The sequence below is a fragment of the Antedon mediterranea genome, chromosome 9 (genome assembly GCF_964355755.1).
Source record: "Antedon mediterranea chromosome 9, ecAntMedi1.1, whole genome shotgun sequence".
In the NCBI taxonomy this organism is placed as follows: domain Eukaryota; kingdom Metazoa; phylum Echinodermata; class Crinoidea; order Comatulida; family Antedonidae; genus Antedon; species Antedon mediterranea.
In genome coordinates, this window is record NC_092678.1 from 118,275 (window position 1) to 406,632 (window position 288,358).

Sequence of the window (288,358 nt, forward strand, 5' to 3'; positions counted from 1 at the left end):
TTAAAAAGCTATGAAAAATAAACGGTGTGGTAAAAAATGTTATCAGATGACTAAATATAGGTAATATAACTTAATATTACATTTCTGATATTTTCATTCAACTTCAGATTTTTATTTTCATGCTATAGCAAAAATTATCCACTGTATATCCACCATCTTTTTTCACCGTCTAGGGAGTCATCAGACATGTTATTACATTAGGTTAACTACCTGAAAAAATGTCTTTCTTGTTTTTATGGAAGAATTTTGCCAATTTTTGTATTTGACCATATTAAGGGAAATTCATGTTTTTTTGTCTCGATTTCTGTTACAAATATTTTATTTATGTACAATTAACCAAATATTATATTTAAAATTCATGCCTGTACCTGAGCTTTAAGTCCTAGTACAGTATAGAGGCCTACTATCCATAAAATAATAATATTCTCAGTAATAATATTGTTTTTTACAACAATATCAATTTAAAACACTAACAAGTACATAGCCCATCAGAGTTTGAATGCGCATTCAGCAGGGGGAAATTACGCACAGAAATTGTGAAGTTGGGGGGGTGGGAAAAGAGACGTGTGAAGAGGTGGCATGTGAGGGAGCAGCAGTTGACTTTGTATGAATGATCCATGTTTAGCAGTAGTAGAATCACTGATCAAAATAGTACAGTGTGAATTCTATCTATTGCCAAATATAGACCACTACTTCGAACTAAAACTAAAACGTCTCGACTCCAGAAGGTTGGTGGTTGACATGTTTTCTAATTCTGCCATGATGAATATAAATGTATTCCTATTTGGTGCTAGCATTATTTGCTGGCGTATAAAGTACAGCAAATTGTGCCAGTGCCAAATAGCAACACACTCCACGTCCAATATGCCGCAACACGGTGTAGGCCTACCATCCGCCATATTTAATTTCTTTCAATAACTTTTAAAAATACAAGTCATAATATCACGTTTAAATTAATGTGAAGACTGTAATATCTGAATGGTACAACATTACCTCGTTTTGTTTTCTCGTATTTCATCCATTACGATTTCTTTGTCATAATTACTTATATCTTTCCTCTTAAATATAATTATCCTCTATAATATTAAATGTAGTTAAGTGTCCTAATCTTTTTGTCCAAGTGCTTTATGTTTAATTCGCCATGCTCTCCCATTCAAGTCTTTGTCGTCATAATGGCCAATTATGTCCATTGAAGGACTGCAGCCTCCAGCCTCCTGCCTCCGCTTTAAGCGAATTCTATGCAACAAATTTGCCAACTACCTTATATGCAAATTATACACATTTACATATTACTGAGCATCTGCATTATATCTTTTAGAATGTTGGTGGTAGATTATATATAAGGATTATAATATGGACCGTAGGAAGAGTGACCTACTCTTATTCTTATTAGACCCAAACCATTATCATTTATCATAATTTAATTTCGAGATAAATGAAGAACATTGTGTTTAGTTGACTAATAGGACATATGGGTCTTGGTTGATTGCTGTAGTACAATGAGTGCTAATTAGCTTTACAAGGACTTCAATTAGCTCTATTGAATACGCCAAACTAAAATGACGTCATCCTGCGCCCTCGACCAACATTATTGAACATTCATAATCACACACTTTAATAGGCCTTTTTTTAACGATATATTATTATATAGAATAATTTACATATTTGAATGAAAATTTGAACTTTTAAATGGTATTTCATATTTTAAATTGTATTAATTAAAGAAGTTCCACAATTAATGCATTTATTCATTCTCCGAAAACAAAACTAGTTTCCTTAGGCAACCAAATAAGACACTCTATTTTTAACTATTGACAGCGGTAGTCAGAAAGTTTCAGTTAGTATTGATATTTTAAAGGTTCTCTTTCAGACATCGAGATGTGGGTGGGTTAGTGTCCATATCTTGCTTGTAGAGTCTAACCAAATGACCCTTAATCTGTGACATGACATCGTCAACGGGCCCTAAGTTAATCTGTGCCGTCAGCTTTACAATTTAAACACACTGACTCTTTACAAAACAAACTACTACATTAAATCACCTGTTTTGTTATGTTAATAATAAACCCACTGGTGAACACATGTGCCTGAAACACAAAGGGATCCTGTATGACTTTTAATTTGCCTGCATCTGTTTTTATTTAATGCTTTTAAAGTAAATAATGGGAGTAGATTCAATAGCGGCCGGCAAGTAATCTGCCATCGATATATAATGTGGTGTGAAATTTTAATCTAATAAGAAATAAATGAAAAAGAACATTAAATCAAACATAACATCAAGTTACTTTTTTCGTTTTATAAATTAATTTTTTTTCACTTTCGAAAAAAGGTTAGATGCACCGTTTGTGTTTTTATCTTTAAAAGTCTGTGGATGAATACATTATTCCTAATGTAATTATATCATAGAGGTATCATATAGTTCACTGTAATATCTATAGTCTTTCAATTGGTTAAAAGTAATACATTTTTACAAACTAGTACCAGGGAGATGTTAATTAGCTAATTAACAACTCCCTCTAGTACCTTAAAATATAATAATTAAACATGGAGGTAAATGTATAGATTATAAAATATTATAACGAATTCAAATTTAACATTTTCAATCAAAAATAATCTGATATCAACGAATAACAAACAAAATGTTTTCATTCGAAAGTTAAACTCTGATTTAGGCCCTACTTCAATTAAGAAAAAAAAACATTACCAATTGGTTTAAAATAAAAAATCAAAATACTTACGGCTAGCGCGCAGACGATCTTTTTTTTTTCTGTAGGTACAACTACTCTTCTGAAAATCATCATAGTACTGCGTCAGGTTGTTCTTGGTTGAATGCCGACATCAACCACTGGTTTCAAAGAATGACAATCTTTTCTCTTTGTAGGCTTCTTTGTATCTTGCGTCTAATCAACTACAGAGCGAGAAACCTTACCAAATTTAAATAACAATTATGTTGGCTGCAGTGATGAGCTTTCTCAATAATTGCCCACAAAGTAATTACGTAACACATCATTGTAATGCTTGCACCTCATGTAATCATGTCACGTGTTTTGTCCAATTAGGCTCGACTTTTTAGTTCAATATTTAGGGATACTAAAATACAAATTATCTGTAAAAAGGAATAAGGACCACTTCTTTTTCTTCTGTCACGTTGGTACCCCGACCCTCCCCTGCTGGTGCGTTCCCGTTCTGTACTGAGTTTAAGAGTAGGAAATATTATATTATGCGCAAATGCTCTACAATTATCAGAATTATTAGGCGTTTAGTAAGTACATATACTTACTTACAGAACAAAAAAATCGATATATTGGTGATGTCACAAATACTTATTACAATCTCGAGTTCTTTGTATCTTCAATATGCGCAATATTATATAGCACGCCCTCTGTTGCTCCCTCTTTATTTTCAAGTACAGTATTTCGCTCAGTTAATTCTAAACTTTATTTTAGTTAGATTAAACAATAGGACTTGATTGACAGTTGGCTTTGAGAAATAAATGACTGAAATGTTTCACACTTTTCGTTAGAAACAAAGACACTGGTGAATAGGCTTGTATTCAATTAGTACTAATTACTGACATGGTTGCCAACTAAACAACCAACCAATGTCTAATTATAAATATAATGAACTCATTTCTAGCAAAAACCAACATAAAAGTCAAAATAGAATATTATTAATGAGCTTTATTTATTCACACATACTCTATGATGGAACATAATACAATGTATGAATGAATCATTATCAGATTTTAGTTTCAGACTTTGGCTATCTACTTATATTTTGGTCTCAGTGCCCGACTAAAAATAAAGTTGTCTTTGGCTGCGGGTTCCTGTCCGCTGGATGTTGGTTGATTTTGGCCACATGTTTTCATTCCTGTGTGTTTTCTAATAGGGACATGTTTCATAGCTTCTTTCCAATCATTTGTTTCTTTCATTGCTGATAATATCTTAATTACTTGATCTAAAGTCAGATTCTTATTCCCACCACTTCCCCACTTTAAGTAGTAATCAATTGGTAATCGTACATGAGAAACATTTAATCTTTTTGCAATACCTAAAGTCAATCCTTTTTGTATTTGAGTTGCATCAACTAAAGCACCAATAACGTACGTCTTAGTGTCATCAAATGTGCGCATTATGTTTGGTGAATCTGGCGACAGATAAATAATGTCCTCTTTTGGAAATGTTTCCAGTAATGATTGTGAATTCATTGTCACCATCATCTTATTGTATACGTCCTTTGTTGTTGTACGCACCAATTCTTTATGCGATAGTGAACCCTCTAGGTGGTTAACAAAATGTATGTGAAAAGACTCCTTAGCTTTCTTATTTTCATGTATTACATAACTTATTTGCATACTTAGGCTGATAGCATCTCTTCGTTGCATATACTGGTCATAGCAAAAATCAAACACAACATTCTGACCAAATTTCATTCCTTGTGACAGTTTCCAATTATCAGACTCCAAAATACGTTTAGGATTCATTTTGAGGAACAACCTATTTTCTATTAGTGTTTCATACTCCTTACTTTCTTCGGATTCTATTTTTCTTTGTTCCTGTTTTTCAAGACGCTTTTCCTTATCCTTCAGTCGCAAACACTCTCTACGATACATGAAAGTCATAAACTTTTTCCTTTGCTTTTTAGATTTGATAGAAGCAAAATGTTCTAAATCTGCATCACTGATTTGTTGTGGGACTTGTCTGCCTGAAAGCCTCATTTCTTCTATTAACTCTCTTGCCTCTTCAAGTCCTCTATCATAAGACGTTTCTTTACTAGATTCATTTGTAATAGAACAGTAATATCTTGATTGATAGATAAGTTTGTTTTTAAATTGGCTCACTGATATCCATAACGTACTTGTTTTATTCTTCACTGATACAGGAACGCTGTTTTTACACACTGATGGTAAGCTTCTTACCAATTTCAAAAGGTGATACATTTCTATCTGTGAATTTAACGCAAAAATAATTATTGAATAACCATGGTAACCAATCAATGGCAATTCCAACTTTCATTATGCACAGACAGTTTAGTCATGAAAAGGGCAATTTCTTAATAAAACTAAGCCTAGGTACACTAAGCTATCGCCCCATAGAATTTTATGATATAAAATGTTATCAAGTATATGCTCAAATTATATACATTTTTGATATAAAAAAACGTCAAAATATTGATTAGGTTTATTCAGAACCTTAGTGGCCAAATCTGGCATAATTATGCCGTCTGGCATAATTTTGACCCATCTGGCATTTATGCTAGGCATAATTTTAGGAAATCTGGCATAATCTGGCATAATTTGAAAAACGCAAACATACAACATATTCACCACGATTTAGCATATTATCTGGAATAATTGCGAAAAAATCTGGCATAATCTAGCATAATTTGGCTGAAAACCCGAAGAGCTTTTTTTTTTTTTTTTTTTTTTTTTTTTTGGCTTCCCACCTTTTTTTCCAGGACGAACGTGGGCAGAAGTCATGAATAATTCATTACCTTAAAGATGTATTGTCCCTTTGACTAATTCCAAAAAAATAAAAAATAACAGATTTCGAAAAAAGGGGGGTCATTTTGAAGTATCATAATAATTATTAACTATCACCAAAAATTTGTCGAAAAAAAAATCATTTAACTGAAATACAGACGTTTTTTTGTTAAAAAAATAACTTTGACGTCAAAGTTTTCAATCAAAACATATCCCATAATGAAACGCGCTTGTTTGGCTACTCTGTATGCATAGTCATAAAACTTCTTCATGATCTGTGTGAAAATACCTTCTTAACCGTGACAAGTTGTAAACAATCCTAATTTAGCATATGCATAATGCGTACTCATGGTTTGAAATCTTTGTTTACTTTCGCTCGTGACGATTTTCCAGATGAAATGTAATCAAATTAATTTACCTGTTAATTACGTAAACTTGTTGTTTTGGCTTAAATTTTCGACTTAAAGTGAATAACTTTAATATTACTTTGATATGGCCACTTTAAATTTAGAATATTTTGACCTTCATTTTTTTTTTTGTGTTTCAAGGGACAATACATCTTTAATTATTTTTATTATAAAGAATTGAAAGATAGCTGATCTACTTCCTAAATATACTAAACCTAACCCTCTAAATAATCTCTCTCAACTATTAAAAAAAAACATGTTCATGAAAGACCTCGAACCGAGGGCTTCAGCGTAATAGGTTAAAGCCTTTACCACTAGACCAAACATTTCGGTTGGCAAACGTTGTTTACACTTATTATTTAATCTCTCTGCATTCTTATACAGCGCCCTCTATAATGTTCCCTATTATGTCATAATTAATCATGAATTATTCATGATTTCTGCCCACGTTCGTCCTGGAAAAAAAAATTACGCTGGCCGCACTGTATCAGAACTGAAGACCGCCCTCTGTGATAAGTGATGTTTTGTGGCGTTGAACAATATTTTAACCGATTTAAATTTGTTTCTGGAAAGAAATATATGTATAAAACAGTTAAACACTTAACATGCACTTGATATCATTTTAAATCATCCAAGCCTACCGGGCCATACCAGGCGTAGATAAACGCTATGTATTCAGGCCTAGCCTAGGCTAGGCCTACTTAGGATGGCCTTACTTCTCAACCAACCTCCTGCTTAACTCTACTACTACTGTTTCACTCTGATCTAGGTTAGGCAGGCGGGAATCCAGGCCTGGTCTCGCGGCCTGGTCACTACAAGTAGGCCTAGCTTCGCCTTATTGTATTTGTAGGCCTAATTATAGAGTACCTAGATATACATCCACACTAACTTTCATACAGTAAAACAACTCACTTCTTTTTATTGTATGGATCCACTTGAAACAGTTAAAATACTGTAATTTCCAACACCGTGCTGCACATGTTTTAAAAAAAAATGTATACTGCCCTCTATAATATTTTGTTATGATTTTTATATAAAGGGAGAGGCAAAATGTTGGTAGGGGTTACATTTTTGGTAATAACTTGGGATTTTGTGAACAGATTTTAATTTTATTTGTAGATCCAACATTACGTCATTACACCGACGTCCTTTATCAAAAATGATTTTTTCTCAAATTAACTTGTAATTTGATTATGAAAACTGATGTGGAGGACAGAAAGCATTCACAACATCCACGACATCTATGAGATATCATGGAGGTATTTATACCTCCATGGAGATATCAACATTTATTATATTACATAAATACAGATAAAATAATATGAGCATAGTTTATGAATGGGCAAAATTGTACTTGCTAGATTTCTATGAACTGTTGAATAAATTGGTCTTGGCCTGCCATAGTGTTACTGTATATAGGCTACTCGAATATATCATTATATTTGATGAAGGTATACTTTAGCACAATCTAATTTTAATTGTTAACATTATTACAACTAGCAGAACGCATACATTTATGCCTGCCTGATAAATCAAAAATTAATCAAATTATTTAGAAATATTAAAATTTACTGAAACTAATGCGTAAAACATACTTTATACTTGATTATACTTGATGTTGGAACTTAGAAGCCGTAGCTTGTGTGTCCCTCAACATGTTTCAATATATTATCTTGTCTATTATAGGGGGAAAACATGTGAGGTTTTTTTTTTATGTTGGCTGGTATACACAGTATGCACTTAGTATGCATGTCAAAATGTCACATTCATAAGATAGGCTGCCATGAAGTTGTCTCTCCTCCTTCTTTGCTCATACTTGGCATCAACGCGGACCTGGTCAGACCCCAAAACTTGTCAGGCTTCAGCTTTCGCTTGGTTGCACTGAATTTCCACCCCATATGACTTGAGCAGTGTCGACACTGAATTATTGTCCATGCATATCTATTAAGAAATGATAACACTGAAAACCCTAACCGCAATGATGACGTACACTACTGCAGTAGATTCTGATGACGTACACTACTGCAGTAGATTCTGTTGTTAAATTATAGATAAGTCCTACATATATGTGCTGTATTGTGACTTGATAATTAGGTAAGGTTTAACATCTATACATACCCTGGAAACCAGCTGTTTTCTTTTGAGGGCCGACCAATCAAGTTGAGATTTTGAGCTCGATAAAGAGTCAATGTTTCATGAATATAGCCACCAGGGTTAACATAAGCTGCCATGGGACCATCAAGAGACATACTACAAAATTAAACATAATTAAATTATTTATATTTTACTTTCTGTTTGTAATCACCTGAAAATATTAATAAAATGTTAAAACTTACCAAAAAACATCAGACTTGTTTGCAATCTGGTGACCGCATCTCTTACAACATAGTAATGTACACTGAAAGAAGATAGTACACATGTTAAACTACAGTTGACACTACTGCTACTACTTCTGCTAGACCACAACCTACCTTCTTTAGTAAGTCAAGCTCACAACACTACTGCTACTACTTCTGCTAGACCACAACCTACCTTCTTTAGTAAGTCAAGCTCACAACACTACTGCTACTACTTCTGCTAGACCACAACCTACCTTCTTTAGTAAGTCAAGCTCACAACACTACCACTACTACTTCTGCTAGACCACAACCTACCTCCTTTAGTAAGTCAAGCTCACAACACTACCACTACTACTTCTGTTAGACCACAACCTACCTTCTTTAGTAAGTCAAGCTCACATCACTACCACTACTACTTCTGCTAGACCACAACCTACCTCCTTTAGTAAGTCAAGCTCACAACACTACCACTACTACTTCTGCTAGACCACAACCTACCTCCTTTAGTAAGTCAAGCTCACAACACTACCACTACTACTTCTGTTAGACCACAACCTACCTCCTTTAGTAAGTCAAGCTCACAACACTACCACTACTACTTCTGCTAGACCACAACCTACCTCCTTTAGTAAGTCAAGCTCACAACACTACCACTACTACTTCTGTTAGACCACAACCTACCTCCTTTAGTAAGTCAAGCTCACAACACTACCACTACTACTTCTTCTAGACCACAACCTACCTCCTTTAGTAAGTCAAGCTCACAACACTACCACTACTACTTCTGTTAGACCACAACCTACCTCCTTTAGTAAGTCAAGCTCACATCACTACCACTACTACTTCTGTTAGACCACAACCTACCTTCTTTAGTAAGTCAAGCTCACAACACTACCACTACTACTTCTGCTAGACCACAACCTACCTTCTTTAGTAAGTCAAGCTCACAACACTACTGCTACTACTTCTGTTAGACCACAACCTACCTTCTTTAGTAAGTCAAGCTCACAACACTACCACTACTACTTCTGCTAGACCACAACCTACCTTCTTTAGTAAGTCTAGCTCACATCTCATTCTTTGTATTGGTGAGTTCACTTTCAGTAACAACAACCTCTGACTGTCATTAATTGGAATATTGCTGGCAACCCAAAATGAAAAATCTACAAAAGAAAGAAACATTCATCTAAATATCCATATTAAAAAATGAAGTTTAAAATAATATTACAACAATTAGGTTTTACCTGACGGACGTTCTGGGATTGTGCTAAATGTAATAGATCCCTCGTACCAGCTCCGTAACTCTTCTTTTATCAAGGCCATTAGATATTCCTAATAAATAATGTATAAATAATGCACTATCAAATTATACTCAGCAGAATGTAAATTTTTACGACCTGACAACAATCAGTATCAACCAGACAATAAACTTACAGAATCGTACATCTGGTATACCCAAGGAGGCCACCATGTAAACTGTGACTCAAACAACTTATTTTTTCTCCTTCTTGAATCGAAAATAGTTTGTTTATGCGGTAAAAGCGCCCTCTGTTTGTAATATGAATTCATCCTCGCACCATGTAAAGGATCTAGAATTTCTTTGTCTGGAAGAATCTGTACCTTAGCAACCATGTTCCTGAAAACATGAATACAACTGTTGTTAATAACTTTTATGATTATTTAAGAATAAATTTAGTTTTTTAGGTGTCTTTATTTAATTATAAACAGCAAGATATTTACCCATCTGTTTGTCTACTAATATCCATAATTTTAAATCGCTGTCTTCCCATTGCTTTGATCTTCATATTTTCTAAACCATTTTCATCATTTTCTTTTACACTATAAATCTCAGCCGTTGTTCCAACTGATGCAACACCTTGCTCAAAATCTTGTCTAAAAACGCAAGAGAGTAGCATTGTAAAATCCAAGGAGTAAACAAGTCAATATGAAATAAAATAATGATCATTCTTTTATATAATAATCATTTACAAGTAACAACTTACCCAACACTCACAACACCAAATGTACGGTCCTTCTGAAGCACATGTCATAATCATTTACAAGTAACAACTTACCCAACACTGACAACGTCAAATATACGGTCCTTCTGAAGCACATGTCATAATCATTTACAAATGACAACTTATCCAAAACTCACAACGCCAAATGTACGATCCTTCTGAAGCACATGTCATAATCATTTACAAATGACAACTTACCCAACACTCACAGCGTCAAATGTACGGTCCTTCTGAAGCACAAGTCATAATCATTTACAAGTAACAACTTATCCGACACTCACAACGCCAAATGTACGGTCCTTCTGAAGCACATATCATAATCATTTACAAATGACAACTTACCCAACACTCACAGCGTCAAATGTACGGTCCTTCTGAAGCACATGTCATAATCATTTACAAATGACACCTTACCCAACAATGACAACGTCAAAAGTACGGTCCTTCTGTAACACATGTCATAATCATTTACAAATGACCACTTACCTAACACTCACAACGTCAAATGTACAGTCCTTCTGTAACACATGTCATAATCATTTACAAATGACCACTTACCCAACACTCACAACGCCAAATGTACGGTCCTTCTGTAACACATGTCTCATCATTGAGATCTTTCTTGGATCAAGGAGTTGTAATGGAATGGTTTGACCAGGGATGAGTACAACATTATTGAGAGGCATCAGAGGAAGTGTTACATAACTTTCATCATCATGGATTGTACGACCACTGTATTCTTCTAAATCATTTCCCAAATACTGTAAAAAAAAGAGAAAATATTCATCAATTATCTTCAGATTCAGAATGCATAAATGGTGATAAAATTACACTCCACCATTAGAATAGTTTAGAAGTAATGTAAAATAGCCTAATAGAAGACTTAAATAGTAAGTATGTACTTACAGAATGAGCCGTAGGAAGTGATGGGTCAAAATTGAATTTAGCTGGTCTTTTTTTCACTTTTTCATGATCTTCAACTCCCCTAATGTTTATCCTCCAATCATTTATATTCATTTCAATATTTTCTTGAGCTTCTGGTTCTAAACAATTATTCAATACATACATTCATTATTAATTACTTAATTAATACTTCTATATACACAAATAAGCTATAATAAGTTACATTACATAATAATGTTGCAAACACATCTTGCTGTTGCTCCAGCCTAAATCGTTTTACCACCATCCGGGGAATTCCCAGTAGATAGGCAGGGCTAGCTAGGCTGCATACCCGACGAGCTGCTAGCAAGTTAGGCCTAGCTAAGCTAGGCCTACTACTAGATAGTACAGGCCTAGGCCTAGTAGGCCTAGGCCTAGTTTAGGCCTAGCCTAGCCTTTGTATATGAAAGAAGAGGCAAGATTTTTATCAAAATTAACCATCAATTTATATTAATAGCTTATCTTTTTAAAGAACAGATATTAGCAAGTTGCATTTAATATTAATAAAAGTTAACTTTACCACTGTCAGAGGAAGAATCAAAACCTTCGTCATGTACTTCGTCCATGTTTACTTTGCTCAGGTCAAATGTCAATGGGCGGGAACTGAAATTCTCCCAACCAATCAGGTTACACGCAGTGTTGTTAATAGAAAAAAGGGGAATTACCACACTCAATTATAAACAAACAAATCTGCGGCACTGTTTAGTATAGAATAGTACTGTACGAAGTATGCAGCTGTTTGGAAAAAAATATTGATCGAGATTATTTGATATTAATTGGTAACTGACCACGTGTACATTATATCAGGTAGGCACATTAACATTAGTTATTTATGGAAGAAAACTAATAATAGAGGCTACATTAAAACAACAAATCTCAGGGAGAAGATGAACAGCAGTAGGCCTACTACTACTATTTACACATGGTCATTGCCCAAACGTACCAGTACTTTTAACTATCACCAACAACCAGCAGCAATTGGTAGGTAGGCCTACTACACTGCCACGAGTAGAAAACTACTCTATTTATTTACAGTATTCAATTTCACCCAGAATGTACCCGTAATGTTATTAATTATTAAATCATTACCATTTTGTGCTTTTGTGGAGTTGTTTTTGCTTGTTTTTTTTTTTCAGATGGTGCTAACATCAAAGATGCACAAAATAAAATACATTGTATTTATTATCGCAATTATATGTTTCTTTGGAGTATTAGCTAAAAAAGCTAAAGATTATTATAAAATACTTGAAGTTGATAAAAAAGCATCTCAACAAGAAATTAAAAAGGCTTTCAGAAAACTAGCCATCAAATATCATCCAGACAAAAATAAAGATCCTGATGCAGAAAAGAAGTTTGTTGAAATAGCAAAAGGTTTGTTAAATAAATTAGAAGAATTTCCACAATATTGTCATTATATTAATACAGTATCTAAGCTTGTTATTATGAGGTTTCAGTTTTATTCTTTGTAAAGTAATTAAAATTACATTCCATTGATTTATAAACATATATTTATTAGTATTTATTTGTCATACATCTATTACAAAATATACATATTTTTCTTTTAGCATATGAAGTTCTTTATGATCCAGAAAAACGCAAACAGTATGATCAGCTGGGAGCCAGTCACTATGAAAGTCATACTAAAGGAGGCGGAAGTCACTCTGGAGGTCAAGAGTCAAAGTTTAATTACAATGAGTTCTTCAAAAACTTTGATGATACAGTCCGATTTGGTAAAAGAAAAAATGCAAAGCAAAATAAGAAAAGTGGTCATAAATTTAATTCAATTTTTGACGGTCTTTGGGATGACTTTGATTCCGACAGTACAATGAAAGACATGTTGAATAATATGTTCAAGGATATGGGAGGAGCTGGAGCCAATTTTGACGGCTTTGGTGCTTTTGGTTCAGCTGGTAAAAAAAAGGTAATTATTTCTAGTAAAATTAATTTTTTATTGCAACATTATTGCAAGGATTTTCAGGGCTGCATGAATAAAAACACTTCATATTTCATTTCAGGCGAACTCGTTTATGAGCGGTCAAGCCCACATGTTTGGTAAGAATTACGTCAACTTTAAAAAATATAACATGTATTTGAATTAACAAACAAATAATTGTAACAATATTTTAGTTTTTGTGTTCTATTTTATTTGTTTTCAGTTGTCATTATTTAATATACTAACTAACACTAACTAACACTTGTGCACCCACACTTTCCCTATTGTCATCACCGTATTCCCTCCCTCATTTTCCCCACATTAACATCCTCAGCTAAACATCTTCACACTCACGACTCACACCAAGCCAAATCAAGAATTTTAGTAATGGTATCAAAAATGATGAAAAAAAACAATAAAAAAGATAAAACAAAACAGAAAGACGCAAAGCCACCACCGGTAAAGAAAAAAGAAACGCCAAAGCCGCCACTGGTAAAAAAGGAAGCTCCGAAGCCGCCTCCCCCTAAGCCGCCTCCCCCTAAGCCGCCTCCCCCTAAGCCACCTCCCACACCACCACCACCACAACCTGAAAAAACAACAAAGCCTAAAAAAGGGATACTTTCAAAAGATGAATTCAAGGCAGAGTTCGACCGAATGAGGGCGGCATTCAAAGAAAAATTAGCTAAACTGAAGGGCGAATCTGACGTTACTAGTTCAACTACTGTAGATAAAGACGGCAAGAAGCATACTACAATCACTTCTAAAACTACTAGTAACAACCCTCAAAGCAAGGTGCCAAAAGATAACAACAGACTTTTTAAGGAAAAAACAATGGACAAAAATAAAGAACAGAAAACTGGTAAAAATAATCCAAAAAATGCATCACAAAGCCAAAATCTAAAAAGCAGTTTAAATCAAAAAAGACATGAAGCATTGCATAGTTCAACAGTTAATAGTATTTTAAAGAAACACAAAAACAGAAGGAAGGGCGCAAAAGGACAGCCTGAAGATGAAAAGAATAAAGATGTTAAAACAATGAATCATAACCGGTTGAAACACAAATTGAAAGTTCCCTTGAAAAAGAAACCTTTAAAGAATTATTCAAAGGTTCCTGAAGCAGCTAGTGAACAAGAAAGTGAGAATACTAATAAATTTGAGAAAGATAGAAACCAATCCACTATAAAAACAGTACATACTACTAGACACAATGCCCACAAGAACAGGCAGAAACAACATGAAGGAATAAAGAAAAAGCCTAACAAACAAATTATATATTCTGAAAAACTATATTTTGAAGGATCAAGGAATTGTGTTGAACCAACTGGTTATAAAGATGGCAACGGTCAGATTTTATTTTGCAACTCTCCTATTATTGAAAATAGATACAAACATTCAGCCAACGTTTTTTCTAAACATGATACAACCCCCGGCGGCAGGTATTCATTTATTTATAGTGTACATACTTCTGTGTTCTATGCTTTCATTTATTTTAATCCATCCATCTTATATCTTTATTCCGTAACTTATTTTCAATCAATCCGTCCATTTTATACCCTTATCCGACAATGTAAAATGAACCGTCCAATTTGTATCCCTGTTCCACAATCCATTTTCTGTGTAGTGGATGGTTAATCAGTAACTTAAGTGGCTGTTAAATATTCACTGATTTTTACCGATATGCATGGCACCCTATAACTTTATCTCTATTCCTTTTTTAATGCACCTTTATGTTTTATATGTTAAATTGCATTTTTGTGAGTTATTTTTTAGTGTATGTATAGCAAAAAAGTTATAAAAGCTTATTTCTATTTAAAGATGTATTGTCCCTTGAAACACACAAAAATTAAAGTCAAAATATTCTAAATTTAAAGTGGCCATATCAAAGTAATATTAAAGTTAATCACTTTAAGTCGAAAATTCGAGCCAAAAAAAACAAGTTTACGTAATTAACAGGTAAATTAGTTTAATTACATTTATCTGGAAAATCGTCACGAGCGAAAGTAAACAAAGATTTCAAACCATGAGTACGCATTATGCATATGCGAAATTAGGATTGTTTACAACTCGTCACGGTTAAGAAGGTATTTTCACACAGATCATGAGGAAGTTTTATGATTATGCATACAGAGTAGCCAAACAAGTGCGTTTCATTATGGGATATGTTTTGATTGAAAACTTTGACTGGAAGTCAAAGTTATCTTTTTAACAAAAAAACGTCAGTATTTCAGTTAAATTTTTTTTTTTTCGAAAACTTTTTGGTGATAGTTAATAACTATTATGATACTTCAAAATGACTCACCTTTTTTCGAAATCTTTTATTTTTTTTTTTTTTGGAATTAGTCAAAGGGACAATACATCTTTAAATAATTCATTGTGTTCATTTTTAAAACTTGTTATTTCAGGTGAATTTTCAAATAGTTTTGCTGGTTCTAGTAGTAGAAGCTGTCGTACCGTAACGGAGCGTAATGGAAACCAAGTTTTAACATACACCAAGTGTACATAGTAAATCATTACATATTGTGCCTTAGCTTTCATGAAAAAATCGCAATAAATATAGTAATAATGAGGTAAATTTACAAGTAAATATTATAAACAATATTGCAATTCCAAAGAATTTAATTATTATTTAAAAAAGGTTTTATTTAATACAGTATGTAACAAAATGGTGTGATATTTTAGTTAATTTTCACAATGTGGGAAATTAAATAATAGAAACATGTTTATATAGAATCCATTATTATATTTTATGTTATATATCAAAGAACATTTATTAAAAGCAATAATTATTAACAATTATTCTCTACTTTATAACTTGAAATTAAATTTAAATCAAATGATTTCCTTGTATTTTTTTCTCAATGTGTACACAATTTAAAACCCATCGATGTAAAACATGTACAGTATTGTAAGATTGACTGTTTAGCATCAAAACACCTACACAAATCCATCATTTACACATTGTATCATAATATTTAACTGCATAATTGGAAACTTTATATTGACAATAATTTTGACAAATGTATGTACACAAACAATGCCTTTTAATAAATGATGTGCTAGAGTTAATTTATTTAAAAACGACAGGTTACTGCCTTCTTTCCCCAATCACAATATAAAATGCAGACACTTTGTGAAAAGTATCAAAACTCAATAATGCAACAAGAAGCAGTTGATTTAACAATGTGCAGATAACAATATTACAGTATAACATTCTTACTATATACAGTACTATACTATTTAACAGTAAATGTTTTATTGTTGTTGTTCTACCACCGGTGTGTCTTGTAATGTTACAACTTCCACAGCTTGTGAAGCAACAGGCACATTAGGATTGCTATGTTGTTGTTGTTGTTGTTGTTGTTGATGATGATGAGCAGTTTGTTCTGCTTGTACTGTCAGTGTATTAACTTCACTTGCTGCTATTGTTTGTATAGTTTGTTGGTGTTGTTGGTGTATCTGCATTTGTTCGTTGATAGTTGACACTGGGTATATTGATGCAGGGATCACAATACCTACACAAAAACATAATTACCATTAATGTCAAATCAGTTATCCGTCGTGAACTACTTAGAAGTGTTTCTACTAGTTATGGTAGCATTCAAATATTTTGAATGATGAACTCACTTTGTGCTGGGCCAGCAGAAAGCATAAGCTGGCCTCCATCTGACAGTGTAGCCTCAGTGAGCGTTGCTACTGTGTGACCACCATCACTGTTCATCTGTACCGATACAGGTGTACCATTTTGTGTAGCAGCGGCTACTTCAGCAAGAGTTTGAACTGCTTGTGTAGCCTCAGCTTGTTGGCTTACTCCCATGCTTGTATGTGTTTGAAGTGGAGCTTGTTGTATTAATACTTGTTGTACATGTTGTAAGTGTCCAAGTTGCTGCACTTGGCTTAGTTGCTGTACATGCTGGATCTGTTGCACTTGCTGTAAAATACGTTTATTTTAGTTTAACAACAAATTGTACTACACATTTACATACATTAATAATAAAGTAACTGATTTCCAAATGATCAAATTTATCAAGCATTTAATGATTTGAATGGCAATATTATCAGGTTAAAACAAAAATAATGTATGCTACATTAACAAATTAGTACAAAATACAGTAGAATTATTTGCTTTTTTTTGTAAAGTAAAACTAACCGAGACATCCGTAAGAGTAGCTACTGTGTTTCCTGTATCAACTTGTATAAGTGAAAGTGTTCCATCAGCGTTATTAATAGTTTGTACAACAGTATGTGATGGTATGAGTTGATGGTGGTGGTGGTGATGCTGTTGATCAGTTTCTTGAAAATCTGGCAACAAATCTTCACGGCCATGATGTTTGTAACAGTTTTTGACAATTGTACGCAGTGCATGAGTCCAAGTCACCTGTATCCAAAAATAAATACAGTTAATAATAATCTTGAAAATTATCTCTTTCAATTTAAATTGACATTTTAAAATTTGAGTTTTAACAAGACTTATTAGAAGTAAAAGTTAGTACCTTTTGTTTTTCTTCCTCGCATCGGACATCACTTCTTACATTAGCCCAAGGTAAATCTGACGGCCACCAAACAGGTTTACATGTCTCCTTTCCCCAACCAGGTTTGCCCCTTCCAGTTGAATACTTGAGCATCAGAGGTATAAATCCCCTAAGCTGGGCTTGTGTCATTTTGTCCACAGGTGTGGGGATACCATCAATGACTAGTGGTGGTAGTTCATGTAAGTTTGTATTTTCTGGAGGTGGAGCTGGAGCCTGTTGAGCTAAAGCACCTTCCAAATCTTGCATAATCACTGTCCGACAATTACGAATCTGAAAAATAAACAATTTGATGTTTAATTTTTTGAAGCAGAAGTATATTATTTATTTTAATTCTTTATTTTTTTGTAAAATGTTTTATTTAAAAGAAGAAGAAATAAATGTTACTTGAAATGAAATTCAACTTTTTAAAAATTGTGTTCATGATCAAGAAAATGTTGTCAATATTATGTTTTATGACTTTTGAAATATTAATTTCACTTACAACACCTTCCAACGGACACGAACCAGACACTTTGAAAGTCTTTTCTCCTTTACCAGGAACGCAACAGATTATTACAGCCTGTTGTCCCACTCTTGTTGTGTATTCATCTATTGTAGCTCGCAGTTTTCTAAAGAAAACAAAACATAATTTAATAATATTGTTATGTTACAAGTTTCGTTCTGTAAAATGAATTATCTGTATTCAAACTATATTTAGTTTAATTCAAAAGTGTAATTACCTCAGTAGTCTAGTTTGCTGTCTACGTCGAACTGAAGGGTTTGTTTCAAAAGAGTGAGGGCGCTTCCTTTTCTTCCCTGTTGCTATGGCAGCAGCAGCTGCTACACCTATAGGACCTGTAAATCAATTAAAGAAAATATTTTATTTTGCAATGTCTTGTGAATACTTTATTATTTTTTTCTAATAATTGTTATTTTTAATTATTTAGATTATTTTATTATTCAGGCAGATTTCAAATAAAACGCATCAGAGCAAAATCGTAGATTGAAGCTCCATGGTATGCTACACGCAAGTCAGCCTCAAATGTAATATACTCATCACATGCAAACTAAATGTTTATAGTCCAGTCAATCTACCGATAGACCCAAAACAAATTGCAAGTCAGCCTCAAATGTAATATACTCATCACATGCAAACTAAATGTTTTTAGTCCAGTCAATCTACCGATAGACCCAAAACAAATTGCAAGTCAGCCTCAAATGTAATATACTCATCACATGCAAACTAAATGTTTATAGTCCAGTCAATCTACCGATAGACCCAAAACAAATTGCAAGTCAGCCTCAAATGTAATATACTCATCACATGCAAACTAATTAATGTTTAGCTAATTTCTAGAATGAAAGTTAGTCCCACGACTGTATACCTGCATGTGCCAACTGTGATGTCACTTCATCCGTCATACCAGCGATCAACTCTGGATCATCAAAAGCTGTTTCAGGCGACGATGGCTCACTCATATCATCGTTCAACATCATCTTGTAAATTTATCTAAACTAGAACATTAAACAAAATCAATAAATTGTGAAGAATGCTTAAACCAAACAAATATGTCATTGTCCAGTTTCCTGTTTCATACCTTTAAGTGGCAACATTCGTTGCTGTTGGTCTTGATGAAATAAAAAAAAAATTGTAAAAAATTTGAAAGACGATATTTGATTATTAATATTCTACTGTATATTACATCATGTCATACTGTAAGTAAGTACTTATTATCAATCAATAAGCCAAGGTCATGAAGAAATAATATTTAGAATAAAGTTAAATAGTGTTTAGATTTCAAATAAAGGCTAGTCAAGACTTAAATTTATTATAATACTGTAATTAATAATAATAATATATAAATAATAATTAATATATATCAGTGTTTCAGGGGAAAATTTCATTTTTAAATTTTGTTTAGCAATATTGCTAATCAAACTGATTTTTGAGTCGAGAAACATAGTTTTGTATTGTATTGTATTTTTTGCTACACAAATTTAAAAATCTGTAGCAAAAAGGTTGTTTTGTATAGCTTTTTGCTATGCTACACTGGCAAAATTATTCCCTGGTGTTTATATTAATTATTATGTAATGTGGTATTCTACTAACAATCAATGTATATTTTGTATTACAGTAGTAGTACATACCCCTTCAATCTGATACCTTGTTATGTTTAGGTTTCTAAAAATTTAGGGTTGAAAATTGAAATCTATGGGGCCAATCAGACTCTCACGGCCTCTGGCCGGCTGGCTGTGTAGAAGCCACCAAGGAGGGGACACGAGGCCTCTAGTCTTGTTGATAGATGGGATTTTCGCTACAACCATTAGATAGGCCTAGCCTATATCTAGGCCTATAGTCTTTGTTGTGGAAACGTGTGGGCACTTTGTGTTTGACAAAATGTTGTAACAAAAACAAACATTTGTTTTCACTGTATGCACAGGCATATTATGACTTGAATAGGTTAACATGTTTCCACAACAGTTATACTATCGGATATGGGCATAAGAGTACTAAAACAAGCAATAGTTAGCGCAGAATATCTGCTTTTGTTCTGCATGCGACTGCGCAAAAAATGCTTCCATCACGCAGACTCCGCTAGCTATCGAAGTCGCTTGGGTTGATCCGAGCTTACACCGTGCGGGAATGGCGAAAGCCTTCTTTGAAATGTGTTTTACTCGCAGTTTAAAGGATTTTTATCATAACATTCACTCGATAAATGTGCTTTATATCTTTTGGAAGACATTAGTTTCATTTTAAAAATCATCTGGACACGAAAAACGGATAAAAATGAAGTTGGAATAATTTTTAAAATTGTGGTTTTTTTTCTTCCAAAATGTCGGACGAATGCGACTGCGCGGTGGATATCGACGTCATGTTTTGATAAATTGCATTTGATTAACTAAAAAATACAACGATTTCCATATTTTAATATATTTCAATCTATCAACCTTATTCACAATGAATTATCTAACATTCATATAGAATCGGAAATATTTTATTTGGATAACCAGTATTACAGCAAAGTTGAATAAAATATACAGTACATAGATACAAAAATACGAAAACCTTACTGAGTCTGCGCAAATAAAAAAATATTAATTCTCCTAAAAATATTGTTATTTTTACTAGATTTGGAACCGATAAAAGATAACATTTTACGAAAGTGCAAAATCATGATTAAATTAACTTACAACAAAATATGTAGAAGTGTAATAAATGTATCTGCGAAGAAATTCAATGATATAAAACCCTTACCCTTTTCGTAAAGGGCTGCGCGAAATAGTCGAAAACACAACGGTTCTGAGCAACAGCAAGCCTGGTTCGTCGATGCACAAAAAGCGCGGAATGGGCTTGGCACGCTTCCCAAAAAAATCATGGTGAACAAACTAATGAGGGCGTACATATAGCAAAGGCGTACAAAATAAAAACAATGGAAAAGTAAATAACAAGGAGGAGACTAGCCCTGTATATTACTCATTTTTAATTGAATTTAATTGATAATACTGACTGTACAGTATTGTAGCACTCGATGTTCCCACTCAATGTAATTGGAAAAAAAACATGTCTCATCAACTTATTAAAAAAAAAATTATCATGTCTCTGATGCTTTTGAATTTAAGAAATGACACACAATTCAGGCTTAGTAGTTTTTTTAATTTATTTAAAATTTAATTGCACAGCAAATCCAAATAAGAAAACATAGTAATAATATTTATGAAAAGGTAAAAATATTGTTATCGTTAGCAACACACATATGAAAAGAAATATTGGTACTGTATACTCAGTATTTGCAAAATAAAATTTCTTATTTCAGCTTCTTTAAAAGGGCCATGCGAATAGAAAAAAAAAATTGGTAAAAAAACTGTTCTGTTTGGTTTTATGCATAGTATTTTTCAATAGTTCAGTGGTTTTATCTAAGCAAGTTCAAAGAAATTGAGTTTTGGTAAAAGTTCAATGATACCGACAACAAGGGGGAAAAACTGTCAGCGACCGAGCTAGCCTTATTGCCAGTGACCTAGGTGGTCTTATTGTCACGTCAGCGACCTAGCTGGTCTTATTGTACGTTCTATAATGACCTGAAGATTAGCACCGCGGCCTACGACCTCCTGCTCCTTCACATCTTGACTTAATTGTTGTTGGAAGTTCCTTTTAAAAAGACATTCCTGCATGCTGATAATTTTGGCATAAAATTCATAGCAGTTTAGCACATCATTTGTTGTTCTTGAAACGCTTTACTTTTTTTTCTTCTTTTTCTTTCCTTTTCCTTTTTTTTTCTTTGGTGCATCTGGCCATGCAAAACCCCGAAATGCTAGAAATTCAACTGGACCATGTGCTATGTAATATGCATTAGTCATTGCAGCAGGACTCATTAAATCTATGGGTTTAGCTGCTGCAGGTCTTGGTGAGGCAGATTTGGATTTTTTCTTTCCCTTTTTACTTGGACTTCGACTTCTGCTTCTTCCTCTTGGTCGAGCTTTTGCACTTTTACTATATCCTTTCTTACCAACCTATAAAACAAGAACAATGTCAAAATAAAAAGAACTTAAATATGACGTCTGTATGTAGACAGAAAGCAGGTCGTATTATTAAATAATGGATAAATTGAAACTTTAATAATCTTACCATATTTTATATCTGGGAAACTGAGTTACATAGTATTACTATTAGTAGTAATCCAGATATGACGGACTCTTCTTTTTAGGGCAGGAACAGGGTTATAATATTATCTTGATTTCTATAAATACTGTATAAAGTTAAACATAATTGAAATAAAATTGATTCTTGAATTAAAAAAATGTCAATGTCAACAATGACCATACAAAAGCAAAAAAAGGCTATAATAGTATAAAGAACATAAAAATGTATAGGCCTAGGCCTAGTAGTGTGTAGGGCAACATTTAATTTTTAAACAAGATTCATATTTAAAAAGTTTCTGTTTTTACCCCTAGGCCTATATCTATATCATTATATGGGACCTCCCACATTAGCCGCCACGCTGTGAACGGGGGAGAGAGTCTGTTATCTCCCCCAGGCAGGCCAGCAGCAGACAGTTGTGCCTTCCTCATTTGATGAGCTAGCTAGCTAGCCTACGAATGCTTGCTGTATGTAGAAGAATGATATATACATTAGTTAGGCCTAAACCCGAATTTAGAGAACTTGCATTACTTACCGCATTGTTTTAGAATTTTAAAGTAAAAAACAAAATGTTTTTCTTCTCACATCGTGCTGTGTGCATGTGAAGCAGCCAGGCAGATCAAAAAGTGTTTAGTTGTTTACATTGCCATGGGAACGAAGGTCATGCAAAGTTTAGGGGCACAACAACAAAAGGCATTGTTTTCATCCACTTTGGAACAACAACCAACCAAGACAATCAAGCCTTTGAACCCAAACCACTACCATTTACTCACATAAATTGCATAAAGGTGTATAAATATAAATAAACCATCTTTTTGTAAAGATTGTTTTGTTTTTCAGACTGCTAAGCCTGTATAATCGACAAATTTACAATTCATATTTCACTGCTGTACTGTACAGGTCTTTATTAATTAGCTTACAAAATACAAACTATTATTAGATATTTGTATATTTAAAGCAAAGAGTATGATTGCTACATACCCACATATATTGATACATACCCACATATATTGATACATACCCACATATATTGATACATACCCACATATATTCTCCGACAGAGAACCGAGTGAGAATCACTACTGGGAATTAGAGGCGGTTTTTAGGAATAGATAATTATTGCCCATAAAAGTATTTGTTGGCTTTTACTCTTCCAATCTATTCTTAATGAAGTGTTGACAGCGTAATGAATTTGTTTACTTTATATCATCAATCGAGGCTGTATACATGCCATGGCAGCTGGGTTAAGCCGGTCAACAAACATAAAGTGTATGCTGATTGTTTTAAACCACTAAGCATGAGCTCTGATTTGCTACAATACCATGGTCTCTTACACATTAATAGTTATGTGAAGAACAGAAAACAGTCTGTTCACATAATAAATTATAATATATACATTAAAAATATAACTTATTCAATTAACTGTACAAAGTAATCTATGTTTGTCTGACAATTTAATCTTTTATAAATAAATTAAGCTCATTCATCACACAGGAGGCAACACTTCTATGAGAACACTTTTTACAAATAACAAACCTAGGTCCATGACGTTCAAACTAAGGTAACATCTCAAACATAAATTTTATCTTTGAGTAGAAGATCCCAATTTATCTGTGATGTGAACACTTCTCTATCTAACCAAATTTCATAAAATCGCTTAAACTCTTCACTTAAATCCATTTCTTGTCCAAGAACACTTTGTATATTGTTATCAACTGGTTGTAAGTCAGGATCTTTACCAGAATCGGTATCATACCGACGCGAGTTAAAGCGATCAACACATGTCCTGAGAGCGCACTCTTCTGCCTGGAAATCCCACGGACGAGCATCCATATCTATACAAATATAACAACAAATAATATTAGTAACAATTCTTGTATCCGCAGGCACATAAATAATTCTTATAATAATAAAAGTTGTGCTCACCATTTCCGTAAGCCCAGTCATCATTGAGCCGATGACGAACCTTTTGGTATATGGCAGACATTGTCCTCATGTTACTCTTACGCCACTGTCGTCCCAAGTACTTAGTCTGAACTTTAAGCAATTTAAGCACGTACAACTGCATCATAGCTTGTTTCACTTTCAATGCACGTTTAAGAATTGGTGCTGACTTAAATACAACAAGCATCTAGAAAATATTATGATGTTGTTAACGACTACTGTACTATAATTAAAATAGGCAAACAAAACAACTATAGATAAAGTCAGGTTGGTGATGCCAAAACCCAAGTAGCTGCAGCTAAGTTTGAACTTACCATTGTTCTAGAATGTTTCCATTTAGTGAGTTTATTAAGAATCCTCAGTAAATTAATACAGGAAAATAAATTCCTCCAACAATATGGAATATTATCACCAGCTTCCTAGAAAACAAAATTAAAACAATTTAATGTATTGTTGTTTAGAAGAGTGTGTAATTTACATTGATGAATCCAGATTTAGAGCTAAGATATTGTGTACAGTATTTAGATTTACAGCTAAGATACTGTGTACAGTATTTAGATTTAGAGCTAAGATACTGTGTACAGTATTTAGAGCTAAGATACTGTGTACAGTATTTAGAGCTAAAAGCCCATTTGTCCCCGATTCAAACACCCAACTTTCCAAAATGTTAATATTCTATTCTACCTGTATTACTTACTAGGCTGTCTGCCGTCAGTTCAGCTTGGTCACCAATTACACATGATGGGAAATCTATTGCTGGTATACTACAACAGAAACATCATATTATCATTAGAGATAAACAAGTTTTGATAAAAACAATACCAAATTATCAAGGTATCGAAGTAGGTAAATACTAACCTATTTTTTGCTCCAATGTAAGCAAGTATATTTTGATTGAAGAACTTAAGAACCAGTGGGATGCAGTTAGCAAATACTAAGTGTTGACTCATGAACTCAAACTGAAAGAACAATATATCACAGACTAGTTTAACAAAAGTGGCCTGATTGTCTGTAATAGCCTGGGTGCAGTACAAAAGTGGCCTGATTGATTGTCTGTCCAATTTAAAGGCTTTCTATTTAATTTTGACTTACAAAATAATGCCTTTAATAATGTTTATACCTATTCTACATTGATGATAGGTAATTGTTACTTTTTTCGATGTAATACATGTTTTAATATTTACCTGATAAACATGATTGAGTTTAAAATGTTTAAGAAGCAATAATAGAAGTCCAGATATTGCTTTGACAATGATCTCCTTGTGTCGGTTGACATCAACACCAAGTTTCATTGATTGTAATACTGTCATTCTGAAAACCAAGTTTAAAGTGTAAATGTGAACAATCTTTTAATAAATACATTTTGAATTACAATTGACTGGTATTAGTATTGTACTGTAGCTGTTGTGATGCCTCAGACTAAAATACACAATCTTTTGATAATAAATAACATTTTGAATTACAATTGACTGTAGCTATTCAATTGAGTGATAATAGACAGTAGTGTACTATAATAGCTGTTTGTTAAACCTTGTATTTACGGCATTTCTTCTGGGAGTACATCAGCCAGAATGTTAATAGAGTCTGTTTTAGCTTTTGATGTAGGTGCTGCTGCTAGTAAAATACCTTGTACTTACGGCATTTCTTCTGGGAGTACATCAGCCAGAATGTTAATAGAGTCTGTTTTAGCTTTTGATGTAGGTGCTGCTGCTAGTAAAATCTTCAACAATGCAATCTATCAATAAATAAAACATACTACTGAATATATTTGTGATGAATTTTTAACACAAAAAGCAAACAAATTGATATTTTGTATGTGTAAGGTCAACAGAGACAACGTCGTACGACATGTTTTTTAGTTCACACCCGACACTATTTCAAGAAGACTCGTCTCGTCAGTATTTAACTCAGATAGCACCGACTAGTCAAGACGTTTCATCGTGCCTCGTCGCACGATGCTGTTAGCCTTAAGAAAGAGCTCCCTTACCATGTACTGTGGGAGACTAGACAACATTGCTTGATACAGAATTTCTGCAGCTGTGTTGGGTATATCCTCATCTCCCTACAATTAAAATCAAAGCAAAAATAAATAATAAAATAAGACTAAAACAATTACATGTTATACTAAAGTCTAGCTATTATTTTGATGCTAACAAAAATCATTAATGTAATGAATTAAAAATAACTTGTAGCAACAATATAAAAATAACACAAAACAATTGTAACAAATCAAATGTGAGTGTGTGTTACCTTAGATAATGGATGCTTGTTAATTTCTTCTTCTCTTCTCACCTGAAGCTCAGCTAACGATACATATAGATGCTACAAAACAATTTGGACATAAAGTTCATTAACGATACATATAGATGCTACAAAACAATTTGGACATAAAGTTCATTAACGATACATATAGATGCTACAAAACAATTTGGACATAAAGTTCATTAACGATACATATAGATGCTACAAAACAATTTGGACATAAAGTTCATTAACGATACATATAGATGCTACAAAACAATTTGGACATAAAGTTCATTAACGATACATATAGATGCTACAAAACAATTTGGACATAAAGTTCATTAACGATACATATAGATGCTACAAAACAATTTGGACATAAAGTTCATTAACGATACATATAGATGCTACAAAACAATTTGGACATAAAGTTCATTAACGATACATATAGATGCTACAAAACAATTTGGACATAAAGTTCATTAACGATACATATAGATGCTACAAAACAATTTGGACATAAAGTTCATTAACGATACATATAGATGCTACAAAACAATTTGGACATAAAGTTCATTAACGATACATATAGATGCTACAAAACAATTTGGACATAAAGTTCATTAACGATACATATAGATGCTACAAAACAATTTGGACATAAAGTTCATTAACGATACATATAGATGCTACAAAACAATTTGGACATAAAGTTCATTAACGATACATATAGATGCTACAAAACAATTTGGACATAAAGTTCATTAACGATACATATAGATGCTACAAAACAATTTGGACATAAAGTTCATTAACGATACATATAGATGCTACAAAACAATTTGGACATAAAGTTCATTAACGATACATATAGATGCTACAAAACAATTTGGACATAAAGTTCATTAACGATACATATAGATGCTACAAAACAATTTGGACATAAAGTTCATTAACGATACATATAGATGCTACAAAACAATTTGGACATAAAGTTCATTAACGATACATATAGATGCTACAAAACAATTTGGACATAAAGTTCATTAACGATACATATAGATGCTACAAAACAATTTGGACATAAAGTTCATTAACGATACATATAGATGCTACAAAACAATTTGGACATAAAGTTCATTAACGATACATATAGATGCTACAAAACAATTTGGACATAAAGTTCATTAACGATACATATAGATGCTACAAAACAATTTGGACATAAAGTTCATTAACGATACATATAGATGCTACAAAACAATTTGGACATAAAGTTCATTATGTTTCTTTCATTTATAGTGTATAGTTTTTTATTAATTCTATATAGTAACAGAAAATATAAATGTAATCTATGTAAAAAAGATTTGTACCTTTTCCAAGACATTATAGCCTTCATGAATTGGATTTGGTAGACCAGCCAATGTTGTTGAATCACTGGAAAAAGAAAGATATATTTGATTACTCTCGTGGATACACTCCATTAACAACTTGAAAGCTATTGTTGAATACAGTCAATTATCAAATATTAATGTATTAAGAATGTAGTCTTACCTATCAACTTGAAAACTATTGTTGAATACAGTCAATTATCAAATATTAATGTATTAAGAATGTAGTCTTACCTATCAACTTGAAAGCTATTGTTGAATACAGTCAATTATCAAATATTAATGTATTAAGAATGTAGTCTTACCTATCAACTTGAAAACTATTGTTGAATACAGTCAATTATCAAATATTAATGTATTAAGAATGTAGTCTTACCTATCAACTTGAAAGCTATTGTTGAATACAGTCAATTATCAAATATTAATGTATTAAGAATGTAGCCTTACCTATCAACTTGAAAACTATTGTTGAATACAGTCAATTATCAAATATTAATGTATTAAGAATGTAGTCTTACCTATCAACTTGAAAACTATTGTTGAATACAGTCAATTATCAAATATTAATGTATTAAGAATGTAGTCTTACCTATCAACTTGAAAGCTATTGTTGAATACAGTCAATTATCAAATATTAATGTATTAAGAATGTAGTCTTACCTATCAACTTGAAAGCTATTGTTGAATACAGTCAATTATCAAATATTAATGTATTAAGAATGTAGTCTTACCTATCAACTTGAAAACTATTGTTGAATACAGTCAATTATCAAATATTAATGTATTAAGAATGTAGTCTTACCTATCAACTTGAAAGCTATTGTTGAATACAGTCAATTATCAAATATTAATGTATTAAGAATGTAGTCTTACCTATCAACTTGAAAACTATTGTTGAATACAGTCAATTATCAAATATTAATGTATTAAGAATGTAGTCTTACCTATCAACTTGAAAACTATTGTTGAATACAGTCAATTATCAAATATTAATGTATTAAGAATGTAGTCTTACCTTTCAACTTGAAAACCAACAAACTTGTTTCTTGTATGATCAAGAAACATTTCAACATCTCGTTGTCTAAATGAAGTAGAAATAATAATCTTATAAATACAAATATTAACACAGTTCATTACCAAATAAAAATCTTACAATACAACATCTACCGTCAAACATTTGAAAACTAACCTGACTTTTGGAGTCCATGGTAAAGAACGAGGTTCCCTCGGAGTGTCTGGAAGAGGAGGCAAGCCATTCTCATCTTCATCATCACTCATATTGTGCACCTCGTCCTTCAGTTCATCCTCTTTTCTTTCTCCATCTTCCGACGGTAAAGACTCATCAATACCGTCCTGTTTTACCAACACCTTAAATAATCATCAATGTAAATTTAATATATTTTGTAATGACATCATAACTAATACTACAATCACAACACACGCCAGATGATAACATAATGTGGTGATTGGCTTTTTGTACCAAAAGTAAACAATTATAAACAAGCTTTCAAAAAGTCAGATGAGTTGATTTTTCCATTTTATGTGATAAAAGCATGCAAATGGTTGTGATTACCTTTTTGAAATTATGAAGCAAAGCATTCAGAGTTTATTGTAAAAACAATGAACTAAATAAATGATATATTTCAGCAACGCAAACTTATGTATATAATAACCGGCTTCATTTTAAACACTAAAACCCATCTCAATAATGTGTGATAAAAACATTTGTTTGTTAAATCAATTAAATGAAAGTGAAATGAAATATAATTAAAAGTGTTGATTTTGTGCAAAAGTAAAATACCAAATTAAAATCATGCTACTAGCCTAATAAATTCAATAAACACTAATAATAGTAATTCCATGCCTAATTAGGATATTTTATAATAAAATAATGTAATTGTAATTCATGCACAAAAGTAATTGTAAAAGGATCTAAACTACTCTACTTCACGTACGATGTGCCAGGGTTAAAGGTCAGGTCACACGTGTCCGCAAGACCAGCGTCATGGTAACATCAATTTTGGTGAAGTGACGACGATGGGTTTTGAAAGGGAATAAAAACAAATGAAAATATAAGTCAATGAAAAAGTATTAAGTGAAAAGTAAAATTTAATAATGAAAAATAAAATGAGGATAAAATTTAATTATTTAAAGCAAAATTTCTGTCTGTTTATCTGTAATTTTAATAATAATCTCAATTATTTTTAGTAACTTAATTTACCAATAACAATATTCTATGGAAACAATAAGAATATTATCATAGTATTATACAATGTCAATATACAATATACATAAGATTTATAAGCCAACATCTGGCTAGTTAAAGGAATAACAAATTTGGATACATGAACATGGAAAAAGTTTAAATCATGAATATCTATAAATACAACTGTAAACAAAGAACAAGTTTGATTATTTTTACAAAAGTATTAAAACTACAATGTATTAACTAAAATCCATCAAACATTCTATACAAATCATAAATGCAAACTAATCTAGTTAAAATTGATATAAAATGAATAAAGAAATCAATGATGAAATCACAGGGAATCATTTAATATACAGTATTCAAAATTTGTTGTTTTGTTTTTGACGTTATCAAATTTTTCTTTTTCTTTAAGTTAGTTAAGATGTTTTAAAAGGTACCAAGCTTGATTAGCTCCGGCTATATCTTGGCTACCTTTTTGTATTGATTAATTGTTTGATACAATAAAGAAGAACTGAATTTAATATATATAATAACATCAAAATGAAAATCTTATTGGGCAAATAAAATGAATATGGCATAAGCATGTAGTTTATGTAGTATTAGTTGGGGCTAGCAAAATGAATAAGCTAGGCAAATACAGTTTAACCTTGAAATATTAAGTGAGATAAATAAATCGTACCCTTTTAAGTGGTGGTGGTCGATTACCCTTGCGGCCCTGCAAATCCAACATGTCTACTGCCGATGCTGGTGGTGATACTGCCCTCAAGTTCTTAGTAATTTGAACGCTGTCCTCTATCAACGTCGGAAGTCCAAGTAATTCTCTCGTTTTGTCTTTTAAAATCTGATGATCATGCAAACCACCGAGGGAAAACTTTACAAAAAAAACCAAGAATAGTACAACCATTAAAAACGTAATTTAATAATATTTACTCTAAAAACATCTCTTGAATGTTTCAAAATGTAATTAATCTGTTTCGAATTGACTTACCAAAATAACTTTCCAAAGTAAAAGAAGGACCTTTTTAATAGGAAAGTGAGGAGCGTGGCCGCTACAGAATTTAGTAACCATGTTGAATAAGATAATGGCAAGGGAATCGTCCTCTCTGATTGGCTGACCTGTAATGAAATCAACAAAAATTTTAACTAAAACTCTTTAAACTAAATGTTTGTAAGTTAGAAGTATGTTACTTAGGGCCCGTTTATACAACACGCTAAATCAACACGGTTGTACGTTGGCGTGTTGAATAAACAGAAATGGATTGCGTGTAATTACTAAACCCACTGGAAAGGCTAGGGGATTGACCTTTGTCTGTGAAAACATGCATATAGGCATGTAAAGTAAGAAGGGTATAAACACATCCTTAGTTGTGCTTACCTATTTCACATTGTAGATTTGTGCGCAGTTTCATTTCTTCTTCACTATCCCTGCTGCTGCTGCTGTCCTCTCTCCGTAATGTTTCCACCATTATATAAAGCAGACTCAATATTACTCTGAAAACACCAATAACAAATGCTATATATAATATATACTTAAAATGGTTACACCAGAATAATGATAATATTTAATTTTCTTACCTAAGATCTGAACTATCAACAATTGACACTGCTGGCTTTCTTAAAGCTGTGGTTGCCGCAACCAAATTTCTGAAAAAAAAAAAATTGTTTTTATAAATCTTTAAATCAATATTTTATTCAAAATAGAAAAAACACCAAAGAATAAAAAGTGACCTTACCCTGCTTCTAAACATAGAAGTTCAACAAAGACGTTGAGGGCGCCACATTCATATATGAGGAAGCAGTTCTTTCGTGTCCATTCCATTTGCTCTTCTTCGCAGCTCACTTCACCAAAATTTCCTATAAAATATAAACAAGTTTTCAATTAAACATTTAATTTTGACCATTTTACATACTATATACTGTACTGTGATAAACTAAACTCGGTTAACTGTATATTGGTATGAATCATTACATTGAGGGGCCACAAAAATAAGCCACTTTAAGTGTTTGTCCCACGACCTACCTTGTGCAAGGTACAGAATAGCTCTAGCCGCTTTCATTCGCTGGTCCCGTTTGGCCACGTCCACATTGTTTAGAAGGTGCACAACATGCATCCGCCTCGCTTCAAAATCAATCTCTGTCCATTTTTTATCCTCTGTGAAAAGTAGAAGAATGGTATAATGAACATTCTACTTGTACTATCAAACTGTATGTGAGAATAATGTAATGTGCCCATATATGGACATGATGATGTCATATCACTACCATATATGGGCATATCACTACCCTATTTGGGCACATCACATCACAATTGACTAAAGTAGTAGCCTACCCCGTGAATGGTAATCCTCTTCAAAGCTTTTCTGTGCTAATGAAAATTCAACTTCCTCTGTGTAACTATACAACTCTATAAATGTAATAATAATCGTTTGAATCGTCTCAAAATCTAAATCTTCTATTATTTCAGTTACATTTGTTTTCATGTTTATACAATTGTTTAGCAGGGTAAGCATGGCATGTTATTTATTGTAGTGACTGCCTCATTCATAAACTTCTACATTAAAACAAACTAAAATCATATGTTATCACATTAAAAAAAGTAGTACCTGTATGTTGCGTAAGCATTGTTACACATTATGGACCCTCTTACCTGATATTTCAGTTGCATATTTATCAGCATCCTCATATTCAAAATCAAGATCAGGACTGTCATTTTGAGACTAATATAAAAAAAAGAACATTGAGAGAAAATTGATTTTGGTAATTTTATTTAAATTTCCAAATATATAAATTAATAGTTTATTATTTTATAGGTTTTAAAGTTGATAGAATATTCTCACATTCGTACAGATACAGGCAACGCACTATTACAAGTTGATAGAATATTCTCACATCCGTACAGATACAGGCAACGCACTATTACAAGTTGATAGAATATTCTCACATTCGTACAGATACAGGCAACGCAGTATTACAAGTTGATAGAATATTCTCACATTCGTACAGATACAGGCAACGCAGTATTACAAGTTGATAGAATATTCTCACATTCGTACAGATACAGGCAACGCAGTATTACAAGTTGATAGAATATTCTCACATTCGTACAGATACAGGCAACGCAGTATTACACGTTGATAGAATATTCTCACATTCGTACAGATACAGGCAACGCACTATTACAAGTTGATAGAATATTCTCACATTCGTACAGATACAGGCAACGCAGTATTACAAGTTGATAGAATATTCTCACATTCGTACAGATACAGGCAATGCACTATTACAAGTTGATAGAATATTCTCACATTCGTACAGATACAGGCAACGCACTATTACAAGTTGATAGAATATTCTCACATTCGTACAGATACAGGCAACGCAGTATTACAAGTTGATAGAATATTCTCACATTCGTACAGATACAGGCAACGCACTATTACAAGTTGATAGAATATTCTCACATTCGTACAGATACAGGCAACGCACTATTACAAGTTGATAGAATATTCTCACATTCGTACAGATACAGGCAACGCAGTATTACAAGTTGATAGAATATTCTCACATTCGTACAGATACAGGCAACGCACTATTACAAGTTGATAGAATATTCTCACATTTGTACAGATACAGGCAACGCACTATTACAAGTTGATAGAATATCCTCACATTCGTACAGATACAGGCAACGCACTATTACAAGTTGATAGAATATTCTCACATTTGTACAGATACAGGCAACGCAGTATTACAAATTGTATGCATGTTAATAATATATATTCTCACATTCGTACAGATACAGGCAACGCAGTATTACAAATTGTATGCATGTTAATAATATATATTCTCACATTCGTACAGATACAGGCAACGCAGTATTACAAATTTAAAATATATGCATGTTAATAATATATATATAATATATATTTGATACAAAAACAATAACATTTTATATCACCACACAATATAATTATTTATTTTATTTTATATGTTCCGTCAACATACTCTATCTATTCCGTCAAGAGATCTTCTTTCTAAGAAGCCTAACTAGAGTTAGTAGGCTAGCTAGTTAGGACCTAGCTAGGTAGGTAGAAGGTGATGAGATGTACCTAGGCTATAGTATATATTATCCTAGCCTTAGGCCTCTCGGTATAAACATACCTCCTACCTACAGAGTAGGCCTCCTCTAGCTTAATAGGTTAGGCGCCTAGCTAAGCTAGCTACTAGAGGCTAGGCTAGGCCCCTACCTAAATAAATATTTTACTATAAATTAAAACATGTATAATTACGTCAGAATCTCTCCTCTGTCGTCTTAAAAGTTCCCTTAATTTCGGCAAACCACCAGCTCGTTTTGCTGCTAAATTGGTTGAAGGAGGATCCATCTCTTTAATTATTATTAGAAACGAAATCCTAGGCCCACCTTTTTTCGATCCTCCTCCCCGTGTTCGTCTTTTCTTTTTGACACACGGAAAAAAATATTTTTTTGCAAGAGAAGTGTGTGATAGTTTGTTGGGCACTTCCCATTGTTTACTCCACCAATACGAAACATCCGCCGTTGAGTGGGTAAATCAGTAAATCACTGACACTGACAGTACTGTGTTAGTAATGTATTATCTTTTTAAAATGTAAACAACAACAAAAGAAAACACAACAAGCAATATCTCCACTGGTTTGACTTTATTTTGAGACTGCACATAAGCCAATAAATTCATTAAAATGTTTCCTAAAAATAGAACATTAGATAGAGGTTTGAGCTAAAATTAGTAAATTTTAATATTCTTTGTTATATATTGCAATTCCATTTTAGCAAAAAGAAAAACAATATTGTGATAATAAAAATAGGTAACCAACATCAACTTATTGAAAACATTACAGCAAGACAAAAAAGTAAATCACATTTTTTTTACGAGAAGCAGTCTTATAAAAACCCACCGGGCAAAAACAATGCAAATATCAATATATTAATACAATGTATGAGAAGTAGGACATTAGTAATTTATCTATTACATCATCAAAAAAGATAAATTAATACTACAGAATTAGTTTAGAATTTTGTCCGATTATTTGTCATAAAAATGACACATTGTATTTCCAGTAGGAACATACACAACCAAGTACTACTAAATGCTTTCAGAGTACTTGGCTAATTTCATGTAAAAATTAACTATATATACTGTAAAATAGTTACTACAAACAGAAGGTGTGACACATGTAAAATGAATACAACCAAGTTTGTACTAGAAAACTGAATATTAATGAAAAATACATCCTACAATAAAAAAATCTTACAATAAATGCTATGAAATAATTCAAGTCTCTGTTTTAGATTACACCACAGTACGGTACATATGTATCTGTGGCTGAGATAATGAATGAGGTATTAAAAATACATTCATTTACATACTGTATGTAGATATGTACCTGTGGCTGAGATAATGAATGAGGTATTAAAGATACATTCATTTACATACTGTATGTACATATGTACTTGTGGCTGAGATAATGAATGAGGTATTAAAAATACATTCATTTACATACTGTATGTAGAGTTTTAATGATATTTCAACACTTTTGCTTCCTTTAGTAAAAATTTAATTTAGTGTCCACATACACAATTGGCATAAAAATATTATAATGTACCACCACAGAACATTCCATGTTGTAGTTGTCTTAAACCACAGCAGGATGTGTTTCCTTTATCCTGTATTCTGATCCTTTAAATAGTAGCAGACGACGACCTCATCCTCCAAAATCACTTAAACTTGTTTTCATTGAGATTGTTAAGTCCACAGCAATAATAAAAATATAGTAGGAACAAGCTTCATGAGCTTGGAAATAAATAAAACAGTTATAATATACTGCACACCAATACATTCTTTTTTCATATCTTTTAGATACATTACAACAAAGCTACACATTTCAATATAAATTTATATTACAATATCTCAATATTTTATTATTATTTAGAAGACAATATTACTTTTGTAATCTGATTTCTAACAATTAAAATGTTAAAATAAAATGTTTGTATCGCATAGTTTCATAGCCACCAACAAACAAACCAACAAACTATAGTAAAATATAATATTGCAGGTTTCATTAAAATGTTAAAAAATACAAGATTTAAAACTTGTGGTCATTTAAGACCAGCAGAATATTCTGTTATTATTATTTGCATTGCAAAGGGATAGTAATTACAATTGATATTTTGTAATTTATAATAATATATACGGTTGTCTACGACAGACAAATACACTTTACAATCCAGACTCTCTATATCTTCGTATTCATAATTTTAAATAAATTAACTAGACTATCTAGTGTCACCTTTCGTCTAATTGCTGCATTTTATTTATTTTACAGTTTCATTTACAAAGATTTAATTTTATGAATTTAACTTTTGATATGAAATAAATTGTTTGTACAAATTATACAGTTACTTAATGTGTGCGTGTGGACATGCATGCTACACATCATCATTCAACTGTGCTGTCGTCAAAAGTGTCAAGCATTTCTGTCTGAAAATGTACACTTTTACACTTGTGTATTTCAATTATTATCAAATTAATTCAAATTCCATGTTAATTAAGAATATTATACAAAATATTTACAACTTGTTGTAAAATTATTTTGTACTAGACTTTAGATTGTTAAAACAGTTAAATTTCATCATTTTAAAATAAAACACAGAAATACACTGTAAAACCCTGATATGTCCGCTTGGTGTACATCTTGTGCTAGTCTACTATTTGAGACGTCAAATTTTGCTGGGAAAACTGGCGAGTAGGAGAAAGTGGGCAAGTGGCACAACCGACGACGGGGCAAGTGGCGCCAGCGACGACGACGGTAGCAGTTGTATCCATCTCATTAACACTATAAACAAGCAATGTTAAAGAAAAGGAAAGCAAACATAAATCAATTAAATTATGAGTTGCATGAAAATGTTAATAAGCATTCAATAATCACATGCTAACATTAAATAATATTTGGAATTAATGTGTTTTATGATGAAATAAATAATACTAAATAGGTATAAAGATCATGCAAAATATAAGCCTTCTGTACAAGATATGAAAATGAATGAATGAAAAATTATGATAGCGCAAATAAACAGTAATATCATAGTGGATTAAACAGTGATATCATAGTGCAAATAAACAGTGATATCATAGTGGATTAAACAGTGATATCATAGTGGATTAAACAGTGATATCATAGTGGATTAAACAGTGATATCATAGTGGATTAACATACTTGTACAAACCATAATTGTGAAATATGAGTTTAATTCTTAAATTGACTCATCAAAACCACAACCTATAAAAATTTAAAACTTTTTCATCGCTTTTGAATGAAGTGAATCATCATGAACGCAATAGGATAAATGACAACAAAGAATACACAAATGAATAGTACAAGGATACAAGCACCAAACACAGCAGGTAACATACAATCTCTACATGTGCTTATTATTAATAACAATGTTAGACAACCTCCACCTATTGTGATAAGCACCAGACAATCTCTACATGTGCTTATTATTAATAACATCATATTTTAGACAACCTCCACCTGTGATACACTATCAGGGTGATGTAATGTTATAAAGACGATTTCATCATAAAGATGATTAGTAATCTTACATTAATAGATTAATTACAAATGAACTTAGAATTAAGTACAGTGTCAAACAAGAAATAAGTGCATTATTCCGTGAATTTGTGATGTTAATATATGAATTATATGATAATAAGACACATTGAATTGTATAGGTCTATGATGACATCACTATCAACCTGTATCATCATAACAGAGATATTATAAGTATAATATCTCTATGATGATACAGGTTGATAGTGATGTCATTGTCATCATAGACCTATACAATTGATGTGAGGTTCAGATGAAACACATTCCCAAGTGAAGGTTGTTATACTATTGTGTGGCTTCAGTGTTACCCTGCAATGTGTATACAATACAACTAGTATATTATGTAGATTTGTACTGATTTAAGAAGGTATTTATACCTAATTTACTTTGAAGGACTTAAAACTGGTACTTGTAAATGTTCTTTCAGGAAGTATGACTATTAGTATCACTATTATATTTTACTAATAAAGTGTATAAATACAGAAATTGAAGAATTCTGACAATTTCCCTAAACCTTGAGTCTTTTGATTTTTGTAACAAATAAGATGTGAATGTAAATCCAGTTGATACCTTTAAAGTTCAAAGGTTAATAATCAGATGACTTCAATTACCTGGCAACATGGCAGCTATTGCAGGTGAAACTTTAATATCAATTTCAGTCTGTTTTTAGCTAAATTCATTAATTATACAATATTCAAAATATTATATTAGTGAACAATGACCCCATACGTCCGTTTACAGTGCTAGTGCTCGTGTGCAGTGAATTCAACGGAATTTAGCATAAATTATTCAAGACTTTTAATCCATTTCACACCAAAGACATTGATACCTGTAGGAGGATTGAGAATGTTGTAGACTTAGAGATAATTTGTAATTTGTTAATGCACTTAATATCCTGGGAAATACCAATACCGTGTGTTAATATATCATATACGTACCTAAATAAGTCACCGGCTCATGGTTTCTTTAAAAAATAATGATATTGTCATTACTGTAAGTAAAACAATTTAAAACAGAGATGCCTGGAAGGTGGCAACACTGTTTCTTGTTAAACTTTAACCTGTTTTGGATGACTATATTATGATAGGAGTTTAACATAATTATTTACATTGCAAGGAACAAGACAGATACGAATACGTCATTCTGATTGGTGGAATTGCTATAGATGACTCAACAGATTCAAAGAAAGATTTATATCTCAATTTAACAGACAACATCTAGCCACCTGCATACAGTTTGAAAACTAAATCTACTGTAAAACTGAATAACCTAGTATTGTACAGTACACATGGAGGTAATAATATACTAATGACAGTGAACTGTATCGGCAGTAGCGTTACCAGTTGAAACTGCTTACAAAATATACTATGATGCTAAACATTTTGTTTATGCAGCTGACATGATGATAAATTTGAAAATAAATTAATTGAAAGTGTTGAACAGACAAAAGTGGTGCAATATAAATAATAGCCAGCAGCCTATCCATCTGCTTCATCATACAATACATGGTGATGTGTGCACAAATAAACAACAAAATAAACTATTCCAGGATAAAATAATAACAAACAACTTGACAATGGGAGGATGTAGCCAGAATGAAAACACAGATAAGGAGGCCGAATCACAACACTACTATCACAACACACATAAAGCATACATACATACCCAGTATCAAGTACATTAGTCCTGATAATAACAAAGAAAAAAAGAATCTCTGTGAACCAGTAATTATGACGCTAAAAGACGCATTTTTAAAAATATCAGAAATGTACTAACTAATCATACAGTACAATAGGTATTGGAAATATGTTAATGTTGAACGATTTCTTTAATTTCTGCCTACTGTACATTACAGAATTGTTACAGGTCGATACAAATTCCTTATCGTCTCAATCTGAACACAAAATAAAACATAGTAGTAATTTGCTTTTGCTTATTAAAGTAAATTTTGACAATTAGACATTAAGATCTTTAAATTTTCTTTTTCTCATGATAATGAAAGGGCAAGCATTCAAATAAAGTAGTTGCAGAGCTACAGCAATGATTGATGAAAGTGAATAGGACATTATTATGTGGCTAAGCAGACTGATTTAAGCATGACCCTTGAAAGAACTGATCGATTAAGTAAGAGTGACCTAATAAGGTTCTGGTTATTACATTTAATACTATCAATAAATTATTAATCTATACAAATTCTCTATTATAATTTATTTCCATTATAAAAATGATGATTACACATTACATACAAGAGCAGTCTATGATTGGGTTATATTACAACACCTGTCAGTCTTTGCTAATAAATACAGTTTCTAATACAAGTTCCTGATCTCATCATAACCCATGGGTATGGATCACATGTCAGTTGCTAGGGAAAATGTTTCTAATGCAGGTTGCTATTGGATTTTATTATTGACAGTATGAAAATAATAAAAAATATGAATTACGGAAAACTGATTATTTGTGAAAGATGTTCGCTAATCATGATTTAAAAAGTAAATTAAATTTTGTATATGATATACAGTTTTGGTTTAGGTTTGTTATTATTTGTTCAATTATTCAAAATCAATTTTATATATTATTCAATATTTTCTATAACTATATAGTTTACACACATAAATAATATTAAGTAGATTAGTCTTGTATACGGTATGTATAATCCTGGACGACCAAGTTATTGATTTTTAACTGTTTAGTATAGTACAAATTTAGAATCAAAATTCAATATGGCTATATTTGTTATTATTTCAAAAGCAAAATGTTATTCTTTGGGCTTAACTTTGAATAACAATAGCTGTGTAATTAATCAGACACTGGTATTCGTTTTAGATGGAATATGTCTAAAGGCTTTTGGCTAAAAACAATAGATATGAACAACATGATCTCCTTGATGATTGAGGAATGCTGCTAGACAGGAAGTGATCATTGAGCCTTTCAACCAGGGACGGACTGTCAATACACTTGCCGGCTTTTAAATTTTCTTAGAAAATCCAATTGATATTTAAATCCATACTACGTATAAAACTATAGAGGTTTTTATACTTCCATGATAAAACCCATTCAAAGTATCTTTTTTTTAATTATTTAATTGTTTTAAAAAGTATGAAAAATTGTAATATTTTTATTGCATTGATCATGGACTTTTTAATACTCTATATCTATATATTAATTAAAAACTAGTATAAAAATAATGTTTTTCTAAAAAATGTTTATCTATAAAATGTAATGTAATTGAAATACATATCACCTTTCTATGACCTATAGAAAGCATTCACAAGGGTTTGGCTATTACAGGCTTGCCTAAGGATTCTACATCCTTTGTGCCAACTAAATTTATTAACAAATCAATATACATAATTGCTATCTTTCAGCAGACATGCTATTTGTGTAATGTTATCAATTTTACATCTAAATGTAATGCTGCTTCTAACAGTAATTTAAAAACTCATTCAAACATGGCAGTGTAAACTATGGCAGTTATATCACAAACATAAAATTATATAAAAATGGGGAATAACAGTATTCCCTTTACAAAGGTTTCTTCTTTCTTTAAAAAAGTGAATTTTGAGAATTATTTCAAATTTGGAATAAATAAATTTATACATTATTAAATTGTCATTTGTTAATGTTATAAGTAAAGTGATGATGATGAGTTGTAATGAAGAGAGCAAGAATGAAATTTCAAAATGCAATAAAAATGATTAAAAACATATATCACAAATAATACTACCTAACAAACATGTTAATTATGTGATTAGTTGATGAGATGTTAAAAGAAAAAGACTGCAGTATAATGAGGTGGATATACCTACCAACAATCTAGCAACATTGACATTGCAAAGTTTAAAATATTTGTTGAAAAATGATATTCTTATAAACCAATAATAAGTAAAAATAGATTAAAACCAAGCAAACGAACTTATCTAGAAAATACAACAATTATAGTTGCATGCATTCAGACAATAAAGAAAGAAACCAAGTTCATGGTGATGATATCTTAATAAGATAATGTATATGTAAGCATATTCTTAAATTGAATTCAATGAACTTTACATAAACTACAGTGTTGAATTTGAGTAAAGAATCATTAAGTATGTCTTCAATTCTTGCATAATGTTAAGTGACAGTGCTTAAGAATATGCTGAACATACTAAAGAAATAATCCAGCTCAGAGCTTTCAAGAACAGTCACACATAACATCTGTTTTGAAGTATATAAGAAACAAAAGCAGTGCATTTTGAAAAGGGAAGGGCGGGACAGAGTTTAAAAAGGGTGTGGTCACAGGAAGGTGACAAAGCTGTATATTATTTGGGTGTGTCTACTTACGTCGTTAGAACTTTATACATTTGACCAAAATATCGTTGGGGGAAGAGGGAAATAATAGTATTAACTGAAATTAAACGTTCTACATAATAATACATCATGAACACATTCTACAGTGTTACAGAATTATCATAATTATTACCCCTATAAATAACCGAGAATGATTTAATTGTTTTAAAACATTTGATTGAATGTACTGGAAGTACTGAACTTGAAAGCTCATATCGCTACAGAAAAAATTGGATATGGTTGTTCAATCTACCCCATTAAAAAATATTAAAAATACCAAATAAGGCAAGCATTTAAAATGGCAATAAGGCAAACATTTAAAACTATGCAAAGCAAAATGACCAGTGAAAGAGATGACTAAAAACAAATGAGCAAAGGCAGTTTGATTTTTAAAGGCAATTAAGGAGCAATTTGTGTTGAATGAAAGGTAATGGAAACACAAGAACACAATTTGACATTACTAAAGCCATGTGACTGGGGCATGTTTTGATGGAGGAGGTTTGGAAGCATAATGTTTTGAAGGATTGTTAGGTGGTGTTGTAGGTGGTGATTTTGGAGGAGGAAGGTGAGAAGATTTAGGAGAACTCACTTTGGAAGACCGTTGTTTACGTGCAACGGACGATGGTTGCTTGCGGACACTCTGGCTTTCATACCGGAACTCTAGATCCTCTAGTCGTTGTGTCAATGCTAGTTTTTGCTGAATTGCCATTCTCAGCAACGAGTTTAATGTTTTCTTTTCTTCTTCCGCTGACAGTAACTGTCTCTGATAGTCATCCAGTTGAGTTACGTACTCATCACACCGACTAGCAAACATGGCTCGTAGCGTCGTAAACGTCGCAGCATCTTCTTTCAAAGCCTTTAACTCGCCTCTCAATTTCATCATAGTTTCCGCAATTATCTGCTTTTCACTTTCATATTTACTCTTAAGGTTAGCCAATGCAACTTCAGCAGTGGTTTTATTTGCTTTGAGAACGGTTCTCAACGTTGCAACTTGTTCCCGCTTGGTAGTCAACAGCGATTTAAGTTTCACAACTTGTTCTTGTAAGTCTTCATTTTCGGTGGAACCGCCCGCTTCTATCCTCTTGCGAGACACTTCAACAGTATGCTCAACAGAACGCTTCAAATATTTAATTTGATCTTTAACAGTGGATATTAAGTTCAAACATGTCATGGGATCGCCATGCACTTTTTCTGTAGAACCATTGACCGGTTTGGTAGATGACTTTTGTGAAGATTCAGTTGATTTTCCATTACTGACTGCATCATCTACTTCTTTTAAATTAATATCAGAATTTTTTCGTTCTTTGTTACTATCAGAAGCTTTTGATTCTTTCAGACGGTTTGCGATGTCAGCTCTGAAACTGTCACGTCGACTTTGCCTGGTTGCTTTAAAATGATCAAGCATGATTCTATGTGGTGTTTCCCCATTGATCATACAAACATGATGGTACAACTGTGAAATGTCTTCACTCACACTAACCAGTTCATCTTGCGTACAGTCCAAATGTCCTTGCGTTTCTGACATCGATTCAGTCATTTCTTTACATTTTAATTGTAATAATTTATAGTTTTCTTGTTGCTTTTTGTCTTTTACTGTCAATGTTTTAATTTCTTCTTGAAGTTCGGTAACACTTTTATTTCTTTCTTCCTCCGATTCTAATGACTTTTTTAAGTCGTTGTATCGCCGTTCATACCTGTGTACAAGTTGTATAAGCTGATGAACCTTTGTAAGATTGTCATCCTTGGTAAACTCATCCTTGTCATCGGCCTTCTCATCTTCACCGTTGCTAATTTCCGACATGTCTAGCGTTTTGCTTAATTCTGATTTTTCAGTTAGAAGTCTCTTTACTTGCATTTCAAGTTTCTGTATTTCAGAGCTGTGAAGTTCACTGAAAAGATCATTAGCTAGATTTGGCGGTTTCTGTGAGTTGTCGTTACCTTGCGACGAGGCGTATTCATATTCCATTCGTTGTAAGATAGGATGGGCAGGTTCATCATCATCAGAGCCAAGGTTGGTCCTGTTTTCTAAGTCTTCGTTTAGAGCTTCTAACTCTGACAGCATTGCTTGATCTAATTCTTTTTTCAAAGCATGTTTCTGTTCTCGTTCGCTCTCTAGCACCTTTAAAGTTTCTTCCACTTGCTTCTCGGCAATTTCTTTTAGTCGGACTAAATCTTCAATTTGAGAATTTAGGAATTCTGCATCCTCTATCAGCCGCCTGTTTTCGTGTTTCAATGCTTCATACTCAACTTGCGATGATTTTAATGAAGAAACCTGAAAATTGAAATAATAAAACATCAGAAACTTGTTAACATTTATATTAAAAACACAAACAATGACAAATCATGATTCAATTTTGTTTAAATACATACCTGCTTTTGCATAGCAATGTTTTCCTCCTCAAGTTCACTGTAGTCTTGCAGCAACCTGGTCTCTCTGAATTTCAACTCTCTAACCTCATCTCGAGCTGCTTTACGCTGGCTCTCCACTTTCTCCAACGAGGACGTCGAATCAGAACTCTTGCTATGAAAATGCTCATTTTCACTTTTATACCGCTCTACTTGCTGCTTGCTTTGTCTTACTTCTAACTCAAGGTCTGAGATACGCGTCAATAAGTCTGCCTCACGAGTCGCAGATTCTTGCAGCAAGCTCTCTTCTCTGTTAACTTCAATGATTGTATGTTTCTTTTGGGATAGTTGATGATGTTCCAAGGCCTGAATAAAAAGTGGATCATACATTAATATTTGAACATTATCTTTCTAATTAATTTAGTTAATACATTAATAATACAGTTAATTTGTTTGGGATTAGCTTAGTTACAGTAAGTTTTAAAAGGCTTTTGTTATTGTTAGTAGTAGTACTACAGCTGTTTATAATTTAAATTATTCTCTTATATAATATATAATTGTTACAAAAATAAGCCCACAGACAGTTAATAACCTATGGCTATGCAGGTAATACTAATAAACACATTTTTTAAAAGTATCAAATTATTTATTCCAATCCTAGTTTAATAAATAAATGCAAATTATACGTAGGCCAGCCTATATAGCCTACATAATAAAAAAAAAACCAATAACACACCTCTTTCGCATGAATAAGTTCTTGTTTTGTGGCTTCATATAGCTTTTCAACATCTTCGAGCTGGGCCTTGACAGTTTGTTTCTCTTCCAACACAACCAAGCCGTATTCGGCCGCTTGAATTTTTTCTCGCTGGGCTTGCTCGAGTTCACATCTCAATCTAGCTACAACTACACTTAACTCCTCAATTGTTTCACCGAATTCATCTGAATCAGACATTATGGTATTTTTTAATAAATTACCTGCCTACAATAAATATCACCTTTTAAAAAATAAATATTTTATCTCAAAAATAGAGAGAGGAGTGTCGCTCATCAACTATCCCAGTTCATCGCCATTACTTTTTTCTTTAGGATATTATTGAAGACGATACCATTATACTTGTTGGGTGTTGAAATCAAAGAACTTGTTATAAGTTCTTTGGTTTATGGAAATAATTGACTGAAGTAACATTATTTCTAAAACTATAAAAAGTGATTATTCACATAAATAATTGTTTTTTAGTAAAGCAATTGTCATTAAACTTATTATTGATTTAAAAATAAATTGTTTAGAAACATCTCTTTGTACTTAAAATACCTTACAGAAAAGTAGTGCCTTCTAAATATATAGAGGGCGTGCGATAGATTTGTGTTGTTAACCTTGACCCCAAACTTACTTCCGTTGCTGGTTTTTGGTCTCTGCCTCCACGTAAACATTACATTACGTAGGCCTACATTATTTTAGTCTAGGCCTAAGAAATAATAATATAAATAACGACTTTTGTTTGAATCAGAAATGAGAAATATTGTAACTTCATCATGACAAATGGTATGTATTAAACGATTAAACACATTCAGTTTTATATAATAAAGCAAACCTTTTTTTTTTTAATACACCAGAAATAATGCAATATACAACACTGCTGTCTGTGGCAGTGAGTGCACAATGTCTGAAATGTATAATAAATAGGTAGGGATATTTTCAAGAATGATTTTACCATGTTTTAACATATTTCTATGTTTTTTTAAAGTATACTCATTCGATGGGCTGATCATTTTGGCCTTGCTTATAATTTGCACGTGCGCTTACATGAGACGAGTACCAAGGTTGAAGAAATGGTTCCTATCGGAAAAGAAAGGTTTTCTAGGTATTTTTTATAAAGGTAAATTAATTGAGAATATGCAATTTTATTTTGTTCATTTTTAAATTATAATGCAACAGATTTATCTATATTTACAATCCTATAGTTGAATTGAAGGATTAATTTTAAATGTTCTCTGTTTTTTCAGCTTCAATAATTGGAACAAGGTTACATTTTGCAGTTGCAATAACATGTACATTTATGGCGGTGTATGTATTACTTTTAAAGTGACAATTACAATAATACAAAGCTACAAATGTAGACATTTGTGAAACATAGTAAAAGATAAAAAGAGGAAACTTAGAATCCAGAATGATGTCAGCAGCTGAAATGAAAGGTTAAAATGGACGCCGCAAACAATGATGCCACCGGTCAAATGCCATATAAACCTGGAAGCTACTGTCATGCATTATCATCTTTAATCGCTGCGGAAAAAAAAAAGTTTCTAAATGTTTGCCTCAAAGACGTACAAATGTTGAGCATATTTATTTAGTATTTTTGTAGGCCACTCACTCACTCCTTTCAACATAATTTACTAACATTTTTTGTAATGAAAGATTCACTCTATAAATGATAGTAAATTAAAAGTTCTATTTATCTTGTGATTACAATGTAAAATGGTTGTGAGCATATTTTTTTCTAAATGATATACTTTGTATAGGCAGCATGTGATTTGTTAAAATCTATTTTAGTTGTTTTTGTACATATAATAAATAACCAGGACAATGTATTTTGTCTGTACATATATCTTTTATTCTACATATCTTGGGGATCTAAACCCCCCTGCTATTTCATTTATATTTTTTATTTTCTTTCTTTTTAAAAAGTATTTTATTAACTACAAAATTAATGAAGCTTTTAATATACAACATGCAATTGAAAAAAAATGTATTTCCTACGAACAGAAATGCATGATGGGATACTAATGGTTGCCTAGGTCAATACTGATAGATCACTAAATACTTTTGATATTTTATTTATTTTTCGGTAATAAAAAGTACAATTATGGTAACTTCAGCTTGTAATCCCAGCATGCATTGCATCCATATGGAAATAATGAATTATAATTATAATACAAATTTATCTCAATAATTGTTTTTTTTAAACATATTTATTGTATTTGTGCCGAGTTTAAGGATAGCTTGTATAATAATGAGGCTATTTGATAAACCACCAAATTGCCATACTCTTACTAAAATATAAACATTTGTATTACACAATATTCAATATCACTCACAGTATTTTGAATCAAAAAATCATGTACAAATTGAGGAATAAAATAATAAAACACATCCAAGACAAACTTTAAAATGATTTTTTAACAAATTATTTAAAACTTTGGCAAGTAAAAATGTTGAATGATTAGTTTCCCAACAATAAATGTGATTTGATCAATATGATCCAAGTTCATTTTACCCCACAAATAATTAGTGCTAAGGGAATTAAACCATAATTAGTGCTAAGGGAATTAAACCATAATTAGTGCTAAGGGAATTAAACCATAATTAGTGCTAAGGGAATTAAACCATAATGTGCAAGACGTTCAATAACATTTATTTTGTACACAAGGACACTGTACATTGAAAGGATATAAGATTATTAAAACTCTTTAGACTCCGTGGAGCAGTTCTTGCACAATGCATCAGTTGTTGAACTAAATGTAATATAACTACAGTAACAAGGAGGCTATCATTGTATTTATAACATAAAAACATGTTTATAATCAAGTAGAAGGTTGAATATGGTCATACTACAGTAGAAAGCTGTAAAAACTCATGTTTATTTATTTGGTTAAAGAGGACAAAAGTAAACAGAATGCCTACAACACAGCCTTGCTTTAAACATGGTGAGTAGTTGTAGCAGCAGTGTAACAGAATGCCTACAACACAGCCTTGCTTTAAACATGGTGAGTAGTTGTAGCAGCACAGTGTAGCAGAATGCCTACAACACAGCCTTGCTTTAAACATGGTGAGTAGTTGTAGCAGCAAAGTGTAACAGAATGCCTACAACACAGCCTTGCTTTAAACATGGTGAGTAGTTGTAGCAGCACAGTGTAGCAGAATGCCTACAACACAGCCTTGCTTTAAACACGGTGAGTAGTTGTAGCAGCACAGTGTAACAGAATGCCTACAACACAGCCTTGCTTTAAACATGGTGAGTAGTTGTAGCAGCACAGTCAGTGTAACAGAATGCCTACAACACAGCCTTGCTTTAAACATGGTGAGTAGTTGTAGCAGCACAGTGTAACAGAATGCCTACAACACAGCCTTGCTTTAAACATGGTGAGTAGTTGTAGCAGCAGTGTAACAGAATGCCTACAACACAGCCTTGCTTTAAACATGGTGAGTAGTTGTAGCAGCACAGTGTAGCAGAATGCCTACAACACAGCCTTGCTTTAAACATGGTGAGTAGTTGTAGCAGCACAGTGTAGCAGAATGCCTACAACACAGCCTTGCTTTAAACATGGTGAGTAGTTGTAGCAGCACAGTGTAGAGGTAGTGAAAGAAGAACTTTACAGATTGCAATTTAGTAAACTACTTCTTATTTTGTTTTGCTTCCTTCTTTCTTCGTTTCATTAATAGCGGGTTTGTTGATTCTGAGATTGTTTTAATCTTAACTTGGTCGTAGTCAACACGCATCGTAGCGAGGGCGTTGGTCATCTCATCCTGCAAAACAAACAAATGTATTTGTATATAACAAACAAATGTACTGTATTACATATTACAAAACAAAACCAACAATGTGTATATAAATAATTCAACTGGTTGGTGTGCTGTAAAATCAATTTTGCCACAAAAGGCCCCTGTAATGATGACACCATTATACTCGGGACATGAGACTCCAATAAATATGGTTTCTTTTTAAATTTGCATGGCGTCCTCACCTGGATGTCGGCCCATTGTTCACTGTCTTCCTTCAATACCTTGGCAGAATGTAACGGAGTCTGTGGGACCTCATCTATCCTCTGAAATTTACATAATAGATTTAGATTTTTTCAAATATTTTGATGTTGTTTATAACAAAAGAAGCACATTTATACAAATGTATTAAAAGTACACAATACCAGGCAATCTATTACTGTTTTTTTTTGCTACATATTTAATTTGCATATTCACCTGCACCCATGGATGGTTGACAAATTCTGTGATTGTTAACCTCTGTGACGGGTCGGTCTTCAACAATTTTCGAATTAAATCTTTTGCTTCTTCAGATACTTGGCTCCATTCAGGATTGGGAAATTCGTACTGGCCATTGCGGATTCTCTTCTTCATTCCAGGTGAAATTGCCATGCCATGGTTACTGTAGAATGGTGGAAAACCACATAATCTGAAAAAAAAATGTATAAAATCGATTATAGAGATTGAACTACATTCAGAATTCTGATAAAAATAATAGTATATTGGAATATGTATCAATGACGATACAATGTAACTTACAAAATGTACATAATAACACCTAACGACCACATGTCACAGGATTTGACTATACAATGTAACCTACAAAATGTACATAATAACACCTAACAACCACATGTCACAGGATTTGACTATACAATGTAACTTACAAAATGTACATAATAACACCTAACAACCACATGTCACAGGATTTGACTATAGAATGTAACTTACAAAATGTACATAATAACACCTAACAACCACATGTCACAGGATTTGACTATAGAATGTAACTTACAAAATGTACATAATAACACCTAACAACCACATGTCACAGGATTTGACTATACAATGTAACCTACAAAATGTACATAATAACACCTAACAACCACATGTCACAGGATTTGACTATACAATGTAACCTACAAAATGTACATAATAACACCTAACAACCACATGTCACAGGATTTGACTATACAATGTAACCTACAAAATGTACATAATAACACCTAACGACCACATGTCACAGGATTTGACTATAGAATGTAACCTACAAAATGTACATAATAACACCTAACAACCACATGTCACAGGATTTGACTATACAATGTAACTTACAAAATGTACATAATAACACCTAACAACCACATGTCACAGGATTTGACTATACAATGTAACTTACAAAATGTACATAATAACACCTAACGACCACATGTCACAGGATTTGACTATACAATGTAACCTACAAAATGTACATAATAACACCTAACAACCACATGTCACAGGATTTGACTATACAATGTAACCTACAAAATGTACATAATAACACCCAACAACCACATGTCACAGGATTTGACTATACAATGTAACCTACAAAATGTACATAATAACACCTAACAACCACATGTCACAGGATTTGACTATACAATGTAACCTACAAAATGTACATAATAACACCTAACGACCACATGTCACAGGATTTGACTATACAATGTAACCTACAAAATGTACATAATAACACCTAACAACCACATGTCACAGGATTTGACTATACAATGTAACTTACAAAATGTACATAATAACACCTAACAACCACATGTCACAGGATTTGACTATACAATGTAACCTACAAAATGTACATAATAACACCCAACAACCACATGTCACAGGATTTGACTATACAATGTAACCTACAAAATGTACATAATAACACCTAACAACCACATGTCACAGGATTTGACTATACAATGTAACTTACAAAATGTACATAATAACACCTAACAACCACATGTCACAGGATTTGACTATACAATGTAACTTACAAAATGTACATAATAACACCTAACGACCACATGTCACAGGATTTGACTATACAATGTAACCTACAAAATGTACATAATAACACCTAACAACCACATGTCACAGGATTTGACTATACAATGTAACCTACAAAATGTACATAATAACACCCAACAACCACATGTCACAGGATTTGACTATACAATGTAACCTACAAAATGTACATAATAACACCTAACAACCACATGTCACAGGATTTGACTATACAATGTAACCTACAAAATGTACATAATAACACCTAACAACCACATGTCACAGGATTTGACTATACAATGTAACCTACAAAATGTACATAATAACACCTAACAACCACATGTCACAGGATTTGACTATACAATGTAACCTACAAAATGTACATAATAACACCTAACAACCACATGTCACAGGATTTGACTATACAATGTAACCTACAAAATGTACATAATAACACCTAACGACCACATGTCACAGGATTTGACTATACAATGTAACCTACAAAATGTACATAATAACACCTAACAACCACATGTCACAGGATTTGACTATACAATGTAACTTACAAAATGTACATAATAACACCTAACAACCACATGTCACAGGATTTGACTATACAATGTAACCTACAAAATGTACATAATAACACCCAACAACCACATGTCACAGGATTTGACTATACAATGTAACCTACAAAATGTACATAATAACACCTAACAACCACATGTCACAGGATTTGACTATACAATGTAACCTACAAAATGTACATAATAACACCTAACAACCACATGTCACAGGATTTGACTATACAATGTAACCTACAAAATGTACATAATAACACCTAACAACCACATGTCACAGGATTTGACTATAGAATGTAACTTACAAAATGTACATAATAACACCTAACAACCACATGTCACAGGATTTGACTATACAATGTAACCTACAAAATGTACATAATAACACCTAACAACCACATGTCACAGGATTTGACTATACAATGTAACCTACAAAATGTACATAATAACACCTAACAACCACATGTCACAGGATTTGACTATACAATGTAACCTACAAAATGTACATAATAACACCTAACAACCACATGTCACAGGATTTGACTATAGAATGTAACTTACAAAATGTACATAATAACACCTAACAACCACATGTCACAGGATTTGACTATACAATGTAACTTACAAAATGTACATAATAACACCTAACGACCACATGTCACAGGATTTGACTATACAATGTAACCTACAAAATGTACATAATAACACCTAACAACCACATGTCACAGGATTTGACTATACAATGTAACCTACAAAATGTACATAATAACACCTAACAACCACATGTCACAGGATTTGACTATACAATGTAACCTACAAAATGTACATAATAACACCTAACAACCACATGTCACAGGATTTGACTATACAATGTAACCTACAAAATGTACATAATAACACCTAACAACCACATGTCACAGGATTTGACTATACAATGTAACTTACAAAATGTACATAATAACACCTAACAACCACATGTCACAGGATTTGACTATACAATGTAACCTACAAAATGTACATAATAACACCTAACAACCACATGTCACAGGATTTGACTATACAATGTAACCTACAAAATGTACATAATAACACCTAACAACCACATGTCACAGGATTTGACTATACAATGTAACCTACAAAATGTACATAATAACACCTAACGACCACATGTCACAGGATTTGACTATACAATGTAACCTACAAAATGTACATAATAACACCTAACAACCACATGTCACAGGATTTGACTATACAATGTAACCTACAAAATGTACATAATAACACCTAACAACCACATGTCACAGGATTTGACTATAGAATGTAACCTACAAAATGTACATAATAACACCTAACGACCACATGTCACAGGATTTGACTATACAATGTAACCTACAAAATGTACATAATAACACCTAACAACCACATGTCACAGGATTTGACTATACAATGTAACCTACAAAATGTACATAATAACACCTAACGACCACATGTCACAGGATTTGACTATAGAATGTAACTTACAAAATGTACATAATAACACCTAACAACCACATGTCACAGGATTTGACTATAGAATGTAACTTACAAAATGTACATAATAACACCTAACAACCACATGTCACAGGATTTGACTATACAATGTAACCTACAAAATGTACATAATAACACCTAACAACCACATGTCACAGGATTTGACTATACAATGTAACTTACAAAATGTACATAATAACACCTAACAACCACATGTCACAGGATTTGACTATACAATGTAACTTACAAAATGTACATAATAACACCTAACAACCACATGTCACAGGATTTGACTATACAATGTAACCTACAAAATGTACATAATAACACCCAACAACCACATGTCACAGGATTTGACTATAGAATGTAACTTACAAAATGTACATAATAACACCTAACGACCACATGTCACAGGATTTGACTATACAATGTAACCTACAAAATGTACATAATAACACCCAACAACCACATGTCACAGGATTTGACTATAGAATGTAACTTACAAAATGTACATAATAACACCTAACGACCACATGTCACAGGATTTGTCATAACGTTCTGGTCCAAGGACTTCAGGAGCTGCAATAGAAAAAACATTTGATGTTAGTATTTAAGTGAGTCATTACGTATCGTAGTAGCACATATTCAACAGTAGGACTGTTCTCCCACAATGCAGTTCAACAGCATGATCAGCACACACACAATACCCCTTTTGAATAATACACTAGTCCATTATTGATTACACACACAATATATGTACACATGACCAACAGCTTTACTGTACGTCACACCCGATGGACAAGACAAAGAGTTTAAAGTATCTTGCCTTAAGATACAGACAGGTCTCGAACCCATGTCCCTCAAATGCTAGTTTGATATCCCTTACATAGACACAATTTTAACCATTAATATTTACATACTTGTTTATATTAATCAGTTCTGTATTCAAATAATCAAAGTACTTACCCACATAGTAAGGAGTATAACATGGCGTTTGCAAACTCGTTGCCGACGTTGTTTCTTTGGCAAAACCAAAATCTGTCAACTTCAAAACTGAGTTAGATCCTTTATCTTTGAATAGCAAGTTCTCTGGTTTTAGATCTCTGTGCGCAATGTTCATGTTATGCAAGTAGTGAACAGCCTTGGCAATGTCAGATATTATTTGTGCTGCTTCTAAAAGATAATACAATTTTAAGATTTGTTAAATATTATTTATTCTTTAAATACACAACCTAAATATATCTGTCTAAGCATTATGGATTTCCTTTATCTAAATTCAGATAATCTTAGATGAACAATATAAGAAGAAAATATTAAATGCTAATTTGTTTAATGGAACAGTACATTACTGCTTTTTGAATATCACTTTTCATAGAAGTTTATATACAGAAGATGGCTGAAAAGATGACATTCAAATAGTTTATATACAGAAGATGGCTGAAAAGATGACATTCAAATAGTTTATATACAGAAGATGGCTGAAAAGATGACATTCAAATAGTTTATATACAGAAGATGGCTGAAAAGATGACATTCAAATAGTTTATATACAGAAGATGGCTGAAAAGATGACATTCAAATAGTTTATATACAGAAGATGGCAGAAAAGATGACATTCAAATAGTTTATATACAGAAGATGGCTGAAAAGATGACATTCAAATAGTTTATATACAGAAGATGGCTGAAAAGATGACATTCAAATAGTTTATATACAGAAGATGGCTGAAAAGATGACATTCAAATAGTTTATATACAGAAGATGGCTGAAAAGATGACATTCAAATAGTTTATATACAGAAGATGGCTGAAAAGATGACATTCAAATAGTTTATATACAGAAGATGGCAGAAAAGATGACATTCAAATAGTTTATATACAGAAGATGGCTGAAAAGATGACATTCAAATAGTTTATATACAGAAGATGGCAGAAAAGATGACATTCAAATAGTTTATATACAGAAGATGGCTGAAAAGATGACATTCAAATAGTTTATATACAGAAGATGGCTGAAAAGATGACATTCAAATAGTTTATATACAGAAGATGGCTGAAAAGATGACATTCAAATAGTTTATATACAGAAGATGGCTGAAAAGATGACATTCAAATAGTTTATATATAGAAGATGGCTGAAAAGATGACATTCAAATAGTTTATATACAGAAGATGGCTGAAAAGATGACATTCAAATAGTTTATATACAGCAGATGGCTGAAAAGATGACATTCAAATAGTTTATATACAGAAGATGGCTGAAAAGATGACATTCAAATAGTTTATATACAGAAGATGGCAGAAAAGATGACATTTAAATAGTTTATATACAGAAGATGGCTGAAAAGATGACATTCAAATAGTTTATATACAGAAGATGGCTGAAAAGATGACATTCAAATAGTTTAAAATATTGAATGTGGCGTGACTTTTGAGTTTGTTTTATGCTATGATATACCAGTAATACTATTAATTTAATTCATTACCTATGTTTTCAAGTTCATCATTTGAATTCAGTTTGTATAAATGCATTACACAGTCTGCAATGTTTTAGTAATCTAACTGTGATTGTTTACCTTTGGTTAAGGTCTTTGCTCATTATCAATGCTAATTATTACAACCATAATAGAGTAACACGTTCACTTTCTACGGTTGAAATAAAAATAATTAAACAGTTAACACTAACAAATCATGTTGAGAACAACAAACCTCTTTCTGTGAAAGCTGTGTCTGCCCTTTCTTGTATTCTACTAAATAATTCACCACCTTCCATACTATAAATAAAACAAAATAAAGTACAGTAGTTATGTACGTGATCTATTCATATTATAACATGTTCACAAAATACTTTACAGTTCTTATTTTACTGATTTATCTAGTCAAGCAAGATTTGACATTTAATACCTATTATTAATAAAAAAAATTAAAACATAAATAAATAATGTTATGGTTTGAGTCAAACAAAGTATTATGTTCTTGGAAAATAATATTATCATGTACCTATGATGTCATATCTATAAATAGATTATCATGTACTGTACCTATGTTGTTATCATTGACTATTATCATGTACCTATGTTGTTATCATTAACTATTGCACAATCAGATAATGATGTCATATCTATAAATAGATTTATGAAACCAATTTAGGAACTGTACAAGATTGAATGCATTCCAAACTGGTGTGACCTCATTATCAAGAACAAACATCAAAATATTTTGACCAAATCTATTTACTTTATTTTTACAAAACTTTTCTTATGAATATGATACAGTTAAGTCAGTATCACAAAGTTAATTAAATTATTTTAGATTGTGTGCATTTATTATTCTGAGTTATGAAATAACTGAGATGAATATTCAGTACCTGACCTCAATCAAACAGGATACAGTAAATTAATTATACAGTATATTGAATAATCTAAACACTTTTTTATTTTAATAGTTAAATATAAAAAAGTAATGTACAGTTGTTAGGGTTTGTGAACATTTTGTAATAAATGTATAATCAATTACTACGAATTATGAACAGAATTTGTGAACACACACTACTTAAAACATAGACATACTGTAACTATAGCGACAGTGTGGCTGTATAAACAACACCGCTTATTATACTTAAACAAGTTTAATGGATATGAGGGTGTGATCATAGAGAATCTAGTATGGTGTGATCATAGAGAATCTAGTATGGTGTGATCATAGAGAATCTAGTATGGTGTGATCATAGAGAATCTAGTATGGTGTGATCATAGAGAATCTAGTATGGTGTGATCATAGAGAATCTAGTATGGTGTGATCATAGAGAATCTAGTATGGTGTGATCATAGAGAATCTAGTATGGTGTGATCATAGAGAATCTAGTATGGTGTGATCATAGAGAATCTAGTATGGTGTGATCATAGAGAATCTAGTATGGTGTGATCAACCTAACAATGACATTTCCAATACAGGAAACCATAACATTTGTCAAAACTGTACATCTATGTTAACATACACTAAATTCTTGTACTGTATTTTGGGCAATACAAGAAGTAAAATATAAAACAAATTATTAAAAATAAAATAATTAACAATTTTATAAATGATCATCACATGAGAAAGAATAGGGATTGTTGGTTTGCTTGTCGTCAGGTTTGTAAACATTTATCAATCAGTAGATTGTTTACTCCAAATGGATTCAACATCAACTGCTGCACTTAAACTGAAGCCAATAACCAGATAAATCATTGTGTTCATTACATACTGTACTACAGTATGATGGGGCAAATTGAATGATTTAAACAATGTATTTTAAAATACAAGAGAGTAAAAAGAAACAAATTGAATGATATAAATATCATTATCTATATATATCATTTAGTATTGACAAGTCAATAATTTAAACCTAAAATTAAATCTAGTTTTAATTGTAATTTTGTCTTTGTTTAATTAAATGCGTTTTTTTTTGTATGTATACAAGATTTGAAATAAAAAAAAAGTATTTAAAAATTCAAGAGAGTTAAATGAAACATATTCAATAATATAAATAACATTAGCATTATGTTATAGGTTACCTTTGAATATCTATTGAAATTTAACATCATTTAGTATCGGCAAGTATATTATTTTAAGTAGCATTTAACATTAGAATGAATGTCACTCACCATTCCATTACGACCAAAAGACATCTTGTTCCATTGTAAATATTCTCATAGACATCTTTAATATTAACTATCTGTTTACAAGCTGAAGCTCTCCAGTGTAATTCTACTTCTCGTTCAGCTTTTGCGCTTCCTCGCAATACCTAATGACAAATTGAACACTTTTTAAGTAACTAAATACCATAGTAGACAATTATATGATTTAGATAACAAACTAATTTGGTAATATGTTTAATAATAAAATTACAAAACATAGTTACAGATAAAATGTTATTTTGTAATATTACAATTTTACATTGTTGGGCCACCATATGTAATGTTTAATTACCATATTTAGTAAATAATATACAGTAAAAATTGTTGTTAAACACCGTACCTTTAATGCATACTTCTCGCCCGTTGTTTTATGTTCACACTCAAGTACTTTACCATTGATACCAAGCCCTAGTACTTTCTTTGTTAGTATATAGTCATTAGTAATTGGTATCTTCTTAGGGGATAACACCTTGCGCCCTTCACCTGTTCCAGACTGCAATGATGACTGATTGTCCCCCATCTTAAGCTTGCTCATCTAAAGCAATCAAATAGAAATTTATTAATAATAAAACTGTAATTATATGTATGTTTTGTTCAACACAAGAAGTGTGCTTCTCTTTGAATAAACCAGTTTTAAACAAAGTTATTGATAATGTATTTTACTAGTATTAGTCAAAAAGTAGAAACACATATTACTAAGTACAGTATATAGTTTATAAACATTTGCTGATGAAAAAATATAAATATTCTAAATAGAATGAATGGAATTAAAGAAAACTGCAGAGTAGAACCAAATAAGGGAATGAAGAAACAACTCAAAACTGGGCTACAAACAAAAGATGACAAACCAAGAGGATGGTAACATTTTATTGATGATACTGAATATAAATAACAGCAAAAGCATTTAAATATTTTATCACACACCACTTTTTCACTGGAATAAAATCAGACCAAAAAATAGTTACAAATTCCAAGCATAAGAAACTAAAATTTGATGTGTCAAATTACAATTATAATTTGAAAATAATTTAAATCAAAACAAATATATTACAACATGAATTACATTTTGAAAAGAGGCTATACTTTAACAGAAAGCACTATTGACAGCAACAAGGGGATCATGAGGAAAGAAGCAGTGAAACTGTTGAGCTTGTTTCTTGCATTCATTCTCGTTCCCGTTTATTTTGTTTAAAGAAGATATAATTAATAAAATAATACAGTTTTATGGTCAAGTCACACTACACACAATATGCCAAGTATAAACATGTTTATATTATACAGTACTATTAGTAAAGCATAGCCACAGGACAATTAAAAAGTGTTAGTTTTCTGACCCACAAGAACAGTATAGCTCACAAACCTTGCCAAGTTCCTACAGACCTAATAATATGATTATCAAGACAAAAAACAATACAAATGCAATCAGTTGATATAACAGTATTTAATCACATACCAAGTGTTCATTTATACTATATATACAGTTTTTGAGTATTATTAGTAATAATGTGTCATTGTTTTATATTCAGAAATGATTCACCATCATAATATCTCTTTTTCCATCAATCATGTCATCATCATTGTTTTGGGAACATTCCATTTTTACCCTCACTCTATAATTTCATTTTAATAATAAAGCTAAGCCCAGATAAACAGGATGATCTGATAAACATAAATAAATAATTCCACTAACGGTGACGAACCTGCACATTTTGACCACACTGGCCCTGGCCTAACCCCTTTCAGTAGGCCTTGTATTGTAATCCCAACCTAATGAAGGGTTGGTGTACCAACGTACGTGGGGCGTTGAATACCGGTGGTCTTCTATCTATCATCGTCGCAATGCAGGCTAACGACGAACCCACTGTACATCCCGGAAGGAGACATTTTTGCACTAAATTCTCAGAAACCAAGACCGTATGACCTCAACATTTATACGTCAAAGTATTATGTACATTTAATTTAAAATAAAATATAGAAATTAAATATTTACCAATTATCTGCTTTGCTGATATTACCGTTCTTTTTGGTCTATCTTTAACATACAAAACAGCACTTCTTTGCAAATGGATTTGCGAAGAAACAATTTCATGTTTTCTCTTCCGATACGACTATAGAGGGCGTTTATACACATTTTTTTTTTTCATTATTAATTTTACAATAAAATAGGGCCCGCTTTCAATTACATTAATTTACATTTTACTGTATGTAAACTAACTTTAAATGTTGAAATATTTATTTTAAAATGTTTATTCACGCCGTAATATATAAATAAATATAGGTATTTCTCAAATATTTTAAACGCTTTTGGAGTGCGTACTAATATATTCATCTGTAATTGATGTAAACAGCCAAGGCCTATGTTTTAGTATGGCGTCGATCTGAAGAGTCCCAGGCGTGTCGATTCGTAACAAATAATATTTTTATTTTGACCCGAAAAAGACTCAAAAAATAATTTAAATGAAGTATCAGCCAGCAAGAGACACTTCAAGAAGAATTAAGGATAGTCCTGAAATGCATCAGCGCATGGGGAGAGACGATCGATATGAATCTAGAGGAGGTGGAAAACCTGGTCCTGGAGGAGGTCGTGGTGGCAGTTACAGGCGGGACTTCTACGATGGGGATAAGAGGCGTAGCAGAGACGATTTTGAAACTAGAGATAGAAACAATTTTGGAAACCGTGGTTCGGGGTATAAGTATGATAATAAGGATAATTACTATAAAAGTTTGAAAGTTACAAAGTTCCCAAGTCATGTTTCTGACGGTGCAATTAGGGATGCATTGTTTCATGAATTTAAGAAATTTGGTGATGTCAAAGTCAAAGTAACTCACGGAGGAGATGAGAGAATTGCATTTGTAAATTATGCTTTTGCAGAACATGCTAAAGAAGCAAAGCTAGCTAAGTCAGGGAGGCTAACACTTTTTGGAAAACCTCTTTATGTTGACCCTGTTTACAGACGTAGAAGCGTTTCCCCAGAAATGGGGTACGGTAGATCGTCTCCGGGCAGAAGTAGAGTTGGTGGTAGTTACCCCAGAGACCAAGGTCCAAGAGACCATGATTTTCAATCTTATGAAAGACGATTTTCTGGCGGGAGTGCTGATAGCTTTCGTGATAGAGAGCCTCTACTCCTACCGGAAGATGACCCAAAAGCAACTCGTACTTTATTTGTTGGTAATTTAGAGGGCGATATCCCTGAAAGTGAATTAAAGCATGTTTTTTCAAGATTTGGAATGGTTGAAGATATTGATGTGAAAAGGCCAGCGCGTGGCCAGGGAAATTCATATGCATTTGTTAGATTTTGTAATCTAGACCAAGCTCATAAAGCCAAAATTGCAATGCAAGGCAAGTACATTGGTAGGAACCAGGCCAAAATTGGCTACGGTAAGGCCCAGCCAACTACACGACTCTGGGTGGGAGGCCTAGGCCCTTGGACGTCTCTAGGTGTACTTGAACGTGAATTTGATCGTTTTGGAGCCATCAGAAAAATTGATTACCTTAAGGGAGAAAATTTTGCCTTTATTTTGTACGATTCTTTAGATGCTGCACAAGCAGCCGCTTCAAATATGCGTGGTTTTCCGCTTGGCGGACCTGATCATCGTTTACGCTTGGATTTTGCCGAATCTTCGCACGATCAACGTGGAAAGTTCCCTCAGTTCAGTGATCGAGCTGCTTCGCCGCGGCATAATCAGAGAGACGATTACGAGCCAGGATTTCGCTACAATAAGGATTTTGATGGCGGTAGACGTCAAAGCTATGGTGGTCGAAATGATGTCACTGAGGAGGGTGGGTATCGTAGGGGTAGTAACTGGCAAGAAAACCGCTACGGAAATAATTGGAATAGACAAGAAAGAGATTCTTACGATCCAAGAGATAATCGCAAACGGCCAATGTCGCCATCTAGTGATCAGTCTCGTGAACGTTCACCAGACAGAAAAAGTTATAAAAGAGTACGTAATCGCTCCGCTGATCTGAATGAAAGTACACCAGAAAAGCGCATGGATGATCAGTTTGATTCGACGGGAAGCGACCATTCCCCTGAACGCCAAAGGCGTCACGGTTCAAGGAGTAATGACGATGATAATGGTGCATTTCGTGGAAGAAAACGTGAACGTGAAAGTAAATCTGATAAATCTAGTAGAATGCGAGAAAGAATTGCCGCTGTTGACAGCGTGTTTGATCTGTCCAAATATTTTGGTGCTGCCTGGCATGGCTTTATTGTGTTGAAAAATAGTGCTTTTTGTACTCGCATGTATCTGTTAGATGGAGACATCTCAATTGTTGAGTCATTACTTGGTTCTGGTAAAAATGAGGATGAACAAATTTTAAAGATTACACAACGTTTGCGTCTTGACCAACCTAAACTGGAAGAGGTGACCAAGAGGATTACGTCCGCAGGAGCTGATGGTCACTGCTTGTTGTTGGCTCTGCCAGCCGACGATGCTCCGAAATTACCAAATGCAACACAATCGCGAACGCTTAGAAATTTGGTGACTTACTTGCAACAGAAAGAAGCAGCTGGTGTGATTAGTTTGCCTGTCGCAGGTCACAAAGACAAAGAAAGTGCTGGCATTTTACACGCATTCCCACCCTGCCAATACTCACAGAACCATCTTCTGCGTATTGCTCCAAATTTGGGTATTGAACCATCTAAAGAAGATCACTTAGTCATCATCATTGTGCGTGGTGTTGCTTAATCCAAAACATTAATGTTATTTTATTATTTGTGATTTATTACATTCACATGAAAAATATTGTTTTTTTAAATCTAATTTTATTTTGTGTTTATTTTCATTTTGTCGTATACAATTCAACAATATGTATTGAAAACACTTTATTTTTGTAATTATGAAATATGAAATTTGTGTCCAAATAATGTAATTGAGACAGCAGCAGCTAAACATTGATTATAAACATGAAACAATTACCAATTTATTTGGTTTTAATTTTGATATGTTTTTGATATATTGATTTTTAAGAGGTCTGTTGTAGTCCAATATCAGTATTATTTATTACTTCATCTCCTTTGGATTGTTTTTACTGATTTTAACTTATTTAGCAATGTGCTCCAGTATGTATTTGAGTCTTCAAGAATTATTTCCTGTTGTAAAAAAGACATTTTGGAACGTTTTTCGTTTTCATCTTTTGTTGTTTGAAAATGTCGCCTTTTTATACTACAAACCCATGATATTTGTGATTTGATCACTGCACAACGAGATGTTTGATAAATTGGACTGATTTTGGGAAAAAACGAGAACCTGTTGAGAATTTGATGTGCATCGAATTGTGAACGTCTTTGTAACACAAAAGCAAGATTTTTGTGCAACGTGCCTGAAATTGTATGATCAATGTTTTGATACAGCAAGATTTAGACAATGTGATTTGTTACGCCACTTTGAATTAGTGCTTGAACTACAACCCATGTGATGGCTATATATAATAAATGTGATATATAAACTCTTTATGTGAATTGGAGGCAGCATCAAGTGTGCAGTAAACAGTGCCTCAGTCTTAGTACGATACTTAAAATGTGAATTGGAGGCAGCGTCCAGTGTACATAAACAGTGTGTTTAGTACGATACTTAAAATGTGAATTGGAGGCAGCGTCCAGTGTACATAAACAGTGTGTTTAGTACGATACTTAAAATGTGAATTGGAGGCAGCGTCCAGTGTACATAAACAGTGTGTTTAGTACGATACTTAAAATGTGAATTGGAGGCAGCGTCCAGTGTACATAAACAGTGTGTTTAGTACGATACTTAAAATGTGAATTGGAGGCAGCGTCCAGTGTACATAAACAGTGTGTTTAGTACGATACTTAAAATGTGAATTGGAGGCAGCGTCCAGTGTACATAACCGTGCCTCTTAGTACGATACTTAAAAGGTGAGACATCTCAAGGAGAATTTGAAACCTCTCTTAAATTTGCTATATTTTTATCCTGTTCACCAGCAATATTCAAAATGAGTGCAATAAATTTGTATGTTATGGAATTCGCAACGTTTGTATATTTTGCGAGAATATCAAAATATTCATTTGGCAGTTTTTTTTACGTGCATCTCAAGTATTTATTATATTGATATTGCCAAATATTTTGTACAGCGTGTTCAACAGTTTGATCTCAATGGAGAAAACATGTGTATTTTGGAAAACCTTGGTGCTACTGACAAAAATAGCCTGTATTGTTTTATTTTTATAGTTTGTGTGCAATATATATTTTAATATTGATCAACTGATGTATAAATTGAGAAGCCAGAAAAAAGAATCTGCAAGGAATGTGCCTTATTTTACGATAATTAATGCCAAATATTTTTATAAAACCAAAAAATTGTGTGTGACGGTTGTATCACCTTGATTGTAACTGCAAGCAACCGAGTGTTTGTAGAACGTCATGTGCTCTGATGACAATACTGGTAGGTTGACGACGTCAATCCTGGTTTCTACTTGTACATTTGTTACTCTTTCTTCCTCACTAACTTGTTCTGTTTGTGCTTGAATTTCAGCAGGAATTGCATTGATCAAGAATAATTGGATAAAATCTGTGGATATTGAGCAACAAAATGGATTAAAACAGAATAACAGAACATTTAAATATTTTGGCTAACAATTACTTTGTGAACAATTGCAACAACAAACGGACAAGATTATTTAAAGTTGATTGACGATGAACATTAAATAAAATTGAATTGACTATGAAATCAGTTTGCAGAAGACTATGCTGAACTGTTCTCTAAAAGTACTATAGACAGTTTTGTATGAAGATTTTGAAACATTATAGCTAATATTGTAAGCCTGAATATGTATGATCATGTTAGTAATAATATTGTGCCATCATTTGTACAGTCTTCTTCATAAGTTAGTGCATATAGAAGCTTATTATGCACAAGTTGTTTTAAACTAGGCAATGGCATTAATAATTTCTTAAAGTGTCTTTATTGGACTAATATTTTACGTGCATGATGTAAATGTGCATTAATTAATGTCATAAACGGGTTAACATTTGGCCCAATAGCTCAGCTGCGTCGCAACTCAATAGTTCCAACGTTTTGTAACGGAATGATGTATTATATGTACCGTAAAAACTGTTGCTCATCCAGGTTCCAATAGGTAGTCTTCTTACGTAGCTAATCAATTTAAACCGCCATTTTATATAGATATTGTTGATGCAACATAGGTTTTTAACAATAAAAACTTCAGATTATGAATTTACAGTACGTGTTTTTATTTCCTACATATAAGCGAAAGTGCGAGAGGTTTGTTGACAGTAAAAAGTCTGCTTCAGCAATTGAAGAAATTTTGCGACCTGGACAAAATCGTAGCAATTCAAGAAATCATAACGACAAAGGTTAGTATGAAATGCACAACTGAAATTATGCAGCGAATTACAGTCGACTCCGCCTAAGTCGAATATAATGGGACTGGTATAAAAATGAACGAGTGTGCCTTATGGACTGAATGTTGCGACGCCAAAAAAATCAAATGTTTTAAAAAAGATAAAGTTACTGTGAAATGCACAACTGCCATTGCGCAGCGCAATTATTTAAATACACATGGAGTAATTTTGTCCTAAATTGATTTTGCGACTGCATACATTCAGAGTTTAAAGTAGCTTGAATAACGAGTTTGCCTTAGCGACTAAAGTAATGTTGCGACGTCGACAAAATCAAATGTTTTAAAAAAGATAAAGTTACTGTGAAATGTACAACTGCCATTGCGCAGCGGAATTACGTAAATACACATGGAGTAATTTTGTCCTAAATTGATTTAGCGACTGCATACATGCTGTGAAATAAGTTTGGATACAATGATGAATAACTTCAAGATTTTTTGTATTACCCACATTTTTAATGTAAACTTAAATATACAATATAAAACAATGTATTCGTGCCGTAAGAAATATTAAGCATTTAAATCAACAACACTAAAACTAAGTAATACTTTGAACAATTAATTTAAATTAAGTATGAATTATTTAATATGGTTAAGTAAAAAATTATGACTTTAAACAAGAGAAATTAATTATGTTTTTTAAATGCCAGAAAATATATACATATGAAAACATTTTTAGCAAGAATAAAAAAACATCAATTATTGTATAATTTCCTAAACACTCTTAATCCCACATTGTGAGGTTTTCTCTGTAAAAAAATATATAAATGGCAAATCTATTATAATAAAAATAAGTGAAACAAAAGGTATATACATTAATCGAACACAAAATCTGTGGATTTTGAACACGCCGATTTTGAATGCAAATCTGGCGTGAGCTATAATGAAACGGGAAACTGTTAGTTCAAATAACTGGAGATCATATGTTGTACTGTTGTATACAAAATACATTACTCTGTAGAATCTGGTACAACATCCCTGAAAAAATACTACATGAAAAAGTCATAAAATATACCTACACAATGTATCTATTACACTTTACATATTTCTATTTAGTTTAACACAAAATAAACCGTGTAGATTTATTAAAACTTTTTATTAGGTAATATCAACGATTTTAGATTATAAATGATATCAATCTATATATTAAAATTCATAATCTGGTTATTAAATTAATATATTGTATATATACAATTATGGTACATTTATACCAAAGGTCACTTTGCAATATTTAAGGTGATGTAAGGTCAACGACCCTTTACCTACATAGTTTGGACAAGAATCTGTACTTTACCTAGGCCCATTCCATTTGCTTCCATTTTTTGTTAACATAAAAAAATGTATTGAAAATTAATTTTACTGCCAAATTTTGTCATGATTTTATGATTTTGCATTTAAATATTAAGATTTGACAATAAAATGTTAGTATTCATAGTGAATTATTGATTTTTGTTATTAAAATAAGAATTAAATTTTATGATTATTGTTATTAATATATAAAACAAGTGTTCAATGTTATTATTATAAAACTGATTGAATTAGGCTATGTTTTATACAAGTCTACAACCCATTTTCTACATATATTTACACACACAGCCATTGCACTTCTTCATGGGATAGTTAGCTATCCAGCGAGAACATTTAAAATATAGAGTTGCATTTAAGTTTTAATACGGCCTTGTGGAAGAACACATTTTGTTGTGAAAGAGTCTCCGTTTTAAAATAAAGATTTTATTATTATTATTATTAATATATAGATACCCAGTTATTCTATCTTATTTGTGAACTTGAAAACCAGCTATGATCATTGACTATGATCGGGGGTTCTTTTTGGCCTGCTTGGAACAGGGGGAGGAGTTCTCTTTGGTGGGACTTCCGGTTCAGCCGTTCCCCCCACTGGAATTTGTACAGAAAGTAGTCCGTTCAATTCTTCACTCGATGGCACAGTTATCTGAATTTCACCAATATCCTTCAACGAGGTCTCGCTCCCGCTGTAAATGCCAGAATCAACAGGACGTGACGGAACAGGGTTTTCGTGCGTCGTTGGTAATGTTTCTCTAGTAATGACAGGCATTTCACCTGACCTTCTCGACAAATTAGATGAGCTAGTTTTCCGTGGTAGAGGGGGTGGTGCTTCATTTACCTACATTAAACAAAACATTCCATACAATGGTTGTCATTATAAACATTCCATACAATGGTTGTCATTATAAACATTCCATACAATGGTTGTCATTATAAACTATCATTATTATAAAGTTAATTCAAAAGAAACATTTATGAGTACAGCAGTAAAATATAACTGCATAAGTAATCTTGCATATAATGAGCAATATGATACCAAAGCAAAGAATAAAGCATTTATAGCAAAAGAACATCCCATAATAGTCTCTAGTGATGGTAAGTGTATAAGAACCTTCATTCACAATGTTAAATGTGTTGTAAGTATTTGAAGTCCCTAACCAACCAGTATATACTGCTTAACAATGTTAAATATGTTGTATAAGTCACTAACCAACATTAAGTGTGATAATTGCTTCAAGCAATGTAAAGCATGATGTGATCACATTAAATAATGTAATCTGGAATGTGTACATTACCACTAGTGTTGTTACAGTACCATTGTGTTCTGACAGCATCCATCCAATATTAAACATACTTGATTACAATCTGTGCAATTAGTAGCCTTATACATGATTTAATAAACAAGCAACATACAAAATAGCATAAAAGGAAACAAGTAATTCACTACCGTACATTATAAAAATAAACTACATTTTTTCCCCACCAACACCTTTAGTGTACGGTATGTGAACAGGGGTGCCATGGTATAACAGGGGTGCCATGGTATAACAGGGGTGCCATGGTAACAAACACCCTTCTAATGTGCGGTAAACATTAGACCCATTTATTAATACATATATATATAAACATGCTGCTAAGTCTGATAGAGTACAAAGCACAAGAAATAGCAATAATGTAGCAGTTAAAGCACTTAATGATCATGCATACATTTCACACAATGTCAAAATACATATCTTGTGTCAGCAGTAATTAAAGAATTAAGAGGACTGTTCCTTTTATTTCCTCCACAAACAAGGTAGGATACATCATGTGGCAGCATAAGATAAGTGACAGATAATGAGTGCAGTAAGAGAACCAACATTCCACACAAGTTTGTACAAACATACTATATGACAACATTGAATATTAGTAAGCAGGATGCGTCAAGCTTGAATGAGCTCCTGAGTGAGTGTGACATGCAGGTCTATGGTACGCAAGAACTCACCTTGCGAGGGGGGACGGCCGGTGGATCCGTTTCAGGAATAGGTGAGTCAGAACGAGACCCTGATGAAGTACTTCCTGCAATAATAAAAACAACCTTTTTAGTTCAATAAAATATATGGTATATGACTTTGTATGCAAAATATCACATTGCAAAAATTAATTATTTTTATTGGCCAGACGGCAATAAAGCTCTATGTGTATATAGCAATAATATCAAACATTAATAAAGCGCTCTTTACCAGAGTCTCACAGCACAACATGAAAAGAATATTGATAAAAAGTTTGTGGTACACCACGTATATGAGTCTCACAGCACAACATGAAAGGAATATTGATATAAAGTTTGTGGTACACCACGTATATGAGTCTCACAGCACAACATGAAAAGAATATTGATAAAAAGTTTGTGGTACACCACGTATATGAGTCTCACAGCACAACATGAAAAGAATATTGATATCAAGTTTGTGGTACACCACGTATATTAGTCCTGAAAAGAACTGTTGAGTTACTCGACGTTTCGATCAATATGCTTTGATCATCATTGATCAAAGCAAACTATTGAAATAGGTGAGTTTTCAGGTGAGATTTGTATTGAAAGGAAATGGAGTGTAACAGATGTATACAGAATGAAACGCACTAACCTGTACCAGAATTTGGTCTTGACCCACCCCTTTTGGGCAAGGGTGGCGGAATGCTAGGAAAGGTGTCACCGTCTGAGCTAGATCTGTTGGACACGTTGGAGATGATGCTTGACCGGTAGAACGTACTGTTATTGATGTCCAAGCTGCTTGAACTACCAGAATCCCTAGTGTGCGGAATACTGCTTGAACTAGTACTAGAACTATCAGAGGTTCCTATTCCACTCAGAGCTACAAAAACCAACAATTAAAAGGTCAATATGTTTAGATTTATCAGTTTAATCCTAAAGCTTTCAGTATTTTATTTTTTTATTTTTATTAAATGTTTATTTAAAGAGGGTGACCCTGAATATGCTGATAATCTAGGGCTCTCATATAAACATATAAAACAAACAAATATGAAAATAATAATGTCATCATACCATCTTGGCTTATCATCAAGCCGGGGTCACTGTTCTTGCGAGGGCTCACTGGTCCTCTCTTGTATGACTTTGGTATAAGTCTTGTCTACAGAACAACAATATTAATAATAATAAATAAAGCAACAATTAACTGTCAGATACCTTCATAAAATTACCAAATTACATCCACTGTTTGTAAACTGAATTCAAAGGAAAAACAAGAGAGAATACAATAGTGTTTTTATAAAGAACAATGTTGAAAATGAGATCTATATAAAAGAGACTTTGTTCAATTTTGAACCCATAAGGTATGTTAAAACTAATCTACAATACAGTGCAATCCTAGATATCTATACACAATACAACATATAATACTAGTTATAAATAATGTATTAATACATAACAGATTTAGTACTGATTCAGAATATAATTCATTATTTTATGATTTTAAATAAATATACTTATTCAAATTTTATAAAGTGAGTGAGTGTAGAGATTGTTAGACGACAACCACTTACATTTGGTTCTCTCATCGGAATGACAGGTGTACTGGTTCTACGAGCCATGTTGCGTAGCTGTTCAGTGTGAATGGTCATTGAATGATAGCAGACGACAAAAATGGTAGCAGACGACAAAATGGTGAAGTGAATGGGAAGAAAATACAGATTAGTTAAAAAGCACTGTTAGATGCCTAACAACCCTAAGTAGTTGTACTTAGAAGCAAAGTACCAATTTTAGTGCAATAACTATCACATAAATAGATCAACAAACATTATGATTTGAGGGTGATATCTAGCATTGTTTTATCTATTAAGAATGTAGTACAGTAAGTACTAAATGTGACACCGGTATTTAGAAGTAATATCAGTTGAGGAGAGGGAAAGAAAGAAACATAATGGCAGAATAATAACATACAATAGACGTACGGATACATACGGCATTAAGGGCTATTAATGGTATATTCCAAGCATGCAATTATATTTAGAGCAAAAGCAGTTTATTTTACCTTTTTTAGTACAAAAACAAATTACATTCCACTAAACAATGCAAATTGGTATTTCATGCATTTAAAAATTGTAATTCAAATAATTTTGATTATAAAACAATATTATAACTTATTGGCGAATTGCTTACAATTAGTTGATTAGTTCAGTGGTGGTGCCACTGGGGGAGGGGGGGCCAAGTTGAGACAGGGGAGAGCTAAGGCAGGGCTAAGGTCCTGTAGATTTTTTTAGGTCATAGACCAGTATGTTTGCACCCCTGACCCTTGATTAGTTCAGTGGTGGTGCCACTGGGGGAGGGGGGGGGGGCGCCAACCAACCAATGGATGCTAGGTTCACATGCATGACCCTTCGACCCACTGTTGGTCAAATCCTGGCTCCATCCCTGAACCACCTTGACGGCCCAACCAATGGATGCTAGGTTTACATGCATGACCCTTCGACCCACCGTTTGTCAAATCCTGGCTCCATCCCTTGACCCCCTTGATGGCCCCAGCCAATGGATGCTAGGTTCACGTGCATGACCCTTCGGCCCACCGTCGGTCAAATCCTGGCACCACCACTGGATTAGATCTGTTAATAAATTATTTATTCTAATTTTGAGTTTAAAATATTAATAATCTTTACTATATGGTGTTTTGATGTGTCTTATAAATGTGTCTTCTTTAATAATAAAAATGTAAAATAAAAGAAACTACCATGGAAACGGTAATAAGCATTAATTGAGAATTAAAATAAAGAATAATTTTATAGATAGAAGGTAGATTTAGGGCGTTTTGAAAACTGAAAGACAAAAAAAAAACAACTGTGTTCAGTCTATTTGTACAAACGATTCCTAGATCAGAGACAATAATTGTTGTAAATTTTATTGCCAAAAGCTAAAACAAGCAACATACCAAATAACAAAAACTTTTCTTTATTGCGCAATGAATAAATGGATACCAGGATCAATATGGGTTAGGGATTGAAACTATAGCTGTAGAAGAGCATAGTTTCTGATAGGTGTGAAAATCAAGGTGAGAAAAAAAAAAAAAAAAAAACATTTCTTTAATAATAATTTGATAGTGTAAAATAAAAAAAAGTGCCGCCATTGAACTGGTAATAAGCATTATAATAAAGAATAATTTTATAGATAGAAGGTAGATTTTGAAAACTGAAAGACAAAGAAAAACTTGTGTTCAATCAGATTCCTAGACTCGGAGACAATAATTGTTGTAGATTTTATTGCACAATGAATAGATGGATCAATATGTCACAACAACACTGAGACACAGAAGAGCTTCCGCGGACAGTAGCAACTATTTACAAGATTTTGTTGATATAAAGTTTGCAGTACATATATATATATATACATATATATACAGTACATATATATGGTACATATATATATATATATATATTTCTTTCATTCCTGTCCACCCAGGCAGCACTTGCCAGCTTTATACTATGACGTTATCCAAATTCCTTCACTTGCACTGATGAAGGGCTAGTGTTGCCCGAAAGCTCTGCTAACTTTTCTGGCTGTTTACTTTATCGTTTTGATTTAGCTTTTCGCTTTTTATTTTTGTATCTCCATTGAGATCCAGCCACTGATACCCACAGCATTGTCATTTTTTTCAGTAATTTGCCTTTGGATTTATATATATACATATATATGCAGTACATATATATATACAGTACATATATATGGTTCTAAATAGAACTGTTTCTCTTTTTGCAAGCTAATCTAATACAGTTTTTTATCTCAGCATAATGAAGAAAATGATTTTGAACTTTGAAAGAAAAATGGATGTTTGAAGACATTTTCTATTCTAGCCACTTTGTTGTTTAAAGCTCTGTCTACACTATCAAGTTTTTAAAAAGATGTGCTCAAATATGCTAGTGGTATACCCAAATATGGTAGTGATATGACATCATCACTTTGTTTTAAAGAGTATTCAAAGAAATGAAATTGAGATGGAAAAAAAAACTAAAAATAGAATAATTTTTGCTACATGAGAAATTAATTTGATTCAAGTAATGAAAGACTGCACACTGTACCGCACACTGTACTGCATAACTCAAAAAAATTGTAAAGAGAATGTTTAACAAGTACCGTAGTTCTATTCTTCCTCGTCAGAGTCATGGACAGCCCATCAAATATTTCCTGATATACAAGTAGTTTTCAATTTATTTTTCAAGAAAAAGATTAAACTTCATCACTGGACAATAATTTCATTTTTTAAAACATAATTGGTATCAACAATTTCATTGAAAAAATTAAATTCTCATCCACAATAAATAATTAAGCCTTTAACTAAAAGACTGTGTTTTTTTGGTGTTTAATTGTTTTCCTAAATTTGTCAATTTTTTCTAAAGCAGAAGATTAGAAACTTATAGAAACAACCATAGCAACAATATCCACAGCAACGATTGTAAAAGCACTTAGAGACTACAAAAAGAGAAGTGTTGTCAGTTACAAATTAATTACATACACCAAAGAATAGCAGTTATCATGCAATAGATATTAAACACATTGAAGCAGGATGGGTAAACATTCAATAACAATAAAGGATTATTAAAGGACAACAACAACAACTTAAGTAAAGACTTACCGCTTGAGTTTCAGGAGTATGGAACACACTTTTGGATTTATTACTACGATCTTCATTTTTTATACTAAATTTAACAGATAAATTAATGTTATCATGTATAATAATGTTATCAGGTTTAGTAATTTATCTATTAATTTTATCAGTAAGATTCAATTTGTATTCTGTTTTGGTTGTATTAAATTGTATGCTCAATACATGTTTATCCTTTTAGAAGATAAAGTACCCAATACTCACCCTAGTCTGTTCAATGATTCTTTCCTCTCTGGTAGTGGACCTGGTGATGAAGTATCCTATGAAGTAAAAAAAACAATTAACATTATTTTATTCCTACTTATCCCATGGAGCTGGTGATGAAGTATCCTATGAAGTAAAAAAAACAATTAACATTATTTTATTCCTACTAATCCCATGGAGCTGGTGATGAAGTATCATATGAAGTAAAAAAACAATTAATATTATTTTATTCCTACTAATCCCATGGAGCTGGTGATGAAGTAAAAAAACAATTGAATTAACATATTTAACAACAATTAACATTATTTTATTCCTACTAATCCCATGGAGCTGGTGATGAAGTATCATATGAAGTAAAAAAAAAACAATTGAATTAACATATTTAACAACAATTAACATTATTTTATTCCTACTAATCCCATGGAGCTGGTGATGAAGTATCATATGAAGTAAAAAAACAATTGAATTAACATATTTAACAACAATTAACATTATTTTATTCCTACTAATCCCATGGAGCTGGTGATGAAGTATCCTATAAAGTAAAAAACAATTATATTAACATATTTAACAACTTTATTGTTAACAACAATTTTATTCATTCTGAATTCTTAGTTCAAATCTTGTCAGATGGCAGGATTGTGTGAAATTTATGAGACAAAACACTGTGATGTGCCCATATATGGACATGATGATGTCATATCACTACCATATGTGGGCATATCACTACCATAATTGGGCACATCACACATATGCATCTTGTGTGTGTCCAGTGTGAATAGATTATCATCTGTGTATCAGTAAATTGTGCCTAAATAACAAATTAAAAAAATAATTCTTACATGTTGAATTGAGCGTTTAAGTTCAAGTAATTGCCTTTTGAATTCATCATGTAGAGGGCGCAACGTATCGTCTATCAAACGACTATGAACGATAATACACTCGCTCAGTATTCTGAACTGAAATAAAAAAACGTTATTGAAATTATTAGATTTTTTATGTCGAGTTATCTTTGGATGGTTCAAATTGCCAAGATACAGTAGAAGAATATCAAGGCCTAACCCAAGATACAGTAATAACATATCAAGGCTAGGCTACATACTGCTAGGTTGTTTGTGTATTCAACAGCCTAACCCAACATACAGTAGTAACATATCAAGGCTAGGCTACATACTTCTAGGTTGTTTGTGTATTCAACAGCCTAACCCAACATACAGTAGTAACATATCAAGGCTAGGCTACATACTTCTAGGTTGTTTGTGTATTCAACAGCCTAACCCAACATACAGTAGTAACATATCAAGGCTAGGCTACATACTGCTAGGTTGTTTGTGTATTCAACAGCCTAACCCAACATACAGTAGTAACATATCAAGTCTAATAAACTTTGACCTCACCTGATCTTCAATCAAGTTTTTCAACTCTTGTATAATATCATCATCATCTGGATTTTCTTCTGCATAGCTCTCTGTTAGGAAAATCTAAATAAAATCATAAAATAAATGTAATAATATTCCTTCATTGTATTGTATTTAAAGCAAGCACATCAGCAGTACATTCTGTAACAAGGCCATATACATGGCTGACCCAGTCATGTGCGCAAATTTGAGGTAGAGTGTTTACTGCTTAACCAATTGACATAGTGAGCTATGATTTAATGGAGTTGCGTTTGCATGTGACTAAAAATTACTCACATCTCTATAAACTGTGATCCCTCCAGACACTTGAGCCTGTACCACCCCAGACAGCTTCATTGTTAGGGGTTCCACAACACCGTATGTCTTAGCGTTGTAGTTCAACAACTCAAGTTCAGCACTCGTTTTCTTCATAGTTTCCACAGCAATCTTAAGAGGACTTATTTTTTCCTGGAAGAAGCAAACATTTATCATGATTACTTTAATATCTATTTATTTATTTTTTCTGTGAGCCTTGGATTCTATTTTATTTTCAAAACCCTGTAGATTGAAGGAAAGAACACCATGTTTCTTGTAATGTTTGTGACCAGAGCCTTTTTGCCTTTTGAAAATAATAATAATAATAATAATAATGTTCAATTTAGTGCAGGCAGCCTCTAAGCGCTGAAAAATAAACAGAAAATGTAAACAAAATAAAGTAAAAATGTCAAGCAATAAAAAATACTGTATATTCTGTAGTAATTCTGATGTTAACTATGTGTTACTTACCCCTTTGATAATTTGAGTAACCTCTGCCCACTTTAAGACACCAGGGAGCCTGAATGTAGTCTTGAGTGTGATACGATCTAACCACATACTCTTCATTGGCATACTCTTATCTTCTACACCTTTCTGAAAAGGTCGGTCATAGAAGAATTCATTTACCTCATTCCCCTGATAGAACAATGTTATTTCATGCGGAACATTGTGACCTTTGAACCTACTGTTCTCAGATGCCGTAACATTCACTTGCCGCACAGAAATATCTTTAATAAAATATGAAAATTAAGGAAACTACAACACACGTTATTTCAAGTCGTAAGAATTACTAATAAATTGTGATTGAAATAACATTTTTATTTCTTTATTATTTATTTCAAAATATCAACAGTCGTTACCACTAATAGTGTAGCGAGTCTTTTTAAAAAGGTACAGCATTGTAAAGTAAGGAATGACTTTTTAGATTTCATTATCCCACGACCTAGGTGGTCGTAGGTGGATAGCAGATGAGATACAGTACTCATCATGATACGACTCTCAGGCATACACCATTTCTCCCAGCAATGCCTATCTCCTCTCTTGCTGACAAAAAGACTACAGAATAAGAAGAAATGAACGCCTATCTCCTCTCTTGCTGACAAAATGACTACAGAATAAGAAATGAACGCCTATCTCCTCTCTTGCTGACAAAAAGACTACAGAATAAGAAGAAATGAACGCCTATCTCCTCTCTTGCTGACAAAATGACTACAGAATAAGAAGAAATGAATGCCTATCTCCTCTCTTGCTGACAAAAAGACTACAGAATAAGAAGAAATGAACGCCTATCTCCTCTCTTGCTGACAAAAAGACTACAGAATAAGAAGAAATGAACGCCTATCTCCTCTCTTGCTGACAAAAAGACTACAGAATAAGAAGAAATAAACACAATGAAAGGATACATTGTGCTTGGCCATTCTTGATAGAATCATCTGCTTTGAAAGACAACGGCTGAGCATTTGGAAAATCCGCCTGTAAGCTTTGCAAAATATTGGCAACTTTGTCACAAGGATTTCCACGGAATATGAAGCACTTGTTCTGAAATGATATATATTTCAAGTTACATTTACACAAAGGGTGCATATTTCTACTGTATATACTGCTTTACTGACAACCCTAACTGGTATAATTTATAAACACATTTTATTTATTTTTTATTTTATGTCCTTAGGCACATGTGGCCAAGGATTGCCAAGAGTAAATTAATCACTGTCCTATCAGATAGTGGTAGCCAATATTGTTGGCTCTGTAGGTATGGTAAACGGCGCCCCCTACCATTTGACACATTTGAATAGAGATAAAAAGAAACCTTACCCTTTTGATGGCTGGAAAGCTTTTACCAAAAAACTCAACCAAAAAATAAATTGGTGGCAACCGCTTAACATCGAGGATTTTAGTGAAGAAGTCTGCTTGTGTTTTCTGTTAAGGTAAAAACAAAAATGTGTACTATTGTTGTAAGGAATGGGGAACTATTTACAGAATTCCATTGTTATTAATGTATTAATGGGGGGTCAGCCTTAAAGTTCTTTGAACTTATTTGACCTCCATCCACACTCATGTTTCTTATTTGACCTCCATCCACACTCATGTTTCTTATCTGACCTCCATCCACACTCATGTTTCTTATCTGACCTCTATCCACACTCATGTTTCTTATCTGACCTCCATCCACACTCATGTTTCTTATCTGACCTCCGTCCACACTCATGTTTCTTATCTGACCTCCATCCACACTCATGTTTCTTTTAATCTAATTTATAATTAATCTATGTTTTATTAGAATGTACAACTGTATTATTTGATGTGTGTGGAAAATTTAATAAAACAAACAAACAACTTAAAGTTGAATGATGGAATCTAATACATACCAGGATAGTGCTTAGCTTCTTGTAATTGTAAAGTTTATTCTCATATAAGTCAGCGAGTTCTTTACACAACGGGATACCACATTCCCAAACCTAAACAAAGCACAGTTTAGACAATTAGATAATGGTAATGCACTTGTACAGTGGATAATACAGTACTGTAATTTATCTCTATGCGCTTAAAAAGAAATGAGAGATAAAACAAACAAGAAATGAAATGAGTTGTTTATGTTGTTTAATGAATATCAACCTTCTCTTCCAGAAATGATACTATTGCGATTAAAAACAAAAAGCATGTCCAAAGAAATGAAAGATAAAACAAACAAGAAACAAATGAGTTATTTATTTACCTGTCCTTTATCAAGGTGAACAAGAATCTTATTGTACAGAATTTCTTTTCGTTCTCTCTCCTTTTGCTGAGGAAATCTTCCGTAAGAATCTTCTGGGATCAGATTATCAGACCAATTGTAAGTCTTTGCGAGTTCCAGCAACGTGAACGCGGCTTCTGTGTGTTCATCTTTTCTGAGGTGTAGTTCATGAAGCCGGTAGATGTGCCTGGCCCACGTGTCTCGTTTACTTCGATCCTGGTACAGGAAATTCTACACAAACACAATCAATTGTGAAAATCAAGGTATTTATTTATTTATTCATCTTTTAGCAAATTTAGACCAAATCACTTGTATAGAATACAATTACACGACATCAAATTTGTAAAAAATACTGCAGTGTATAAGCATCGCATATATACTGCAGTGTATAAGCATCGCATATATACTGCAGTGTATAAGCATCGCATATATACTGCAGTGTATAAGCATCGCATATATACTGCAGTGTATAAGCATCGCATATATACTGCAGTGTATAAGCATCGCATACATACTGCAGTGTATAAGCATCGCATACATACTGCAGTGTATAAGCATCGCATATATACTGCAGTGTATAAGCATCGCATATATACTGCAGTGTATAAGCATCGCATATATACTGCAGTGTATAAGCATCGCATATATACTGCAGTGTATAAGCATCGCATATATACTGCAGTGTATAAGCATCGCATATATACTGCAGTGTATAAGCATCGCATACATACTGCAGTGTATAAGCATCGCATATATACTGCAGTGTATAAGCATCGCATATATACTGCAGTGTATAAGCATCGCATACATACTGCAGTGTATAAGCATCGCATACATACTGCAGTGTATAAGCATCGCATATATACTGCAGTGTATAAGCATCGCATATATACTGCAGTGTATAAGCATTGCATATATACTGCAGTGTATAAGCATCGCATATATACTGCAGTGTATAAGCATCGCATATATACTGCAGTGTATAAGCATCGCATACATACTGCAGTGTATAAGCATCGCATATATACTGCAGTGTATAAGCATCGCATACATACTGCAGTGTATAAGCATCGCATACATACTGCAGTGTATAAGCATCGCATATATACTGCAGTGTATAAGCATCGCATATATACTGCAGTGTATAAGCATCGCATACATACTGCAGTGTATAAGCATCGCATATATACTGCAGTGTATAAGCATCGCATATATACTGCAGTGTATAAGCATCGCATACATACTGCAGTGTATAAGCATCGCATACATACTGCAGTGTATAAGCATTGCATATATACTGCAGTGTATAAGCATTGCATATATACTGCAGTGTATAAGCATCGCATACATACTGCAGTGTATAAGCATTGCATATATACTGCAGTGTATAAGCATCGCATATATACTGCAGTGTATAAGCATCGCATATATACTGCAGTGTATAAGCATCGCATATATACTGCAGTGTATAAGCATCGCATACATACTGCAGTGTATAAGCATCGCATACATACTGCAGTGTATAAGCATTGCATATATACTGCAGTGTATAAGCATTGCATATATACTGCAGTGTATAAGCATCGCATACATACTGCAGTGTATAAGCATTGCATATATACTGCAGTGTATAAGCATCGCATATATACTGCAGTGTATAAGCATCGCATATATACTGCAGTGTATAAGCATCGCATATATACTGCAGTGTATAAGCATCGCATATATACTGCAGTGTATAAGCATCGCATATATACTGCAGTGTATAAGCATCGCATATATACTGCAGTGTATAAGCATCGCATATATACTTTTACTAATTTTACTCATTTGTACTTGAAAAGGTTCCAAAATGTCGATTTTTTTGGCATTAAATTTTATTTTAAAGTTACTTTTTACAAGTTAAATAAATTAAAAAAGACTGTTTACCATCAGGTTGTAGATACAGCTAATCTTCATAAATCGTTTATCTTCATTGTTTATGGACACAACGTTTCGATAATCAATGAGTCGCTCCAGGAGCTGAGCTATTTTTCCAATCAGATGTACACCTTTCTCTTCCCAGTCCTTGCCTTTGCTCTGTTGCATCAAACTGGAATCAAAATAAAATCATAGTTTATTAATAAAACATTTATTCTGATTTACAATTATACTGACACAGGAACAATATGATTTATCAATTGATGTGTTTATATCTTCTATCTAACTGTACTGCTCTTTGTGGCATACTCTTATTAATTATGTAGAGTAATTTTAAGCCAAGACCTGCGATGTATGTTGCATTTGTTTGTTGAATTTTAAGACCTGCGATGTATGTTGCATTTGTTTGTTGAATTTTATGAATAGAGAATGACTAATAGAGATTAAAATAGCACATATCCACTGATAATGAGAAGAGGAAATAAAAGAAAGCAACATAGTTCACTGGTTAGTATTTACTAACACATTACATATTTCTATTAATGTTGTTAGTATTTACTAACACAATACATATTTCTATTAATGTTGTTAGTATTTACTAACACATTACATATTTCTATTAATGTTGTTAGTATTTACTAACACATTACATATTTCTATTAATGTTGTTAGTATTTACTAACACATTACATATTTCTATTAATGTTGTTAGTATTTACTAACACATTACATATTTCTATTAATGTTGTTAGTATTTACTAACACATTACATATTTCTATTAATGTTGTTAGTATTTACTAACACATTACATATTTCTATTATGTTGTTGAATGTCAAAGCTTATATAAATGTTCTTATTCATACATTCTATTATGTTGTTGAATGTGAAAGCTTATATATAAATGTTCTTATTCATACAATTTGCCCAATATTTCCTTGTTTAATAAATCTTAAATTTAATATTTATTTATTTATTACCATCTTTACTGAGGGTAGCCTATCCAGTTCCAAATAGAACTGATCATTCAGGGCCCTTGATAAAACATACATATAGTACAACACATAAAATATTAAATATTCAAATGACATAAAATATATTAAAGTCTTATAAATTTACAATGATTTTATAAAATTCATATAAAAGTTAAAATCGTTGACAGATAAAAAAAATATATATACATAGAACAATATTAACTGGAAATAAATTGTTTAAGTTCACGTTTAAAGGAAATAACATTTTCAGATAGAAATATATAACATAGTATTGATAAGCAACTCAGTACATTCAGCATTTTGTATATTTATTTTCCAGCAGCTCTCTGGCCATTTGCGCCAAATGAACAACTAAAATCCAACACAAATAAACACAACAATTCATCATTCATTATTAGAGAATACTATACTTACACAGATTCAAAGAGATCCCTGTAGTTGTTATCTCCCTTCCGCTCCTGAACAACAAACTGATCCAACTTATCGGACAAATCGTCTTCCAACTGAAAGGCCAAAGGTTAAATTCACTTTCATATAAAAAAACAATAAAAATTGACAAATTTAATACAATTATATTCCCTCATTTACTTCCTCTTAACTTCCCAATTCCAATTGACTTCCTCTTAACTTCCCAATTCCAATTGACTTCCTTTTGCCTTCCCAATTTAGTTTCCATTTCACTTTCCCAGTTTTGATTGGTTTCCCTGTCAGATTCCCATCCTGCCTAATATCTGACAGGAAACAATTGTATATCATCATAGTATGCTAATGTAGCGAATCATTGTGATAAACTAGATACAAATAAACAATCCCTGAGAGAGGTCTGGTTGAAAGGAAAGCAGGTCTGTATTATATCCCAACTGAATAATGGGTTATTAACCACTGATGTGACTCATTGTGTTATCAAATAATTTAACTACATTAAATAGTCATTAATTAAAACTGACACAATTGTGATTCTAAGAATAAAAAATGAAACACCATTTCTAATCTATATATGTGTACATGAATACAAATGTAATTAACCATTGGTTACACTTTTTATTTAGAGTTTTTACATACCTGTAAATTATCTGTAACTAATCAGATATTAATAAATATTGATATTCATTGATTGATATTTACCTGACTAAAGTTACCCTTAGATTGGAATTCACAATCCATGATGTCTGATATGATTGGTAGAACAGCTTTACGTAGCCCAGAACCCGGAACTAAGGTTACACCAAGGAACAGGCTGGTCTTTGACTTAAACTCAGCTTTTGTTGAACCTTTAATATTATAATAATAAATAATAAATTTGGACTTTTAAGCGCATAATGCATAAAGCCTCTATGCGCTTCACATAAAAATAAAAGTAATCCATGAAATAAATAATTTTTAAATAATTAAAACATGTAATCGATGACATTTAATAATAATAAATAAAATCAAAGAACAACAGAATCTATCTTAATAAACGGCACATTTAAGAATTTGGTACGCAATTTGGTACGCTATTTGGTACGCTATTTGGTACGCTATTTGGTACGCTATTTGGTACGCTATTTGGTACGCTATTTGGTACGCTATTCGAAAAGAGTAGGGAAACATCCGTTTTTGTTTCCTGACTTTTCATGAATTTTCCGATTATAACATCATTTACATTTTATTTTCACAACTTTTTTTTCTTCTTTAATAATCTTGCATTAATATAAAAGAAACATGTTGATAAACATACCTAACTTGTCCCACATTGATACCGCATGGAATGCCATTGGCTCTCGTAAATCGCCATATTTATCCTGAATTTTGCTCCGTTTTTCAACAGTAAATGTCTCTAACTGAAGGCATGGTTGCGTAAGGAAACATGAAGCAAACAGGAAAAACCGATTCCACACTTCAATGCACTATAGTCAGACAAAATAGTAATTTGATAAACTATACAATAATATTGTAACTTTCAACGTAACATTTTCAATTCAAGAGATTTCAGATGATATAACTAATGGATATTATTGATTGAACTGAAAAGCATCTTAATAAAATTGTGAACTTACATGTGATATAATTCTGCTTTGAACCCCTTCATCGTGCGGAGTCTCATAAATAGATTGTGAATCTTTGGAATGAGGTTCCTGCAATTAAAATACAGATCAACAAACACAGTTTTAATACTGTATTAAAAATAATAAATTAATTGACAGTAAAAGTGTTCAATCTATTTTTTATTGCGACATAATTGTATTAGTCTTACGTTTTGGACGGCATCTATAAGGTAGGTGTGTAGAGGCTGACAAAAATACTGTGTTGAAGATAAGATTACTCTGCCAAATAAAAAGCATTATTTAGGTTATTTAAGTACTTTAGTTAAGTACTTTTGATTTACAGTTTGATTGAAATCAAGTTTGACTTTACAATTCAAATTGTTTTGATAAAAACATATTACATACGGCAACCATTCTTAATTCAAATTTAAAACGAATTGTAAATTTAATTGTTATTAAATCTCTTCACAAAAAATAAATTAAAATAAAAAACAGACAAAAATATACTCAGCTTACATGTTCAGTGCCATTTTCATAACCATCCAATCTTTTGGGAAAATAACCATGGTAACAAGATGCTCAAACACACAAAACAGTCGAAGTAAGAAGCCGCACAGCTTTTCTAGATCATGTGCCATGGTGGATATAAGCATTTCGTAATGTCCCTCCTTCATCAACTTCAACAAGCAAATAAAACATGAAGTACACAGACTCTAAATAACAACAATAATATAATAGTAAGTAAACAGAAAATCACCTCACGAGGTTTCTAGTTACAATATGTCTGAACAGGCCCTTAATCTTCTCACACAACAATATGTCTAAAAGGGCCTTAATCTTCTCACATAACAATATGTCTGAACAAGTCCTTAATCTTCTCACAAAACATTATGTCTGAACAGGCCCTTAATCTTCTCACAATACAATTATGTCTGAACAGGCCTTTAACCTTCTCACAATACAATTATGTTTAAACAGGAGTCTTACCACAATGCTGGGTGATCCAGGGGCATTTGGCCCTACTGTTTGGTCTTTCTGAATGTGTAACAATGTATTTAATAATATTCCTATTAATGCGTTCACTATCAGCTGAATTTCGTTACTCTCATATTCCGTCTGAAGAAAAGAACAGATTTAATATTAACACAAACATATTTCTTGATTTAAATATCTAAACTATATTTATAAATTATGAGGACAAAACCTACCAGTGTCAAGTGTTTGTAAGAAGCTAAGATGTCACCAACGATTGACAGACAGATCCTAAGTTCCTGCTCCCCTTTGATAAGTGAACTTAAGATTCCAAGACTAAGAGGTAAGATGTACGATCTGGAACCTGCAATACAAACAAATTCAAAGTGGGGACTTGATAAAATGATTACCCATACATTGTGAACTCTCACCTTTGACCTCTATGTGAGCATCTATATACCCTTATTATTTGTTGTTAAATACATTTATATACTCACTGCTATCTGTAAAGAGTTTTCCCTTGATAGCCTGACTTAGGCATTTAAGTTTGACCCCTGTCAAGCCACTGGACTGGGGCACTGACTCAATAGTCTCCATCATCAAAGTACTGACATCGAGGGGGCTTAGCAGCTTTTGAAGCTCAATAAACACAATGTAACAGTTCTCTAGTAATGTACTCTGAAAGTATAATTGTTAAAAAATTCACCAAATAAAATTAAATTTGCAATTTTTTCTTAATATCTTTAGGTTACCAAGAAAAATATTGATATTAACAGATGAGCACATTTCCAACCAACCTGCGCTTTTCTGACGTAGTCTTCATCACGCTTCATAAAATCCTTAATTGAGCTAAACAGAGATCGTACATCTGATACAAAACGGCCATCCCCTTTTCCTCCAGTTGTTCTAACATAAAAAGCAAAATAATTTAAGACGTGGTTCTCATACAATTGTACAAAAACTTGATATACAATAATTGGTCAGATGTTTACGCACTATTGTGGGTTCAGGTTCTACCCTAACCCACAGTAATTCCCCACAAAATTGAGAATTGAAAATTGAGTGAGAAGATTGGTAATATTTAATTACCACAGTAATTCCTGAGAATTACGAATTTGCGTTTACAAAAGAGGGTAAAACATCAGACAAATAAACTTTGCATTAGCTTTTATTATCATGATATGATATACATACTGTTCGTATAGAATCCTTGAACGAATGCAGAATTTGAAAAGAAAATGAAACGAGCTGAAAGCACTGGATGCGTAGTCATGATTCATTTGAATGTTCTCAGTGACGCGTTGAAGATAAGAAAGTAAATACCTGGAAAAAGTGAAAAAGGTGAGCATTACAGAAGGAAATATTTTACAATAGTACATAGGATAACAGGATGTTGTGATCTTTTTTAAAGCTCTGTCTACACTATCAAACTTTATGTAACAAAAAAATATGATGTGCCCATATATGCAACATGATGATGTCATATTACTATCATATTTAGGAATATCACTACCATATTTGGGCACATCACGCTTTTTTTTTGTCAAACTAGTTTGATAGTGTAGATAGAGCTTAAGAAAGTGACTTTGTGGTACTTACTTGTGAGCCAAAGCACCAGAAAAATGTCTTTCAATGTAAGTATCAAGAACGGTGGTAAACGACTTGAACCTACTGTCACGCAGAACGCCAATGATGTAAATCTATGAAAAGAAACACAATAATAATAATATCCTGAATTTATATAGCGCCTAATGTTGTGAAACTTCTGAATATTATTCCCCCAGTCATTTTTTGGATCAAAAACGTATGGAAACATACTCCCATAATGCTGCTAGTAATCACTGCAAAGTTGTGTCATGATCTTAAACTGGGTTCTCATTTATACACCTGGGTGAAGAGAGGCAAACGTACGTAAAGTATATTGCCTAACGATACAAGCAATGCCGCGAAAGTTGGATTCGAATATTGATCACAATAATATATTCATATACCAATTATTGTAATCACAAATGTTTTCATTTTAAAAATGGTTGCAATATTTGAATACTTACGAGTCCTTTGAAGACCAAGTCAGCATACTTCTCAGGATTGTCATCCAATATAGAAAAGAGTGTGTCAAGAACATCTTGCAAAATCTGTTATTAAAAACGAAACATGTACGGTATTAATCTAAAACGAAACATGTACGGTATTAATCTAAAACGAAACATGTACGGTATTAATCTAAAACGAAACATGTACGGTATTAATCTAAAACGAAACATGTACGGTATTAATCTAAATGTGGAACTGAGCAAATGACACATTTGTATACTTATTTTCATAGTTTATGTACTTACCATTTTTATCGTACCATCATTCAGGAAAACCCCTCACAATGTAATAATAAGTTTATACCATCATTCGGGAAAACCCCTCACAATGTAATAATAAGTTTGTGACCTACTTGAAAAGCCAAATCACACATTCTTATACCATGAAGGAATGCGTATACTCACCCTAACAATATCTTGACCTCCGACCTTTGACAGCCTTCGTAACGTGTCTACAACATTGTTTGTATTTTTTTTCCAGCGTAAAAGATCTAACAAATTTACTGTAAATAATGTTTTCAAAAATTACTAAAATCAAAGATGGTAAGTGTAAGCACTGACTTATTCTATGTTCAACAAGTGGGTTTATAAGAACAGACTTAAGTTGCATTAAGAATGGATTAGAGATGGAAAACGATTACATTGGGTCATGAGTAAACCTGTTTCCTGACATAAACATTACACAAAATGCTCTATGTTTAATAATATAAAATATGTATTCGTCAGTTTTTATGTTCTAGCAATTAATGTCCTCATAGGATTGTAATGTTTTATATATTTATCAATGCTATTTTTATTTAGCATACAAGAAGATGTGATTTAGTTTTCGTTCTCCAAGTGTTATTTTGTTATGTAAATGGGCCAAAGGCCTAAATTACGAATAAAATGTCCTAAACCATGGGGTCTAGTAACGAAAACAAAAATATATGTACATATCCAATCTAAAGGCTGATTCGATCTTATTTGTTCTCATCAATATTATAGATCTATATTTAAACAATTGAAATAATTACCATTTTGTGTGAGCTTAGTTGAACAGATGGTTGTCTCTACGTGAAAGAATTCTCTAGGGCTTCTGGGATAGTTACTGTTATTCTGAGCGTTTATGGATTTGTTTGCGGTATCAGTTGTACTGAATGGCAGAACTAGGTACGCTGAAGGATTCTCAAATCGATTGTGATCCGTACACTAAAAATAAAGAATACAAAACATTAGATATTATTTTTAATATATCTAGTGTATGATGGTCACCTACTGTGGTCACTATATCTAGTGTATGATGGTCACCTACTGTGGTCACTAGAATTATACATTTACTGCAGTAATATATCTAGTGTATGATGGTCACCTACTGTGGTCACTAGAATTATACATTTACTGCAGCAATGCAAATCATGTTAACATTTATTATACATTAACCAGGCTTGTGATCTGAAGGTCGTGGGTTCGAATCCCACCCGAGAACTACACCCAATTAATTTTATTTTGCTTTTTCATTAAAATGACTTTAAGGGAACATGAAACATATTGGGTAAATGTTTATAAAAACATACTCTAAATGAAAAATAACAAGATTTTATACAAAATTTACAATCATATGTCTATAATGGAAAATGATTAGCTTTTGTTCACCAAGCTATGAAAGGACATCAATACCAATGAAAGGTAAGCAGGCTTTATAAAACCCTTTATTTCAAAAAGCAAATTGGTTGATACAGTTTTATATGACCTAAGTGTTTATACAGATTACTAATGACAACTAAAATATCTCTCAGCTCTTTAAAAAAAAGCCCTTATGAAACGTCACACTATCAATAGATATTTATTACAGTATTTAAAAAATATTACAAGTACGTTTAGGTTTTGGAATTTAAACAAAAAAATCATGAGCAAAATGACAGCAATTCCTCATTTAAAATAAATACTATTCAGTTTTAGTTGTGTGTTAGTTTACCTTTCACAATGAACAGAAGTAAAAGTTGTTACAACAGTAATTGTAAGATAAATACAAGACAAATTGTATTTCATCTAAGTAATGTAATGTTTATTGAACAAGAACTTAAATGTCATCATCAATTGACTTGTTTAGTTTATTAGGAAAAACGTTTTGGAATTAAATATGCAACAACTCACATTTCTTAGCTTGTCTGGAAGCTAAAATAATTAAACATATCACCGCAACATTACACATGAATGATAAATACAGACATATTTCTAAAATAGATCTAATGAAAACATTCCATTAAGACCGTTAAATTATGTTTGAATAAATTCAAGTTGAATTTTAAATTAAACCATTGTGACGGAGGATGTGTATTACACATGGCACTAATATCATGTTACGTTATTAATGTTACTTTATTTAAAAGAAGAAATGTTTAACTAATGTTCAGGTAAGACAATCTTTTTGAATTTAAAAAATCTAAACCCAACTAAACCACTAACCAAAGTAACCCAACTAAAATGTCAAAAGTTGTGTAACAAGCAAGTTGATTACCGTGTAAACATATAGCTCATGGGGTCCATCATGCAATGTTGTCCCGTCGCCTTTCATCAACTTTACAAACGACATTCCAAATAACTTTCTCATGTTATTAGCTCTATTACCTACAGCAAAATAAAATGTACGTATTATAAAGTTCATAAGATAGACAAATAAAACATGCATTATGTTACTGGGTTAGCAAGTATTACAGAATGCCAATAATTACTACGTAAATCTGTTGCGATTACGGAGATAACAACTATGAAAACACAAATAAACTATGGTATGCTTGGCTTAAACTTATAGGGAACCCTCCAGTAAAACATAATAGTCAATAAACATTATCAATACTGCTGAAATAAGTTATAGCAATTAGGGAACCCTGCATATACAGTACCCCTCAATACTTGCTATTCTTAGGCCCAATCTTACATGCCCTGATCCCTGCGTATCAACCCTTGCTATCCCTACCATTTGGTAATGCTAGCCACCTCATCAATATATTCATTGCATAAACCGAATGAATCTCTTGGCAAATACATGACAACACTGTTCATATTTAAAATCTTCTCAATTATAAACCGTAGGTCCAGTGTACAGTTATAACCCGTGAGTGTGTACTTTAAAGAACCCAGTTCATCATTCGAGACAAGTAGGGAACTGGTTCACAAAACAGCCCTGCATCAGGAGGATTACCACCTATCTCATAGGACGGTGATTAATTTACTATTGGTAATCCTTGGCATAAAGAAAAAAAATAAAATAAAATTAAGTGTTTACCTGAACAGTGCCTAAATTCAAAGCGGATATGTGTGTCATTGAACTTGTCAATGGGTATCATCAGTTTGATGATCTCGTTCCAGCGCGGCTGGTTGGTATGGCGATACACCACCGATTTATACTCCTCTACTGGCTTCTCTCCGTCACCAAGACAAATGCATGGCTGCAAAACATTCAACATTTTAATTATTAATGTGAACATTACAAGAATATGAAGAATGATGACATAAGAAATATATCGCTAATTTTGTTAAAATGGTATAAATATAATTAAAAGCATTTGTTTAGTTTGTGTTATTCATAAAAAAAAGATCAAATCAGAAAATGTAAATAAATCAAATTAACTTTTAAAATGATTTATACAGTAAGAAAAGCATAGTAGTCAACACATAAAACCATTATTTATTTGTTTGTTAAAATTAAAATATGAAAATTTAAAATACAAAAGAGAAGACAGTTAAACATAGCACAATAGTTGACACACATAGAACATACAGCATACACGCTCATTTTAACATAGCACAATAGTTGACATATAGAACATACAGCATACACGCTCATTTTAACATAGCACAATAGTTGACACATAGAACATACAGCATACACGCTCATTTTAACATAGCACAATAGTTGACACATAGAACATACAGCATACACGCTCATTTTAACATAGAACAATAGTTGACACATAGAACATACAGCATACACGCTCATTTTAACATAGCACAATAGTTGACACATAGAACATACAGCATACACGCTCATTTTAACATAGAACAATAGTTGACACATAGAACATACAGCATACACGCTCATTTTAACATAGCACAATAGTTGACATATAGAACATACAGCATACACGCTCATTTTAACATAGCACAATAGTTGACACATAGAACATACAGCATACACGCTCATTTTAACATAGAACAATAGTTGATATATAGAACATACAGCATACACGCTCATTTTAACATAGCACAATAGTTGACATATAGAACATACAGCATACACGCTCATTTTAACATAGCACAATAGTTGACATATAGAACATACAGCATACACGCTCATTTTAACATAGCACAATAGTTGACATATAGAACATACAGCATACACGCTCATTTTAACATAGCACAATAGTTTACATATAGAACATACAGCATACACGCTCATTTTAACATAGCACAATAGTTGACATATAGAACATACAGCATACACGCTCATTTTAACATAGCACAATAGTTGACATATAGAACATACAGCATACACGCTCATTTTAACATAGCACAATAGTTTACATATAGAACATACAGCATACACGCTCATTTTAACATAGCACAATAGTTGACATATAGAACATACAGCATACACGCTCATTTTAACATAGCACAATAGTTTACATATAGAACATACAGCATACACGCTCATTTTAACATAGCACAATAGTTGACATATAGAACATACAGCATACACGCTCATTTTAACTAGATATAAAATAATAACTTAAAACACAGTAAAACGCCTCCTTCAGGGGACACCCATTTTAAGCAGACACCCCTTATTAAGCGGATACCCTTTATTAAGCGGACACCCTTATTAACCGGACACCACTATTAAGCAGACACCACTATTAAGCAGACACCACTATTAAGCAGACACCACTATTAAGCAGACACCACTATTAAGCGGACACCCCTTATTAAGCGGACACTTCCAATAAGGGAACACTATGTAAATAACGTGGGGAAATAAATGTTTTAAAACTATACAGTCGTCTCGATTAACAGGACCTTTTGTTGAATCCTAATGATGGTGTTCCCGTCGTAACAGAGGAGTTTTACTTAATTTAAATTGATACATTTAGTAAGTATATTTAAAAGAATAATGTTAAAATTCTAAATAAATAAGAAAAGCAGAATATAATAACCTGATAATAAATAAAAAAGTTAAAAATCATCAATTAAATTGTAAAAAGTAAAACAAAGATTTAGTATACAGAATTCAACAATATTTGAGGCAAGTAATAATACATTAAAACAATGCCATGCAATATAATATACATATTAAACAACGGGCATCCCATGCAATAGTTAGTAAGGAGAATCCATTTCAAAAAAATTACCTGCATAGAAAAAAAAACAAATTTAAACAGCTACAAAAACTATAACATAAAGATGCAAAAAAAAAAATCAAATTCTAAAAGCGTATTTCAAGCGAAACATTCAACAAAACGGTGTGAGTAGCTTCGGCGACAGACATTAAAGAGTAAAAATGCAACGAACCACAATCTTGTTGTCAGTCAGTACATGCACGATTATTTCAACTTTGTTGCGGTCTTTTTCGAAATCCGCGGTATTAAGATGAATATAAACATCGTTGCGAACATCTCCTGTAAAATGACAACATTTATGATGAAATTATGACCAATGAAATGACTGTAATCAGTCAGTTTTAGAACGTACCATTTTACGCATGTTACTTCGGTCAATAACGCACACAGTTACTTCGACATTTTTTCCCGCAGTCTTTCCACCACGGTCAAATATTGCTCGATCAAGCACAACATAAAGATCGTTTCGTACATCGCCTGAGGTTATAAAAAATTGCTGAACCAAAAACATACAATCAAAGAAAACATGTTTTGCGGCCATTTTGAAATATAAACAATTTAGAATCATCAACAATTGCTGGCCTTACAAACTCAAGCAACTATTTAGAATTGTATAACCACATTGAAATAAAAGTAAAAAATATAAAATAAAGGCTATATTAATGTTCCTATGCAATATCAGTGTTTGTGATAGCAATGCTAACTAAAGCTCTGTCTACACGATTTATCAAACTTTATGTGACAAAAAAGTGTGATGTGCATAAATATGGTAGTGATATGACATCATTATGTCCATATATGGGCACGTCACATTTTTTTGTCAACTAAAGTTTGATAGTGTAGACAGAGCTTAATGGTGAGAGTCCTGATGAGTCTACTAGAGTGACTCTACAGATATCAATACTATTCAAATTAATTATGCACATAACAGCACAATTGTGTTGAAATACAGTTAAATTCGTGTAGTGCATTAAAGTACTACTAAATAAAGGCGGTCAAACATTACACTATTGACCGAATCAAGTGGACGATTGTATAAGGCTAGGGTCACTGCACAACTGTAGAGGGCCTAATCTGAATATCGACAAAAATGATGTAAAAACCTGGCATAATGACATCAGCAAATCCAAGTTTTCTGGTGATTGACACGTTCTGTTTAAACAGCAATGGCTTTTCAATCTTAAGTTGTTCTAGTTCGCCATGAAGCATTCTCATTTCAATGATAACGCCTAAGAAAAAAAAAAGTATTAACAAGAGTGAGAGAGAGTTTAATATAGTATAACCCTAATGCCTGGTTTCTATTTAAATATACAGTCAACTCTCCTCAATACCGGACACCTTTGGGCCGGCCAAATATGTCTGGTTTTATGGAAAGTCTGGTACAGTATTTGGAATGTGTTTTAAATGCTAAAAATAAATTTGGGACCTTTTGGTCCTCAAAAAAAGTCTGGTATTGGGAGAATTTCTGGTTTTCAGAGAGTCCAGTATTGGGAAATTTCTGGTTTTCAGAGAGTCTGGTATTGGGAGAGTTTCTGGTTTCAGAGAGTCCAGTATTGGGAAAGTTGATTGTGTATTGTTGTTACGTGTCACTAACAAAAGAAGGAAAGTAGAAATCAATCATTTTGTATGCTATCAGAACATTGGTAGTTAATGAGAAGAAGTGCACGTGCTGAGTGAGTGTGCTTACCTAAGTTGGTGAAGAAGTGCACGTGCTGAGTGAGTGTGTTTAAGTGCACGTGCTGAGTGAGTGTGCTTAAGTGCACGTGCTGAGTGAGTATGCTTACCTAAGTTGGTGGTACTGGTTGGTAAACTCTTGCTGCTTTTGCCAGGTGTAATCAGCGTTTCATGAAGCGTAGAGAAATCATTGTCAGTATTTGCATTTACAAGACTGTGAAAACAAATTATTAGAAATTTAAGTCCCATGTGAGGTAGTTGACTAACGCTGACCTCAGTTAAAGTTTTGCTCCTTGGTTAGCCGACTTATTCTTATCCAGCCATAGAAATTATTAATATAATAATATACTAGATTTATATAGCGCCTAATGTTGTGAAACCTCTAAGTGCTGAACATTATTACCCCAGTCATTGTTTTTGGATCAAACATGTATGGAAACATACTCCCATAATGCTGCTAGTAATCAGCGCAAAGTTGTGTCATGATCTAATCGGGTTCTCATTTATACAGAGGCAATCGTAAGTAAAGTATTTTGCCTAAGGATACAAGCAATGCGGCAAGAGTTGGATTCGAACCTCGATCAGTAGTCGAACGTCCAACACACCCACACGCCCTTATGTCATCAATTTGATGAGTAGTGTGTCTGGGAAAGTCCATGAAAAGTTTCAATACTTACGTTATTTTAATCGGTTTTTCTTTTTCATTTGAGCTGGAATTATCAGCTGTGAGTAAGTCACTTAAACTTAACACTGTGGAAAAAACACAAATAAGATGCTAAGATAATTTAGCCTTGTTATATACTCAGGTATACTTTATTAATTAAAATGTGGCCAGACACTGAAACCATTGCAAACACACAAATGCCTACAAACAATGGACAAACTAACACTTTAAACATACTACAGTCAACTCTCCCAATACTGGACTCTCCCAATACTGGATTCTCCGAAAACCAGAAACTCTTGCAATACCAAACAGTCCCAAATTTCTTTTTACCATTAAAAACACATTCCGAATATCAGACTTTACGAGACATATTTGGCCAGTCAAAAAGGTGACAGGTATTAGGAGAGCTGACTGTAAAAAACAAATTGTTATATAAACAAATTAATATATGATTCAAAATGGAAAGTCATACATATATAAGAAACCACGAACCTCCTACTCCAAAAGGCCTTCTGTAATCTTTTGGTCCTCTTCCTAACGTCGTTGACGGGTGAGGGTTCATTCGTCCAATGCGTACAATGTGACATGCTAAATAAATATCCTTCAACAAATCTTGATTGCCTAAATCCTACAACAACAACATGGTATGAATGCCAATATACCTAGATAAACCAACAATAGCCCATGCTCTCCAGAGGCCCAGATACGAAAAATCCTTTTACACTCCTGGACTACAATGTAGTAGTCCGCAACCACGCCCACAAATAAGTAATGATAAATAAATAATGACTTACGCAAAAAATTGTTGATTGTTTGCCGATCATTTCCACATTATTGCTGACACCTTGTTTATTAATTTTTGCCAAATACCGTTCACTGTAAAAAATAAACAGAACTATTTAACAGATAATAGAACTGAATTGTAATTGTTTGTAACTACTGTGGAGTAGCTTTGCGTCAGGGAGTTGAGTAATTGGTCATATGTTTTGCCCTACTCTGACGTAATTTGTACTTCATACTAAGTACATTGAGAATACTGTACTTGCGAAAAAATATGCAAGTAATTCTCGGGTGGTACTCTATCCTATGACCTCCAGATCACTAGCCTGGTGTTCATACTTCTAGACCACCGAGCTTGCGCTGATAGCTAGGGGTTAATAGAACGTAAATGTATAGTTAAATTCATTCACCTAGTGAAGAAAAATCGTAGTGGTTTGTTTACCAAAATCTATTAATATTATTATGTATGTCTCGTTGATTTGTTTTAAATTTTACTGTGATTGTGATTTGTGTACTGGGCCCTTTGGAGAACAGTTTGTTTACTTAAGAGGTTACCCAGTATAAAGAATAAATAAATAAAAAACAGATGCGACCAGTTAATCTAGCAATGCATACAGAGAAAATAATATTTCTATTTTACCTAAAATATGTTTGATTTGAGGCATTGTACAAGGTGAAGTAGACGTCTGCTTCTTCACCTGCCAAGGCACAACCAAAGTTCTTCATGTTGAAATATATGTGATGTGATAATATTGTTTGCGTTCCTTCAAGAGCTGTACCCTATAAATAGAAAAAAAATAATAGTTGCTTTATTATCATTTTATTAAAGAAATACAGTACTTTACTGTGCTAGCTGCTTTAAAAAACCACTACTATGATGTGGGTATAAATAGGAATGCAAGCCATGATTCAATATTTTGATCTATTTGTCATCAACATTTAAATGGTTTTAAATTTAAAAGCTCAAAATACAAATAGGCTCTATGCACTGTTTAGCACAAGTGTAAAAAAATGAAAAAGTTGATGCAAAATAAACCAGAAAAAAGCCTAATAAACCAAATAAATTGGCCAAGACAACAGAAAAAAAAGTCTGCAAAGTTGAATCATGGCTTGCCTCTCGTTATTTGGAGTCATTTTTATAATAGGAATGCATTTTGAGTCATTTTCATAAAATGTACTACACACTGGAAACCACATTTGTTGAGCTTCTGAGCCCACATATCCCAGTCATGCTTTGCATAAATATTAAACATAATATTGCATTGTTATAATTTAAAAAGCATGACTGCCATCTTAAAATACTAAACTACAATTTTTAAGTTCATTGAAAAGGCCTAAAACGAAATGACTATTTGAAAAAAAATTAAACTTTAAATTAAATTGCATTTTATAAACATTTTTTTTCAATAGGCAATAGAAAAAACATAAATACTAAGAATAAAATCTGATAAAAAATATTTAAATATTAAGATTCATAAAAAAACATTAAAAAATGTAATTACAAAATGAATGATTCCTAAACATTTTTATTTTTTTGTTATTTAAAAAATAAGATTCATATTAAAAAATCAATTTAATGTAAACAATTTATATAAAATTGCACATCAAAACAAATGTGACATTTTAATTTTGCTTAAAACAAGTTTCACAGTATTTGTTTAAAACTTGGTTGTTATGCTCAAATGTGGACCAATGTGAGTATTCAGACAACTGATTAAAAGATAAAAGAACGAAAATAAAATATTACGGTTCTTGAACTTCAGTTATTAATACATACTGGTACAGCATTTTGTTGGTGTTAATAATATTTAAACTAAATGCATACAATGTAATAATAACATAAAATCACCTACTGTAATAAATAAAAATAATTCACTAAATTATTAAAATTCCTCTATCTTTCTGCTTATATTTATAATACTGCTTTTTTATTCAAATGGCATGGTATATCCATTACTTACTTTTGTTGATTTATTGTTTGAAGACTACAGTGTAAAGTAAAGAAATACAAAGCTGTTGATACTACTACTAAAAACATACAACGCAATGTTGTCATTCTATTATTATTAATTCTTTTGACCTTGTGAAGAAAGGGGATACACTCAATTGTTGTGATTGTTTTAAAGATTTGTTAAATAATTACTAAATAAGGGGCAAAAACTGTTTTAATGGTATAAAATATGAACACTAATATTATATTTCATCATCATCATCATCTATGGTAAATGGATGTTATAAAATATGAACACTAATATTATATTTCATCATCATCATCATCTATGGTAAATGGATGTTATAAAATATGAACACTAATATTATATTTCATCATCATCATCATCTATGGTAAATGGATGTTATAAAATATGAACACTAATATTATATTTCATCATCATCATCATCTATGGTAAATGGATGTTTTGATCAAATAATAAAGTAACCTAAACTTTGTATTTTGCAAAGGGGGTCATTGTTGTTGTTTTTGTGACAAAAAAGAAAAATTTTGAATTTACAGCATCAAATATTATCAGATTCAGACCCATTTAGTGACTATCTTTACAATGCTACTATATAACAGTAATAGTATAAAGGTTGAATAGCTGGGCTTAAATTGTTTGATTTGAGTGACAGATTACAGTTTACCATTGTCAGAATATGAGGAAACACAACAAGGAAATAAGGTATAAAGAATTCCTACTGTGTACATTAAATACTGAGGAAATTCCACACTTGAATAGTACAACACTATGTGGTTTGGATCAATTGTTTCGTAATGCAGTAAATATGAATTACTGCAGAAAGCTATGAATGTACCGCAGTAGCATGTAAACAAGTAACTTACACTTGACATGTATTTGGTATCTTCCGAACTTCTTAGATGCTATCAAAATAGAACAGAAAAATAAAACATTTTAGTTTCAATTCAAATACAATGTGCAACCAATAAAATACAATGTTCAACCTATAAAATACATTAATGTTCAACCTATAAAATACATTAATGTTCAACCTATAAAATACATTAATGTTCAACCTATAAAATACATTAATGTTCAACCTATAAAATACATTAATTTGCAACCTATAAAATACATTAATTTGCAACCTCTAAAACACATTAATTTGCAACCTATAAAATACATTAATTTGCAACCTCTAAAACTCATTAATTTGCAACCTCTAAAACTCATTAATTTGCAACCAATGAAATACATTAATGTACAATCTGTTTAATACATTAATCTATAAATGTCATTTAAAAATTGAAAAATAAACTTGACTGGAATACAAACAAAGAGTATACAGTAACTCACAATTTTATATAGTTGATAAATATTACAAGCGTCGCCGGCAACCATCTCACCACCAATGCGGGGAACTAAATCCAGTTCCAGCTGGTTGTTACCCTGGTCGATTCGTCCCGTGATCTCCTTCTTAAGCTCCCTCGTCTGCTCCTGCGTTAATAATCCGGAAATCAGTTCTAGCCTTAATTCCATCAGTTTCTCCATAAGGAGTTGAAGAATGGAGAAATCTCTCGTGTTTCCGACCTGTACAATGAGAAAGAGTCAATTAATCTGAATGAAATGGTTGAAAATTAGCGGATAAACAAGATAAATCCAAAGGCAAATTAATGAAAAAATGACAATGCTTTAGGTATCAATGGCTGCATCTCAATGGAGATACAAAATAAAATAAGTACTGAAAAATGACAATGCTTTAGGTGTCGGTGGCTGGATCTCAATGGAGATACAAAATAAAATAAGCACTGAAAAAATGACAATGCTGTGGGTATCAGTGGCTGGATCTCAATGGAGATACAAAATAAAATAAGCACTGAAAAAATGACAATGCTGTGGGTATCAGTGGCTGGATCTCAATGGAGATACAAAATGACAATGCTGTGGGTATCAGTGGCTGGATCTCAATGGATACAAAATGACAATGGTGTGGGTATCAGTGGCTGGATCTCAATGGAGATACAAAATGAAAATGCTGTGGGTATCAGTGGCTGGATCTCAATGGATACAAAATGACAATGCTGTGGGTATCAGTGGCTGGATCTCAATGGAGATACAAAATGACAATGCTGTGGGTATCAGTGGCTGGATCTCAATGGAGATACAAAATGACAATGCTGTGGGTATCAGTGGCTGGATCTCAATGGAGATACAAAATGACAATGCTGTGGGTATCAGTGGCTGAATCTCAATGGAGATACAAAATGACAATGCTGTGGGTATCAGTGGCTGGATCTCAATGGAGATACAAAATGACAATGCTGTGGGTATCAGTGGCTGGATCTCAATGGAGATACAAAATAAAAAAATAAAAAAACAAAATCAAAACGATAAAGTAAAAGATGCAATGGTTTAAAACACACAAATGTTTTAAATGTCACGTACCACATATGCATTCTTTAATATCATGTCCCATTCTCGCAATACTGAAGTAACTTCTCGCCCAATCGGATCTTCAGCTGGTAATACTGTTTCATATCTCCTAAAAAATTCAAATCAAATATTAAACATTCATACACATTTGATTAAGCATGTTCTTAGCTTTCATTCTAGAGAGGTAAGCTTTGATTTCCAATTTCAGCCTTCTTTCAACTTTGTGAAAACAAATATAGATTGACCCAGACTGACCTGGACTTCATGACAACAAGAAATTTAAACTGTGTTAACTTGATTTATCAGGAAGTTATCACACTTGTAACAGATGAACAGTTTGAGGAAATGTTGCATGATAAAATCTATCAAAAGTTTTAATTCTGAGTTTCAGTTTTTCAAACACAAACTTTATCTCTGAATGTCATGCTTTTAGGCCTACAAAGGGAAACCTAACCATTTACACAAATTTTTAAATGCGTGTAAATTGCAATATAAACTGTACACAGTACAATAGGTTGGTTGCACGGATAGTTTGACAAAAGAAGTGTGATATGCCCAAATATAGTACTGATAAGCCCAAATATGGTAGTGATATGACATCATGTCCATATATGGGCAAATCACATTTTTTTGTCACATAAAGTTTAACATTGTAGACATAGCTTATAGATAGGACAGACACATTAAATACTAGATTTTTGTTTTCAAAATATGAGTATGGTAGGCTAAGCTATACTTACCCATCATTTTCAACAATACACTTTTTTATGTGTATGGTATTTGATGGAAATATTCCCTGCAAGACATAGAATAATAATCAGATATTAATTAGGGTAATAGTTATTGACTACCATCTCCATAAATGTCTGTTTCGCACATTCTGAAATGATGTATACTGAATTCAGTTACAAATTTAAAACTACTTAAAGCATTTTTTTAGTTGTTTAAATTCAATTATAAGGGAAAGTAAGTTCTATTTTAAAATGTGTGGTAGAATTTGAAGAAGGAAAACCATTAATTTGCTAGGAACTTTCCACTTGTACATATCCTGTTACTTGATACTGTATACAACACATATTGAAAGCACTTCCTCATACAGCATGACCATTTTCAATTGTTTATAACCTATACACACAAATGCCACTATTTCTATTATAAAACATACGGAAGATCATAAGCACAACACAAAGTTGCCAAGAATGACACATTGAACTAGTATCTTATATGTTCAATGTGTAAACAGTAGGCCTAGCTAAGGCCTACTCTAGGCCTAGGCCTACTGTATGAACATCACTCCTACCAGAAATCAATATAATATTAGTCAATTCATACTACTGTATGGTCAATCATACCCAACTCCCTGATCATACTACTGTATGGTCAATCATACTATGGTCAATTCATACTACTGTATGGTCAATCATACTATCTATGGTCAATCATACTATCTATGGTCAATTCATATAATACTGTATGGTCAATTCATACTACTGTATGGTCAATCATACTATGGTCAACAATTATACTACCGTATGGTCAATCATACTATGGTCAACAATCATACTACTGTATGGTCAATCATACTATGGTCAACAATCATACTACTGGTCAATTGATACATTATTATTAGTTGGATCATGGAGAAATTCTCCATGGTTGGATAGATATGGTTAATCTACTCCTGACTCAGAGGGTGAAACATTGCCAGGATATTTTGACATTCTTACCAATTGATCTTTCCTTTTTATTGCGCATCCTCGTAGCCAACCTGAAAAAATTAAATCATTAAATTGACTAATGAGTATATAAAACAATAGATACATTGTTGCATCTTTACTCTTGAATCAGAACAAACTAAGCCACTAAGTACGTACAGTACACAATAAGATTGTACTGCATTGGTGTACAATAGGTGACCAACAGCTTGACATCTATTTTGGAGGATGCAACATTGCAACATCAGCATATAACATTTGTTATAGTTCTCTTACATAATCAAATACATTTCGACTGACGATCACAAGGACAGCAGATTTCACCAAAATTAAACTAACCATAGTATTTTGTTTTTTACCTACATTTATTTCCCGTCACTTGTTTTCATAAAGTAAACAACTTACTTTTATCTTCACTTTCTTCTATAATATGTACTGCTTGTCCAATTTCTAATTTTAGTCCATGTTCCACATTTTCCCCATCGAAGTTGCATATGGCTAAATAAAATGTAACTTGATAAATAAAATGTACTAAAGAAATGTGCTTGTTTGTCAATAATGTTGTTACAGTATTGTCAGTGAAACCACAACTATTTTCGTACTTCATACATTTTCACTGTAAACATTGCTTCTATTTCCTTTAAAAAATAATATCAGTCTCGTTTTTGCCTTAGGAGAAAAACATTATTACTATTAAATTAATGTTAAATATATAACTATAAATTTTATTTTTAGAAAAATGATATCATAAATAATATGGTACGGTATGTTAAGGATGCAATTATTGTGCATTTAGATATTAAACTTGTTGTTACACTACAGTATTCACTGTGGTACTCTTTTTTTCTTGGTATATTTAACAATTTGTGTACAACATGTGTCGGAAGCAGTGAAACATTATTCAGTCAATTACACCAATTAACACTCAGCAATTAATAATTGATCTTTTTTTAACCACTGAGGCGGGTTAGTGGTATGTGGGGCATGACAGTATGCATCATTGCATGCAAATGTCTGGTAACTTATATTTTTACTTTATTTACATCTATTTGTAGACAATCTACTGTACAGTAAAAGAAAACATAAAAACCACAAAATTTAATAGACATTCAATGACAATATGCCTGCAGATTTACAGGCCCTAAGATACTGTATGGAATTCACTTTCTAAGAACATTACTAATCTATTGAATGCTTTGATCAAAACTTTTAAGCTAATAAAGTGTAGGTTAGGTAGTTATACTGTAAGATGACGTCTAGAGAGTTACATCATCTTGGTATGGTAATAGATGTTAGGTTGTTGACACAAAGATCACTTCCTATCTGACTCAAATGAGTACAGCTGAGAGTGACCAGGGCAACATATGTCTAGCATTAAGCAGCAGATAATTGCAATCATCAACGCTGCTAGCATAAAGCAAACAATTGTGAATATCAAACATATTATGTGTTAATCACAGATTTTGAATTTACAGTACCATGCATAAATTTTGAGATTTATTTGGGTGAGACTCGAACCCATGACCATGTCATCATACCTCAAGACCACCAAGCTTGTGCTGAGTAATGTCAATTAAACACATAATTAAGTACATACTGTATTTAAAGTACATTTACAATAGTCAAATTGAACCACTAGAATTAATTACAATTATAATTAGCTAGTTAATTAGTAATTCGTACCATTGGTTTGATAAAAAGAATTGTTTACACATTTATAATTAGCTATCTGAAGGCTTTTTGATTTATCCAGGAAAAGACTATAAGAAGAATGACAAAATAAACTAGAGGTAAAAATAACATGTAGAGTTTCTAATGTTGTCAGTCATGTGCACAATGATACATATTGTTTTTGTTTCGCTTTTAAGTCCCTACTTAAAACCACCATTAAGAACAACATATCCTTCTTATTGTTTCATTAATAACTTCCTTAAAGGTATTAAGTTTCTAAAGATTAAAATGGAAACAATAATGTTAAGTTACCAATGTCGACATTTTAATAAAGTTCATATTAAAATCCACAATTGAATGTGGTTTGGTAAACAGGTAAAGATTGCCAGAGTGTAATCCTGCCATGACTCAATAGAGTCTCCAATTTTATGGGGTTCCCATTTTTAGGGAAAGAAATGCAACAGATGACAATGACAGCTAAAATAAAAAATATTTATAAAATAAAAAATATTTATTTTAGCTTTAGTACAGTATGATTATGAAACTATATTTAACAAGCGAATTGATAAAATCTAGCTAATTATTATGAATCACACAAATTGGGTAACAAACCATAAATTGATCTACTACATCGTGTTACACTCGTCATTCATCACAACTCAACACAACATGAAGTGAAACAAGTGTTGTACTATCAAATATAATAGTAACCCATTATTCTTAAACACTATATTTCGGTTCTACATCTAAAGACAATATTTATGATATATAGTGTAACTACAGGATGTCAAATAAAATGGCAGTTAAGTCAAATTAACAAATATTTAATCAATCTACTATAGTTTAGAAACAAGTACTGTATAGTAATTATTAATTTAGCAAGAGCATGGCAATTGGAATACTGGGTCATAAAATGAAACATAATACAAACACAGAATAAATCAATAAACCAATTAAATAAACCAGATGTTACTGCAACTTCCGAAATAAAAATTCTGTTAATAAAATCTGATATAGAATCCATAAATAACAAACTTAGCAGCACTTATTCTTAGAAACAACTACCTAGTACCAGTACTGTAGAATAGATGTCAAGGCAAAATATATTATTAGTTTCACTTCACAAATAACATGTACAGTAGCTCAATTTTAAACAGTACAAACTATGTGTACGTACTTTTTAAACCAAATGCATTGTCAATTCATGGATTTTGTATAATAATTATTATCACTGAACATGTGTTTTTTATAACAGAGATCTCCATTAAAGGGTATCTTTCATCCAAATTATAAACCAAGGCTGTATCTGAGTAAAAACCAAACATGACATCATAATCAACTTGTGGTGATTCATATATTGTACATCAGAATATAACAATCATTTGAACACATGTGTACTATCTATAAACAAATAACCACCAAACAGAAAACTAGGAGCATGTTTTGATTGTTTTAAAATTATTATTATATTTATAGTTTATATTGTTTGTTTGATTGCACAATAAATTCTACAAATTAGCTATAGTTTTAACAAACAACTGCTTTCAATACAATTAGTAAATTTACAATTGAATACAATGTGTAAACACAGAAAATTGGCCAAAAAAAGTACAAACACAAACATGTTGATTTAGTAGAACTTCCTTATTGGATCATGGACCTACCTGTAAATTGATTGATTGATTCTTTTATTTAAATACATGTGAAATGCTTGGCTTTGCAAGGCACACTATCTTGTTCTGATTATCAATGGATTCCAAATCATTAAGTTAATATCTAAGCTTCAATGCTTTTTTAATTAAATTTGTATAATTATCCTGGTTTGATTTAAATTTACAAGCTACTTGAATTTGCATTACAAGTTGAGTCGAATGGCCTAGCTGTTAAGGCAGGGGAGCCGCAAACCATTGTATTATATAATTGAAACAGGTTCACAAGTTACTGTACTCCTCAACCATTGTTTGTCTTCTCGCATAATGACTGGATGTCATCTGGACCATGTTTACTTAAAAGAATTCATTTTTTTTTTTCGAAGAGTGGAGGGTTACCACAGTGAACTGGCCCCTCTCAGCCTCTGTCGTGGATAGGCAAATGAGCGCTGTTTGGTGGCAGCTGTAGGACACAAAGGGACTCTTAGGGAAAGGGAATGTGTGTCATACAAACCTGTGGACAGGCCTATCCCCAACATTTACATTATAAACAATTACCTGTACAACAAAACTGGATGAAAATTCTAAAAATTGTTAATGTGGATGTTATTTTGATCTTTATAAATTTCACAACTTAATGTTATTGAATAGTAAAGTTGATGCATAACTGTATTAGCATTGATCTTTGTTTGTGAGATACAGTAGGCATATTGTACACATTGACAGTATAATCATGTACAATACATTAGAAAGTAAAAGTCTGCCAATCTCCAAGTTGTGTTTACAAGCAATAATCATAGTATCCCAGTTTCAAATCCAAGTATCAAATTCACAGATCAATAATTTTATATTTTATTATTATATAACAGTAACACCTAAATATTAAATTCTTGTCATTTGATTGGACGATTGTGGATCACATGGCGAGCAATAGTACGCACTATAATTCAATAGTACAATTTATTATGGTTTTCTGTTTATTCATTTTTTACTAATAAAGACCTTGATGCCACCAGGATAATTTCTGTATGACGAAACTTAGAATGATCTCCAAAGATCCGTTGATCCTGCTCGTAATGGCCGCCACCTTGAACACCGGAAGATTCCAAAAACCTCAATCATTTTAAATGAAACAATTAATTTACTATAAGTATAATACAATAATTGTTGTGGAGCTACAATAATAAAAAATCCCACATTCAAACATACTAACGTCTGTTTTCTCATTCCCTATTTTTAAATAAACTTCATAGACAGGTTGCTCAATTAATTTACTTGTTTCTACTTGTTTCCCGTACACTTTCGTCTACGGGATCGAGGCGAAGCACTCAGTGCTTAAAAGCCCCTCTTAGCAAAAAATCATATTCAATATAGGGTGAAAACTTCAGCGGGTGGTTGGACCATGCGACGTTAAGTTTTGCTTTGAACAAGTTCACCGTAGCACATGAAACTACATCCGTAGGCAGAGCATTCCATAAGAGAATAACACTCCTGGAGAACGTGTCCCTCCTAATATTAAGACGAGAGCTTTTAAACTTGAGTTTATATGGGTGTCCACGGGTACGAGAGTCTGGATCAAATTCAAAAAATGTGTTGATCGAAATACGATCAAAACCTTTTACAATCCTAAAAACTTGGATAATATCTGCTCTCTGCCTTCGATATCTCATGGTAGGAAGACCAAGAATTCTCAAACGCTGTCCATAAGGGATATTACAGTACCTAGGAATCAATCTTGTTGCTCTTTGCTGGACCTTCTCTATTTCATCCTGATCTCGTTTTCTAATAGGATTATAAACAGTATTACAATATTCAAGCATTGGCCTGACAATAGACTTATACAGCTTCAAAAATCCATCTTTATTCAAGAATTAATAAAAGATCTACAGTATAAATCATTCCTAGTTTCTTATTAGCTCTTTTACAAATATCCGCTACATGCAAATTAAAGATTAAACTAGGATCAAAGGTAACACCTAGATCTTTCTCCTGCTTTACCTCATGTAGTAAATTATCAGCCATTGAATACACGAAATTGGGATTATCACGACCATAATGAAATACCTTACACTTAGTGTCATTAAATGGCAATTGCCAAACATTAGACCAATGGGAAGCACTGTCAATGTCTCTCTGAAATAAATCCGCATCATCAATGTTATTGACCACTCTATACAACTTAGTGTCGTCTGCAAATAAACGTATATTAGATTCGACAACATCAGGTAAATCGTTAATGAAGATTGAAAATAAGATTGGGCCCACAACGCTACCCTGTGGAATTCGACTTAATACTGGAGCCTGTGATGATAATTGACCATTGACACTAACTCGTTGTGTTCTATTTGACAAATAATTAGAGAACCAACCTAGTAGATTTCCGATAATACCAAAACCTTTCAATTTGACTAGAAGCCTTTAATACACTAAGAGCTCAAGCTAAAATTTGAAGCAATAAGAATAGGAATGATATGAAAGTAAAAGATCGTAAAAAACTTTACAAACCCCGCCAGCAATAATAAAGAAATTTCCAACTTCAGAAACACGTCCCACTACCATAATGTGCGCACAATAAACTAGGGGGCCTAGTATGTTCTCCCATTCCCTATTTTTAAATAAATTTCATGGACAGGTTCTTTATTTGGAAGTACCCTGTAGTACTACAGTAAGTCTGTATTAAACCCAAAAATCATGGATAAATGTCTCCATGCTTTAAAGTAGAGTACACTGATTAAATTCTTAATCCTATATTTTAATCCCTGTATTCAATAGTATCGGATAAAAGTAAACAGAGTTTGATCTGTAATTGACAAGGATAAAGGAAACCCTACCCTTGACTGGAGCATACATTATATTTAAGGAACATCTAAGACTGAATGAGTCATAAATAAACTTGGCTCAGCTCCACCTTAAGTTCACACTTACCTAAATAGCAAAAATTATACTTAAGAACACTACTGAAAAATGAAGTTCTTTCTTTCTATTTGGATGTGTGTCTTTTTCGTCAATTCAATTGACAAACAATAAGCCAACAATAAGCCAACAATAAGCCAAAGACTGAAACCAATGTTTTACAATGAAAACACAACCACATCAATTGACAAACAATAAGCCAAAGACTGAAACCAATGTTTTACAATGAAAACACAACCACAGAGAAACAAACACTTACAATACTAGTATTAGCAAATTAGTAATAACATTGTCCTTAAGTTATAAAATTGGGAAAAATATTTTCAGGGGGTGTAGTAATGGGGACATTAGAATCCTGAAATGTAACCAATCTTAACTAAGTTGCCCCTGCACTGTGTCACCAGGGAGGTGATGATCCCACAGCTCAAATAAACTCTGATATTTATTGCAAGGTGAAACATGAAACATACAACATAAGATTAGGGAAAGTACCTAAACATTTTGGAATTTATACAAGGTCAATCGGCCAGACCCCTTAATGTGTGACATGATGCCAACATTAAGGAGTGTAGGGATGTAGGCCCTATCTAGGGATACAGGTCATAAGGTCATGGGGGTCATGTTGTACCACACACTAACAATTACTAGAACATTTAATACAGAATTTAATACGGTATCAAGACAGTCTACAGTGAAACTATGTTGATCGTGATATGGCAGATTCTTATCAATAATTAGGTCAGATATTTGCTTATTATGCATTTTAATTTATTTTTTTCCAAGGATGACAAACCAAAATAGTTTTTACAATAAAATGTGTGTAGATCTTGAAAGTAACTATACTCCTCAATTCGTCTCTTTAACAAACAATTTGTAAGATAATTACTGTAATTACTTTTAATGAACTGTACATGGCCTACAATGTATTGACTTACAGTACAATATATCGAATTGTATTGATGTTTTTACATGGTTTTTTTTATTATGAATGTAACGGGGAGCTGAGTCTCACATTTTACAATTATTATGTGACAATAAAATATATCTATGTCTATGTCTAATTATCATTCTGTCTTCTAAAAGTCTAAGGAAAAATCTATTTTAAAAAATAAATTTTATAATTTGTGAAACAAGCATTTATATTTTAAACAAAATATTTTTTTCAAAGCAAAAACAATTTGTAATATACTTTTATAATAAACTTTAAATAAAGAAGTAATGAATAATTTAGTTCTGAATCACATTTGGACATTTTACATATTAATCTTCGGGAAACTACAACAAAATTTAAATAAAACTGCAGACATTGATAAAATTGGGGAAATGTACCTAAAACTACAGAGTGTTCAATTCAATAGTGTTAGCCCTCCAAAGATAATACATTTACATATAATAGATTTTGATTAGATAACATTCATAGGAAAATACAAGTATGATTTTTGTACCTATCATGTTTGCTATCAGGAAGATAATAACAATGCAACTATTTAGTGTATATACAGGTAAAACAATATACTTTATTTATTTTATATGTACAGTGTAACAACAGTAATATTTCCTGTTATTGTTTGCAATATGATAAATAACAATTTCAAGATGTACACAATTTTTTGGTTTTATTTTATTTTATAAATATTTAATTACATCTAGATAATATTATTAAGATGTTGGATATAAATAAAAAATTACTATAGAATAGGCTGCTAGTGCCTGGGCGTTATTGTGAAGCCTTAGCTAGATATGCACAAAATACAGACGATAAGCAGCAGGAGGAAGTTAACACATCCCCCTCGAGAAGTGTCAGCCGCAAAACACCCAACCGAGGTAAATAAAGGCACGAGGATATGCATTTACATAATGCACCAAATGTCACAATATTACGAGAAAATATAAACACATTATTAATCTTACCAATTCCATATTTCTTCTCGGTCGTTCTAACCCACATTTTTCTCCTGACAAAGTTTAATATTCCATAATTGTATAGTTTTGATTCATGTCGCGACGCAGACGATGATGATACGGAAGTAAAGAAACAACACGGTTTTTATCTTATTAAATAGCGCCCCCTATAATATCAACATAAAACTTCCGCCTCTCTCCTTTTTATCTCCCTCCATGATAGTACTAAAAGCAATTTTCTATATTATTCCCTCGTTTAATTTACAATATTTAACTACCTACAACATAATCATTTAAATTAAAAAATTAATTATTTTTTAAATTTCGAGAATTATAAAACCATGTCATATCCTCACCGCTCACGTTACGATTTCTAAACTAGAGTTAAACTCTTGCTTGTTTTTTTTGTGTGATGTTTTTAAAAATAAAAGTTAAGAATCTAAATTATTATAGTAAAACGTATTTTTTTTACTAAACTTTTAATTTATAGAAATTGAAAAAAACGTTCTTCTTTTAATTGATGCAGAACAGCACAAAGATATCGTTGGAGTACACTGCAAATATGTTCTTAATAATCTTATCTTGTAGTCAAAGATATGACTTTTTGAAAGATTTACAGAGGGCGCTATGTATTTTTTTAATCGACGATTAGGTCGAATTGTTAAAATTACCTGGCAACTTTAATTCCTGTTGCGACGGTGAATGTAAACATTTTTTTTCGGTAAAAATGCAGTTATTGGTCAAAAGTTAACGCCAGCTGTCTCCTCATTGGTTTCAAGTTAGCGGGTAAATTATGTACATTGGGTTATTTTAATTATTACTTTGTTCGATTGTCATTTACAATTTGAAGTTACATTTAAATTTACACATTAAATTAAAGCAAAAGGCTACATTTTTTAGGCCTCAGTCTCAGATTGTCTCATATATTTAGCAAGCCTTTTCCTATAGGATAATAAATGCCTATTGGTAGTGTCACACCAAAATCAGTCCGGGCCAAAATCGGTCCGGCGGACCAGTTTTGGCTGCCAAAATCAGTCCGGGGGACCATTTATGGCTGCCAAAACCTGTCCGGCCGGACCAATTTTGGCCGCCAAAACTGGTCCGGCCTGGATAAAATCGGTCCGGGCAGTAGGACTGTTTTTGGCCGCCAAATATGGTCCGGTCTTACAAATATATGGTGAGCAAAATGAGTCATAATGTATATATCATTAAAAAAAGGCCATTATTAGTCATTATATTGAAAACTATGGGGTTTTATTTGTTATTTTAATATTATAAATTAAGCCTGTTTTTTTTATTATCATTATTAGTAGTAACTCATCAATAATTAGTACTAATTGTTAGGCTTTTTGTATACAATATGTATCTCTGCCTGTTTTTAATCCATTTTGTTCTTTTTTAACATCTTCGTTTCCCCATGATGTTAAAAACAATTTAATTTATTAATTATTTATGGTTAATCAATCAATATATCAATTCAATACAATTATTATAAAACAATTATCCAATATTGATTAGGCTGAGGAAGGAAAAAGGCCTCAATCATAAATACAATCTAGCTGGCAATATCAGCGTCTCATACCCGTTCATGTGAGTGTGTGGCAGGCCGAAATATGAGTGAACACCTAAGTCATGTTTTTAGATAAAATACATGTATTTATAGTATTTATCCGACAAGATAACTTATTAATATATATCATGGAATATTTTTCTAGCCATAAACAACTTAAAACAGCATCATATGCCTAGTAATTCAATTAAAATCGACAGAAGAAAAGCCCGGACCGATTTTGGCAGTGGCGGACTGCTTTTGGCCACAATTTTAGAGCCAAAACTGGTCCGGCCGGACCGATTTTGGCCCCGGACCATATTTATCGTGACAGTAGCATGCCAGGCATGAAATTAATACCTAACAATAATATTAAGCTCGCAGGTCTAGCCTATAAATTAATCATACAATCATTTTTTAAAGCCACTGCAGTTAAGTCTACATGGCCTACGGTAAGCCACATTCAGAATCAGAAATATATAATTTTTGTTTTGAGAATGAAAGAGATTTATACATATTGGTCGAAAACATTACATTAAGGTTTAATACGACTGTTCTACGACACTCACACTAGAATAATTTCCGTAATTTTTGTTTTGTTTTTTAAATTTAAATGTTAATTTGCTTGATTGAAGAAAGCAATTTTTTTGATAATTTTTTTTTATGATATTCAGCAGGAAAAGATTATTGAAATGAGCTCATCACAGAGACGGTGCTGTGGAGGATCACATAGCCAATCAGAATGCACAACAAATGAAAAAAGTAAAAGGAAAATGAGTCGAAAGAGAGAAGGAAATAAACTAGAAAATGACAACTCACTTGCATTAGATCTCAGCAAAGTTGAAAACAATAATATGTTACCACAACCAAAGAAGTCACCACGTCTAAACAGAACATCTGAAAGAATACCGGCGGTATCAACATTTAGACAAAAATCAACAAAAATACCAAATTCGGGTCAAATACCAAAAAGTACAAAGTTGAGACATGTTATGGACAATTCCTTAAGGAAAAAAACAGTTGCGAGACCTCACAGCAGTGTCGCAAAGGTAAGTAACTTAACAAAGGACAGGTCAGGATGGATGCGACCTGGAACAGCTCCTCTGATTAAAGTGACAGAGCCATTACCATCAACCCCTCTGATAGAGGTGACGGAGCCATTGCCACCAACAACTCTGATAGAGGTGACAGCGCCATTGCCACCAACAACTCCTTTGATTGAGGTGACAGCGCCATTCACAGCTTGGTCAGAAACAGAGCTTCTAGAAGCAATCGAAAAAACAAGTCTTCTTGAAGATGAAGATTCACAATCAGTAATTACAGGTAACAACTAAATATTTATACATGATTTTTCAATGCTCTCAAACAAAATAAACTAAACAAGTCTTCTTGAAAATGAAGATTCACAATCAGTAATTACAGGTAACAACTCAATATTTATACATGATTTTTCAATGCTCAAACAAAATAAACTAAACAAGTCTTCTTGAAGATGAAGATTCACAATCAGTAATTACAGGTAACAACTAAATATTTATACATGATTTTTCAATGCTCAAACAAAATAAACTAAACAAGTCTTCTTGAAGATGAAGATTCACAATCAGTAATTACAGGTAACAACTCAATATTTATACATGATTTTTCAAACAAAATTAACTTTTTGCATTAGAATTCTATGTTAACAGATATAACGATTTTAGTGTTTATTTATAGATACATCATTACTGCCTTGTTCAACATTGAATGATGATAGTGAAGACGACGAGCAACACAAACTTAAAGACCCGATTCAGAAGTTGATGGAAATTCCACCGGATGACGGAGAATATGACACCGATCTTGACGAAGAATTCCCTGCCGGTACATATAGCTTCTCATTATGTGCATTAATAACCTTAAAAACATGTTTTAATGTCTTTTGTTATATAAAAATATTATAAACTTTTAAAATTCAGGTCAACAAAAGGAATACGACTCTACAGGACGTACCATCTATTTAGAGCAGTGTCAAGCTGAAGGTAATATTATCTTGTGATATAAAATTCAAAATCAAATGATAATCAATTCGGTTACATAAGTACACAAAGTTTTTAAAATACCAGTTCTAGTATTCATGTTTACTGCCTATCTTTCTACCACAGTTTACCTAACATTGGATTATGTAAGTTAGTTGTATCACTGTTTATATTAGTTACACTTCAATCAAGTGCACTATGTATTAAATTATTTTAAATTATTAATTTACTGCTTTGCTTCTAACTTATAAATGTTTATAGCATAGAATATCTTTTAGTTCTTCATTTTTTCTTCACATAATCCAGCAATTCCTTCAGAATAATGTAATAATATAATATGTGGATAATAAACACTGCCAGGCTAGGATAGGTAGCAATTGAAGGTGCAGAGCATGGTAATGCTAGGTATTAATATGTCAATGTACATTTTGTTTACAGCATATTGTATACAGCACAAAGCACTGCTGTATATATTGCTATATATTTGTTTACAGCATATTGTATACAGCACAAAGCACTGCTGTATATATTGCTATATATTTGTTTACAGCATATTGTATACAGCACAAAGCACTGCTGTATATATTGCTATATATTTGTTTACAGCATATTGTATACAGCACAAAGCACTGCTGTATATATTGCTATATATTTGTTTACAGCATATTGTATACAGCACAAAGCACTGCTGTATATATTGCTATATATTTGTTTACAGCATATTGTATACAACACAAAGCACTGCTGTATATATTGCTATATATTTGTTTACAGCATATTGTATACAACACAAAGCACTGCTGTATATATTGCTATATATTTGTTTACAGCATATTGTATACAGCACAAAGCACTGCTGTATATATTGCTATATATTTGTTTACAGCATATTGTATACAGCACAAAGCACTGCTGTATATATTGCTATATATTTGTTTACAGCATATTGTATACAGCACAAAGCACTGCTGTATATATTGCTATATATTTGTTTACAGCATATTGTATACAGCACAAAGCACTGCTGTATATATTGCTATATATTTGTTTACTGCATATTGTATACAGCACAAAGCACTGCTGTATATATTGCTATATATTTGTTTACAGCATATTGTATACAACACAAAGCATTGCTGTATATATTGCTATATATTTGTTTACAGCATATTGTATACAACACAAAGCACTGCTGTATATATTGCTATATATTTGTTTACAGCATATTGTATACAGCACAAAGCACTGCTGTATATATTGCTATATATTTGTTTACAGCATATTGTATACAACACAAAGCACTGCTGTATATATTGCTATATATTTGTTTACAGCATATTGTATACAACACAAAGCACTGCTGTATATATTGCTATATATTTGTTTACAGCATATTGTATACAGCACAAAGCACTGCTGTATATATTGCTATATATTTGTTTACAGCATATTGTATACAGCACAAAGCACTGCTGTATATATTGCTATATATTTGTTTACAGCATATTGTATACAGCACAAAGCACTGCTGTATATATTGCTATATATTTGTTTACAGCATATTGTATACAACACAAAGCACTGCTGTATATATTGCTATATATTTGTTTACAGCATATTGTATACAACACAAAGCACTGCTGTATATATTGCTATATATTTGTTTACAGCATATTGTATACAGCACAAAGCACTGCTGTATATATTGCTATATATTTGTTTACAGCATATTGTATACAGCACAAAGCACTGCTTAGTCTGGGCTCCAGACGGAGTTTTTTCTTAATATTAGTAAAAATATAAACATTTTTGCACATATGACGTTTCATACGTGTATTACTTGAGTTTGGATACTCCGTCTGGGGAAACACGCAAAAGTCACGTGGTTTGACACCAAGAATTCTTGGTGCATAGATTATCCGGTTGACTAGTTTCAGCTGCATGCGATTGGCTACTCACTCGTACACCGTTTTAATATTCATATTTCAGAATTTCAAAGACTCAACAACTAAGATGGTACGCATGCGCTATGTTACGTTTAGACAATGTACTAATTGGGTACATTTTCTGAAGGCTAGAAATGATTTTGATGGGATTTTCCCCAAGAACATGAAAACTCGTCTTGCTTCTCCGCAAATCAAACATTGAATGGATCATTTAATATTACGCGGAGATAATTTGATTTAAATCCCACCTAGGCCTAGACCCTGTCCTGTTCTGTGTAGTGGTGTCGTAGCCCTGTCTGTTGTGTGTGAATCCTGTTGTGTGCCGGTGGTGGTATGTAGGCCTACCTCTTATTGGCGTTTTATTTGGCAGATCATACGTGCGAGTTGAAGTAGGCCTAGGCTAAGGACTAAACAATTAATAAACAAAACAACTTGGCAACACGATTTCATATTTCAACAGTCTCGATCGTACATTCAGCACTGTACGTACTCGATCTTTTTCATTTTGAAACAAAATGATCATTGGTTGATTTGAAATCCATATTTACATACCGCCCGCCCCATATAGCCAAATACGGTATGATAACCTACGTCATTCTTATCAGTTGTTTGCGGTCTGCAAATCGATTTCTATACGTGTTTCACAAGTCTGTATTTTCAGACAAAAATCGCGGTCGAAATAAAAACAAATAAATTATAAAAAAAAACAATACAGACTTGGGGCAAGTCTAAGCACTGCTGTATATATTGCTATATATTTGTTTACAGCATATTGTATACAGCACAAAGCACTGCTGTATATATTGCTATATATTTGTTTACAGCATATTGTATATGTTATGCGCGATTTGAACGATTTGCGCAATTTGAAATTGCGCAAAAAAATCCTTGCGCAATTTGAAATTGCGCAAAGAATTCTTGCGCAATTTAAAATTGCGCAAGGATTTTTTTGCGCAATTTGAAATTGCGCAATCAACTTGCGCAATTTCAAATTGCGCAAGAAAATCTTTGCGCAATTTTAAATTGCGCTGCACAATTTGTAAATTGCGCAAGATAGTTCTTGCGCAATATGACACCTTTGCGCAATTTGAAAACGAACTGTAAATTTTCCCATACATGGCTAGGCTAGGCCTAGGCAGAGGAGTTTAAAATTTAGTATTTTATTATATAAATAAGACCATTTCAATGAAGATAATGTTTAATACTCACTTTTTAAGTTTTTAATATTAGTTTAAGCTAGGCCATGTAACCTAGTCAGTATCAGTAGTCCAGACCCTAGCTAGGCTAGAGTAGTATAGCCGGCCGCCCGCGCCGCGCCCGCCTGGTGGAACACCACCGCTTCGTTTTCCTTCGTCGGTTCTTCGACGGTATGCTAACTTATAACAATATTTGCACTACTAAAATAAGGAAATGCGATATTTATGTTTAATTTTGAATCATTCTTAGAAATTACTATAAAATATGGGTGTGCATGATTTCACAATCTGTCGAAAAACCTTGCGCAATTTGCAGATTACTTGCGCAATTTAATACGTTGCTTGCGCAATTTGAAACACATGTTTCAATTCAAATTGCGCAAGGATTTTTTTTGCGCAATTTCAAATTGCGCAAATCGTTCAAATCGCGCATAACATATACAACACAAAGCACTGCTGTATATATTGCTATATATTTGTTTACAGCATATTGTATACAGCACAAAGCACTGCTGTATATATTGCTATATATTTGTTTACAGCATATTGTATACAGCACAAAGCACTGCTGTATATATTGCTATATATTTGTTTACAGCATATTGTATACAACACAAAGCACTGCTGTATATATTGCTATATATTTGTTTACAGCATATTGTATACAGCACAAAGCACTGCTGTATATATTGCTATATATTTGTTTACAGCATATTGTATACAGCACAAAGCACTGCTGTATATATTGCTATATATTTGTTTACAGCATATTGTATACAGCACAAAGCACTGCTGTATATATTGCTATATATTTGTTTACAGCATATTGTATACAACACAAAGCACTGCTGTATATATTGCTATATATTTGTTTACAGCATATTGTATACAGCACAAAGCACTGCTGTATATATTGCTATATATTTGTTTACTGCATATTGTATACAGCACAAAGCACTGCTGTATATATTGCTTATTATATAACACCTATATAAATTCCTGTCATTTGATTGGACGAATGTGGGTCACATGGCGTGCAATAGTACGCACTATTCAACGATCGTTAAATAGTACTTTTTGAAACATTTTTGTGTACGAAAAAAAAACGTCTAGATGTTATATAAAACAAATAATGAATGTTTTGTATTCGTGTAATGGTACAAATAATGGCACTTGGTGAATGATGAAAGGTTATATCAACTCGGCTTTGCCTCGTTGATATAACCTTTCATCATTCACCTCGTGCCATTATTTGTACCATTGCACTCATAAACATTCATTATTTGTATAATATTTATTGCACTTCATTGTGTTAAATTAGCAAACATTTATATTTACGATAACAAATTGTAAAATGTTTGTACAATGCAGGAGTTGATCCGATATCATTTGTTCTGCGTAACTTCCATCAACCTAAATTGCAGTTATGTCATCGTTACATGTCCGCAAGAGATATTAAGCCTCTTGCGCAAGCTCTTGGGGTAAGTTATATAAATACACAAAATAATAAGTTATATAAATACACAAAATAATAAGTTATATAAATACACAAAGTAATAAGTTATATAAATACACAAAATAATAAGTTATATAAATACACAAAATAATAAGTTATATAAATACACAAAATAATAAGTTATATAAATACACAAAATAATAAGTTATATAAATACACAAAATAATAAGTTATATAAATACACAAAATAATAAGTTATATAAATACACAAAATAATAAGTTATATAAATACACAAAATAATAAGTTATATAAATACACAAAATAATAAGTTATATAAATACACAAAATAATAAGTTATATAAATAGTTATACATACATAAAAGATAATAATTTGCATTTGTTTTAGTTTCCATTTCTGAGTACAATTATTTTGGTTTTTTTTCACTCAGAGTAACTCATGTATAGAAGATTTAGACTTGAATGACAACCATCTAACTGATGAGGGCGCTTTAGCTATTGCTGTTATGATGCGAAACAACAACTACATTCACAAATTGGTTTGTATTATTTTGTTGAGACCTTTAAAGTACGAGGAGGCTGCTAATGTATAAATCGCAACCAATAATATTTTTTGCCTATATAGGATTTATCGGACAATGTGATTGGTCGAAAAGGTGCAGCGGCAATGTCGTTCATGTTAGAGAGTAACTACACACTTAAGAAGCTGTGCTTAAGTGGCAATCACTTAACAGATATTGATGCCTCGATTCTGTCCAATGGTCTAAGAACCAATGGCACACTAACGGAGCTGGACTTAAGTTACAATGAATTTGGAGAGACTGGTGGTGTGAGTCTAGGACTTGCTTTGGTTGGTATCAATTATGTGTGTCTCAAAGTAAATAAAGTAATTCTCATATTTAACATTTATTATCTTAAAATAATTTCTGGTATTATATTATATTTAGGCAGCTAACGATGGCTTAGTTTACCTCGACTTAAGGTGGAACAGTTTACGTGGAAAGGGAGCAGTAGCAATAGCCAATGCACTAAAGGTACAGTACACTAGTAGCTATAGCCAATGCACTTGAGGTACAGTACACTAGTTGCAATAGCCAACAGCTATTACAGTATCAACTTCTTGTGTAAAATTGATGAATGTCTTCATGAGGTGAAGAAAATAAAGTTAAAATATTGTTTTATTGCGTTAGGTGAACACAAGTCTTGAAGTATTAGATTTGTCTAAAAATGCAGTTGGTTTGCCGGGCTGTATAGCCTTTATGAGGTCATTAAAGGTCAACCATGGCCTCCGTATTCTCAACTTAAGGTACGTACCACAATACAAACATTCAGTCACAATATCATCACATGCCATGTACTGTATAACATTCAGTCACAATATCATCACATGCCATGTACTGTATAACATTCAGTCACAATATCATCACATGCCATGTACTGTATAACATTCAGTCACAATATCATCACATGCCATGTACTGTATAACATTCAGTCACAATATCATCACATGCCATGTACTGTATAACATTCAGTCACAATATCATCACATGCCATGTACTGTATAACATTCAGTCACAATATCATCACATGCCATGTACTGTATAACATTCAGGTCAATATTTCACTAGTTTCAATTTATATGTTTCATACTTTTAAAACATTGACTAATTATTTCATTTTTTTATTAGCCATAATCATGTGAACCCCCAAGCTACTCAAAAACTTGCACTTGGTTTGAAGAAAAACATTAGGCTTGAGGTGTTAATGGTAAGCCAGTTATTCTAACATATTTTTTATTTAATAACTTCAGCTGTCAAGTCAAAAAGTCATTCTATGCATGCGCATGACTTTATGAATGTATTAAAAACAAAATTAAATGTCTCAATGTAACTGGTTTCTTATTTTATCTGAAAAATTAAGAAAAAAATTTATGTAATTTTTTTTTCTCAGTTGAACAGTAACCCAATTGGAGATGAAGGAATTGTTGCTTTGCTGAAAGCTCTCGTTGTGAACACATCTCTCAAACTGCTCAACCTCATGGTACACCCTTATTTTGGGTTACTCTTAATATTATTATAATAGTTAATACACAAATACTATTTATGTAATATTAATAACCATATAAGGCAACTATACGTTGTTTACTTTTAATTTTCACATCAAATTTCTGGACAGGATTTTTCAGTTTCCAAGTCAGTTCACGAAAAGCTGAAAGAAATTCAAGAAGATCGAGATGTTTTTATTATTTGTCGAGACCCACAACGTAACAAACCTGATAGCAAGGTGTGTGTAGGCCTAAATACTGCTGATGATAGAGACTTGGCTTAAAAAAAAACATTGTTAATAATCTGTTGGTTTGAATACAGACATTTATGATAAAGCTAAAGTGTATCCAAATATGGTACTGATATACTCGAATATGGTAGTGATGCTGTATACCCAAATATGGTAGTTACAACATCATTGTGTCCATATATGGGCACATCACATAAAGTTTGATAGTGTAGACAGAGCTTAATAATTAATGTTTTGTTAACAGGACAGCATAATTGCTGTGAGTGTGATTAATGAGTTCATTAACAAGAACCAGACGCAAGTGATAGATAAATTTTACGCAGTGGATGAAGAGAGAACAGGTTTCATTTTAGCAACTCAGTTTGTAACAACTCTTCTTGAAGCAGGATGCGACGTCAGAAAAGTAAGTTTTACTTGATAGGTTGCTGAACAATGCAGCCACTTTTTAAATAGTGTGTTTGCTGTCGGCTGGTGGATGAATGAAAAACGTTACTTTTTTTTCTTTTCCAGTCTGATTTGAAGAAAGTGTTGACCATTCTTCACCTTGAAGATTCTCATAAAATCTCTTACAGGTAAGCCGACTTATTTATAATATTTTCTGAAAGATTAGTTTAAGCTATTTTACCAATATATAATTACATAGCTGTTATTTTTTCTTTGTAGGCATATTTTAAATGGCTGTTCAGCGCTTTGTCAAGATACACGTATTGGAAATACAACATGAATACAGAATGAATGTTACTAAATAATTTATTGATCATGTTGTGTGTGTACATGATCATGTTGTGTGCGTACATAATCAGGTTGTGTGCGTACATGATCATGTTGTGTGCTTACATGATCATGTTGATTTGATAATCGCTATGCTGCATCCTCAAGTCTTCCAGAAAGACATACATTTTATTCCAGAAAAGACATTGTTTTTTATTGTATAATAATAATATAGTCTTTCAATGAGCTACAAGAGTGTAGCAAGAATATGAATTCCTTTGTGTAAGCAATCTTTCACCCTGTGTGTGCATACTATGTTTGTTGTGCTAATATTTTAACTTTGTATATTTAATATCTAGAACCAAAGATTACTGAATGCTGTGTGTAAACTATACAATCTCTAACCAAACTTGTCTGTTTGTGTGTGAATAAACTACCAATTCTTTCTACATTTACTGTGTTTTTAATATGTATACATTTAAATCTATTAAATATTATTGTGCCAGTTTGATTCAGAATTTTAAAAACATTATTTATAAATTTATATACACCACACACTGAATGCAAAAAAAAAAAAAAGAATTGCAACAGCTGTAGCCAGTGGGGCAGTAGCCTTCAACTATGAAGTTTGCTCCTAAATGGAAGAAGAAGAAATCAATGACACAGATAAAAAGATTACAATAGAGTTCAATCTGAGATAGGATTTGTTTTAATAGTTACCAAATGTCTTTTTCTTAATACATAGTTTACAGATACCCCGATGAATATTAAATATTAAGGACCACCTTTAGAAATCAACAGGAGAGTGGGATATTCTTGGATAAAAAGGTTTAAAAAAAAGATATGTAGTAAGATTTTCCATGACATCTGAAAGAAACTGACTCAAAAAAATATAAAACATAAAAAACAATATTGAAGCACCTAAATAATGTACACTCCATGAAAAAGCAACAATATTTACAGCACACCATGTTGTCATGACAACAGCAAATAACAACCAGTCTTAAATTAACAATCAAAATAAATTTATATTTTTTGTTAATCAGAATAAATGTGACCAACATTCCAATGCGCTTCGGTTATCAATCGTATTTGCATGATAATTTGATTTTAAAATGATATTTTATTTATGATACAATTCTATATTGTTACAACCTACACTAAGCATTTAGTATAAAATGCACATACAAGTATATTCAACATTTAAAGCAGGCCAAATGTAATAGATTTTAATTTATAAATGTTATACAATCTGAACAATTACAACTCATGAGGTGGGTATTGACTTCTTACCATACATTCTAGATCAAATATTATCTCAGTATGCAATGTCAGGGGTCAAGACTTCTTAACATACTCCAAAGATATTTTGTAAATCTTTTAATACACCCACATCTACATGAATGCATGCAAACAACTTTCAAAATTTGAAAATAATTGTTACTATACTACTATGCTATAGATATTCCCCAAATAGTTCATTACAATCCATCATACACTGTTAAAGTTTCCACAGTAGAAAGAATACTGCAGTTACTGCAGAAACTTTATCTCCTTACTGTATTGTATATTGCTCCTTGAATGTGTGAAATTCAACTCACGTTTTCATCAATGCTTCATGCGGTACTTAACATGTGTGCACTTGCGCCCTCTACCACATATGCGTTTCTCGTACCTCCGCTATGATCTGACTTGCCTTTTGCAATGCCTGTAAAAAAATAAAAACAATTTAAAAGTAAAAAATAGACTCTGATCCAGGGCTTCCACTATGAAACCTTGAACACTGTGTTCATTTGGACTTAAATTAAATTGACAAAAACCTGTACTAGAAAATACACAACTAAAATGAGGGGCTTAAACAATCCTCGATTTTACCCGGTTTTGATTTCCTCTTTTTCACACGTGGATAATAGAAATGATATAGGAGGCTAATAATCATTTATTTTCATCATCAAACATCACATTAGCATACAGTAGGCCTATACATCAAACATCACATTATTATACAGTAGGCCTACACATCAAACATCACATTATCATACAGTAGGCCTACACATCAAACATCACATTATCATACAGTAGGCCTATACATCAAACATCACATTATCATACAGTAGGCCTATACATCAAACATCACATTATCATACAGTAGGCCTATACATCAAACATCACATTATTATACAGTAGGCCTACACATCAAACATCACATTATCATACAGTAGGCCTATACATCAAACATCACATTATTATACAGTAGGCCTACACATCAAACATCACATTATCATACAGTAGGCCTATACATCAAACATCACATTATCATACAGTAGGCCTACACATCAAACATCACATTATCATACAGTAGGCCTACACATCAAACATCACATTATCATACAGTAGGCCTATACATCAAACATCACATTATCATACAGTAGGCCTATACATCAAACATCACATTATCATACAGTAGGCCTATACATCAAACATCACATTATCATACAGTAGGCCTACACATCAAACATCACATTATCATACAGTAGGCCTACACATCAAACATCACATTATCATACAGTAGGCCTATACACCAAACATCACATTATCATACAGTAGGCCTATACATCAAACATCACATTATCATACAGTAGGCCTACACATCAAACATCACATTATCATACAGTAGGCCTACACATCAAACATCACATTATTATACAGTAGGCCTACACATCAAACATCACATTATCATACAGTAGGCCTACACATCAAACATCACATTATTATACAGTAGGCCTACACATCAAACATCACATTATTATACAGTAGGCCTACACATCAAACATCACATTATCATACAGTAGGCCTACACATCAAACATCACATTATCATACAGTAGGCCTACACATCAAACATCACATTATCATACAGTAGGCCTATACATCAAACATCACATTATTATACAGTAGGCCTATACATCAAACATCACATTATCATACAGTAGGCCTACACATCAAACATCACATTATCATACAGTAGGCCTATACATCAAACATCACATTATCATACAGTAGGCCTATACATCAAACATCACATTATCATACAGTAGGCCTACACATCAAACATCACATTATCATACAGTAGGCCTACACATCAAACATCACATTATCATACAGTAGGCCTATACATCAAACATCACATTATTATACAGTAGGCCTACACATCAAACATCACATTATTATACAGTAGGCCTACACATCAAACATCACATTATCATACAGTAGGCCTACACATCAAACATCACATTATCATACAGTAGGCCTACACATCAAACATCACATTATCATACAGTAGGCCTATACATCAAACATCACATTATCATACAGTAGGCCTATACATCAAACATCACATTATCATACAGTAGGCCTATACATCAAACATCACATTATCATACAGTAGGCCTACACATCAAACATCACATTATCATACAGTAGGCCTACACATCAAACATCACATTATCATACAGTAGGCCTACACATCAAACATCACATTATCATACAGTAGGCCTACACATCAAACATCACATTATCATACAGTAGGCCTATACATCAAACATCACATTATCATACAGTAGGCCTACACATCAAACATCACATTATCATACAGTAGGCCTACACATCAAACATCACATTATCATACAGTAGGCCTATACATCAAACATCACATTATCATACAGTAGGCCTATACATCAAACATCACATTATCATACAGTAGGCCTACACATCAAACATCACATTATCATACAGTAGGCCTACACATCAAACATCACATTATCATACAGTAGGCCTATACATCAAACATCACATTATTATACAGTAGGCCTACACATCAAACATCACATTATTATACAGTAGGCCTACACATCAAACATCACATTATCATACAGTAGGCCTATACATCAAACATCACATTATCATACAGTAGGCCTACACATCAAACATCACATTATCATACAGTAGGCCTACACATCAAACATCACATTATCATACAGTAGGCCTATACATCAAACATCACATTATCATACAGTAGGCCTATACATCAAACATCACATTATCATACAGTAGGCCTATACATCAAACATCACATTATCATACAGTAGGCCTACACATCAAACATCACATTATCATACAGTAGGCCTACACATCAAACATCACATTATCATACAGTAGGCCTACACATCAAACATCACATTATCATACAGTAGGCCTACACATCAAACATCACATTATCATACAGTAGGCCTATACATCAAACATCACATTATCATACAGTAGGCCTACACATCAAACATCACATTATCATACAGTAGGCCTACACATCAAACATCACATTATCATACAGTAGGCCTATACATCAAACATCACATTATCATACAGTAGGCCTACACATCAAACATCACATTATCATACAGTAGGCCTACACATCAAACATCACATTATCATACAGTAGGCCTACACATCAAACATCACATTATCATACAGGAGGCCTATACATTTTAAAATACAAAACATCAGATAATGACAAATTGCAAACTCTTACCCCTAACATCTTTGCCGCTTCTCGTCTCCTTTGAACCATGAGCTCAGACTCTTTTAGTAGCGTACTTATTTGTTCTTGTTTATATAATTTACCAACCAGCTCACTTTGTAATTGGTCTCGTACATAGTTCACCAAGAAATGCATGATAGCTTTTGGTACACTGTCTTGGATGTTTTTACGCACAATTAGAAAATAGCTGTTGATGAGCTTCTCTGAAATCAAACAAATTTAAGAAACCATTTATTTTTTATACTCAATGAGAAGAATTCTCAAAATCATTTTGTAGGTTGAAAAAATAATTTATAAGAAAAAAAACTAGATACATACTTATTACATCCACATCCTTCTGTTCTTTATTTGATAGTTTTCTTGCAGAAGGTAAAGTTGGCTAAAAAAAACAATATTAAATTTAGATCTAAATCATTAGATACGATATACTATAATGACCAAAAGATGTAATACAAGACACAACATACCTCATCTGACAGAAGATTAAGAGTAGGTTGTTTAGCCTCCTTGTGAGGGCTGTCTGTAGGGGTACCTGACCGAGGTCCAGCCTTCCAAAATGAACCCCAAGCTCGGTCACTTTCTTTCTGACCATCTGAAATTGAAAGCTGTGCTGCCGCTGCCTTTGCAAGCTGCCTATCTTTCTCAAGCTGTTCACTCGATGACACCACATCAACACGATGTTTTTTTACATCATTGCTTTGATGAGCGAGGGCGTTGATTACCGCAGCATCAACGAAGTCAGGGTGTTTTGTGTTTATGTATGCCAGCTCAATACCCACAATATTTTCAACCTGAAATTTAAACAGTTGAACATTTTGTTAGGCAATTTATATTGTTGTATAAAAATGTAACGTTCGATAAACCAATTATCAAGTACTCACTTGCTACGTTTCGGCGATTTTCAGTAGCCTTGGTCACGCAAATGACTCCGAGAATTTTTCGAGAATTTACATTGTATTACTGTATGTCACTCTTTATTGTTTATATAATGATAAACATATTTAAAACTTTACCATAGTGTTTGTAGTAGGCAGCCTTTGTCTCAGCAGTCTTGTGACAACTTCTACGATGCGATCATGAAGCTTGGGAAATCGTAACATCTCTTGCGTACCGCAATGTTGAATGATTCGCTGCATCTCTTCGTGAACAAGCTCGACGCACCGTAAGCTAGGCTCTTCTAAACGACGAATCTGTCTTTTTACTAGTAATTCAAATGAGACCTCTGGTACAAATAAAGCGGGTCTTGGTCCCTGACAAAGAAAACAAAAAGGTACGAATAATTTTAGGTGCCTTAATGTTTCACATCAAATGGTTTGTATACTTGTTTGTGAGACACAACGCAAGAACAAAAGAATAACTAACATGAAGATTTAAATGCAAAGCATTGAACTGATAAGAAATGGGAAACAAGTACATTTACTATTAATGTTTGATTTCATTATACTGTTTGTAATACACAACGTACAAGCATTGATGTATACCTTAAAACTAACAAAAGGCGGACTTACCGTAGCGTTCCTAATGGCTGTTAATATATCAATAGTCTTAAGACCACCAAGAGGATCAATACCACTCAACGTACGACCAAACGTTTCATGAAAAATATAACATATACGAGCACCACCACATCTAGAAAATAAATTAAAAATTCTAACCACAATATCAAATATGCTGTACTATATACTAACCTTAAATGTGTCTAAAGCTCGGTCTAAATTATCAAACTTTATGTGATGAAAAAATGTAATGTACCCATATGGTCACTACCATATTTGGGCATACCACTACCATATTTAGGCACATTTTTGTTTTCAAACTAGTTTGATAGTGTAGACAGGACTTTACATAAGAAATTTGATTTGTAGGCCTACTACTCTAACCTCAAATTTGTCTGTTACTTACATACTAAGATATTAGATTTGTAGGTCTACTTACAGTTCTGAAATTTCAATATTCTTTGAGGTTCCTTCAATGGTTGCACAATATTCCGAGGCAAACTTTGTTGTGATCTGTAACAGAGTCTGGGCCTCATCCTCAACAGGTTCTCCAAATGACTGCAGCAACTGCTGGAACTGGGAGGCTAACACATTGACCCTTGTCTTGAGGTCAGGTAGGCAGTCTCTAATGTGATGCATTAAAAGCTGTTGAAATTCAAACAAGAAGTTGAGTAGTGGTGTTTTATTTTTCATTTATGTTTTCATTTTAATCTAAATGTTTTTTTTAACTTACTCTATTTAAAGTTTTTGCAAGAAACATTGTTCCATTTCTATTGGCTAAAGCTGGATACTTTCTCTGTAAAAATGCTGACTCATCTCTACTGGCTTCGTCTATGCTCTTTAGAAAAATAATGAAATAATTAAAACCAGATTAAAATATCAAACTCAATGAGTATACATACGCAATGAGTACACATCGCTATAAACTCAATAAACAATATCAGCCTACCTTTTTGTTATTAATGTCCATCTGACTTCTATTAACAATACCAATTATACCCAGCTTAACAGGAATCACTGAAATGTAAACAAACCAAAACATCCAATTAATACAAACTGATGATAATCAAGTGAATGGCCGAGCGGTCAAGATGACCATCCCACTGAGAGACCAGTCTGATGATAATCAAGTGAATGGCCGAGCGGTCAAGATGGTGGGACCATCCCACTGAGAGACCAGTCTGATGATAATCAAGTGAATGGCCGAGCGGTCAAGATGACCATCCCACTGAGAGACCAGTCTGATGATAATCAAGTGAATGGCCGAGCGGTCAAGATGACCATCCCACTGAGAGACCAGTCTGAGACTAAAGAGGTTACCCAGTATAAATAATAAATACAAGATGATAAACTCATTAGTTACAATTACCCCAGTGTACTAATACACATACAGCCACTGATCATAACTGGGCCCTCTGAAGATGTTACCCAGTATAAAATAAATAAGTTTTAGTTTACTTTAAGTACAAACTAACCTCGTCCACATAAAACATCAACTGCGTCTGTGCCAGCATCCATCAAATCCAATTTAGTTATCACTGCCAATGTCCGACGACCTTACAAAAATATATTGAAAAATACTTGTGACCTACATTGTATTTTTGTTTTCTATGTTATATGACAACACTGTAACGTATGGTGAGAGTCAATCAAGAATTATACAACTATTGTATAAATCAATCATAAAATAGGATTATATTATTATGGATAAAAACAACTAAATATCATACCGTCAGGGTCGACCTCTTTAGCTAGTTTGAGCGCTTCTGACGTAGCAAGGTCCGTGTTAGCGGCTGTAACCGCTAAGATTATTGAGTTGGGATTACTGATGTACTTAAGTATAATTGAGCGCACTTGGTGCTCAATGTCTTCTGGTTGATCACCTACAGGCACCTAGAAATAAATATATCAAACTTACTTTTATAAATAGAATCTAAATTTGTTTTAAGTCAATGATTTTGCTTTAAGTCAATGATTTTGCTTTAAGTCAATGATTTTGCTTTAAGTCTGTTTCCAAAATAACCTGAGAAAATATTGTTGGATATGTCTTTTCCTAAATCTTAGATGAATCCAATCCTCAAATCAAAAGAACTGATTTGAAACAAGCTTCAGTTTTCTACTTAAGCATGTATTTTTAAAAGTAAGACGTTCTTACCTTAGTAAGTCCAGGTAAATCCACCAGTGTCAGGTTAAGTACCTTGGTGGAGTAGATCTTAAGGTTGATAGGCTCAGGTGAAATGCCCTGCAACGTAACATTACATTCATTCTTTTTAAAACTTTTATAATAAACCAAATAATGAAAGTACAATTTTATTTTTGTTGTAATAATTCAACTGACAACTGTGTACTACACCCTTCATATGAACCAGGAGAAGACACAAAATATAGTAGGGTTTCATAAAGTATACATTTTTAAAGACTTTTACCTTATTTGTCCCTGTCATTCTCTCGGTTTCCGCTTCTAATTCATTTTTTATTTCTTCAAAATCTGTGTAAATTTTGTTTTTTGTGTGCAAGAATTTACCCCATTCTTCCGCTTCTAACTCTTCTAAAAATAAAGTAAAAACAATCATTTAAATTACAGTTTCTGATATAAACAATTAAAAATAAATGATGTTATGACTAAGTAGTTATTTATACTGAATATTAAACTGTATAACATGATGGAAGAATGATAAAAAGGAGGAACATGGCGACAATAATAATAATAATATACCACATTTATATAGCGCCCTTTTCATGAAAAAACATGCTCAAAGGCGCTTTACATAAAGTACATTAAGACAGACAAAAGGTTAGTTATACAATATAAAAATATGGATGCAGTTTAAAAATGATTGTTGTGATGATGTAGACAATCATAGTACTGTTGTATATAGCAAACACTATACACTGACTGAAGAATAATAATAGACATTAGTGTGAAGATGTTGTTGTTAACAATGATAGCTTATCCCTACCATCTCCTTCTAATACTGATTTTCTATCTTCTGGATCTATGTGAACCAATTGTAAGATTGTTGGTCTTCTTGTAACAATTCCATTTCCTAAAAAACATAAATTCAACATTAGTTTGCTACAAAGAGTCAAATAATAATTATTTTCATCTAATAATTCTTGCATTTTATGTTTAAAATTGTCACAGTTCAACCACATCTATAATTGTGTTTTGCGTCTTTACCTCTTGGAAGAAAATCACGTCCAACCAGACTTTCTAATACAGAACTTTTGCCACTACTCTGAAAATGAAAACAAATCAAAGAATAAATCAATAGGATATTTATTACAGTTTGTAATTTATATCATAAAAAAGACAATATAAAATTGTACAACCTTTTATGCAAGATATACAATGTAATTTTTTTTTTTTTTATTTATCACTAATTTATTGTTGATAGGCCTGCCTAGTAGTGTAGTAAATACCTTCTTTCTAAATTCTATATAATCTCATTTTTCGAATTCAATAAAAATATAAAAATGTTTTAAATTAAAGTTCAGTTTAAATACAATTCAATAAACTCGGCTTAAAATGTATTTTTATAGTTAAGTTATGAATTACTGCCGTGCCCAAGTCATCCACCCACATAATGATGTTGAAAAGATAGGAAGATCACTTCCTTTCAATAAAATACATAGGCGGTTCGATGAGAATTTCCCCGGTTAAAAAAAGTTTAATGCCCGTAAAACAAAGTTGTTTACCTGGGTCCCAATAACAACAATTTGTGGTAATTGAATTGTATCTGAACCAACTGTGTTGAACACATCTTGAAGCTTATTTATCACAGGAATTAACGCTTCCATTTTAATTTCCAACGCAGAGCAAATAGAAGCAAATAAAGACAACAAATTTCACCGGGGAGGGATGGGAAAGCCCTTTTTTGGTTTCGTTTGTGACCTTTCAACTCAAGAGAACAGTCGTTGAGTGGGGAATATAAATGATTGGTCCAGACGCTAACTGCTAAGTTGTTGTCTGATCAATGGTGCGTGACGGCATTGTCATGTGCTTTTGTTTTGATTGATGAAGTGCAAATGTTTTGTGTATCCAGGAGACAGCATAATAGCCCAAATTAGCAGTCTCGTTTAAAATATAGCTTGTATTTATCTGAATATGCATGAGTATAATGCAATATTGAACGACGGTGGTCCTGTCAAAAACTGTCCCGTTTGGGGAACAACGGCACGTACGTACCTAGATTGGTCCTATTCCGTAACCAATCGCGGAGTCCAAGGTCACAACAGTCACAACAGTCACAACAGTCACACAGTGAGTCAACAAATTAAATTGTTAGTGTACCAACCAAGGAGGTATAGGGATTTGAAATTAACAACTCCCTGGTTTTTGCAGTTAAATGTTGTGTAATGCACATGTAAGTTATTACATAATTTTCGACAGAATTTTAAATAACATTAACAACCAAAATGACCAATAAATCAAATTACATACAATTACAACTTAATTGATTTATTTAAATTAATTGTATTGATTTTGCTATTTAAAAAAGCATGTTAAATATGAGTAAAAAAGTACACAAGGAAGTATTTAAAAATTGAGTGGGGGATGTTTGGTTATTTGTTTAAAAAGCAACAATTATTATTCTTAGAAACATGACCTTGACATTCTGTACATCCTAATGATACATAAATTGTTAGGCCATTCTACAATTTGTTATTTACAAAAGAAGAGGCGTTTTTTTAAACCAAACATACAAAAATATAAGAGAGACTTAATTTAATCCACTTAATCATTGAAATGTCTTGGTATGTATTCTTTGTTTTACTTATTTATAGTTTTACTTTAGTATCAAAAAACTTTAAGAGTTTACGTTTAGGCCGGCGCCTGTGATTCAATATTTTGTAGATACAGTGCTAACTTAAGCTTCCTGTTATGCCATGCTTTGATGAGGTCAGTTGTTCCACATATTCATAGATATTATTACCACAACTTTTCAGAAAAGATTGAATTAATATTTAATAACTTAAGTGTGATGCATTGTGAAGTAAAATGAATGAATATGGACTCACAATACAATGTTTCTTTATTCTCATTGAGCATCTCTTTGTTAATTTCTTTAAAAGATTTTACTTCAAGTTTTTATTTTTTTTATTGATGTTTCCTTTTTTCATTTCTTTAAAAGATTTTCCTTTTTTATTTTATTTCAAAACAACAGCAAACAGAATTCGCCATAACAGGAGTGTTAAATAGAGATTATATGTTCTCGGGCTAATTTTGTACATAACTTATATATGGATAAATTATTATTGTAAATATATCAGCATAAAAAAGATTGTTGCCATTAATATTTCTAAAACAGTTTTTTCTACACAATTGTAATCAGTCTGCAATACTACATTTAAGACTCAGTTCAATTTAGCTGCATTCATTTGTACGCATTTTTTGTTTTCAAATAATTAGCCGCCAGAACATACGCTTCATTTGTTTCTTTTGTCAAGGTTGCTTAGTGATTATCACACACACATTGATTCAATAACACAAATAATATTGTAATTAATAAACTGCATTGTTACACACAAACCTACAGGATAACATGGGATATGACGATATATTTTAAATATTTTACTTATAATTGTTATTGTACAATAAGTGAAACTGAAGGTAATATTACTTTTCCATTTCCTGACATCACATCCTCAATTAATATTCTACTAATACATTGAGGAAGTCAGGAGTGTTGTGTAGTATAATAATCCAGCTGTATTTAGGTCAATCTATAATTGTTGATACCATTCAGTTTTGTACTTTCTCTAGGCCTACTGGTTTTGTACTTTCTCTAGGCCTACTGGTTTTTAAAAAAATATATAGAATATAAATAAACATTATAATGTGTCAACTGCATACACACATGTTAGCTTTTATACCAATGTTGTTATTTAATATTCTTGAATCAAAATAGTGATACTATAGGAAGTATACTGATGTCCAGTTGTGTGATAATGACAATCATTGTGTTGTGACACCACAAACCCACCAAAATAACCTTCTACACTGACCAATAACAATCTAAAATGACAATTTCCTTTCCAGATCAATGTCTCTTGTCAAGTGATAATTTATGATTTTGTTCTTTTTTAACAGTTCAGACAAATGTACAGACAGTAAGAAAATGGTGAATGACATCAAGAGGGCTGTGTTGCTAGGCAAGCTGAACTCTTTGCCAAAAGTACCTTCTAAGATTGTCAGAATCTTTGTTAGTTCAACATTTGGGGGTGAGTCAGGGGTAGAGGTGGGTTGTCATCATTTGGGGGTGAGTCAGGGGTAGAGGTGGGTTGTCATTGCTTGAAGAAGTGAACATTCTCACTATCTGTTATCTGTGGTGTCTGTGCATTATAACTTGGGATGGTAATGCTCAGAAAGAGGATGTTGTTAGGATCTGCGGACCTTGTGTTCTTTGTTTAAAGATTTCTAGGAACAAAAATGTTTAAACTGCATATTGCTATCATATGGACTCACTTGGAGGATCTGCTCCAACATCATGACAGTAATGATATGATTGCAACCAAACCTGATCAAGAGTTCAGAAGTTGCTATCACATGATAATAAAAACATTGTTATTATTAGATACTGTGGCAGAGAGGAATATTCTACTTCAGAAGGCGTATCCAACGTTGAAGAAATGGTGTCAAGAAAAAGGCCTAGACTTCCAGGTAGTTGACATGCGATGGGGTGTGAGGGATGAAGTTAACGACGATCACATGACGCTGAACATCTGTCTACGTGAGATTGAGAACTGTCAGAACCTATCAGTAGGACCAAATGTGCTGGTAAGTATTCATTTACCGCAACGAATCAACAGTATTTTTTAAATTTTGATTTATTAACTGTCTGTGTTTTTTAGTTTTTGCTTGGCCAGCGTTATGGCTGGAGACCAAACCCAGCTGCTATTGATGCCATAGAATTTGAAACCATTCTAAAGTTTGCTAAAGATGATGAGAATGACCATAGTCTTCTGGAACGTTGGTACCAAAAAGATGACAATTGTGACCCGCCAGTGTTTGTACTTCAAAAGGTCACACAGGACAGAAAAGACGACTGGATTAGAAACTCTAACAATATAAGCAAAGCACTGAGAAAAGCAGTTGAGGGCGCCATAGTAGCTAATGAAATCGGACAAGACAGAATGAAACATTATTCTATGTCAGGTAATACTTGCAATTAAAAAAACAACACTATTTTTTATAATCAGTAGGCCTAGAGTTGATTTAGTATTTAAAAAAAACAATTTCTGTTTTGCTTAGTTACTGAACAGGAGGTCAAGTTTGCCCTAAACACTGACAACCCAGATAATCACTGTGTTGCATTCGTAAGGACGCTGAACCACCTGGAAGACAATCTCAAAAACACTAACGTTCATAGTTACACAGATTTCCTCAATTCTTTGGAAATTGACAAAGAAGCACGAGATCTTCTGAAGGAATTCAAAGAAGAGTTTCTTCCTTCTAAGCTCAGTAAGAATAACATTCATAAGTACTTCATAGAGTGGACAAGTGAGGGAGTAGATGCCACAAACATCGAACACTATCAATACCTGATCAAACTTTGTACGACGTTTGTAAAAGATGTTAAAGATTTGGTGAAGAAAGGTCTTGGAGAATCCAATCTCTTGGAGCTCTGCCAAGACGCACTCTTTATGGAAGTGCTTCACCACAGTAAATTCTGCCTACAGAAATGTAAGAACTTCTGCGGACGAAAAGGACTGTTACAAGAGATTGAAATTTATCTGTCAAATCCAGCGAAAACGAAGCCACTGGTGATACACGGGCCATCTGGTGTTGGGAAGACTTCAGTGATGGCAAAAGCTGCGATGGAACAGCAGAATAAAAGAGACTGCCAAACAGTCTTACGATTTCTTGGAACGTCATCACATACCTCCAATATTTTTCAAGTTATGCTTTCAATATTTAACCAGATATGTGAAGTGTATAACCTAACTATTCCATCTAGCGTCAACTTGAAGAGATTTGCAGATCTTGTAAAATATTTTCCGGTTTTACTTCAACACGTTTCAGATGTCGCTGAAGACAAACCATTAATCATACTATTAGATTCGCTTGATCAACTTCAGCCTGCATTTGATGCTTACGAGGTAAAATGGCTGCCGAAAAAATGTCCGCCTAATGTCAAGATAATCCTGTCCACATTGCCAGATGCGTCAAATATTTTGGATGAGCTGAAAGAGTGGATTGTAGACGAGGAGTGTTTTATGGCAGTGAAACCATTGCCAGATGATACTGGAGAGGAGATCCTAAACTCCTGGATGGCTAGTATTAACAGAACAGTTACTCAAGAACAGTCTATTGTTATAAGAAAAGGTTTGTGATTGTTTAAATTGATTGGTATTATTTAGTTTAGTGTTAAATTACAGGAAAGTCAATTCATTCTCAACTTTATATTATTTTACTAGTGTTTGCAATGGAAACCATAAAACAAAATGTAGTTGTACACCAAAGACTATTATTCTTGTTTATGGCTTATTATAATCTTCACACACAAAATCAATAATTTTATTATTATTAAGTGTATATATAGTGTAATATGTTGTGTGAAATAAACTGAACTGAAACTAGTGTGTAGTATATCAATAGCTAACCTGAATATAACTACTGTATTACTACAGCCTTTCAGCAATGTCCTCAGCCTATCTTCTTAAAGTTGGTTTTTGAAGAAGCACGGCGTTGGAAGTCATACACTGCTGTGGAAGACAGCGACCTGGCGTACACGGTACGGGAAGCTATTTGGCAGCTGTTTGACCGTCTGGAAAGACAATTTGGAAAAACTGTGGTTTCACATGCAATGGGCTACATAAGTGCATCAAGGTAATAATAATAGTATGCTAATTTTTTGGTAGTGTAAATTCGCCCTAAATTAATTCTATGACGTTATGTTTTTAGCATAATATAAGGGTAAATTTTAAATCTATTTACTTTATTATTTATTAATAGAAATGGAGTGACTGAGGGTGAATTGGAAGATATCTTATCAATTGACGATGAAGTCCTAGATGAAATATACCAGTATTGGTCACCACCAAACCCTGACGTAGTCAGACTACCCCCTCTACTGTGGGCGCGTCTTCATAATGAGATACGAGAGTATATGGTAAACCGTGAGGCGGATGGCAGGACCGTAATGGTCCTCTATCATAGGTTAGTGCTTTACATTGTCATATACTCTAAGTTATTTTATAACTTTATACATTCAATTCAACATTTTGGTCAATAAATAGTAAATCACAGTAAAATAATTACTTTTTGTATGCGGCAGGCAATTCATTGAAGCATCCAGAGACAAGTACTTGCTAGATGACAAGGAGAGACGTGCTCGGCATCAGCTGTTGGTAGATTTCTTCTTGGGTACCTGGAGTGGAAATCAAAAGAAGGTAAAATAATCATTTACTCTGAAACATACAGCCTTGAGTATTTGTTAACGCCACTGTCACACACCCCCAAGAGGGTCCCTTGATACATTGCATACGTTGTTGAGGGTCACCTTCTAATAAGGTGAAAATAAAAATGGTGTTTCGCTAATAAAGTTGTCTTTCTTTTCCACAGACTCTAATTCTGAACCAACGTAAAGAAACCTTAGAAGCCTACAGGAACGTCTCGCATCAACCAATTATGTTTAAGAATGTGTTCAATTATCGAAAGCTAAATGAACTTCCGTATCATATGCTCCATGCTGAAAATGAGGAGCAAATGATAAAGGTACATACTTAATTTTAAAAACACTGAAAGAAATTTCTTACAAGTGTACATATTTAATTTTGAGTATGCAACTAAAAATAACAATGGTAAAACTTAACTCAATATAACTAACTAAATAGTTGCATAATATCTCCTTTTTAGCACATTCTTGGAAACTTTGACTTCCTGTATTCATGGGTAGAGGCTTACACGCCACAACATGTCATAGAAGAAATGGATATGATCATTGCTTACCCAACAACAAGTGAACAACTTATAGTAGAGCTGCGGCTTGTTCAGGATCTGCTCAGGTGAGATTTGGAATAAAGTCTGTCGTTACAAGCGGTTCTAACATTAACAAACCTAACAGAAAATAATATAAAGAATCATTTTTATTTTAATGTTAAATGTTTTGAAAATTCTTTTTTTATTAGATTAGTGAAGCCAACCTTAGAATATGCAATAATTCTAAAACAATCAAATTGCCTAGCAACCGACGTACTCGGGCGAATGTTGCATTTTGCCGACACACATACGTGCATTATAAAGTCACTGTTAAAGGGCGCTACTAGATGGTGTAAGAACTATCATAAGCAGGTGGTGTATGCTACGCGTAGCTGTTACCCTTCTCCTGGAGGCCCACACCGAGCAACGCTTGTTGGACATACAGGTAAAAGCAACACATTTTTATAAGATAGATAAAAAAAGAAAGATTAGATGCAGAGATCTCTCTACAATTGTCAATTATCTCACGCATTTTGTTTTCCTTTTAGGAAATATACTAGATATTGTGGCAAATGAGGAAGGCACTTTGGCGGTGAGTGCAAGTGAGGACGGTACTGCTAGGCTCTGGGATCTAATGGACGGTGAACCAATATTGACCTTCACAGGTCATTCAGGTCAATATCTCCGTTAACATTATACACTCAAATTTGAATATTGTACTGTATACTTACAATTAAAATTAAGTTTGAGAATATGCAATGTTAAAATAAACTTTTGCTCTTATATAGGACCAGTTCACTGTGTCGCCATGTCTTCTGATTCTGCCTATCTTGTCTCAGGATCTGCTGATGACTCTCTCAGAGTCTGGGATGTTGATTCTGGTGAAGAGCTTCGGGTGATCAAAGAAGATCATTCATCATACTCCAATCATTCAGTACTTTGTATATCACATGACTGTAGCAAGATTATCTCCGCATCTAATGCGATCATTAATGTAAGGATGAATCTGAAATATTAAATTGAGAGTGTGAGAACAATTGTTATGAATTAAATTTTTGTTTTTCAATAAATCAAAACATTGTTGCAAGTTGTGTTATATTATCAGTTTTAATATTTATCTCTATAGGTTTATGAATTGAGTTCAGGTGTTGAAATACATAATTTGACAGGTCATAGTTCACCAGTCTCATCAATATTCATAAGCAAGGATGACATGATACTGGTTAGTGGATCTGATGATAAAAGTGTCAAAGTTTGGTCAGTTGCTACAGGCAACCTACTAGCAGACAAAAAGGAGTTTGATGGCGAAGTGTCAAAGGTCGTCATGACTAATGACGGACATATTCTTGCTGGGGACAAAGTTGGAGGATTGAGAGTAAGTATTTAATGCAGTTGATTGAGAAAAAAAGATTGAAATTAAACAACCGTAATTGTTACGAATCTTTTTTTCATAATTTCTACAGATTTTCTCAACTTCAAAAATTGAAGAAAGTGAGATTGAGGTGAGCATAAAGCATGTGATGCAAACACCAGATAATGCTAGGGTGTACTCTCTGTGTGCTAGCAACGACTCCAGGTGGATGGTGGTTGCAGCAGACATGAACGTTCTCGTCTATAGTGTTGCGGACTGCAGCTTACAACATACGCTTACAGGTAACATATTATATTGGTAAATAAAGTTCTTTGAAAAATGTTTTCATCTGGTTTTATGTTAACTATCTGTTTATACAGATAGTGCTGCAGTACATTTATTTAATATCATGTGACCCTCAATCCTTCAATCAAATGACAAGAATCTTGGAACGCGTTATATAAATTACAATGTTGATTGCGTTCTTCTACTTCCTTGCTGTTTTTGTATCTGATTTACAATTTGTTTCTGTTGGTAGGACATGAAGGAATAATTGATTGCGTTGCTGTGACATATTCTGATAAGTACATAGTCTCTGGAGCGCGAGACAGCATTATGAATGTATGGGATTTGGCAACTGGCCAACTTGTTGAAAGTCTTGAGGGCCAACAGGTTGAAGTCTCCAACTTTGCTTTGACAGGCGACATTGTCATTTCTACCTCAATCGTGTCGCAGTACATCAAATTATGGAGTACGGAGGAGAAGTACATCTCTCATTTCAATCTCTTTTTTCGGGATCAGTCTGGTGTTATCGCCGTCACAAGAGACAAGAAGTTTGTCTTGCATTATTCCGCAAACCCACCTGAAATAGTAGTCTGGTGTTGTGAGGCTAGAAAACCTGTACAGAGTCAGTACAAGCATACATGCAATGTTAATACCATTATAACATGCTCCAATAACATCACAGCGTTGTCAGGTGACGTAGAGGGTGTATTTCTTATTTGGAACATAAACACGACCGATGCTATTTCTCGACACGAGTTTGAAGATTGTATCCGCCATATTGCTATCCGAAAGGACGATAAATTTGCCGCAGTAGCACTTAAAAATAAAATATCATTATGGGATATGGAAACTCATTCGGTTGTAAAAACATGGACGCCACTACAGAACGAAAATGAAACAATCGAACGTGTTCTACTTACAAGTGACAACCAAGTGATCTGTGGTTTAAACACTGGTGTTGTGTTAGTGTTAGGAGATGACGACACTAACATAAAGACATTGTCACAGTGTAAGTCTTCTGTCACAAGCTTGGTCCTTAGTCCGAGTGAAGATGTCCTTGCTGTTGGGTCTCTGGACACATGTGTGCCAGTTTGGGATTGGAGAGCTGGAACATTAATACAAATTATAGACGATGTAAGTATTTTAGACTAATATACTAAGAAGAAACATTGTTAAGGAATATACTAACAATGGTGATACAAGAAGAAACATTGTTAAGGAATATACTAACAATGGTGATACAAGAAGAAACATTGTTAAGGAATATACTAACAATGGTGATACCAGAAGAAACATTGTTAAGGAATATACTAACAATGGTGATACAAGAAGAAACGTATTGTTAAGCTTGGTTCTCACTAGAATGTAACGCAAAGACGTAAACGCAACTCAAGGCGTGTTAACCAATGACAAGCGACAGTTTGAATAATCTATCGCTTGGTGATACAACATGCCAAGGTTTGACTTAATAGTGTACTTAATATGGTGATACAACATGCCAAGGTTTGACTTAATAGTGCACTTAATATAATCAGTTTAAAAAACATTTAAAAGCACTATATTTCGTTACGTTACTAATTGATGTGAAGCGCCGCTGATTATAATTAAATGTTGTATAAATGTGCGCTATACAAGTAATAATAATAATAATAATAATAATAATAATAATATTATTGGTCTTGAGTACCGTACTTACAGTATATGAATCAATTGTTGTTTTTAATTTATGTTAATTCTAATTTGTTACATCTATATAGACATTTAAAATGGTTTCCATGGCGTTTACTGAAGATGGACACTACTTAGTAACTGGTTCATCAGACAAGGTGAGAATTTTTTAATAATTGTGCCTCAACAAATATAATTCCAAAACATCCATAAAGTACAAAGAAAAAATTTAAATATCTTACTTGTTTTCAATTTTAGTTGATACGAGTTTGGCAAATGAGCGATGGTTCCTTCTACATGTCTCACTACATCTACTCTGACCTGGTTACCATGGTAATTCAGGATAATGAGATCATTGGTGGTACAAGATATGGACAACCAATCGTCCTAGCGATCCATGAGAAACCGACAGAAGTTCTTGAAGTGACTCCTGGATTTTCCAGCGCAGACGGTTTTGTTGACTCTCAGCGATCAGATGATCTGGCACCAATCGATACTACGCCTTCTAACAAATCTGAGGAAGAAGCTAAAACAAATGCAATAATTGAAAAAGAGACTGAATTAGACAAAAATACCAGTAAAGAATCTTTGACGGAAACAGAAGCTCAGGAAGAGGTGTCAAAACCACCGAAGAAAAAGAAACGCAATTCACAAGTTTGCTGTGTGCTTTAAACAGCAATAAAACATGTACAGTATTGTCTTGTCTAAGTAGTCTTTCTTTACTAAACTTACTAAATAAGAATAAGAACAAACTGGTTTGATAGAAAAGTGAGATACAGCACAGTGCCAAATCCATTATTCTTAGTACCATTTGGTGCCATTAGTTGGCACAGTACGAACACATCACATCATTTGTAATATTTTAAATGCAATCATTTTTATTCAATTTGTAAATTAGTGTAAGTAGTAGTAGTTTAATGTATTTTAACAACCAGCTTACAGTATATAATTTTAATATAATAAATAAAGAATTTAAGAGATTGATGAAATATAATTAAATTTTAGTGAATTCAAAAGAAGAAGTTATTTTTGTATTAAATTCTACAGTACTGTCAGAATATGGAAATTTGCAATTATTCTTGTCTCTGTTATTTTATGAATACCTTTTGACAAATGAACTCACAAAGATATTTTATGCAACGTCTGGGTTAAAAGTATCAATAATTTAAGCTAATCCAATTTCATGTTTCATAAATAAAATTTAAAAAGCATATTCATTAGAAATAAAAATATTATAACATACAGTATACAATTAAAATACAAAGGAAATAAAACAAGGTTGAGAGACTTCTCAACAACCAAAACATTACGACATTCAAGGTTGAAAGACTTCTCAACAACCAAAACATTACGACATTCAAGGTTGAGAGACTTCTCAACAACCAAAACATTACGACATTCAAGGTTGAGAGACTTCTCAACAACCAAAACATTACGACATTCAAGGTTGAGAGACTTCTCAACAACCAAAACATTACGACATTCAAGGTTGAGAGACTTCTCAACAACCAAAACATTACGACATTCAAGGTTGAGAGACTTCTCAACAACCAAAACATTACGACATTCAAGGTTGAGAGACTTCTCAACAACCAAAACATTACGACATTCAAGGTTGAAAGACTTCTCAACAACCAAAACATTACGACATTCAAGGTTGAGAGACTTCTCAACAACCAAAACATTACGACATTCAAGGTTGAGAGACTTCTCAACAACCAAAACATTACTACATTCAAGGTTGAGAGACTTCTCAACAACCAAAACATTACGACATTCAAGGTTGAGAGACTTCTCAACAACCAAAACATTATCGACATTCAAGGTTGAGAGACTTCTCAACAACCAAAAAATTACGACATTCAAGGTTGAGAGACTTCTCAACAACCAAAACATTACGACATTCAAGGTTGAGAGACTTCTCAACAACCAAAACATTACGACATTCAAGGTTGAGAGACTTCTCAACCACCAAAACATTACGACATTCAAGGTTGAGAGACTTCTCAACAACCAAAACATTACGACATTCAAGGTTGAGAGACTTCTCAACAACCAAAACATTACGACATTCAAGGTTGAGAGACTTCTCAACAACCAAAACATTACGACATTCAAGGTTGAGAGACTTCTCAACAACCAAAACATTACGACATTCAAGATTGAGAGACTTCTCAACAACAAAAACATTACGACATTCAAGGTTGAGAGACTTCTCAACAACCAAAACATTACGACATTCAAGGTTGAGAGACTTCTCAACAACCAAAACATTACGACATTCAAGGTTGAGAGACTTCTCAACAACCAAAACATTACGACATTCAAGGTTGAGAGACTTCTCAACAACCAAAACATTACGACATTCAAGGTTGAGAGACTTGAACCAAAACATTACGACATTCAAGGTTGAGAGACTTCTCAACAACCAAAACATTACGACATTCAAGGTTGAGAGACTTCTCAACAACCAAAACATTACGACATTCAAGGTTGAGAGACTTGAACCAAAACATTACGACATTCAAGGTTGAGAGACTTCTCAACAACCAAAACATTACGACATTCAAGGTTGAGAGACTTCTCAACAACCAAAACATTACGACATTCAAGGTTGAGAGACTTCTCAACAACCCAAAAATTACGACATTCAAGGTTGATAGACTTCTCAACCAAAACATTACGACATTCAAGGTTGAGAGACTTCTCAACAACCAAAACATTACGACAATGATTCTCACCTTGATAATATTCAGAAAACAATATGAAGTATTTATTGGTATTTAAAACACAAAAAGTTCTTTTAAAACTACTTTAGCAGAAAATGCAGGGCACATCTAAGCGCTGAACAATCAACAGAAAATAATAATAATACACTGAGCTACTGTATTGTTAAAATATTAATAATTAATATTGAGAGAACAATACCTACAGACAAGAACTTTAATCATTGTATTCATGATTTATTATATTTTTTATTCAGTTTTTTTCACATTACACAATATTTAGACTTAACACAATATTAGAATAGATAATTCAAGACAACAAAGAGAGGTAACAGTTTGCTGGACATTGTAAAAGGTGCGAAGGAAGAGTAGTGTCCAAGCTGATGGTCAACACAGGGCAAAGGTCAATTTGAAGACAAGCACGGACATTTGTGGATTTGCTGCAAAGGATACAGGCTTCATTGAAATACAGACATGGATGCAGGATTGAAGGTCTATCGCTGAAGTCCATCGCTGAAGTCCTTCCGAAGACAAGCACTGATATTTGTGGATTTGCTGCAAAGGATACAGGCTTCATTGTTGAAGAAATACAGACATTGATGCAGGATTGAATAAATAGAGGTCCATCGCTGAAGTCCATCGCTTAAATTCATCGGAAGACAAGTCACTGGATAGACAATTCAGATTTAAGCGTGGAACTAAATCTTCTGAGGATTTTCTGGATGAATTAATAAATGTTTTTTTAAATAACTACTGTGCCTGAATGTAATTCCACAGTGTTTACACACATAGGGCATCTCTCCAGTGTGTAGCCGCCAATGTCTCTTTAACGCACTACAATAAGTGAATTTTTTGCCACAATGTTCACACTCAAACGGCTTCTCGTCAGAATGTATTCTTGAATGTTTCTTTAAATCACCCATTTGATTAAATTTCTTTCCGCAATGTTCACATTCATGTGGTTTTTCTCCGGTGTGTATCAACAAATGAGCTTTCAAGTTACTGCTTTGTCTAAATTTCTTGCCACAAATCTCGCATTCAAACGGTTTCTCGCCCGTGTGGATTCTCAAATGTGATTTTAAATTACTATTTAGATTAAAAGCTTTTTCACATAGGTCACATTTATATGGTTTTTCTTTGGCATGTTTTTTTAAATGTCTTTTCAAAGCACAGTGGTGAATAAATGTAAGCTCACAGTGTTTGCATTCAAATGCCATTTCTTGTTTATAAATTCTTAAATGTTTTTTTAAGTAACTGGCATCTTTAAACTTCTGGCCGCAATGTTCACATTCATACGGCGTCTCTCCTGAATGTATTGTTAAATGTCTTTTTAAGGAACTGCTGTTAACAAACTTTTTATCACAATGTTCGCATTCAAACGGCTTCTCTCCAGTGTGTTTCATAATGTGCGTTTTCAATATATTTTTATGGTTAAACCTCTGTCCGCACAGTTTACATTCATAAGGCATTTCTCCTGTGTGTATTCTCAAATGGGATTTCAAATGACTATTGAGGTTGAATGCTTTACCGCAGTGTTCACATTTGAATGGTTTCTCTCCAGTGTGTATTCGTAAATGTCTTTTCAGTCCGCTACTATGATAAAATGCTTTCCCGCATTCCTCACATTTAAATGGTGTCTCTCCTGTATGTGTTCTCAAATGTATTTTTAAATGCCCCATTTGGTTACATTTCTTTCCACAATGTTCGCATTCATACGGTCTTTCTCCGGTGTGTAATCTTAAATGTCGTTTCAAAGTCCCACTTTTATTAAACCGTTTGCCGCAATGTTCACATTCAAATGGTTTCTCTCCGGTATGTATTCGTAAATGTGATTTATAATTACAACTTTTTAAAAATTGTTTTCCACAATGTTCACATTCGAATGATCTTTTTGAAGTATGTGTTTTTAAATGTCTTTTCAAAGCTTTCATTTCATTGAAACTTTTCTCACAATGTTCACATTCATAAACAACTGCATGTTGTTTTGTAAGGTGCACCATTAAATCTTTTTGTTCGTCAAATATACTCCCACATCGTTCACACTGAACTTGATTTGTAGTTGAGTGAATTTCCATATGTATTTCTAAGTCATTTAACAGGAATTTTTCCCCACAGTATTCACACTTATATTTTGTTGTTGAATTTAATTCCGAAGGCGTTCCTATAAAGCTATCTTCTTGAGATTCATCCATTTCAATGCCTCCATCATCAGGTGAGTTTGTTACTTCTAAATCAACACTCCTAATCAATTTCTGAGGCTCCCTAATGACCAGCTTTGGCTGAATGCACCACCCTCGTAAAATACTGTTGAAATAAATAAATTAAAGGTTTCTTCCTTCATTCAATCGTGTTATTGTCTTTCATTTTAAATGCATGTTTATGATTTTTCAAATGATAAAGTTGTCGATGCTTTCTGGAATTGAAATATAATCAGTTATCTTTAGCCTGCATATGATAAATCTTCTGTCTCTCACACACGGCCCGCAGTAGGGTCATGCTCTACACCCGGTATCGCCCTGTGGGGCCTGTTTTGTTGTATGATTAGACCACCCTCTTGATAAGTTATGTTTTGTGGCATTATTAATATTAACAATATTATTAACTGATTTTAACTTGTTTCTGGAAATAAAAATATAGGCCTATATAATATAAGTTAAATTTATCACTAGAGCATGTTAATAACATGTACTTGATATCATTTCATACCATACAAACTCACCGGGGCTACCGGGCGTACAGTTTAAGAAAAGGGCCTCCCACCACCCCGCAACCACAAGTCAGATGACTGAGCTAGGCCTAGGCCTAACTAAGGTCAGATAGGCCTATTCTAACAGAATAAAAGATCCTTCCTAAAAGTGCTTTGATCGATTTATCAAATCAATAATGCATATTTAAACTATACCTAAATGCACTATTCAATTATAAAATAAAGAAACTTACATATCATCTGTCAAAATCCTAGGCTCCCGATCTCTTTGTTTTGATTCTGAACAAACACACCCGTCAAGTTATTGTGATTATGGAACGCCAAAAGAGCAAAACAAAACAGTTAAAGTATAAAATGAAACTTGTGTTGTATAGTCAATTTATTTAAATAAACAAATTATTTACATAATATTTCAACATGTTATTATATTATAGTATATACTGTACTCAATATATTAATATAATGTACTACAGTTAGAATACATAATTACATATTAACTTTAACACATGCACATGACTGGAACATAATACATTGGATTTTTTACATGATTAAAATCTATAACATTGTCTCATCTGTAATTTCTGACCTTTGAAATTCAGGATTCTGAACATTAAGTTTCAAATATATTGTGTCTTCAAGATTATGTTTTTTTAAATGTCTCTTTAACGTTATATTGTCTATAAACTGCAGTTCACAATATTGACATTTAAATGTTGTTTCTTCTTCATGTACTCTCAAATGCAAAGAATAATCGCACTTTTTTGTGAACTTTTCTTCACAATATTCACATTCATACAATTCATTGCCCGCATGTTTAATTGAATGTCTTTTTAATGCACTAACGTGATAAAACTTTTTTTCGCAATGTTCACATTCAAACGGTTTTTCTTCTGAATGTGTAAGAACATGTCGATTTAAATGCCCACGGTGGTTGAACTTCTTTCCGCACAGTTCACAATTGAACGGCAGTTCTCCAGTGTGTATTCTCATATGTTGTTTTAAACTGCTGCTATAGTTGAATTTTTTCTCGCAATGTAGGCATTCAAATGGATTATCACTCGAGTGTGTTTTGAGATGGTTTCTGTAGTTACCACTGTCAGAAAATTTCTTTCCACAATGTTCACATTCGTAAGGAGTTTCTCCCGTGTGTATTCTAATGTGCGTTCTCAAATGTCCCCGATGGTTGAACCTTTTCCCGCACACCTCACATTTAAATTGCGTCTCCCCCGTGTGAATCCTCATGTGAGCTTTTAAGTTCCCACTATAATAGAAGATTTTCCCACATAGCTCACAGGGGTATGCTTTACCAATGTGCAATTTGACATGTTTTTCCATATTACTGCGGTCACTAAACATTTTTCCGCAATGTTCACAACTAAACGGTTTTTCTCCTGTATGTATTCTCAAATGCGTTTCTAAATGATTTTTCCGTATAAATTTTTTGCCACAATATTCACATTCAAATGGAGCCTTTCCCGTGTGTATCATCACATGTGATTTCAAAGAGCTATTCTGTGCAAAAGTCTTTCCACAATGTTCACATTCAAATGTGTTTATTCTCGGTTTTAGTTGATCATTAATGTCTTCAATGTGTGTCTTGATATGTATTTCAAAATCCTTTTTATTAGTAAACACTTTGCTACATTTCAAGCACTTCAATTCCTTCTCTACTCTGTTTATTCCAAAATCTTGATGCAACATGTTTCCACCATCTTGTTTCGATAATTCATGTTCGTGTTTCTTCAAATGCTTTTTGAAATTACTACTATCATTAAATCGTTTACCACAAAACTCACAACCGTAAGGTTTCTCTCCCGTGTGTAGCCTCAAATGCACCGTTAAATGACCCCTTTGTTTAAACTTTTTGTCACAATATTCGCAATTAAACGGCTCCTCTCCCGTGTGAAGCATCACATGCGCTTTTAAATTCCCTTTTTGATTAAACGTCTTGTAACAATATTTGCATGTAAATGGGCTTTCACCGGTATGTACCAGTAAATGTCTTTTTAATGCGCTACCGTCATGAAATAACTTGCTGCAATGTTCACATTCGAATATCTTATCTATTTCATGTTTAGCGATGTGAATGACCAATTCATCTTGACCGTCAAATGTACGTCCGCATTGTTCACATTGAACATCTTTAATGTTTGAATGTGCTTCTTCTAAATGTTTGTTAAGGTCGCTTAAATCAAACTTTTCTTTACAATGTTCACATTTAAATTTCTTAAGTATTTCTGAATCTTCATTTCTTCTTGCTTCAAACACGTTACTTTCGCTTCTTTCATCTTCAGTTGGTAAATAAACCCATTTGTCTTCATCTGTATTTTCTTCTTCACAATACTCAACTGTAAATAAAAATAGTTTCAATTGCCTTATTATTTCATTTGGTAGCATTTATTCTAAATTTGAATGGTAAAACGTTAAAAAAAACTAAAAGATAAATGGAAAAGTAAAATATTCTCAATCGAAAACGCCAACATTAAAATTTATTAATAAAAATCACCTTTACCTATTTCAACCTTTACATCAGAGATGACTTCTGAGTTGAATTCCATTGCCATTTTATTTTCATTTATATCTGCCATTTTAGATCTTTCATTCACAATATCTGAAAAAAAATTAAGCACAAACTATTAATAATGTTTTAATACTGGTATTTTTAAATTTTTTGCTTTTTTAATATATTAGAATAAATTTATTTAATATAGGCATTCTAATTTATTTAATACATTTTGGAAAATAATGAAATCGGTCAAATGGACTTACAGCCAAACTGTTCAGGGTCGAATCGACTTGGTTAGAATTAAAACCTTAAAAAACACCGATCTTCAAACGTCTATTGCACCAAAAGTATTGTACCTAGCCTCTAGCCTATCATGTTGTCAAGCCATCAAACCCCCACAAACCATAACATGCCTAAATTCAGTTTACTTTATAATTAAGACATAAAATCACATATCTGATAGTAGTTGATATTTCTTTATTATTACCGAATATAGCATATAATCAGAGAGAAATTAAAATTATTGAATTTAGGCTTAGGCCTACCTCATCTCCCCCCGCCGCCGTGAGCAGCTCAAAATATCTCGTCGTCGAAGGAAAAAGCTTTCTCGTTACGCATCATTGATTTCCTGCATATGGCACAACAAAGGAGCAAAAATACACAGTCCAATAACACGAAACATTGGCAAAAATAAAAAGCAATACAATTATGTATACATCTTCATTTAATGTTAATGCAAACATATATAAATAAACAGAGAGATTAATAATCAACCTTTGAAATCTGCTAATATCATTTATTCTCCTTTTTATCATTACTATTTTACGGACAGCTAAGCCTAAGTACAATGTTGATATCTATAATATTCATCAAGTTTAGTAATGCATTCAAAAAGTTAAATTTTTTTATTAATTTCTTCATGTGTTTTTAATAAATGTCGCTTTAAATGACCATTATGACTAAACATTTTACCACAATGTTCACATTCATGTACTGTTTCGCCTGATGCGTGTATTTTCATATGACGTTGATAAGTACTATTATAGCTAAACTTTTTTCCGCAATGTTCACATTCAAATGGTTGATCTTCTAAATGGTTTTTCATGTGATTTCGATAATTACCACAGCCGGCAAATTTCTTTCCACAATGTTCACATTCATACGGAGTTTCTCCGCTGTGAATTCTCGCATGGATTCGCAAGTGCCCACGGTGATTAAATTTCTTTCCGCAAATTTCGCATACAAATTGTGTTTCTCCTGTATGGATTTTCATATGAATTTTAAGAGATCTACTATAACTAAATGTTTTCCCACAGACGTCACATTCATGTGTCTCTCCTGAATGTAAATGCATATGCTGTTTTAAATTGCCGCCATCATTAAATGTTTTTCCGCAATGTTCACATTCGTACGGTTTTTCCCCGGTGTGAGTTCTCAGATGCGTTTTCAAATGTCCACGATGAGTAAATTTCTTTCTACAAATTTCGCATTCAAATTGCGTTTCTCCCGTGTGTATTTTCATATGAGTTTTAAGATTGCCACGATAATTAAAAGGCTTGCCGCAAACTTCGCATTCGTATGTCTCTCCCAAGTGCAAATTCACATGTTTTTTTAAACTACCTGTGTCATTAAACTTCTTCCCACAATGTTCACAGCTATAAGGCTTTTCTCCAGTGTGAATTCTTAAATGTGTTTTTAAAATTCTACTTTGTTTGAATATTTTTCCACAATGTTTACACTCAAATTGTTTTTCTTTGATGGAAACATTTTGGTTGCTATTTTTACAAAATTCCTCTTCAAAGCCACTATCTGTGTGTGTCTTCATGTGCATCTGTATACCAGTTTGTTCCTCAAATGATGCCTCACAAAGTGCACATTCAAAAACCTCTTTTCTTAAATGTGTCTTAATGTGAATGACCAATTCATCTTGACTGTCAAGTATACGTCCACATTGTTCACATTGAAAATCTTTAATGTTTGAATGTGTTTCTAAGTGTTTGTTAAAGTCACTTAAGTCAAACTTTTCTCCGCAATGTTCACATTTATGTTTCTGAAGTATTTCTTGATTTGACCTTTCTTCTTCTAACATGTTATCTTCGCTACATTCAGCTTCGTACTCAGGTGGCACATAGATCCATTTTCCTTCATCTTTCATTATTTCTTCGTCAGAACATTCAACTGCAAATAAAATTCGTATTTTGTTATAAATTAAAACATGGCTAGATATGGAGCTTTTGTCTACTGAAATTTTATTTTTTAAGGAAAGTAATCTACACTTTTTAATTTGTCAAATTACTGTACACTTGATAACTTTATAACTAACCAATTTCCACCTTTACATCTGGTGGTTGTTCAACCTCCAATTGTGCTACTGCTGTCTTTTTATTGGCCATTGTCGACAAAAGATCTAAAAATAAAATATAAATAAAAACATAATTTTATAATATAATACTTAATATTAAAACACAATTACTGAGTACACGTACATAATATATTGACCCGAAAAAAGCGCACAATTAATAGTTATACTAATAGTACAGTAATTAGCTAGGCCTAGGCTGGTTTAGTAGGCTAGGCTGGCGCTAACCTACAACTGGGTATCTGTGTTATGCGCGATTTGAACGATTTGCGCAATTTGAAATTGCGCAAAAAAAATCCTTGCGCAATTTGAATTGAAACATGTGTTTCAAATTGCGCAAGCAACGTATTAAATTGCGCAAGTAATCTGCAAATTGCGCAAGGTTTTTCGACAGATTGTGAAATCATGCACACCCATATTTTTATAGTAATTTCTAAGAATGATTCAAAATTAAAGATAAATATCGCATTTCCTTATTTTAGTAGTGCAAATATTGTTATAAGTTAGCATACCGTCGAAGAACCGACGAAGGAAAACGAAGCGGTGGTGTTCCACCAGGCGGGCGCGGCGCGGGCGGCCGGCTATACTACTCTAGCCTAGCTAGGGTCTGGACTATTGATACTGACTAGGTTACATGGCCTAGCTTAAACTAATATTAAAAACTTAAAAAGTGAGTATTAAACATTATCTTCATTGAAATGGTCTTATTTATATAATAAAATACTAAATTTTAAACTCCTCTGCCTAGGCCTAGCCTAGCCATGTATGGGAAAATTTACACTTCGTTTTCAAATTGCGCAAAGGTGTCATATTGCGCAAGAACTATCTTGCGCAATTTACAAATTGTGCAGCGCAATTTAAAATTGCGCAAAGATTTTCTTGCGCAATTTGAAATTGCGCAAGTTGATTGCGCAATTTGAAATTGCGCAAAAAAATCTTTGCGCAATTTAAAATTGCGCAAGAATTCTTTGCGCAATTTCAAATTGCGCAAGGATTTTTTTGCGCAATTTCAAATTGCGCAAATCGTTCAAATCGCGCATAACATCTGGTTTCTAGGCCTCCTCCTAGCCCGACTTTGTGGTGCCAGATTAAACTTAAAGTCTAAAAAAAATACTTAGCCACCACCAGCAAATGTGGCACTGTCAGTGTCAGTGTAAAACAAATTACTCATCATACTCATACTATAATATTAATATAGGCCTAGGCCTAGTCATACTGGCAGGCCTGACATTGACAAGAGGAGGAGATTACCATCAAATTCAAAGAAAACAAACACAATGCATCACTGACTGGTAGTAGGATGATCGTCAGAATTATTGACGAAAATATAACATATAAATATGTCAAAGGGAAGGACATTTAAAGTATTTTGTAAGGCTAGGCCAACAGCGGAGTGCTAGGCCGCTAGTCCTAGTTTTCCAAACTCTTAAGCCCGCGACCACTGCGTCGTCGCCGCGTCGGTCGTCAGCTTTGCTGTTGTTGCGCATCAATGATTTTTAACAAATATGGCAAACCAAAAGAGCAATAATACAGTAGAAATTTGTATAATGTAATAACAAAAAAAATCAAAAAAGATATAAATTTCACTCATTTTATTTGTCACATGTCTTACAAGGTCATCTTTATATAAAAAATAATTATTCCACTTTTAGAAATTTGATTATAGTAAGTACAGTAGAAGATTATCATGTAAAGAAATTATAATTGACATTCATTAGACAAGTTCTTTGTATTGCGATAAAAGAAGACATTGAATCATTTACTATGCAGTGATTTTTTTCTTGAATCATATCTTTTTGAAGATGCTAATCTTATTAATAATAATTAGTCAATAACAAAGATAGGCATCTACATTTACTGCTGCTGTACTGGGTTGAAGGAGAGAGCGTGTATCTTCAAATGTGCTTTTAAAGAGCCACTTTGGTTAAATTTCTTGCCACAAATGTCACATTGAAAAGGAGTGTCCCCTGTGTGTGTCCTGATGTGTATCTTCAAACTACCATTTTGGGTAAATTTCTTTCCACAATAATTACATTCAAACGGCATTTCACCGGTATGAATTCTCAAATGAACTTTAAGAACCTTTAAGTCTTTAAACCGCTTTTTGCAAACCTTACATTCATAGGGTTTCTCTCCTGTGTGTATTCTTAAATGCGTTTTTATAGAGTTGTTATGGTTGAATTGTTTACCACAATACTCGCAAATGTACGGCGTCTCTCCCGTATGTATTCTCACATGCCGCTTTAATGCGCTACTATGTGTAAATTTCTTTTTGCAGTATTCACATTCGTACGGCTTCTCTCCGGTATGGATTCGTAGATGTGTCCTCCAGTTGCCACGATCCCGAAATTCATTTCCGCAATACGCACAATTGTACGGTTTTTCTCCAGTGTGTATCATTATGTGTTTCTTTAGAGTATATTTATCATTGAATTTCTTTCCACAATATTCACATTCAAAAGGCATCTCCCCTGTGTGTATAATCAAATGTGTTTTTAAATTACCACTTTGTCTAAATTTCTTGCCACAATGTTCACATTGATACGGTCTTTCTCCCGTGTGTATTCTCAAGTGCGTTTTTAACGTACCATTGTGGTTAAATTTTTTACCACAATGTTCGCATTGATATGGCATTTCTCCTGTGTGTGCCATTAAATGTGTTTTTAAATTTTCAGAATTGATGAATTTCTTTCCGCAATGTTTACATACATATGGCGTCTCACCGGTGTGTTTTCTCAAATGTCTTTTTAAACTAGAATTTTCATTAAATTTTTTCCCGCAATGTTCACATGCATACGGTCGATTTCCAGAATGAATTCGTATATGTACCTTCCAGGTACTTTTTCTTTTAAACGTCTTTTCACACTGTTCACATTTGAATGGTCGTTCTCCTGCGTGTGTTTTCAAGTGTAATTTTAAAGACCCACTACTGCTAAATTTGTCATCACAATATTTACATTCATATGGAGTCTCTCCAGTATGCAGTTGCAAATGTTTTTTCATTATTTCGTTATTTTTACAAATTTTTCCACAAAATTCGCATTCGTTTTGCTCTTTCTTTTGTTGTATTCTCAAATGAGTTATTAAATTAAGATTTTCGCTTAATTTCTGTTCTTTTTTATGAATTATTAAGTGTTTGAATAGTGTTTCAATATCATTACAATTATGTCCACAATGTTCACATTCATACTGTGTCTGTTTGTCTGCGTGTCCTGTAAAATCATCTTCCAAAGCAATAATGTCATTGTCATTTGAATGTGTTATTAAATGTTCTTTTAAATCATCATCTTCTTTGAAATGCAGCTGACAATGTTCACATTCATACTGTGTCTGTTTGTCTGCGTGTCCTGTAAAATCATCTTGCATAGTACTAATGTTATTAACATGATTATCATTTAAATGCGTCTTTAAATGTTCTTTTAAATCATCACCTTCTTTGAAATCAAGTTCACAATGTGCACATTTGTAAATAATTTCCTCAGCATGTTTCATCAAATGTTCTTTCAAAGAGCCGTTCCGATTGAATGTTTTCCCGCAATGTTCACACACGTAAGGCGTTTGTCCGGTATGTATTCTTAAATGTCGTTTCAAAGCACTGCTATGTGTAAATTTTTTCTCACAATGTTCACATTCGTACGGTTTTTCTCCGGTATGTATTCTTAGATGAGTTGCCCAGTTGCCACGATCCCTAAATGCTTTCCCACAATATTTGCATTCATATGGTCTTTCTGCCGTGTGTATTCGTAAATGCACTTTAAAACTGTTACGATCGCTGAATTTCTTTCCGCAGTGTTCACATTCGTATGGTGTCTCTCCGGTGTGTATTCTTAAATGTCTTTTTAAAGCTCCAGTCTGCCTAAATCTTTTGCCGCAATGTTCACATTCGTATGGCCTTTCTCCTGTATGTGTTCTTAGATGGATTTTTAAGCCGTTACTTTGGCTAAATTTCTTCTGACAATGTTCACATTCATGCTGTCTAATTGAATGCACTTTGAGATGTTCCTTCAATTTGATTGCGACATCAAATTTCTTCTGACAATGTTCACATTCATGTTTGTGTGTTTTCACATGCATCGTTAAATCATTTATGTCATTAAATATCGTCCCACATTGTTCACATTGAAACTTCTCAAGTTCTGTATGCATTTCCAAATGTAGTTTGAAAGAATCCAACTCAAAATTCTCATCACAATGTTCACATTTATATCGTCGTGTTACTTCGTCTGATTCGTCGTTTATGCATTTCGTCTTGTCCATCGTTGTAAAATGTTGTATCCCTCTATCAAAAGTTTGAGAAGAAAAAAATACAATGAAATATTAATTAAAATAATGCAAAGACAGTCTATGCATTGAGGGATAAAATTTTAGAATTATATATATAGAATTTTTTCTCTATGGTCCATGGTCATCATATAGGCCAATAGACTGGCTACTAGGTGTGAAACCAAGCTAAAACAGGCTTGTTGTTGGTTCACACACACTCTAGCTGGACAAAACAAAGCAGTGTAAATCAAATCTATAGGCCCTGAAGAAAAACATAATACTCTGTTCAGAAGAAACTAACGCATACTAGTACATTCATCAAAATTATTCAACTTACCTTAAACTAGGCCTAACTAGGGCCTGAACTAATTTTAATATTTCTTAGGAAAACAAAAACTAAGCATCCTCCATCGTCGATTCCTAATTCGTAATTAAAAAGAGAGCTTGTAATATAGAGGGCAGCAGACCGAAAAGTGGAAATCACACATTTGATTGTTGATGTATTTTTGGATTTTCCAAGTTCTCTCTCCTCTTACATTTCTTTTAGACATAACATATGACAAATACAAATATACATTAAATATAGAAAACAAGTTTATTGTACATACAATATTTATACAAAGTATTTAATTTGATGAGTGGTAAGCCATACAGAACTTCATAACATTTTTTGTTAAAAGGTTAAAAATTAAATATATTAAAATTATTCATTTGCAAACTATGTTTTATCTGACATCATTGCCAATTATTAAGCTCCATTTGATGGATTAAATCATCTTCCTTGTGCATTTTTAAATGTCTTTTTAAACTAGAAATTTCACTGAGTTTTTTGCCACAATGTTCACATTCATGTGATGGTCGATTATTTGAGTGAATTCTTAAATGCACTTTCCAAGTGCCCCTTCTTTTAAATTTCTTTCCACATTCTTCGCATTCAAATGGCCGTTCTCCCGTGTGTGTTCTTAAGTGTAATTTTAATGATCCACTTTGGATAAACTTTTTCTTGCAATATTCACATTTATATGGTTTTATCCCAGTATGAATTCTCAAATGCGTTTTAAAAGTAGTTCCTTGTCTAAATTGCTTCCCACAATGCTCACACTTGTACGGTTTTTCTCCAGTGTGAATACGCATGTGACCTTTTCTAGAACTGCTATCTTTAAACTTCTTCCCACAATGTTCACATTCATACGGTGCTTCCCCTGTATGTGTTCGTAAGTGCCGTTTCAATGATCCACTTTGCCTGAACTTTTTCTCACAAAGTTCACATTTGAAAGGCGTCTCTCCTGAATGCGTTGATAAATGTTTTATCAATTCACACTTGTGAATAAATCTTCTTCCACAAGCATCACATTCATGCGGTCTATCGCCTGTGTGTATTTTCACATGCGACTTTAAATGACCACGTTCACGAAATCGTTTTCCACATTGCTCGCATTCATACGGCTTTTCTCCAGTGTGAATCCTAACATGTTTCGTCAGACCGCCATTTTCTCTGAATGCCTTCCCACAATGCTCACACTTGTACGGTTTTTCTCCCGTATGTATCCGCACATGAATATTTTTAGAACTAATAGTTTTGAATTTCTTTTCACAATGTTCACATTCATAAGACGACTCCATCGTGTGTATTCTCAAGTGTTTTTTAAAAGCTCCAAATTGACTGAATATTTTCTGACAATGTTCGCATTCATAATGTTTATCGTCAGGTATTTCGCTCTTTTTTAAATGAGTTGCAAAGTGTAATTCCAAATGTTTTTCATCATCAAACATTATTTGACAATATTCACATTGATTACATGAATGTGTCTTAATAACATGCTCATCTAAGTCGTCCTCATTCTCAAATATCTGTCCACAATGTTCACATTGAATTTGTTCAACTTCTGCATGTTTTTTGAAATGTGTTTTTAATTCATGCAATTCAAACTTTTCTCCACAGTGTTCACATTTATATTTGATTTGATTTCCATAGTTTAAAATTATTTCTCTATTTTCTTCTGATTGCAAATGCTCATTTTCTTGGCTTTCACTATAATTTATCTCGTCTTCTGTCGATGAACTGTTTCCCAATATTTCTCCAAAGTTTTCTAAAATAGAAATTATAACAACTACGGTATATAATTTTAAAAAGAATCAAAATGAAATTAAAATTATTTACATATTTCAAGTTTTATTTATAACATTTAATTAATTAATTAATAGGCCTAATTATTTACTTCTTGAAAATATTTATTAAAAACTCACCTATTTTAACTTCTGGAATCATTATAAAGTCATTTTCATATTCTGCCATTCCTAAGAATAGTTTGCAATCAATATTGAAACTGCAAAAGAACAAACAAAAACAAAGTATTATTCCAGGGACGAACCGACCTCAAAATGTCTAAGTCCAGGACAAAACGAAGGATCCGCCTGTTCAGTCAACACATTAGGCCATGGACAAGCTAAAAAAAGGAGGCCGCACTCAGTGCGTTCTCAAGATTTAAACATTATTTTTATAATGTAATAATTATAATAAAGCAATTATAAAAACGCGAATTTTATATTTACGATTGTTATTTTTGTATACAAGTCAAATGAACAAATCTCTTACCATGTAGGGCCTAGCTAGGCCAGGCCTTTTTACTTGAATATTTTTTGCTGAAAAAATTATTACAGAGGGCGGCAAACAAGTTTCAGCAACAACAGTAAACAAAGATCAACTCGGTACCAAATGTCATGCTTTGCTTTTATTAGAACTATATAGCTGTATACTATTACTACATTATTAAGAAATCCAATACAAGAACAATGATATTTCAAACTGTTTAAGTTGGCGATACAAAGCTGCCGTTATCCAATCAAAAGCTTAATTCAACCCACAATGCAGTTAAATAAAAGATATGGTATGCATAATACCTGAACAAAATAAACTACATCGTATCTATCCTACATGCACTACCCTTTAACTGCTATCAGTACCCTTCAACTGCTATCTTATTTTAACATTGATTACACTACTAATGACATAGGCCAGTCAATGTATAGAATCTGTCAACAGATATCTACATCATTATCATTAATAGTAGTACTTTTTTGTTCTGTGACTGAATACAAATAATCAGGATTCATATCAATGATTATTATTACAAATTGGGAGAAGATTGTGTAGATCTGCACGTGTAGTTACAGTATGTGTCATAGTTAGTTGATATACCATAGGCCAGGCAGGTGTAGTGACGTATTATAGTTCAGACTGGAGTAGTGACGAACTTTAGACCAGCCTGGATGTCTCAGAGCCTTGGTTTGTTATAGTTGAATAAGGAACTTCATTGTTGTGTCACAAAAGATCTACCCAGTTAGGCAGTTTACAGCAATAATCCATGTGGTCCATCAGATTCTTATCTGTAGAGGACAAAAGCGCCCAGGCGTAGATTTTCACACATTAAACATTCCATGAAATACACAAACCTTTTTAATGGAAAGATCATGTCATTATATTATAAAAGATGTTTACATGGTATCGTGTATGTGTGGTCTCTGTGAGCATCCCCTTGTTCTGACGATGTTTCACTGTGTTTACGTTTACGTGATGGTGGCCCTATATACACCATTTCATCCTCCTCTCTTGAATTTGGGCAGTACATACTCCGCCGTGATAGCTAAAACAAACAATACATAATAAATGCTTGGTTTCTACTAGAGATGCAGCGCTAAGACATAAACGCAAGAGATGCAGCGCTAAGACATAAACACAAGAGATGCAGCGCTAAGACGTAAACACAAGAGATGCAGCGCTAAGACGTAAACACAAGAGATGCAGCGCTAAGACATAAACGCAAGAGATGCAGCGCTAAAACATAAACGCAAGAGATGCAGCGCTAAGACATAAACGCAAGAGATGCAGCGCTAAGACATAAACACAAGAGATGCAGCGCTAAGACATAAACACAAGAGATGCAGCGCTAAGACGTAAACACAAGAGATGCAGCGCTAAGACATAAACGCAAGAGATGCAGCGCTAAGACATAAACACAAGAGATGCAGCGCTAAGACATAAACGCAAGAGATGCAGCGCTAAGACGTAAACACTAGAGATGCAGCGCTAAGACATAAACGCAAGAGATGCAGCGCTAAGACATAAACGCAAGAGATGCAGCGCTAAGACGTAAACGCAAGAGATGCAGCGCTAAGACATAAACGCAAGAGATGCAGCGCTAAGACATAAACACAAGAGATGCAGCGCTAAGACATAAACACTAGAGATGCAGCGCTAAGACATAAACGCAAGAGATGCAGCGCTAAGACATAAACGCAAGAGATGCAGCGCTAAGACGTAAACGCAAGAGATGCAGCGCTAAGACATAAACGCAAGAGATGCAGCGCTAAGACATAAACGCAAGAGATGCAGCGCTAAGACATAAACGCAATGCAAGTCATTTGACCAACTACAAGCGATGGATTATTCAAACTCGCTTGTGTTGGTTTACGTCCTTGTGTTGCCTCTCTAGTGGGAACTAAGCTTAAGCAAGTTATTAATGAAAGTTAAGTAAGAGGAGATAAATTGCTTAATTAAGTAGAGAACTTACCAAAGACAATCGAATACATTGCTTTAACCTGCATTTCTGCCTAATCCTGTTTGGTCCGCCAAATTTCTTCATATCCTGAAAAAAACATTCATAATAATAATTAAAAAAAATGAAATTAGCAAAAAATATTTGTGCAAACATATACATATAAAGTGACATGGGGTTAATTTGCCACGCATTTTATTATACTGAAACAATCTATTTACCATGCAGTAGTCACATTCCCCGCAATCGTCTTGACGATAGCAAGCATCACAGTCTCCGCATCTCCGACTTGATCGCTGAAAAAAAATACAAACAAACTTTAAGTTTATGTTCTAAAACCACACAGTTATTAGCTAAAGCTAATTACTGACCACTTTGTGTAATTTATTGCAATGTCTATGGTATCTCTGTACACTTAAAAGTAGCATTAATCTAAATCCCAACTTTATATCAATGGCTACCAGATGTCTCTATGTATACCGTTACCTGAACCAGTACTAAAGTGTGTGACTGTATTATAACCACAGTATGAGTTTTGACTGCTTAAACAAAAGAGCCTATGTTAAGTGTATTATTCTAGAGTGTTTGTTAGACTTATATACTGTACTGACTCCCAAGTATAAACCTAGAAATATAATAATACTTTAAATGGATAATGCTTAGGAGATGCATGTATACAGGAGGACCACTTCAGTACACTACAAAGAAATTAGCAGACTAATACCCCAGGGTGGGCTTATACATGAATCAGAAATGGTAATCACAAATCAATGAATAACAAAATTGCAGGTAATGAGCTTACCACAAGTGGTAACTTAACATTATTGGCGTATTCATTACTAGAACCTTCTGTACCAGATTTCTTCTCTTCGTACGCTTTTAAAAGTTTATCACAAAAACTAGTATCCACTTTATCATCTGCACGTTTCTTTTTTTTCTTTGATTTCTTTGATTTCTTCTTTCTATATTTAAATCTCTTCCCACAATGTCCTCCGCCTGTATGTGTTCGTAAGTGCCGTTTCAATGATCCACCTTGCCTGAACTTTTTCTCACAAAGTTCACATTTGAAAGGCGTCTCTCCTGAATGCATTGATAAATGTTTTACCAATTCACACTTGTGAATAAATCTTCTTCCACAAGCATCACATTCATGTGGTCTATCGCCTGTTTGTATTTTCGACTTTAAATGATCACAAACATGAACATTTTTAGAACTAATAGTCTTGAATTTCTTTCCACAATGTTCGGATTCATAATATTTATCCTCATGTATTTCATTCTTTTTTAAATGAGTTGCAAAATGTAATTCCAAATGTTTTTCATCATCAAAAATTAGTTGACAATAATCACATTGATTACATGAATGTGTCTTAATAACATGCTCATCTAAGTCGTCCTCATTCACAAATATCTGGCCACAATGTTCACATTGAACTTCTGTGTGTATATTTAAATGTGTTTTTAAATCATGCAACACAAACTTTTCTCCACAGTGTTCACATTTAAATTTTATTAGATTTTCATTGTTTAAAATGATTTCTCTTTTTTCTTCTGATTGCAAATGCTCATTTTTTTGTCTTTCACTATAATTTATCTTGTCTTCTTTTCCAAAGTTTTCTAAAATAGAAATAATAACAAATATATAATTTTAAAAAGAATTAAATATTTACATATTTCAAGTTTTATAATTAGGGGCCTATAAAATATTTAATAAATATTTATAAGTATTTATTAAAAACTCACCTATTTTAACTTCTGGAATCATTGTACAGTCGTTTTCATATTCTGCCATTCCTAAGAATAGTTTCTAAAGTGTAATCAATATACTACACAAGAACAAAAAAAAACAAAGTAATGACATGTTATAACAACATCCAAGGACGAACCGACCCCAAAATATCTAAGTCTAGGACCAAACGAAGGATCCGCCTGTTCAGTCAATCAGGCCATGGACAAGCTAAAAAAAAGAAGACCACATTCAGTGCGTTCTCAGGATTTAAACATTATTTTTATAATAGGATATAATAAAGAAATTATAAAAACGCGAATTTTATATTTTCGACTATTATTGTTTTATACAATTACAAGTCAAAGGAAAAAATCTCTTACCGTAGTAGGCCGGCCACCATGAATTAACTAGGCTACTAGGAGGAGGCTAGCCTGGAAAAATGATTAGAGAGGGCGGCAAACAAGTTTTTCTTATAATCATAAAAAAAAAGCTCAGCAAATAAAAACTAGTAACAAATGTCATGCTTTGTTTTTATTAGAACTACATAGCTGCATACTACAGTATTAGGAAATTCAATACAAGAACAATGATATTTCAAACTGTTTTAGTTGGCGATACAAAGCTACATTTACATCTCCCTGATTCAACCCACAAGATATGGCAGGGATATAACCTGAACAAAATAAACTGCATATCGTATCAGGTCTATCCTGCATCCTTCACATGCTACTGACTTGAGTAGATCATTTGTCATGGACACAATATTCTATTTCAATCAACATGTGTTTATCTTACTTTTAACACTTATTACTCTACTGTAATTAATTATTTTGTTAAACTTTGTAACAAATTTTTAAAACAATTTTTATTTACTTATAAAAAAGCTTCAGAAATGATCTAGATTTGTACAAAGATTATTTGATACTTAGTTGTATACTTAGTTGACAATAAGAACATACTTGGAGAACAATTACAGTTTCTCCTTTCTATAAAATTCATTAAAATTAAAAGAAAATATTGACATTACATAAAATGACCTAAAGAAGAAGTCATGACTGGCAACTTATAAGACTTTGAAACACAGTTAACGGCAAACAACTTAGGGTCAATTGAGGTTTCAAACCAACCATCTACAATATAAGTTACAAATATTAAACAGTTTGTGCGACACCGATTGGCATTGCAGGTACTCCACCTACACCCCCTGAAACACTTTCTGCCACTTTTGCAGATACATCTAGTCCACCTCCACCCCCTGAAACATTTGCTGTCTCCTGTGTATTTTCTTGAATCCTTTCTGCTGGCTTTTCTTTACAAGTTGCTTCTTCAGTTGGCTGCGGTATTCCAATATTCATCTGGGTGTTCACTCCTGTGTTGAACCCAGACTGCATGTGCACCTGGGCCAGCATGTCATGATCTATGGTCTGATGCAACATGAGGCCTAGAACACCCGCCCTCTCAGACATCGCCGTACGAATGTTACGCTCTTGCTCAAATAAATCATCCAATTTTAGCCACTAAAATTTAAAAAAAAATCAAGCTCAGTTCTAAACTAAGAAAGTACTTATTGAATTAATAATAATACAGATTTCTGGAGCATACTACACCACTAAAGGTGCTCAAGGGGCTGGAAGTATTAAATCAAGAACGTACTTAAATTAATCTTAGCTCTAGTAGTAATCAAAAATCACTATCAATCTCAGTTGTAAACTAAGAAAGTACTTATTGAATTAAAAGTAGTAAACTAAGAACGTACTTAAATTAATCTTATCTCTAGTAGTAATCACTTACCCAATGAACTCTTTGTAAATCGATCTCAGCTCTACGGAGTTTCTCCCAATGAAAGTGTTTGTTGCATTTCTTTTTAGCCATCAGACAGAACTGGTCAGTTTCTTTTAGAATGTTACCCTTTGTGAGTGGACATCCACAAACCTCGTTGTCACTCACCTGTGGGTCAGAAATATGTCAATCATTAAATGTAACAACTCATTTAGGATTCCCCCTCCTTTGAGACAACGATAAGGGGACACTTGAAGGTTCTACTTTAACTTAATACACAGACTACCACTAATTAAACTAGACCAACTGGCGAGGTTTGGTACCAGTAGTCTTTTAAAGCGAGTGAGGAGTGGCCGAACAGTTAAGACAGTGGAACCATAATTAGCGAGTGAGGAGTGGCCGAACAGTTAAGACAGTGGAACCATAATTAGCGAGTGAGGAGTGGCCGAACAGTTAAGACAGTGGAACCATAATTAGCGAGTGAGGAGTGGCCGAACAGTTAAGACAGTGGAACCATAATTAGCGAGTGAGGAGTGGCCGAACAGTTAAGACAGTGGAACCATAATTAGCGAGTGAGGAGTGGCCGAACAGTTAAGACAGTGGAACCATAATTATATAGCCATGACATCGGCAAGGGTTCGAGGCTGATGCATGGTTCTGGTGGTACGCCGGTGTATTAGTACACACACACTGATCATAACTGGGCCCTCTGGTATTTGACTGAAGAGGCTACAAAGTATAAAGAATTGATAATAATAAAGTGTTGGTAGAATAAGGAAGGATCCAGTGAACGCTGACTTGGTAATGAGACACTTACCTTTGGGTCTTTAGTGTGCTCTGGACAAAGTACTTTCAATCGTTTACAGTATGTACTCTGCTGCGGATTGAAATAGTCACAAAACATGGATTCTCTGTAAAAAAGAAAAACGCACTTAGATATTATAGACAGATTATATAAATCTCTGTCCACACTATCAAAACAAATGTGATGTGCCCAAATATGGTAGTAATATGACATCATTAGACAATAGTGAAAAAAAATGTTGATATATATTTACCCAGCAATTCTTGTTGGGTAAGCTGACCCATAAGATGTCTGACTCTCCAACTGAAATTAAAATTAAAATGATCGAATTTAAACAGTTTTAGCCAAAAGTAATCAAGTTTGATTTACAATGTATTAATTTTAGCGAATATAGAACATTTTCTGATAAACAACATCAAATATAAACAATGTTAATAGAATTGTAAATGTATGAATTTTAACAATTTTAATCTGTTTGAGAATTTATAACTTTAATGAATCCTCTTGTACCTTCATGTTTGAATGTTGTCTGTATATCTTTGAATTGTTTTTAATAGGGCCACTTCAAGTCAGCTGTACTGCTGTAGTACAGTTGTTAAGTTACCCTTGTGAAATGAAGTTGAATAAATAAATAAATTGTTCGTTTTAGCCATACCTTACTGAAGCACCTTTGAAAGTGTCTAATAGCTCTGGTTAGGTTCACTGGCATTCCACAAGACACACAGTATATACTGAGTTCTGCCTCTTCATCCTCTGTGTTCTAATAAAAAGAGGATGGTTACATTAAAGATGAGCAAAGAATAACAAAGTGACAAGATATGAGAACCAACCCATGATCATAACATACATATTTTGATCTTATCACGGATGGTACCACAAAGAAATATAGCTTCTATATCTTTCCGATAATTTACTGGCATTACCAAATTACAGACAGGAAGCTGGGGACAGAAGTAAGTTACCCTTTATTTAATTTTGATTTTATTAATTTCAGCAATATTTTAGAGGTGTCCATCCAGCCAAAGCTGATCATTAGGGACCCTCACAAAAATACAATATGGCAAGAAATAAACATGTAACAATAAAAATTAAAAAGATAAATAAAATAATGCACAAAAAAATTAAAAGGAAGATCAAATAAAAAAACAATTAAATTAAATTGGCCATCTTAGAGAGAAGATGGGAAATAGGAAACAATAAACTTCCAAATTGGAGCCTATATCTCACCTCTTGATCCTGATCAATGGTACAACGTTTGGCCTTCTCAACAATCTTCTTCAATTGGTCAATCTGTTTATCAAGGTCTGCTATGTTTTTCTTTGCGTTCTCCATGTTTGTCCGAACAACTTCCAGTTCTTTTTTATTTTTCTCTTCCGCTATACAAGGACTCTCCTGCCACTGTTTGATGCGTTGCGGCAGAAACTCAAAGATACGACTGTAAACGAACATAATTGTATTCATAGGTAGATTTAAGTATGAGGGTTGGGGTGACTTATTCAAAGAGGGGAGGGACACGTGGTAAATTGCAATGCAAAAGCACTTTTTACAACAATTGTAAGTCCTACATAGGTCACACATATTTCAAAATCTTGGATACGTCACTAGTAAGCGCTCTGATCTTTATGAAATAGCGCTATATAAATGTCGCATAGATAGATAGAATGTTTTCATAAGAGTATTTATAAACAGAAATAAAGCAATGGATACAGGGTAGACAGATATACAAAATAGCATGTGCACTAATACGAGATATAATTATACAGTAGTTGTAACGGCTATGAGAACTCACTGGCAAGCTTATGGGGCAGAGCAGTGCCCAGAGCAACAATAAGCATTACCATATGTCGAAAAGGGCTAAAAATGTCTGAGGCCTCCAGCGTTGGAGGGCCACTTAGAGTTCCTAAACCAGGGGCCTCAAGCCTCTGCGTTACACCACTGGATAGATGCTTACTTAGTTGCAAGTTTAAGTCCACACTCATCACTGCAATACTTGCTGTTGGTTCTTGCAACCTTTGTACAGCCAGGTCCATTACATTGTTTGGGGATATTTTTTTGTCTTTTTAGTCTTTCATCTCGGTCATCTTTTTGACTGAGTTTTCTCTTCTTTTCCTTCGTCTGGTTAAAAATAAATAAACTCAATTAGAACTAGCATCATTACAAGAATGAAAATCACAATTTAAAAGACATGTTAGACTAACAGTTGTGTGTCCATTGGTATGTATATCATATTTCAATTACATATTTTGATAATACTTAAATAAACTAAAATATAAACAGTAAAACATACATGTACTTGATATCTTTATAGTTTCAGAGTTCTTCTAAATACAGTAAAATAGATCAGTATTCTACAAACAGGCATTTTATAATTAGTAAATATTCTATGCATTTACAAACCTTTTTGTCTTTGCCTTTCACATGCTTAGATTTCTTGTGTTTCTTAGATAAGCGCTTATCTTTTGCTGGTCTCATCACATAATCAAAGTGGTCTAATAAACTGGGGTCAACATCCTAAAGGTCAAAATGAAAATAATAATTTATATGAAAAATAAGTAAATTAATTATTATGAAGAATTATTTTGAAATCTTTTTACAATTATATGTGATCACACACTACCTGAATTTTTAGACAAGTCTGTTACGGTTGGCCATTATTTGACCTCTCCACAGTTCATGTGTAGAAGGCAGTAGCAACATTATTGTTTGGTTCCCACTAGGATGCAAAGCAAGGACGTCAGCACTATGCAACCGAATTGACCAATGACAAGCAACAGTTCAGATAAGTTACTTACATTGTGCTTACGTCCTTGCGTTGCGTCCTAGTGGGAACCAAGGTTTAATCTTTATACTAGTTTGAACACTAGCCTAATGTACCTTATGAACTGACCAACTTGCACAAGTAAAACATCACCAATAAATTAACATTAGTAAAAACACTGTATAGTTTGTAAGAGTAGATTTATTGCACAAACTTAAATACAAGAGATGGTATTAAGAACACTAAATATAAATCAACAACAAATTCTAACAAAGAATGAAAAACCAAAACTATAAATTAAGTCTATGTTTGTTTATTTAAATATTTACAAGTATAAAGAACAATTGATTTTGTACAAGTTTACAGCTATTTTTTTGGGCAAATACAAGATATTTCAATTGAATCATTTTAAAAGCTTGGTTCCCATTCGACACAATTCAGTGACATAGGCACAACGCAGTGATTTGACCAATCACGTTGGATGATCTATCGCATCTTGATTGGTCAAATGACCTATTGTTGTGGGAACCAAGTGAAATTGATCTTGTCACTGAAAATGAAAAAAGGATTAAAACAACTACGACCTTTGACATCATCCATCAAAATATGTCATAAGTGAATTAAAAAAAAACACTGAAAATATATTTTAATTATACAGTATTATCATATTATGTATAAGATGGATTTTATAATGTACAAAAATACCATTTTAAGTTGATTGTTAAAATAAATTTGAGATTTATTTACAGAGTTTTCAAATATTGTTAATATATATTCTATCGTAATTGTGTAGTTTTTGTGGACCTTTCTGATTGTTGTGAGCATATCACATAATATACCCAATATTCACAACCAATCTAAAATACTGTATGCAACATGCCTTCTTCATTTATACAACAATATACACATTAAAAACAATTAGAAACAATATAGATTAAGATTTTTGGATATCCTCTCATTTCAAATTGAATCGAAAAAAATTATAAGCTATATATAAGATATATATTATGCTTGTAGAACATGAATCTTAATAACAAATACAAAAACACAGGCTGCACTTGTTCATCTGTTGGCAAACTCTGAAGACTGCGTAGAAAATGCATTTTCAAATAATATACAAAAACACAGGCTTTAAACTGCTGTCTGCCATAACTTTACAACAATGCCCTTTCAGTTTAAATGATTAAAAAATGGAAGAAAAAAACTTATTTAATATGAAATACTGATAAACCTGATTAAATAATGTAGTATACAAATATTGACTGGAAACAGAGTACTGTATCGTACATGAATTTGTGCATTAAAACACGCACCCAGTTAGAAATTTAATCACTTATTACTATATTTTATCAATAAGCTACAAAAACTGAAAATTATTTTATTTGTTTAAATTTTAAAAATGGTCCAATGAAATATAAATAACAATCTGCCAAAGACATCCAAAACATTAATCATATTTACGACATACTGTATACAATATTTGTTGACAAAAAAGTGTAACAAAACCCATAAAAATAAATATCTTTGGCACAAATGTTATATAAAATCAATAAGGTTTAAACCTCTGTTTACACTATTGAACTTGTCTGAGAGTGTGATGTGCCCAAATATGGTAGTGATATGATGTCATATGTCCATATGGGCACATCACATAAAGTTTAATAGTGTAGACTGAGCTTAAGTTGTGAAAATAACCTTTTTTAATTGTTTTTAGTGTACCAACATCATGGTAGCACAGTATTAACTATTTACTAGTGTACCAACATCATGGTAGCACAGTATTAACTATTTACTAGTGTACCAACATCATGGTAGCACAGTATTAACTATTTACTAGTGTACCAACATCATGGTAGCACAGTATTAACTTTTTACTAGTGTACCAACATCATGGTAGCACAGTATTAACTATTTACTAGTGTACCAACATCATGGTAGCACAGTATTAACTTTTTACTATTGTACCAACATCATGGTAGCACAGTATTAACTATTTACAAGTCTTTTCTAATACAAACCAATAAACATTTTATATACAGATAATTTACAAAATGCTGTTCAAAGATTGAAATAATGCATAAAACTATGTCAGACAGGATCCTTGTCAAAACAGACTGGCTTCTGTCAAACTTTATTACAGACTGGCTTCTGTCAAAACTCTATTAAAGACTGGCTTCTGTCAAACTTTATTACAGACTGGCTTCTGTCAAAACTTTATTAAAGACTGGTTTCTGTCAAACTTTATTACAGACTGGCTTCTGTCAAAACTTTATTAAAGACTGGTTTCTGTCAAAATCTATTAGACTGGCTTCTGTCAAACCATTATTACAGACTAGCTACTGTCAAAACTCTATTACAGACTAGCTTCTGTCAAACTCAATTACAGACAGGATTCTGTCAAACTATTAATACAGACTGGCTTCTTTACAATTTTTCTGCAAATATTAAGCAGATTCTTTAACTCATATAACAAAAAGAATAATCATTGGTTTAATATGTTAAAAATGTCTTGTACAATGTATAGAATAACCTTTATCCAATCGTACTGATTGCTTAGCAGGATCATGAAAATGAATCCAGGTTGAATGACATAAGCCAGTCTTAATTAAACAATGTATAGAATAACCTTTATCCAATAGTAATGATTGCTTAGCAGGATCATGAAAATGAATCCAGGTTGAATGACATAAGCCAGTCTTAATTAAACAATGTATAGAATAACCTTTATCCAATAGTAATGATTGCTTAGCAGGATCATGAAAATGAATCCAGGTTGAATGACATAAGCCAGTCTTAATTAAACAATGTATAGAATAACCTTTATCCAATAGTAATGATTGCTTAGCAGGATCATGAAAATGAATCCAGGTTGAATGACATAAGCCAGTCTTAATTAAACAATGTATAGAATAACCTTTATCCAATAGTAATTATTGCTTAGCAGGATCATGAAAATGAATCCAGGTTGAATGACATAAGCCAGTCTTAATTAAACAATGTATAGAATAACCTTTATCCAATAGTAATGATTGCTTAGCAGGATCATGAAAATGAATCCAGGTTGAATGACATAAGCCAGTCTTAATTAAACAATGTATAGAATAACCTTTATCCAATCGTAATGATTGCTTAGCAGGATCATGAAAATGAATCCAGGTTGAATGACATAAGCCAGTCTTAATTAAACAATGTATAGAATAACCTTTATCCAATAGTAATGATTGCTTAGCAGGATCATGAAAATGAATCCAGGTTGAATGACATAAGCCAGTCTTAATTAAACAATGTATAGAATAACCTTTATACAATCGTAATGATTGCTTAGCAGGATCATGAGAATGAATCCAGGTTGAATGACATAAGCCAGTCTTAATTAAACAATGTATAGAATAACCTTTATCCAATAGTAATGATTGCTTAGCAGGATCATGAAAATGAATCCAGGTTGAATGACATAAGCCAGTCTTAATTAAACAATGTATAGAATAACCTTTATCCAATCGTAATGATTGCTTAGCAGGATCATGAGAATGAATCCAGGTTGAATGACATAAGCCAGTCTTAATTAAACAATGTATAGAATAACCTTTATCCAATCGTAATGATTGCTTAGCAGGATCATGAAAATGAATCCAGGTTGAATGACATAAGCCAGTCTTAATTAAACAATGTATAGAATAACCTTTATCCAATCGTAATGATTGCTTAGCAGGATCATGAAAATGAATCCAGGTTGAATGACATAAGCCAGTCTTACTTTAACATTGATTACACTACTAATGACATAAGCCAGTCTTACTTTAACATTGATTACACTACTAATGACATAAGCCAGTCTTAATTAAACAATGTATAGAATAACCTTTATCCAATCGTAATGATTGCTTAGCAGGATCATGAAAATGAATCCAGGTTGAATGACATAAGCCAGTCTTACTTTAACATTGATTACACTACTAATGACATAAGCCAGTCTTAATTAAACAATGTATAGAATCTGTCAACAGATATTCTACATCATTATTATTAGTAGTACTTTTGTTCTGTGACTGAATACAAATAATCAGGATTCATATCAATGATTATTATTACAAATTTGGAGAAGATTGTGTAGATCTGCACGTATAGTTATGTGTCATAGTTAGTTGATGTACCATAGGCCAGGCTGCAGTAGTGATATATTATAGTTCAGGCTGGTGTGGTGATGTACTATCGTCTAGGCTGGCGCATACCATAGTTCAGGCTGGTGTAGTGATGTACCATAGGCCAGGCTGGTGTAGTGATGTACCATAGTTCAGGCTGGTGTAGCGATGTAGCATAGTTCAGGCTGGTGTAGTGATGTACCATAGGCCAGGCTGGTGTAGTGATGTACCATAGTTCAGGCTGGTGTAGTGATGTACCATAGTTCAGGCTGGTGTAGTGATGTACCATAGTTCAGGCTGGTGTAGTGATGTACCATAGGCCAGGCTGGTGTAGTGATGTACCATAGTTCAGGCTGTTGTAGTGATGTACCATAGTTCAGGCTGGTGTAGTGATGTACCATAGGTCAGGCTGGTGTAGTGATGTACTATAGTTCAGCCTGGAGTAGTGACGTACCATAGATCAGGCTTGAGTGATGATGCACCATGAGTCAGGGATATGCTTTCTGAGATAACAATGTTCACAAATTGTAACTTTGCTGGAGACCAATATCACTGCTATTAGAACAAACTGGTCCCACTAATTCTTACTAACTTCCAAATGTTCTTTAGTACTCAACCAACTTTTGACAACAGATCAGAAGGTCACCAGGTCACCAGATCCTGAGAAAGCTCTCCTCTATCCACTGTAGCACCAGTGCACCAGATCCTGAGAAAGCTCTCCTCTATCCACTGTAGCACCAGTGCACCAGATCCTGAGAAAGCTCTCCTCTATCCACTGTAGCACCAGTGCACCAGATCCTGAGAAAGCTCTCCATTGTCCAACGTAGCGTGTAGCATTTTCCACATTAATGACGCTGTTCAAGACAATCTACTCATGCAGATGTATTCTTCTTAATGCCAGACAAGCACAGATTTCAGAATTCTTACTAGCATACTCTGCAACAACCAGGTCCAAATAACCATCACTTCTCTCTTCTCTCCAAGTAGTACTCACTCAGATATTTCAGGAATCAACGTCTCAAAGCCTTGGTGTGTCTTACTGTAGTTGAGGAAGGAACTGGTAGTTGTTGTGTCATGATAGATCCACCCAGTTAGGCAGTTTACGGCAGTAATCCATGTGGTCCATCAGCCACCAGAATCTTGTCTGTAGAGGACAAAAGCGCACAGGTGAACAGGCGTAGATCTTCATGCTGGGGAACTGGACAAATATACTTAGGGGAAGGCATAGTTTAACACTTACAGTATATTCAAACCTGATTAATACATTGTCTAAGAATTGCGTGATAAATGTTTCCACAACACAAATATTACATATTACATTTGGCCTTAATTAATTTACATTTTTTAACATACAACGCTACAGTGTGCAAGTCTGCACTTTAAACTAATAACATTCACACATTAAACATTACATGAAATACACAAACCTTTTAAATGGAAATATGTGATAATATTAAAAAAGTATTGTGAAAAGAAATTGGTTCTTACCCTTGGTATCATGTACGTGTGATCTCTGTGAGCATCCCCTTGTTCTGACGATGTCTCACTGTGTTTACGTTTACGCGATGGTGGCCCTATATACACCATTTCATCCTCTTCTCCTGAATTTGGGTAGTACATGCTCCGCCGTGATAGCTAAAATAAATAAAACAATACAAAATAAATGCTTGGTTTCCACTAGAGACACAGCGCAGGAGTGTAACTGCAGCGCAGGGACGCAAGGACAGCGCAGGGATGTAAGCACAGCAGCGCAGGGACATAAGCACAGCAGCGCAGGGACGTAAGCACATCAGCGCAGGGACGTAAGCACAGCAGCGCAGGGACATAAGCACAGCAGCGCAGGGACGTAAGCACATCAGCGCAGGGACATAAGCACAGCAGCGCAGGGACATAAGCACAGCGCAGGGACGTAAGCACAGCAGGGCAGGGACATAAGCACAGCAGCGCAGGGATGTAAGCACAGCAGCGCAGGGATGTAAGCACAGCAGCGCAGGGACGTAAGCACAGCAGCGCAGGGACGCAAGCACAGCAGCGCAGGGATGTAAGCACAGCGTAGGGATGTAAGCACAGCGTAAGAAAGTAACCGCAACACAAACAATGGACTATGCAAATTGTTGGTAAACTTGCTTATGTTGGGTTTACGTCTTTATGTTGCCTCTCTAGTGGGAACTAAGCTTAAGCAAGTTATTAATGAAAGTTAAGTAAGAGGAGAGAAATTGCTTAATTGAGTAGAGAACTTACCAAAGACAATCGAATACATTGCTTTAACCTGCACTTCTGCCTAATCCTGTTTGGTCCGCCAAATTTCTTCATATCCTGAAAAAACATCCCATAATAACGATTAAAAAATATGAAATTAGCAAGAAATATTTTAGAGTATAATACTCAATTAAAAGGGTAGCCATCATGTGATAGGGTATTGCTAAACTGTGCAAACACAATGGACATTCTAACACCTTGAGACATCAAATCATCTGTAGGGTTAATTTTAGCGCATTTTATTATACTGAAACAATCTACTTACCATGCAGTAGTCACATTCCCCGCAATCGTCTTGACGATAGCAAGCATCACAGTCTCCGCATCTCCGATTTGATCGCTGAAAAAAAGATAAAACAAATTTTAAGTTTATGTCCTAAAGCCACACAGTAAAGTAGCAGAGTTTATTAGCTAAGTAGAGTGTGTGACTGTATTAAGAAGTATGCGTTTTGACTGCATAAAAAAAATAGACAGTAGTAAATGTTTTATCTATTTGTATCATGTCTGTTTCTATGTGTGTGTGCCCAAATATGGTAGTGATATGTCATCATGTCTGTTTGTTTGTACTTAATATATACTGTACTGACTTACGTATCAAGTTCTGTGTGTGTGTGCCCAAATATGGTAGTGATATGATGTCATCATGTCCATATATGGGCACATCACATTTTGTTGTCACATAGAGTTTGATAGTGTAGACAGAGCTTAAGGCTAGCTACAATAATAAATGGATAATGCTTAAGAGATGATTGTATACAGGAGGACCAAACATGAGAACATTACAAAGAAATTAGCAGACTAATACCCCAGGGTGGGCTTATACATGGATCAGTACGTTAATCATAAATGAATAAAAAAAAGGTTGTAATTACAGGTAGTGAGCTTACCACAAGTGGTAACTTAACATTATTTGCGTATTCATCACTAGAACCTTCTGTACCAGATTTCTTCTCTTCGTACGCTTTTAAAAGTTTATCACAAAAACTAGTATCCACTTTATCATCTGCAGGTTTCATTTTCTTTGATGTTTTCTTCTTTCTATCTTTGTCTTTTGAGTGTTTCTTTTTCTTTTTGTCCTTGTGTTTTTTCTTGTGTTTATCTTTCACCTTGTTTCTATCTCGGTCTCTCGTTCTTGATTTTTTCTTCGCTTTCATTTTTTTTTCAATTTTGCGGTATATTACATTATTGAAAGGATCTTTTGCTATTTAAAAAACAAACCAGAAAATATGAATAAATATTACATGAATAAAAATTCTTTCTACATCCCATTAAAAAAAATTTGTACCAAACTAGGTTAATATCAAGTGTAAACCTAATGTTAACAGAATTGTTAATTTAATTAAGTAAATATGTTGTTACATAGTACTGTACTTAGTACTGTACTTAGTACTGTACTTAGTACTGTACTTAGTACTGTAGTACTTGAGAAGGAACTTCTCCCATTCCCTTTACATTTCCTTAATTTCCCCTTCCTTCTTCACTTCTAAATTAGATCAACAATAAGATAACTCTATACAGCATTGTGTACTTACTGCGACATGGCGGACAGGCATATTTTCTGATATTCTTTGACGATGATTCTTTTAAATTAACGCAATCACCATGGTACCACTCATTACAGTAGTCACAGCATCTGAAAATGAATTAACAAACTTTTACAAACATTTATTAAAATGGTTTAAAATCAAGATATATTTTAGAGCATTGAAATTAAAAGGATAGCCATACATTCTTTATTGGTAATGGAAATACTACAGTAATTCTCTGTAAATACATCAATCGAATAACACCTTTTATGATGAAGAATGTGTGCCATGAAATCATGTTAAGGGGTAATTTTCCCTGCATTATTCAGGATTAAATCAATAAATATAGGCGTCACCATTTTTAGTGAACACTTTTGAGTAACTTAAAAAGCAGTAAATTACACAAAAAGTATGTTACTGTACTGTACACACAAAACCAAATCATAATGATGAACACAGACACATAATGTGTTTTTTTATAATGGATGAATTTACGCAAAATCAAATGCAATTATCAATGGCCTGACTGTGACCTCTAAGGAAGTTTCTAGAGTACAGAATGTCAAAACCAATTGTACGTGCTTAGATAGGATACTCTAATTGACAGATTATGTTCATTACCGTGTAAAGTTTATCAACAAAGAAACAGAAATACTTGGACGTTATCATGATTTAAACAAAATTACTTTAAATATCAGAAACACTAGCTCGATAATTATGTATTAAGTCAGGGGGAAAAGTGGCAAAAGGCTTCCTAATTTAAAATAGTTTTATGTGGTTATCATCAGAGGCAGTAGTCTAAAGTATAACTGTATTATCTGTCACAAGTAAATAGACATCTGCCACGGAATAAAGTAGCTTTCCAAAATAAAATATACAGTAGTTGCTACAAAACGACATAGAACAGTAAACACATGCTTGATAATCCTGTATTCTGTGTCAAGAGTAAATATAGGCTTCTGACACGGAATACAAAAATAAAAAATACATAATTTGCTACACGTTTGTAATACAAGTTAGACACATCATGATTGTTTACGAGATGATTTTTGCAAGACGTGTCCAGATCGCTTGAGGTAGATTGATTTCTTTCCCAGTCAGTGAATCACTGGAAACGTTTTGAATGTAAAATTAACATAACTGTCTGAGACAATGCAAATGGTTAATGCAGGAAGCCAGAATGAAATCTGTTGGGATTTGTGTGTGTGTGGCTGGCATGTTACTACAGTAGCATGATTATTGTCATGCTTGAATGAATCCTGCTTAAATTCTAAGAATTTAAATTGAAAACAAAGAAACTGATTGCTACTTCTTATAAAATTATAGTTATACCATGATGCAAAAAAAGTTGAAAGAAAAATAATGCATTTCTATGTGAATTAAATGATAAGATTATTTATCTAAATTCAATTTACATCAAGGGCCGTTGCCAGCTTGAGGCAGACGAGGCATTCACCTCATCTGAAATTGTTAATTTTCTCACAACCCACCCCAATTCACCAGTAGAGATAATCGTGTTGTATATTAATAATTATATTTTAAGCATCTTTATCTTGTCTGTTTTTAACGTTTACGGCATTGTAAATGCAATAATTCATTAATAACTTTCTATTTAAAGACTTAATTTTGTATTGTTTTGATACTCACATCATAAATCGTGAGGCATCAGTACTCTGACAAACACAATACAGCTCTGGTGTACTTCTGCTGTTATCTTTGACTGCTGGACCCTTGTCTTTTGCCCCCTTTTCCATAAATGTCATCAAGCCAGTTACCTTTGCAGCTCTTTCAGGCAACTTGTTGAAGGCCTTAGCAACTTCCTCCTGCTGCTGAAAATAAAATACAACAACATATTATTTTCGCGTCTGTACGTCTGCTAAAGTACAGCGCTTAATTTGATGCACCTTTTTGCTTGATGTCATTGATTATCTTTCATAATCAATTCAATCTGCCGCTAAGTAAAGCTCAACACTATCAAACTTTATGTGTCAAAAAAATGTGATGTGCCCATATATGGACATGATGATGTCATATCACTACCATATGTAAGCATAGTTCTACCATATTTGGGCACATCAAACTTTTTTGACAAATAAAGTTTGATAGTGTAGACAAGGCTTTATGTATATATTATCAATTTGATTCAAATAACATATAATCTTGCATTGTAAAAAGTAATATCATCTGTGTATTTTTTGTTCATCACCACTTTTGCTTTGCAAGAACTAATCATCTCGGATTTCTCTATGTCTAGATACAGTATGTGTTTAATAAAAATACCAATCTTAACGAACATTCTGAGAAACATAAATGTTTTCACCTCAACTTTATGAATGAAATTATACGCAAAAGAATTTTGCTTTGATTTTGAATACTGTACTTAAATAAATGAAAAAAAGTTTGTTGTTTGAGATGCAGTTAAGAAATATGCAAATACAATGATAGTGTTAGAGTGCACGTAATCAACGCTGTAAAGAATCTGAAGTCTTCCTTCCCTACTGCAGTTAATTCACTAGGATACAATCTATAGATTTTCTTACACGTACTAGGACACAATTGATTAAAGCAGGAACTTGATTGTTTTTGCATTTCCTTTTGATTTCTGTCTTATAATTTCAGAGACTTAGTTAGTTCAAGTCTGAATTAAGTCTGAAGTATAAAAGATTAGGAAAAGCTCCAGAGTGGAATATAAATAATACACTTTTAATTGTTTTTGTCTATTGCATTGTTAAACAATTAAAAAGTACTATAATTTGGTCTAATATTTTTTAACAGATCTGTGTCATGTCACATTATTATTATTGAATGAATTACTGTACAGTAGCTTGCATGTCTACACAACTAATAAATTGCTATTAAATGCTTTGATGATAAAGAGGATGTATCACCCTACACAGACGACGGATGATAAAGAGGATGTATCACCCTGCACAGACGACGGATGATAAAGAGGATGTATCACCCTACACAGACGACGGATGATAAAGAGGATGTATCACCCTACACAGACAACGGATGATAAAGAGGATGTATCACCCTACACAGACGACGGATGATAAAGAGGATGTATCACCCTACACAGACGACGGATGATAAAGAGGATGTATCACCCTACACAGACGACGGAAAACATATCGGTAAAGAGGATGTATCACCCTACACAGACGACGGAAAACATATCGGTAAATGCAGAATAGGAAGTGCAATGCTCTGATGCTGCTGTCAACTTATGGGTTTGCACATGTGCAGTGCGTTGTCAGTTTATGATCTGCACATGTTGTCAGTTTTATGATTTGCACATGTGCAGTGCGTTGTCAGTTTATGATTTGCACATGTGCAGTATGCTAGCAAGAAACAAAGGACACTGAGAATGTGATGTGAACTTTTGTCTGCACATGAGCACAAATATGACGTTGGTATTTTTTTTAAAGTGCTGATACATACTGAAAAGTAGTGTAATGATGTTTGGTTTGAATATGCTTTAAAATAAAACTTTTAAAATGAATAGGCTTTGAACTAGCTAGTATGTAGGACAGTAATGGTATGATGATACAGTAGCAGAAAATGGTTGAATTTTTACTTACATCACTATCTGATGACATATAGTCAAGAGACTGAAAAAATCAACATTTTAAATAAAAATATTTGTATAGGTTTATAATTGTAATAGCAGTTTTAGGCCTAAAAACATTTCTGAGCAATTCCTCCAGCTACTGTAGGCTCAACCAGTTCCTACTTATTTAGGCCTAAAATATTATTTATTTATTAATATAAAATATTTTGTCATTATTTATTAATTAATGACAAAATGGAGAGACACACCGTACCGGTGACAGCGTTTTGTTTAATGCTTTTGTCTCTCCTCGGCTTCGTGTCTTGTACAGTACTTCATATATATATATATTTCTATGTTTTGTAATTATTATTTCATGTTTATTGCCGAAATGAATAAAATAAAAATAAAATAAAACTTTGTATTTGCAAAGACATGTTTACAAAACAACTCAATACACAGGGAACAGAGAAGATATTAATAATATTTTAAAGCAACAACAAATCTATAAACAAAAGTCAAAATAACTTTAAAAGTTCATAAAATATACATCAAATAATCATTTAATTTATTTGAATTATTATAGTATAGTCAAACAATTATAATTGATCAATAAACAAAGCCAGGCATTTAGTTCGTTAATTGTAAATAAAGTCCTAGGCCCCTAAAGTGTGGACTACTAAATTGTGACACGACAAAAATCCAGGTCAGTCCAGTTGGAATTAGCGTTACTTTATCGCGCAGACTCATAAATTTCCGACGAAGCGGGCCTAGAAAAACAAGACAATTGACGCTGTTCATATCTCAATATTAAACAAATAAAATATTATTTTATTACCACCAAAACATAATCAATCACTTACAGATTTATTTGCTGAATCACTATCACTCATTTTTAACTAAATTCAGGTAAAATTGACATAAAATAGCAACAACTAACGCGAAAAACAAGACGCCATTTCAGCAACTTTGACCTTAATTTGCATTTTTAATGAACTGTAACATTTATAATTTCTTTTCATCAAAATAATTGTTCAATGCTACATTACTTATTCATTTGAAAACAAATAATAAATAAAATGATATTTATATTTATTAAACATTGAATTACATAAGTAACAATGTATTCTACATTGTTGTAGTATATACGTACCCAAAATTGTTTGTAAGAATCACCTAGTTCCCGTACGTTAGCTCAATGTTGTGAATCGTATGCGACACTGATTCACAACAACTCGGGAACCAGAATGAGATCGAAAAATATGAAAACAAAGATGGCAACCCTCGTAAAGCATGCGAAACTGTTTTGTAGATTAAATACACAAATATATCCACCAACATCAATTTTAGATTCATTTAAGTCACAGATAAAGATATGTAAGTGAATTCGAATATTAATGTAGGCCTAAATTACATTCATAGACAATTTATGCGTTTATAATAAGCTAAATAAAGTCGAGGTTCAACAATAAACATCCTCTTTCGTTAAAAAAGTCGGACCGACTCCTGATCTCATTGTTAGCTGGTCGGTTCGTCCTTGTTTGGTACGCCCCCTTTAGTCTGTTGTGTTACACACATACAGTAGTTTAAACTTTGATTTTCCCCTAAAATCAGTCTGATTTGAAGTAAATTTATGTATGAAGTAGGCCTATGACGAAATTATGTTATTTGACAAAAGAACCCTCTTTATTTATTTTTGTACAGGTAAACGTTGTCATTTATCATCCCAACCAACTATGTACCGAAAGTATAGCCAACATGTCAACGCAGATCATGGAGAAGAAACAATTCCACGCCTTACATGGAAGCTAATGGGAGCAGTTTGCCTTGAACGTCCCCCAATTATTACAACAGATATGAGTAAGATTGAACAAGATTACATGAAAATGGTGGATGAGTTGGAATATGAGGCTAGTGTGTTATCTGATCACGAAATCCAACTAAATAAAGACAGGTTTGTAAAGCTTGCTTCTCATTGGATGCAATGTAACGACGTAGGTAGGAGTTGCCAATCACAAGCGACACTTTGGATGATCCATTGCACCATGATTGTTCAATTTGCATCATTAATAGTGTGTCTTAAATATTAACTGGTATAATTTCAGCGATTTATTGTTTATTTTTCAGAGAACAAATGAAGCAGAAACAACAAGGTGAACTAGACGACGAAGACTCATCAAACTTACTAACAGCGCAAGATATTGAGGATTTAGCGACAGAAGAGTACAACAGATTCAAAACAGCCAATAAACATACAGGTGTCAAAATATGCAAATTAACTTGTCATTCATAATTTTGTCCAAATATGTCATTTAAAACACTAAATTATATTATTTAATTGGTTTATTAGAAGCAGATAAAACAGGAGGCATGACAACATCACATCGCAAACTTGATGAGAATTTAATACTGTTTGTAAAGAATGAAATAGGAAATCAATCGGTGTGGATGCTGCCCCAAACGGAACACTTACCAGGAGAATCTTTATGTCAGGTAGTGTCTCTTATCACATACCTTGGCTTCAGTGGCCCTGAATGTATCATCATCTCTTATACAAACACTACTGCAGTTTAGATAAAATCTACTAACAAGTGTTTCATTGCTTTTACCAAATCTAGACTGCGGAACGGGCAGCCATGCAAGTTGGATCTGGCGCTAATGTAACGTTTTTTGGCAATGCGCCAATTGGTTTTTACAAGTACAAATTCCCTAATAAGGTTAAAAGTGAAACGGGTGCAATAGGAGCAAAGGTACTTGGGTAATATTATCACTATTTTGTAATATCACGAACTTGTGTAAAAACAATCAATTGTTGTGTTGTGCTGTATACACCAGTCTTGTGAATAAATAAAGTTTATATATTATATCACCAGTCTATACAGTGGATTGTAGTTTGAAAATTGATTGACGACAATATGAAATTGTTAAAATTAAAAAACTCTATTTTAAATGGTCTTATAAAAGTACCTATATTTAATAATTAAAAATGTACTATAAATAAACCATAAGTCTATACTTTTACATTCACAGGTATTTATCTTCAGAGCTAAAGTATTAAAAGGTCAATTTTCTGTCCTTGAAGGAGCAGTAGGTCAACACGCATGGGTCAACAAAGACGAAATGAAGGAATATCTTGTACCTGCATATCTAGAATCCATCCTTAGATTCATTCGGTAATCTTGTGAACATTTAATGAGGATAACATATTGACCTTTGACCTAAAATACATGGAATTGTTAATCTAAGAACATTGAGCAAGCTTGAACTTTACATAATAAAAGAAATAAATAAAAGCATTTATGAAAAATGATTTTAATTGTGTTTTCATAATAAGTATTGTACATTAAACAACTAATAACAATTTCTAGAAAATTAAACGGTTACATCAAACAGAACTATAGAGGGCAGTACAGTTCATTAGAAAAACAGGGTGGTATAACGTACCACTCATTTCAGTAGCAATAAATTACAAAATTAGTAATTTTTCTCATTTTATCTGGTAAACAAATAAAGTACATTTCTCCCATTTCTTAAATTATTAAACTAAAGATCTTGCTCATTCAATTTCTTGATATCGCTGTCGTGTCATCTTGTGTACAGATGTTCTATAATCATCAGATCCGGTGACCTCTTGTTGGTATCTACTTCCTCTTGACCCAAGACCTGCTCCAGCCGCCCGTCGAGAAACCTACAAAAATAATCAATTTCTTTGATTTCGGCAAATAATTCCGTCGCCAATTATTTATTTTATTTTTTCAACTTCTCATCAAGATGTATGTACATTAGCGAAGGATGAGGACCAACAGTGTCTTGTTCAACTCAATTAGGTATGATATAGTAATGTATTTCATTACACATCATTTATAAAACTGAATAGTACTATCTGCATGCTCAATGTAAACTGAATAGTACTATCTGCATGCTCAATGTAAACTGAATAGTACTATCTGCATGCTCAATTCAAAAGTCAAGTTCAATGTAAACTTTTATTTTCTTTCTTTCATAAACTATTACAATAATATAAATTAATAAGGTACTTAAATAAGGTAGGTAGTATTGAATTCATTTCGATAAATATATATAATAATAATAATAAAAAAACCATTTAACTACACCTAACAAAATGAAACAAGACCATGTAGTTTATTCCTTTACCTCAATGGGATTTGTGATGCCTTGTTTTTGCTTTCCTAATCCACTCCCTTCATTCCATCCCATTTTTTGTAAAAGTCTGTTGCCAATGTTATCAGATTTTATTCCACCAGCTGTGGGCTCTTCATATGCTCTACAATGTCAATAAAGGGAAGAGAAATATTAACACTTTGACTGCCAAACATATAGATCTTCGTGTTTGGAAACACAACGCTTGACAGTTTCTAACTGGAAAAACCTCTGCAGTCAAAGTGTTAAAGTCTTATTCCCTACGTTTTTTTAGATCTAATTTAAGGTCACAAAATACATTTAATGTAAAAATAATTACTATATGGTCCTATTGCGATAACTTTTGACTGTTAAAAATTTGAAAAATAAGTAGATTCTAATAGCGGCCAGCTATAAATCCCAACATGCAATGCGCACGGATTGATATTTTCATTTTTCTTCTGTAATTCACCCTCTTTTCAATCGATCGTGAAGCCAAAACAAATGTGTATTTGTGATATATAACGAATAAATAAAAGTGAAAAATTGAAAAATGTTTGCTTGGCTAGTAAAAACTTACAGGGGGGGTCTTGATGACGGTCCTTTACCCTTTGACCTTCTTGGCGGATCTGGTGGTGGCGCTGAACCGAATTTATCTCTTCTTTCTTTGGCCCGATCTCGATACTTCATCTAAAAACATTTAACAATTAAATTATAACGAGATGTTTTTTGATGTGTAAAAAATAATAGCAATGAATTTTATTGAGTGTCCGTTAAGACGGACCCAGTGGCCGAGCCGTTAAGACGGACCCAGTGGCCGAGCCGTTAAGACGGACCCAGTGGACGAGCCGTTAAGACAGACCTAATCCAGTCATAACATCAGCAAGAGTTTGAGGTGGTAGAACAAGTCTTCTCGGTGCACGTATAGTATACACACAGTCACTCACACACAAGCACAACAAAAATCAACAAATTCTTAACATACCTCAGGAGCAAATGCTTCTCGTTCTCTAGATGTCATCAAAGATTTTCTTTTATTTTCCAAATTTTGTTTGTGAAGATCAGACATATTCTGATGTTTGATGAGCACTTCCTTTGACTGGAACTGTCTTTTACATAAAAGGCATATTAATTTATTCCAGTCAGTTAAGGAGTGCACTAATTTCTCCATGTCAATTGACTCCCTAGGTGCTTGCGTTTCTTCTTCTTCCTCACTATCACTACCACCACCGTATGCTACAAGTACGTTCTAAAAAAAAAAAAGAATTAATAACATAAGCACGATACTCTGTTGGGAGGAGATAGACTCAGAAGGCCTTATATCCCTTTTTTATTATTAATTATTTTAAAAATATAAAATTGGTAAATAAATGTTTATACAATACTCACACTAGAGGGAGCTTTACTCATGGCTTCTGCTACAGCCGCTTGCGTCTCCAGTGGATTTCCCTGAATTAAGAAAAAAAAAATTGCAATTGAAGATGATATAACATCAAGTCAATCTTTGAAAACAATATTTTATTTTACGGTTTTGAAAAAGTCCAAATATAAAGGCCACATGTTGCTTTAACAAGGGATGTATGATTTATTTCTTTATACTGGGTAACCTCTTCAGTCAAAGACTGGTATCTCATAGGGTCCAGTTATGATCAGTGTCTGTACTAGTACACCATGGTACACCTTACTCCTCTCAAAAGATGCCCTAGGTTCTTTAAGGCGCACATGAGCTAGATGTGTACACTGGACATACGGTTTATAGTCGCGGACCATGGAGCGAGTGAGCCTCGAACCCTTGCCGATGTTATGGCTACATTAATTACGGTTCCACTGTCTTAACCGCTCAGCCACTCACTCATATCAAGGCACACTACATACTACACTTGGTGGTAGAATAATACCTTTTTCTGAAGCATAGCAAAGCCTGCATCAGCAGCTCCTGCACTGTTGTCTATGCTGAAACTGATTGCCTTCTTGGTGGCAGACGGCGCCAGTTTAGCGTTGTTCATACTCTTGGCCCATCTCTCCATGTCTTTTGCTATCTATAAATGAAAACAACAGTGTTAGTATTCCTATTCTAACATAACTAAATATTTAGGATATTCAAGTTAAAATAACGATTGTGAGGCATTTGATAAAAAGGCAAACTGCCTTAAAATGTCTTGACATGTCAGAACAGAAAACAACTCCTAGAAAGTTTGGTTGAATCATACATGATTTATCTAACAAATATTCAAGTTATTAGGAAATTTCCCAAATGATCAAAATCAAAAAAGTACTGGGTTTGGTCTACTAGCGTTCCTGCTCCCAAAAGTCATCCTGAGTCCCGAGAAATTAAACAAACATGTCCACATTTTTTAATATAGTGATTAGGCTGATTAAAAATCACCTTTCTAGCTTGAGAAGTTTTATCTGTTTTCTTCTTTTCCTTTTCTTTCTCCTTTGTTTGTTCTTCTTCTGTTTGCGTTGTTGTTGCGCCCTCTTGCTCCGTGGTTGTCTCTGTTGACGTCGTCGGTGCTGGAATGTATTTCTGTTGTTCTGCATCCCAGTACATGTACTGTTGTGTTGTTGCGTTATAAAAATACTGAAAAATAATACAGTCAAAGATTAAAGATTTTTCTTTTAAATGTTTAAATTTGGATTGTTGGAGATAACAAAGTGTTCTTATTTCTTAACAAAATGGAATTATTTTGGGTTTAAAGTTCAACTTTCTTTTAGACATCCTTGGCACATTTTTTGTTTTGGTGAAAGATAAAAGATAGTTTGAAAATTCAAGAGAAACTTTCCTGTGCAATGAATAAGAAACAAAATGTTTTACCCTAATAAAGAGGACACTTTGTTATGCCCTAATGGTGTCCCTTGGAGGTTCTACTGTAATCAATTCATAAACATTGTAAAGTTAAAAGAAACAAGTAAGAATTACCTGTGAATTAGGGTCATAGTAAAGTCCACTACTTGAGTCATAATAAAAGCCAGATGTTTCATCATATGTGTACGTTGACATATCTGGTTGTTCTGAACTTGCTGCTGCTGCTGCTGCTGCTGCTGCTGCTGCTGCTGCTGCTGCTGCTGCTGCTGTAGTAGTGGTCTCCTCAGTTTTCTACAAAAATAAATAATTGAGTACTGTAAAACTCAGAAACTTTCGCGACATGAAATTTTTGCGAATTCGCTACATCAGCCATTTTCGCAACATAAACAAATTGAAGTACAAGTAAATACAGTAACAAGATCGAACAAATCTGATTATAAACTTTGAAAGTGTTGTTACATTCATTGTAGTCTATTATTGCACTCACCTTGCTTTTGCTCTCTTTCTTTTCGCTGTCATCTTTGTCCGTAGATTGTCTGCTGCCCTCTTGCATCTGAGACACAAGTTGTTGCGATACATTTTGTTGCTGAAATTAAGTATTCAAAAGTCTAAATCTTGTATTGAAAACTCATGACTACTTTACTTTTTATTTGAAGACTGAATAAAACAGATAAGCAATGTTTTAACAATTGTATATAAGGCTTGGGGAGTGGAATTGAAGAGATTGAATCCTGGACAGCTTTTTGCTTCTGGGTATGAACAGGAGGCTTGGGGAATTGAAGAGATTGAATCCTGGACAGCTATTTGCTTCTGGGTATGAACAGGAGGCTTGGGGAATTGAAGAGATTGAATCCTGGACAGCTATTTGCTTCTGGGTATGAACAGGACAAATTTGATCAATTACAAGTACAATAGAGAGCTCTGTCTACACTACAGTAGTTAGACAAAACAAGTGTGATGTGCCCAAATATGGTAGTGATATAACATCATCATGTCTATATATGGGCATATCCATACCTGTAGCTGTACTCGTCTCGCTGCTTGAATCTGCTCCTGGGCTACTGCAGCTTTTTCTGAAATGAAACATATTTATCGTCGTGAGAGGTTTTTCCTAATGATCGTAAAATAAACGGTACTGGGTATGATCGCATAGCGCTCTTGTCACCAACTAGTCATCCATTTATAGAAGTACTGATGTAGCAGTCTATCTGTACGGCAACTATAGAATGGACCCGATCACAACTTTTAGTTGATGGAAGATTGAAAACAATTTGTTTTGAAGAGTTGTACGTGGATGTTTTATGAAATTATGTAAATCTGTAGTCAAATATTTTTTATAAATTTAAAAGACAAAAACACAGAATATAACTATTGTACCTGCAGCGGTCATTGATGTTTTCCTAGGCCCTCGACGTGATCTACGTGGTGGGCTTGAAGGCTCTTGAAACTTGTCTGGTGACTGGTTAGATGAGCTGGACTGGCTGCTAGATGAGGCCTAGAAAGTAACATAAGTGTTTTCAGTAAACATTCTTTACACGATTATCATTTAATACTCTTCATTGAATGGGTTTTTTTTTGGCCTTTAGAAGGTGCTTGATACAGCAGAGAGAATACAAAATTAAGGGGAAAACGAAAAATGAAAATATATAAAACTTACCGTTGCCCCTTGGACTCTGCTGAGGTAGTCTTCTTTCCCGTAACATATGGAAACTAAAATAAAAAAGACATTTATTTAATGTAATTTAAAAATTACAAACAGCAAAACAAAGACACACCTTCAAGTCATAAAGATTTTTGTATAGTGTGAATCGAGTATAACAAGTCAACACCATACCTGGTTGAATAGTGGATCAATGGAATGGTCTTAAGTACGTACTAATCAACTCCATATCTGGATGGAATGGTCTTAAGTACGTACTAATCAACTCCATATCTGGATGGAATAGTCTTAAGTACGTATTAATCAACTTCATACATGGATGGAATAGTCTTAAGTACGTACTAATCAACTGCATACCTGGATGGAATAGTCTTAAGTACGTACTAATCAACTCCATATCATGATGGAATAGTCTTAAGTACGTACTTATCAACTCCATATCCGGATGGAATAGTCTTAAGTACGTACTAATCAACTCCATACCTGGATGGAATAGTCTTAAGTACGTACTAATCAACTCCATACCTGGATGGAATAGTCTTAAGTACGTACTAATCAACTCCATATCTGGATGGAATAGTCTTAAGTACGTACTAATCAACTTCATACATGGATGGAATAGTCTTAAGTACGTACTAATCAACTGCATACCTGGATGGAATAGTCTTAAGTACGTACTAATCAACTCCATATCTGGATGGAATAGTCTTAAGTACGTACTAATCAACTCCATACCTGGATGGAATAGTCTTAAGTACGTACTAATCAACTCCATATCCAGATGGAATAGTCTTAAGTACGTACTAATCAACTCCATATCTGGATGGAATAGTCTTAAGTACGTACTAATCAACTCCATACCTGGATGGAATAGTCTTAAGTACGTACTAATCAACTCCATATCTGGATGGAATAGTCTTAAGTACGTACTAATCAACTCCATACCTGGATGGAATAGTCTTAAGTACGTACTAATCAACTCCATATCCAGATGGAATAGTCTTAAGTACGTACTTATCAACTCCATATCCGGATGGAATAGTCTTAAGTACGTACTAATCAACTCCATACATGGATGGAATAGTCATAAGTACGTACTAATCAACTCCATATCCGGATGGAATAGTCTTAAGTACGTACTAATCAACTCCATATCCGGATGGAATAGTCTTAAGTACGTACTAATCAACTCCATACATGGATGGAATAGTCTTATATGGGTACTAATGAACTGCATACCTGGGTGTTCATCAACAGCAAAGTGGGGATCCATAGCTTGAAGTGTGTTAAACAGATGCTGACTATGTTCTAAGGATACCAGTTCAACATAGCAGTATCCGCGTGAGATACTCAGTGCGTCTTTAGCAATCAACACATTTGTAAGGTTCACGGCTGATATGTAGTTAATCGCTGTACACACTTGTTCCTCTGTGCTTGATTGGCCCAGACCATTTAATATTAATACTGTAATATATATTAAAACTAGATTAGAATCTTGACTTACTTACAATGTATTTTGTAAGTTAAGATCATCATACCAAGTCCTTCAACGTGTACTGTTATTAATAAACATGACTAAGTTCACACTTACCCTTAGTGGGTCCAGCACTCACTTCACTGTATTGTTCAGATTCTGAAATACAATAATCAATAATCAGACTTGTGCCATTTGTATGGCTACAGTTTACGGCGCCTCCTGCATTAACCGCTTGAATCTAATTGATTCATCTTTTATTTCGGAAAAAAAGAGTACAGAGTACAAAATTCTCCATAGCTCAAGAACAAATTACAAGTGTCTACATTATTATAATATAAAGAAAAAATAAATAAAACAACGCCACATAGTCACATGGTTAATACAATAACTTGATCCATCTACCATGTAGATTGGATGATGGAAGAGCAAAATCATAAATACATTTTGTGACCATATTATAAAGACAATTATGAGAAGGAGGAGTAGGGCACCTAGTATCTGCCTCAGACGTATTGGCCCATGCCTTTCCTCTGGTCAAGGCCCATGCCTTTCCTCTGGTCAAGGCCCATGCCTTTCCTCTGGTCAAGGCCCATGCCTTTCCTCTGGTCAAGGTGAGCACTGGACGAGAGAAGCCCTTGTTAGTACCAATCAAGGTGATTTAAACAGTCCTGGCTTTGTTTGAATCAAACCTGTTAGTGGCGATAATTATTGTTGTTGGTTTCGATTGAATAAAAATAAAAAATAAATTGAATTATGTTGAATACAAGAACTGTTCTCACCAATCTTTGAAATGCTACAGTGAAAACAATGCTCCCTTCTTTTAAAGTTTTGGGTTCCACACTGTAAATAGAAATAATGTTCCGAAATTAGGAAATCTCTTAAACTTTTAACAGTACAGCAGGTATATAAAGTGATTGAGATGAATTTACCTGTGAGCAGTACCAATCATCCTCACGTTCCTTACTGGCTCCGTACGCCATATGCGCAATATAACCACCTACAGTAACACGACCCTATAAGATATAAGCACAGTCAAAGTAAAGTTAGTACATGCTTACATTTATTATATCCCCTAGACCTCGAGAGTACAAGAAATTGGAACAACATTGTTCCACTGAGGAGGAGGTACTTTTTAGGGCAAGAAACGGTATCCTTTTGCGTGTTATCTGCAGCTTTAACCCACTTAATGTATTTCCCTATAAATGTATCACCAACTAAATAAAAATGCCCCTCTAGTGACTTCTTCCCCACTCCTTCTCCCTTCTATCACACAATTTATTTCAGTACACTAAAGATTACAATCCTACATACAAAAATTAATAAAATATAGTTTCTCAATTTAAGATAGATTTTAATTCGTAAACTTATTCTTTTATTATCTGTGTAATCAATTTAATATTCTGGTAATTTGTTTCATTCTTTCATTTCTCCATCATTTCTTTTTTCATTTAAATATAGTATTAATCCTTTCATTGTGTCATGGCCATTGCTCTCTCATTGTACATTTCTCAAACACCTGATAAATTACTGCAAAGCATCTTTTAGAATCATGCTTAATAATAACACATTCAACTCAACACAAAATTCACAACTTATTCAATTAAACTCAACACAAAATTCACAACTTATTCAATTAAACTCAACACAAAATTCACAACTTATTCAATTAAACTCAACACAAAATTCACAACTTATTCAATTAAACTCAACACAAAATTCACAACTTATTCAATTAAACTCAACACAAAATTCACAACTTATTCAATTAAACTCAACACATATTCCAGAAATTTATCAACCATGGTGGTAATGGTATATACTGTTGCCTAATAAAGGACACATTTGGAATAGCGACAAATGCGTAATATTCGATGTAAAATGCACTAGGAAACCTGATTGTCTTCCATCCATCTTTCGGAATCAGCGACTTGGTAAAACTCCACAAACGCAAATCCCCGTGACGCACCTAGAAAGTGATGAGTATTCATAATATGGTGCGTTAGTTTACAAATTGAGTGTGACACCAGTGGACGGACGGACGGAGATTCACATAAGAGAATACATACAACCTTTGTGCACCAGTCTAACAATACATATTACCAAACAAAATAATAGAAACCTTTGTTATAATCAATCAAGAATTCTTACAGTCTTAAAAATGTTTATTTAAAACAGTTTCAAACTTTACTATTAAATTAATTATATTGAAGTAAGTCACTTTGAATATGAACGTTAATTTGGCAACATCAAACTAGTTCAGAGATGTCACCAGCTTTTTGGAGCGCAGGTCGGTCGCTGTTATTATGCCTAAATAAATATCGCAATAATTAATAGTGGCAGCCTGTAAATCCTGGTCGAAAATGTCAGTGCCGATCAGTGTGGTGACATCACTGAGTTATTAAAACATTAGCCAAGTACCTACCTTGTATAATAGTACTACATTAAGTGAGAAGTGCAACTGGATAAGAAATGATTGTATGCGTTTAATTGCATTTCAACTTTGACTACTACCACTTCAAGTATTACGCTTACAGCTAAGTCACATACTTAATTCATTCATTACCAAACTCAAATCCAGTTGCACATTTTCTCCTTATTATCAGTACAACATTATTTTAACATGAATGCACTATTTGTTTAGACTGGTGCACAATAAAAAAACTTATATTTCTATTATACCAGAATTATATCTTGTGTTACATACCAGTTTCTTTGTTTCTAACTAATCTAACGTCAAGAACAGTCCGGTCCAATTTCTGCACCACTTTTTGAATCTAAAAAAAACATACAAAGTTATTTTAATTGTGCAGAAGAATGGAAACATCGTATAACAGTAGACAAATTACAGAATATTGAATAATAACCATCTGCAGTACAGTATTTTGTGTTGTACTCAGATGAATAAGCGTTGTTAGGTGGCAGCTCTACGACGTTGTTAGGTGGCAGCTCTACGACATGAAGGACTCACGAAGGAAAGATGGAGGTTGTCGTATCGTCCACACCTGTGCGCAATTCAGCCCAGTAGGCTGCGAGTTATTCCCCAAATTCATTTTAAGTTGATGCAATATCAAAATAAGTGCCCTCCTATAGTTTGTATACATCATCTAATCTGCCCAACTAACAGTTGCACAAGAGTTACTTATTAAAGTTTACAGAAAAGGAATCGTAACATTTTGTGGCTGCAACAAATAATTCATCATCAAACGTAATCTTCACAGGGTTCAATCGAGTAAATTTCATATTCAAACGAGTTTCAGCAACTTCTCATGAATTCACTTAAAATGTCTGGGATGCGATTTGGACTAGTGACCCACACAACACCAACCACCCAAAGGGGAAATCAAACCCAACCAACAAATTGAATACAATAGTACCCCTTTACACTATCACCTCAAAACGCAGTTAAACAAAGTCAACACACCAGGGCATTAAATTCAGTGATAATGTAAATGGGCTCAGAGGGTCACCCCAGTGCGTGTACACTGAGGAGCTGGATCAAATTGGTCCTGGTGAAGTCCTCCAGGTTAGTCAACGAGTCGGGTGGTATAGCACAGTTTAAGGCTATGTGTTATGCCTGACTTAATTCTGCACCTTGGTCATCATTGGGTAACAATTAACATGACAGATACTTACCATTAATTGATAGGACTTAAGTCTCAGGAAGTCTTGAGGAGGACTTCCAATAAGAACTTAAAATGAAGTTCATTATTACTGCTACCATGTTTTAAGAGAATGTCCAAAAACAGACGCCCCCTTTCCCTAAAGCAGAGTGGTTCCACGAACCTGTGTCAACGTGAGCAGGACTTGTAGTACAAGAGGAACCATACACTGACCCAAGACATAAACAACTAGCAAGTCTAAAGCGTGGTCTTATTAAAAAGACACCACATTAATATCAAAAGAGAAACAGCTGATTCCTGACTCCATAGCATAGTACGTTCAGGTGTAACCATAACAAAACACTTTGAAAACAATCAATACCAAAAATGACAAAATCTAAGATGCTACTTAACAATAACATGCTACTCAACAAAAGTTGCAATGCTAAACGACGCTAAATTTCTAAAAAGTAAATACAGGTAAGTCTTCTATAAACAACTTAAGATCAAACTTGTGCTAAACTACTGTATGCTAAATTTCTAAAAGTAAAAAGCCTTCTATAAAAAATCAGGAAAATTTGTTAAAAGTTCAAAGCCATCAAGAAACAGAAGCAACATAAACTGTTTGTAAATATTCCCCCACACCCATTTCCCTCCCCCCCCCCACACCCATTTCCCGCCCCCCCCCCAATTTATTGGCTCTGTGCCATAATTTAATAACGGCCACGCCTTTCCCAATCATCTTCATAAGAAGAGGGAGGAGGCCCGATGTACACCAAGTCATCATCAAAACGTGGCGACCTTCGAGATCTTTTGTGTAAAAATTCATCAAAAGGAGAACGTGGCCGTCTGTGTCCAGACAATTCTCGCTCAAAAAGTCTCCACTCCTCTTCAAGAGAAGGCAATGGGGGCAAACTTGGTTCAGGTAGAAAGGGTGGGGCCACAGGAACCGCCATGAGATCTGGGATTACATCCCTACGAGGTGAGGAGCGCGAATCAATGTTTTCAGCACGTCTTCTTCTTGATCCACGTCTCCGTCTTCTTCTGGGGATTCCCTGTAATTCGGGGATTTCCAGTTTGCCTGGTGTTTTCCTTAAGTTGTCTTGTCTTTGTGGGATTCCAGATTTGTCATCTTTTGGTGGCACTCTCTGCGGTCCTTCTTTCTGTGGTTTGTTTTGTTTTTGAATGTTACCCTGCTTGGTTTGTGGTATAGTCGCTTTCGGTTGTGTAATACCTGCATTTGTTCTGGTACGGGATAAGCCTGTTTGGGTTTTGTCACCGTTGCGATGTTCTCGTTTGCGTGTACTTGATTTGTGTAATTGAGCACGACTTTCATTTTTAATTTGGATCTGTTTGATTAAATCTGCACTACAAGGAGGTTTATTTACTCGGAAATTCTTATCCGATGACAAAGCCCTTTCTCTTTCTTCAAATTGGCCGAAAAATAGGTCTTTAGCGCTGTAAGTGGCTGAACGTGTGAAGAAATCGTAATCTCTAGGAGATATCCCGGTAGCGCGCACTACGTTATTTCTACGTGACAAGCCAGACCTTAATACAACTGTGGCCAGTTGATCAGAAATAAGTCTAATGCTTTCTCGCAAGAGAGAGAATGCTTCAGGAATAACCGCCTGAGGAGCTGTAGGACTGGAGAGAAAAGACAGCAAAAATCCTGCCACATTCACTGCACGCATACCTTCTCTGGCTGCCCTCTCTACATTAGACAAACTCGTATCGAGTGACGCGCGTAATTTGTCGGCAAAGATCTGGTTGGATCCTTCGGGTATACCCTGGTCTTTACGCATTCTCCTCTTAGCTGCTGCAGGAATGGGAGCGGCTTGGATTACTGTACTAAATTGGTCGTCTGGAACTGGGAACGCACTGGTCAGTTTGCGAGGATTACTTTTGAGAGAATTACCTTTAGCCACTTTGTCTAAACGTTGAATTAAGCTGGGATGAATAGGTATGACAGGCTGGGGAATTGGGCCAGCAGTAGTAGAAAAAGGGATGTCCAAGAAGTCAAGCACAGTAGGCATTACATGGTTTACAAGATCTTGCAGATTAACTGAAGTTGATGTTTGGGAATTACCACCAATCAATCCTGCTTGTACCGGAAGGGGTACACTGGATGAGGCTAGAGGGGGAACCATGGGATTAAGAAGAGACGGTGGAGCCATAGAACTTGGATTGGATACAGGGGTGATACATATGTTAGCAATCGCCTCCTCTGTTAGACGTGTAACTTGACCTGCGACCTGATCTGTGACAAGTTTAACCAAATCATTTTTAATTTGTGGTTGTTGTGCTGGAGTTGGAATTGTGCCTCCTTGAAGCTTAGCCAAAACAAAAGACTTAACATAAGCTTGAACTTCCTCAAACATATCTAAGGGCCAGTGTTTGCACACCTCACACGGTGAAGCCTGTCCACACGTACGACACAGGGGGCATAGGGCGTGTTTATCTACTTTAGAATTTGGAAGGGGGCCTCCACACCCAGTACAGACAGGATCTCTCGATGACATGGTCACTTCGGAATAACTTATGTAAGTCATTCTTGGTATCTTGTTGGTCTTTAAGCTGGAAACTTCAACCTTAGAACAAGAAAAACATCCTGGCAAACGTTTCAAACAAAATGTCATTGACCTTTGGCTATTGACCTTTGGGTTTGAACAAATGTAATAAATGAATACATTTGTGTTCCCAATCATGATCACTTGATGCACAGTACAGTAGGTACAATCAATTTGGTTTTCCCTAAAAATAATCTTACCCACTACCAAAGTACAAACCACACCCCTTTTATAAATGTATGGATGTAATTGTGCTTGGAGGGGAGGAGGATGGGATAGAATTGGGTGGGGACAGCCTCAATCAAAGTGACATTCAAAATAATATTACCACTACCAAAGTACAAACCACACCCCATTTATATGTTCATGAATGTAATTGTGTGGGGAGGAGGATGGGATAGAATTGGGTGGGGACAGCCTCAATCAAAATGATATTATCACTACCAACCACCCCTCTTTTATATGTTCATGAATGTAATGGTGTTTGGAGGAGAGGAGGATTGGATAGAATTTGGTGGGTACAGGCTCATTCAAAATGATATTACCACTACCAACCACCCCTCTTTTATATGTTCATGAATGTAATGGTGTTTGGAGGAGAGGAGGATTGGATAGAATTTGGTGGGGACAGGCTCATTCAAAATGATATTATCACCAAAGTACCAACCACACCCCTTTTATATGTTCATGGATGTAATGGTGTTTGGAGGAGAGGAGGATTGGATAGAATTTGGTGGGTACAGGCTAATTCAAAATTATATTACCACTACCAACCACCCCTCTTTTATATGTTCATGAATGTAATGGTGTTTGGAGGAGAGGAGGATTGGATAGAATTTGGTGGGGACAGGCTCATTCAAAATGATATTACCACTACCAACCACCCCTCTTTTATATGTTCATGAATGTAATGGTGTTTGGAGGAGAGGAGGATTGGATAGAATTTGGTGGGGACAGGCTCATTCAAAATGATATTATCACCAAAGTACCAACCACACCCCTTTTATATGTTCATGGATGTAATGGTGTTTGGAGGAGAGGAGGATTGGATAGAATTTGGTGGGTACAGGCTCATTCAAAATGATATTACCACTACCAACCACCCCTCTTTTATATGTTCATGAATGTAATGGTGTTTGGAGGAGAGGAGGATTGGATAGAATTTGGTGGGGACAGGCTCATTCAAAATGATATTACCACCATAGTACCAACCACACCCCTTTTATATGTTCATGGATGTTATGGTGCTTGGAGGAGAGGAGAATTCGATAGAATTTGGTGGGGACAGGCTCATTCAAAATGATATTACCACTACCAACCACCCCTCTTTTATATGTTCATGAATGTAATGGTGTTTGGAGGGGAGGAGGATGGTTGTCCAATGCCAGTCACCAACCCCAAGAAACCAACAAGTATCTGAAAAAATACAATACTTTTCTCCCACCAACCCTTTTTACACCCATTCCTATATGACTTCCCTGTATGATTACTACAAAAAGGCATAAGAATTCTTAGATAAATTCTCTACAGTGTGAACTTACATCTCTTTCATCGACAGTTGGATGAAGTGACTTCAACATAATGGTGTTAGTTGGCTTAGTGTTGGTTGTACTTTGAGAAACGTGCCGCGAGTCTCGTCTATCGCTCTCATAACTCTCATCTCGTCTCCGATCCTACAAAAGAAAGTTGTAAAATATCAAATAATATTAACACTATCACAAATCTATACCATTGTTATTATTGTTGTAGGAATTAGTCACTAAATCTCTGTCTACACTATCAAACTAGTTTGACAAACAAAGTGTGATATGCCCAAATATGGCAGTGATATGAAATCAACATACATTTTTAGTCACGTGCAACGCAACTCTACAGCTCACTATGTTGGTCGGTTGGATGGAAAACACTAATAACTCAAATTTGAGCATGCGACTGCAGCCATGTATATGGCCTTGTTTTATACATTATTTTGTCACATAACGTTTGATAGTGTAGACAGAGATATAGTGGGCTAGCCTGTAGGACTGGTTTTGAATGGACATTGTACCACAGAACAAATTTTGCTTACTTCTCTGCGTTTTCTTTCTTGTCGATCAGGAGAATCTCTTCGTCTGTCTCGCTCTCGCCTAGGGCTTCTGTCTCTATCATTTCTTCTGGAATTTTTATCTCTTGAACTTTGAAAATCACGCCGCGGACTGTCATAATGGTCGTCTCGTCTAGATGGACTTCTACCGTCTCGTCTTCTACGATCTCGTCGGCGTTGACTATCGCTGTCATAATTTCTCGAACTATCATCTCTATTACTTGATGAACTTCTGTTTAGATCAGTATTTCTGTCATTTTTATTATAATCGCCTACAATTGGAGATGGTGTATTAATATTCTGCGGTGGGTTAAAGAGTCCCTCATTTTGATTCCTCACAATGCTATTATTGCTTTGCTGTGGAAAACCTGGATTATTACTCCATCTAAAATTTTGATTGTTAATGAATAAATTTGGGCTGTTTTGAGCTTCAACCGGAAAGTTTGGGGAACGATTTGCCCATTCCTGTTGCGGAGACATTCCTGCAACCTGTGGCCGGATTACACTAGCGTTCGGTGACATCATACCACCATATTGAGTACCTCCTCCACTGAATTGGTTTATACCTCCAGCAAGTTGAAGGTTAGCAGCACTATGTTGAAGAGCGCCACCATGTTGAAGAGCGCCACCATGTTGAAGAATGCCGCCACGTTGAAGTGGGCTACCATGTTGTAAAGCGCCCCCAAGTTGCTGCATTCCAGTATGTTGAAATACCGCAGGATGTCCTATTCCTCTTGCTTGATTACCAGTCTGAAAAAAGTTACTATTATTCCACTGTTGTTGCTGCTGCTGTTGAAAAGCCATTTGGTTAAAATTATTCCTATATTATAAAAGAAAAACAATTTTTAATTCATTAATTTTTTTTACTTATTCTTATGTATTAAAACGCATCAGACATAGAACATTAATTCTAAACCGACCGGTGATATACTGAAATTTAATTAATTATTTTGAAACGATAAAGATGAGGAAATCTGTGAGAATGAGAAAAAGTCGCCCCAACCGAGACTCGAACCCGGAACCTTTTGCTTGATATGCAGATGTCCTAACCATTAGACCACTGGGGCTTTCATTGTATTGCTCCAACTCAATTGGATAGCGACTCTTTTAACACTCTCGGCGTGGTACGGCGGAAAAGCACTACCAGTCCCTCAATTGTACGCACGCGCACCACAGATCAAGTTGATACACCCTCATCTTTCAGTATTTTATTCACGAAGTGGGATCTTCAAAGATATATATCTTTATATAGGCCTATAAACACATCAGGCATAGAACATTAATGTATTTATATAGGTCTAGGCCTATAGGGCCTAGGCTAGCAACTAGCAAAACCGCTAGAGGGCAGCAGACATCTTTAGGGAATAGAAAAGTGCGATACGTATGTTCATAAAATGTATTTATATGTGCTTTAGTAGTATTTTCACCCAGTGACTATTTAAAGTTTAAAATGCTTATGATTATATACAAACTCAAACAGAACACTATTCAAATGCTGAAAGATAAATTGAAAAATATATGCAAGTCCTAGTCTGGGCTCCAGACGGAGTTTTGTCTTAATATTAGTAAAAATATATATATTTTTGCACATATGGTGTTTCATACGTGTATTACTTGAGTTTGGATACTCCGTCTGGGGAAACACGCACAAGTCACGTGGTTTGACACCAAGAATTCTTGGTGCATAAATTATCCAGTTGACTAGTTTAAGTCGCATGCCATTGGCTACTCATTCGTACGCAGTTTTAATATTCATATTTCAGAATTCCAAAGACTCAACATCTAGCATGCGCTATGTTACGTTTAGACAATGTGTACTTGGGTACATTGATGAAAGTTTCTGAAGGCTAGAAATGATTTTATATGCCAAGTAGTCTGGTAAACATTTGATGGGATTTTTCACAAGACACATGAAAACTCGTCTTGATATGATAGGCTAGCTTCTCCGCCAAATCAAACATTGAATGGATCATTTATTATGCGGAGATAATTTGATTTAATTCCCACCCAGACCCTGTCCTGTTATGCGTGGTGGTGTAGTCCTGTTGTGTGCCGGTCGGTGGTGGTATAGGCCTACCTTATTGGCGTTTTATTTGGCATTTCATACGTACGAGTTGAGTAGGAGGCCTAGGCCAGGACTGAACAATTAATAAACAAAACAACTTGGCAACACGATTTTATATTTCAACAGTTGTTCAGTCTCGATCGTACATTCAGCACTGTACTACGTACGTTTCTCGATCTTTTTTCATTTTGAAACAAAATGATCATTGGTTGATTCGAAATCCATATTTACATACCGCTCACCCCATATAGCCAAATACGGTATGATAACCTACGTCATTCTTATCGGATGTTTGCGGTCTGCAAATCGATTTCTATACGTGTTTCACAAGTCTGTATTTTCAGACAAAAATCGCCGTCGAAATAAAAACAAATAAATAAAAAAAAAAGACAATAAATACAGACTTGGGGCAAGTCTAATGCAAGTCCCTACCTAGGCCTTATTTTTATACTTTTTATTTTAGGCCGCTGGAAATACATTACATGGTTCTCGTCAGCGCCCGCTCGCAATTTTAGGCCCCGCACCCAAAAAGTACTTTGTGTATTGTTAAAGGGGGGTTCCGGGTTTAAAATGAATAGTAAAAAATGTAAAATATATTTGTTTGTCTCTTGAACGGTAAAAGTTTCAATTTATATAAGCGCCCAGTGAAGCAGAACGAAGGCTGTGAAATCAGGCCAGATTACAAGTGCAGCTACGGCAAAATCACACTGTGGTTACAAAATAGGAAATTCGTGAAATGGTCCATCTTCCGACGACTCGTTATCATAAACCATATCAATTAATTGTGTAAAATTATACTTATCTGATGTAATTTTAGTCGGTCTTCCCATTTATAAAGTCAATTTTTTATGAAAATTCATCAAAACAGTGAAAAATTAGATATGTTTGCACTTTACGTTTGCCGATTTTCGCACCGACTTAGGGAAAAATCAAAATCAATACGTAACGTATACTGTACATTCCTGCTGAGGATCGAGCGAGACGACGATACACATGCTCTCTCTGCTGCCCATGCCTGGCATCGTCACGTGATAAGCAGATACAACAATACCAAACTGGTCGGGTCGAGTATACCCCGTCTATAATCACAACATGAACGATGTACAGTATTTGATTGAAGGTCGACTCGACCTACCGGAATGGTATAGATAATATACTGTAGCTCGAATGAGAGAGTTGGAATATTTGTGTAGTGCAGCCTATAGTAAAAGGCCTGGTAGTATCAATTCGCATAGGGTCTACTACACTAGCTAGCTCAATTTTTAACTGGGCCGGATCGGCTAGGTCTCCTTCCTACTACCTGGTCTACTTGCTTGATGCATGAGTATCCGCTTTTTTGGAGAGTAAACAAAACCTATTTATTTTAGGCCTACAGTACTTAGACGATCGGGACACCATACGTGTGGACGGCGATCGGACCTTGTTTTGCTTCAATATTTACAGCCGATTTTGTAGAATGTTTTAGGTTTAGATTGTTTAGGAGTTTGGTTGATAGGATGGGTTTTGTTATTTATGGGCCAATCGTCTAGTAGTAGGCTAGCTAGGCCCATGGGCCCCATTGTTTTAACGTAGCCATCGTGGCATGGAATCCCTAGTCAGAATGGCTCTCGCCCATATTATTATTAGGCTAGGCCTAGAGTAGTATTGTACGTGAAGCCGATAATACGATCTGTACTATAGAGGTATAAAAATAGTATAATTTATGACTCCGTATCTGTACTAAATTTTGTATTTCATTAAATGTATGCTACTACTGTTATTATTACACTTTAGGCCTAGCTTAGAAAATCTACAAAAAAATGTATTTCACAATGATCACAATGGTGGTCGTCGTTTGACAGGGGAGAGAGATGTAAATTAGTTGACAAACACAACGTACATGATGTCGCGAGTTTGGAATCCACTGGTGACGTGATTTTGTGAATATCTCATGAATATTAATGAGCTTCCCTAAGCTGCTAAAAAACAGACTTTCCATGAATTTACCCTAAAATGTATATGAAATTTAATTTTTTTAATTTCTCGTTATTACTTCTTCATTCTGAAATGTCTATATTGTTATAATATTTTTTATTTAATAAATAAACGATATTTAAAAGCAATTTTAAACCCAGAATCCCCCTTTAAGAAAAAACAGGGGTAAATATGGGAAAAGTACAAATTTTTTTATATTTTCATGAAAATCCGACTCGCCTCCCGTCGATCGTGAACGCTCAAAGCATTGTGTATGTAATCGCAAGATTTCGCAACATAAAGTGTGTATATTAATCGTTGCGGACCGCCATCAATCTGTATTTTGAGCCTCATTCTGAAACCAAGTATTCTAGTCCGGGCGGTGAGCGTGTGTTTGTCATATCCACACGCGATATCCATACCTTGCATCAGAACGAGGTCTACCACGGTTTTTTTGGTCTGCTGGTCTCGTACATTTCGCGATCGATCGTCGTGCCTAGTTACCTCTCTGCCTACGGCATTATTGCATTCAAGGTTTATTTCACTTAATTAAAATACTGTGATGAAAGATGAACGTTGACAAAAATCCCTCACCAAATTTTTGATAAGTGCCGACGAGAACCATGTAGGCCTAGGCCTAATAGAATACAGATCACTCCGGCCGCGCTTCACTCCGGCCGCGCTTCAAATCCGGCCGCGCTTCATTCCGGCCGCGATTCATTCCGGCCGCAGCTATGGAGCGCCCAATGAGTCTTTTACAACCGAGACACGTTTTTTGTAGAGAATCAAAATAAACATTTGTAATAATACAGTATATTTTTTCTCTTTCAGGATCACAACAACATCGCAAGTGTTTTAAATTAGGTCTAATGCTAGAACAAAATAATTTATGTGTTTTATCCAATGTAATAGGCTAGTATATTAATTGTAATGTGATTAATTAATGTAATTTATTGCAATGTACCCTATATGTCATATTATTTTTATCATATATAAATTAAAATATAAAATCATTGTAAATTGGACTGTACAAAAATGATATATTAATTCTTGATACAATTCCAGGTAACATTAATTAGACGGATATTTGATTATTTGAAATAAATTAATTAATATTGTAAATATTGTTATTAACTATAATTAGTAAGTATGGGTACTGGCAAGATAAAGTGTTATAAAAATAAGGGTTTTAACTAATTTTTAATGTTAATAAATGTAAAGCTATAAAAATAAATGTACATAGAAAGAAATTAAATATTGTTATTCAAGCATTAATTAGACGGGTATTTGATTATTATTTTATTATTGAATTTAATTAAGTTAAGTTTAGTTTGAAAGAAAAAGCAGTTCCAACTTCTTTGAATGTTATTGTTAATGAAACAAGTAAAATTGTTGCTAATAAATATTCAACTAGTTCCATTTAAATTCACCAAGAATTTGTTATAACACTGAACAGTATAGAAAACGTAGATATGGGCGCTCCATACTAACGGCCCCTTTGCACAGGAAGTCGAATTGAATAGCGGCCGGAGTGCATAACATCGCGCTAAACTGATACGGCGGCCGGAGTGAAGCACGGCCGGAGTGATCGGCTACCTTCTCCAGCGGCCTTAATTAATAATATTGATTGTTAATTCATTATCAAACGGATCACATACCCAACAACACAACCCCTGTCCGTCAACCCTCAGCCTATGTATGCCTAGGCTATATTATACCTTCATATATAACTACCTTGCCATGCTCTAAACACCGTTATTGTCTGTACGTCGTCGTATATGACCTTGCTTGTCTTATCTAAAAAAAGCTAGGCCTAGGCCTAGATAGATAGGCTAGGCTAGGCCCCTAGCGTTACCAAAAATAGGCAAAATTTACAGTTAAGCCTAGGGCATTACAACGTAATTATTTAAAAAATTACAAACAAAGATTACCTATCCATTATCCCTTGCCTTTGTTAGTTATTAACCACAGAAAACTGTTAAAATTAGTTTTATTTTCGCAGTTGTTAACTTAAAAACGCCATTACATTATTGAAAGAAGACGAAGAAAAACATTTACAAAATGGCGGATAGCGTTTTCATCATATTAATTGGCAGGATAATTTGAGAATAAAAAAATGTGAACATCAGTTTACAGATTTTTTGATGAAAAATGGTTAAAATAATTTATATTCAATCAATTCATATTTCCAAATTGTGAATCAAAGAATATAGCGTAACATTCCTGAACAAAATAAAAAATAAATAAAAATACAGTTTTTCTAATTCTGGCAATACCGATAACCAGGTTCATTAATATTCATGAGGAGGAAACATGAATATTCAATTAGTTTCGCGATAACGAGGCTCTACTAATAAAAGGCTATAAAGTTTAATCTGCATGTAAACTTTGTTTTACTTCTTCAATCCATGGTTTCATTATTGTTCAATATTTCTGTTGTTTAATCAATATTATGTATAGAAATACAAGATTTCAAAAGGGGAATTGTGTATGTATTTTTCATATGTATTGCTTTGAGATGGCACACATTATATTATAACGTGTAGGCTAGATCCAAATAAATACAATTTTTAAATAACGCAAGCATGACTTCAGTTGTACACATAATGTTTTCAAATATATACATGTGAAGGCGTATCAATTTGATCTCCGATGCGCGTGCGTACAATTGGGGGACTAGTGCTGTCTCGCTGTACCACGCTATCCAATCAAGTTTGAACAATACCCCTAATGGTAAGGACATATCAAGCAGAAGGTTCGAGTTCGAATCTCAATTGGGGGACTTTATTCTCATTCTCACAGATTCAAATTAATGAATTAAATTTCAGTACATCGCCAGCCAGGCGGTTTAGAATTTACCCGTTGTTTTTTCAAGCTCTGCGTTTCATTGCTGGAATCCCGTCATATTGTGTGAACACGATCAGTAAACTCGTTCATAAGAGGGGAAGACGCGTTATGGACTTTTTTGTGAAAAAAAAATCAATTTAATAATTGGTTATTTTTCCATTTTTTACAAAATATTTTCAACATTCAGCAAAACAATTAACAAAATACTAATTTCTATAGAAATGTCGTGATTCGATTCGAGGATGATCCGCTATTGATTAGGTTAGCTTCAACCAAGCAGATTTGAGCGTGTGAGGCCCGCCTCTATGAAGGGATAACCGACGCAGAAATTATTCAGACACACTGTGTTGGTTGCCACAGAAAACTTTATTGTTTATTATCTCCTTCCGTATGTGCATATATTCACCTATGTTATTCTTACAAGAACAAAAAACCCTGAATCGAATAACTATGTTAACTTGTACATGTACATCATAAGTACCTTCCAACCATTATAATCGACGATTATAATGGTATAACATGTTCATTCATAACAAGAATCATCGTAACATTGATATATAGAATTAAATACTTCTTAGACTTAATACATAACTTTCTGAAAATAAAATGTCTTCTACCAACGGCAACAAACAACAAGCCTTATAACGGAAGAGACTCATGGTATGCAAATTAAGTTTACATTCCAACGCGCGCCACCAACCGATTCTAATATAGCAGACAGAATCGAACCGTGACAGAAAGATGAAAATTATTCCTATGATTATATTCACACATATTCATATTTACACGATTCATGTACACACATCTATATACAAATCAAATTTTTTTTAAATTATATATAATTATAGTATATATATATATATATTCTACTTACATAGGACTTACATACCTGGACTTACTTACATACATGGACTTACTTACATACATGACTTACTTACATACCTGGGACTTACATACATGACTTACTTACATAGAACTTACATACATGACTTACATACCTGGGACTTACATACCTGGGACTTACATACATGACTTACTTACATACCTGGACTTACTTACATACCTGGGACTTACATACATGACTTACTTACATAGAACTTACATACATGACTTACATACCTGGGACTTACATACATAGGACTTGCATACATGACTTGAAACTGATTTGCTAATTTATATTTGTGTTAATTTTAGTATAGATCACCATTTTTTACATAAGTCAATTTATCATCAAAACAATGAAACATAAAATCTAATAACAGGACAGTATAAATTATTACGACATACTGTTCATACTACAGTACTATATCATTTTAATTTCGTTTGTACCTAGAGTGATTCCAGCTTTAAGTATGACACGCCATGTGTGCAATAGCTACCTAACTTTGTACAAATATAAAGCTGGATCACCAATTTACTATTCTTTTGCAGTAGATTGTTAAAATATTATACATCAGATCCGTTTAGCATCAAACCATCGTTATTATTTTTGTTGCCATTCACTGATTTTTAAATGTACGCCATTCACTTGTTGAAGGCTGGTGCATTTTACAAGTGTTGAAGTGCCCACATAATGAGACGCAAGAATACGATCACCAACATGAATTGCACCGGTCCTATCAAAGAAAAAAAAACACCATGAAACCAATGATTTTATGCTAATTTATTGTTTTTATTGATTGCTGTATAAAGCTCTGTCTACACTATCAAACTCTATATGACACAAAACTGTGATAATAAATAATAAAAATAATGTCATATCACGAACATATTTCAGCAGATCACTACCATATTTGGGCACATCACACTTTTTTGATAGTGTAGACAGAGCTTAATTGATAAGGGTAGAGGTGAGTAATACGCCAAACAAAGATAAGCCTCTGATTTAAGTCTTAGTTAAAAACCAAAAGACAATGTCCAACATAAGATAAACCTCTGACCAGGGAGTTGTTAATTAGACTTAGGTTTCTGCAACATATGTATGTATACAGTTAAGACATTTAATAATCTTAAACTTACATGCTATATTAAACTCAACTGTGTCACGAGGTATTGCAGTAATTGTAACAGTCAGCAATCCCATAAGTCACCACTGGCCGGTCGATATGTCATTGTTAGGCTCACAAGCATCCTTCATACTGCAACACTCTAGTTGATTTAAATGTACCTCCTCCTCCGCCACCTCGTCCACCGCCACCATGACCTCCATCTCCTCCTCCTCCACTATTATCCATTTCATCTCTAGGGATAGCTTTCTTTCCAACTTAACATTGCATCACCTCCAGTGTTTCTACATCCACCTGCTAAAGAAAACAAGATAATGAATTTTAAGAATCATTGTAATGTATTAATTACTTTGTGAATTGAAAATGAGCAAGTTCTACATATTTTTTAGTGAAATAGTGATAGAGGGTTACTTACCGGTATTGTATGGTGTACCACCTCGGTTAATGTACTGCTGATCACCTTTCATTGGTCTGAATGCGAATTGAGTTCCCTGGTAATTCCCGCCTCTGCTTACATACATAGAACTTACATACATAGAACTTACATACATAGAACTTACATACATAGAACTTACATACATAGAACTTACATACATAGAACTTACATACATAGAACTTACATACATAGAACTTACATACATAGAACTTACATACATAGAACTTACATACATAGAACTTACATACATAGAACTTACATACATAGAACTTACATACATAGAACTTACATACATAGAACTTACATACATAGAACTTACATACATAGAACTTACTTACATAGAACTTACTTACATAGAACTTACATACATACATGACCTACTTACATACATGACCTACTTACATACCTGGGATTTGCATACATAGAACTAACATACATTTTAATTTTAGTATAGATCAATAACCTAACAATATTAAAAGCGAAAATATTTTGCTATGTATGCTAAAACTACAATCTGCAAAATATTGATTTGGGTACATTATTTTTATCTAGAGAGAATTGTTCCTTACACCATGATGGATCTTTGTGTACCGCCTCCAGCACCACCAAAACCACTTCCAATGTTTCCAGCCATATTCTGTCATGTTTCCTCTATATCCTCCTTGGCCGCCACCATACTTGCTTTATATTGAAATGCAAATAACTAAAGATTTAAATGTACCTCGTCCGCCACCACTACCACCTCGTCCGCCACCACTACCACCACCACTACCACCTCGTCCGTCACCACTACCACCTCGTCCGCCACCACTAACACCTTGTCCGCCACCACTACCACCTTCACCGCCAAATTCTTTTTTCGCCCCTAAATGTTTGTCCCGGATTTGATGAAATTTCGTAATTTTTGGATCAATTCTTCTTCTTCCTCTGTAATTTCTAATAAAAAAAGTTATAATTGTAAAGTTAATAAAGACTATTCTTATACTTATTCTATTAAGCGTGCACCAGTTGCTGTGTAGGTTACAATTAAAAAACAGAGCATAAATAAGTTTATAAATAACTAAAGATTTAAATGTACCTCCTCCTCCGCCACCACCACCACCACCTCGTCCGCCGCCACCATGACCTCCATCTCCTCCTCCTCCACTATTATTCATTTCATCTCTAGGGATAGCTTTCTTTGCCTCAAAACATTCGTCACATACAGTACTGTATGAATTTTCTTAACTGCAAATAAAAAATTGGACACTAGACCTAACAAATTTAAATTATCTATTTCATCTTTAGGGATAGCTTTCGTAGACCTACTATAATGAATAAAACTCCAATGATGATATTAACTATAGTAACAGTTAAATGTGTTACTTGACAAATATGGCAACATATTTGAAGATTCATATGAAGGTATAAAACGTGAGCTGCTCACATAAATATCAAAGAAAATGTCACCCGTGTCTATGTGAAAAAGAGGCCTTGCAAAAAGATCATCCTCTGCAGCAAGAAATTACAGAGGAAAGTTAAAAGAATATTGAGACAAATTACGGAAAGGTTAGTCTGTGGACATTCCACTTGAGAAAATATCCGGAAAGAAGCGTGGGTTCGCTTCTTGGTTTTGCTAACTTCCAAAAATCAACCATGGTAGACAATATGCATTGTTTTTTTAAGCCAGCATGCAACGCCATTAGACGTGCTGCATTTTTGCTAGTCGGGTGAGAGGAAGTGTCACCCAAATTCAGGTATATTCCATATTACTAAGGAATTGATTCCCTAAAAATGGCGACTACACGGCAAGAATAAAAATAAAATCACTGATTTTACTACGAAAGGAAGAAATATCAAAGAAAATGTCACCCCTGTCTATGTGAAAGCAAGGTTTGTCCCCTATGCTAACAAATTGAAAGTTGAAAGAGTTAAATAAGTTGGAAGAAAATAGTGTAATACTGTACACAAAGTAAAACAAAGTGAATGGGCAACCCCAATTGGGCCTAAAATCAGATGGCACAGAATCTGTGGCAATTATAGTGTAACAAAAGTAACAAAGAATTACCAGGGAACTCAATCCGCATTCAGACTAATGAAAGGTGGTCATCACTGCATGAACAGAGGTGGTATTTGCACAGAATCAGACACTAACATACAAAGATCTAGAGGTTTTGTATTTGTAACGTTTCAAAAAGGAAAGCATGGTAGATAAATGCATCCAGGATTACCATACGAGGGCACACTTCATTGACAAACGGAAAGTACAAGTCAAAAGAGCAGTATCAAGAGAGGCGATTTTAAAAATATAAATCTCGTACAAGTTTTAAAAAATCTACCATGAGACCCTACGAAAATATTTTTCAAAATATGGTGAAATTACGGACTATGTTAATTTTTTTCAGAGGTACGATGTTACTACTACTACACATTATGCCTAATTGCTATTGCAGAATTGCAGTTAACATTAAATACAATTAAATACAAATACTGTAGTGCATATATCACAAATTTTGGGTTTATCACTTCCCTATATGTTCATACCATCTACTACATTAGGTAGTTTCAATTTCAATTTCTGTTACGACCACTTTTGGCCTAGGCCGAAATACCTAAATAAATAGCAACAACGAGGCTTGGAACAAACAATAGTCGACACTCAGAGTATTATGCAAAGAGCACGAGCTCCATTTATTTCCTTTCACGAAGCACAAAATACATAACAACACAATTATAGATACGTATGATACCGAGTGGTTGGTTTGCCTGGCCATCCGTACACATCACAACCTCCCCATTCTTATCGTCCTGCCTCGCTTCCAGTCTCAAGCACAGTTCTAACCGCAAGCGTCCTTAGCTGGCCCTGTCTCCTGAGTGACTCCCTTCTTTTTCACACACCCAGAACAGCTTTCCAAAATACCGCGCACCACCATGCTCCATTCTGATTTGTCCACTTGACCACCGGCGACTTGATTCATTTGCATGTGACATGTGACACCTGACTCTACATTTAAGGAAGTGTCGCACTTTGTCTTTTTGATATCTTCACCTGGGTTATAAAATTCTAGATTTGACATGAATGTCCCCTCTAAATCTAATCCATCGTTATCGGACATTCTATCTTCAATTTTCTGTGTCATTGCACGTGTTACAGCGCAGGCGGGGTATTCCCAACCATTGTCGGGCGTACCAGTTTCACATAGCATATTAGACTTTTGTAGTGTGGAAGTTAAATTATCGTTAATCATTAATTCAGGTAACACCCTACCGCCAGCCAAATCATTACCCAAAAGCATATCAATTCCCTCTACTGGAAGCTCCGGTACAACACCTATTATCGCTTCCCCTTTAACTAATTCAGAATCAATTATTACTTTGTGTAACGGGACATTAATAACATTCATCCCCACACCTCGAATTAACGCGGTCATACTCGTAGAACTACTTTTACCGAAAGAAAGAGCTCCCTCCAACATCATAGATTTGGCACAGCATGTATCTCGCATGACCTTAATGCGTTTAAAGCAATCATCACCTTTTAGCGATACCCGTGCCTCTGACATAAATGGTGCAAAATTTTCATTAGTTTTATTACATTCAATTTGCTTATTTACTTTTGAAATGTTGTTGGTGTCCCCTTTTAATGTACTGTAGCACATCCTACTGGAAGAGAAGATTTGTTACTATAGTTATTTGAGTTACGTTTGAGAAAATAACATTGAGACATAACATGTCCTGGTTTTTTGCAATGGTAACATGTTAATACCTTAGGCTTATCCCAACGCTTACTCTTAAACGGACTCTGTCTCTTAGTATCAGATACCCGTTTGTAATCACTTGGTTTATCCTCATGGTTAGGATTATTTATGTTTATCGCACTTAATTTATGAGTCAATGCATAGTCATCGGCATATACTGCTGCGTCTTTTAATGTATCAATTTTACGTTCATCAAGGTGAATTTTAATATCAACATGAATGCACCTTTTAAATTCTTCTATTAACATCATTTGCTTTAAATTATCATAATTCAATTCTACATCTTTAGAACTAACCCATCTATCAAACATTTGCTCTTTAACTCTGGCAAACTCCACATGCGTTTGTTCACACTGTATCCTCGCATCTCTAAATCTTTGTCGATAAGTGTTGAAAATATTTATCAACTTCGGTTTCCTGAAATTTTGGAACAAGCCTAATGTGTTTAGACGCATTGAAAGCATCAGGCGCACTAGCAACATTTACTTTTCCTTCTCTCTCTCTCTCAATAATGTCTCTTTCAATTTGGTACTGCAATTTCGCAAGCTCTAACTCTACATCTGCTTTTTGCTTTGCCCTCTCCATTTCCATTTCCATCATCATTCTCTCTTTATCAATTTCCATCTTAGCCATTTGTAACTCTAATCCTTTCAATTTTACAGCTTCACTCTCTACTTCCTCAACCACAATCACTTCCTTTAAACATGATTCTTCTAAGTATTCTTCTCTTACAAGGGTTTCAATTAAATTATTTTTAACAACTTGTTTTCTCGTAGACTGTTTTAAATGCAGATCAAAATACCTTCCCAACGCCAACAAATCTGGCTTTTTTAACGTATTAAATTTTTCCCAGGAAACACACTCTGCAAGGTATTTTTCAGCCTCAAACTCCATTATAAACAAATGGTTAAGAAAAAATTACAATAGTGTAGCAGTGATTGTTTGTTCCAAACCCCGAGTGAGTCTAACAACTCCGGTTTTCCCGGACGAGCCCCCAATTTCTGTACTTAAAGGCTCTCTTTTTCTACTTTTGGGTTCACACATTCCTCTCGAGAGACCGCTCTCTTAACATGAACCGTTTTACTGTTCAGACAATGTCCTGTCGTTTGGGAATCCTCCATGCACTTATCCACCATGCTTGCTTTTCTTAACGATACAAACCCAAATCCTCGGCTTTTTTTTGTATGGGGATATCTCACGATGAAATAATCAATAATTTCCCCATATTTGGAGAAATACTGTCTCGACGTCATCATTTGTTTCATAATCAAGACCTCCAACAAATATTTTTTTGAGTTGTGGGTTGTGATGTTATGTCTTTGTTTGTACACAACAATATAATATATAAATGAACGAAGACGTTAGTTTGGTTTGGTAGATGTTTATTGTAGCTCAGCAATATAGCAAGTGGTTATGAAACATTAGTTATCATTACTAATACCTCTGGTATGTGGTTGTCATGGCTATGAGGATAGCTAACCTAGATACCAGTAAGGTGTGTGGACCTGTTGAACCTGTAAGTTCAGTCACTTGTAATGTAATATCATTACATCTTCCCTCTTTTGAAAGTTAAAATATTTTTCTTAGTATTCTTTTAAATCCGTTATTTATGTATCCATAGTTCATGCATAAGATTTCAAGAGTATTATACTTAGATTTTTTTTTTAAAATATTTTTATCTTGTTATTTAAATTTATTTATGTACATGCTAGCATTATTCATAAGTCGTTGCATAATTGTCTATACATTATATTTTGTCTGTAACATAGTCGTCTAAGTATGCTGGTCGTCGGGCTTGACGTCGTGGTCGGTTTTGATCGATAGTTTTACCATTTCTGTCATTTGTAACCGGTACGTCGTCATCCGAGTCATAGTCGTCATTGTCATATCTGTCAATGGATGGTATTGGCATGATGTGCCTTCTGTTCCGTCTATAGATATCATTTCCACATTTCACAAGATAAGATTTATGAGGTAGTGATTTGTGAATTGTTCCAACTTTGTTCCACAACTTAGATGTTGTATCATATACAGTACTTTAACTTTCTGTCCGTATTGTATGGTTTCTAGAGTTTTTGAATGTTTGTTATAGTTCTGCGCTTGTTTTTGCTTTAGCTCATCCTTCTTTTCCTTTAATTCAATAAGTTTTGGTTTTAGCGCTGACTCATTAACTGGGAGGTTTGATCTGATTTTCCTTGAGAACATCATTTCTGCTTGACTAAGTCCATGCTCGAGTGGTGTAGCACGATATATCTGTAGTGCTAAGTATATATCTTCCTTTGTCTCTGTACATTTCTTGATAATTTGTTTGACTATCTTTACTGCATTTTCAGCTTGTCCATTTGACTGCGCAAAATATGGACTGGAAGTTGTATGTTCAAAGTTCCATTCGTTGGTGAATTTCCGAAATTCTTCACTGACGAATTGTGGTCCATTATCAGAAAAGAGTACAAATGGTGTACCATGTATCGCAAACCATGATTTCAGTATGTTGATTACAGCTGCTGAAGATGAACTTGTTAGTTGACGAACTTCAATGTATTGAGAATAATAGTCAACACATGTGATATAATTGTTATTGTTTACCGTGAAAAGATCAATCCCAATTTTCTGCCATGGTTGGGTGTTATCGGCTGCATATATCATTGGTTCCTTTGGTTGCATTGGTTGGTGTTTCTGGCATGTCGGACAAGATTTTACTTTGTCATCTATGTCCTTGTTGATGTTTGGCCAGAATATTACTTGTCTAGCCCGTCTCCTGCATTTTTCGATACCCAAGTGTCCAGTATGGATTTGCTTAAGCATGTCCTTTGTCATTTTAGCAGGTATTACGATTCGATCACCTTTGAATACGAGATCGCCTTTTATTGATAGCTCATCACGATAATTCCAGTAATCTCGTGTTGCTGGGTGGCATTTGTTTCGCTTGTTAGGCCATCCTTGTTGAATTGTGCGATTCAGTTCTCTTATTGCTTCATCGTTGCCTGACTCAACTTCAATTTCCTTGAGTTTTTTGTCAGTAGTAGGTAGCGCTGCAATTATTGATTGTACATACATATCAATGAAATCATTAAATTGTTGCTCTGACGACAGTTGGTATGTCGCGTCAACTGCTCGTGAAAGAGTATCCGCTGTTTGGAGTGATTTTCCAGGTACATAGATTATCTTTATGTCGTACTTTTGCAGTCGCAATCGCATTCTTTGGAGACGAAGAGGTCCATCAGCTAGCGGTTTCGAGAAAATTGATACAAGTGGCTTGTGATCAGTCTCGCATATAACTGATTGTCCATAAAGAAATTGGTGGAACCTTTCACATGCAAACATTGTGGCTAGGCACTCTTTTTCAATTTGTGCGTACCTTGTTTCTGCTGAGGTCATTGCTCTTGAGGCATATGCTATTGGCGCCCATCTACAGTACCGGACAGAATTATTGCAGATTTTGAATGCATTCAACGCATTGTTAAAGTGTTGACAACGCGTTGAAACTGCGTTGTCCGTTGGCATTGAAAGTGTTGAGTTCGTTGAACTGTTTATTCAACCAACACAATGTGTTGCGTTGAGTTTGCGTTGAAATAACGAACAATCGGATTCGTATGGTATTTACAGATTGCCAGTGTGTATTAGTAGTAGTAGTAATAGTATAAAATACAGTATTACAAATATTTAAGAAAACAAACATAATGTGTATTTTTCCGCGGAAACCTAGCTTAATATATTACACTAGGCTAGGCCTACTACTAACGAGTAGGCCCCGTGTGTATATGAGCCGCGTCTGCCATCGCAGTTAAAAGTAGTGGTCATGTCCTTAATTATGCCTATATTAACTGGAGTATTAAATACCAAAGTTAAGCTTGGTTGAGGGTTGTGGCATATTTGTTATTGCCTTAATTTTCTCTGGATCTGGCTTTATGCCTTTATCTGTCAGTAAATCACCAAGGAATACAACTTGCTTGACACAGAACTCACATTTTCGTTTGTTTAGCTTTATGCCATTCTTCTCTATGATGTCAAGTACTTGGCTTAATTTGTCTATGTTCTTCAATTGTTTTAGAGGATATTATGATGTCATCTTGCATTGAGTTTACTCGTGGTATGTTTTCCAACAAGTTGCTAATTGCCACTTGGAACCCTTCGCTTGCGCAGTTAATTCCAAATGGTAAACGTTTGAAGATGTAACGTCCCACAGGTGTAATAAAGCATGTTAGTTGAGCACTTTCGTCATTGAGAGGTTGCTGCCAATATCCTGATGTGAAATCTAGTTTTGTAAAAAATTTAGCATCAGCGAATTCGGCCATAATTTCTTCCCTCGACGGTAGCTTGAAGTGTTCACGCTTTATGGCTTTATTGAGATTTCTAGGGTCAAGGCATAGGCGAATGTCACCATTCCGTTTGTTCACGGTAACGATGTTGCTTACCCATTCAGTTGGTTCCTGAATTTTTTCTATCACACCAAGCTGTTCCATGCGATCAAGTTCCATTTTAACTTTATCTCTTATCTTGAAGGGTATTTTCCGACAAGGACTTTGAACTGGTGGAATCGATTTGTCAGTGTGTATGTGATACTTCCTTGGTAAGCACCCAAGACCTTTGAAGACATTATCGTGTTTGTTTACAATATCTTGTACATGATGAATGCCGTTAGTGGTGTTTCGTTCCACTGTATTCAGTGACGCTTCCTCAAAGTTTGGTATTATTAGTTGTAGCTGCAAACATGTATCGGCACTTAATAGTGGTTTATAATTTGTCAATTTGTCATCAACTATGTATACTGCAAATGTTCCTTTACGATCCTTACTGTACGCTATGTCCAGGTTGCATTTGCCTAAAATTGGGATAGCAGCATCAGAGTAGCTTTTGACTGGCGTACTTACGGGAATGAGGAGTGGTTTATGTCAAGTTGACAGAAAAATCCATGGGAGGGTTTTGAAATGGCGTTACACTCTATTTCAATTGTGCTCAATAGAAAGGTTTCCTCCTCAGATTCAGATTCTGATGCTACAACCACATTCGCTCTTTTAAAGCTTTTGCTGCGATACTTTTGTTTATCATCTTTTGCGTGTTTCTTTGCGTAGCTTGTTTTCGTTGTGCAGCATTTTCCGAAGTGATTGCGCCCGTTGCATTTGTCACATATTTTACCAAATGCTGGACATGATTTTGGTCCATGTTTTGTGGCGCACCTTCTACAGTCAAAGTGTTTAGTAGTGCTCCTTTTTGAGTTACTATGATTATTCATGCTCAATGCATTTAGTTGACTTGCCGATGCTTGCAACGTGTCATCACTAACTTCTTGATTTTGTGCAATGCTGATTGCCTTGTCCAGGGTTAGATTGTCCCCTTCATCCATACACTTTTCCTTGACTCTGGGATGAATGGCTCTCAGTACAATAGCATCGCGCAACATCCTTTCCTCTAGATCGCCATATTTAAAACCCCAATCAGCATCTCGTTTTCTGCAGGTATTGCTGCTTGGTCACCATTTTCGGGCTGAGCTGCGGCCCATACAAATTTCCCATATATTTCTCGTCCACGGTCCCCAATATAAGTCATTAAATAGTTAACTTTTTGTATTTCCGTCTTTGCGTCTAAAGGACCATCAAACGTGAATTGACAGTGTTGTTTGAACCGTTTAAATTCTCTCAACAAATCTGGTGATGCCCAGTCCATTGCTGGTTTATTCTTGTCGGCCATTGTTAATGTGTTATAAAATAAAGTTACTCACAGACCTTGATATTATCCACTGAAGCAAGAAGAGTCCAAAGATCCGAAGAAAACAGAGGTCTAACTTCAATATGCCAATGGAAAAATTAATCCGATGATAACATAAAATATATCCACATTAAATTGGTTCGAATTTCTGACACCATGTGATGTTATGTCTTTGTTTGTACACAACAATATAATATATAAATGAACGAAGACGTTAGTTTGGTTTGGTAGATGTTTATTGTAGCTCAGCAATATAGCAAGTGGTTATGAAACATTAGTTATCATTACTAATACCTCTGGTATGTGGTTGTCATGGCTATGAGGATAGCTAACCTAGATACCAGTAAGGTGTGTGGACCTGTTGAACCTGTAAGTTCAGTCACTTGTAATGTAATATCATTACATGGGTTTTCTTCGTTTTCGGTTACGCCTACCATGATTGTCTATATAAAGCAACCAACGTAAAGAAGTGGAAGTCTAAATCCAAGGGATTTCATTTTATTCAACGGAACTTAGACAGGACTTTGGGAAACTATTTTGCTCGACGTCATCATTTGTTTCATAATCAAGACCTCCCAACAAATATTTTTTTGAGTTGTGGGTTTTCTTCGTTTTCGGTTACGCCTACCATGATTGTCTATATAAAGCAACCAACGTAAAGAAGTGGAAGTCTAAATCCAAGGGATTTCATTTTATTCAACGGAACTTAGACAGGACTTTGGGAAACTATTTTGATGGTCAAACAAATAAAGTGATAGTTCAGCAATGTCATCGGATGTAATATCTATGGATCTACGTGACTTTCAAATGAAATTACATGTAGAAAGTGTACTTAGCGTTTTGTCTGAACCATTCATTGTTCCGCCGGTGTGTGTCCCATCGCCATCTTGGGTCTCATCACAGTACTTGTTCTTGGCAGCTTCAAATAATATCTTCCTTGCTTTTAGTAGCTCATTGATAGTGAAATTAGTGCTTAGAAGTGACTTTATTGGAATACTAGTGAATTTTTGATGTCTATGATGATTTTCTGTATCCTTAGATCGATTTCTGTTAAGAAACTCAGAGAGCCTGTGTAACGCACGTCTACGTTCAAAGCCAGTGTTCGATAGCTACTTGAATAATTTCATTTACACCAAACATGTGAAGTTGGTATACCATTTAAGAACTATATTTGTATTTAATTGTATTTAATGTTAACTGCAATTCTGCAATAGCAATTAGGCATAATGTGTAGTAACATCGTACCTCTGAATAAAATTAACATAGTCCGTAATTTCACCATATTTTGAAAAATATTTTCGTAGGGTCTCATGGTAGATTTTTTAAAACTTGTACGAGATTTATATTTTTAAAATCGCCTCTCTTGATACTGCTCTTTTGACTTGTACTTTCAGTTTGTCAATGAAGTGTGCCCTCGTATGGTAATCCTGGATGCATTTATCTACCATGCTTTCCTTTTTGAAACGTTACAAATACAAAACCTCTAGATCTTTGTATGTTAGTGTCTGATTCTGTGCAAATACCACCTCTGTTCATGCAGTGATGACCACCTTTCATTAGTCTGAATGCGGATTGAGTTCCCTGGTAATTCTTTGTTACTTTTGTTACACTATAATTGCCACAGATTCTGTGCCATCTGATTTTAGGCCCAATTGGGGTTGCCCATTCACTTTGTTTTACTTTGTGTACAGTATTACACTATTTTCTTCCAACTTATTTAACTCTTTCAACTTTCAATTTGTTAGCATAGGGGACAAACCTTGCTTTCACATAGACAGGGGTGACATTTTCTTTGATATTTCTTCCTTTCGTAGTAAAATCAGTGATTTTATTTTTATTCTTGCCGTGTAGTCGCCATTTTTAGGGAATCAATTCCTTAGTAATATGGAATATACCTGAATTTGGGTGAAACTTCCTCTCACCTGACGAGCAAAAATGCAGCACGTCTAATGGCGTTGCATGCTGGCTTAAAAAAACAATGCATATTGTCTACCATGGTTGATTTTTGGAAGTTAGCAAAACCAAGAAGCGAACCCACGCTTCTTTCCGGATATTTTCTCAAGTGGAATGTCCACAGACTAACCTTTCCGTAATTTGTCTCAATATTCTTTTAACTTTACTCTGTAATTTCTTGCTGCAGAGGATGATCTTTTTGCAAGGCCTCTTTTTCACATAGACACGGGTGACATTTTCTTTGATATTTATGTGAGCAGCTCACGTTTTATACCTTCATATGAATCTTCAAATATGTTGCCATATTTGTCAAGTAACACATTTAACTGTTACTTTTGTTACACTATAATTGCCACAGATTCTAACTGTGCCATCTGATTTTAGGCCCAATTGGGGTTGCCCATTCACTTTGTTTTACTTTGTGTACAGTATTACAGTGAGAGCACAGTTTAACATTACTTACCGGTATTGTATGGTGTACCACCTCTGTTAATGTACTGCTGATTACCTGTCATTGGTCCGAATCTACAGAAGTCCTACATATTTATAGTGATAGAGGGTTACTTACCGGTATTATATGGTGTACCACCTCTGTTATTTTGATGCATGTGAGACTGAAATTACTCGCATGCGTTTTGGAGGAGTCTAGTTGCTAACAATCTGTGAAACCAGAGCAAAACATAAAATAAATTACAAGCCAACAACTGTTTATGTCTATTCAGACGGATAAAATATTAATTGAAATCATTGTGTAATCTTTGTATTAACTAACAATATAGCGAAAGCTAAAATATTTTGCTATGCTAAAACTACAATCTGCAAAGACAGTAATTCTCCTAAAATCTTGATTTAGGTACATTATTTTTTTCTAGAGAATTGTTCCTTACATCATAATCGATCTCTGTGTATCGCCTCCAGCCATATCGCCTCCAGCCATATTCCCTGCAGTCATATTCCCTGTAGCCACACCACTACCACCTCCAGTAACGGCCACACCACGTTCATTGTTTCCATATTGACCTGCTAAAGAAAACAAGATAATGAATTTTAAGAATGTATTCAGGGCCGTATCCAGGTTTGACGGTGGGGTGGATAAGTTGTTTAGTGGAACCATACCCTCGAATTTTTTTTTTTTTATGTGGCTGCAAATCGCATTTTCGGCTATTCTCTTATGTAACTATATAATTTGGTGTAATTTCCAGCCCACGAATTTCAATTGCCGACCTTAAATTGTCAGAGAACGGCATTCTCTTGCCGACGACTAGGCTAGATCCCTCCTCCTTTCAAGCCTCCTAGCAACCACATGGTACATTAAGGGATCGTATCATTGAGACTTTAACAGGCATATTCACCATCATGTGGTGTTTAGGTAACAAACCATGGAATTAAGATGATCCCAGAATTCACTCAACCATTGCATCATGCACTTGCGTGAGCTGCATGCTTTCTCTATCAAGCTGGCTTGGCACGTCACACGCACGCGGAGACCTGTGTAGGGGAATACCCTATGTCAAGCAAACAACTATGCTCTGTGTACGGCTAGCTCCAGAACCACGATGTTTAGTAGTTATCAAATAGAATTTATCTTTTTAGTTATTTTAGTGTTAGGTTTTTATATTTCAGTTAAAATATATTTTATATTCTTTTTGCATAATATATAGCTAGGGAGGCTTAGCTTAGCAAGAAGTTAGGCCTTGGTGAAATTTCTATTTTTAGAACTGCCGAGACTGCCGACTTTGGCGAATTCTTTTTTCTGAATTTCGTGAGCTGAATTTCTTCACTATTTATAGAGCGCCATATGCCATTTTTGAAGAATGTGACCGCCAGACATCCGGACAAAAGTATTGAAATAAAAAAAAACAAAATTTATTTTGGCGTACCACGACACACTCACACACACCCACCACAGTTGATACAGAAACTCCCTGCTATTATCGTTAAAAAGAGCCTGTTGACATTTGGGCTTTACTTGTTGAAATGTGTTCAGATATGGCGTCGATACCGATAAGCGTAACGGTAACTTGTTTTGCCGGTTTATGTTTCGGTTAACTACGGAACTTAGACAGGACTTTGGGAAACTATTTTGATGGTCAAACAAATAAAGTGATAGTTCAGCAATGTCATCGGATGTAATATCTATGGATCTACGTGACTTTCAAATGAAATTACATGTAGAAAGTGTACTTAGCGTTTTGTCTGAACCATTCATTGTTCCGCCGGTGTGTGTCCCATCGCCATCTTGGGTCTCATCACAGCACTTGTTCTTGGCAGCTTCAAATAATATCTTCTTTGCTTTTAGTAGCTCATTGATAGTGAAATTAGTGCTTAGAAGTGACTTTATTGGAATACTAGTGAATTTTTGATGTCTATGATGATTTTCTGTATCCTTAGATCGATTTCTGTTAAGAAACTCAGAGAGCCTGTGTAACGCACGTCTTCGTTCAAAGCCAGTGTTCGATAGCTACTTGAATAATTTAATTTACACCAAACATGTGAAGTTGGTATACCATTTAAGAACTATACAGTATTAGTAAAATGACGCAAAGTAGAAATAGAAAGCCTGATGTCCGTGAAACCAAACTCTTAGAATTGGTCCACACCGATTTGGCTGGCCCAATTAACCCAGTCTCTAGAGAGGGATTTAAGTATGCCATATCATTCACAGATGATTATTCAGGAGCTGTGTTTGTATACTTCTTGAAAAATAAAAGTGACACTATATCTGCCACAGAAAGGTTTCTGGCAGACTCTTCCCCACTGGGAAATGTAAAGTGTATTAGATCAGATAATGGTTCTGAGTTCACTTCAAAGGAGTTCAACTCACTCCTTACAAAGAATCGTATAAGACACGATACTTCTGCACCCTACTCCCCTCACCAAAATGGGACTGCCGAACGAAACTGGCGAACATTATTTGAGATGGGTAGATGTTTGATTGCACAGTCAAATTTAGGCAAAGAATTTTGGCCATATGCAATTCTAGCTGCGGCATATATACGTAATCGATGTTTTAACAATCGTGTGCAACAAACTCCATATTTTATGATGACGGGTCGAAAACCCAATTTATCCAACATGGGAGTATTTGGATCTGAATGTTATGCATACAAGCAAGACAAAAGTAAATTAGATGATCGTTGTATTAAGGGTATATTTGTTGGATATGATAAGTACAGCCCGGCTTATTTAGTATATTTCCCTGAGAGTGGAAAGATAATGAAATATAGAATTGTTAAACTTAACACAAATAAGAGTGTCGAGCAACAGATCCAAACAGAAACCGATGATGACGATTACATTCCATTAGATTCCAATAAGGGTAAAACAGATAATTCATCTGAAATTGATAGGATACAGGAGACTGCTGATCCATCCAATCTAGAACCCCAACCTAACGACCAAAGGGTAATTAATGAATCGGGTAACGAAAATGTAAGGTATCCAAGACGGGAGAGAAAACCTCCATCGTATCTTGAGGATTATGCTACCGATTTAGAGGACAATAATGACCAATTATTATCCAGTATTGATTATTGCTACAAAATTTCAGAGTTTCCTCAAACTTTTAGGGAAGCTATTAATTCACCAGAGTCCAAGTATTGGCAAACTGCAATGGCAGACGAAATGAAATCCCTCATTGCTTTGCTCACTCCTTAAGATGATAACATTCTTCTATGTGAATCACTCTTCCATATTTATTCCTACTGTGTAGATGTGTACTTTGTATAGTTTATTACAATAAAGTTATTATAGTTCTAGATCGTAGGCTACAAACAATACATCGTAGGAGAGAACAATGACCTACGTTCTACCTACGATCTACCTACGCGTAGATGCGAAGCAGTAATTTCTTGCTGTACTGTAAAGACACACTGGAAGGCTTATTGTGGATTGATAACTTTAGACAAATACAATTAGATCAAATCATGAGACAAAAGGAAGATAACGAATGAAGTTAATGAATGGAATAAGAAAATGTTGCATGAAACCTGTACGAATATTATATGCATTCAAGCAGAAGATATTGTAGTTAACAGCAAGAAAGAACACGTTAAGTGCGAAACACCTCGGAAATCACGTAAAACTAATTTATTAAATTATTTGTGGATTGCACAAATGGATGTATGGGATATGTTGAAGAAATAACCAAGCATTATCAAACAAAAAACCAATATCTATTAAAGTGAATTTTGACAACAATGAAATTGGTATTCAGTTAATTGAAATGTTTCAAGCTATTGGCAAAAAATACAGCCGAAAGCAATTTCCTCTCAAATTAGCTTATGCATGTACAGTTCATAAAGTGCAAGAAATAACAATGAATAAAAGGCATCAGTTAGCTTTAAAAATACTTTTGTGCCTGGACAAGCATACGTACAAATGATGAGACGTTGAGACAGTATTTCTCCAAATATGGGGAAATTATTGATTATTTCATAGCAAGATATCCGCATACAAAAAAAAAGGTATGCAAGTAGGTCATGTATGTAAGTAGGTCATGTATTTAAGTAGGTCATGTATTTAAGTTCTATGTATGTATGTAGGTATGTATGTAGGTATGTCCTAGAGGTCTCCTCAGAAAAGGCAATTGCGTCATCTAACTACGAAATAATATTACTACTACTTGACATGACCAGTGCATTTGACACTGTGCGGAGGAATACTCTATTCGACATACTATTCTGGTTTCACAGATCTTTGGCAACTAAAGTTACTCGAATTCGAGGGATGCTTGTGAGCTACTAGTCCATGGTCCAGTTTTTTGCGAAAGCAGTATTAAATTGGTGGCAAATGTTATAAAATATGACACATGCATACCTTCAAAACTGGTGGTAGCATGGTGATGTAAATGAGAGAAGAGCAGTGAAATGAGATGTGTGAATATAATCAAAAATAAATTTGTATTTTAGGTCGTGGGCTGAAAACAGAGTGGCTTAGTTTTTTAGTTTCGTTGTCACTCTCTGTCAACTTAAAAGTATGGGGAGATCACAGATTTTGTAATTATCAAATATCCACATACCAACAAAAGCAAGTATATAAATGATATGTGTGAATATAATCAGAAATAAATTTGTATTTGCACAGAATCAGACACCAACATACAAAGATCTAGAGGTTTTGTGTTTGTAAAGTTTCAAATAAGTAAGCATGGTTGATAAATGCATTGAAGATCGCATGCTAATTCCAGAAATCGACAAATATGTGCATACTGTAGGTGTTTCTGGAGAGAAATGCTGACGTTTATGTTAAGACAGTATTGACATTTTGAGACAAGCCAGCTAAGGCCCAAACAGCTTTGAAAGGCGAAACAAAATGAAGCCAGATATCCAAGAGCAGCTATTAAAGAATGATATTTACATGGATGACATATGTACCCGAGTCGGTTAGAACGGAAGAAGAGGCAAAAATCGCCTGTCAAATAAAGAAAGACTTACAAGGACAAGTAGACACTAACACAATAACAAACCATCCTGCCATAAACAGAAAAAAATGGGAACAAATTGTGGAAAGAGTAATGTCGGAAGACGGAAAACGTTAACAGAGGTCTCCACTAAAGGGCACTTAGGACGAGTTAACCTTAATAGTCTTCTGTGATGCCTATGGTTATGTGCATATGCAAGATGGAAATTAAATAATGGGACATATATATATAAGACAAGATTAAATAACAATTTTTAAATTTTTTCCAAACTACTTTATAAACGATGCATAAACCTATTCTCATCGTCCTAATGTACTATAAATTTTGATCTTGCTGACTAATTGTCGTAATCCATAACATGCAATAAAACGCTCAAGGGGGTGCGAGTTTGTTACCTTAAAGAGTAGTATGGTTGATTGATAAATGCATGGAGTCAAAATGGAGTCAAATAATAAATAGTATTTTGATCTGGCTGACTGATTGCCGTATCAGTCGCACCCATATAAAACGCTCAACTGGTGGTTACTATGACTATATAAGATGATGATAAAACGCTAAAGAAGGAGGGTTTGTAAAGAGTAGTATGGTTGATGCATGGAGTATCTCGGCGGTAATGTTCCCATTAGCTGATTCATTAATGAGATTCATTGCACTATTTCCTTTTGTACTTGGTACAATTTCTTTTAAAGTTTTCCGTTCTATTATTAGCAATAGAAGAATGAAAATAATCTCTTAAGATGACGCCTCATATCGTTCAACATATTTCTATGTAATTTATATAATTTCCAGTCGAAAAGTTGCCTCATATCCTTCAACAAGTTTCAGTCAAAAAGTTCATTGCTGCATTTAACTTTTTGAGGTATGTGGCTTCCTGGCGCAAAGACAAATAGTCTTGATTTATCTATGGTGGTAATGTAGTCGAGACCTTGATTTTGAAGACCGGAGAATGCAAGTCGCAAATTTCATTGAATTTGGAATTAAAATAAAAAAGTGCCTGTTCACAATCCTTGGCAGAAGTTCCAGAGTGTGATAGCTAGATCAGACTGAAACCGTTCAAGATCAAAATGTCTGAAAGATTTGCCTTTCACTATGATAGGTGTTCTCTGGAAGTCTTGCGCACAGTTAGGACACAGTCATGATCACTGATGGTAGATTGATCCAGGCAGATAGCAGAAGTAGAAGTGATTCTGGTTGGTTGATTTATCAGGCAATGCAGATTATACTGGTTAGTGAGCTGGTTGAATTTATACCACAATTGGCCATTTTTGTCAAATGTGTTACAGTTAAAATCACCCAAACATATGATGACTTCGTAAAATTAGGAAAAAATATTGTCAAGTGAAGTTTCCATGAAATCAAAAAAAGCAATTGTGTTATCATGAGGATGATACACTACTCCAACCGCAAAAGGATTGAAATAGCCACTTCACTATCATCAATAAAATCACTAAGCCATGTTTCACTTATGGTCATAATGTTGTTCTGCTGCATTAGAATTGTAAGCTCGTCTACTTTGTGATAAAGCGGATCGCATGTTCAGGTGGGCTATGCAAATTCCTTTGTGGGATTGCGAGCGATTAGTCAATGTTTCAAAATCATTAACAACGCCAGTAGAATTACTAACTGCTTGCTCGTCTTTAGCTAGACCCGGATTAAATTCAATATCACCAGATAGAGTCAGATGCAATGTGCCATAATATGCCGTTTGTTTTTTGCTTCTATACTTGCGTTTTTATAGTTACATATATATCTGTATAGTCAAGGTATCCAAAGTACATGGCACTAGCTACGCAGACTAGTGTAGAATTGTGAAAAATGTAATACAGTATAATAATATACCGGGAAAAAATCCGTATAAAACAATACATTAGGACGATGACAATATGTTTATTATAAACATGGTGTGCGCATACAAGATTTATATCTTTAAAAATCACCTCTCGTGAGAATGCTCTTCTCGCTGATCAATTTTGTGACCAGTAGATTGGAAATCTTCAATGCATTTATCAACCATAATACTCTTGGGCAATTCCATAGTGCAGAGGATTTTTTTCCATTTTTTCAAATTAAACCAATCAAACTATATTTGGTATCAAATTAAAGATTATTTTATAGAGAATTAGGTTATATGAAAAAAAAAAAATTAGCCCATTGATATGATATGGAAAATTTGATTCAAAAATTGATACCTAAAAATGTAATGAAAATGAGAAATGTATGACCTTTTTCAGCTTCAGTAATAAATAATCAGAGTGGTGTAAAAAGTTAAAATCCATGTTATTTCAGTTTAGTACATTACATTTTTGACACTTGGACAAAAAGAAAATTAATTTCTGATTTTACATTAATTAAATTTGGCCCAATAATAATGTATCATATTTTGTAATTCCGACACAAAAAAATGGGTTTTTTTAGGATTTCTAATAAAATAATAACTTCTGTAAAAAATCAAGACTAATGCAAATCAAGCAAGAGTATAGACATTATATTATGATAATTATTGTTTTTAATTTTTTTAATTTCTTAAGTTATTGAAGTTTTAAAACTGAAATTCCGTCACAAATCCTTGGTTGCGGAATTACGTAATTCCACAACACTATTATTTAACATAATATTGATGCAAAAACATTTTTTAAGCAACTTTTTCTCAGCATGAACACAGCTACCAGCAAAATTTGTACAAAGTTTATGTGGTTGTTTATTAGTATGGATCTATGGCTTCTTTGGTTCGATTTTTTTCTCAGGCCTAGGAACTCTAATAATTTATTTTGTTATTTATCACACCTGCCATTAATTAAATACGAACAATGTCCAATGTACAGATCAAGTTATTACATAACTTCCAGACTTTTCTCATAATTAAAACTAATTCATGTGACTCACTTGCACTCTCAGAATAATTCCAATTGTACAGAAAGAACAACTCCCATTAGTACGGAATAAACAATTCTTTTTAAATTTCTATTGGCTATTCATGACAACGCCTACCTTATTTGCATTGTTTCTATTGGGTGACAAATAATGTGGGCGACACCTGACTTCTTACCTATAGGTATATCTAGGCAATTGAAGTAATAATGTTTTCATTTATCAACCAATTATCGGAAAAGCAATCAATAGAAACTTAACCAGTCATGCCGTTATCATCTAAAGAAAGATCCAGGAGGTATAGAGAGCGTCTAAAGGAAAATGGAAAACATGATGACTACAAACAGAAAGATCGATAGAGAAAGCAATCAAAAAGAGAGGCTCTTACACCTAGAAGTTTGCAGAAATTGAAATGTTCCCAGCGAGAAAATACAAGACGACACAGAGCTAAAAAAAGAGCAATGGAAGAACAAGACGGAGCAAAATATTCTGCGCAAAGTCTTGGAAAAGCAGTGAAGCATGCTAAAAGAAATCTCCCTGGGACTCCTCGTAAGGACTTCCGGTTTAAAGTTGTACAAGTTTTATCAAGAGAATTTTGCAATGTTGAGCTTACTACGGCCATTAATACTGGCTGTTAGGGTATTGGCAAGAAAGTTGAGGAAACTGTTGAAGCATATTTCTGCAAAGACGACATATCTTGGCAGAGTCCAAATCGCAAAGATGTTATGGTTATAAAGACAGATGGTGAGAAAAGATATGTGCCAAAGAGATTTTTACTGATGTCGCTCAGAGAATGTCATTCTCTTTATCTATTAAGTCATCCAGATAAACCTATTGGACTGTCTAAGTTCTGTTCTCTTAAGACCAGCTTTTGTAAACCTATCAAAGGATTTCCCACATACGTTATGTGTTTGCAAATATCATGAAAATGTGAAGCTTCTTTTGCAAGTCGTGAAAACTGCAACAAAGTGTGAGCACGTTAGCACAGAATTTCGCAATTTTATTGGATCAATAACATGTGACCAAGAAAATAAAGCTTGCATGCTGCAGAGCTGTGATGGCTGTTCATCCAAATTCAATGACCTTTTCTGTTTCCCAAACATGAATGACAAGTCTATCGTATGGCATCAGTGGATTTCTGTCGAAGGCCACTTTGAAAAGGTTCAACAACATGGAACACTGTTAGAATGTGTTGATCTCCTTCGGGAACAAGTCCCTGCCTTTCTGATTCATACATTTGTGAAACGACTACAGAGTGCAGCATTTGAAGCGCACAAGAAGAGTTCGTCAACTGAAATGGCTGTTGTCCAGATTGATTTTGCTGAAAACTTTTCCATCATTCATCAAAATGAAATACAAAGCGGGCACTGGAATCACAGCCAGGTTACCATCTTCACCTGCTGTGTTCATGCTGGAGATAAAGTATATTCATATGCAATTGTAAGCAATGAACTCAATCATGGGAAATATGAAGTTGCAAAATACTTGGACTTTATAATACAGGACTTGAAGGTGAAATTACCAAGTTTGCAGCATATCAATTTCTACAGTGACGGGGCTGCCAGCCAGTTCAAACAAAAATATTTGTTTGAAAATATAACTTATTTTAAAGATGATTATGGAATCACATGTGCATGGAATTTCTTTGCAACATCGCATGGAAAAGGTGCGGTAGATGGCATAGGTGGTCTCATTAAGAGCATGGTTCATTCAAAGATAAAACTTGGCCGATTCGTGAGTGATGCTGAATCTTTCGCAAAAGTTGCAAGTGAAGCTGTGAAAGGGGTAAATGTCGTCTACATTTCGGCTGAAGACATTCAAAAAGATAGAGCAAAGATGGATAGTCGTTGGGAGAATGTTAGAGCGCTCCCAAGTACACACAGCACTCATCATGTAGTCCCTACAGGGCTCCATACTGTGAACTATGCACAACATACTTCTTCTAAAGACAAGAAAGAGTTCACTTTAGTAGTTGATTCAAGAAAAGACCATGAAGTTGCCACAACATCAGTAGCTGACTCATCATCTGCACCGACGTCTGTAACAAAGGAACCGACAAAGGAACTGACAAAGGAACCGACAAATGAACCTATAAACGCACAGAAAGGAGATTTTGTTCTTATCAAATATACCATAGAAAGAAGCAAGAAAATTTTTAACTATGTTGCAATAGTTGATGACATTCCTAAAGACAAACCAGAACTTAACATTATTCATTTATATAAGTTTGATAAAGAAGGGAAGATTTTTGTTGTTAAAGACTTGGTTGGGACTTATGGGATAATTAATAGAGATCAAATTGTATCTGTACTCCCAGCACCATTGATGGACTCTAAAGAAAGGTATCACTTTAAAGAACCACTTCCACAGACTATGGGATAAAATCTTTTTTGGAATACGGTCAATAGTCACTGTAAACCATTAGTTCAAATGAAATAAAGTTTTTTTTTTTAACATTGCAACAATTTTGTAAGACTTTTTTTTCTTAATATATTGTGTTTTCCCTTAAAATTATTCAGAAACCCTTATTAAATAAATTTAAAGATGGTCTGCAGATTTCAATTTCAGAGGTAATTCCGTCACTGTAATCAGCCCACGAAATTCAGAAAAAAGAAGGTCGGCAAAAAATTGCCGACCTTAAATTCGCCAAGGTCGGCAGTCTCGGCAGTTCTAAAAATAGAAAATTCACCAAGGGCCAAGGCCTAACCTCTTGCTAACCTAAAGGCCTAGCTAGGCCTAGCCTCCCTAGCTTTATATGTTATGCAAAAAGAACTAGCAAAATTAACTATAAAAAATATAAAAACCTAACACTAAAATTTACAAGATAAATTCTATTTGATAATTGCTGAACATCATGGTTCTGGAGCTACCGTACACAGAGCATGCATAGTAGTTGCTTGCTTGGCATAACAGGGTATTCCCCTACACAGGTCTGTCGCGCAGCAGCGCTGTGCCCAGCCGGCCAGCTTGGTTGATAGGAAAGCATGCAGCTCACACACAAAATAAAGTAATGGTTGAGTGAATTCAGGGATCATCTTAATTCCATGGTTTGTTAACTAAACACAACATGGTGGTGAATATGCCTGTTAAAATTTCAATGATACGATCCCTTAAAGTACCATGTTGTTGCTAGGAGGCTGGAAAGGAGGGATCTAGCCTAGTTTCTAGGTCGGCAATCTCTTGCCGTCCTCTGACAATTTAAGGTCGGCAATAAGGTCGGCAATTGCCGATTGCCGACGTGAAATTCGTGGGCTGTGTAATTCCGTCACAGGACCGTGTGTCAAATTATTACTATATATCAAAAACTGAAACTTTTTTTTAAAAACAAAAATGTTTAGGGGTAAAAATGAGGTTGTTTTTCTGCGAAATTCCGTCACGATATATGTTTTATGATATTATAAAAAAATATGGTTGGTTTTTAAATTTTTTTTGTGTGGAAATAATTAGTAGAATCACTAGCTATTAAACTTGTTTTGAAATCTGCCTTAAACTAAAAAAGATACAAGGAATTTAAATGTAAAATTATGGAAAATGTGTAATTCCGTCACCGTGGAATTGCCCTCTTTTTAATTTAGCAAACCCAAACCCTCTTACTTAAAAAAATTCAAAATCTAACATAGCCTAATCTTCTGAACAACAACACAACAACTTACTGCAGATTTTGTCAAAAACCTTTTTTTGCTCAAATGTTAAAAAAGCGAATCCACACTTCTTGCCCAATTTCTGCTCCGGTGGAATGTATACAGATTTGATTTTTCCATACTGGAATACGTATATCTTCTGTCTCTTGGGTCCACACTGCATTCCTGTAAACAAAGTTATTGTTAAAGTTAACAAAGACTATTGATGTGATATTGTTCAGTTCTATTCATTAACAATTCTATCTAGGCTTGTAAAATTATAGATTCGCAAACACATTTGAGGATTGAATATGGCTTTATTATCAACATAGCCTCATCACAAACCCACCACGCCATAAAGCTGGCTTGAAGAAAACCATTTCCATAACCGATTTGATTAACATCTATCAGAGCCATATATATGAAACGTTTATTTTTATTACAAAATCTAGAAGTTGATGAGTTGTAGATATTGGATCATGCATCAATAAGGCTAAAAAACATTGTGACGTCATCGTATGGCCACACGAATGTAAAATATAGGAATTTTTGTCTCTTTCGTTATTGCTCATCATATTCAATGGAGCGCATCACGCTTATCTGTATTCCTTTTTCTCCGACATTTTAATATTGTCTAGGTCAATCAACTATCTTTCGCAAGAGATAAAAATATTTTAATTTTTATGACGTCATCATGCCTAAAAATTTAAATTACATGGGTCATTAATTTCATCTTTACAGTAAATTTTAATCTGTAATAGCGCGCAAGAATAAAATGTGATAATCACGATTAAAGCGTTTTCTGGAAGCTATTGGATTGTAGATACGAATTCATGTGAACATATTGCCAATCGGATGTTGTGACGTCATCATATGGCCACTTGACTTTAAAAAGTCGTATTTTCATCTTTTGCATCATAGTTCATTACATTTAAAAGAGCGCGCATCCATATTTCACGTATTTAAATTTCTTCTACACGTTAATATTTTGTTGCTGAGATAATTTCCTTCCGAAATTGCTACCTTCGCGTTTCATTTCGAAACCGTCAACATGTTAAAAATTGTAATAAATAGGGAGTCCCGTAATTTCACCTATTCTACACTGTATGTAATATACAGATTATACTGTGTATACTATATGACACAAAATAACAGAATTCAGCAATAACAACATATAATATTCTTCAGTTCAGGTCATAATGCCATAATCTTTTTCTGTGTGCAATATTCCAACGTATGACGTGCACCTGGCGTTTCTCGTGCGGATAACTAACTGGTCAAAGTAACGAGTTTCATGTCTAGTTAAAAATTGTAATGTAATGCAATGTAATTGCACATTTTACGGTGAAATATCGTTGTGCACAGCGAATAGAAGTACTTGCGGCAAAGAATATTGCGCACGCATGCAACTAGTACATTATAAAGTTTAATAATTCATAATGCATGCTTTGATGACTTAAATAAAATAATAAAGTGTTGTGGATATATTTGTTAATATACTGAAAAGGGTATGAACAATATTATATAATACAAATAAAATGATGAATGATTCTCTGAATTTTAATAACGTTGGCGGCGCAGTTTGTGTCAAAAACACAGAGAGCCAAATACTGCATAAAAAGAGGGGTGAATTTGTGTTTTTTGTATTGGTTCATGCTTTGATGTATCCTAAATTGTTATACAAAAGATACGCGCGCGCCCCAGCGTGCGAATTCTTTGCCCCAAAAATGGCTTCTAATTTTCAATGTCGCAACTCTTTATATATATGGCTCTGACATCTATGCTTACATAGCGCCCTCTATAATTACCGTACCTTTAGTGTTTGGAAGTATGGATACGGTAGCCATAACGATTTTGTATTTAAATTTAAAGACATTTTTATAAAAATGTTTTTTTTTATTTTTTCTAATAGTTATAAGTAGAACTACTGGGCCTAAATACTATTACTACACCTTTTTTTGGCCTATCTACTGTAGCATCACCGCTCCATTACTAATACCACCTACCAACCAACCCGACTGTACTGCGATTCGGGCCGCGTTTAAGACTACAGACAGACACAAAAAGGCACACATGTTTGTTGAATTGAAACGAAATTTACCGGTCCCAAAGAATTGTTATAATTAAATTCATTGTTTTTAATAATCACATAATGATAAAAACAACATCCTACATATATACAATCAAATATTTCAGTTAAAATTTTTATAAAGAATACTTACTTATTTTACTTTTGCCGCCGCTATGACTGCAACCAAAACGAAAAATAATTGAGAGACCAGGCCAGACGCGCCTTACTTAAATACACACGAAAGACACATGTGACCTGAACTGAATTACAAAATGGCGGATATGGTGTTTTCATCATATTAATTGGCAGGATAATTTGAGAATAAAATAATTTGAACATCAGTTTACAGATTTTTGATGAAAAATGGTTAATATAATTTATATTCAATCAATTCATATTTCCCAATTGTGAATCAAAGCATATAACGTAACATTCCTGAATAAATTAAAAAATAAATAAAAATACAGTTTTTCTAATTCTGGCAATACCGATAACCAGGTTCATTAATATTCATGAGGAGGAAACATGAATATTCAATTAGTTTCGCGATAACGAGGCTCTACTAATAAAAGGCTATAAAGTTTAATCTGCATGTAAACTTTGTTTTACTTCTTCAATCCATGGTTTAATTTAATAACATAAAACTTTACAAACATCAAAAAATAAGGCCAGTCATTATTGTTCAATATTTCTGTTGTTTAATCAATATTATGTATAGAAATACAAGATTTCAAAGGGGGAATTGTGTATGTATTTTTCATATGTATTGCTTTGAGATGGCACACATTATATTATAACGTGTAGGCTAGATCCAAATAAATACAATTTTTAAATAACGCAAGCATGACTTCAGTTGTACACATAATGTTTTCAAATATATACATGTGAAGGCGTATCAATTTGATCTCCGATGCGCGTGCGTACAATTGGGGGACTAGTGCTGTTTCGCTGTACCACGCTATCCAATCAAGTTTGAACAATACCCCTAATGGTAAGGACATATCAAGCAGAAGGTTCGAGTTCGAATCTCAATTGGGGGACTTTATTCTCATTCTCACAGATTCAAATTAATGAATTAAATTTCAGTACATCGCCAGCCAGGCGGTTTAGAATTTACCCGTTGTTTTTTCAAGCTCTGCGTTTCATTGCTGGAATCCCGTCATATTGTGTGAACACGATCAGTAAACTCGTTCATAAGAGGGGAAGACGCGTTATGGACTTTTTTGTAAAAAAAAAATCAATTTAATAATTGGTTATTTTTCCATTTTTTACAAAATATTTTCAACATTCAGCAAAACAATTAACAAAATACTAATTTCTATAGAAATGTCGTGATTCGATTCGAGGATGATCCGCTATTGATTAGGTTAGCTTCAACCAAGCAGATTTGAGCGTGTGAGGCCCGCCTCTATGAAGGGATAACCGACGCAGAAATTATTCAGACACACTGTGTTGGTTGCCACAGAAAACTTTATTGTTTATTATCTCCTTCCGTATGTGCATATATTCACCTATGTTATTCTTACAAGAACAAAAAACCCTGAATCGAATAACTATGTTAACTTGTACATGTACATCATAAGTACCTTCCAACCATTATAATCGACGATTATAATGGTATAACATGTTCATTCATAACAAGAATCATCGTAACATTGATATATAGAATTAAATAAACAAATTAAGTTTACATTCCAACGCGCGCCACCAACCGATTCTAATATAGCAGACAGAATCGAACCGTGACAGAAAGATGAAAATTATTCCTATGATTATATTCACACATATTCATATTTACACGATTCATGTACACACATCTATATACAAATCAAATTTTTTTTAAATTATATATAATTATAGTACTGTATATATATATATTTATTCTACTTACATAGGACTTACATACCTGGACTTACTTACATACATGACTTACTTACATACATGACTTACTTACATACCTGGGACTTACATACATGACTTACTTACATAGAACTTACATACATGACTTACATACCTGGGACTTACATACCTGGACTTACTTACATACATGACTTACTTACATACCTGGGACTTACATACATGACTTACTTACATACCTGGGACTTACATACATGACTTACTTACATAGAACTTACATACATGACTTACATACCTGGGACTTACATACATAGGACTTGCATACATGACTTGAAACTGATTTGCTAATTTATATTTGTGTTAATTTTAGTATAGATCACCATTTTTTACATAAGTCAATTTATCATCAAAACAATGAAACATAAAATCTAATAACAGGACAGTATAAATTATTACGACATACTGTTCATACTACAGTACTATATCATTTTAATTTCGTTTGTACCTAGAGTGATTCCAGCTTTAAGTATGACACGCCATGTGTGCAATAGCTACCTAACTTTGTACAAATATAAAGCTGGATCACCAATTTACTATTCTTTTGCAGTAGATTGTTAAAATATTATACATCAGATCCGTTTAGCATCAAACCATCGTTATTATTTTTGTTGCCATTCACTGATTTTTAAATGTACGCCATTCACTTGTTGAAGGCTGGTGCATTTTACAAGTGTTGAAGTGTCCACATAATGAGACGCAAGAATACGATCACCAACATGAATTGCACCGGTCCTATCAAAGAAAAAAAAAACACCATGAAACCAATGATTTTATGCTAATTTATTGTTTTTATTGATTGCTGTATAAAGCTCTGTCTACACTATCAAACTCTATATGACACAAAACTGTGATAATAAATAATAAAAATAATGTCATATCACGAACATATTTCAGCAGATCACTACCATATTTGGGCACATCACACTTTTTTGATAGTGTAGACAGAGCTTAATTGATAAGGGTAGAGGTGAGTAATACGCCAAACAAAGATAAGCCTCTGATTTAAGTCTTAGTTAAAAACCAAAAGACAATGTCCAACATAAGATAAACCTCTGACCAGGGAGTTGTTAAATCATCGTGTAATCTTTGTATTACCTAACAATATTAAAAGCGAAAATATTTTGCTATGTATGCTAAAACTACAATCTGCAAAGATAGTAATTCTCCTAAAATATTGCCACCATTACCATCTCGTCCGCCACCACTACCGGATTTGATGAAATTTCGTAACTGCAAACAAAAAATTGGATTTTTAAATATAGTCTTGGATTCTCCTACATTTCATCAATTCAAAATAGTATTCTTCTTCAACTTACTGCTGATTTTGTCAACAACCTGGTCTTGCTCAAATCTCAAGAAAGCGAACCCACGCTTCTTTTCGGATATTTTCTCATTTGGAATGTCCACAGACTCGACTGTTCAGTAATTTATCTCAAAATATTCTTTTAACTTTTCCTCTGTAATTTCTTGCTGCATACAGCTGAGGATGATATTTTTGCATGGCCTCTTTTTTCTTGGGTCCACACTGCATTCCTGTAAACAAAAGTTAACAAAGACTATTGATATTATTCAGTTTTATTCATTAAAGAACAACTTGACCGAGGATCATACTTTAACAACGTATTAGGGATGTACATATGATTTCAGAACAACAGTGAGATTAAGGATATCGCTGCATGCGCTCTATCTAGGCTTGTTAAAAATTATGGATTCGCATTTGAGGATTGAAATAGACTTCACCAGTCAGGACGATTAGAATAGGTTTACGGATCGATTATAAACATGGTGTGCGAGATATATATTTTTAAAAATCACCTCTCGAGAGACTTCTCTCTTTACTTGAACATCCTGGTTATCTATTGAGTGTCCTGTCGTTTGGAAATCCTCAATGCATTTATCTACCATGCTAGCTTTTTTAAAACGCACAAATCTAAAACCCTTGCTTTTGTTGGTATGTTGGTATGTGGATATAATGTGGATATATATTACAAAATCCGTGATCTCTCCATACTTTGAAAAGTCTCATCCTTAGTGTCATAATCAAGACCTCCGATGAATATCTTTCGGAGTGGCTCATTTCCTTTGGTTTCCTGGTTCAACAAAAAAAAGTAAAGGCATTAACGCAATATACATTGGATTCAGCACTCACAGAATAAATTCTAAACCACCCGGTGATATACTCAAATTTCTTAACTGCAAACAAAAAATTGGATTTTTAAATATAGTCTTATGTTAGCTCATTCTGACATTTCATCAAATAAAAAATCTTCAACTAATATAGTACTCTTCTGAACAATGTATCACAACAACTTACTGCTTCTTCAACAACCTTCTTTCCAGATAATATCCACAGACTCGACCGTTCCGTAATTTAAAATAATCACCTCTCGTGATACTGCCCTTTTGACTTTTACATCCCTGTTACCTATTGATTATTTTTTATATTATATTGATTTATTATTATTATAATATTACTCCTGAATTCTGTTTTAGTCTTAAAATATTCTTTTAATTTGCCCTCTGTAATTTCTTGCTGCATACCACCGAGGAAGATCTTTTTGCATGTCCTCTTTTTTCTTGGGTCCTCACTGCATTCCTATAAAAAAAGTTATAATTGTTAAAGTTAACAAAGACTATTCTTATACTTATTCTATTAAGCGTGCACCAGTTGCTGTGTAGGTTACAATTAAAAAACAGAGCATAATTAAGTTTATAAATAACTGAAGATTTAAATGTACCTCCTCCTCCGCCACCACCACCACCTCGTCCACCGCCACCATGACCTCCATCTCCTCCTCCTCCACTATTATCCATTTCATCTCTAGGGATAGCTTTCTTTCCAACTTCACATTGCATCACCTCCAGTGTTTCTACATCCACCTGCTAAAGAAAACAAGATAATGAATTTTAAGAATCATTGTAATGTATTAATTACTTTGTGAATTGAAAATGAGCAAGTTCTACATATTTTTTAGTGAAATAGTGATAGAGGGTTACTTACCGGTATTGTATGGTGTACCACCTCGGTTAATGTACTGCTGATCACCTTTCATTGGTCTGAATGCGAATTGAGTTCCCTGGTAATTCCCGCCTCTGCTTACATACATAGAACTTACATACATAGAACTTACATACATAGAACTTACATACATAGAACTTACATACATAGAACTTACATACATAGAACTTACATACATAGAACTTACATACATAGAACTTACATACATAGAACTTACATACATAGAACTTACATACATAGAACTTACATACATAGAACTTACATACATAGAACTTACATACATAGAACTTACATACATAGAACTTACATACATAGAACTTACATACATAGAACTTACATACATAGAACTTACATACATAGAACTTACATACATAGAACTTACATACATAGAACTTACATACATAGAACTTACATACATAGAACTTACATACATAGAACTTACATACATAGAACTTACATACATAGAACTTACATACATAGAACTTGCATACATAGAACTTGCATACATAGAACTTGCATACATAGAACTTGCATACATAGAACTTGCATACATAGAACTTACATACATAGAACTTACTTACATAGAACTTACTTACATAGAACTTACATACATAGAACTTACTTACATAGAACTTACTTACATAGAACTTACATACATAGAACTTACATACATAGAACTTACATACATAGAACTTACATACATAGAACTTACATACATAGAACTTACATACATAGAACTTACATACATAGAACTTACATACATAGAACTTACATACATAGAACTTACTTACATAGAACTTACTTACATAGAACTTACATACATAGAACTTACATACATAGAACTTACTTACATAGAACTTACTTACATAGAACTTACATACATACATGACCTACTTACATACATGACCTACTTACATACCTGGGATTTGCATACATAGAACTAACATACATTTTAATTTTAGTATAGATCAATAACCTAACAATATTAAAAGCGAAAATATTTTGCTATGTATGCTAAAACTACAATCTGCAAAATATTGATTTGGGTACATTATTTTTATCTAGAGAGAATTGTTCCTTACACCATGATGGATCTTTGTGTACCGCCTCCAGCACCACCAAAACCACTTCCAATGTTTCCAGCCATATTCTGTCATGTTTCCTCTATATCCTCCTTGGCCGCCACCATACTTGCTTTATATTGAAATGCAAATAACTAAAGATTTAAATGTACCTCGTCCGCCACCACTACCACCTCGTCCGCCACCACTACCACCACCACTACCACCTCGTCCGCCACCACTAACACCTTGTCCGCCACCACTACCACCTTCACCGCCAAATTCTTTTTTCGCCCCTAAATGTTTGTCCCGGATTTGATGAAATTTCGTAATTTTTGGATCAATTCTTCTTCTTCCTCTGTAATTTCTAATAAAAAAAGTTATAATTGTAAAGTTAATAAAGACTATTCTTATACTTATTCTATTAAGCGTGCACCAGTTGCTGTGTAGGTTACAATTAAAAAACAGAGCATAAATAAGTTTATAAATAACTAAAGATTTAAATGTACCTCCTCCTCCGCCACCACCACCACCACCTCGTCCGCCGCCACCATGACCTCCATCTCCTCCTCCTCCACTATTATTCATTTCATCTCTAGGGATAGCTTTCTTTGCCTCAAAACATTCGTCACATACAGTACTGTATGAATTTTCTTAACTGCAAATAAAAAATTGGACACTAGACCTAACAAATTTAAATTATCTATTTCATCTTTAGGGATAGCTTTCGTAGACCTACTATAATGAATAAAACTCCAATGATGATATTAACTATAGTAACAGTTAAATGTGTTACTTGACAAATATGGCAACATATTTGAAGATTCATATGAAGGTATAAAACGTGAGCTGCTCACATAAATATCAAAGAAAATGTCACCCGTGTCTATGTGAAAAAGAGGCCTTGCAAAAAGATCATCCTCTGCAGCAAGAAATTACAGAGGAAAGTTAAAAGAATATTGAGACAAATTACGGAAAGGTTAGTCTGTGGACATTCCACTTGAGAAAATATCCGGAAAGAAGCGTGGGTTCGCTTCTTGGTTTTGCTAACTTCCAAAAATCAACCATGGTAGACAATATGCATTGTTTTTTTAAGCCAGCATGCAACGCCATTAGACGTGCTGCATTTTTGCTCGTCGGGTGAGAGGAAGTGTCACCCAAATTCAGGTATATTCCATATTACTAAGGAATTGATTCCCTAAAAATGGCGACTACACGGCAAGAATAAAAATAAAATCACTGATTTTACTACGAAAGGAAGAAATATCAAAGAAAATGTCACCCCTGTCTATGTGAAAGCAAGGTTTGTCCCCTATGCTAACAAATTGAAAGTTGAAAGAGTTAAATAAGTTGGAAGAAAATAGTGTAATACTGTACACAAAGTAAAACAAAGTGAATGGGCAACCCCAATTGGGCCTAAAATCAGATGGCACAGAATCTGTGGCAATTATAGTGTAACAAAAGTAACAAAGAATTACCAGGGAACTCAATCCGCATTCAGACTAATGAAAGGTGGTCATCACTGCATGAACAGAGGTGGTATTTGCACAGAATCAGACACTAACATACAAAGATCTAGAGGTTTTGTATTTGTAACGTTTCAAAAAGGAAAGCATGGTAGATAAATGCATCCAGGATTACCATACGAGGGCACACTTCATTGACAAACGGAAAGTACAAGTCAAAAGAGCAGTATCAAGAGAGGCGATTTTAAAAATATAAATCTCGTACAAGTTTTAAAAAATCTACCATGAGACCCTACGAAAATATTTTTCAAAATATGGTGAAATTACGGACTATGTTAATTTTTTTCAGAGGTACGATGTTACTACTACTACACATTATGCCTAATTGCTATTGCAGAATTGCAGTTAACATTAAATACAATTAAATACAAATACTGTAGTGCATATATCACAAATTTTGGGTTTATCACTTCCCTATATGTTCATACCATCTACTACATTAGGTAGTTTCAATTTCAATTTCTGTTACGACCACTTTTGGCCTAGGCCGAAATACCTAAATAAATAGCAACAACGAGGCTTGGAACAAACAATAGTCGACACTCAGAGTATTATGCAAAGAGCACGAGCTCCATTTATTTCCTTTCACGAAGCACAAAATACATAACAACACAATTATAGATACGTATGATACCGAGTGGTTGGTTTGCCTGGCCATCCGTACACATCACAACCTCCCCATTCTTATCGTCCTGCCTCGCTTCCAGTCTCAAGCACAGTTCTAACCGCAAGCGTCCTTAGCTGGCCCTGTCTCCTGAGTGACTCCCTTCTTTTTCACACACCCAGAACAGCTTTCCAAAATACCGCGCACCACCATGCTCCATTCTGATTTGTCCACTTGACCACCGGCGACTTGATTCATTTGCATGTGACATGTGACACCTGACTCTACATTTAAGGAAGTGTCGCACTTTGTCTTTTTGATATCTTCACCTGGGTTATAAAATTCTAGATTTGACATGAATGTCCCCTCTAAATCTAATCCATCGTTATCGGACATTCTATCTTCAATTTTCTGTGTCATTGCACGTGTTACAGCGCAGGCGGGGTATTCCCAACCATTGTCGGGCGTACCAGTTTCACATAGCATATTAGACTTTTGTAGTGTGGAAGTTAAATTATCGTTAATCATTAATTCAGGTAACACCCTACCGCCAGCCAAATCATTACCCAAAAGCATATCAATTCCCTCTACTGGAAGCTCCGGTACAACACCTATTATCGCTTCCCCTTTAACTAATTCAGAATCAATTATTACTTTGTGTAACGGGACATTAATAACATTCATCCCCACACCTCGAATTAACGCGGTCATACTCGTAGAACTACTTTTACCGAAAGAAAGAGCTCCCTCCAACATCATAGATTTGGCACAGCATGTATCTCGCATGACCTTAATGCGTTTAAAGCAATCATCACCTTTTAGCGATACCCGTGCCTCTGACATAAATGGTGCAAAATTTTCATTAGTTTTATTACATTCAATTTGCTTATTTACTTTTGAAATGTTGTTGGTGTCCCCTTTTAATGTACTGTAGCACATCCTACTGGAAGAGAAGATTTGTTACTATAGTTATTTGAGTTACGTTTGAGAAAATAACATTGAGACATAACATGTCCTGGTTTTTTGCAATGGTAACATGTTAATACCTTAGGCTTATCCCAACGCTTACTCTTAAACGGACTCTGTCTCTTAGTATCAGATACCCGTTTGTAATCACTTGGTTTATCCTCATGGTTAGGATTATTTATGTTTATCGCACTTAATTTATGAGTCAATGCATAGTCATCGGCATATACTGCTGCGTCTTTTAATGTATCAATTTTACGTTCATCAAGGTGAATTTTAATATCAACATGAATGCACCTTTTAAATTCTTCTATTAACATCATTTGCTTTAAATTATCATAATTCAATTCTACATCTTTAGAACTAACCCATCTATCAAACATTTGCTCTTTAACTCTGGCAAACTCCACATGCGTTTGTTCACACTGTATCCTCGCATCTCTAAATCTTTGTCGATAAGCTTCTGGCACAAGTTCGTAAGCACTGAGCACTGCTTTCTTCACTATTTCATAATCACTACATTCGTGAAGGGGTAGAGCCGAATAAATTTCACGTGCTTTCCCTATGAAAACACTCTGTAACAGAAGGGTCCACTTTTCTTTCGGCCACTTCATACTGTACGCAATTTTTTCAAAGTGTTGAAAATATTTATCAACTTCGGTTTCCTGAAATTTTGGAACAAGCCTAATGTGTTTAGACGCATTGAAAGCATCAGGCGCACTAGCAACATTTACTTTTCCTTCTCTCTCTCTCTCTCAATAATGTCTCTTTCAATTTGGTACTGCAATTTCGCAAGCTCTAACTCTACATCTGCTTTTTGCTTTGCCCTCTCCATTTCCATTTCCATCATCATTCTCTCTTTATCAATTTCCATCTTAGCCATTTGTAACTCTAATCCTTTCAATTTTACAGCTTCACTCTCTACTTCCTCAACCACAATCACTTCCTTTAAACATGATTCTTCTAAGTATTCTTCTCTTACAAGGGTTTCAATTAAATTATTTTTAACAACTTGTTTTCTCGTAGACTGTTTTAAATGCAGATCAAAATACCTTCCCAACGCCAACAAATCTGGCTTTTTTAACGTATTAAATTTTTCCCAGGAAACACACTCTGCAAGGTATTTTTCAGCCTCAAACTCCATTATAAACAAATGGTTAAGAAAAAATTACAATAGTGTAGCAGTGATTGTTTGTTCCAAACCCCGAGTGAGTCTAACAACTCCGGTTTTCCCGGACGAGCCCCCAATTTCTGTACTTAAAGGCTCTCTTTTTCTACTTTTGGGTTCACACATTCCTCTCGAGAGACCGCTCTCTTAACATGAACCGTTTTACTGTTCAGACAATGTCCTGTCGTTTGGGAATCCTCCATGCACTTATCCACCATGCTTGCTTTTCTTAACGATACAAACCCAAATCCTCGGCTTTTTTTTGTATGGGGATATCTCACGATGAAATAATCAATAATTTCCCCATATTTGGAGAAATACTGTCTCGACGTCATCATTTGTTTCATAATCAAGACCTCCAACAAATATTTTTTTGAGTTGTGGGTTGTGATGTTATGTCTTTGTTTGTACACAACAATATAATATATAAATGAACGAAGACGTTAGTTTGGTTTGGTAGATGTTTATTGTAGCTCAGCAATATAGCAAGTGGTTATGAAACATTAGTTATCATTACTAATACCTCTGGTATGTGGTTGTCATGGCTATGAGGATAGCTAACCTAGATACCAGTAAGGTGTGTGGACCTGTTGAACCTGTAAGTTCAGTCACTTGTAATGTAATATCATTACATCTTCCCTCTTTTGAAAGTTAAAATATTTTTCTTAGTATTCTTTTAAATCCGTTATTTATGTATCCATAGTTCATGCATAAGATTTCAAGAGTATTATACTTAGATTTTTTTTTTTAAATATTTTTATCTTGTTATTTAAATTTATTTATGTACATGCTAGCATTATTCATAAGTCGTTGCATAATTGTCTATACATTATATTTTGTCTGTAACATAGTCGTCTAAGTATGCTGGTCGTCGGGCTTGACGTCGTGGTCGGTTTTGATCGATAGTTTTACCATTTCTGTCATTTGTAACCGGTACGTCGTCATCCGAGTCATAGTCGTCATTGTCATATCTGTCAATGGATGGTATTGGCATGATGTGCCTTCTGTTCCGTCTATAGATATCATTTCCACATTTCACAAGATAAGATTTATGAGGTAGTGATTTGTGAATTGTTCCAACTTTGTTCCACAACTTAGATGTTGTATCATATACAGTACTTTAACTTTCTGTCCGTATTGTATGGTTTCTAGAGTTTTTGAATGTTTGTTATAGTTCTGCGCTTGTTTTTGCTTTAGCTCATCCTTCTTTTCCTTTAATTCAATAAGTTTTGGTTTTAGCGCTGACTCATTAACTGGGAGGTTTGATCTGATTTTCCTTGAGAACATCATTTCTGCTTGACTAAGTCCATGCTCGAGTGGTGTAGCACGATATATCTGTAGTGCTAAGTATATATCTTCCTTTGTCTCTGTACATTTCTTGATAATTTGTTTGACTATCTTTACTGCATTTTCAGCTTGTCCATTTGACTGCGCAAAATATGGACTGGAAGTTGTATGTTCAAAGTTCCATTCGTTGGTGAATTTCCGAAATTCTTCACTGACGAATTGTGGTCCATTATCAGAAAAGAGTACAAATGGTGTACCATGTATCGCAAACCATGATTTCAGTATGTTGATTACAGCTGCTGAAGATGAACTTGTTAGTTGACGAACTTCAATGTATTGAGAATAATAGTCAACACATGTGATATAATTGTTATTGTTTACCGTGAAAAGATCAATCCCAATTTTCTGCCATGGTTGGGTGTTATCGGCTGCATATATCATTGGTTCCTTTGGTTGCATTGGTTGGTGTTTCTGGCATGTCGGACAAGATTTTACTTTGTCATCTATGTCCTTGTTGATGTTTGGCCAGAATATTACTTGTCTAGCCCGTCTCCTGCATTTTTCGATACCCAAGTGTCCAGTATGGATTTGCTTAAGCATGTCCTTTGTCATTTTAGCAGGTATTACGATTCGATCACCTTTGAATACGAGATCGCCTTTTATTGATAGCTCATCACGATAATTCCAGTAATCTCGTGTTGCTGGGTGGCATTTGTTTCGCTTGTTAGGCCATCCTTGTTGAATTGTGCGATTCAGTTCTCTTATTGCTTCATCGTTGCCTGACTCAACTTCAATTTCCTTGAGTTTTTTGTCAGTAGTAGGTAGCGCTGCAATTATTGATTGTACATACATATCAATGAAATCATTAAATTGTTGCTCTGACGACAGTTGGTATGTCGCGTCAACTGCTCGTGAAAGAGTATCCGCTGTTTGGAGTGATTTTCCAGGTACATAGATTATCTTTATGTCGTACTTTTGCAGTCGCAATCGCATTCTTTGGAGACGAAGAGGTCCATCAGCTAGCGGTTTCGAGAAAATTGATACAAGTGGCTTGTGATCAGTCTCGCATATAACTGATTGTCCATAAAGAAATTGGTGGAACCTTTCACATGCAAACATTGTGGCTAGGCACTCTTTTTCAATTTGTGCGTACCTTGTTTCTGCTGAGGTCATTGCTCTTGAGGCATATGCTATTGGCGCCCATCTACAGTACCGGACAGAATTATTGCAGATTTTGAATGCATTCAACGCATTGTTAAAGTGTTGACAACGCGTTGAAACTGCGTTGTCCGTTGGCATTGAAAGTGTTGAGTTCGTTGAACTGTTTATTCAACCAACACAATGTGTTGCGTTGAGTTTGCGTTGAAATAACGAACAATCGGATTCGTATGGTATTTACAGATTGCCAGTGTGTATTAGTAGTAGTAGTAATAGTATAAAATACAGTATTACAAATATTTAAGAAAACAAACATAATGTGTATTTTTCCGCGGAAACCTAGCTTAATATATTACACTAGGCTAGGCCTACTACTAACGAGTAGGCCCCGTGTGTATATGAGCCGCGTCTGCCATCGCAGTTAAAAGTAGTGGTCATGTCCTTAATTATGCCTATATTAACTGGAGTATTAAATACCAAAGTTAAGCTTGGTTGAGGGTTGTGGCATATTTGTTATTGCCTTAATTTTCTCTGGATCTGGCTTTATGCCTTTATCTGTCAGTAAATCACCAAGGAATACAACTTGCTTGACACAGAACTCACATTTTCGTTTGTTTAGCTTTATGCCATTCTTCTCTATGATGTCAAGTACTTGGCTTAATTTGTCTATGTTCTTCAATTGTTTTAGAGGATATTATGATGTCATCTTGCATTGAGTTTACTCGTGGTATGTTTTCCAACAAGTTCCCAATTGCCACTTGGAACCCTTCGCTTGCGCAGTTAATTCCAAATGGTAAACGTTTGAAGATGTAACGTCCCACAGGTGTAATAAAGCATGTTAGTTGAGCACTTTCGTCATTGAGAGGTTGCTGCCAATATCCTGATGTGAAATCTAGTTTTGTAAAAAATTTAGCATCAGCGAATTCGGCCATAATTTCTTCCCTCGACGGTAGCTTGAAGTGTTCACGCTTTATGGCTTTATTGAGATTTCTAGGGTCAAGGCATAGGCGAATGTCACCATTCCGTTTGTTCACGGTAACGATGTTGCTTACCCATTCAGTTGGTTCCTGAATTTTTTCTATCACACCAAGCTGTTCCATGCGATCAAGTTCCATTTTAACTTTATCTCTTATCTTGAAGGGTATTTTCCGACAAGGACTTTGAACTGGTGGAATCGATTTGTCAGTGTGTATGTGATACTTCCTTGGTAAGCACCCAAGACCTTTGAAGACATTATCGTGTTTGTTTACAATATCTTGTACATGATGAATGCCGTTAGTGGTGTTTCGTTCCACTGTATTCAGTGACGCTTCCTCAAAGTTTGGTATTATTAGTTGTAGCTGCAAACATGTATCGGCACTTAATAGTGGTTTATAATTTGTCAATTTGTCATCAACTATGTATACTGCAAATGTTCCTTTACGATCCTTACTGTACGCTATGTCCAGGTTGCATTTGCCTAAAATTGGGATAGCAGCATCAGAGTAGCTTTTGACTGGCGTACTTACGGGAATGAGGAGTGGTTTATGTCAAGTTGACAGAAAAATCCATGGGAGGGTTTTGAAATGGCGTTACACTCTATTTCAATTGTGCTCAATAGAAAGGTTTCCTCCTCAGATTCAGATTCTGATGCTACAACCACATTCGCTCTTTTAAAGCTTTTGCTGCGATACTTTTGTTTATCATCTTTTGCGTGTTTCTTTGCGTAGCTTGTTTTCGTTGTGCAGCATTTTCCGAAGTGATTGCGCCCGTTGCATTTGTCACATATTTTACCAAATGCTGGACATGATTTTGGTCCATGTTTTGTGGCGCACCTTCTACAGTCAAAGTGTTTAGTAGTGCTCCTTTTTGAGTTACTATGATTATTCATGCTCAATGCATTTAGTTGACTTGCCGATGCTTGCAACGTGTCATCACTAACTTCTTGATTTTGTGCAATGCTGATTGCCTTGTCCAGGGTTAGATTGTCCCCTTCATCCATACACTTTTCCTTGACTCTGGGATGAATGGCTCTCAGTACAATAGCATCGCGCAACATCCTTTCCTCTAGATCGCCATATTTAAAACCCCAATCAGCATCTCGTTTTCTGCAGGTATTGCTGCTTGGTCACCATTTTCGGGCTGAGCTGCGGCCCATACAAATGTCCCATATATTTCTCGTCCACGGTCCCCAATATAAGTCATTAAATAGTTAACTTTTTGTATTTCCGTCTTTGCGTCTAAAGGACCATCAAACGTGAATTGACAGTGTTGTTTGAACCGTTTAAATTCTCTCAACAAATCTGGTGATGCCCAGTCCATTGCTGGTTTATTCTTGTCGGCCATTGTTAATGTGTTATAAAATAAAGTTACTCACAGACCTTGATATTATCCACTGAAGCAAGAAGAGTCCAAAGATCCGAAGAAAACAGAGGTCTAACTTCAATATGCCAATGGAAAAATTAATCCGATGATAACATAAAATATATCCACATTAAATTGGTTCGAATTTCTGACACCATGTGATGTTATGTCTTTGTTTGTACACAACAATATAATATATAAATGAACGAAGACGTTAGTTTGGTTTGGTAGATGTTTATTGTAGCTCAGCAATATAGCAAGTGGTTATGAAACATTAGTTATCATTACTAATACCTCTGGTATGTGGTTGTCATGGCTATGAGGATAGCTAACCTAGATACCAGTAAGGTGTGTGGACCTGTTGAACCTGTAAGTTCAGTCACTTGTAATGTAATATCATTACATGGGTTTTCTTCGTTTTCGGTTACGCCTACCATGATTGTCTATATAAAGCAACCAACGTAAAGAAGTGGAAGTCTAAATCCAAGGGATTTCATTTTATTCAACGGAACTTAGACAGGACTTTGGGAAACTATTTTGCTCGACGTCATCATTTGTTTCATAATCAAGACCTCCCAACAAATATTTTTTTGAGTTGTGGGTTTTCTTCGTTTTCGGTTACGCCTACCATGATTGTCTATATAAAGCAACCAACGTAAAGAAGTGGAAGTCTAAATCCAAGGGATTTCATTTTATTCAACGGAACTTAGACAGGACTTTGGGAAACTATTTTGATGGTCAAACAAATAAAGTGATAGTTCAGCAATGTCATCGGATGTAATATCTATGGATCTACGTGACTTTCAAATGAAATTACATGTAGAAAGTGTACTTAGCGTTTTGTCTGAACCATTCATTGTTCCGCCGGTGTGTGTCCCATCGCCATCTTGGGTCTCATCACAGTACTTGTTCTTGGCAGCTTCAAATAATATCTTCCTTGCTTTTAGTAGCTCATTGATAGTGAAATTAGTGCTTAGAAGTGACTTTATTGGAATACTAGTGAATTTTTGATGTCTATGATGATTTTCTGTATCCTTAGATCGATTTCTGTTAAGAAACTCAGAGAGCCTGTGTAACGCACGTCTACGTTCAAAGCCAGTGTTCGATAGCTACTTGAATAATTTCATTTACACCAAACATGTGAAGTTGGTATACCATTTAAGAACTATATTTGTATTTAATTGTATTTAATGTTAACTGCAATTCTGCAATAGCAATTAGGCATAATGTGTAGTAACATCGTACCTCTGAATAAAATTAACATAGTCCGTAATTTCACCATATTTTGAAAAATATTTTCGTAGGGTCTCATGGTAGATTTTTTAAAACTTGTACGAGATTTATATTTTTAAAATCGCCTCTCTTGATACTGCTCTTTTGACTTGTACTTTCAGTTTGTCAATGAAGTGTGCCCTCGTATGGTAATCCTGGATGCATTTATCTACCATGCTTTCCTTTTTGAAACGTTACAAATACAAAACCTCTAGATCTTTGTATGTTAGTGTCTGATTCTGTGCAAATACCACCTCTGTTCATGCAGTGATGACCACCTTTCATTAGTCTGAATGCGGATTGAGTTCCCTGGTAATTCTTTGTTACTTTTGTTACACTATAATTGCCACAGATTCTGTGCCATCTGATTTTAGGCCCAATTGGGGTTGCCCATTCACTTTGTTTTACTTTGTGTACAGTATTACACTATTTTCTTCCAACTTATTTAACTCTTTCAACTTTCAATTTGTTAGCATAGGGGACAAACCTTGCTTTCACATAGACAGGGGTGACATTTTCTTTGATATTTCTTCCTTTCGTAGTAAAATCAGTGATTTTATTTTTATTCTTGCCGTGTAGTCGCCATTTTTAGGGAATCAATTCCTTAGTAATATGGAATATACCTGAATTTGGGTGAAACTTCCTCTCACCTGACGAGCAAAAATGCAGCACGTCTAATGGCGTTGCATGCTGGCTTAAAAAAACAATGCATATTGTCTACCATGGTTGATTTTTGGAAGTTAGCAAAACCAAGAAGCGAACCCACGCTTCTTTCCGGATATTTTCTCAAGTGGAATGTCCACAGACTAACCTTTCCGTAATTTGTCTCAATATTCTTTTAACTTTACTCTGTAATTTCTTGCTGCAGAGGATGATCTTTTTGCAAGGCCTCTTTTTCACATAGACACGGGTGACATTTTCTTTGATATTTATGTGAGCAGCTCACGTTTTATACCTTCATATGAATCTTCAAATATGTTGCCATATTTGTCAAGTAACACATTTAACTGTTACTTTTGTTACACTATAATTGCCACAGATTCTAACTGTGCCATCTGATTTTAGGCCCAATTGGGGTTGCCCATTCACTTTGTTTTACTTTGTGTACAGTATTACAGTGAGAGCACAGTTTAACATTACTTACCGGTATTGTATGGTGTACCACCTCTGTTAATGTACTGCTGATTACCTGTCATTGGTCCGAATCTACAGAAGTCCTACATATTTATAGTGATAGAGGGTTACTTACCGGTATTATATGGTGTACCACCTCTGTTATTTTGATGCATGTGAGACTGAAATTACTCGCATGCGTTTTGGAGGAGTCTAGTTGCTAACAATCTGTGAAACCAGAGCAAAACATAAAATAAATTACAAGCCAACAACTGTTTATGTCTATTCAGACGGATAAAATATTAATTGAAATCATTGTGTAATCTTTGTATTAACTAACAATATAGCGAAAGCTAAAATATTTTGCTATGCTAAAACTACAATCTGCAAAGACAGTAATTCTCCTAAAATCTTGATTTAGGTACATTATTTTTTTCTAGAGAATTGTTCCTTACATCATAATCGATCTCTGTGTATCGCCTCCAGCCATATCGCCTCCAGCCATATTCCCTGCAGTCATATTCCCTGTAGCCACACCACTACCACCTCCAGTAACGGCCACACCACGTTCATTGTTTCCATATTGACCTGCTAAAGAAAACAAGATAATGAATTTTAAGAATGTATTCAGGGCCGTATCCAGGTTTGACGGTGGGGTGGATAAGTTGTTTAGTGGAACCATACCCTCGAATTTTTTTTTTTTTTATGTGGCTGCAAATCGCATTTTCGGCTATTCTCTTATGTAACTATATAATTTGGTGTAATTTCCAGCCCACGAATTTCAATTGCCGACCTTAAATTGTCAGAGAACGGCATTCTCTTGCCGACGACTAGGCTAGATCCCTCCTCCTTTCAAGTCTCCTAGCAACCACATGGTACATTAAGGGATCGTATCATTGAGACTTTAACAGGCATATTCACCATCATGTGGTGTTTAGGTAACAAACCATGGAATTAAGATGATCCCAGAATTCACTCAACCATTGCATCATGCACTTGCGTGAGCTGCATGCTTTCTCTATCAAGCTGGCTTGGCACGTCACACGCACGCGGAGACCTGTGTAGGGGAATACCCTATGTCAAGCAAACAACTATGCTCTGTGTACGGCTAGCTCCAGAACCACGATGTTTAGTAGTTATCAAATAGAATTTATCTTTTTAGTTATTTTAGTGTTAGGTTTTTATATTTCAGTTAAAATATATTTTATATTCTTTTTGCATAATATATAGCTAGGGAGGCTTAGCTTAGCAAGAAGTTAGGCCTTGGTAAAATTTCTATTTTTAGAACTGCCGAGACTGCCGACTTTGGCGAATTCTTTTTTCTGAATTTCGTGAGCTGAATTTCTTCACTATTTATAGAGCGTCATATGCCATTTTTGAAGAATGTGACCGCCAGACATCCGGACAAAGTATTGAAATAAAAAAAAACAAAATTTATTTTGGCGTACCACGACACACTCACACACACCCACCACAGTTGATACAGAAACTCCCTGCTATTATCGTTAAAAAGAGCCTGTTGACATTTGGGCTTTACTTGTTGAAATGTGTTCAGATATGGCGTCGATACCGATAAGCGTAACGGTAACTTGTTTTGCCGGTTTATGTTTCGGTTAACTACGGAACTTAGACAGGACTTTGGGAAACTATTTTGATGGTCAAACAAATAAAGTGATAGTTCAGCAATGTCATCGGATGTAATATCTATGGATCTACGTGACTTTCAAATGAAATTACATGTAGAAAGTGTACTTAGCGTTTTGTCTGAACCATTCATTGTTCCGCCGGTGCGTGTCCCATCGCCATCTTGGGTCTCATCACAGCACTTGTTCTTGGCAGCTTCATATAATATCTTCTTTGCTTTTAGTAGCTCATTGATAGTGAAATTAGTGCTTAGAAGTGACTTTATTGGAATACTAGTGAATTTTTGATGTCTATGATGATTTTCTGTATCCTTAGATCGATTTCTGTTAAGAAACTCAGAGAGCCTGTGTAACGCACGTCTTCGTTCAAAGCCAGTGTTCGATAGCTACTTGAATAATTTCATTTACACCAAACATGTGAAGTTGGTATACCATTTAAGAACTATATTTGTATTTAATTGTATTTAATGTTAACTGCAATTCTGCAATAGCAATTAGGCATAATGTGTAGTAACATTGTACCTCTGAAAAAAATTAACATAGTCCGTAATTTCACCATATTTTGAAAAATATTTTCGTAGGGTCTCATGGTAGATTTTTTAAAACTTGTACGAGATTTATATTTTTAAAATCGCCTCTCTTGATACTGCTCTTTTGACTTGTACTTTCCGTTTGTCAATGAAGTGTGCCCTCGTATGGTAATCCTGGATGCATTTATCTACCATGCTTTCCTTTTTGAAACGTTACAAATACAAAACCTCTAGATCTTTGTATGTTAGTGTCTGATTCTGTGCAAATACCACCTCTGTTCATGCAGTGATGACCACCTTTCATTAGTCTGAATGCGGATTGAGTTCCCTGGTAATTCTTTGTTACTTTTGTTACACTATAATTGCCACAGATTCTGTGCCATCTGATTTTAGGCCCAATTGGGGTTGCCCATTCACTTTGTTTTACTTTGTGTACAGTATTACACTATTTTCTTCCAACTTATTTAACTCTTTCAACTTTCAATTTGTTAGCATAGGGGACAAACCTTGCTTTCACATAGACAGGGGTGACATTTTCTTTGATATTTCTTCCTTTCGTAGTAAAATCAGTGATTTTATTTTTATTCTTGCCGTGTAGTCGCCATTTTTAGGGAATCAATTCCTTAGTAATATGGAATATACCTGAATTTGGGTGAAACTTCCTCTCACCTGACGAGCAAAAATGCAGCACGTCTAATGGCGTTGCATGCTGGCTTAAAAAAACAATGCATATTGTCTACCATGGTTGATTTTTGGAAGTTAGCAAAACCAAGAAGCGAACCCACGCTTCTTTCCGGATATTTTCTCAAGTGGAATGTCCACAGACTAACCTTTCCGTAATTTGTCTCAATATTCTTTTAACTTTACTCTGTAATTTCTTGCTGCAGAGGATGATCTTTTTGCAAGGCCTCTTTTTCACATAGACACGGGTGACATTTTCTTTGATATTTATGTGAGCAGCTCACGTTTTATACCTTCATATGAATCTTCAAATATGTTGCCATATTTGTCAAGTAACACATTTAACTGTTACTTTTGTTACACTATAATTGCCACAGATTCTAACTGTTCCATCTGATTTTAGGCCCAATTGGGGTTGCCCATTCACTTTGTTTTACTTTGTGTACAGTATTACAGTGAGAGCACAGTTTAACATTACTTACCGGTATTGTATGGTGTACCACCTCTGTTAATGTACTGCTGATTACCTGTCATTGGTCCGAATCTACAGAAGTCCTACATATTTATAGTGATAGAGGGTTACTTACCGGTATTATGGTGTACCACCTCTGTTATTTTGATGCATGTGAGACTGAAATTACTCGCATGCGTTTTGGAGGAGTCTAGTTGCTAACAATCTGTGAAACCAGAGCAAAACATAAAATAAATTACAAGCCAACAACTGTTTATGTCTATTCAGACGGATAAAATATTAATTGAAATCATTGTGTAATCTTTGTATTAACTAACAATATAGCGAAAGCTAAAATATTTTGCTATGCTAAAACTACAATCTGCAAAGACAGTAATTCTCCTAAAATCTTGATTTAGGTACATTATTTTTTTCTAGAGAATTGTTCCTTACATCATAATCGATCTCTGTGTATCGCCTCCAGCCATATTCCCTGCAGTCATATTCCCTGTAGCCACACCACTACCACCTCCAGTAACGGCCACACCACGTTCATTGTTTCCATATTGACCTGCTAAAGAAAACAAGATAATGAATTTTAAGAATGTATTCAGGGCCGTATCCAGGTTTGACGGTGGGGTGGATAAGTTGTTTAGTGGAACCATACCCTCGAATTTTTTTTTTTTTTATGTGGCTGCAAATCGCATTTTCGGCTATTCTCTTATGTAACTATATAATTTGGTGTAATTTCCAGCCCACGAATTTCAATTGCCGACCTTAAATTGTCAGAGAACGGCATTCTCTTGCCGACGACTAGGCTAGATCCCTCCTCCTTTCAAGTCTCCTAGCAACCACATGGTACATTAAGGGATCGTATCATTGAGACTTTAACAGGCATATTCACCATCATGTGGTGTTTAGGTAACAAACCATGGAATTAAGATGATCCCAGAATTCACTCAACCATTGCATCATGCACTTGCGTGAGCTGCATGCTTTCTCTATCAAGCTGGCTTGGCACGTCACACGCACGCGGAGACCTGTGTAGGGGAATACCCTATGTCAAGCAAACAACTATGCTCTGTGTACGGCTAGCTCCAGAACCACGATGTTTAGTAGTTATCAAATAGAATTTATCTTTTTAGTTATTTTAGTGTTAGGTTTTTATATTTCAGTTAAAATATATTTTATATTCTTTTTGCATAATATATAGCTAGGGAGGCTTAGCTTAGCAAGAAGTTAGGCCTTGGTGAAATTTCTATTTTTAGAACTGCCGAGACTGCCGACTTTGGCGAATTCTTTTTTCTGAATTTCGTGAGCTGAATTTCTTCACTATTTATAGAGCGCCATATGCCATTTTTGAAGAATGTGACCGCCAGACATCCGGACAAAAGTATTGAAATAAAAAAAAACAAAATTTATTTTGGCGTACCACGACACACTCACACACACCCACCACAGTTGATACAGAAACTCCCTGCTATTATCGTTAAAAAGAGCCTGTTGACATTTGGGCTTTACTTGTTGAAATGTGTTCAGATATGGCGTCGATACCGATAAGCGTAACGGTAACTTGTTTTGCCGGTTTATGTTTCGGTTAACTACGGAACTTAGACAGGACTTTGGGAAACTATTTTGATGGTCAAACAAATAAAGTGATAGTTCAGCAATGTCATCGGATGTAATATCTATGGATCTACGTGACTTTCAAATGAAATTACATGTAGAAAGTGTACTTAGCGTTTTGTCTGAACCATTCATTGTTCCGCCGGTGTGTGTCCCATCGCCATCTTGGGTCTCATCACAGCACTTGTTCTTGGCAGCTTCAAATAATATCTTCCTTGCTTTTAGTAGCTCATTGATAGTGAAATTAGTGCTTAGAAGTGACTTTATTGGAATACTAGTGAATTTTTGATGTCTATGATAATTTTCTGTATCCTTAGATCGATTTCTGTTAAGAAACTCAGAGAGCCTGTGTAACGCACGTCTTTGTTCAAAGCCAGTGTTCGATAGCTACTTGAATAATTTCATTTACACCAAACATGTGAAGTTGGTATACCATTTAAGAACTATACAGTATTAGTAAAATGACGCAAAGTAGAAATAGAAAGCCTGATGTCCGTGAAACCAAACTCTTAGAATTGGTCCACACCGATTTGGCTGGCCCAATTAACCCAGTCTCTAGAGAGGGATTTAAGTATGCCATATCATTCACAGATGATTATTCAGGAGCTGTGTTTGTATACTTCTTGAAAAATAAAAGTGACACTATATCTGCCACAGAAAGGTTTCTGGCAGACTCTTCCCCACTGGGAAATGTAAAGTGTATTAGATCAGATAATGGTTCTGAGTTCACTTCAAAGGAGTTCAACTCACTCCTTACAAAGAATCGTATAAGACACGATACTTCTGCACCCTACTCCCCTCACCAAAATGGGACTGCCGAACGAAACTGGCGAACATTATTTGAGATGGGTAGATGTTTGATTGCACAGTCAAATTTAGGCAAAGAATTTTGGCCATATGCAATTCTAGCTGCGGCATATATACGTAATCGATGTTTTAACAATCGTGTGCAACAAACTCCATATTTTATGATGACGGGTCGAAAACCCAATTTATCCAACATGGGAGTATTTGGATCTGAATGTTATGCATACAAGCAAGACAAAAGTAAATTAGATGATCGTTGTATTAAGGGTATATTTGTTGGATATGATAAGTACAGCCCGGCTTATTTAGTATATTTCCCTGAGAGTGGAAAGATAATGAAATATAGAATTGTTAAACTTAACACAAATAAGAGTGTCGAGCAACAGATCCAAACAGAAACCGATGATGACGATTACATTCCATTAGATTCCAATAAGGGTAAAACAGATAATTCATCTGAAATTGATAGGATACAGGAGACTGCTGATCCATCCAATCTAGAACCCCAACCTAACGACCAAAGGGTAATTAATGAATCGGGTAACGAAAATGTAAGGTATCCAAGACGGGAGAGAAAACCTCCATCGTATCTTGAGGATTATGCTACCGATTTAGAGGACAATAATGACCAATTATTATCCAGTATTGATTATTGCTACAAAATTTCAGAGTTTCCTCAAACTTTTAGGGAAGCTATTAATTCACCAGAGTCCAAGTATTGGCAAACTGCAATGGCAGACGAAATGAAATCCCTCATTGCTTTGCTCACTCCTTAAGATGATAACATTCTTCTATGTGAATCACTCTTCCATATTTATTCCTACTGTGTAGATGTGTACTTTGTATAGTTTATTACAATAAAGTTATTATAGTTCTAGATCGTAGGCTACAAACAATACATCGTAGGAGAGAACAATGACCTACGTTCTACCTACGATCTACCTACGCGTAGATGCGAAGCAGTAATTTCTTGCTGTACTGTAAAGACACACTGGAAGGCTTACTGTGGATTGATAACTTTAGACAAATACAATTAGATCAAATCATGAGACAAAAGGAAGATAACGAATGAAGTTAATGAATGGAATAAGAAAATGTTGCATGAAACCTGTACGAATATTATATGCATTCAAGCAGAAGATATTGTAGTTAACAGCAAGAAAGAACACGTTAAGTGCGAAACACCTCGGAAATCACGTAAAACTAATTTATTAAATTATTTGTGGATTGCACAAATGGATGTATGGGATATGTTGAAGAAATAACCAAGCATTATCAAACAAAAAACCAATATCTATTAAAGTGAATTTTGACAACAATGAAATTGGTATTCAGTTAATTGAAATGTTTCAAGCTATTGGCAAAAAATACAGCCGAAAGCAATTTCCTCTCAAATTAGCTTATGCATGTACAGTTCATAAAGTGCAAGAAATAACAATGAATAAAAGGCATCAGTTAGCTTTAAAAATACTTTTGTGCCTGGACAAGCATACGTACAAATGATGAGACGTTGAGACAGTATTTCTCCAAATATGGGGAAATTATTGATTATTTCATAGCAAGATATCCGCATACAAAAAAAAAGGTATGCAAGTAGGTCATGTATGTAAGTAGGTCATGTATTTAAGTAGGTCATGTATTTAAGTTCTATGTATGTATGTAGGTATGTATGTAGGTATGTCCTAGAGGTCTCCTCAGAAAAGGCAATTGCGTCATCTAACTACGAAATAATATTACTACTACTTGACATGACCAGTGCATTTGACACTGTGCGGAGGAATACTCTATTCGACATACTATTCTGGTTTCACAGATCTTTGGCAACTAAAGTTACTCGAATTCGAGGGATGCTTGTGAGCTACTAGTCCATGGTCCAGTTTTTTGCGAAAGCAGTATTAAATTGGTGGCAAATGTTATAAAATATGACACATGCATACCTTCAAAACTGGTGGTAGCATGGTGATGTAAATGAGAGAAGAGCAGTGAAATGAGATGTGTGAATATAATCAAAAAATAAATTTGTATTTTAGGCCGTGGGCTGAAAACAGAGTGGCTTAGTTTTTTAGTTTCGTTGTCACTCTCTGTCAACTTAAAAGTATGGGGAGATCACAGATTTTGTAATTATCAAATATCCACATACCAACAAAAGCAAGTATATAAATGATATGTGTGAATATAATCAGAAATAAATTTGTATTTGCACAGAATCAGACACCAACATACAAAGATCTAGAGGTTTTGTGTTTGTAAAGTTTCAAATAAGTAAGCATGGTTGATAAATGCATTGAAGATCGCATGCTAATTCCAGAAATCGACAAATATGTGCATACTGTAGGTGTTTCTGGAGAGAAATGCTGACGTTTATGTTAAGACAGTATTGACATTTTGAGACAAGCCAGCTAAGGCCCAAACAGCTTTGAAAGGCGAAACAAAATGAAGCCAGATATCCAAGAGCAGCTATTAAAGAATGATATTTACATGGATGACATATGTACCCGAGTCGGTTAGAACGGAAGAAGAGGCAAAAATCGCCTGTCAAATAAAGAAAGACTTACAAGGACAAGTAGACACTAACACAATAACAAACCATCCTGCCATAAACAGAAAAAAATGGGAACAAATTGTGGAAAGAGTAATGTCGGAAGACGGAAAACGTTAACAGAGGTCTCCACTAAAGGGCACTTAAGACGAGTTAACCTTAATAGTCTTCTGTGATGCCTATGGTTATGTGCATATGCAAGATGGAAATTAAATAATGGGACATATATATATAAGACAAGATTAAATAACAATTTTTAAATTTTTTCCAAACTACTTTATAAACGATGCATAAACCTATTCTCATCGTCCTAATGTACTATAAATTTTGATCTTGCTGACTAATTGTCGTAATCCATAACATGCAATAAAACGCTCAAGAGGGTGCGAGTTTGTTACCTTAAAGAGTAGTATGGTTGATTGATAAATGCATGGAGTCAAAATGGAGTCAAATAATAAATAGTATTTTGATCTGGCTGACTGATTGCCGTATCAGTCGCACCCATATAAAACGCTCAACTGGTGGTTACTATGACTATATAAGATGATGATAAAACGCTAAAGAGGGAGGGTTTGTAAAGAGTAGTATGGTTGATGCATGGAGTATCTCGGCGGTAATGTTCCCATTAGCTGATTCATTAATGAGATTATATAATTTCCAGTCGAAAAGTTGCCTCATATCCTTCAACAAGTTTCAGTCAAAAAGTTCATTGCTGCATTTAACTTTTTGAGGTATGTGGCTTCCTGGCGCAAAGACAAATAGTTTTGATTTATCTATGGTGGTAATGTAGTCGAGACCTTGATTTTGAAGACCGGAGAATGCAAGTCGCAAATTTCATTGAATTTGGAATTAAAATAAAAAAGTGCCTGTTCACAATCCTTGGCAGAAGTTCCAGAGTGTGATAGCTAGATCAGACTGAAACCGTTCAAGATCAAAATGTCTGAAAGATTTGCCTTTCACTATGATAGGTGTTCTCTGGAAGTCTTGCGCACAGTTAGGACACAGTCATGATCACTGATGGTAGATTGATCCAGGCAGATAGCAGAAGTAGAAGTGATTCTGGTTGGTTGATTTATCAGGCAATGCAGATTATACTGGTTAGTGAGCTGGTTGAATTTATACCACAATTGGCCATTTTTGTCAAATGTGTTACAGTTAAAATCACCCAAACATATGATGACTTCGTAAAATTAGGAAAAAATATTGTCAAGTGAAGTTTCCATGAAATCAAAAAAAGCAATTGTGTTATCATGAGGATGATACACTACTCCAACCGCAAAAGGATTGAAATAGCCACTTCACTATCATCAATAAAATCACTAAGCCATGTTTCACTTATGGTCATAATGTTGTTCTGCTGCATTAGAATTGTAAGCTCGTCTACTTTGTGATAAAGCGGATCGCATGTTCAGGTGGGCTATGCAAATTCCTTTGTGGGATTGCGAGCGATTAGTCAATGTTTCAAAATCATTAACAACGCCAGTAGAATTACTAACTGCTTGCTCGTCTTTAGCTAGACCCGGATTAAATTCAATATCACCAGATAGAGTCAGATGCAATGTGCCATAATATGCCGTTTGTTTTTTGCTTCTATACTTGCGTTTTTATAGTTACATATATATCTGTATAGTCAAGGTATCCAAAGTACATGGCACTAGCTACGCAGACTAGTGTAGAATTGTGAAAAATGTAATACAGTATAATAATATACCGGGAAAAAATCCGTATAAAACAATACATTAGGACGATGACAATATGTTTATTATAAACATGGTGTGCGCATGCAAGATTTATATCTTTAAAAATCACCTCTCGTGAGAATGCTCTTCTCGCTGATCAATTTTGTGACCAGTAGATTGGAAATCTTCAATGCATTTATCAACCATAATACTCTTTTTAATTTAGCAAACCCAAACCCTCTTAAGTACTTAAAAAAATTCAAAATCTAACATAGCCTAATCTTCTGAACAACAACACAACAACTTACTGCAGATTTTGTCAAAAACCTTTTTTTGCTCAAATGTTAAAAAAGCGAATCCACACTTCTTGCCCAATTTCTGCTCCGGTGGAATGTATACAGATTTGATTTTTCCACTCTTCTTGATAACATTTTCTCAAACAGTCTAGACTCTTCAATGAGCGGCATTGTCATTAGTGACGCAACTGATCACCTTCCCGTTTTCACTGTGAACATTACTAATTCAAGTAAGTCTACAGACAAAGTGAAGCGTAAATTTAGAAAATTTAATGAAAACAATATTCCCCTACACAGGTCTCCGCGTGCGTGTGACGTGCCAAGCCAGCTTGATAGAGAAAGCATGCAGCTCACGCAAGTGCATGATGCAATGGTTGAGTGAATTCTGGGATCATCTTAATTCCATGGTTTGTTACCTAAACACCACATGATGGTGAATATGCCTGTTAAAGTCTCAATGATACGATCCCTTAATGTACCATGTTGTTGCTAGGAGGCTTGAAAGGAGGAGGGATCTAGCCTAGTCGTCGGCAAGAGAATGCCGTTCTCTGACAATTTAAGGTCGGCAATTGAAATTCGTGGGCTGGAAATTACACCAAATTATATAGTTACATAAGAGAATAGCCGAAAATGCGATTTGCAGCCACATAACAAACAAAAAATTCAAGGGTATGGTTCCACTAAACAACTTATCCACCCCACCGTCAAACCTGGATACGGCCCTGAATACATTATCCTGTTTTCTTTAGCAGGTCAATATGGAAACAATGAACGTGGTGTGGCCGTTACTGGAGGTGGTAGTGGTGTGGCTACAGGGAATATGACTGCAGGGAATATGGCTGGAGGCAATATGGCTGGAGGCGATATGGCTGGAGGCGATACACAGAGATCGATTATGATGTAAGGAACAATTCTCTAGAAAAAAATAATGTACCTAAATCAAGATTTTAGGAGAATTACTGTCTTTGCAGATTGTAGTTTTAGCATAGCAAAATATTTTAGCTTTCGCTAAATTGTTAGTTAGACTCCTCCAAAACGCATGTGAGTAATTTTAGTCTCTATCCCACCAAAGTATCAGGACACGATTTTAGACACTTACTGAACTTACTCACATGCATCAAAATAACAGAGGTGGTACACCATATAATACCGGTAAGTAACCCTCTATCACTGTTTAATGTTCAGGGAATGCTGGTATGTCTTGTGGAGGCGGTGGTGCAAACGTCAGTAATTTTGGATTCGGACCAATGACAGGTAATCAGCAGTACATTAACAGAGGTGGTACACCATACAATACCGGTAAGTAATGTTAAACTGTGCTCTCACTGTAATACTGTACACAAAGTAAAACAAAGTGAATGGGCAACCCCAATTGGGCCTAAAATCTCTGTAGATCTTGGATTTAGACTTTTGGTTGCTTTATATAGACAATCATGGTAGGCACACAGGTCTATAAGCTTCATATCTTTTTACATCAGCTGAGTTTTAGGCTCTCGTATTTATTGGTACTATTTACTGATCTCTTCAAACGAACTGTCGAAGCTAGCCCTAATGGCCGCAAACACGAAGGAAACTCCCGCCGCGACGGGCACAACAACAAGACAATCAAAACAAACCCGTCTGTCAATGTCGGAAGTTATGAATAGTCCAGATATGGTTCTATTCATTGAAGATATCATTAAAAAGGCGTTCCAGGGACCAACGATTGCTGATATTATTGGTAAGCTAGTACTGGATTCTTTCTCAAGTAAGAAATTCATGGAGTTATTTAATAGAAGTATCATGGTTACCATGGAAACTACCTTAAACAGAATTGATAAGTTAGAAGGCGAATACTACGATCTTGAAAACAAAATTTCAAATATTGAATCTGAGTCGGAATCTATTAGTTCTTATGTAGACGAAATAAAAACTGTAATACATAAGCAAAATGAATTAATAGATGACCTTGAGCAATACTCTCGACGAAACAGCGTCAGAGTTTTTGGAATTCCAGAAACCGATAAAGAAAGCACTGACGAAATCATATGCAAATTAGCCAGCAGTAAGCTTGGAGTCGATGTAAACAAACTTGACATCGATCGATCACACCGTACTGGACCACGGAACTCAACTTCACGGCGACCTAGACCCATTCTAGTCAAGTTTACCTCATACAGGACCAGGAAAAGTGTTTTAATATCACGTAGGAAACTGAAAGGTAGTGGAGTATCTATACAAGAGGATCTGACTCAAGCTAAACGCAATCTACTTGCCCAAGTTAAACAGAACTCTAAATCAAACAACGTTTGGTCAATTGATGGGCGTGTATTTGCATCTGTAAACAAGAATGGCCGTGAAGTGGTGGTCAACATATCTTGCCAAGACGACATTAAGAAACTCTAAGTTGTTTTCGTTGTTTGTTTTTTCTCATTAATACACGTTTATAAAGTGATGTAATTTATTGTTCCATTAATACTCATTGTTTATATTTATCATACTTTTGGGGTTTTTTTGGGATATTATTGGAGATTATTTATCTACTTCATTTGATATTATAAAATGAATGCTATGTTTGTATTTTCAGATACGAATGAATATCAGCTTTCGAAAATAATCAATTATGCAAGTAATCGAATTACAAATAATGCATTAATACATATTTACAATATTTTAATTTAAACTTAGATAATCAACTCAATTATTATTGATACAATTTTACCCAACAGCACCATACTGCTGTATAACCTATTTCATGTGATATAATGTGTATATATGTATATATAAGAGAAAAGTTGCTATTTTCAAATGTTGTTTTTTAAAGTTACTCACTTCTTAATGTTGATAGTTAATAGACTTGTGAGTTATGTTATGTACTGTAATTCAAGCTCTAAGCTTTTAGTTTTTTTATTATTCAAATCTAACTATTTTTATTTGTTTGTTAATAATATGGAAGCACAATACCAAAATAATAACCATGACCGACTCTCTAATTTAGTTTTTAACCCCTCTACACACAGTAGACAATTCGACGATATAGACCCAGATAATTTTTTTAATGACATAAATATCTCAAATTATTACCTGCCAAATGAATTTAACACTCAGTTTATTGACAAAACCCAATTTAACTTTTCTTGTGTCCATTTTAATGCCAGAAGCCTGCAAAAAAATTTTGATTCTATCTATGATTGCATTCAATCTTTAAACTTTAATTTCAATATTATTTCAATTACAGAAACATGGATGGATCACCCAAGCCCACTTATTCAGATACCCAACTATACATTTCTTTGCAATCCTCGTTCATATAAATGTGGAGGAACTGGAATTTTTGTAAATGATAATACACGCTATTCAATCAGAGATGATTTAACTTCTACTCAATACTTCTGTGAATCACAATTTATTGAAGTGCATACAGACAAAGAATCTATTCTAATAGGTACTATATATAGACCTCACGAAATTAATATGCCTTTTTTTACAGAACAACTTGAACTTCTTTAAAAACAAATATCTAGAGAGAAAAAAAAGGTATTTCTTTTAGGTGATTTTAATGTCGATATTTTAAAATTTGATTCAAATAATAATGTAAATGATTTTGTCCATTGTCTATTTAACAATTCTTTTTATCCTCTTATCCACAGACCCACAAGAATAACTCCCAGAAATATTCTCCGATAATGGTCCTCAATTCCAGCGAGAGTATGATGAATTTTGCGCTGAATGGGGCATTGATCATACCACGAGTAGCCCAGGAGATCCTCAGTCAAACGGGTTCATTGAGCGACAAGTTCGTTACATAAAACCCATCATAAAAAAATGTTTAAAAACCGGCGGAGATATTAACAAAGCACTATTGAATGTTAGAGCTACATCATTGGACACATGTGTACCAAGTCCGGCTGAACTGATGTTTAATCGACCTATACCAACATTAACACCAAGTCGTCAAGCAGCAAACAACTCGCAACAAGAATATTGTAGAAAACTGCAACAAGCTACGCAGCGACAAAAAGAATATGCAGATAAAAACACTCATGAACTCCCACCTATTCCTGATGGAAGTAATGTTCGAGTTTATGATAAGTCCACAAAGCAATGGAAACCTGCGACGACTGTGGAAAAGTGTGTCCAACGAAGATCATATATTATACAAGCGGAAAATGGAAATCTGCTGAGACGAAATCGCGTACATTTGAGGAAGGTACCTCAACAGAATGCCCAAATCAATGGTAGCACAGCACCTGAAAATGTTGTACCAACCTGGCAACCGATAGACCAAAATCCGTCTATTCTGAATATGAGTAACACGCGCTCTAAGAGAAGTGTGAAACCTCCTACGCGTTTAATTGAAACAAAAGAGTGATTTTGGACTGTAACGTGATCTACAAGTTTAAAATGTATGTTCAATACCACGGATTGTTAAAGTTGCAGTTCTAGGAAGTTATGAAACAAGTTGTGTTTTTGAAGTTTTTATTTTTGAACATTTGAACGTTTATAGTTAATACAGTTTGGAACTTTTTGGACAATTACGGACACCAAAACCATATAACCATAGCAACGCTACTGGCACTAAGGGCAGTTCTAATACAACGCCATGTTTGAAAATAATACCAATTAATAGATATATATTAAACATCAAAATAATCAGTAAAACGTGTCTGACAATCATTAAAGAGGCGTAGCCTAGATTTCATAACAATACATCGTAGGCTACGAACAATACTTCGTAGGCTAAGAACAATGCATCGTAGGCTACGAACAATGCATCGTAGGCTACGAACAATACATCGTAGGCTACAAACAATACATCGTAGGAGAGAACAATACATCGTAGGCTACAAACATTACATCGTAGGCTACAAACAATACATCGTAGGAGAGAACAATGACCTACGTTCTACCTACGATCTACCTACGCGTAGATACGAAGCAGTAATTTCTTTCTGTACTGTAAAGACACACTGGAAGGCTTATTGTGGATTGATAACTTTAGACAAATACAATTAGATCAAATCATGAGACAAAAGGAAGATAACGAATGAAGTTAATGAATGGAATAAGAAAATGTTGCATGAAACCTGTACGAATATTATATGCATTCAAGCAGAAGATATTGTAGTTAACAGCAAGAAAGAACACGTTAAGTGCGAAACACCTCGGAAATCACGTAAAACTAATTTATTAAATTATTTGTGGATTGCACAAATGGATGTATGGGATATGTTGAAGAAATAACCAAGCATTATCAAACAAAAAACCAATATCTATTAAAGTGAATTTTGACAACAATGAAATTGGTATTCAGTTAATTGAAATGTTTCAAGCTATTGGCAAAAAATACAGCCGAAAGCAATTTCCTCTCAAATTAGCTTATGCATGTACAGTTCATAAAGTGCAGGAAATAACAATGAATAAAAGGCATCAGTTAGCTTTAAAAATACTTTTGTGCCTGGACAAGCATACGTACAAATGATGAGCTGTTGATACAGTATTTCTCCAAATATGGGGAAATTATTGAAATGAGAGATTGATTGGTTGAGATCGGGAGGAGATAATATTTGAGGGGAAGAAGCATACGAAACCAAAAGTAAAAAAGGCCTCCTCCTTGGTAACCGAGGGGAGACTGTGCGCGCTCGAGGAGCGCGCTGAGCAAACAAACAACTTGCTACAGCAGCTTGTTCAGAACCTGAATGGGCCTAGGCCACAGGTTAGTTATGACAGCCAGGAAAGTTTTTCCGGCGATAATGATAGCTTGTCAGTAGATTCTAACTACTCAGGTTTCCATTCATGCAATACACCAAGAAACCAGACAAGCGATATTAATAATGATATTGATATTAATACTGTTTTCGACGATGGTTTGGCCTTGGCTAAGCCTATGGCCCCACCTCCAGGTTTTGCTGCACGGTTTGCGTCAGCAGAGGAAACAGGACCTGAGATTACCAAGGAATTGTCAGACAGTATAACTTACTTGCTCCATTCTCCAATGGATGTGAGAATATACAACTGGAGCTTTCTAAAGCATATCTGGTTCCAGATAATGCAAAAGCACTAATAGTGCCCAAAGTAAACCCGACCCTGTGGGACGGGATATCCGGAAAATCAAGGTCTTTAGATCTGAAGTTTCAACGGATACAGAAGCCTCTCATAAAAGGCATCACAGCTCTAGCCCATGCATTGGGAAATGAGCATAATGAACGATCTCAAGATGCACTTGCCTTATTGGCAAATGCAAATTACGAGTTATTGGGACTACGAAAAGAAGTCCTAAAACCGGAGATTAACAAGGATTATAGACATCTCTGTAAGCCGACTACAAAACCAACAGAATTTCTGTTCGGAAATTTAGGAAAATCTGTAAAACGGCTTGATGAAGAGAGGAAGGCAACATCCGGACTCCTAAAGACCAACAATTGGGTCATTAATAACAATCTGAAATGAAGAGGTATGATATACCAACTATTCATAATGAAATAGTGGGAGGTCGACTGAGGTCATACCTACCTGCTGGGAAAAAGCGCACTTCCGATCTATATATTTTAAATGCTGTCACTGGCTATAAAATAGAATTTTGTAAACAAATTCCACAATATTTAAGAGGGAGAATTCCTCATCCATATAACCCGAGTGTTATAGAAATGGCTGCGATTGATGAACAGGTCTTAAAATTACTGGATAAAGGAGTAATAAAGTCCTCTTATTACGAACCTGACCAATTTGTTTCTAATTTATTTGTAAGGCCAAAAAAGGATGGAGGTTTTCGAACTATCCTTGATCTCTCAAAGTTAAATGAGTATGTTGCCTACAAACATTTTAAGATGGAAACATTTTCAAATGCACTCACACTTATAGACCAAGGGGTATACATGACCTCAGTTGACCTCAAAGATGCTTATTATACAGTTCCCATAGCATATTCAGACGTAAAGTACTTAAAGTTTGTCTGGAAAGGGAATCTTTATGCATTTGGGGCATTACCTAATGGCCTAAGCACAGGGCCAAGACTGTTTACGAAACTACTGAAGCCTCCACTAGCATATTTAAGAAGTAGAGGCCATATTGTCCTAATTTATATTGACGATATACTTGCTATTAATAAGTGTCGAGACAAAGCAAAACACACAGCCAGAGAAGTTTGTGAAATCTTGACGTCATTGGGGTTCATTATAAATTATAAAAAATCCGTATTATACAGCCCACTCGAACAATAACCTTTTTAGGGTTTGAAATTAACTCAGTCACAATGACTGGTGTTACTCTCCCTCAATCAAAGAAAGAGGAGATATTTAATGAGTGTCATCAAGTAATTACCTCTGTCCAGACTACTATTAGACGGGTTGCAAGCCTGCTAGGGAAACTGGTAGCTGCACTCCCAGCTGTGGAATATGGCAAATTACATTACAGGGCCCTTGAAAAAGGAAAAATTATGTCCCTGAGACACAATAAAGGCCACTATGACAGAACAATGACCATTAATGAGAATGGCAGGGCCGACATTACCTGGTGGCAGCACAATATATATTATGTGGATGGATCACCCAAGCCCACTTATTCGATAAGTGATAATACACGCTATTCAACCAGAGATGATTTAACTTCTACTCAATACTTCTGTGAATCACAATTTATTGAAGTGCATACAGACAAAGAATCTATTCTAATAGGTACTATATATAGACCTCACGAAATTAATATGCCTTTTTTTACAGAACAACTTGAACTTCTTTTAAAACAAATATCTAGAGAGAAAAAAAAGGTATTTCTTTTAGGTGATTTTAATGTCGATATTTTAAAATTTGATTCAAATAATAATGTAAATGATTTTGTCCATTGTCTATTTAACAATTCTTTTTATCCTCTTATCCACAGACCCACAAGAATAACTCCCAGAAATATTCTCCGATAATGGTCCTCAATTCCAGCGAGAGTATGATGAATTTTGCGCTGAATGGGGCATTGATCATACCACGAGTAGCCCAGGAGATCCTCAGTCAAACGGGTTCATTGAGCGACAAGTTCGTTACATAAAACCCATCATAAAAAAATGTTTAAAAACCGGCGGAGATATTAACAAAGCACTATTGAATGTTAGAGCTACACCATTGGACACAGGTGTACCAAGTCCGGCTGAACTGATGTTTAATCGACCTATACCAACATTAACACCAAGTCGTCAAGCAGCAAACAACTCGCAACAAGAAGAATATTGTAGAAAACTGCAACAAGCTACGCAGCGACAAAAAGAATATGCAGATAAAAACACTCATGAACTCCCACCTATTCCTGATGGAAGCAATGTTCGAGTTTATGATAAGTCCACAAAGCAATGGAAACCTGCGACGACTGTGGAAAAGTGTGTCCAACCAAGATCATATATTATACAAGCGGAAAATGGAAATCTGCTGAGACGAAATCGCGTACATTTGAGGAAGGTACCTCAACAGAATGCCCAAATCAATGGTAGCACAGCACCTGAAAATGTTGTACCAACCTGGCAACCGATAGACCAAAATCCGTCTATTCTGAATATGAGTAACACGCGCTCTAAGAGAAGTGTGAAACCTCCTACGCGTTTAATTGAAACAAAAGAGTGATTTTGGACTGTAACGTGATCTACAAGTTTAAAATGTATGTTCAATACCACTGATTGTTAAAGTTGCAGTTCTAGGAAGTTATGAAACAAGTTGTGTTTTTGAAGTTTTTATTTTTGAACATTTGAACGTTTATAGTTAATACAGTTTGGAACTTTTTGGACAATTACGGACACCGAAACCATATAACCATACCAACGCTACTGGCACTAAGGGCAGTTCTAATACAACGCCATGTTTGAAAATAATACCAATTAATAGATATATATTAAACATCAAAATAATCAGTAAAACGTGTCTGACAATCATTAAAGAGGCGTAGCCTAGATTTCATAACAATACATCGTAGGCTACGAACAATACTTCGTAGGCTAGGAACAATGCATCGTAGGCTACGAACAATACAGCGTAGGAGAGAACAATACATCGTAGGCTACGAACAATACATCGTAGGCTACAAACAATACATCGTAGGCTACAAACAATACATCGTAGGAGAGAACAATACATCGTAGGCTACAAACATTACATCGTAGGCTACAAACAATACATCGTAGGAGAGAACAATGACCTACGATCTACCTACGATCTACCTACGCGTAGATACGAAGCAGTAATTTCTTTCTGTACTGTAAAGACACACTGGAAGGCTTATTGTGGATTGATAACTTTAGACAAATACAATTAGATCAAATCATGAGACAAAAGGAAGATAACGAATGAAGTTAATGAATGGAATAAGAAAATGTTGCATGAAACCTGTACGAATATTATATGCATTCAAGCAGAAGATATTGTAGTTAACAGCAAGAAAGAACACGTTAAGTGCGAAACACCTCGGAAATCACGTAAAACTAATTTATTAAATTATTTGTGGATTGCACAAATGGATGTATGGGATATGTTGAAGAAATAACCAAGCATTATCAAACAAAAAACCAATATCTATTAAAGTGAATTTTGACAACAATGAAATTGGTATTCAGTTAATTGAAATGTTTCAAGCTATTGGCAAAAAATACAGCCGAAAGCAATTTCCTCTCAAATTAGCTTATGCATGTACAGTTCATAAAGTGCAGGAAATAACAATGAATAAAAGGCATCAGTTAGCTTTAAAAATACTTTTGTGCCTGGACAAGCATACGTACAAATGATGAGCTGTTGATACAGTATTTCTCCAAATATGGGGAAATTATTGAAATGAGAGATTGATTGGTTGAGATCGGGAGGAGATAATATTTGAGGGGAAGAAGCATACGAAACCAAAAGTAAAAAAGGCCTCCTCCTTGGTAACCGAGGGGAGACTGTGCGCGCTCGAGGAGCGCGCTGAGCAAACAAACAACTTGCTACAGCAGCTTGTTCAGAACCTGAATGGGCCTAGGCCACAGGTTAGTTATGACAGCCAGGAAAGTTTTTCCGGCGATAATGATAGCTTGTCAGTAGATTCTAACTACTCAGGTTTCCATTCATGCAATACACCAAGAAACCAGACAAGCGATATTAATAATGATATTGATATTAATACTGTTTTCGACGATGGTTTGGCCTTGGCTAAGCCTATGGCCCCACCTCCAGGTTTTGCTGCACGGTTTGCGTCAGCAGAGGAAACAGGACCTGAGATTACCAAGGAATTGTCAGACAGTATAACTTACTTGCTCCATTCTCCAATGGATGAGAATATACAACTGGAGCTTTCTAAAGCATATCTGGTTCCAGATAATGCAAAAGCACTAATAGTGCCCAAAGTAAACCCGACCCTGTGGGACGGGATATCCGGAAAATCAAGGTCTTTAGATCTGAAGTTTCAACGGATACAGAAGCCTCTCATAAAAGGCATCACAGCTCTAGCCCATGCATTGGGAAATGAGCATAATGAACGATCTCAAGATGCACTTGCCTTATTGGCAAATGCAAATTACGAGTTATTGGGACTACGAAAAGAAGTCCTAAAACCGGAGATTAACAAGGATTATAGACATCTCTGTAAGCCGACTACAAAACCAACAGAATTTCTGTTCGGAAATTTAGGAAAATCTGTAAAACGGCTTGATGAAGAGAGGAAGGCAACATCCGGACTCCTAAAGACCAACAATTGGGTCATTAATAACAATCTGAAATGAAGAGGTATGATATACCAACTATTCATAATGAAATAGTGGGAGGTCGACTGAGGTCATACCTACCTGCTGGGAAAAAGCTCACTTCCGATCTATATATTTTAAATGCTGTCACTGGCTATAAAATAGAATTTTGTAAACAAATTCCACAATATTTAGGAGGGAGAATTCCTCATCCATATAACCCGAGTGTTATAGAAATGGCTGCGATTGATGAACAGGTCTTAAAATTACTGGATAAAGGAGTAATAAAGTCCTCTTATTACGAACCTGACTTATTTGTTTCTAATTTATTTGTAAGGCCAAAAAAGGATGGAGGTTTTCGAACTATCCTTGATCTCTCAAAGTTAAATGAGTATGTTGCCTACAAACATTTTAAGATGGAAACATTTTCAAATGCACTCACACTTTTAGACCAAGGGGTATACATGACCTCAGTTGACCTCAAAGATGCTTATTATACAGTTCCCATAGCATATTCAGACGTAAAGTACTTAAAGTTTGTCTGGAAAGGGAATCTTTATGCATTTGGGGCATTACCTAATTGGCCTAAGCACAGGGCCAAGACTGTTTACGAAACTACTGAAGCCTCCACTAGCATATTTAAGAAGTAGAGGCCATATTGTCCTAATTTATATTGACGATATACTTGCTATTAATAAGTGTCGAGACAAAGCAAAACACACAGCCAGAGAAGTTTGTGAAATCTTGACGTCATTGGGGTTCATTATAAATTATAAAAAATCCGTATTACAGCCCACTCAAACAATAACCTTTTTAGGGTTTGAAATTAACTCAGTCACAATGACTGGTGTTACTCTCCCTCAATCAAAGAAAGAGGAGATATTTAATGAGTGTCATCAAGTAATTACCTCTGTCCAGACTACTATTAGACAGGTTGCAAGCCTGCTAGGGAAACTGGTAGCTGCACTCCCAGCTGTGGAATATGGCAAATTACATTACAGGGCCCTTGAAAAAGGAAAAATTATGTCCCCGAGACACAATAAAGGCCACTATGACAGAACAATGACCATTAATGAGAATGGCAGGGCCGACATTACCTGGTGGCAGCACAATATATATTATGTGTATAAACATATATCTCATGGCGACCCAAACCTTGCATTCGAAACTGATGCTTCGGGTTTAGGGTGGGGAGCAACTGATGGCACTAATCACATTGGTGGGAGATGGTGCCAGAATGATTTACAAAATGCATTTGTAAATGATTCACTTAATATTAATTATTTGGAGTTACTGGCAGCTTTTCTCGGACTTAAGTCACTCATAAAAGATGTACCGGTATCTAATATACACGTCCAACTAAAAATAGATAACACTACGGCAATAGCCTATATCAATAATATGGGAGGAGCAAAATCTAACACTTGCAACCATCTAGCAAAAATGATATGGCAATGGTGCACAGACCATAACATATGGCTTTCTGCAATCCATGTTCCGGGGAAAGATAATTTAATTGCGGATAATAAATCACGTCACTTTGATGATGAGAAGGAATGGATGCTAAATAAAGATTTGTTTCAAAAAATTAAGACATTAAGAAACTCTTAAGTTGTTTTCGTTGTTGTTTTTCCAAACTACTTTATAAACGATGCATAAACCTATTCTCATCGTCCTAATGTACTGTACTATAAATTTTGATCTTGCTGACTAATTGTCGTAATCCATGACATGCATATAAAACGCTCAAGAGGGTGCGAGTTTGTTACCTTAAAGAGTAGTATGGTTGATTGATAAATGCATGGAGTCAAATAATAAATAGTATTTTGATCTGGCTGACTGATTGCCGTATCAGTCGCACCCATATAAAACGCTCAAGAGGGTTTGGGTGAGTATCTCGGCGGTAATGTTCCCATTAGCTGATTCATTAATGAGATTCATTGCACTATTTCCTTTTGTACTTGGTACAATTTCTTTTAAAGTTTTCCGTTCTATTATTAGCAATAGAAGAATGGAAATAATCTCTTAAGATGACGCCTCATATTGTTCAACATAATTCTATGTAATTTATATATCTTGTGTATATGTTTGTCTTGTGAAATTATTAAATAGTTTATCCATCCTGTAATTGGCGGGTTACTCGCTGTTGGATGAGTATGAAATAAAATAAAATAAAATTAAAATAAAATAAAATAATTTCCAGTCGAAAAGTTGCCTCATATCCTTCAACAAGTTTCAGTCAAAAAGTTCATTGCTGCATTTAACTTTTTGAGGTATGTGGCTTCCTGGCGCAAAGACAAATAGTCTTGATTTATCTATGGTGGTAATGTAGTCGAGACCTTGATTTTGAAGACCGGAGAATGCAAGTCGCAAATTTCATTGAATTTGGAATTAAAATAAAAAAGTGCCTGTTCACAATCCTTGGCAGAAGTTCCAGAGTGTGATAGCTAGATCAGACTGAAACCGTTCAAGATCAAAATGTCTGAAAGATTTGCCTTTCACTATGATAGGTGTTCTCTGGAAGTCTTGCGCACAGTTAGGACACAGTCATGATCACTGATGGTAGATTGATCCAGGCAGATAGCAGAAGTAGAAGTGATTCTGGTTGGTTGATTTATCAGGCAATGCAGATTATACTGGTTAGTGAGCTGGTTGAATTTATACCACAATTGGCCATTTTTGTCAAATGTGTTACAGTTAAAATCACCCAAACATATGATGACTTCGTAAAATTAGGAAAAAATATTGTCAAGTGAAGTTTCCATGAAATCAAAAAAAGCAATTGTGTTATCATGAGGATGATACACTACTCCAACCGCAAAAGGATTGAAATAGCCACTTCACTATCATCAATAAAATCACTAAGCCATGTTTCACTTATGGTCATAATGTTGTTCTGCTGCATTAGAATTGTAAGCTCGTCTACTTTGTGATAAAGCGGATCGCATGTTCAGGTGGGCTATGCAAATTCCTTTGTGGGATTGCGAGCGATTAGTCAATGTTTCAAAATCATTAACAACGCCAGTAGAATTACTAACTGCTTGCTCGTCTTTAGCTAGACCCGGATTAAATTCAATATCACCAGATAGAGTCAGATGCAATGTGCCATAATATGCCGTTTGTTTTTTGCTTCTATACTTGCGTTTTTATAGTTACATATATATCTGTATAGTCAAGGTATCCAAAGTACATGGCACTAGCTACGCAGACTAGTGTAGAATTGTGAAAAATGTAATACAGTATAATAATATACCGGGAAAAAATCCGTATAAAACAATACATTAGGACGATGACAATATGTTTATTATAAACATGGTGTGCGCATGCAAGATTTATATCTTTAAAAATCACCTCTCGTGAGAATGCTCTTCTCGCTGATCAATTTTGTGACCAGTAGATTGGAAATCTTCAATGCATTTATCAACCATAATACTCTTTTTAATTTAGCAAACCCAAACCCTCTTAAGTACTTAAAAAAATTCAAAATCTAACATAGCCTAATCTTCTGAACAACAACACAACAACTTACTGCAGATTTTGTCAAAAACCTTTTTTTGCTCAAATGTTAAAAAAGCGAATCCACACTTCTTGCCCAATTTCTGCTCCGGTGGAATGTATACAGATTTGATTTTTCCATACAGTTCTGCCACTCTTCTTGATAACATTTTCTCAAACAGTCTAGACTCTTCAATGAGCGGCATTGTCATTAGTGACGCAACTGATCACCTTCCCGTTTTCACTGTGAACATTACTAATTCAAGTAAGTCTACAGACAAAGTGAAGCGTAAATTTAGAAAATTTAATGAAAACAATATTCCCCTACACAGGTCTCCGCGTGCGTGTGACGTGCCAAGCCAGCTTGATAGAGAAAGCATGCAGCTCACGCAAGTGCATGATGCAATGGTTGAGTGAATTCTGGGATCATCTTAATTCCATGGTTTGTTACCTAAACACCACATGATGGTGAATATGCCTGTTAAAGTCTCAATGATACGATCCCTTAATGTACCATGTTGTTGCTAGGAGGCTTGAAAGGAGGAGGGATCTAGCCTAGTCGTCGGCAAGAGAATGCCGTTCTCTGACAATTTAAGGTCGGCAATTGAAATTCGTGGGCTGGAAATTACACCAAATTATATAGTTACATAAGAGAATAGCCGAAAATGCGATTTGCAGCCACATAAACAAAAAAAAATTCAAGGGTATGGTTCCACTAAACAACTTATCCACCCCACCGTCAAACCTGGATACGGCCCTGAATACATTATCCTGTTTTCTTTAGCAGGTCAATATGGAAACAATGAACGTGGTGTGGCCGTTACTGGAGGTGGTAGTGGTGTGGCTACAGGGAATATGACTGCAGGGAATATGGCTGGAGGCAATATGGCTGGAGGCGATATGGCTGGAGGCGATACACAGAGATCGATTATGATGTAAGGAACAATTCTCTAGAAAAAAATAATGTACCTAAATCAAGATTTTAGGAGAATTACTGTCTTTGCAGATTGTAGTTTTAGCATAGCAAAATATTTTAGCTTTCGCTAAATTGTTAGTTAGACTCCTCCAAAACGCATGTGAGTAATTTTAGTCTCTATCCCACCAAAGTATCAGGACACGATTTTAGACACTTACTGAACTTACTCACATGCATCAAAATAACAGAGGTGGTACACCATATAATACCGGTAAGTAACCCTCTATCACTGTTTAATGTTCAGGGAATGCTGGTATGTCTTGTGGAGGCGGTGGTGCAAACGTCAGTAATTTTGGATTCGGACCAATGACAGGTAATCAGCAGTACATTAACAGAGGTGGTACACCATACAATACCGGTAAGTAATGTTAAACTGTGCTCTCACTGTAATACTGTACACAAAGTAAAACAAAGTGAATGGGCAACCCCAATTGGGCCTAAAATCTCTGTAGATCTTGGATTTAGACTTTTGGTTGCTTTATATAGACAATCATGGTAGGCACACAGGTCTATAAGCTTCATATCTTTTTACATCAGCTGAGTTTTAGGCTCTCGTATTTATTGGTACTATTTACTGATCTCTTCAAACGAACTGTCGAAGCTAGCCCTAATGGCCGCAAACACGAAGGAAACTCCCGCCGCGACGGGCACAACAACAAGACAATCAAAACAAACCCGTCTGTCAATGTCGGAAGTTATGAATAGTCCAGATATGGTTCTATTCATTGAAGATATCATTAAAAAGGCGTTCCAGGGACCAACGATTGCTGATATTATTGGTAAGCTAGTACTGGATTCTTTCTCAAGTAAGAAATTCATGGAGTTATTTAATAGAAGTATCATGGTTACCATGGAAACTACCTTAAACAGAATTGATAAGTTAGAAGGCGAATACTACGATCTTGAAAACAAAATTTCAAATATTGAATCTGAGTCGGAATCTATTAGTTCTTATGTAGACGAAATAAAAACTGTAATACATAAGCAAAATGAATTAATAGATGACCTTGAGCAATACTCTCGACGAAACAGCGTCAGAGTTTTTGGAATTCCAGAAACCGATAAAGAAAGCACTGACGAAATCATATGCAAATTAGCCAGCAGTAAGCTTGGAGTCGATGTAAACAAACTTGACATCGATCGATCACACCGTACTGGACCACGGAACTCAACTTCACGGCGACCTAGACCCATTCTAGTCAAGTTTACCTCATACAGGACCAGGAAAAGTGTTTTAATATCACGTAGGAAACTGAAAGGTAGTGGAGTATCTATACAAGAGGATCTGACTCAAGCTAAACGCAATCTACTTGCCCAAGTTAAACAGAACTCTAAATCAAACAACGTTTGGTCAATTGATGGGCGTGTATTTGCATCTGTAAACAAGAATGGCCGTGAAGTGGTGGTCAACATATCTTGCCAAGACGACATTAAGAAACTCTAAGTTGTTTTCGTTGTTTGTTTTTTCTCATTAATACACGTTTATAAAGTGATGTAATTTATTGTTCCATTAATACTCATTGTTTATATTTATCATACTTTTGGGGTTTTTTTGGGATATTATTGGAGATTATTTATCTACTTCATTTGATATTATAAAATGAATGCTATGTTTGTATTTTCAGATACGAATGAATATCAGCTTTCGAAAATAATCAATTATGCAAGTAATCGAATTACAAATAATGCATTAATACATATTTACAATATTTTAATTTAAACTTAGATAATCAACTCAATTATTATTGATACAATTTTACCCAACAGCACCATACTGCTGTATAACCTATTTCATGTGATATAATGTGTATATATGTATATATAAGAGAAAAGTTGCTATTTTCAAATGTTGTTTTTTAAAGTTACTCACTTCTTAATGTTGATAGTTAATAGACTTGTGAGTTATGTTATGTACTGTAATTCAAGCTCTAAGCTTTTAGTTTTTTTATTATTCAAATCTAACTATTTTTATTTGTTTGTTAATAATATGGAAGCACAATACCAAAATAATAACCATGACCGACTCTCTAATTTAGTTTTTAACCCCTCTACACACAGTAGACAATTCGACGATATAGACCCAGATAATTTTTTTAATGACATAAATATCTCAAATTATTACCTGCCAAATGAATTTAACACTCAGTTTATTGACAAAACCCAATTTAACTTTTCTTGTGTCCATTTTAATGCCAGAAGCCTGCAAAAAAATTTTGATTCTATCTATGATTGCATTCAATCTTTAAACTTTAATTTCAATATTATTTCAATTACAGAAACATGGATGGATCACCCAAGCCCACTTATTCAGATACCCAACTATACATTTCTTTGCAATCCTCGTTCATATAAATGTGGAGGAACTGGAATTTTTGTAAATGATAATACACGCTATTCAATCAGAGATGATTTAACTTCTACTCAATACTTCTGTGAATCACAATTTATTGAAGTGCATACAGACAAAGAATCTATTCTAATAGGTACTATATATAGACCTCACGAAATTAATATGCCTTTTTTTACAGAACAACTTGAACTTCTTTAAAAACAAATATCTAGAGAGAAAAAAAAGGTATTTCTTTTAGGTGATTTTAATGTCGATATTTTAAAATTTGATTCAAATAATAATGTAAATGATTTTGTCCATTGTCTATTTAACAATTCTTTTTATCCTCTTATCCACAGACCCACAAGAATAACTCCCAGAAATATTCTCCGATAATGGTCCTCAATTCCAGCGAGAGTATGATGAATTTTGCGCTGAATGGGGCATTGATCATACCACGAGTAGCCCAGGAGATCCTCAGTCAAACGGGTTCATTGAGCGACAAGTTCGTTACATAAAACCCATCATAAAAAAATGTTTAAAAACCGGCGGAGATATTAACAAAGCACTATTGAATGTTAGAGCTACATCATTGGACACATGTGTACCAAGTCCGGCTGAACTGATGTTTAATCGACCTATACCAACATTAACACCAAGTCGTCAAGCAGCAAACAACTCGCAACAAGAAGAATATTGTAGAAAACTGCAACAAGCTACGCAGCGACAAAAAGAATATGCAGATAAAAACACTCATGAACTCCCACCTATTCCTGATGGAAGCAATGTTCGAGTTTATGATAAGTCCACAAAGCAATGGAAACCTGCGACGACTGTGGAAAAGTGTGTCCAACCAAGATCATATATTATACAAGCGGAAAATGGAAATCTGCTGAGACGAAATCGCGTACATTTGAGGAAGGTACCTCAACAGAATGCCCAAATCAATGGTAGCACAGCACCTGAAAATGTTGTACCAACCTGGCAACCGATAGACCAAAATCCGTCTATTCTGAATATGAGTAACACGCGCTCTAAGAGAAGTGTGAAACCTCCTACGCGTTTAATTGAAACAAAAGAGTGATTTTGGACTGTAACGTGATCTACAAGTTTAAAATGTATGTTCAATACCACGGATTGTTAAAGTTGCAGTTCTAGGAAGTTATGAAACAAGTTGTGTTTTTGAAGTTTTTATTTTTGAACATTTGAACGTTTATAGTTAATACAGTTTGGAACTTTTTGGACAATTACGGACACCGAAACCATATAACCATAGCAACGCTACTGGCACTAAGGGCAGTTCTAATACAACGCCATGTTTGAAAATAATACCAATTAATAGATATATATTAAACATCAAAATAATCAGTAAAACGTGTCTGACAATCATTAAAGAGGCGTAGCCTAGATTTCATAACAATACATCGTAGGCTACGAACAATACTTCGTAGGCTACGAACAATGCATCGTAGGCTACGAACAATACATCGTAGGAGAGAACAATACATCGTAGGAGAGAACAATACATCGTAGGCTACAAACATTACATCGTAGGCTACAAACAACATCGTAGGAGAGAACAATGACCTACGTTCTACCTACGATCTACCTACGCGTAGATACGAAGCAGTAATTTCTTTCTGTACTGTAAAGACACACTGGAAGGCTTATTGTGGATTGATAACTTTAGACAAATACAATTAGATCAAATCATGAGACAAAAGGAAGATAACGAATGAAGTTAATGAATGGAATAAGAAAATGTTGCATGAAACCTGTACGAATATTATATGCATTCAAGCAGAAGATTTTGTAGTTAACAGCAAGAAAGAACACGTTAAGTGCGAAACACCTCGGAAATCACGTAAAACTAATTTATTAAATTATTTGTGGATTGCACAAATGGATGTATGGGATATGTTGAAGAAATAACCAAGCATTATCAAACAAAAAAACAATATCTATTAAAGTGAATTTTGACAACAATGAAATTGGTATTCAGTTAATTGAAATGTTTCAAGCTATTGGCAAAAAATACAGCCGAAAGCAATTTCCTCTCAAATTAGCTTATGCATGTACAGTTCATAAAGTGCAGGAAATAACAATGAATAAAAGGCATCAGTTAGCTTTAAAAATACTTTTGTGCCTGGACAAGCATACGTACAAATGATGAGCTGTTGATACAGTATTTCTCCAAATATGGGGAAATTATTGAAATGAGAGATTGATTGGTTGAGATCGGGAGGAGATAATATTTGAGGGGAAGAAGCATACGAAACCAAAAGTAAAAAAGGCCTCCTCCTTGGTAACCGAGGGGAGACTGTGCGCGCTCGAGGAGCGCGCTGAGCAAACAAACAACTTGCTACAGCAGCTTGTTCAGAACCTGAATGGGCCTAGGCCACAGGTTAGTTATGACAGCCAGGAAAGTTTTTCCGGCGATAATGATAGCTTGTCAGTAGATTCTAACTACTCAGGTTTCCATTCATGCAATACACCAAGAAACCAGACAAGCGATATTAATAATGATATTGATATTAATACTGTTTTCGACGATGGTTTGGCCTTGGCTAAGCCTATGGCCCCACCTCCAGGTTTTGCTGCACGGTTTGCGTCAGCAGAGGAAACAGGACCTGAGATTACCAAGGAATTGTCAGACAGTATAACTTACTTGCTCCATTCTCCAATGGATGTGAGAATATACAACTGGAGCTTTCTAAAGCATATCTGGTTCCAGATAATGCAAAAGCACTAATAGTGCCCAAAGTAAACCCGACCCTGTGGGACGGGATATCCGGAAAATCAAGGTCTTTAGATCTGAAGTTTCAACGGATACAGAAGCCTCTCATAAAAGGCATCACAGCTCTAGCCCATGCATTGGGAAATGAGCATAATGAACGATCTCAAGATGCACTTGCCTTATTGGCAAATGCAAATTACGAGTTATTGGGACTACGAAAAGAAGTCCTAAAACCGGAGATTAACAAGGATTATAGACATCTCTGTAAGCCGACTACAAAACCAACAGAATTTCTGTTCGGAAATTTAGGAAAATCTGTAAAACGGCTTGATGAAGAGAGGAAGGCAACATCCGGACTCCTAAAGACCAACAATTGGGTCATTAATAACAATCTGAAATGAAGAGGTATGATATACCAACTATTCATAATGAAATAGTGGGAGGTCGACTGAGGTCATACCTACCTGCTGGGAAAAAGCGCACTTCCGATCTATATATTTTAAATGCTGTCACTGGCTATAAAATAGAATTTTGTAAACAAATTCCACAATATTTAAGAGGGAGAATTCCTCATCCATATAACCCGAGTGTTATAGAAATGGCTGCGATTGATGAACAGGTCTTAAAATTACTGGATAAAGGAGTAATAAAGTCCTCTTATTACGAACCTGACCAATTTGTTTCTAATTTATTTGTAAGGCCAAAAAAGGATGGAGGTTTTCGAACTATCCTTGATCTCTCAAAGTTAAATGAGTATGTTGCCTACAAACATTTTAAGATGGAAACATTTTCAAATGCACTCACACTTATAGACCAAGGGGTATACATGACCTCAGTTGACCTCAAAGATGCTTATTATACAGTTCCCATAGCATATTCAGACGTAAAGTACTTAAAGTTTGTCTGGAAAGGGAATCTTTATGCATTTGGGGCATTACCTAATGGCCTAAGCACAGGGCCAAGACTGTTTACGAAACTACTGAAGCCTCCACTAGCATATTTAAGAAGTAGAGGCCATATTGTCCTAATTTATATTGACGATATACTTGCTATTAATAAGTGTCGAGACAAAGCAAAACACACAGCCAGAGAAGTTTGTGAAATCTTGACGTCATTGGGGTTCATTATAAATTATAAAAAATCCGTATTATACAGCCCACTCGAACAATAACCTTTTTAGGGTTTGAAATTAACTCAGTCACAATGACTGGTGTTACTCTCCCTCAATCAAAGAAAGAGGAGATATTTAATGAGTGTCATCAAGTAATTACCTCTGTCCAGACTACTATTAGACGGGTTGCAAGCCTGCTAGGGAAACTGGTAGCTGCACTCCCAGCTGTGGAATATGGCAAATTACATTACAGGGCCCTTGAAAAAGGAAAAATTATGTCCCTGAGACACAATAAAGGCCACTATGACAGAACAATGACCATTAATGAGAATGGCAGGGCCGACATTACCTGGTGGCAGCACAATATATATTATGTGGATGGATCACCCAAGCCCACTTATTCGATAAGTGATAATACACGCTATTCAACCAGAGATGATTTAACTTCTACTCAATACTTCTGTGAATCACAATTTATTGAAGTGCATACAGACAAAGAATCTATTCTAATAGGTACTATATATAGACCTCACGAAATTAATATGCCTTTTTTTACAGAACAACTTGAACTTCTTTTAAAACAAATATCTAGAGAGAAAAAAAAGGTATTTCTTTTAGGTGATTTTAATGTCGATATTTTAAAATTTGATTCAAATAATAATGTAAATGATTTTGTCCATTGTCTATTTAACAATTCTTTTTATCCTCTTATCCACAGACCCACAAGAATAACTCCCAGAAATATTCTCCGATAATGGTCCTCAATTCCAGCGAGAGTATGATGAATTTTGCGCTGAATGGGGCATTGATCATACCACGAGTAGCCCAGGAGATCCTCAGTCAAACGGGTTCATTGAGCGACAAGTTCGTTACATAAAACCCATCATAAAAAAATGTTTAAAAACCGGCGGAGATATTAACAAAGCACTATTGAATGTTAGAGCTACACCATTGGACACAGGTGTACCAAGTCCGGCTGAACTGATGTTTAATCGACCTATACCAACATTAACACCAAGTCGTCAAGCAGCAAACAACTCGCAACAAGAAGAATATTGTAGAAAACTGCAACAAGCTACGCAGCGACAAAAAGAATATGCAGATAAAAACACTCATGAACTCCCACCTATTCCTGATGGAAGCAATGTTCGAGTTTATGATAAGTCCACAAAGCAATGGAAACCTGCGACGACTGTGGAAAAGTGTGTCCAACCAAGATCATATATTATACAAGCGGAAAATGGAAATCTGCTGAGACGAAATCGCGTACATTTGAGGAAGGTACCTCAACAGAATGCCCAAATCAATGGTAGCACAGCACCTGAAAATGTTGTACCAACCTGGCAACCGATAGACCAAAATCCGTCTATTCTGAATATGAGTAACACGCGCTCTAAGAGAAGTGTGAAACCTCCTACGCGTTTAATTGAAACAAAAGAGTGATTTTGGACTGTAACGTGATCTACAAGTTTAAAATGTATGTTCAATACCACTGATTGTTAAAGTTGCAGTTCTAGGAAGTTATGAAACAAGTTGTGTTTTTGAAGTTTTTATTTTTGAACATTTGAACGTTTATAGTTAATACAGTTTGGAACTTTTTGGACAATTACGGACACCGAAACCATATAACCATAGCAACGCTACTGGCACTAAGGGCAGTTCTAATACAACGCCATGTTTGAAAATAATACCAATTAATAGATATATATTAAACATCAAAATAATCAGTAAAACGTGTCTGACAATCATTAAAGAGGCGTAGCCTAGATTTCATAACAATACATCGTAGGCTACGAACAATACTTCGTAGGCTAGGAACAATGCATCGTAGGCTACGAACAATACAGCGTAGGAGAGAACAATACATCGTAGGCTACGAACAATACATCGTAGGCTACAAACAATACATCGTAGGCTACAAACAATACATCGTAGGAGAGAACAATACATCGTAGGCTACAAACATTACATCGTAGGCTACAAACAATACATCGTAGGAGAGAACAATGACCTACGATCTACCTACGATCTACCTACGCGTAGATACGAAGCAGTAATTTCTTTCTGTACTGTAAAGACACACTGGAAGGCTTATTGTGGATTGATAACTTTAGACAAATACAATTAGATCAAATCATGAGACAAAAGGAAGATAACGAATGAAGTTAATGAATGGAATAAGAAAATGTTGCATGAAACCTGTACGAATATTATATGCATTCAAGCAGAAGATATTGTAGTTAACAGCAAGAAAGAACACGTTAAGTGCGAAACACCTCGGAAATCACGTAAAACTAATTTATTAAATTATTTGTGGATTGCACAAATGGATGTATGGGATATGTTGAAGAAATAACCAAGCATTATCAAACAAAAAACCAATATCTATTAAAGTGAATTTTGACAACAATGAAATTGGTATTCAGTTAATTGAAATGTTTCAAGCTATTGGCAAAAAATACAGCCGAAAGCAATTTCCTCTCAAATTAGCTTATGCATGTACAGTTCATAAAGTGCAGGAAATAACAATGAATAAAAGGCATCAGTTAGCTTTAAAAATACTTTTGTGCCTGGACAAGCATACGTACAAATGATGAGCTGTTGAGACAGTATTTCTCCAAATATGGGGAAATTATTGAAATGAGAGATTGATTGGTTGAGATCCCGAACCAGCGCATGCGCAGTAACCAGTCATAGCGAACAGCGTACTAGCATCGTGTACAACACGTTGCTAATTTATGTGTGTAAAACAAACGTTTTCACGAAGTTTGCAGTCAATATATGCCTAGATACATAATTAATTATCTAGGTCATATTACCCAGATATGGCAGAATTGGAAGAATCAACATCAAAATCATCCCCGAAGGATCGGGAGGAGATAATATTTGAGGGGAAGAAGCATACGAAACCAAAAGTAAAAAAGGCCTCCTCCTTGGTAACCGAGGGGAGACTGTGCGCGCTCGAGGAGCGCGCTGAGCAAACAAACAACTTGCTACAGCAGCTTGTTCAGAACCTGAATGGGCCTAGGCCACAGGTTAGTTATGACAGCCAGGAAAGTTTTTCCGGCGATAATGATAGCTTGTCAGTAGATTCTAACTACTCAGGTTTCCATTCATGCAATACACCAAGAAACCAGACAAGCGATATTAATAATGATATTGATATTAATACTGTTTTCGACGATGGTTTGGCCTTGGCTAAGCCTATGGCCCCACCTCCAGGTTTTGCTGCACGGTTTGCGTCAGCAGAGGAAACAGGACCTGAGATTACCAAGGAATTGTCAGACAGTATAACTTACTTGCTCCATTCTCCAATGGATGTGAGAATATACAACTGGAGCTTTCTAAAGCATATCTGGTTCCAGATAATGCAAAAGCACTAATAGTGCCCAAAGTAAACCCGACCCTGTGGGACGGGATATCCGGAAAATCAAGGTCTTTAGATCTGAAGTTTCAACGGATACAGAAGCCTCTCATAAAAGGCATCACAGCTCTAGCCCATGCATTGGGAAATGAGCATAATGAACGATCTCAAGATGCACTTGCCTTATTGGCAAATGCAAATTACGAGTTATTGGGACTACGAAAAGAAGTCCTAAAACCGGAGATTAACAAGGATTATAGACATCTCTGTAAGCCGACTACAAAACCAACAGAATTTCTGTTCGGAAATTTAGGAAAATCTGTAAAACGGCTTGATGAAGAGAGGAAGGCAACATCCGGACTCCTAAAGACCAACAATTGGGTCATTAATAACAATCTGAAATGAAGAGGTATGATATACCAACTATTCATAATGAAATAGTGGGAGGTCGACTGAGGTCATACCTACCTGCTGGGAAAAAGCTCACTTCCGATCTATATATTTTAAATGCTGTCACTGGCTATAAAATAGAATTTTGTAAACAAATTCCACAATATTTAAGAGGGAGAATTCCTCATCCATATAACCCGAGTGTTATAGAAATGGCTGCGATTGATGAACAGGTCTTAAAATTACTGGATAAAGGAGTAATAAAGTCCTCTTATTACGAACCTGACCAATTTGTTTCTAATTTATTTGTAAGGCCAAAAAAGGATGGAGGTTTTCGAACTATCCTTGATCTCTCAAAGTTAAATGAGTATGTTGCCTACAGTACAGGACAGAATTATTGCAAAAATCCCAACGCATTCAACACGTTGTCGTTGCGTTGTGTTTGCGTTGCGTTGAACGGCTTTCAACGTTTAGTTGTTTATTCAACAAAAGTCATTATCAGCATGTCAAGTAAACAATTAGTTATTTCAACGCTAGCTGCTGCAGCACTAGACTGGCCGATTGCACGCCTGAACGATCAGTAACAACAACAGGCAAAATACCCATCGGCAGTCACTACCAGATATTTTAAGATAAATAAAATATATTTGAAGCTTAGATATATTTTTAAGTATTGAACGGACAGTTACCAAATAAAACACACAGTGATATTTCCCAGTGTTTAGTGAAGGAAAACATCGAATAATAAGGTCGATGCCAAGTCTAACAGTTAACACTGTACTGTAGGCCTTCCGGGGGAAAACACGATCTCACGTCGTAAAATCAAACAACGTGGAAATTACTGACATCATCGACACACGAGGCCGCCACCCTGGTTTCCTCAAGAAAAACACCACGTGTGTTATGACGTATTTAACGATCGTTAATGACGACGAAGTAATTAATTTTATTTAGGCCTACATTTTTTAGCTGTTCGAGATTCAAGAGATAAAGTTAAAATATTGTTTCTCTATTTTGGTTTTTATTTTATAATTGTCCCATTGTTTGTTGTAATGTAATTTGAAAGAACTAAAAAAATTGACGTGTCCGACACCCATCCATGAACCAATTTAAATCTTTATAAATCGAACAACATTACATTTTTAAGTACAACAAGCGTTTTGAATACGTTAACAATAGAGCGTGTTGAATGTGTTGAACCCGTTGACCGTTCATTGACGACGTTAAACAATTGAATCGCATAGCGTTGAACGCGCATGGGTTACGTTAGGCATCACAATAATTAATTTATAATATAATACATGATAATGATATATTTATGGATAATAATAAAACTAAACGATTTTTTCCCTTTTAATTATTACGCGTTATTTCATAATGAATGAACTCTTCACCTTTCGATCAGTTCGTCCCTCACGTCACGAAAAGCATGCGTGAAAAGGACGACGTCCGACGACCATGCTGGATCTTTATGTTGGTGGTGTATTGTTGCCTTCCATGGCGGCGGGTGTAGGCTACGTTGTTTTTATAAATAATCGAGAAAAATGTAGTACAGTACTGCGAAGTTTTTAGTTTGGAAATAATTAATTACGATGTGACCTAGCCTCCAAGATTCACCGCCGCCTTAACTTTGGTATTTAATACTCCAGTTAATATAGGCACACAGTAATTGAGGACATGACCACTACTTTTAACTGCGATGGCAGACGCGGCTCATATACACACGGGGCCTACTCGTTAGTAGTAGGCCTAGCCTAGTGTAATATATTAAGCTAGGTTTCCGCGGAAAAATACACATTATGTTTGTTTTCTTAAATATTTGTAATACTGTATTTTATACTATTACTACTCTAATACACACTGGCAATCTGTAAATACCATACGAATCCGATTGTTCGTTATTTCAACGCAAACTCAACGCAACACATTGTGTTGGTTGAATAAACAGTTCAACGAACTCAACACTTTCAACGCCAACGGACAACGCAGTTTCAACGCGTTGTCAACACTTTAACAATGCGTTGAATGCGTTCAAAATCTGCAATAATTCTGTCCGGTACTGTACAAACATTTTAAGATGGAAACATTTTCAAATGCACTCACACTTATAGACCAAGGGGTATACATGACCTCAGTTGACCTCAAAGATGCTTATTATACAGTTCCCATAGCATATTCAGACGTAAAGTACTTAAAGTTTGTCTGGAAAGGGAATCTTTATGCATTTGGGGCATTACCTAATGGCCTAAGCACAGGGCCAAGACTGTTTACGAAACTACTGAAGCCTCCACTAGCATATTTAAGAAGTAGAGGCCATATTGTCCTAATTTATATTGACGATATACTTGCTATTAATAAGTGTCGAGACAAAGCAAAACACACAGCCAGAGAAGTTTGTGAAATCTTGACGTCATTGGGGTTCATTATAAATTATAAAAAATCCGTATTACAGCCCACTCAAACAATAACCTTTTTAGGGTTTGAAATTAACTCAGTCACAATGACTGGTGTTACTCTCCCTCAATCAAAGAAAGAGGAGATATTTAATGAGTGTCATCAAGTAATTACCTCTGTCCAGACTACTATTAGACAGGTTGCAAGCCTGCTAGGGAAACTGGTAGCTGCACTCCCAGCTGTGGAATATGGCAAATTACATTACAGGGCCCTTGAAAAAGGAAAAATTATGTCCCCGAGACACAATAAAGGCCACTATGACAGAACAATGACCATTAATGAGAATGGCAGGGCCGACATTACCTGGTGGCAGCACAATATATATTATGTGTATAAACATATATCTCATGGCGACCCAAACCTTGCATTCGAAACTGATGCTTCGGGTTTAGGGTGGGGAGCAACTGATGGCACTAATCACATTGGTGGGAGATGGTGCCAGAATGATTTACAAAATGCATTTGTAAATGATTCACTTAATATTAATTATTTGGAGTTACTGGCAGCTTTTCTCGGACTTAAGTCACTCATAAAAGATGTACCGGTATCTAATATACACGTCCAACTAAAAATAGATAACACTACGGCAATAGCCTATATCAATAATATGGGAGGAGCAAAATCTAACACTTGCAACCATCTAGCAAAAATGATATGGCAATGGTGCACAGACCATAACATATGGCTTTCTGCAATCCATGTTCCGGGGAAAGATAATTTAATTGCGGATAATAAATCACGTCACTTTGATGATGAGAAGGAATGGATGCTAAATAAAGATTTGTTTCAAAAAATTAAGACATTAAGAAACTCTTAAGTTGTTTTCGTTGTTGTTTTTCCAAACTACTTTATAAACGATGCATAAACCTATTCTCATCGTCCTAATGTACTGTACTATAAATTTTGATCTTGCTGACTAATTGTCGTAATCCATGACATGCATATAAAACGCTCAAGAGGGTGCGAGTTTGTTACCTTAAAGAGTAGTATGGTTGATTGATAAATGCATGGAGTCAAATAATAAATAGTATTTTGATCTGGCTGACTGATTGCCGTATCAGTCGCACCCATATAAAACGCTCAAGAGGGTTTGGGTGAGTATCTCGGCGGTAATGTTCCCATTAGCTGATTCATTAATGAGATTCATTGCACTATTTCCTTTTGTACTTGGTACAATTTCTTTTAAAGTTTTCCGTTCTATTATTAGCAATAGAAGAATGGAAATAATCTCTTAAGATGACGCCTCATATTGTTCAACATAATTCTATGTAATTTATATATCTTGTGTATATGTTTGTCTTGTGAAATTATTAAATAGTTTATCCATCCTGTAATTGGCGGGTTACTCGCTGTTGGATGAGTATGAAATAAAATAAAATAAAATTAAAATAAAATAAAATAATTTCCAGTCGAAAAGTTGCCTCATATCCTTCAACAAGTTTCAGTCAAAAAGTTCATTGCTGCATTTAACTTTTTGAGGTATGTGGCTTCCTGGCGCAAAGACAAATAGTCTTGATTTATCTATGGTGGTAATGTAGTCGAGACCTTGATTTTGAAGACCGGAGAATGCAAGTCGCAAATTTCATTGAATTTGGAATTAAAATAAAAAAGTGCCTGTTCACAATCCTTGGCAGAAGTTCCAGAGTGTGATAGCTAGATCAGACTGAAACCGTTCAAGATCAAAATGTCTGAAAGATTTGCCTTTCACTATGATAGGTGTTCTCTGGAAGTCTTGCGCACAGTTAGGACACAGTCATGATCACTGATGGTAGATTGATCCAGGCAGATAGCAGAAGTAGAAGTGATTCTGGTTGGTTGATTTATCAGGCAATGCAGATTATACTGGTTAGTGAGCTGGTTGAATTTATACCACAATTGGCCATTTTTGTCAAATGTGTTACAGTTAAAATCACCCAAACATATGATGACTTCGTAAAATTAGGAAAAAATATTGTCAAGTGAAGTTTCCATGAAATCAAAAAAAGCAATTGTGTTATCATGAGGATGATACACTACTCCAACCGCAAAAGGATTGAAATAGCCACTTCACTATCATCAATAAAATCACTAAGCCATGTTTCACTTATGGTCATAATGTTGTTCTGCTGCATTAGAATTGTAAGCTCGTCTACTTTGTGATAAAGCGGATCGCATGTTCAGGTGGGCTATGCAAATTCCTTTGTGGGATTGCGAGCGATTAGTCAATGTTTCAAAATCATTAACAACGCCAGTAGAATTACTAACTGCTTGCTCGTCTTTAGCTAGACCCGGATTAAATTCAATATCACCAGATAGAGTCAGATGCAATGTGCCATAATATGCCGTTTGTTTTTTGCTTCTATACTTGCGTTTTTATAGTTACATATATATCTGTATAGTCAAGGTATCCAAAGTACATGGCACTAGCTACGCAGACTAGTGTAGAATTGTGAAAAATGTAATACAGTATAATAATATACCGGGAAAAAATCCGTATAAAACAATACATTAGGACGATGACAATATGTTTATTATAAACATGGTGTGCGCATGCAAGATTTATATCTTTAAAAATCACCTCTCGTGAGAATGCTCTTCTCGCTGATCAATTTTGTGACCAGTAGATTGGAAATCTTCAATGCATTTATCAACCATAATACTCTTTTTAATTTAGCAAACCCAAACCCTCTTAAGTACTTAAAAAAATTCAAAATCTAACATAGCCTAATCTTCTGAACAACAACACAACAACTTACTGCAGATTTTGTCAAAAACCTTTTTTTGCTCAAATGTTAAAAAAGCGAATCCACACTTCTTGCCCAATTTCTGCTCCGGTGGAATGTATACAGATTTGATTTTTCCATACAGTTCTGCCACTCTTCTTGATAACATTTTCTCAAACAGTCTAGACTCTTCAATGAGCGGCATTGTCATTAGTGACGCAACTGATCACCTTCCCGTTTTCACTGTGAACATTACTAATTCAAGTAAGTCTACAGACAAAGTGAAGCGTAAATTTAGAAAATTTAATGAAAACAATATTCCCCTACACAGGTCTCCGCGTGCGTGTGACGTGCCAAGCCAGCTTGATAGAGAAAGCATGCAGCTCACGCAAGTGCATGATGCAATGGTTGAGTGAATTCTGGGATCATCTTAATTCCATGGTTTGTTACCTAAACACCACATGATGGTGAATATGCCTGTTAAAGTCTCAATGATACGATCCCTTAATGTACCATGTTGTTGCTAGGAGGCTTGAAAGGAGGAGGGATCTAGCCTAGTCGTCGGCAAGAGAATGCCGTTCTCTGACAATTTAAGGTCGGCAATTGAAATTCGTGGGCTGGAAATTACACCAAATTATATAGTTACATAAGAGAATAGCCGAAAATGCGATTTGCAGCCACATAAACAAAAAAAAATTCAAGGGTATGGTTCCACTAAACAACTTATCCACCCCACCGTCAAACCTGGATACGGCCCTGAATACATTATCCTGTTTTCTTTA

At 34.3% G+C, this 288,358-nt stretch overlaps 20 protein-coding genes and 2 long non-coding RNA genes across 50 annotated transcripts; 7 read left to right on the forward strand and 15 right to left on the reverse strand.

The window, feature by feature from the left end:
* Nucleotides 1-3,680: 3,680 nt before the first annotated feature.
* Nucleotides 3,681-6,884, reverse strand: LOC140058865 (tRNA methyltransferase 10 homolog C-like). Of its 2 annotated transcripts, none has more exons than XM_072104630.1 (2): nucleotides 6,799-6,884; nucleotides 3,681-4,942 (listed from the first exon to the last, which is right to left on the reverse strand). In XM_072104630.1, the coding sequence occupies exon 2, from the start codon at nucleotides 4,934-4,936 to the stop codon at nucleotides 3,764-3,766; it is 1,173 nt and encodes a 390-aa protein (XP_071960731.1). In that variant the 5' UTR covers nucleotides 4,937-4,942; nucleotides 6,799-6,884; the 3' UTR covers nucleotides 3,681-3,763. The 2 variants fall into 2 exon arrangements, with proteins under 2 accessions (XP_071960731.1, XP_071960732.1); XM_072104631.1 differs by lacking the exon at nucleotides 6,799-6,884 and adding an exon at nucleotides 6,538-6,652.
* A 280-nt stretch (nucleotides 6,885-7,164) lies between these two features.
* Nucleotides 7,165-11,783, reverse strand: LOC140059597 (protein cereblon-like). Its single transcript, XM_072105569.1, has 10 exons — nucleotides 11,709-11,783; nucleotides 11,153-11,289; nucleotides 10,805-11,007; nucleotides 9,966-10,118; nucleotides 9,660-9,861; nucleotides 9,470-9,557; nucleotides 9,273-9,388; nucleotides 8,223-8,284; nucleotides 8,005-8,136; nucleotides 7,165-7,827 (listed from the first exon to the last, which is right to left on the reverse strand). The coding sequence occupies exons 1-10, from the start codon at nucleotides 11,752-11,754 to the stop codon at nucleotides 7,653-7,655; spliced, it is 1,314 nt and encodes a 437-aa protein (XP_071961670.1). The 5' UTR covers nucleotides 11,755-11,783; the 3' UTR covers nucleotides 7,165-7,652.
* A 60-nt stretch (nucleotides 11,784-11,843) lies between these two features.
* Nucleotides 11,844-15,624, forward strand: LOC140059315 (uncharacterized). The gene is made up of 6 exons (XM_072105191.1): nucleotides 11,844-11,995; nucleotides 12,325-12,559; nucleotides 12,754-13,109; nucleotides 13,204-13,240; nucleotides 13,456-14,463; nucleotides 15,524-15,624. Exons 2-6 carry the CDS (start codon nucleotides 12,325-12,327, stop codon nucleotides 15,622-15,624), a joined length of 1,737 nt encoding a protein of 578 aa, XP_071961292.1. The 5' UTR covers nucleotides 11,844-11,995.
* Nucleotides 15,625-15,802: 178 nt separating this feature from the next.
* On the reverse strand, nucleotides 15,803-21,067 carry LOC140059596 (DNA-binding protein P3A2-like). Of its 5 annotated transcripts, none has more exons than XM_072105565.1 (8): nucleotides 20,886-21,067; nucleotides 19,015-19,144; nucleotides 18,370-18,484; nucleotides 18,132-18,258; nucleotides 17,612-17,920; nucleotides 17,269-17,496; nucleotides 16,746-17,049; nucleotides 15,803-16,633 (listed from the first exon to the last, which is right to left on the reverse strand). In XM_072105565.1, the coding sequence occupies exons 2-8, from the start codon at nucleotides 19,124-19,126 to the stop codon at nucleotides 16,374-16,376; spliced, it is 1,455 nt and encodes a 484-aa protein (XP_071961666.1). In that variant the 5' UTR covers nucleotides 19,127-19,144; nucleotides 20,886-21,067; the 3' UTR covers nucleotides 15,803-16,373. The 5 variants fall into 5 exon arrangements, with proteins under 5 accessions (XP_071961666.1, XP_071961667.1, XP_071961665.1 ...); XM_072105566.1 differs by having other exon boundaries at nucleotides 19,015-19,139; nucleotides 20,822-21,067; XM_072105564.1 differs by having other exon boundaries at nucleotides 20,822-21,067.
* Nucleotides 21,068-23,001: 1,934 nt separating this feature from the next.
* Nucleotides 23,002-34,537, reverse strand: LOC140059429 (striatin-interacting protein 1 homolog). 2 transcript variants are annotated; one of them, XM_072105336.1, is made up of 21 exons: nucleotides 34,343-34,537; nucleotides 32,701-32,770; nucleotides 32,383-32,457; nucleotides 32,074-32,205; nucleotides 31,787-31,907; nucleotides 31,629-31,697; nucleotides 31,429-31,544; nucleotides 31,042-31,169; nucleotides 30,733-30,924; nucleotides 29,034-29,212; nucleotides 28,860-28,925; nucleotides 27,827-27,890; nucleotides 26,460-26,531; nucleotides 26,197-26,271; nucleotides 25,847-25,944; nucleotides 25,394-25,520; nucleotides 25,068-25,168; nucleotides 24,907-24,973; nucleotides 24,524-24,628; nucleotides 24,192-24,396; nucleotides 23,002-24,100 (listed from the first exon to the last, which is right to left on the reverse strand). In XM_072105336.1, the coding sequence occupies exons 1-21, from the start codon at nucleotides 34,433-34,435 to the stop codon at nucleotides 23,835-23,837; spliced, it is 2,421 nt and encodes an 806-aa protein (XP_071961437.1). In that variant the 5' UTR covers nucleotides 34,436-34,537; the 3' UTR covers nucleotides 23,002-23,834. The 2 variants fall into 2 exon arrangements, with proteins under 2 accessions (XP_071961437.1, XP_071961436.1); XM_072105335.1 differs by having other exon boundaries at nucleotides 29,034-29,197; nucleotides 34,343-34,519.
* Nucleotides 34,538-34,603: 66 nt separating this feature from the next.
* On the reverse strand, nucleotides 34,604-45,442 carry LOC140059430 (protein bicaudal D homolog 2-like). 6 transcript variants are annotated; one of them, XR_011847186.1, is made up of 5 exons: nucleotides 45,115-45,442; nucleotides 44,403-44,744; nucleotides 42,622-44,304; nucleotides 38,315-38,667; nucleotides 34,604-36,926 (listed from the first exon to the last, which is right to left on the reverse strand). XR_011847186.1 is itself a non-coding variant. In XM_072105340.1 (5 exons), the coding sequence occupies exons 1-4, from the start codon at nucleotides 45,328-45,330 to the stop codon at nucleotides 38,659-38,661; spliced, it is 2,250 nt and encodes a 749-aa protein (XP_071961441.1). In that variant the 5' UTR covers nucleotides 45,331-45,442; the 3' UTR covers nucleotides 34,604-36,926; nucleotides 38,642-38,658. The 6 variants fall into 6 exon arrangements, 5 of the variants coding, with proteins under 5 accessions (XP_071961441.1, XP_071961442.1, XP_071961440.1 ...); XM_072105340.1 differs by having other exon boundaries at nucleotides 38,642-38,667; XM_072105341.1 differs by lacking the exon at nucleotides 38,315-38,667.
* A 344-nt stretch (nucleotides 45,443-45,786) lies between these two features.
* On the forward strand, nucleotides 45,787-46,883 carry LOC140058479 (protein kish-B-like). Its single transcript, XM_072104104.1, has 3 exons — nucleotides 45,787-45,921; nucleotides 46,124-46,255; nucleotides 46,383-46,883. Exons 1-3 carry the CDS (start codon nucleotides 45,912-45,914, stop codon nucleotides 46,463-46,465), a joined length of 225 nt encoding a protein of 74 aa, XP_071960205.1. The 5' UTR covers nucleotides 45,787-45,911; the 3' UTR covers nucleotides 46,466-46,883.
* Nucleotides 46,884-47,508: 625 nt separating this feature from the next.
* On the reverse strand, nucleotides 47,509-59,844 carry LOC140058478 (MAP kinase-activated protein kinase 2-like). Of its 2 annotated transcripts, none has more exons than XM_072104102.1 (9): nucleotides 59,741-59,844; nucleotides 58,091-58,285; nucleotides 57,718-57,857; nucleotides 55,781-55,845; nucleotides 54,039-54,245; nucleotides 53,576-53,651; nucleotides 49,351-49,561; nucleotides 49,119-49,199; nucleotides 47,509-48,900 (listed from the first exon to the last, which is right to left on the reverse strand). In XM_072104102.1, exons 2-9 carry the CDS (start codon nucleotides 58,283-58,285, stop codon nucleotides 48,769-48,771), a joined length of 1,107 nt encoding a protein of 368 aa, XP_071960203.1. In that variant the 5' UTR covers nucleotides 59,741-59,844; the 3' UTR covers nucleotides 47,509-48,768. The 2 variants fall into 2 exon arrangements, with proteins under 2 accessions (XP_071960203.1, XP_071960204.1); XM_072104103.1 differs by lacking the exon at nucleotides 59,741-59,844 and adding an exon at nucleotides 59,111-59,200.
* Nucleotides 59,845-60,089: 245 nt separating this feature from the next.
* Nucleotides 60,090-64,948, forward strand: LOC140058926 (RNA-binding protein 15-like). Of its 2 annotated transcripts, none has more exons than XM_072104718.1 (2): nucleotides 60,090-63,629; nucleotides 64,247-64,948. In XM_072104718.1, the coding sequence occupies exon 1, from the start codon at nucleotides 60,208-60,210 to the stop codon at nucleotides 62,440-62,442; it is 2,235 nt and encodes a 744-aa protein (XP_071960819.1). In that variant the 5' UTR covers nucleotides 60,090-60,207; the 3' UTR covers nucleotides 62,443-63,629; nucleotides 64,247-64,948. The 2 variants fall into 2 exon arrangements, with proteins under 2 accessions (XP_071960819.1, XP_071960820.1); XM_072104719.1 differs by having other exon boundaries at nucleotides 64,250-64,948.
* A 52-nt stretch (nucleotides 64,949-65,000) lies between these two features.
* LOC140058925 (dedicator of cytokinesis protein 3-like) lies at nucleotides 65,001-108,587 on the reverse strand. 4 transcript variants are annotated; one of them, XM_072104715.1, is made up of 48 exons: nucleotides 108,487-108,587; nucleotides 100,748-100,840; nucleotides 100,355-100,395; nucleotides 99,368-99,423; nucleotides 98,640-98,736; nucleotides 97,551-97,784; nucleotides 97,079-97,117; nucleotides 96,201-96,224; nucleotides 94,880-95,019; nucleotides 94,254-94,335; nucleotides 93,952-94,087; nucleotides 93,470-93,542; nucleotides 92,903-93,006; nucleotides 92,222-92,347; nucleotides 91,291-91,397; nucleotides 89,009-89,171; nucleotides 88,241-88,350; nucleotides 86,757-86,931; nucleotides 86,149-86,246; nucleotides 85,702-85,785; nucleotides 85,250-85,350; nucleotides 84,845-84,973; nucleotides 84,448-84,556; nucleotides 84,148-84,328; nucleotides 83,887-84,014; nucleotides 83,666-83,794; nucleotides 83,195-83,391; nucleotides 82,888-82,957; nucleotides 82,691-82,768; nucleotides 82,372-82,540; nucleotides 81,777-81,922; nucleotides 81,066-81,154; nucleotides 79,667-79,829; nucleotides 77,720-77,968; nucleotides 77,373-77,462; nucleotides 76,819-76,923; nucleotides 76,407-76,542; nucleotides 75,475-75,731; nucleotides 74,986-75,156; nucleotides 74,689-74,772; nucleotides 74,134-74,250; nucleotides 73,292-73,347; nucleotides 73,058-73,121; nucleotides 69,981-70,037; nucleotides 69,484-69,568; nucleotides 69,065-69,292; nucleotides 68,422-68,495; nucleotides 65,001-67,275 (listed from the first exon to the last, which is right to left on the reverse strand). In XM_072104715.1, the coding sequence occupies exons 1-48, from the start codon at nucleotides 108,521-108,523 to the stop codon at nucleotides 66,937-66,939; spliced, it is 5,820 nt and encodes a 1,939-aa protein (XP_071960816.1). In that variant the 5' UTR covers nucleotides 108,524-108,587; the 3' UTR covers nucleotides 65,001-66,936. The 4 variants fall into 4 exon arrangements, with proteins under 4 accessions (XP_071960816.1, XP_071960815.1, XP_071960817.1 ...); XM_072104714.1 differs by lacking the exon at nucleotides 91,291-91,397 and adding an exon at nucleotides 91,471-91,595; XM_072104716.1 differs by lacking the exons at nucleotides 91,291-91,397; nucleotides 96,201-96,224 and adding an exon at nucleotides 91,471-91,595.
* A 586-nt stretch (nucleotides 108,588-109,173) lies between these two features.
* Nucleotides 109,174-120,256, forward strand: LOC140059203 (uncharacterized). 3 transcript variants are annotated; one of them, XM_072105064.1, is made up of 15 exons: nucleotides 109,174-109,263; nucleotides 110,701-111,349; nucleotides 111,743-111,889; nucleotides 111,985-112,047; nucleotides 116,558-116,667; nucleotides 117,093-117,200; nucleotides 117,287-117,511; nucleotides 117,609-117,695; nucleotides 117,852-117,967; nucleotides 118,350-118,428; nucleotides 118,612-118,701; nucleotides 118,837-118,944; nucleotides 119,201-119,359; nucleotides 119,467-119,528; nucleotides 119,620-120,256. In XM_072105064.1, exons 2-15 carry the CDS (start codon nucleotides 110,719-110,721, stop codon nucleotides 119,678-119,680), a joined length of 2,046 nt encoding a protein of 681 aa, XP_071961165.1. In that variant the 5' UTR covers nucleotides 109,174-109,263; nucleotides 110,701-110,718; the 3' UTR covers nucleotides 119,681-120,256. The 3 variants fall into 3 exon arrangements, with proteins under 3 accessions (XP_071961165.1, XP_071961167.1, XP_071961168.1); XM_072105066.1 differs by having other exon boundaries at nucleotides 110,704-111,349; XM_072105067.1 differs by lacking the exon at nucleotides 118,837-118,944.
* Nucleotides 120,257-120,353: 97 nt separating this feature from the next.
* Nucleotides 120,354-135,726, reverse strand: LOC140059202 (dynamin-1-like protein). Of its 2 annotated transcripts, XM_072105063.1 has the most exons (18): nucleotides 135,715-135,726; nucleotides 135,025-135,133; nucleotides 134,367-134,530; nucleotides 128,941-128,998; nucleotides 128,720-128,806; nucleotides 128,186-128,307; nucleotides 127,915-128,001; nucleotides 127,490-127,652; nucleotides 127,235-127,315; nucleotides 126,709-126,776; nucleotides 126,493-126,597; nucleotides 126,199-126,404; nucleotides 125,772-125,892; nucleotides 125,277-125,513; nucleotides 124,731-125,054; nucleotides 124,582-124,642; nucleotides 124,255-124,466; nucleotides 120,354-121,375 (listed from the first exon to the last, which is right to left on the reverse strand). In XM_072105063.1, exons 6-18 carry the CDS (start codon nucleotides 128,201-128,203, stop codon nucleotides 121,319-121,321), a joined length of 1,740 nt encoding a protein of 579 aa, XP_071961164.1. In that variant the 5' UTR covers nucleotides 128,204-128,307; nucleotides 128,720-128,806; nucleotides 128,941-128,998; nucleotides 134,367-134,530; nucleotides 135,025-135,133; nucleotides 135,715-135,726; the 3' UTR covers nucleotides 120,354-121,318. The 2 variants fall into 2 exon arrangements, with proteins under 2 accessions (XP_071961164.1, XP_071961163.1); XM_072105062.1 differs by lacking the exons at nucleotides 134,367-134,530; nucleotides 135,025-135,133; nucleotides 135,715-135,726 and adding an exon at nucleotides 129,459-129,642.
* On the forward strand, nucleotides 131,889-140,046 carry LOC140059200 (NACHT domain- and WD repeat-containing protein 1-like). Of its 2 annotated transcripts, XM_072105061.1 has the most exons (17): nucleotides 131,889-131,984; nucleotides 132,338-132,540; nucleotides 132,615-132,918; nucleotides 133,015-134,088; nucleotides 134,394-134,592; nucleotides 134,719-134,922; nucleotides 135,041-135,155; nucleotides 135,328-135,480; nucleotides 135,622-135,770; nucleotides 135,894-136,129; nucleotides 136,233-136,358; nucleotides 136,473-136,678; nucleotides 136,811-137,059; nucleotides 137,148-137,337; nucleotides 137,574-138,454; nucleotides 139,078-139,146; nucleotides 139,247-140,046. In XM_072105061.1, exons 2-17 carry the CDS (start codon nucleotides 132,433-132,435, stop codon nucleotides 139,658-139,660), a joined length of 4,677 nt encoding a protein of 1,558 aa, XP_071961162.1. In that variant the 5' UTR covers nucleotides 131,889-131,984; nucleotides 132,338-132,432; the 3' UTR covers nucleotides 139,661-140,046. The 2 variants fall into 2 exon arrangements, with proteins under 2 accessions (XP_071961162.1, XP_071961161.1); XM_072105060.1 differs by lacking the exon at nucleotides 131,889-131,984 and having other exon boundaries at nucleotides 132,247-132,540.
* A 1,944-nt stretch (nucleotides 140,047-141,990) lies between these two features.
* Nucleotides 141,991-150,750, reverse strand: LOC140059316 (uncharacterized). Its single transcript, XM_072105192.1, has 6 exons — nucleotides 150,538-150,750; nucleotides 149,251-149,334; nucleotides 147,825-149,105; nucleotides 146,934-147,032; nucleotides 144,982-146,769; nucleotides 141,991-143,686 (listed from the first exon to the last, which is right to left on the reverse strand). The coding sequence occupies exons 2-6, from the start codon at nucleotides 149,318-149,320 to the stop codon at nucleotides 142,413-142,415; spliced, it is 4,512 nt and encodes a 1,503-aa protein (XP_071961293.1). The 5' UTR covers nucleotides 149,321-149,334; nucleotides 150,538-150,750; the 3' UTR covers nucleotides 141,991-142,412.
* Nucleotides 150,751-150,877: 127 nt separating this feature from the next.
* LOC140059317 (uncharacterized) lies at nucleotides 150,878-160,253 on the reverse strand. The gene is made up of 10 exons (XM_072105193.1): nucleotides 160,215-160,253; nucleotides 159,849-159,931; nucleotides 158,908-159,722; nucleotides 158,327-158,401; nucleotides 158,121-158,195; nucleotides 157,049-157,193; nucleotides 156,336-156,399; nucleotides 155,797-155,876; nucleotides 154,292-155,639; nucleotides 150,878-153,601 (listed from the first exon to the last, which is right to left on the reverse strand). Exons 2-10 carry the CDS (start codon nucleotides 159,895-159,897, stop codon nucleotides 151,141-151,143), a joined length of 5,112 nt encoding a protein of 1,703 aa, XP_071961294.1. The 5' UTR covers nucleotides 159,898-159,931; nucleotides 160,215-160,253; the 3' UTR covers nucleotides 150,878-151,140.
* Nucleotides 160,254-160,332: 79 nt separating this feature from the next.
* Nucleotides 160,333-177,625, reverse strand: LOC140058524 (CXXC-type zinc finger protein 1-like). Of its 2 annotated transcripts, none has more exons than XM_072104176.1 (15): nucleotides 177,520-177,625; nucleotides 174,751-174,932; nucleotides 173,110-173,210; nucleotides 172,465-172,778; nucleotides 171,843-171,917; nucleotides 171,560-171,634; nucleotides 170,807-170,953; nucleotides 164,816-164,929; nucleotides 164,370-164,533; nucleotides 163,646-163,853; nucleotides 163,074-163,178; nucleotides 162,672-162,721; nucleotides 162,431-162,524; nucleotides 161,626-161,781; nucleotides 160,333-161,351 (listed from the first exon to the last, which is right to left on the reverse strand). In XM_072104176.1, the coding sequence occupies exons 1-15, from the start codon at nucleotides 177,547-177,549 to the stop codon at nucleotides 160,986-160,988; spliced, it is 2,181 nt and encodes a 726-aa protein (XP_071960277.1). In that variant the 5' UTR covers nucleotides 177,550-177,625; the 3' UTR covers nucleotides 160,333-160,985. The 2 variants fall into 2 exon arrangements, with proteins under 2 accessions (XP_071960277.1, XP_071960276.1); XM_072104175.1 differs by having other exon boundaries at nucleotides 172,450-172,778.
* Nucleotides 177,626-177,908: 283 nt separating this feature from the next.
* Nucleotides 177,909-179,944, forward strand: LOC140058972 (large ribosomal subunit protein mL46-like). The gene is made up of 6 exons (XM_072104764.1): nucleotides 177,909-178,033; nucleotides 178,361-178,610; nucleotides 178,784-178,914; nucleotides 179,007-179,149; nucleotides 179,275-179,406; nucleotides 179,687-179,944. The coding sequence occupies exons 1-6, from the start codon at nucleotides 177,919-177,921 to the stop codon at nucleotides 179,831-179,833; spliced, it is 918 nt and encodes a 305-aa protein (XP_071960865.1). The 5' UTR covers nucleotides 177,909-177,918; the 3' UTR covers nucleotides 179,834-179,944.
* LOC140058969 (RNA-binding protein 5-like) lies at nucleotides 179,938-201,072 on the reverse strand. Of its 2 annotated transcripts, XM_072104761.1 has the most exons (21): nucleotides 200,938-201,054; nucleotides 194,974-195,808; nucleotides 194,447-194,578; nucleotides 189,444-189,513; nucleotides 188,632-188,705; nucleotides 187,669-187,752; nucleotides 187,519-187,579; nucleotides 186,854-186,895; nucleotides 186,502-186,726; nucleotides 185,260-185,312; nucleotides 184,980-185,097; nucleotides 184,620-184,675; nucleotides 184,090-184,188; nucleotides 183,717-183,893; nucleotides 183,183-183,377; nucleotides 182,695-182,835; nucleotides 182,186-182,245; nucleotides 181,782-182,045; nucleotides 181,377-181,486; nucleotides 180,812-180,941; nucleotides 179,938-180,344 (listed from the first exon to the last, which is right to left on the reverse strand). In XM_072104761.1, exons 1-21 carry the CDS (start codon nucleotides 200,943-200,945, stop codon nucleotides 180,213-180,215), a joined length of 3,066 nt encoding a protein of 1,021 aa, XP_071960862.1. In that variant the 5' UTR covers nucleotides 200,946-201,054; the 3' UTR covers nucleotides 179,938-180,212. The 2 variants fall into 2 exon arrangements, with proteins under 2 accessions (XP_071960862.1, XP_071960863.1); XM_072104762.1 differs by lacking the exons at nucleotides 179,938-180,344; nucleotides 180,812-180,941; nucleotides 181,377-181,486; ... (13 more) ...; nucleotides 188,632-188,705; nucleotides 189,444-189,513 and adding an exon at nucleotides 191,042-192,926 and having other exon boundaries at nucleotides 200,938-201,072.
* A 3,531-nt stretch (nucleotides 201,073-204,603) lies between these two features.
* LOC140059555 (uncharacterized) lies at nucleotides 204,604-229,915 on the reverse strand. Of its 2 annotated transcripts, none has more exons than XM_072105498.1 (5): nucleotides 229,824-229,915; nucleotides 227,635-227,787; nucleotides 216,579-216,711; nucleotides 216,260-216,351; nucleotides 204,604-205,522 (listed from the first exon to the last, which is right to left on the reverse strand). In XM_072105498.1, the coding sequence occupies exons 2-4, from the start codon at nucleotides 227,783-227,785 to the stop codon at nucleotides 216,312-216,314; spliced, it is 324 nt and encodes a 107-aa protein (XP_071961599.1). In that variant the 5' UTR covers nucleotides 227,786-227,787; nucleotides 229,824-229,915; the 3' UTR covers nucleotides 204,604-205,522; nucleotides 216,260-216,311. The 2 variants fall into 2 exon arrangements, with proteins under 2 accessions (XP_071961599.1, XP_071961598.1); XM_072105497.1 differs by having other exon boundaries at nucleotides 216,579-216,714.
* Nucleotides 229,913-234,706, reverse strand: LOC140059556 (uncharacterized). Of its 3 annotated transcripts, none has more exons than XR_011847221.1 (5): nucleotides 234,591-234,706; nucleotides 233,904-234,472; nucleotides 233,405-233,679; nucleotides 232,906-233,122; nucleotides 229,913-232,321 (listed from the first exon to the last, which is right to left on the reverse strand). It is a non-coding gene; the product is annotated as an uncharacterized lncRNA (long non-coding RNA). The 3 variants fall into 3 exon arrangements; XR_011847220.1 differs by having other exon boundaries at nucleotides 229,913-231,768; nucleotides 231,840-232,321; nucleotides 233,904-234,700; XR_011847219.1 differs by having other exon boundaries at nucleotides 233,904-234,700.
* A 697-nt stretch (nucleotides 234,707-235,403) lies between these two features.
* LOC140059557 (uncharacterized) lies at nucleotides 235,404-260,588 on the reverse strand. 4 transcript variants are annotated; one of them, XR_011847224.1, is made up of 6 exons: nucleotides 257,371-257,467; nucleotides 250,865-250,985; nucleotides 250,548-250,637; nucleotides 247,562-247,694; nucleotides 247,243-247,334; nucleotides 235,404-236,327 (listed from the first exon to the last, which is right to left on the reverse strand). It is a non-coding gene; the product is annotated as an uncharacterized lncRNA (long non-coding RNA). The 4 variants fall into 4 exon arrangements; XR_011847225.1 differs by lacking the exon at nucleotides 257,371-257,467 and adding an exon at nucleotides 260,422-260,588 and having other exon boundaries at nucleotides 250,548-250,985; XR_011847222.1 differs by having other exon boundaries at nucleotides 250,548-250,985.
* A 23,909-nt stretch (nucleotides 260,589-284,497) lies between these two features.
* LOC140059318 (uncharacterized) lies at nucleotides 284,498-285,691 on the forward strand. The gene has a single exon (XM_072105195.1). It carries the CDS (start codon nucleotides 284,498-284,500, stop codon nucleotides 285,689-285,691), a length of 1,194 nt encoding a protein of 397 aa, XP_071961296.1.
* The last annotated feature ends 2,667 nt before the right edge of the window (nucleotides 285,692-288,358 follow it).

What these genes read in the sequence shown, in the direction of transcription:
- LOC140058926 (XM_072104718.1), top strand. Translation starts at nt 60,208, where the DNA reads ATGAAGTATCAGCCAGCAAGAGACACTTCAAGAAGAATTAAGGATAGT.
- LOC140059200 (XM_072105060.1), top strand. Translation starts at nt 132,265, where the DNA reads ATGATTGCAACCAAACCTGATCAAGAGTTCAGAAGTTGCTATCACATG. An exon ending in ACAAAGTTGGAGGATTGAGA is followed by an intron (nt 137,060 to 137,147) that starts GTAAGTATTTAA and finishes TAATTTCTACAG; the next exon opens with ATTTTCTCAACTTCAAAAAT. An exon ending in TAATACAAATTATAGACGAT is followed by an intron (nt 138,455 to 139,077) that starts GTAAGTATTTTA and finishes ACATCTATATAG; the next exon opens with ACATTTAAAATGGTTTCCAT.
- LOC140058478 (XM_072104102.1), bottom strand. Translation starts at nt 58,285, where the DNA reads ATGAGCAAGCTTAAGATGGGGGACAATCAGTCATCATTGCAGTCTGGA. An exon ending in TCAACCATCCATGGGTGCAG is followed by an intron (nt 49,200 to 49,350) that starts GTGAATATGCAA and finishes TGTAAATTTCAG; the next exon opens with AGGATAGATGAGGTCCCACA. An exon ending in AACAATGGGCCGACATCCAG is followed by an intron (nt 48,901 to 49,118) that starts GTGAGGACGCCA and finishes TTTGTTTTGCAG; the next exon opens with GATGAGATGACCAACGCCCT.
- LOC140058925 (XM_072104714.1), bottom strand. Translation starts at nt 108,523, where the DNA reads ATGTGGGTTAGAACGACCGAGAAGAAATATGGAATTG. An exon ending in GCTTTCCAGCCATCAAAAGG is followed by an intron (nt 76,543 to 76,818) that starts GTAAGGTTTCTT and finishes ATATCATTTCAG; the next exon opens with AACAAGTGCTTCATATTCCG. An exon ending in CGGCCGTCCCCCCTCGCAAG is followed by an intron (nt 67,276 to 68,421) that starts GTGAGTTCTTGC and finishes TGTTTAATGTAG; the next exon opens with GTAAATGAAGCACCACCCCC.
- LOC140058479 (XM_072104104.1), top strand. An exon ending in TCTAGGTATTTTTTATAAAG is followed by an intron (nt 46,256 to 46,382) that starts GTAAATTAATTG and finishes CTGTTTTTTCAG; the next exon opens with CTTCAATAATTGGAACAAGG.
- LOC140058524 (XM_072104175.1), bottom strand. Translation starts at nt 177,549, where the DNA reads ATGAGTGATAGTGATTCAGCAAATAAATCT. An exon ending in TGCCTGTCCGCCATGTCGCA is followed by an intron (nt 172,779 to 173,109) that starts GTAAGTACACAA and finishes TTTTTTAAATAG; the next exon opens with CAAAAGATCCTTTCAATAAT. An exon ending in AATGTATTCGATTGTCTTTG is followed by an intron (nt 170,954 to 171,559) that starts GTAAGTTCTCTA and finishes TATTTATTTTAG; the next exon opens with CTATCACGGCGGAGCATGTA.
- LOC140059316 (XM_072105192.1), bottom strand. Translation starts at nt 149,320, where the DNA reads ATGGCCAATAAAAAGACAGCAGTAGCACAATTGGAGGTTGAACAACCA. An exon ending in AGATGTAAAGGTGGAAATTG is followed by an intron (nt 149,106 to 149,250) that starts GTTAGTTATAAA and finishes TTTTATTTGCAG; the next exon opens with TTGAATGTTCTGACGAAGAA. An exon ending in AATTACAGATGAGACAATGT is followed by an intron (nt 143,687 to 144,981) that starts TATAGATTTTAA and finishes AACAACATGCAG; the next exon opens with TTGTTTATGAATGTGAACAT.
- LOC140059317 (XM_072105193.1), bottom strand. Translation starts at nt 159,897, where the DNA reads ATGGCAGAATATGAAAACGACTGTACAATGATTCCAGAAGTTAAAATA. An exon ending in TTTGAAATATCATTGTTCTT is followed by an intron (nt 155,877 to 156,335) that starts GTATTGGATTTC and finishes GTTCTTTTGCAG; the next exon opens with TTTCAATATTGATTGCAAAC. An exon ending in CAAATGGAGCTTAATAATTG is followed by an intron (nt 153,602 to 154,291) that starts GCAATGATGTCA and finishes TTTTAATTAATA; the next exon opens with TTTCATTGTATTTTTTTCTT.
- LOC140058972 (XM_072104764.1), top strand. Translation starts at nt 177,919, where the DNA reads ATGAAAACAAAGATGGCAACCCTCGTAAAGCATGCGAAACTGTTTTGT. An exon ending in ATCCAACTAAATAAAGACAG is followed by an intron (nt 178,611 to 178,783) that starts GTTTGTAAAGCT and finishes TTTATTTTTCAG; the next exon opens with AGAACAAATGAAGCAGAAAC. An exon ending in CGGGTGCAATAGGAGCAAAG is followed by an intron (nt 179,407 to 179,686) that starts GTACTTGGGTAA and finishes TTACATTCACAG; the next exon opens with GTATTTATCTTCAGAGCTAA.
- LOC140059430 (XM_072105337.1), bottom strand. Translation starts at nt 45,330, where the DNA reads ATGTCTGATTCAGATGAATTCGGTGAAACAATTGAGGAGTTAAGTGTA. An exon ending in AACTTATTCATGCGAAAGAG is followed by an intron (nt 44,745 to 45,114) that starts GTGTGTTATTGG and finishes CTTTTTATTCAG; the next exon opens with GCCTTGGAACATCATCAACT. An exon ending in ACATTGCTATGCAAAAGCAG is followed by an intron (nt 44,305 to 44,402) that starts GTATGTATTTAA and finishes TTCAATTTTCAG; the next exon opens with GTTTCTTCATTAAAATCATC.
- LOC140059429 (XM_072105336.1), bottom strand. Translation starts at nt 34,435, where the DNA reads ATGGATCCTCCTTCAACCAATTTAGCAGCAAAACGAGCTGGTGGTTTG. An exon ending in TACTTTGGAAAGTTATTTTG is followed by an intron (nt 30,925 to 31,041) that starts GTAAGTCAATTC and finishes TTTTTTGTAAAG; the next exon opens with TTTTCCCTCGGTGGTTTGCA. An exon ending in GGAAACATTCTAGAACAATG is followed by an intron (nt 24,397 to 24,523) that starts GTAAGTTCAAAC and finishes AATATTTTCTAG; the next exon opens with ATGCTTGTTGTATTTAAGTC.
- LOC140058969 (XM_072104761.1), bottom strand. An exon ending in AACATCAATGACCGCTGCAG is followed by an intron (nt 184,676 to 184,979) that starts GTACAATAGTTA and finishes GTTTCATTTCAG; the next exon opens with AAAAAGCTGCAGTAGCCCAG. An exon ending in TGAGTAAAGCTCCCTCTAGT is followed by an intron (nt 182,046 to 182,185) that starts GTGAGTATTGTA and finishes TTTTTTTTTTAG; the next exon opens with AACGTACTTGTAGCATACGG.
- LOC140059596 (XM_072105565.1), bottom strand. Translation starts at nt 19,126, where the DNA reads ATGATGTTGAACGATGATATGAGTGAGCCATCGTCGCCTGAAACAGCT. An exon ending in CAGCAAACTAGACTACTGAG is followed by an intron (nt 18,259 to 18,369) that starts GTAATTACACTT and finishes TGTTTTCTTTAG; the next exon opens with AAAACTGCGAGCTACAATAG. An exon ending in CGTGTCCGTTGGAAGGTGTT is followed by an intron (nt 17,921 to 18,131) that starts GTAAGTGAAATT and finishes TTTATTTTTCAG; the next exon opens with ATTCGTAATTGTCGGACAGT.
- LOC140059597 (XM_072105569.1), bottom strand. Translation starts at nt 11,754, where the DNA reads ATGGACGAAGTACATGACGAAGGTTTTGATTCTTCCTCTGACAGTG. An exon ending in ATTAGTAGACAAACAGATGG is followed by an intron (nt 9,862 to 9,965) that starts GTAAATATCTTG and finishes TCATGTTTTCAG; the next exon opens with GAACATGGTTGCTAAGGTAC. An exon ending in TATACCAGATGTACGATTCT is followed by an intron (nt 9,558 to 9,659) that starts GTAAGTTTATTG and finishes ATTATTTATTAG; the next exon opens with GAATATCTAATGGCCTTGAT.
- LOC140059203 (XM_072105064.1), top strand. Translation starts at nt 110,719, where the DNA reads ATGAGCTCATCACAGAGACGGTGCTGTGGAGGATCACATAGCCAATCA. An exon ending in AGAGCAGTGTCAAGCTGAAG is followed by an intron (nt 112,048 to 116,557) that starts GTAATATTATCT and finishes TGTACAATGCAG; the next exon opens with GAGTTGATCCGATATCATTT. An exon ending in CAGGATGCGACGTCAGAAAA is followed by an intron (nt 119,360 to 119,466) that starts GTAAGTTTTACT and finishes TTTCTTTTCCAG; the next exon opens with TCTGATTTGAAGAAAGTGTT.
- LOC140059555 (XM_072105497.1), bottom strand. Translation starts at nt 227,785, where the DNA reads ATGCAGTGTGGACCCAAGAGACAGAAGATATACGTATTCCAGTATGGA. An exon ending in GGTTTTTGACAAAATCTGCA is followed by an intron (nt 216,715 to 227,634) that starts GTAAGTTGTTGT and finishes TGTTTTCTTTAG; the next exon opens with CAGGTCAATATGGAAACAAT. An exon ending in ACACAGAGATCGATTATGAT is followed by an intron (nt 216,352 to 216,578) that starts GTAAGGAACAAT and finishes CTGGTTTCACAG; the next exon opens with ATTGTTAGCAACTAGACTCC.
- LOC140059318 (XM_072105195.1), top strand. Translation starts at nt 284,498, where the DNA reads ATGGAAACATTTTCAAATGCACTCACACTTATAGACCAAGGGGTATAC.
- LOC140058865 (XM_072104630.1), bottom strand. Translation starts at nt 4,936, where the DNA reads ATGTATCACCTTTTGAAATTGGTAAGAAGCTTACCATCAGTGTGTAAA.
- LOC140059315 (XM_072105191.1), top strand. Translation starts at nt 12,325, where the DNA reads ATGGTGCTAACATCAAAGATGCACAAAATAAAATACATTGTATTTATT. An exon ending in GTTTGTTGAAATAGCAAAAG is followed by an intron (nt 12,560 to 12,753) that starts GTTTGTTAAATA and finishes TTTTTCTTTTAG; the next exon opens with CATATGAAGTTCTTTATGAT. An exon ending in GTTCAGCTGGTAAAAAAAAG is followed by an intron (nt 13,110 to 13,203) that starts GTAATTATTTCT and finishes ATTTCATTTCAG; the next exon opens with GCGAACTCGTTTATGAGCGG.
- LOC140059202 (XM_072105062.1), bottom strand. Translation starts at nt 129,560, where the DNA reads ATGGAAGCGTTAATTCCTGTGATAAATAAGCTTCAAGATGTGTTCAAC. An exon ending in TGCCTACTACAAACACTATG is followed by an intron (nt 125,055 to 125,276) that starts GTAAAGTTTTAA and finishes TTTAAATTTCAG; the next exon opens with GTTGAAAATATTGTGGGTAT. An exon ending in AAGCGGCAAAGATGTTAGGG is followed by an intron (nt 121,376 to 124,254) that starts GTAAGAGTTTGC and finishes ATTTTTTTACAG; the next exon opens with GCATTGCAAAAGGCAAGTCA.